This window comes from Aplidium turbinatum, chromosome 6, assembly GCF_918807975.1.
Source record: "Aplidium turbinatum chromosome 6, kaAplTurb1.1, whole genome shotgun sequence".
NCBI lineage: Eukaryota > Metazoa > Chordata > Ascidiacea > Aplousobranchia > Polyclinidae > Aplidium > Aplidium turbinatum.
Window position 1 is genome coordinate 27,404,663 of NC_137477.1, and position 280,611 is coordinate 27,685,273.

The 280,611-nt window shown below is 38.6% G+C and overlaps 5 protein-coding genes and 1 pseudogene across 7 annotated transcripts; 3 read left to right on the top strand and 3 right to left on the bottom strand.

Moving 5' to 3' along the window:
• Positions 1–8,812: 8,812 nt before the first annotated feature.
• Positions 8,813–10,886, bottom strand: LOC145771570 (rac GTPase-activating protein 1-like). The gene has a single exon (XM_082583275.1). It carries the CDS (start codon positions 10,884–10,886, stop codon positions 9,009–9,011), a length of 1,878 nt encoding a protein of 625 aa, XP_082439401.1. The 3' UTR covers positions 8,813–9,008.
• Positions 10,887–36,858: 25,972 nt separating this feature from the next.
• Positions 36,859–45,521, top strand: LOC145771984 (uncharacterized). The gene is made up of 8 exons (XM_082583777.1): positions 36,859–37,124; positions 37,258–37,398; positions 37,856–38,029; positions 38,261–38,350; positions 39,259–39,354; positions 41,066–41,120; positions 42,122–43,008; positions 43,959–45,521. The coding sequence occupies exons 2-7, from the start codon at positions 37,273–37,275 to the stop codon at positions 43,006–43,008; spliced, it is 1,428 nt and encodes a 475-aa protein (XP_082439903.1). The 5' UTR covers positions 36,859–37,124; positions 37,258–37,272; the 3' UTR covers positions 43,959–45,521.
• A 24,274-nt stretch (positions 45,522–69,795) lies between these two features.
• Positions 69,796–75,314, top strand: LOC145772774 (uncharacterized). The gene is made up of 3 exons (XM_082584651.1): positions 69,796–70,548; positions 70,943–71,073; positions 74,894–75,314. The coding sequence occupies exons 1-3, from the start codon at positions 70,217–70,219 to the stop codon at positions 75,073–75,075; spliced, it is 645 nt and encodes a 214-aa protein (XP_082440777.1). The 5' UTR covers positions 69,796–70,216; the 3' UTR covers positions 75,076–75,314.
• Positions 75,315–79,349: 4,035 nt separating this feature from the next.
• Positions 79,350–192,143, top strand: LOC145771571 (uncharacterized). 2 transcript variants are annotated; one of them, XM_082583276.1, is made up of 13 exons: positions 79,350–79,446; positions 88,486–88,727; positions 106,224–106,258; positions 107,438–107,540; positions 128,749–128,801; positions 131,358–131,472; positions 131,689–131,771; positions 132,462–132,588; positions 147,705–147,880; positions 166,188–166,381; positions 166,867–166,966; positions 180,658–180,712; positions 188,028–192,143. In XM_082583276.1, exons 2-13 carry the CDS (start codon positions 88,493–88,495, stop codon positions 188,492–188,494), a joined length of 1,743 nt encoding a protein of 580 aa, XP_082439402.1. In that variant the 5' UTR covers positions 79,350–79,446; positions 88,486–88,492; the 3' UTR covers positions 188,495–192,143. The 2 variants fall into 2 exon arrangements, with proteins under 2 accessions (XP_082439402.1, XP_082439403.1); XM_082583277.1 differs by having other exon boundaries at positions 131,361–131,472.
• A 39,276-nt stretch (positions 192,144–231,419) lies between these two features.
• LOC145772220 (meiosis regulator and mRNA stability factor 1-like) lies at positions 231,420–253,752 on the bottom strand. Of its 2 annotated transcripts, XM_082584072.1 has the most exons (11): positions 253,657–253,752; positions 251,150–251,222; positions 250,930–250,982; positions 247,395–247,509; positions 247,074–247,156; positions 246,274–246,400; positions 242,045–242,220; positions 241,071–241,264; positions 238,884–238,983; positions 236,947–237,001; positions 231,420–233,276 (listed from the first exon to the last, which is right to left on the bottom strand). In XM_082584072.1, exons 2-11 carry the CDS (start codon positions 251,181–251,183, stop codon positions 232,990–232,992), a joined length of 1,224 nt encoding a protein of 407 aa, XP_082440198.1. In that variant the 5' UTR covers positions 251,184–251,222; positions 253,657–253,752; the 3' UTR covers positions 231,420–232,989. The 2 variants fall into 2 exon arrangements, with proteins under 2 accessions (XP_082440198.1, XP_082440197.1); XM_082584071.1 differs by lacking the exon at positions 253,657–253,752 and having other exon boundaries at positions 251,150–251,772.
• A 21,031-nt stretch (positions 253,753–274,783) lies between these two features.
• On the bottom strand, positions 274,784–275,575 carry LOC145772174 (10 kDa heat shock protein, mitochondrial pseudogene; annotated as a pseudogene).
• Between the last annotated feature and the right edge of the window lie 5,036 nt (positions 275,576–280,611).

Below are 280,611 nucleotides of genomic sequence, written 5' to 3' on the forward strand. Positions count from 1 at the left end.
AGTAAAACAAGTTTCTCGCTTAAATGCGCAATGTTATTTACTTTCTTAGTTTAAATTGTAAACGAATTATTACAATATTCACTCCTATAGAGATTGCGAAATACTGAACTTAAAACTGAATTGTGAAAAATGACTGACAAAAATGAACATACAATGTAGGCTACTTTAGCATAAATTTGGAACATTTCACATAGCATGCTCCAAATATTATGACTTTAATTGTGATCTTTACCAGAGTTAAAACTGTAAGCAACAACTGTACTGCTTTTTCACATTAAAAATTTAATGCTGACGCATGAATAATGATCACATGGCAAATGTAGCATATATGCATGGACTTCTAAATAGTAGAATCTGGACTGGAAACGCAATGGGCAACAGTAGGCCAAACAGTTGGTACAACTGTGGGCTAGGGTGTTGCAAATTTTACAACCTATGTTGGAAGTATGATTGTAAGGTGGGAAATCTTCCAAAACCACACCAAAAAATTTTTTATTTAAAAATATTGATATTTAGGGGTCCCACGCTTACTCCGAAAAGTTCATTTTTGGTCGCAAAATAGCAACATTTTTAAATTGTTGTGAAATCTACATTATAAATGATAGATATGTCGTGTTACATATCATTTTTGTCAGAATTGAATGTAGAATGAGCTGCAATAAACAAAAATGAAATTTATAGGATTTTGAAAATTTTTAGGCAAGTGATTAAAAGTAGATTTTTTACTTATTTTGCGGAATAGGTTAGAGGCATTCCATTAATACAACTAATTTTTACAAAAGTCCAATAACTCCTAAAATACTTGGTTTAGACCAGTGGTCTTCAACCTTTTTTGCAAAATCGCCCCTTTATTGAAAGTGCGGGTCCAAATCGCCCCCTCAAACGAGGCCTCAAAATTAACGGCGGCCGTGGCTGCCGAAGGGTTCAGAAACGGCCACCGAAAGTAAGCTCTGCTCGGCCGCAGGTAACTCGAGAAGGATACAAGTAACTATCGAGGGCTTTGTATGCGTATTGCGAAAGCAAAACTCGTTTTCTTCTTATTACCATCGGAGATTCGGCTCGTTAACTCGTTGCGATATCTTTATTACGTAAATAAACAATCAAAACAATGAAATACTGCAGCGAAAAAAGAACGCCCAGCACTACTGCACTTAGCGAACCGCGGAGACAAGGCAGTTTAGTTTCACTGCAATGATTTGAGTTCCGCCTCCCGTGAAAACCATTCGCAGCAGCTCACAGAATAAACACGCAAGAATATCTTGCGCAACTTTGGCAACGTGCCATACTCGCTCCGATTAAAACCCACGTGCGTTTGTAAAACGTTTTTCGCCTGGAATTAACGCGAAGCGCTGAAGCAGAAAACTTAGTCAATCATAGACGTTTTTGTTACTGGCCGCCGGAATCGCTTGCCGTTCGGCCATACTGGTTGCCGGGTGGAAAAGTTAAGTTCGAGGACTGCAAAACGATTGCCGTTGTACAAAAGTTCATGTCGCTAAAAATTTACATACAAAACTTCAAATATCCCAACAATATAAATAAGCAAAAACAAGCACATTTTATTGAAATACAACAGCTCGTGGAAGCTAATTAATGCGACCCTTGCGCCTGGTGCTTATTTGCAAGACTAGTAATAGCTGGGTGCAAGCCAGTCAGCTTAAGTCGAATTGCATTTCCTCCAGTCTTGTTCATGTCAAGTTGGTTTCGGTATTTATTTCTCATGTGCAATACTTCACTAAAACCTTCACGATCTTGATCGATAATTGCACTCGGCCTTACCAATCGCCCCCCTAAACAGTAAAATCGCCCCCCAATTTCAAAAATTGTACAAATCGCCCCCGCAATGGCCAAAATCGCCCCCGTTGAAGAACACTGGTTTAGACCAAAAACAATGCCATTTTTGGATTCCGCATCCTCAAAAATGATGGAATAGACACTTCAACCATCTTTCTACCTTGAGTATAGTGTTTAAAATCAAAAATTTAGTTATGCGGATAAAGTGCACCACCTAGTGATGGCCCAAGTCTCCAGCTCGGCATCCACTGACCTGATTTTGAAAAGTAAATTTTTGATGGTCTTGGGCTACAACATATATTTGAACCATCTTATTCTGCTACCTAGTGGTTGCATTGATTTGTTGTATTATAATGGACTACCTCCAGGGTTGGTTGGGTAAAACCTCTGGGAGGTTTTTCCCAGTTTCCCCCGGGTAAAACTGGGGGAAACTGGGTAAAACTGGGGGAAACCCTTAAAACTTCTAAATGTGTTGTTTGTGGAGTTTCTTATGCAATATAATGACTAGCCAGTTGTTTAGCTGTTATCTCATGACGTTTTCCATCTGAATTGCATCAATACTTAGATAGAATAGATAAAGCTCGGGATCATCACAGAGTGATATTTCATGTTTTTCTTTGACACTTCCTCAATGCGTACTGACTCACTGTCTGCTGGCAGTACCAAACTACCGTGTCTACCAATAGTAGCTTCTTATTGAATTCAGATGGTCTACCTCCAGCTCAAAGACCACGCCAGTCAGTGTTGGGCTTGGGCTGTTGTGACTAATTGCTTCAGTTTAAATTGCAGCTTGCAAACCAATTGACATCTTCCAGCACTTTGCAGGAAAGCAGTAGAGGTCGTCCACATAGCCTTTCCAGTCCGAGTTTCTCAGTGGTAAGCACTTTCCTAAAACGCTTCTTCCCACAGAAAAAAAAAAAAGCCTCAAGTCAAAAACGATGTCTGGTGTGCTACTCTCATGGAAAAAGAAAAGAAACAATATATTAATGCGACGCTTGCAAAGTGCCTCTTTGTGTTGTGACTTGTTTTCGAGTGTATCACACTTAGAAGTAATTATTGATTTGTCAATAAAGTTCTATTTATGATGTATCTACTTACAATATTTACAAGTTTGTTGCAGATTGTACGTTCGCGGTAATAACAAAAATTATATATTTGTAATATATTACAGTTGAGATTGAGAGAGAATTATGTTTATTTAAACAGATAAATTGCATATTTATAGTGGTCAGTGGAGCATAATATTAAATAACAATGCCCAGGGCAATTGATTTACAAAAGAAACCTAGTCAACTAGGAGGAAGACCAAGAAATGCTATTTGGTTGAAGTATGAGGAAATTTCATCCACAAAAGTGAGGTGCAAGAAATGCCTTTCGATTTTACCAAAAAGAATTGACCGAGTTAAAGCTCATGATGAAAGGTGCAGCAGCAATAGTAGTAATAAAAAAGATGATGACATCCCTCAGTCGAGCTCTAACATAGCTACAGACATACAGCAAGATCAGAGTGAAACACAACCATCAAGTTTTGAAGTAAGAACAGACTTATCAAAATTTGCTTTCAAACCTCAAAATACTAGTGAAGTCAGTGAAGTAGTAGAAATCAGTGATGAAGCAAGCACAGTAATTACCCCAACTGCAAGTCCAATTGTTTCTCAAAAGTGGCCAATTTCTTCTACGCCATTAAAAAGGAGCAATGTCAGTAAAACACAATCAAAGACAAAGTATATGAAAAAGCAGCAAGAAAGTAAATGTACGGACATGGGAAAATACATCACTAAAACCAGCAAAGAAAAATTTCAGGTCATTCAAGAAAAGTGGGCACTATTCTTTTACAAGGTAAGCAAGTACTTATCCAACAACAGTAAGCATTATGTATATGTTACAATAAAATTTTGTTTCAATTTATGATAAAAAAGCACTGTGTAATTTGAAATCTATTTGCATAACATTGTGTTTAAGTCTTATCAGCTGCAGTAACTAATAATGTTCATTTCTATATTATCCAGAACAGGATCCCATTTCGTGTTGCTGATGATATTTCATTTCATGAGGCTTTAGAAGAAACCAGACCTGGAATTAAGAATACAAATATTGTGTCAAGGAAACTATTAGCGGGTCCGCTTCTTGATCAAGCATATGACAAAGTGATTGAAGAAATGAAAGTTTTGTTTAAAGACAAAATGTGTGTTGTATCGCAGGATGGATGGTCCAACATCCACAATGAGCCAATTATAGCATCCACTCTCCACTGTGAAGGACACTCTTATCCATTAGATTGCCTTTCTGCTGGCAGTGAAAGCAAAACAGCCAAGTATTGTTTTGAGCAAGCAAAAAAAAGCATTCTGAAAGCTGAACAGGATTATGGAGCTATTGTAGTTGGGTTCGTTTCAGATAATGAGCCCAAGATGAAACTTGTTCGGCAGGTGCGTGAATTTATCGGTTTGCTGGTTAGTTAGAGGTTAGTTGCAGAACTGTTGTTGGAAAGTAAACATATAACTAAATATGTGATAGCCTATAGGCCTACAATCATGCAATTAACAAGCGTCCATTGGATTGGACATAAATTGTTTTTATAAATTAACAATGATCTCTTTTCAGTTTCTTCGTGAGTGGCGGCCTGACATTAATGCATATGGTTGCAGTGCACACTATTTAAACTTAGTTGAGAGTACTGCTACACCAATAACAGTATTAAAAGCGATAAAAGAAGTACAGCGATATTTTCGTGAACACCACCAGCCAGCAGGATGGTTGAAAGAAAAAAATGGACTGCTGCCCCAACTTCCTAATAGTACAAGGTAATGGAGCTGTGCCAACTGTAGAGTTACAATTACCCGGTGGTAGGTTTGCGATTGTGAGTGAACTAGCCGAGCTCTCTGCCATCTAGAGAGTTATGTTACTCTACTTTTTTCTTGCTCAATATTGTAATATTATTATACCGTTTCACTAATTGTTCAAAATTATTGTGACACTTTTGCTAATTGATAAATAATATTATGATCGCTGTCATGTTTGTATGTTTCAGATGGACTAGTCAAAGAGCATGTCTTGACACATTTGTCAAGAATCATCCTAAATATGTGGAAATTAGAGATGAAAATGCTTCAACAATTGCAACCAATGTAACCAATCACATTGATAATAGATTGCTGCTGATTGAAGCAAAACATATGCTACAGCAACTTGACATTATTTCGAAAGCTCTGAATTCATTTCAAGTACGTCAATTAATTATAATCCTCAACTTCGTCAGACAAAATTGATATTTACAATGACATGACCTATTTTACTAATATTATTATTTTCACAGACATTCAAAAAAAATATTATTGTTTATGTGAATGTTGTCAGCAAGTATTATTCATTACATTACATTTGTCTACTTTGATCATTGTTATGTTGCCTGTTTTTTCAGGATGACCACAATGACTTATCTGATTGTACAAGTACGTGGCTAAACTTGATTTCCAATCAAACCATTAGAGAGGATTTGAGAGAAGAAATCAGAAGACGGTTTAGTGAAGTCAAAACACCCCAACACCTTCTCAGTTACTTGATAGATCATAGAAGAGATGAAAATGATGGAGAAAATGTTGATCAGTTTCAAAAGTATATGACTTTGTCTGCAGATGAGCAAGAAGCTGCACGCAACTTTGTTTTTGAAAAAGATGACAATTTCATTCTCGTACTGGCAGGATATGAAACTAAGGATACATCTATTTTTCCGAACATCTCTTTTATCAAATCAATGAAAAAATTATCACCACTTAAATATTGGCAATACATAAGAAAAGTTGCAAACAATGAGCCAGTAAAGAAGTTTTGTTCATTGATGATGGCAATATCATCATGCCCACCATCCAGTGCTGGAATAGAACGCTTGTTCAGTAGCATGGCTTTAATCCACACAAAGCAAAGAAATAGACTGGGCAATGAAAGGGTTGCCAAATTAGTGCATATTTATAGACACTTTGGATGGAAAGAATCTGAAACCCCAGATGAAGAGCTGTTCAATGTGGACAATGAAGACTGTTGACATGTTATCAATGACTGAGATTATACCGGCTCTTAATCATTTCTTTCTTTGGTTTTTGTTGTTCAATGTTTACAATTTTGTTCGCTGCCTGCATGTTAGGCACAGGGGAGCATCTGACTTGATAACATACTGGTATGTTCATCTATGTAAACTAATGATTGGACCTGTCCATTATTAGATATAAGTAAATCGCAGTATTTTTCTTTTTTTGTAGGATGAGCACAGGAAATCTTACAGGTTCATTCAAAATATGATGGTAATAAACATTAACTATGAGGAGTAATCATTATTTCATTCACAAATTTTAACGACTTAAGTTTTTCCCAGTTTCCCCCAGTTTTTCCCAGTTTCCCCCAAAAGGTTTTTCCCAGTTTCCCCCAGGGTTTTACCCGGGTAAAACTAAAGTGGGGGAAACCTCCTTGGCCAACCCTGACTACCTCGTAAACAACATAAAATAAAAGGCCAATTTAGACATAAAAAACAAATTTTGAGTGATTGTTAGCCTACAAGCCCTACATGCAACCACTCTTACTTTCAATTTGAGGATGCGCTGAATTACCGTAACTTCCGAATTTTAATCTTACCAACAAAGCAAAGATTAGACTAATCTCAAAATTTGAAGAAAATTAGCGAGCGATTAGCAAAACATGAAACTTTGCATTCAATTCATTTTTTTTAACATTAATTTATGCATATGAACCAGAGGGACCACACGTACGTCCTTCAGACATATTGTCTGACCACTTCAACACTGGAAACCCTTTTTAGGGTTCTATTACAAGTCTTTTGTTGGACTGGGCCCCACGACTGGTAGACTGCTTGAATGCTTGGCCCCATATTAAAAGGTCAAGTAACACATCATATTAACCAGAATTTTGGCCACAATCCATTTGGAAATAAGCAAACTTTTTAGCACTAGAAAATTAGAAATGAAGTAAAAACTAACCATGGTAAAAGTTGTAAAAATTGTAGCTTACATTAAACAAACGAAATACACAATCCAATGCAAAGCGAGTCCTAAGAAAGGTGTTAAAAACAAGTTTTATCAAGTGTCTCCAGTCTTCACAGTATTAATGACTTGCTTCTGACGTCATAGTGAGAACATTATGCTCTAACTTTATTATCTGTTGCTTTTATCTCAGCATCTGTCATATTATCATCGCTGCCTTTGACCTTTCTGTTTTGAACGCATCTGGTCAAATTTCCTATCAACCTTTCAGTTGCCATTTAATTGTCTTTGAAAGACATCCAGTCGCCTGGTGAACCAACTGAAAGGCAAGGAGAGCACTGAGTCGGTAATGTCAAAGAATGCAGACAGTGGACGATTGGTTGAAAGTAGTTTTTCTGTATTAACCGATGCTGTCGCAATGTTTTTAACAGCTTCTGGAGTCATCACTTTACTTTTCAAAAAGCAAATAAATAACATAATTTGTGTGAAGAATATTCTTCTAAGGCTCAACTGTACCCTAGCTATTCACTTTCCTTTAGGACAGTGGTTCCCAACCTTTTTGTTGTCACGGACCCCTTTAGACAAATTATTAATTCTGCAGATCCCTACCTAAATTTTGCCTAACACTCAATTAACATACTATTGACTATTGTAATAATTATGCTTCTCAACTACTGTACTGTGTCATATTGCATTACGGCTATGACTCCTGCGACAAATATCAGGTTAAACAGTTGCTCAAATCAGAAAATGAATGAATTGTTCAAGAAATGTCAGCAGTATTTGAATATTAAGGTGACCCAAAAGGGCATGCCGAAACTTTTCAATGTAAGCAAATTTAATGAGAGAAATGAAAGTAAAAAGATTATTTTTCGGTTTTTTTTTCTCCGAAATTCATCAAGGAATCACGGACCCCCAAATGCTTTCTCATGGACCCCAGGTTGGGAACCACTGCTTTAGGAATTGATCTGTGATCTTTTAACTAGAATACTTGACTGCTGGTTGCTCATCTAACAAACTTTGAATAGCCGACTTTCAAAGTCATTGTTGTTGCACATTTATAACCTAAAATTGTGGCATGTGTAAAGAACTTTTTTTTTAAACGTTTGAAAGTGAATGTTATTTTTACATCAGTTTATTCCTCATAAAATTCTGATTGCAGCAATATGTTGCATACCCTATTTAATCCAAAAAATATGTATTTAACTAAAATATCCAGATTTCACTAGTCGCAAGCCCCCCAAAATTTCGGGATGAGCGTGGGACCCCTAAACTTTAATATTTTTTGAAACATTTTTTCTACCTCATATTTTGGCCATTTCCCACCTCCCATTTATATTTCCAAAGTTAAAATCAAAAATTTTTTTAAAAATGCAACACCCTACTGTGGGCCAACAGCCAAGTAACTAACCCTGTTGGCCCACTGTTGTACCAACTGTTTGGCCTACTGTTGCCCACTGCGTTTCCAGTCCAGATGCTACTATTTAGAAGTCCATGATATATGTCTCTAATGACACCAAAAACACAGAAAATAAAATAGCACAATGTATATACAAGATAATTAACGAGAACTGTTGATACAAAACAAGAATGACTCAAATTTAATATAATACATGTTACTTCAGCTATTTTGTTTAGATTTTCATGGATTTCATTGAATAAACAAGATTTTTATAATAAGATAAAAATATTTGGCAGAAAGTAACTCACACCATACAGAATTTTTCGGTGATAACCAATTAAAAGCCATTAAAAATTTTTGTTAATACTAATGACATGAGGTGCACAAAAAAATTGAAATACCGAGACTGAGTTGACCACTGAAACACAATTCTACAATCTACATTGTATATAGATTTTACTTGCAGATGAATTCCCAGTTTGTGAATACCGTAAGATGACAGTAAACAATCACTGCTTAATCATAAATTCTCAACTGATAATAAAAAGCTTTGTCAAATCTAATTAAGAAAAAGCTTGACAACTACACTACAAAAGCACTTAAAATTAAAAATGAGAGATGACAGTTTCAGGAAGATTTAATAATAGGGCTCAAAAATATTTTTGATATTAAAACGATGAAATGTAAGCCTACCATCAAATACAGAAGTTCACACATGAAAACTGCAGAGATATGTTACTAATGGAACAACTCAAGAAATACGGTAACCGTTTTTGGTTCAAGTTGCACTATAGTATGTCAGTGAATCTAGAATGAAAGCATGGTTTTCATTTTAGACTGGGTGAAGTGAAATAAGCCGCATCACGACGTTTTCCTCTCCTACTTGCACTACCACCCAAATACTTCTTTGCTCGTTCTGCAAGAGATGTAGTGGAAGTGGTCTTTTTCGATGGTGACCCAATTGGTCCAAGCATGCTGCCCATTTGTTTGTAGGATTCTGGTGTATCAGGACGAACGTGATTTTGATGGGGAGTTGCCAAAGCACTAGTTAAAACACTTGTTAGTGCTTTGGAGTAGTAATCAGCAGGAAGCTGCAGTAAACTTGTCATCACCACCTCTTGTTGCTTTGCTGAAGTTTGTATGTCTTGCATTGAGGGCTCAGCTGATTTGTATCCAACGATAGAAGGCCCTACGGCCTTTGCCAAACCTTCAATAGACATACGTGTGCTTGGACTGTTAACAACACGTTGAAAATGCAGAATTAAAAACATCAAAGTATCTCGATTAGGAGGACTTAACTCATTCAAAGTATAGTGTAACGCTGTATCATCACCTTGCTGTGAAGCTTTGATAAATTTTGATCGTAACTCAAATGTAACGATTGGTTCACTTAATGTTTCTCTCAAAAAATCTTTTACAAGAGAGCACAATGCATGAACATCCTTAATCTGCCTTAATTTGGGAATAGACTTTCCTTTAAACTTTTCACGCAGGTCTTTGACAACCCTAACCATTCCTGGCACACGATATAATCCAACTTCATTCAGTCCTCTACGTTCAATTTCTTGCACCGTGTGGTAAATTATTGGAGGAATTTGAGGAGACTCATCAGAAACCAAATAGTATTCTAAGGTGTTCTTTTCAGATGAACCAGAGCAGCTGGAAGAAAGTTCACATGAAATATTCTTTATTTTTTTCTCACAATCAGGATGGGCTACTAGATGGCAATTGGCACACTTTAATGCTTTCTTCCCAAACTGAATACGTTTTCCACAAGGTTTGCACATTTCTTTTGTAATTATACAAGGCTTCATTTGCAGTTTATGCTGGAAAGAACAGCGCTTTGGTCTTGTGCTTGGAGTAGGAACAGTGGGCCAAAACCCATCAATTTCACTTTGTGATTCTGATTCAGAAGTAATGCTTCGACGCACATGCTCCCGTGAAGGTCTTCTTCTTCCTTGATGAGGATTTGGCTTACTAAAACTTTTTTCAAGTTTTTCTATATGCATAGTTGCAGGTCCTTCAACAGTGCAACGCAAAGATTCATTGATCCCAATGTCAGCCCTAACCTTCTTGGGTAAAACTTCATCATCATCATCAAACACTTTCCGTGCAGTTGCATGACTTCTTTTCCAGCACTTTCCATTGCGTAACTGAGAACGATCCAAATCATCTTCAGTAACATCGAAAGATATATCAGAGTAATCTGAAAGTAATGATCCTGTTTCCTCTATTGGATGAAGCCGGTGTGTGATTCTTGCATGTCCTTGTTGTGAATTAAATCGACTAGAATTCAAAAACTCTAGCTTTTTTTGTTGCTCTACAGTTAGATTTGCACTGGGCATGGTATCGGAAAGCAGTAGTTCTCGAACTAATGCCAACTGCTGTGCAAATTCATCTCTTTCCTGTTCTGCTTGATGTCGACCTTGCAACTCAACTTCAATTTGTCCTCTTGCATGCTTCAATTTAATCATAAGAGCATTCTTCTCAGCTTCACACTTGGTTAGTGTTTCTTGCAAATCTATACATTTGCATTCAACCAAGTTCCACTTCTTTCGACAAATTTCAAAATGCTTTGCCAATTGAAGCATTTCTTTTTCACAGCCTCCTTCAACGAGGGACTTGTAAGCTCGAACAATTTCATCAAACTGGTTAACCAGCGAAAGTCGACTAAAAGCATTTTTATCTGATGAGCTTAATGGCATCTTAAGACAAGCTACTTTCAAACCATCAAGTAACAAAGTATTTTTAAACCAGTAAGTCAATGTAAAAAAAATTCTGGAAAACAGCAGGTGTTTACTGATTAATAAATGTCTAGCTAGTAATACTAGAGATGTAACCGATACTGATAGCTAATAATACTAGAGATGTACCGATACTGATATCACTTTTTTAGGCCAATACCAATCCCGATATTTCTGCCGATACTTTGGTGTCGCAAAAATAAGCAGTTTTGGTGTTTGCAATGAGTTTAATTGAATGCTAAGTTCGACCTTATTTGCATAAAACCAGTACCATTGACAAGGGGATCCAGGAGATGCTTTTGGACTGTAGCCCCGGATGATTTTAGGGGCCAGAGAAGTTGATAAAACCAATGTGTATTCTTTGGATATATTGTGGGTTTCTTAGAAATGTCGATTTGGGGCTCAAGGTTCTCATTGGTACCAGTCCCAAATTATCCTCACAGCGGCCCTGCATAAAACTATTATAAAAAAGCTTTGAATTGAGATAATTTATTTGTAAAAATTCAATATCTCTTTTTAAAGATTCAATCAATCCAATCTCTACAGCATTGTGTCGTAATAGTAGTGTCTGGTTATATTCGTGACCCGACAGTTTATCGAAAGACAATTTATCGAACGACAGTTCATCGAACGACAGTTCATCGAACGACAGTTTATCGAAAGACAGTTTATCGAACGACAATTCATCGAAACGACAGTTCATCGAAACGACAGTTCATCGAACGACAGTTTATCGAAACGACAGTTCATCGAACGACAATTCATCGAAGGGGCTAGAGGCTAGGAGTTAGGGGCTAGAGGTTAAGAGTTAAGGTTAGAATTAGGGGTTAGTGGTTGGGAGTTGGAGTTTAAGGGTTAGGGGTTAAGGATAGGGTTAGAAGTTGGGGGTTAAGGGGTAGGGTTAAGGTTAGGGGTTAGGAGTTAGGGGTTAAGGGGTAGGGTTACGGTTAGGGGTTAGTGGTTGGGGGTTACGGGTTAGGTTTTAGGGGTTAGGTTTTCGATTAACTGTTGTTCCAGGCCCCTAGCCAGCAGGGAGCCAGGGAGGCCTCGCCCCCCTTAAAAACAAATCCGCCCCCCCCCCCCTGGCAAAATCCAAACATTCAAGAGCAACAGCTACATTTATAATGATTTTGCCCATTTAAATTTTTTCGGCCCCCCTTGCTCTGCGGTCTGGCTACGGCCCTGTGTCGTTCGATAAATTGTCGTTCGATAAACTGTCGTTCGATAAACTGTCGTTTCGATAAACTGTCGTTCGATGAATTGTCGTTCGATAAACTGTCGTTTCGATAAACTGTCGTTCGATAAACTGTCGTTCGATAAACTGTCGTAGTACCGGTTATATTGGGGCTGGGGTAATAAAGGGAAGAAACAGGCACTATAGTTGGGGTTTCTAAAAATTAATAGAGTTTGAGCAAACTCTCAAAGTAGGCTATCATAATTAAGTATAACATATAAAATTTAAACAAAGTTTTTTCTGTAGTCATGCAAAAACTATTTGACAAGTAGTGTTCGACATAAAGGCGCTTGTCGTTTGATTGAAGCTTTTGTCAGGCTACCCAGGCAACAAAAATGTGTAATTTTGCATCGTTTCTTCGCAAGACATTGAAAAAAACATGCAATTTAATGGTTTTTGATGTGCTGGTTCTATCAGTTAGTGATTTAATTTTAACCTTTAGTTGTAGGCCTAATGAACTTTCTTCAATCACATGATCAGATTTTCGAGATGATTACAAAAAATACTTTTTTTAACAATAATTCTTTTAATATTTTTTTTTTAAATAAATTTTACCAAAAATAGAAAATTTGATTTTGTTTATCACCAATATAATTATGCAGTGCCATAGCGGAAGGTTAGTGTTTTAGACAGGCCAAAATAGCTTAAATAAGATTAATGAACAAGCATCACCATAGGCTTGCATTAATCTTGGTGGTGTGATGTTAAACATTGACAGAGGTTGCTCAGTCATACTTCTCGCTTCTCTTTTAGCTTGTGATTAGCCTATTTTTTTGTCAATAATTTTGCGTCACAATAAATTGGTATCAAAATTGTAGTTTGTGGGTATATTTTAGCTATTTATGCACCCCATCAATTACTGGATATAGAACAGTGTGAATGTATGATGAACACTATGTCAAATCTTGCACCTTTAGCAAAAGTAACTATTTGTTATTATATCTCAAAAACCTGATATCACAGAATAAATCTGAGGTCAGATTCGGATTCAACACCCCAAAATTACTGTAAACCAGCTTTCTAAGTTCAAACTACAAAAATCGTGTTGGTCAGTTTAATTGCTTTTCACTTTTTCTGTTGACTAGTCTGCGTCAATATAACGAAATGTTAGCCTGGGAAAAAATTCAGTAGCCTATCAAATAGTATGATATGCTAAGTCAAACACATAGCCTAACTTTTTAGCCATATTGAAGCTACATCTTAGAGGCACCAAAAAAACATGCGACAATCTAAGACAAGGTACCCCCATAAATATAAATAAAATTTAACCGATAGAATAAAAAGTAGGCTAGCCTAAGCTTGCCTCTTAACAAACTCCAAACACACACTGGACGTGTATCACCACGAAAACAGAACACATAAACGCAGATGCTCTTACGCTCCACCAACCTGCAAAAACATAAAGTGCGGATATACTTGGAGGCATCAAAAAAAAGAGTCTCATATAAGTCAGCAGTTGTGAACTGAGCAAGTGACAATTGAGCTAGCAACATATGAGCAAGTGGCTGAAGTTGGTAAATGATGAAACTGAGCAAGCCATTACTTGGCATGTCACAAGTCACTAAAATGAATTTGACAAGCGATGACCAAGCACATCCAACGTGAGCACATAAACTTCAATTTCTGACTTGGCAGTAGCTGAAATGCAATTGCTGAGTTGTCACATGCCGAGTTGTTCCGACTACCGAAAAAACAAACAGTCATCCAAGCGAGATACCCTTGATGTTTCACCTGAACTTAATATACTAAAAACAGTCGTTCCATCTTGCTGCACATCCAGTACAACAAGTGTTGCACCGAAACAAGACCACAAATATAGGTCTTTTAGTTTTAACTTCAAACACCAGACACAACCTACTACGTAATCTGTAGAAAACTACGGTAGGCTACCATACTGCTGTTAAATTTTTAGCTCATATTTAGCCTATTTTATAGTTAATAAGCTTACTTGTGGCATATAATAATAAGAACATATGAGATGTTGCAAAGCAGAGTGGTCAGAAAATTTGCTGATGGAAGATGATAGAAGAAAATCTAACGACGCAAGATGGTAAAATCGTCTTCCATTCCATCCTATACCGGTACCCTGCATGAAGCTGAAGCATTGAACCTTGCAAATTCATGAAAATCCTTCCCGCGTTTTTTGTCTGAGCTTGGTTTCTGTTTGTTATGTGGGCAAAGCGCCTCAAGTGTCTATTTATCACAGCACTTCCGAACACAAAAATTACGAAGGTCGTTGACCAAGGCTTCTCAAACTATGGGTCTGGAGCACAAATGGGGTGACTGAACAAACCAAATTTAAAGGGACTTACAATAAGCAGTGTACACTGTAGATTGCCTATCAAAGGTTTGTGTTGAAAATTATTTTCTGAAATGAGGTTGCAAAATAAAAGGCTAGAGCAACAGTGTTCTCTCTGATGTCAAGATCCCTGTTTGTTACAGTTGAGCGCATGGACTCCTTAAGTAAAGGACTGGAATGTTGCGATCTCGGGGTTTGTAACTTGAGTCTGAACAACGAGATATAACACAATGAGTGGAAACTCCTCTTTTTGCTCCGTTTTGTGGTTTTACGTGTCGGCCGTCACGCTTCACTACAGACACTTGCGCAGTAGATTAAACGGACATCACAAGAGTTTTAGATGGGATGTTCCTTCGATTTTATGTGCGTTGAGGTCTACCACTGAGCTATCTCACCGCCTAAGGTGCTTGGCTAATTAGTAATATAGTTTTGTACCATGGGTAAGGTGCTATCCACATGTTAGGCTATTTTCAACCTATTATTTAACATTATGTTATTGTCAGAAGCCTAAAATTAAACTCTAGTGCAGCCCTAAAGTTAACCCAGCCAGGCTACTGTTAGCCTGTCAGCAACTTAATCAATTTTGAAGGACCTGAATTTCTAATAAGCCGTCTAGACTAGCGTCGTAAGTCTTACAATGTTTTTAAAACCTTAGGCTATAGTCTTGCACTGTTGCTAGTTGAATCGTGAAATTATAATAATAATGATAGCATTTATATCTCCTTAAACACAGTCTGCATTGTATTACAAAAGCTGAAATGTTTTCGAAAATCCACTTCCAGCCTCAGCAAAATTTTCATCAGAGTAGGACTTGGCTTCAGTAATGTTCCGTATTCGTTGTTTTGTAGTGTGTCAATCATAGATGAACCCGCTGGGCAACTGGTGTCACTTTCTAGTTTAGACAAAATGCCTTGTTGTTCATCTGTGGCACTGCGCTTCAATTTTCGTAACACGTATCCCCCAATATATTCTATTATGTGTATTTCATCAGTTGTAAGCACCGCATTAGTCGTTTGTTGTTGTTGTGAAAGTTTGCTATTTTCATCTCTGAAATGTAAATTTCAAAACGTTAATGTTTGTGTATTGAACATAGATGCTGGCAAGAGTATTTAATGGTATACAAATCGTAAATTCGTGCTATTTTTTACGGTAATGTAGGCAAAGTTAAAATATGCATCTTGCCCCGTTTTATGCATCTTGAGTATGTCTCATTTACTGGCTGGTATAGACAATTGCGTTATCTATTTGGCGACTTTATATGAAGTTTTTGGATATCGACCAATAAATGGACTGAATTAAGACAAGTTTCGTACTTGAAGATAAGACGGAGAGATTGGGATTAGCTCAGTCAACAGCAATCCCACGAGATCACTGGATAAGCATATTAATCATTGAAGGCAGTTTCTGAAATCTGGCAGAACTGTCGTTCGTCGTACCAGACATGATTGAAATAAATGTAAATCACTGTTGATAAGCTACATTGGTTAAACAAGCTATAGCATCGGTATAAAATGAAAATGCCACTATATGTTTGGTTTTTACCTCAGAAACACATCAAACAATTTTCTTGTTTGCTCCACTGCTTCCATAAGTTGAAGTTTTCCGTGAAATAAACCTGGGATCACTTCAATTGCATCACAGCTAAACTTGTGAAAAAGTTTGCTCCCATTTGTGGTGGATTCGAATGCACGAATGTAATATTGAAGAGCTGCATCAGTGAAGTTATCAAGTGAACCACCAATTTGTAACCACATCTTCTGTACTGTTGATTCAGACACTAAAAAAATACAAAGTGTGTAATGAATACTACATGTAGTGGCGGATGTCCCGGTAGCACCTTTTGAAAGTGTACTACAATACGTTTCCTAAAAGGAAACTTGTCTACAAATTCCCAAATCAAAGACATCTTAACCAAAATAGAGGATTCAAACCAACGACCTCCAGTCTTCTGGCCAATAGCATACTCTCTACGCCATGTTGGTTGGTCGAAAACTCGATCTTAGCAACTATATTATTACTATCCTTTTCCCTAACCCTCTGATTGGTCCATTCCCTCTATACACCTATGTAATGGTACATTTTCAAAAGATGCGTCCCGGTAGCTTATGTTTCCATTATATATTGGTGTAATGACGCTATTCAGTAGAATCAGGGCTCCCGAGAGGGGGGTCAGGGGGACCAATGCCCCCTCTGCAAACGAAAACGCGATATATGATGTCTTAGTTGCAACCTGAAAGGGGTATAGGCCTCCGTTTCAAGAAATTAGGGGCCTCATTTTGCTATTTTGACGTCTGGAATGTGGTCTAACAATTTCCCCTTTTTACGTCGATTCGACATAGGCAGGTGTTGAATAGATGCAATATTTGCGATATGTTTTAATTTGGTAGACTGGATATGCCTACCACAGCAATTGTTACACACAAGTGGCTGACTGCAGTCAGATTTTAACGTTGATCCGTCGTCGCCAGACGTAGAAACAATGTGTAAATGGACGATTCAGGCTATAAAGTTGTCTTGCCGGTCTACAGGCAGGTAATATGCGGAACTGTAGTACCATACCTTTTCTGGTGTTATTACATGTGTTTCCAGCGTGCTTTGACTTGACATGAAAACGCAATCCCCCGTTGGTTTTGTAAGTTTTCAGACATAAGTGACATCTGCAAAAATACCGGATAATATATCCAAACAATTTTATTCAGCTTTTAACACACAACTGCACAATTTAATTAGAGGTGCGAGGTCCTTTGAAACGCTTTCTTACCCAAATTCACGTTGCACTGTAGACGCGCTCGTTGAAATGGGAATACTTTGAAATTGTTCATCTTCGATTATTTCCACAAGATACTCGACGGTTAAATTATCAGAACTGTTTTCCATTGCACTGTTATAAAAAGCCAAACTTCTTCTAGCCCTGTTGGTTGTTTATAGCTGGATAAGATAAACTTTGATAACCATATAGCCTACAGTCAGTCGTTTTGTAGCCTATCGTATTTCGTAGACCTTTGCTACCCTATACTAATTTAATATTGTTGTTAGCAAGAGCCTATGTATTTACCCTGCTTATTGACCTGTAACATCCTGATTAACCTACTTCAAAATTTCACACAATAATCTGAAAAGACAAGCGGTAACGAAAATAAACTTTTAAACCACCTAACAATAATACTATGGTCGGAGCAGTCCAATTGCTTCGTGGTATTCGACGTCACTTTAGCCTTGCTTTAGTGCATTCTTAGCACGCCGTACACCCGTACGGTCGCAGTCTGTAGCCTTCCATGTGCAAGCAGTGAACCATGAAACGTACGACGTAGCGAAACGAGAGAGATAAAAGAGAAACACTAAGAGAAGAGTGAGTTTCCACTCATTGTGTTATATCTCGTTGGTCTGAATGATTAACGTCATTTCTGGGCTGAAATGACTTCAAGAGAAGCTAGAAACACAATCTTGGATTCCATATTAAGGTTTTTGAGGATGGCGAGTTCAATAGTGTTACTTTCAAAACCATCTGTGGTCATTTTCAAGGTCAAAATATTATATTTTAAGGTCAAATTACAGAATTTTGGTCAATTTTGCCCATTTTTGGGTCTAAATCGTAAAGCAAAACTGTTTGAAAGAAGTCTATGACGAAATATGCTATTACATAGACATCATATGTATTTCTCAACACTATGGCTATTATCTAAAGGAGTCTATGATTACAATATAATACACAAATTGACAATACATAACAAGTTGACACCATAATAGACAATGTCTATCACTAGTTGGAAAGCTTTTCTTGCCTCCTGAGGCATCCCAAAGACTTTTCTTTGTCACTTACATTGAAGACATAGCCTAAGCTTTCAATAGAATGTTAGCTAAAGTAGTAGCTTACAAGTAGCATTATTACTAGCTAAACGCAGTGTTGTACGTTGACACTGTCAATTTGACAGCGTCATTTGACGGCGTCAACTTTTTGTTAACGCTGAGGCTAGCGCCCTCAGTTTATTTTTCAGTTGACGGAAGTGATGGCGCCGTCAACTATTTTGCCGATTTTAAGCGTCAAGCGCTATGCGTCATTTTTTGTTTTCATGGAAAATTTCGTTTCACAATGAGAGTTTCACAATGTATTCTGGCCAGCGCGCCTCATCCGAATTACCCGCTTTTGCGTTGGTTGGAATGGTTACCTGGCATAGAAGCGGAATAAGTTCGCCAAATGGTGATCACTCGTGAGCAGTATCGAGAACGAGGAATCAAAAAGAGAAAGCAAAAAATCAATAAATGTCATCTCGGAGGTTGAAGTTAGGCTACTTTATTTCAAGAGCTCTAGCCTATGCCCCTGAAAAGAGCGATGCTGGTGCAGTGGACCTTGTTAAAAGATTTATATATGCTAAGCCGTCACAGCACGCTTGGAACAGTGATACCTCTCCGAGTAAACGTTTTCAAGGCTTGTTTATGAAATACAACACACCAATACCATCTAGCGCTGCTATGGAAGGCATGTTTTCACTTGGAAAGGACATTATGCGTCCCAAACGCAGCAGATTGTCAGACAAACATGTTGAAATGCTTGTGTTTCTACAAGGAAATAACTAATAAGCTAAAGCAGCTAATTACAATACAGTCTCAAAACATAATACCTGCTCTTTATTTATAGCTATTGTTACTTGTTAGCTTAAACTTGGTTGAAATATTTCCGTTTTGTGAGACCCTGGCTAAAATAGCGCTAGAAATTAGCGCTGACGCTGACGCCGTCAATTTCTTTAAGAGCTGACGCAGTAGGCAACTTTACGCCGTAAAGTGTTTAGGCAATTCGCGCTGACGCCGTCAATTTATTTCATTGACGTGTACAACACTGGCTAAAGGTGCATTTACAAATGATAACAACTTAGCAAAATGAAACCGGCAACGCATTTCAGTCTTGTCATGCAAACTACAGCTATGATTTCAGTAAATTGTTACGTCACAAAAGCTTGGAACCGCAATGTTTTGCAAGGGCATGTGAAATCACCAAAATATTTCCCAAAATAAATAAAAAGAACTTCAAAGAACTTACGCAGTGTAGAGAAAATATCTTACACAATAGATGCAGTAGGTGCACAATATCATATTTCGTCACAGACTTCTTTCAAACAGTTTTGCTTTACGATTTAGACGCAAAAATGGGCAAAACTGACCAAAATTCTGTAATTTGACCTTAAGATATAATATTTTGATCTTGAAAATGACCTCAGATGGTGTTGAAAGTAACACTATTGAACTAGCCATCCTCAAAAACCTTAATATGGAATCCAAGATTGTGTTTCTAGCTTCTCTAGAAGTCATTTTAGCCAGGACTCAAGTTAATCATTAACTCAAGTTGCAAACCCCGAGCATGGGAGGTTCTAGTCCTTTACTTAAGGCAGGGGTGTGCAACCTTTATTACAGGAGGGCCATATATAAATATCTGGGTGAAACCGCGGGCCACACGTTTATTTAACATATGTTTTCCAGTAGTTGCAGGCACAAAAAAGTAGTTTTTTTGTTATTCATGTTAATCTTATGGCATTATTAGAGGTTATCTCCATGCAGAAATAATAAGTTAAGACACATAAATTTCTAAAGAAAACTGCTATTCAAATTTATTGTCACACCGACTACGAGTTCAGTGAGAAATTTGCAGCTGGTTTCTTTTCCGGACGACTTTTTCCAAATTTACTTTAATGGAAGTGCTCGCAATTCGAAGTCCATTTTCCAGGTGTTCGCCTGTCAGAACGGATCGATGGGGATATTTTATGACGCCCATTTTAGAAAAAATCTGTTCGCACAAATACGTTTAGCCAAAAAGAGCCATTTTTGAAGTCATGTTTTCTCAAATGTGGAAGTCATCTTGGTTGAGATGTTTTCGGTAAAATCAAAAAATTTACGACTTCTTTCCGCAGTTCGTAAAATCGTTGCAACATGCAGCCCTTGCTTAACCAACGCATCTCGGAAAAGTAAAGTAGATCTTTATGTGTCGTGTTGAGATTATCCAGAAACTTTTGAAACTGACGATGCTTGAGCCCTCGTGCTCGAATGAAATTACTGCCTTAACAACCGGACTTAAGACGTGTTTGAACTTCAAGGATTTTGCGCACAGGTTTTGCTGGTGAATGATACAATGAAAAATTGCTATGTCATCATTGATTTTTCTCTTCCTCAAGGTAGACTTCAAGAGACCTATGAATCCAATGCCAGTTCCGGACATGGATCGAGCACCATCAGTTGCGATTCCGCATAAGCTGGACAAGTCCAGTTCGAAGTTGTCAAAAGCATCAATTCAGTAAAAATGTCAGCACCAGTAAGTTGTCGTACCCTTCATTGACTGTAATGACAGAAGCTCTTCCGTTTCGTTCAAGTCTTTGTCCACTCCTTTTCAAATATGGCCAACTGTGCTGTGTCCTTCTGGTCCGTAGCCTACTTTCATCGATCGCAAAGCTCCTTGAAACAAAGTTCTTCACCTTATCCTTATTGAGAGTGAGAGTGTCACTAATATCACAAGCAAGATCATCGATAGCCTACGCCTCGCTATCGTCCACCATTTTCTCGAACGCACTCTTCATTTTAGAGCACATTTCTTCTGCGAGATCGATAAGACACTACTTCACAAAATTACTGTCAGAATACGGTTTTATAGTTTGAGCTGTTCCCGGTGCAATTCTGTGCTTCTGATCTACTGACGTTCCAAATAATTAAATACAATCGGATGAGCGGTGGCCAGTGGGAGATTTCTAAAATAGTTAACAGAAGGTGCGAAATGTACAATAATCCACTCTATAATGAATTGTTCGCACATACCAGACTAAACTAAATTATAAACACGTTTCGCGGGCCGCACACAATTCAAAATTGCCACATCTTCGCCGGCCGCACAATTTTTTTTCGCGGGCCACATTTGGCCCGCGGGCTGTACGTTGCACACCCCTGACTTAAGGAGTCCATGGTTGAGCGTCAACTGTTGCCGAACTTTCTCAGAATCATCCCTTAATTTCTTTTTTTTTTTGACCATTAAAGCAAAAAACCTTACTTGCCATAGCCTGTAGCAGCTGTTTGAAACTATAAGGTTGTTGGCGCTTATGTGAGAAGGCTATTTGAAACAAAACTGGACCTCTGCTATGTTTGTCATATAGCCTATGCAACTAAACTAAAAAAAATCGTTCCCATCCAACTGGGAGAAAAATAAAGCTGCAAGGAGAAGATTGGCTATCTGGTTTTTTGAAGAGGTTTTCTGAGCTTTCTTTACGGAAGCCAGAGGCAACCAGTCTCGCTAGGGCAACTTCCATCAACAAGACTTAGGGCGGAATTCAGATTTGCGTCTCAAAATAAGTCAGTGTTATGCGTAAGTCAGACTTATATAGGCCAGGCTTATACGAGAAGCTTATTTGCGATGCAGAAACTCGACTTACACGCGACTTATATAAGACCGTATTAAGCCTCTTTGTTTTCGCGCGAAAGAGAAATTGCTATAGCAACTCTTTGGTTGAGGTAATGAAGCGTGAAACTGAAGGCTGTAAAGCTGAGCGACATTCCTGCTGAACCACCAAATAAGGCAATGTTGTGCTTTAAACTCACAACTAGAAAAAAGCACTTTTTTATGATGTTGAAATATGTTATAGTTGCATCAGTAAGTCGTTCGTTAACTAACGTAGATGCCAAGTAATCCATGACGCAACAGATCTAGCACAAAAAGTTCATTCACAAGCAAGGAATACTCATTTAACAATGAAACAACGTAAAACAACGTTATGGCAATATGCACATGGCTTTCGTTTAGTCAATAATTCATAAATTTGAAAGAATCAGGTTACTCAAGTTATTTTTGATGCCTAAATAGGAAAGTTTTGACTTTGCTTGCACAATCATGGCCAGGATTGACACATGATGCGCGGATTTTTGACAACAGCATCATTCGAGATAAATTTGAAATGGAGAAATTGATGGAATCCTATTGGGTGACAATGGGTATGCACCGAGAAATACGCGCTACAATTCTGCAAACAGAACTTTGACTAATCCCGGCCAAGTCGCCATCGCTTCTCTGGAAATGGCCACTTGCAAAAAATCGAAGGCTTACCAATAGCTGCAGTATGGGCGTATTGCATGCGATCGGGCTGTCAACGTTTCGTCATTTTTAAACAATTCAAAGAGTTCCATAGTTGCAGTTTTGCTAAGACGAAAACGTTGACAAAACTGCTTGTCGTTAAGTTGATTAAAAGGATCTGCATGATCGCGAACAGGCCTTTCAATGCAAATATTTGCATACTCTTCATCGAAGAGTTGCCTAAAAGCAATGGTTTGAAAATTTGTGAGAAAACGAAAATACAATTATATGCAATAATATACTGTGACCTAAGTATCAAACCAAAATCTGTGTCAATAGCGGCATGTTTCAGATGGACTAACTAACCCTAACTTTTTCAGCTGATCTGTGCCCAGACAGCAAGATTCGTCATTTTTACATTGATTCAACGCCTGCAGACGTTGAATCAATGTAAATATAACGGGTTTTGCTCTCTGGGTGGTCCTTTCAGTAGAGCTGTTTGCGTTAAAAACTTTAGTTAAATCATTCCTCGCTTGATTATTTTGGAAAGGTTTTTTTATCATTTTTTTATTTATTTTCCACCACTGGAAAGTCTTTGATGAGGTCAATAAGCAGTTGGCGTTCAGAATCGTTGTAATTAAATCCTCTTGGTATTTTTATTGAAATAAGAAATGATAATGCAATTTACATTAAAGGGTTACGGGAATTTGTATAAACTATCTTTATCTAAAAGCGCAGCAAACTCGCTCATCAAGCTGCTCACTGAATTTAAATCAGTAGTTCATATCTTAGCGATAGCTAACTGACGCGAAGAAGTGTTTGCGTATAGCTGAGCTATATTCATGATAAATAATGCAATGTTGCAAATAATGCAATGTTGTGCTATTTAAACCTACAACTAGAAAAAAAGTCATTTTTTGTGACGTTGAAATAGAAACGTTGTAGTTGCATCAGTAAGTCGTTCGTTTACGTAGATGCAAAGTAATCCATGACGCAACAGATCTGGCGCAAAAATTTCCTTCACAAGCAAGTAATACTCATTAAGCACTGAAACAACGTTAAGACAACGTTATGCCAATGCGCACATGATTTTCGTTTGCAATAATTCATCAATTTGAAAGAATCAGATAACTCAGGTTATTTTTGATGCCTTGAAAGTTAAAAATAGTACAATTGTAGGAATACTGTTGCCAGTTTATGACTAAAAGGGCGGGCGCATAGACTCCCTTTGGTCTGAAAACTGTCAAATGTAAGATAGTTAATAGACTTGCTTTTCCTGGCATTGCAGACAAAGGAAAAAGTATGACCAATCACAATTGTATGTTTGCAAAAGTGATGTTACAAGCAGTATTAGCCTACTAAACTGCGTGTCAGCGTCTGGTTATTCAACAACACAAAATAGGCATTTCAAAATTTACACCACCAGCAATAACACTAGTAACCTACTATTGTCAGCGTCTGAAAGAAGTGTAGTTATTCAACAATCAAGCCAACTGTCAGACCGAAACTCTGCCTGCAACCAAGCTAAGATAACAGGCACACCTGTTTCACATTAAAAACTATCAAAAAAGTCTCGTGGCCTTTGCACCAGATGGTCTATTTTTTAAAAAAATGCTGTAACAAACCTCCTACTTTCAATACCTACAGTATTAGCCAAACACTTTTTCCTTCAACAGAGGCTTAAACCACCTCCGCAGTTGGCTTATATCTTTCGGCTTTTAAGCCGAGTATAAGCCTTGCTAAAGTGTAAGTCTGCTTTCTGAATCGCAAAATCGACGCTTAACGCAGACTTTTGTCCAGACAGACTTAAGCCGCCTTAAGTCTGGTTTCTGAATTCCGCCCTTAGCCTATGTAGCAGGCGCGGATCTACCGGGTGGGCCTGATTGGTGCAGGCCCACCCAGATTGACAGCAGGCCCACCCAAAATCAGATTCATGAAAAAAAACATATTAATGTTTAACACTAGAACAACGAAGTGGCACTGAATTGTTTGTGGCATCACTATTTCACAGCATGATATCACTTTAACAGCCAATAAACAAGGAAATGCATTCCAACCGGCAGACTATGGAGCTGGAGCGCTCATGTGACACCAGGTGGAGTTCAAAATCAAAGTCAGTGCATAAGATATTGCAGTTGCTTGGTGTATTACTGGAGGCTCTCGCTGGCTTTTCCGAAACCAGTGGACAAACGAAAATAGAAGCAGAGCAGCTCCTGCAGCAAATGCAAACGAAAAAGATTGTTTTCATGCTTGTGGCTTTTTGCAAACTGTTTGAAAACAGCGATTTTGCCACCAAGGGCCTGCAGAGCTCAACACTTTGTGTGACAGACTGCATATCACTGATTGAAACACTGAAAGGTGAAAGCTAGATAATTATGCAACTTTCCGCGAGGACTCGAAGGGTGACTTTGGTGAAGTGCTCAAACTAACTAAAGCACTGATGGTAAAACATGAGATAACTAACTGGGACGCGGTTGCTTCTCGTGTACGCAAGCTGCCTTCGAAGTTTCACAAGTCAGCTGTTGTCACCACAACGCTGGGAAAAACGTCGGCTGTCAAGAGCAATGAGGATTTAAGAGCGCTGTGGAACTGTATTCTTGACAGGCAGATAAGGGAGTTAAACTGCCGCTTTATGGACGACACGTATCGATTAATGAGAGCAGCGGCCTCTTTCGCACCTGGATCTGCCACTTTTGGCGAAAAAACATTCTAAATGGTCCGTGTGCACTGTATGGCATTGAGATCATCATTCAACACATCAGACGGAAAATGGACCAGGAAAACTTTCCTACATTAATGAAAGTACTAGACAGCTGCCCTGTGGCATTTTCCCGAACATGAACAGTGTTTTAAGGACCATCATAACACTGCCTTCCACGTCCTGCAGCATTGAGAGACTTTTCTCTGCAACAAGCAGGATCCAAACGCGCTTGAGATCACCCATGCTGACTGGACGCCTTAACAACTTGACACTTTTGTCTTTTGAAAGACAACTCATTGACAGTTCGGATTATGATGACATAATCAACTTTTTTAACTCGAAACATAGGAGACTCCGCCTTGTGTAGAAGCTCCGGTAACACTAAGTTTTTATATGCTGGCCGGCCGTGGCATTATTGGTGAAGGCCCACCAAGATATTTCCTAGGCCCACCCACAAATTACGTTGTGAATCCGCCACTGCTATGTAGCCTATCCTCATTTTTTGACAAGCTACAAGAGTGTCTTGAAAGGGCTGATTACAGTCCATCAGACATTTATAATGCTGATGAAACTGGCTGCACAACTGTGCAGTCTGTAAGAAATTCCAAAGTTATTGCTTGCCGCAATGAAAAGCAAGTCGGTAAGCTGACTTCTGGAGAACGGGGGGTGTTGGTTACTGTATTGTATGCAGTTAATGCGGCTGGTAACTCTGTGCCACCAATGCTTGTCTTTCCCCGAATGCACTTTAAAGATCATATGATGAAGGGTGCCCCACCAGACTTTCTTGGTGTGGCAAATCCATCTGGATGGATGTCTGCTGCATGCTCCACGGAATTTATGAAGCATTTTATCAAACATACAAAGAGTTCAAAAGATCACCCAGTCCTACTTATAGCCTACTGGATAACCATGACAACCATATCAGCATAGAAACGATAGACCTTGCCAAAGAAAATGGTATTACCCTTCTTACCCTTCCACCGCACTGCAGCCATAAGCTTCAGCTCCTTGATCGATCGATATATGGACCTTTTAAGACTTTTTATAATCAAGTTGCTAATTCTTTTATGGTTACTCATCCTGGTAAGACTATTACCATTTATGATGTGGCAGAGCTGGTTGGTAAAGCGGATGAGCAAGCTTTAACACCCAGAAACATAAGATCAGGATTCGCTGCCAGTGGCATATGGCCATTTAATAGAAATGTTTTTGGAGAAGATGAGTTTTTGTCTTCGTATGTCTCGGATAGGGTTCAATGTAGCACTGATGATCAAGATACCTGTACGTCCAATGAATTGGAAATTGCTTTAGTTCCCTCTACATCATCAAATGTAGTTCCCTCTACATCATCAAACGATTTTCTTTGCGCTTTGTTTTCTTGTAAATGGGAATAAAGCAATGCATTTCCTTTGTTTCATCATGTTTTCAGCATTCTTTTCTGTTTTCTCACTTTAAAACTTTTGAACAAGTAACCTCTCTGAGGCTAATGCAGGTGCTGGTTAGGGGGAGGGGGAGAAATTTCGGAGATTCTCTGAGAGAACTGTTTTCAGAGAATAGCCCCTATTTGATCATAAAGGTGACCTTATGCTGCAGAAATACCTTTTTGGATACCATTTTCCATATGCTCCTATAGGCCTACATAGAGATCATAACCTAGCCCTAGAGGCGTTTTGATGATGCAGGCCTCTCAGAACGTGTACGCCAACTTTTTTAAAACTTTTTCACATGTGCATACACTGAGTTTGGAGGGATGTACACACCACCTACAATTGCAGTACGACTGCTGGTTTTTTGAGTGTTTTACTTGTTCATGCATTCTGTTTGAGGATCGGATTTCCTATGCAGCCCAGGGCAAGGGGGGTCGCCAACTTGTGTAGATCGGGAGCTAAAACCATAATAACCTACCACGTCTTTTAGTCATAAATATCCCCGGGGGGGGGGGCAAGCTTGCAATCGGGGGGATGGTTCCCCCTCCCCCACCCCATGGCGACGCCTCTGTGTAGCTCATGGATCTGTTCCTTTTGCCTATTTACAAGAGGAAATCTATGTCTCACTTTTAAAAAGTAACTGATTGTAACCGTGATTCACAGTGTACCGGTACCGGTCCACAGTGAATCAATTTTTTGTTTGCATTTAAAATGCAAAATTTCAAAAACTAAAAGTGCAACAGATCTTGCATTAGAGTCATGTATAGTTTAGATCATGTGGAATCGTGTGACAAAATTTGATGTTTCTATGTTGATTTGAATGTGAATAAATGCAAAAATAAACATTTGTGATTCACTGTGCCCCCGGTCTCCCCTATTGTTTTTTCTCGTTGTGATGGTCAGAAATAAAAATAAACTGAACTGAACTGAACTGAAAAAATGTTTCGAAATGTTTTGTTTCAAAACGAAATTTTTCATCTTGTGTTTGTTTTAAAGTAATTTTTAGTAAAAACTTGGATTTGTTTCGTTTCAACTTAAGATCATGGGCATCTAAAACAAGAACATAACCATGGGGGGCTTGGGAAGACGATCAATCCCTACTCCAATTTTTATCTTGCTTTTCAAAAAAAAATGTTTTAACATTATTGTAACGTCTCATAGTGAATAGGCCTAACGTCTGCCTCCCCCTCTTCAAGCAGTTGCTTTTGCTCCGCGAAAAAGTTCTTTCTAACTACGTCACTAATCTAAAATTACAGTAAGCTATAGCCTACCAAGTGCAAAACACACATCCTTAAGCCTTTAGTCAACGCTGCAGCGATCGACTGACGATGTGTCGTCGGTCAGCATCGGAGACGAAGGGACTACATCTATGACAGTACTGACGAAAAGACTATCCTATTATCGGATTTCGTCCGCTCATTATTCATCCGCCCCGATAGCTCAGTCGGTTAGCGCGTGACTATGTGAACGAAAAAGCTTCAAGATCAAGCGGAGCTGGTTCAATTCTCGGGGTGTGCGCTTGAGCAACGCATTCTAAGGACTGCTCTCAATTCAGCGGCACCCAATGGATGGAATAATTTCCCGGAAACAACACTTCAACAATCGGAAAACTTTATTCTGTTAATCTCGGTAACATGCCATGCGTCAAAAGCCTCTAGCCTACAAGTAGGCCTATGCGAAACTATCAGAAATCACTTAATTATCAAGGCTTTATCAGTCCTAGGATAAAGATTCAAAACCAAATTAAACTATTATTCGACCTTCAATTCTCCATCCGTTTCATATTTGAGATCCGCCCAACTGCAGTGATGTTTATTTGTCAGCACTTAGCAGAAGTTAAAGCGGCCATCACAAATGGGTTTCTTGGTTTTAATCAATGAAAGCGTTCGTATGAAGGAAGATATAGGTTGTTGCAGCATATGAGCGATCGCCGATCAGTCTTATGCAGAGAATTTAATATTTTTTGTTACAACAAGTTTACAAAATATTTTTGAACTTCCGACCCACCAACAACAATTCATTTTTTGAAAACATAAGTTACTTTAATTCTCAGGCAACAAATCAGTCCTTTTTAGATTGATTCAACGTCTAAAAAAGCAAACTAACTTACCATGAGACCCTTGGGCAGTCTTTGGCAATTGTCAACCACTCACCAAAGCGATGCACGATTTGAGGTAGCCTCAAAACATTAGTTGTAGCTAATTTATGAAATGTTGTCTGTCTTGGAGCCAGCGTAGCATAGCCCACAAGTTAAAAATGAAAGACTTTTCTGGCCAAAAATGCAATTTAGTTTACTTTCCCTGTTTATGAATTCTGGGGTAGTTGCTCCATTATTTTTAGAACTTTCAAACCCAAACTGGTTTTGGTCAAACTTCGGCCGGTTCTTAGGCTACTGCCTTAGGCTAATCCCCAGAAAAAGATTTAACATAGTTTACAAAAAAAAAAAATTCAAATGAGTTCAAGCAAGTTTTTTTTCCTTGCACAATCGATACAAACGTTGTGATTAATTAAAGTTCACCAACGTGAATGTTTTACAAAAGTTTTCTATTTTTAACCAAACCAGGACATTTTGCAATAGGAGATGACGTCACAAACCAACGTGATGAGTAATCGTTATAATTGCATCAGAAATCGTGCGACCAGAAGTTTGAAAAGTAGATTTGCCATTTATCGACATCTTGAAACTTACTTCGGTTTAACCTATGTCTCTTTTAGTGATAAACGACTTCACAAAAAAGGTTAGGCTTCGGTAGTAACAAGGAGCAGTAGATCTACCTCAAGAATATATCACAAAAGAACTAAAACTTTATGTCAGAAATAGAGGGTGTAGTGGCCTAAGGTGGCAGTGGAATTTAATCTAGAGTCTAGCTCTAGACCTTTCAAGACAACCTAATGTTGCAATTTGAAAGAAAAAATGAAGTGGAACTAACAGCTGAAGTGATGCAACAGAAAAAGAAAAGAGAGGCATTTCTTCAGAAAAGAAGCATTTCTCTTATTAATTTTTGTTTTATACTTGAGATTAGTAAAAGTGTAAACGCCAAGTATGACAACATATACAGTAGTTGCTTGATCTCAATAACACAGCAAGAAGTTTGTGAAAGGTAGCCTGGATAAGTAGTTGGAAATGGGAGCTCAACTCTACTGCAATCAAACCATGAGGTTCACTTTTTTTTGTTTGTTTGTTTGTTTATCTTTATCCTGCATTGCGGGAAAGCGGACTTGAGCGCTATGCATCGGTGTACGCCTTCCGATGATGCATGCGCACGCGACGCCAGCGAACCAAAAGGTAATGGTTCTTAACCGCTTTTAACGCATTCCTCCCTTTGCTTATGTGGGAGCTCTTCATTTATTCCCTTTAACATTAAGTAGGCAGCATATGGATAAAAAAAAACTGAAGCATTGCTTGCAAAACAAAGCGTTTTAAAGTTAATAAATAAAAATTACTGTTCTTATGAGTGTTGCCCATCTTCAGGATATGAACTCTGGTATACAATTCAAAAAAAAGAAGAACACAGACTGCAATCCACCTTCTTTGATCGTTGCAATTTTGTAAACGAACTATGGGCCACTGGATTTTTCAATTTTTTATTACTGTGGCCTAAATGTAAATTAAAAACTAAGTAACTAATTTTTACCTTTCCAAAATGAAACATCGTCACGAAAATTTTCATTAAAGTTTTCTTTGAATTCTTAGCATTGATCTAAAAGTAGTGTAGCTATAGTGATCTCTTACAAGTGTGACAAAATAATCACAAAAATGAAAGTTTCACATTAAATTGGCAAATTCAAGTTTCTTAAAGCTTTTGTCACACAAGTGTGCCTTCACAGGTAGGTCTGTAAAAATAATCTTATTCAAATAGAAAATATTCAATAAACAATCATACTGTCAACGCTACTGGCTGTCATATCGAACATTTCTGCCGTTTCACCATTTGATGTTGGAAATGTCTTATGCCATCATAGCCTACGTTGAGACGTATTCCAGGAAAGCGAGAAGGTAGTAACTTATTATTTCTTCTTCTGTAAACTTTTATAAAATTGCATAAATTTACTAGTTATCTTGATTTAAAGCAGTGATTCCAAATGATGATCGATAATACAAAACCCGATTGATGCAGCATTGAAGCCTATGAGCTGTGACATGCAGGGGCTCCGAGGGGAAGGGAAAGTCGAGCAACTTTTCCCCCAGCATAACATTGCAAAGGAAAAACGGGTAGCTTTTCGGTTTCTCACTTTTGAGAGGGATTCATTTTTGCTGCTAAAACAAAAATGTACCGGTACCAACTTAAAAGTAAACAAATTTTTGAGTGAAATGGTAGTTTCAAGTATTTTTCCATCATTGTAGGCTACTGTAGATGCTACTTCATTTGTTTCTCATCAAGGCGTATTAAGGCAGGCTATTTGAGTGAACTATGGTGAGTGAACTATGTGAGTAAACTAATATTGAATAACTATGATAGTTTTGCTGCAGTTGTGTTTCATAAAGTTCCAAAACGCCTGTATAGGCTGCCAAGTATTTGTGCTTTAAACTTTTTACTTTTATATTTGTTTGGTTTAACAAACGAAAGTAGCTTACCATGACTTGTAAGGAGACACTTTTATTTGTTGTTTTACATATGGAGCACAAAACGGTCCACCATCCAAGCCCTGTGGGTGATCATGACGAAAACGAAAGACGTAACACGAAAGCATAACAATCCTTTGTCATCTGACATTTCCTTTCCTTCCAAACCATCTTCTACGGTCATAAGAAAGAAAAACTGGTCGAGACTCTCTCTTCAACCGCCCCTCTCAGCCGTCCTTGATGGTAGGGATGACTGATTGCAGCGGTGGGTCTCACTAGCTCAGTACGGTCGTAAAAGATCTTTGAAGAAGTTCAGACAGCCAAGGGCGTAACAACCCATCTTTAACCCGTCGCTCTCACTCAGCTGAAACGGCCCGATGCCGGAAGAGTGATTGCAACGGGAAATCTTTAACCGTTCCTCTCCGTCGTCCCACTGGCGCGGGAATGAGAGGAGCTGCCCATCCAAGAAGGACTCTGAGGTCAGCGAAAGCTACCCTTTCTCTGGCCACCCCTCTCTGGCTTCTCCGCCAAATGAGATGTCAGACTGCAGACTCAGTGTTGGGCGCAATAACTCATTTTTCAATTAAGCGATAACGATAATCGATAAACGAAAAATGACTAAGGCGATAACGATAAACGATAAATTAAAAAAAAGTTAAGCGATAACGATAACGATAAACGATAAAATTATCGCCGATAATATCCGATAACGATAATTTTTTTTTCTTGGTTAGCGCTGCCCCATCCCATGCAGCAAGAACTGTTTTCATCAACCTGACAAGAAATCGAACATAATATACTGTAAAGGGACAAAAATTTTTGTAAGCTATGCATGAATAGAATCGCAACATCGGCAGTGGGTATCGAATCTTCAACCTCTTGATCCAGAATCAAACCACTGAGGTAACCGCCGTGCTTATAATTATACCTTTAGATACCAGTTGGATGCTTTTATCAATTGAGTTACACTGCCGCTTACGTGCAGTAGGCAACATAATTAAATCAAATAAAAATACCATAAAAAATTCTAAACTTTGTATTTTGCTTTCTGCTTAGGGCTGTTTACAGCAAAGTCAGCAATAATTGAAAAAATTCCAAAAAACGCAAAATCAAACGAAATTTATATCGGAACAACAATATCGGATTTTTCAATGTTAAGATTAGAGATTTAATGCCAAAAACTCTCTGATAAACTACCTGAGCTTCCGATCCTCGGATTCCACTGAGTGAGTTTGCAGCGCTTCCCCAGTTCTCTGGCTGAATTTTAAATGATTTTTCATTCAAATTCACTAGGCTATTATTTGTTACGTTTTTGTTTCTGTGGCCTCTCCTTATAAACCGATTTCTTATCATGTTGATTAGTTATTTTTTAACTCTGATTTGCAAAATTACCATTCAGCATTCATAATACTGTATTGTTGCCCCACGAAAACTTATGGCGTTTATTATGTGACCGGCTTTTTTATGATTTGTTCATTAGGTTAACATTTTCGTGCTCTCTCACTTTGGGCAGGTGCCTCCCCTTCCCTACTTTTTTCGCTCTGGCGAGAGCACTGATCTATAGGCCTTCTGTATTGTTCTTGCATCTTTTCTCGACGGTCATACATAGCCTATCTACTTCATACTTACTGAACCATAGGCATACGAAGCCGAGTAACGTGATCAAGTTTAACGTCTTCAAGTTTATGCAGTTACCTTTGATTCTCGTGGAGCCTATCGTTGAGTTTGCGCTAGTCACAAGTACTGTGCAGTTTTTGTTATTTCCTGTTTATAGATTTAGTTAACCATTGTATTTTATTCAGATGTAGTTAAGTTGTATGTATATTATTTCTGAAGAGGACATCTTGTGATGTCGAAAACGTTCGATACTTAATTTGTTGCGTAGTTTTGTGTTTCTATCAGTGGCGTATATTCAGGGTGTTCAAGGTGTGCACTGCACACCCCAAGAAATCCAGAAAAAAAAAAAATTTCCATCGGTTGTCGATGTTCTTTACTTTTCTGATATTCAAACATCTTGCTGCATGCTGATTGCTTTCTTTTCAATTGCAAAACTCGTCCCCTTCTAATTTTAATACTCCAACGTTTGAGGTCATTGCCTTTAATTTTTTTCGGTCATTACCTTTAAGCTAGGTGTGCACTAACACCTTGGCGAGTGCTATTTAAAATAAACAATTAAGAAAAATGACGTCACAAGGCAGCGAAAACAGCAATGGTTTTAGTTCAGCCAGGCTGTGCACTCGCTGATTTGCACACCTTGGCGCGTCATTGGGGGAATCCCAGGCAATAGCAAGTTTTAGCTTGTTGGATTAGAGTTTGAGCTATGGTTTGAGGTGATCAGAGTTGGAAACAAGATAAGATAAAATGTTTTTTATGCACCAAGTGCCAGTAAATTAGGACTAGCTTGTCTGAATCTGCAACAAAGCTTATGGCAACAGGCAACAGCCAATATCATTGATGCACCATTCTAAAATTATTATTTTTGTCAAAAGTGGAAAATTTGACGTTGCGTTTATTGCACATACACATTGTGCTATATCCAGAAATCCAGGTCATGTACAGTAGTACATAAGTAGCTGAAATACACCCACCAACTATAATTTTGATACCAATTTGTTTTCTAAGCAACATTATTAACCATCCAGTAGTAACAAGCCAAAAGGGAGGCTAAAAGTATAACTGACCCCACCCCCGTCAATGTTTTGCATGAAATCACAAAGATTTAAACAGGCTTATGGCAATGCTTGTTCAGTAACCTTATTTAAGCTGTTTTGGCCTGTCTAACACTAACCTTTCGTTATAGCACTGCATATGTTGGTGGTAAACGCAACGCCAAATCTTCCACTTTTGACAAAAGTATCAATTTGCTGTTATCATATCTCACAAACCTGACGTGATGGGATAAATCTGAGGTCAGATTCGGATTCAGCACCCCAAAGTTACCCTAAATCAGTTCTCAAAGCCCATGCAAAAAAAAAATGTTTTTTTTGTTGACCAGTGTTATCGAGTTGCTTTGCTATTGTTTTTTATTTTAACTTTCACCTGTTTGTTTTTAATTCGCTTGTACATTTCTCAAGGTGTTGCAACTGAACTGAAGTATGTGACTTTAGAAATGCAACTTAATGTTTGATATTAAGTCTCATTCAATAGGCGCTTTCAAATAAATATCTATTTTGTATTCTTCTCCATTCCGACAACATTATTTTTGTCAATTCTGTTCATGTTCAGAATTTGTGATGAAAATGCTCTCAGAACGCACCAAATTCAATGTTAATTTTAAAAATTTTCTGGGGGAGGCCCCCCAGACCCCCCGCTGTTGCTTTGCCGTCACTGAACACCCTGTCAAAGTGGTCACGGTACGCCACTGGTTTCTATATGTAATAAACTTGAAGATGTTAAAGTTGATCACGTTACTCGGCTTCGTATGCCTATGGTTCAAGAAGACAAACTCTCTACCGAAGCTCTATCATACTTATTGCTTGACTAATTTTAACTTTAAACAGGTACAACTTTTAACTTGCTACGCCCCTAATCTAAGCCTATGCAATAAAATCCCACTCTCCAGAGTCTTGATCTTGAAAAAGGCGGTAAAATGCGCGATGCTGCAATCAGAGTTATATTTCTGCTGCAATGCTTACCGTACTTGAAAGCGGCCTCGTATTGCGACACTTTCACAAACTACTTGCCAATTTCTTTCGCTTCGCTTCAAAGGAAGCTGTTTCGCCTGTGCAGTTACATTTTAATTGTAAAATTCACTCGCGATTGCCGATTGCAGCAAAACATCAAGAGAATTGTTGCATGCATTTCATTGCATTGCAATTTGCAACTCTAAAAATTATTGTGTTGTCAGGGCCGTCGCTGCAGGGGGAGGGCGTGCCCCTTCCCCTGACAACGACCTGTGCACACACACTTCAGGCACTGAAGAAGAACTGGTTTCAATTTTAGTTTCATTAACTAGGTGGCTAGTAAAAATATTACTTTTCATGGTCTTTCCACTTGTGTGTTGATCCGAAATAAAATTTATCGGCGATTATCGCGATAATCAAATATTGCCTTTGGCGATAATGATAAACGATAACTGAAAAAATAATTGAGCGATAACGATAAGCGATAAAAATTTATCGCCGATAATTATCGCCGGTAAATTATCGCCGATAATGCCCATTACTGAGTCTGCAGTGGCCCTTTTCCACACGCCGATGCCCTACTTCAAGAGAGCATCATGAAGAAGAACACATAGGCCTACAAACAAACTGAAATTAAACTAATATCAATTCGCTACCAAAGCGCGCTAGTTATCGAGCTTGACCCGCCATCTCCCAGTCTGCTCCAAAAAAATTGCTGCAAGTATAGTCGAGTGATTTTGGTTGACGTCCATATTGAAAAAAGTTTTTTTTTCATAACGATACGTTGTAAAACTCTTAACTTCAAAGAAATTCAAATTCACACTTAGGAAAGTAGGCCAAGTTCAGCTTAAGAGATATGATGCAACGCATGATACAAATTTGTTGCTTTTAATTTAGCTGGAAATTGCTTTTTGTATTGTTTCCCGACCAGTTCTGATTTCTCTCGAAGGCCCTGAGGATATGTCGAGCTTTTGTAGCAGTAGTGTCACATTTGTTATTGGAAATAGCCGAAAAACGCACCACCAATTCGATATAAGCAAAGGTGGGCAGTAGCGCGCTACTTTTTTGGTAACGGTAACGCCGCTACATTTTTGTTGAAGTAGCGGCATTACTTTATTTTCAATGTAGCGATAGCGGAGAGGTGTTACGTTTTCTTCAGTTGCACTCTGGCTACTTTCCAATCTAAAGTAAAAAAATAACCCCTTTTTGAAGATTTTTTATGCAAACAATGCGTGAAAAAATGGAAGCAGAAATCATTCGATTATTGCGGGAAACATCAAGCCACTTTGATAGCGACAAGAGTGACACCAATACCACTCACGACTACGAAAATGAATTTTTTGGTGTGTTGGTGCCATCAGATGAAATGTCGGCAAGATACAGAAAAAAGTCAATTGTGGAGGCTTTTTTTTTCAGACAGAAGCAAGTCCTTGAGCTTTCCTAGTGCCGATTTATAACGTCTTAACTCATAAGGCTAACACGGTCTTGATTCGAGGTACCAGTTTAGCCAGTTGCAGTCTCAAATCGCCACGTTGGTGATTTTTTGTGGATTTCTTTTGCATACAACAACACTAAAAACACATTTGACAAAATAATAAGACGGAAATCTTTATCAGTTCTTGCCAAAGTACTCTAACGACGGAATTTCTATTTTCATTTCTCAGATAGCCACATCATGGTTCCTTGGATCTTAAAAAAAGTTTTCCTAGATTTTTCTCTCTGCGACTTAGGTAATTCCTATTGGTATTAGTATAAATCTAGCAAAAGTAGGTTGCGTCAACCAAAAAGGGTTGCTTTCATAGCAAAGTTTTTCATGAATCGCGCTAGCAACCAGCAGCACGAAGCAAAAGAAATCTCTGTGTTATGTGTTAGAAAATGCATTGATCTGTAATTGGCGAGATAGGCTGGTGAAGTAAGATAAATAAGCATAGAAGTTTTTTTTTTTGTTTCAAGATCGGTAGCTACTCAATAGGTTTGTGACGTAATAAAAATACAAGGATTGTGAGAAAAAATTAATTAAATATGCAAACAGGTTTGCAATCTCTACAGATCAATATAATTGTTGAGTGTTGACAACTGCATTTGTGTGTTGTATTTCCAGTTAATTTGGAATAAAATGCTACGATAGTCAGTGGTTAGGCAGGCCCAGAAATTGGTTATGTCTTTTAAACCTCCAGGCCCCACTACAACTTTGCCACGCCCCACACTAAGAATCCCTGCACTAGCAATTTCAACAAAATAAGCTGTCATGAACATGCAGTAGATATCTCTATTGTGAAAATGGACAAAAATTTGATGTACTGAAACAAAAAAGTATGTTTATAGGCTATACAGTAGGTTTACTTTTGAGTCAACTTTTTTGCTTTAATGTTTTTTTCATCATTAATTTCTATCTCGGACCAGCATCTCCTGTAGCATAATTTCATAATTATTACAACTTATTTAGAATTACGTTAGAATAATGCAAGAAAGTGTTGACGTCACTGGATGGGTGTTTTTCTTTTTTAATGGAGGATGGCTGAAAAGAGGTTGGAAAAAAAGATGGTGCACTCTTCGAGATGGAAAAGTATTTTTGTACAAACATCAGGTAGTAACGAATTGTTGCTTTCAAAATAATGATTTTATTACTTCATAAAATGCAGTAGCCTATTTGTTATTTTGTGGTCAAAAAAACGCTATTGTTTCAAAAGCTTGTGGCGGGGAAAAAGCATATAGGCTTCCAAGTGTTTGTGCTTTAAACTTTTTACTTTTATATTTGTTTGGTTTAACAAACGAAAGTAGGCTACAATAACTTTTAAAGAGACTATTTTATTTGTTATTAATAGTAATACATAATTATATCTGATTCAAATTATCAATCAAAACAAAACTCACCAGCCAAATTATTATCAGTTGATTTAGGCTAATACTGTATTACCAAATATAATCAACTTATCGTAGGCTGCTTTGTTATGACGATGTGACATTTATATGCCGGAGCTAACAAAAATTTTTTAAAATTACTTACAGTCCTATAACATGCAAATCATTCTTTTGTTTGACAGGTGACCAATAATACCAACAACAGAGACAACATCTGTAAACTGATTGATCTAAAATATTACCGGAAATGTCTCCAAGCTGCTCAAAACGAATGCAAGAAACACTCAAACACCTTAGTTTTGGAGCTAGTGAAGCCTGAGAAGTTTAAAGATAAGTCAAATCAGAAAAGTGAAAAGGTGATTACGCCTACTGGCGCAAAAGTATAAAATCTGTTGTAATAATTAGGCCAAGATTTTCAAGACTTTAAAAACCTTTGTCCGTCTTGGACTGATTTTCGTTTCCAACTAGTCTTGTCAAAGCAATCAATTTTATACTAAGTAAATTGTTTTGTAGTTCTAACCAGGTTTAACAATTATATTTTCAAATCTATATAAAAACTACAACTGAACAGTCACCCTATGTTACAGCTCCATAGAGAATTATTTTACATCGTCAAAGAAAACGAAAAGGATCGTTGGTTATCAAAAATAAACGAAGCCATTGTAAAGATTCAGATAGTAAGATATTGTTGGTAATTTTTTTTCGACTGATTTGTTAATTTGTATATATGATGTTCAAATGGAAAGGAATTTATCAAAAGATATTTCATTTTCTTGATTATGATGTTCAAATAAGCATATTATTTTGTAGTTGTTCTAATCAGGTTTAAAATTGGATATGCAGTAGCCTACTAATCTTTATTTTTTCCCCATGCCCTACTGTAGCCTATATTGGAAGTAACTCTTTCATCTTCAATAAATTTACTCTCTGTGGTTAGCTTATATATGGGCCACAGGGCAGTGCACCCCCCGTGGGGAGGCCACAGCTGATTTGGGGCCCACTCACTTTAGTCTTTTTAATGATTTTTGGCTGTTTAAAAATAAAAAGCTGCTACAGAAGCTCGATATTCAATAACTTAAATCATGCAAGGCCGTATTTCTGCTTCCCAAGAGCCCACCTCCGCCTAGGGGCCCACTCATATTTAGTTTGTGCAGCGTTTTTTGCCTTGTAATTTAACATGTAGGCTTACCGATATTATATCATACTGTTTCTTTCAATTTTCAAAATGTTTTTGCTCGCTCAATCGCATTTTATTCGTCTTACCAGTGACTTTTGAGCATGCATAGTTTCAACAGTGGATTGAGGGAGTAAAAGTTTTTTGTGCCCCAAAAATTTAATTTGTGTTGTGAAACCGGTTTTCGTTCATTAGAACTCTTCAGCACAACTGAAGCGAAGCAAAAATTAGCATACAATATCAATAAATGTCAGCACAACTGGACTAAAACGAACGAAAAATTAAATATTAATTGGATAAAAATGTTCATGACCTCCATATTCTTTTTTTTCCCTTTTTTTTATTGTCATATTTTCATTGTCATATAGTCAGAATTAATGTAAATGCAGCATTAAAAAATGACTTTTTCAGGAAAACCGCAAGAACTTAGACCACGTGACAAAATTTAGAGCCAAGCCATCAGGCGTTACAAGAAGACCCCCGACACGTAAACACCTTCGAGACGTGGTATGTCCAAACCAACCTATATACTACTGAAATTGCAGAATTTATTGTACTTGCGTAAGTTGCAATCTTAGAAAGTGTTTTCCCGTAGCACCCAAGAACAAACATCAAACTTTCAGAATTTTTTTTAAAGCGGTAAGCTAGTTTCTACAATAAACACAGAACATTTAGCGATAGCATACAACCTGTTGTACATTTGCAACAATGGGCTAAGGGTCAATTGAAAGTATATTTTGTTTCATTTTCTTCACAAATATTCATTCTATTTTCCGAACGTAGCCTACTGTAGGCCTACTTTCCAAAAATTATATCGTGGACGTCGCTATAAATAGCAATTGGACTGGAAGCATGACTGAAACCCAAACGCTGCCAGACAAGATGAATCTTAAAAAGGATTGCCACATTGGCGGTTTTATTGCCAAGTTGAAGAAATTTAGTGTTTTTTTTATTTTCAGGTAAAAATTAATATGGCACTGTTGCAACACCTCAGCTTAGGCTTTGATAGACTTATAGTAATCATCATCATCAACATCATCAGTATGTTCCTTCCTCGTCTTGAGGGTTGGATTCAATGCGCCATTGTTCTCGACTATGAGCTGTTCGTACTGCATTTTCATAACTTAATTTTGTTCATTTAGTGATGTTTGATGTCCAAATCATTTTTGGTCTGCCTTTGTTTCTTTAACCGCTTATCTTCCCTTCTATTAATGATCTTTGTAACGAGTTTTGCCTTATTGTGTGTCCAAAATACTTCAATTTTCTTCTTTTGACTATTTGTAAGAGAATTTTGCTCGAATTAAATTTGGATAATACTTCATTGTTAGTGATATTTTGTTTCCATGAAATTTTTAATATTTGCCTGTATGACCAGAGCTCGAAGGCATCGATCCGTTTTTCCATTTTTTGTGACAGTGTCCAAGTTTCAGAATTGTATAAAAGGGTTGACCAGACATAGCATTTTAATATCCTTTGACGAATTGATAAATTTAAACTTTGATTAATTAAAAAAATTTTCACTTTTCCAAATAAGTTCTTGCAATTTCTATCCGTCTTAGAATTTCATGTTTACACCTCCCATCTTCAGTTATTAAATTCCAAGATAAGAAAAAGATTTTACTTTTTGTATATTTTCATTGTCAATTATAATCTGGAGTAGGCCTACTGGAGTGTCTGGTGATTTTGAGATTATCATTGATTTAGTCTTTTTAGCGTTAATTTTCATATTAAATTCTTTGCCAATTGAGTTCACATTGTCCAATATTTCTTGAAGATCGTTTGTCATTCTTCTTGTAGTAATCATGCTTTTGACATAATCAATAATCAGCGCAAAGTGCAATACAATGAAAAGCATCATCAGGATTCTGGAAAAGCTGTCTTTTCAAATGTGATTTTTTGTAAATAGGTTACTACGAATTGATAGGTTATTATTGAATTGAAACTCAAAAACTATTTCAAAATGCCAAAACAGCCAATACAGCAATTCTTTCTTGTCCGGCCGCGTTTGGCTTCCAATCCAGATGCAATTATAGCGACGTACACAATAGGCTACATGCAACATAGGACGCTATATACAGGGTTAAAGCGTCACCTCCGAGTTATCTCGGAGGTGACGGTCAAAGATGCTGCAAGTAAATCAAAAATTTAACAGACTTGAAGTAGATGGAAAACTTTTCAACAAAAGTGTTCATTCAACTTCTATTTGTTATTTTGATAGGCAACTCAAAGCCAACTAATTTCTGGGATGGATTTCGACGGAACGTCCAGAACAGGTGATGGTTATATTCTATGTGGACCGAATCAGTGGGGGTCTAAAGATTACTTTTGAACCCGGATACATTTTAGGTGCTCTAAACATTTTCAAAGGGCTCGGGAACTTGTAGAAACCACCGCGTGTTCTTTGGATACAGTGCGTTTTTCTTAAAAGTGTCTCGATTGGGGCCTGCGAATCTTTATGATACCGAACCTAAATTATTCTCTTAACGCCCTGGGTTTACCTATGGCTACCTAGAACCATGGTCGACAAAACAAAGATAGAGAGTAGGCTGAATCCTTCCTGTGTAGTAAACTGCAGCAGTTAAAAACAACATGTTGGTTTTGAAATGCAAAAGTCTATAATCTGTCCCCCTGATATGTTATGCTTGGGGTCCTGGCTCTCCTGCTCCTCCTTTCCGTTTCATAATGGTGATGATTGAATAGTCAAAAGTAGTTTGCCAGCTATTGTGCCTTCTGTCATGCAAGTTCAATGCAGTCACAAAGAGAATGATTAGCCTATAGTTGCCGAAAGCAAACTGCAACAACATTAATTTCTTTATATAGTTTGTTGTCGTAAGCGTGATAAACTTTTATACATGTTTGATTGTGGTAAGATCTGTTGTGACACAATTGAATACTTTTCATTGTAAATGACTGACTGTGTGACTTCAGAAATGCCAACCTCCACTAGATCAAAAAAATACGATTAGTTTAGCAAAAAAAGTTTACGGGTTGCATATTTAAGCTACAGGAATAATACAAAAATAAAATGGCAGTATAGTAAGCCTAGTGTATAAAATTATAAATAGGCTACACATTTTAAAATTAAGCATCTTTATCTACGATACATTTTCAACGTTTATTTAGCTATCGATTTAACCAAACCAATTTGTCTGATGTTTTCGCTGTAGCCTCGTCCTACTTTATGTTTGTTCAAGATTAGATGTTATTTGTGTTGAGTAAGCTATTTTGCATAAAATAGTTTTGTTTGAAATTAAATTGTTTTCTTTCATCACAGAACTTCATATACTGAAACAAGATTTTCCATCAGCTGCAGAAAATTTTTCACATTCAAAAGCTGATGAACAACCGATAAAAGTGCAAGTAAATATAGCTGAAGACAAATCCAAGGATAATCCAATTTCGTTGTTAAATGCTGGACAGATCGGGTCGACGAAAAACCCTTCTGATTCTCCACGTCACAAATTGTCGATCTCTGTCAAAGCTCTTGCAAACGATAAACCTACTGTTGTGGTCACTTCACCTCCAAAACAAAGCCAATCAGTTTCTCCCAAACTAAAGACGTCTTCACCGGTAGTCACACCTACGCACTCTCTCCTATCTTCACCTAAGTCTGTAAATCCAAGAATTTTACAAATAAAAAGCGGATTAGAGAAAAATAGTGAAGTTTACAACAAAGGTTCGACAAATTTGTCGTTTATGGCGATTGAGGAACTCAAAAAGACTGACGACGATTACGGATCACGAACCTCTTCCCCAGTGCTTGCGCGTGTGGAACGACTCGGATTAATGGAAGATTTAACTTCAGTAAGAAGCACAGCCAGTCTTGATCGTCGGAACTTTGACCAGAACAACGAGAAGCCCACCTTCTTCGAAAACAATCACAGGCGAACAAGCGAAACGTCCGTGCTACTTAAAGCAAAGGCTTTACAGGCTCATATAAAGTTTCCTATGTTGAAAGATAGTAATTCAGCAAATAATAATCTCAATGATAAAGCAAAGTCTAAATCTATGCCTTTATTGGACAAAGTTGATGATGAGCTTCCACTTCCACCAGGGTTTCCTCCAATTGAATCAACGTCTGATGTAGAGATAAAAGCTAACAACCACAAGAAAAAGAAGAAAAAACACAAGAAGTCCAAAAAACAAAAACAATCTAAATAGGTGAATAAAAAAATAACAGTTAACCTCTCAAGTACATGTAGCTCCACACAGAGTGAAATTTACATGCCTTTTGACTCTTTTTATTTCTTTAAAAGTATTATTGACTCAAAAAGAATGTCTAAAAAGACATTACGAAAAGTAACTACGGACAAAGGCCAGTGTTTCGATCTTCAGATCTCTTCAGCGTAGTAAAGTGAAAGTAGAAAGTTGTCTTGAAGCGTTGATTGAGGTGATGATTTGAAACTTGAGTGATTGTTGTGAGACAATGAGACTGGATTTAAGTTTTAAATTTGGACCTCAGCGAAACGTGGTGTTACAGCCTATTAAAAGGTGTGATTTTTTTAAGAGAATTTGTGCTAAGAAATGGCAGGAATTTGTTAAAAATAAAAACTAGAAAAAAAGACAAGAATTTGCAACTGAGCTAGGACAAAACAATCATCTGAGATGGATCTAAAATACAAGAAATTAGATTCTAGCGGCACATATAAGTATAAAAATTCAAAGAAAATGAAGGGGTGTACCAGCAAACATCTATAGGATTGGCCCATGATACAAGAGAAGGATCCCCAGAGGATACAAATTGATCACTCAAGTTTCAAATCATCACCTCAATCAACGCTTCAAGACAACTTTCTACTTTCACTTTACTACGCTGAAGAGATCTGAAGATCGAAACACTGGCCTTTGTCCGTAGTTACTTTTCGTAATGTCTTTTTAGACATTCTTTTTGAGTCAATAATACTTTTAAAGAAATAAAAAAGAGTCAAAAGGCATGTAAATTTCACTCTGTGTGGAGCTACATGTACTTGAGAGGTTAACTGTTATTTTTTTATTCACTTGTTGATTCATTCATATCAGTTTGTATCCTCTGGGGATCCTTCTCTTGTATCATGGGCCAATCCTATAGATGTTTGCTGGTACACCCCTTCATTTTCTTTGAATCTAAATAGGCTCTTTGTTTATTGTAGAGGAAGTGTTGGACCTATCGGACATAGGGATGGGGGCCAATCGGACTGCAGCGTTTATCTGCCTTTCTGTGTTTTTCACGCTCATATTTTTGTCACACAATCTATATTTCATTTTTTACCAGACCACGTGTTTTTATCACAAACGGGCAAAGAATGTAATTATTATAATGAAGAATGTGTTTTTCGTACTTCAAAGTTAAAAAAAGACAAAGGTAGTTTAGTTTTATTGAATTTGTAGATAGTTAAAAAAAAGATTCAGGATCTTTTGGTGTTTAAAGAAATGATCCAAGTTTTTCTTTTAACTATCGTTAAAGCATCACAGTGACAACTAGACAATTGTTTTGGGATGATTTAGAGTTTTTTGGAATTTTTTTTGGGATAGACGACAAGTGGCTCCTCGTGCTCTATTATGTGAATAACATCTGCACCCAAGCAGATGCCAAACGAAACTTGTCAACTTAGAGCCTCCACCCGGACGGCACAGCTGCTGGAGGCAATGGACAAGTTTAGACGCCCCACCATCTTGCAGCTCAACATAGAAGGCTTCACAACAAGCAAGTTCAAAGTTGTGGAGCAGCTTGCCCATACCAACCGGGCACTCGTCATCCTCCTCCAAGAAACCCACTGCGCCTTTTGCAGATAGGCTAGCAGCTAGCTAGGCTATTCCCAATTACACGCTAGCCAGGTCTAGGCCTACCTTAAGCAGAAAGCACAGCATTGCCACATTTGTGCATGAGAACCTGAAGTGGACCTTTGTCGATCAATCTCCGACTGATGCCGAGATTGAGTGGATGTGCAAATGTATCTGAGACCACAACATCGTTAATAATATCTACAAGCTCCAACCCTCGCAAATGTTGCCATCATCCCTTTCAATGTTCCCCTCCCTCAGTCTCTACGCTGGCGACTTCAATTGCCAGCACATCGACTCAGGGCCGGATTTAGCTGATGGGGGGGCCCAGGGCACTTTTAGATCGGGGGACCGTGCAAATTTTTTTTCCTCTATGTCTACAGTAGCATTAATCCAGCACTGCACTGCACAGCATTTTGCAGAAACTTCAAAGGCTGAAAGAAAAAAATAATAATAACACAAAATCACATTTTTTCCACGTCGAAAGGGGCCCGGGGCACCTGCACCCTCTGTTCCCCTTTAAATCCGGGCCTGCATCGACTACAACTACCCTGGCTGACTGGGCCTCCAGAAATCATCTTGTCCTCCTTTTCAATCCAATGGAACCAGCCAGATTCCACTCTGGTCGCTGGGGAAGTGACAAACTCTTACTTGGCCTTCGCAAATGTCGACAGCTCTCATCCAAACAGACGTGTGCTTGAGAAGTTCCCAAGGTCCCAACACCGGCCGTCTTTGCAAGGAAAAGAACATCTTTTTAGTTTAGTCCGTTTTTAGCATCTTCACGGTTATGTGTAGCCTACAATTTAAATCGTATTTTATGCAAGTACCGTACCGTAATTTAATAATTTCGGTAAAGCTGACCACTCCTTACTGAAAAAAGTTAAGGCATTTTCACCTGGAGATGCTGCCTGCTTTGTCACATTTTGCAAATTTTGTGATCAGTGCTGTCTGACTGAAATTAAAAAAAAAAAATTCATTTTTTGCTGACTCTCGTCGTCGTCGTTCGTATGAAGCAGAAAGTTTGTGGTCAGCCGAATGGAAGGACTTGGAACCAACTTTTTGTCAGATCGTCGAGTGTGCGGAGGCCTGTTATTCCGTTGAGAGGGGAATAGATGGGGCACCCAAAGATGATGTGGTTGGCTGTTTTCTCCGTCGCACTGCACTGACACACAGCAGAGTCCCTCATGCCCTAGCGTGTCAAGCAAGCATTGAAGCAGGCCAACTTCCGTTCTTAATCGGTTCAGCGTCACCCACTCTCGTCTCTGAAGTTCAGAACCAAGTGGGAGTGAAGAGGCAGGAGAGATATCAAATAGAACAAGGCGGGATTTCATTTTTGGTGCAGTGTTCAATTCCTCAAACCAGGCGTTTAACATGCTGAAATCAGCGAGCTGGAGTTTTGCAGCATGCTTTACAAAAGGGCGCCGTGATGGTAAGCGTTGTATGATAGGGACATTGAGAGTGGTTACGCGATCGTATGGTTCGGATCAGCACAGGCTTTATTTAGTAAAGAAGACACCAGCGCTTATCTGCGTAGGCTACATTAGGAAGTAAGATAGGCTACCTGACAGCACTGGTAGGTATTGGTGTGGTGTTGGTTTTAACCATCCAGTAACAATGCGTATTGTCTCGTTCAGGCAGGTGTATATTTTTTTGGTATGCTTGCTACGACACCATGCCGGAGCTGCGTATTCCGTGGCACTGAAAGCAAGCGCCAGGCCACCTATGTGAAGGATAGATATTTTTACCCCCCATGTAGTTCCGGCCAAGCACCTCAAAAGACCATTTTGTGCGGTTACTTTTGCACGCAGGCCTTAGATGTGCTGCTTGTACGTTAGTTGTCTATCCAGTTTCACCCTGAGATAAGTAGGTTGACTCTTGAACGGAAACTAGCAGCCATTGACTTCGACCTTCAATATTGCCTGTCTACTTGGTGATTATTGAGATGAAAGTACTGACAGTAGTCTTTGTAGCACTGAGTTGCAGTCTCCTCGTATTTAAGTATTCCAATTTTTTTTTTTTATCTGACTCCAGTGAGTGCTCTACATTGGACCAGATTCTATTAGTGCCTAGTAGGGCTAAATCGTCGGCATAACTATATTGCTTTGACTTGGTGCAGGGAAGGTCGCTGATGTAGATATTGAATAGCCAGGGAGTCGAACCGTTTGATTTTTCCGGTTCGGGTCCGGTTCTGGTTCAAAGATTGTTTCAAAATTTGGTTCAGTTCCGGTTTGGGTTTGAAGAAACTTAAGAGTTCCGGTTTAGCTCCGGTTCAACAACAATGATTTGTGGTTCGGGTACGGTTCGGTTTCGACAAAAATAGTCTCAACACCGGTTTTATAAGTTCCGGTTCGGGTCCGATAAAATTAGGCCTATATTGTCTATGATGTCACAGAACAGAAGTTGCTTACCTCAAAAAATTCCTCTCCAAAGCATCGATGATAGTGGATCGTGTGTTACGGAATAGGCTATATAATTCATCCGTACAATGTGGCCTCCAAGATAACAACATGCTACGTACAACTTCACTTACCACAATGCGAACAATGACGTAATGCTGGATGGAACCGCTTTTTTCAACCGGTTCGGGTTCGGTTAGGGTTTAAGCTAACTCAAATTTTCGGTTCAGTTCCGGTTAAGGTTCAGATACAATCGCACCAAAACCGGTTTACAAAAATCCGGTTCGGGTTCGGTTCGACTCCGTGTGAATAGCAGTGGTGCCAAGGTTGATCCTTGGGGCACGCCGTTTTTCAAAGAGCGAGTGCCACCGTATCATAGGCTGCAGTTAGGTCAACCAGTAGGCTACCAGGCCAGCTTTCTCTCGATGTTCGAAAGTATCTTCAGTGTCGTCAGTGAGTTTTACAACTTGATCAACTGTAAGCTTAGATCATCCATGACCGAATTCATGTCCCTGGAAATGCTGGAATTCATGTCGTCTACCTCCACATGGTGAAAACCTGGTAACTGGAAACTTTTCCAGGCTAATGACGACAACCAAAAGCAGAAACTGCAGGTTACAGACGAAGAAGTCTGATATGCGTGACGCCTCTTCTGAGCATGTGCCCTTGTTAGGGCAGGTATATTCTAACACCGTAAGGGAAGGCATCACGCTGCTCCAGCTAAATGTAAAATTTAAGTGGCACGTGTTGCGGATTATAGTTCTATTCGAAGATGTTTGGAGAGGTGTTTTTATGCAAAAATCGTATTATTTTCTTGAATATCGTAAAAATATCCTCCAGCATTTTTGAACCGTTCTGCTGGACGTTCCTCCCAAATGCCCACCTATTGATGCACATCCCTGGAAAGGTAATTTAATACTGAATCCGATGCATGTAAAATTTAAGTGGCACGTGTTGCGGATTATAGTTCTATTCGAAGATGTTTGTAGGGGTGTTTTTTATGCAAAAATTGTATTATTTTCTTGAATATCGTAAAAATATCTTCCATCTTTGAACCGTTCTTCTGGACGTTCCTCGCAAATGCCCGCCTATTGATGCACATCCCTGGAAAGGTAATTTAATACTGAATCCAATGCATGTAAAATTTAAGTGGCACGTGTTGCGAATTATAGTTTTATTTAAGATTTTTCGAACGTATGTCTGGTCGCATTTTATGCCTCGTATTAATTCATGGATAACTTTTTTAGGCGGAAAGCGGAAAAATTATTCTGCCAGAATGACGGTGGTTACCAAAACCAGCAACCATGGGCATAAATGAAGCCTATACTTTATTCTTCCAACTCAAGTTACATGCCAGTAAGGGCGGTATCCCATGAGGGCGATGAAAGCAATATATTCCTACCTGAATGAATGAATGTCAGCGCAAGTAGGCTACAATGATTTCCTAAAGGCTAACCTGAGAGTGAATCAATCCAAAGAGCAAATAACTTAACGGAATACCTAGATAAGAATCGCAGAGAGCACTGGGAGGAAACTGTTCAAAGCATCGATTTTACTCATTCCAGTCGTCTGGCTTGGAAGACATTCAACTGTCTTTCTGGACGCACTTCCGCACCCAAGCGGTGCCATGTTTCAGCAAACGCCATCGCGACACAGTTGACAAAGGGACGCAACATCATCTACTAGACTCTAGAGCAGTCAACCGTGAGATTAAGCAGCTATTGGTGGGCGGGCGTCACACAACAAGGAGTGTCAGGTTGGCATTTTTTTTTTATGTTGTTTGGCATGAAAATATCCTGTTTGGCATTTTTTCAAAATTATTTTTTCTGAAAAATACGGTACTCTCAAGAATGAAGATATAGTCCAGTCGTTGAAGCGAAAAAAGGGCCGAACCTTGACTTAATTGGTGTAAAGCTGAAACTTTGCACATTGTTTCTGTTGATTATGTACATTGACCAAAAAAAAAATCCCCGTGAAAATCTTTTGGTGAAAAAAAGTTATCCGCCTTTTTTGAAAATCCGCCATTTTTTTCTCAAATTGGCGGATAAACAAAATTTGAATATTTTTTCGAAGTATCGTCATACTACGGCTTCTTTAAAATATGATATTATCATTGTCACAATTAATAAGCAAGTAGGTACTCAATAACATCTATATTTGACTTTAAACGAAGAGACATAATCAAAATATTATAGCCTATAATAGCCTGCCGGTACGACAATGTATAGGCTAATAGTTCCAAAAACGATAATTTTGTTCACTTATAGTCAGGTCTAGTAGCACACCCAGAAAAAAAGTTAGGGGGGGGCTAATTCAGAAATGTCGGCCGAGTGATTTGCGACAATAGTGACAGTGACAATAGGCCAATGCCCATCCCTTTGATTAATATTTAAAGGCACTCACAGCCAGTGGCGTAGCCAGGAATTTTGAAAGAGGGGAGTTTTGACGGCGTGTTCGCCTAAGACGACGCCTAGCGGCGGGGTGTCTGAGGGGCTTCCCGCAGAAAATTTTGAAAAATTACTTTGAATTTGGTGCATTCTGAGAGCATTTTCAACAAAAATGTGGGTATCAATATTTCTGTAAAATGGTGCTGTCTGGTGGCATAGCAAAAGGAAAAGATCATGATTTTTTCGGCATTTTTCCGAAATAAAGCTGAGTTTCTATGTTTTCTTGTTGCTAATTCATGGCTGAGATATTTCAATGTTTGGTATTGGCAAAACTCGCTCTTTTAATGCAGTTTTTCTTAAAATTAAGCAAACTTTGTTTTAAAGACATAAAGAAACTGAAAGCATCATTCTCAATATCGTGACGTAACACGCGTGCCAAAGGGGAGTGTTGAAACCCCCACTCCCTTGGCTACGACACTGCTCACAGCCCACAACCCACCGGTTGCCGATACATCAGGACTCGTTCTCTCAATCGGATTAGAAATTGGCCTAGTGAACCCCATGCTACTAGCACCATCAGCATCCTCATTCCTACGTCTACTCTCGCAATCTTCTATAGATCTCGACTTTTTCCTCGTGCATGACAAAATAGAACTAACTTTCAGTTTGCCAACACAAATAAGAGCGAAAACAACAACTAGCACGAAAACAGTTTGAAACAAAACACTAATTTTGTAAACAATAAATTTGATGTGGACGTTTCTTCTACTTACAAAACATTTAAATTTAGTTACGGTAGGCTATTTGGTTTGTATTTTCAACTAAAGTCCCAGACGCCTTCGTCTCTCTGCTCAAACGTCGTATACAGTTTTACATGTCCGTGTGATTCGGCATTGACGTACGGTACATCGGTACGTAGGCCTATGTCCACCAGACATTTGACCACGAAAGTAGCTACAGGAGCATCTGAACTTTAAGGAGCTAAAGAAAAGTGCCATTAAAGACCATATCATGGGTGTTATTTTTGCTCTGTTTGAAAATTCTCTGCTGACTCATTTAAAATTTTACGCAAAGACAAATCCCAATTTGACAGCAATATTTAGGAAGCACTGTTAATCAAACGCTCTAACTCAAATTTAAACAAACAATTATTTGCTGGAGGCGAGTCTATTCTCTTCAACATTTACTTGATGTTTCACCTTAAATTTTTTCGTAGTAGGCCTAAGGCTATTTATGTAGCCTAGTTGCCTTTTCCTAATGTAATTTTACTTTCAAGAAGTTGAAATTTATGGCATTGTTATAAATATTTTCAGCTTCCTGATGAGGTTAAACCGAAAACGTTCAACTGTTAAAACTATTTGTAAGTTAAAAAATATGTAAAATATATTGTTATAATGGTCAGCCCTGTTGTATTGTTGTGTCTTATTCATTCTTAACCTGTAAGCAAAATGTATACATGAGGAGCATACAAAAGCTTCATTTTTAGTGGCGAGTTTGGGGGGGGCTTGAGCCCCCTTAGCCCCATGCTGGGTGCGCTACAGGCAGTGATGGGCATTATCGGCGATAATTTATCGGCGATAAATATCGGCGATAAATTTTTATCGCTTATCGTTATCGCTCAATTATTTTTTCAGTTATCGTTTATCGTTATCGCCAAAGGCAATATTTGATTATCGCCGATAATTAATCGCCGATAAATTTTATTTCGGATCAATGCACAAATGGAAAGACCATGAAAAGTAATATTTTTACTAGCCACCTAGTTAATGAAACTAAAATTAAAACCAGTTCTTCTTCAATGCCTGAAGTGTATGTGCACAGGTCGTTGTCAAGGGAGGGGGCACGCCCCCTGCAGCGACGGCTCTGACAACACAATAATTTTTAGAGTTGCAAATTGCAATGCAATGAAATGCATGCAACAATTCTCTTGTTGTTTTGCTGCAATAGGCAATCGCGAGTGAATTTTACAATTAAAATGTAAGCGCACAGACAGTACAGATTCCTTTGAAGCGAAGCGAAAGAGATTGGCAAGTGGTTTGTGAAAGTGTCGCAATACGAGGCCGCTTTTAACTCTTTCATATCTGGGCTTTTTGAGACGATGTTTTTCTGGGCAGAGGCACAAAGTGCCTTAAAGTTTAACCGCTTATAACTTCTTTCAGTTATGAACTAGAATCTTTTACCGCTGGAAAAACAATCGCAAGGCCTTTGAGCGTTGAATGATATTAACATGTTTGTAATACATATTATTAAAGTTTGTTAATAAACGTGTTTATGAACGCGGGTCAAATTTGAAAGCTGCCTGATTTTTATAATAAAGAAACAAACCTTTCGTTTTTCCCAATCTCGTGTCATTTGCCTTTTTCTAGACCTCTTTTTCGCTGTGATGGTCAGAAATAAAAACAAAACTCAACTGAACTGTGTAGACGTATTGTCGCCTGATTAGTTACGCTTGGCCGGCCAACAAACAAACTATGACAATTCGATGATTACGACGATCTTGTGTGTGTTCGAACAATGCCCTTAGAATTGCGACTGCTTTCCACATTTCGCTGCTTTCCAGATAGAATAAACAAGTTTTTTTCCGGTACAGAAAGTCTGTCCCTGATGTTTCGTCGATGCATTTCTACGTTGAATCAACGTAAAATGCTTGATCATTATTGTAACAATATGTTGCTTACTTTGATTGTAGCCTATCGCACAAACTACAAATCAAACATTACGATTTTTTCTTTTTATGTGCTCTACCCTTGTTCGACGACATTGCCGAAGTCGTAAATACGCTTGTTTCTTAGAAGATGCTGAAGCCCAAATTTAATTATTTTTGATTTGATTCTTTTTGATGCATGTTGTATTCCCATAATCATAACAAAATTGCTCGATTATTGACTTCACAACGCCTTATCGTACCCTAGATTCTTGCAAGTATATTCACTTGTATTTATCTCGTAGAGCGTCGATACAATATAATATAACACCTGTCATGCTACATACATAACGTGTTTTGTCAGCACCACGGTGTAATGAATTCTAGGTCATTGATTTCCGTGATGAGTTCATAGCGTCCCTACAATGAAGAATGAGAGGTACTTCAAGCGGTCCCATCATTGCTAAAAATCATTATACGTTTCACATATTTGTGTAATCGGTTGTAACAGTCAAATTATGCTAATTTACTGTCATTCAACCTATTTAACAAATATAGATGAGTTTATATCGGACAGAAAACAAAGTATCCTGGCTCATTTTAATTTCTTTGGGCAAAACTTATAAACTTTACAGCTATTCTACGTCATTTTGATGTCTCATAGCACTTTGTTATTTATGAGATGAAGAATACTTTGAATAAGACACAAAGCATTCCTGATTATTGCGGCAAACTCTTGAATTATGTAAAATCGTACTGATGAATTCCTCTAAAGGTGCTATATAGATTACACAGGTTAACAAAATTTGAAAAAAAAATTTAATCGAGAATGGGAGTAACTTTTCTTAGACCACAATTTGCTGCTGATTTCAAATCTGGCGCTAGTTTCGCTCTAGCACATCAGGTTTTAAAGTTATTGGTCTGAAAATTTTTGACCAGAAACGTCAATATTGCGTTCAAATATCGATTTTGTCGCTACAATTTTCAAATTTAGATTAGCTTCAGAGAGCAGAGTGTTTCAGACTTGTGCATTGCTTTCACAGATTCAACACTATTTAGTTGCACATGTATGCATAGACATTAGAGTGCAAAAAATGCCTCTTAAACCTTGTCTGAGGTACTAAATACTTGAGCTAGCACAATACTGAAGTGTCAGGTTTTTAAGCTCCCTGTATTATATTACAAAAATACAAGAAAAACGTTCAGCATGATACCAAAGATAGTGTTTAGAATGCTGCAATGACACTTAGACATTGCTGCATTAAAATCGCTGGGCATAGGTGTACATGTTGGATCATCGCGATGCAGCATCCAGCAGTAATCACCCATCATCCTTTCGTTCCAGAACCCTTGATAGTGTGCTTCCATGCTTTGGATATCTTGGTGAAACCTTTCACCTTGTTCATCACTCACTGCACCAAAGTTCTCAGGGAAAAAGTCCAGGTGGGAATGAAGAAAATGAATCTTGAGGGACATACGGCAGCCCATGTCATTGTAATTTGAGAGCAACCTTTCAACACCTTTTCTGAAGGAAGCAGCCTTGAAATTTCCCAAAAAGTTAAAGCATAACCATTTAAAGGATTGCCATGCTCGACATTCTGATGAAGTGAGTGATTTTTCAAAGTCAGTATCTTTTAAAACTTCTCGAATCTGTGGACCAACAAATATTCCTTCTTTAAGCTTTGCATGACTTAGCTTTGGAAATTTCTTACAGCTGCGAGGTACAGAAAACCGTTTGAATTTGATTTGCCCATTGCTTTCACAAAATTCTTCATCAAGCCGAGTTTGATATGTAACGGCGGCAAAAGAATTTTGTCAGGATTAACTAGCGGGACATTTTGGACACTTTCTCTTCCAGGATTGTAGGAGCTTCTTGTTGACCAATCCTTTTTCTGGTAGTGCTCAGTAGTAGCGCGACTATCCCACAGACACAAGAAACAACAGTACTTTGTAAATCCCCCTTGCATCCCCATTAAGATTCCAATCATTCTCAGATCTCCACAAATACTCCACTCATAATCCCTGTAATTAATAGCATTGAGAAGAATTTCGATGTTTTCATAAGATTCCTTTAGGTGCACCGAGTGTGCTATGGGAATGGATGGCTTTTCATTTCCGTTATGTAAAAGAACAGCTTTCAGGCTTCTTTTCGAGGAATCGATGAAAACTCGCCACTCATGAGGATTGTGAACTTCTCCCAATTTGTGAAAAAGTTCTTCAATATCATGACAAAAGCACAGGGGGCCATCAACTTTAAACAAAGCAGCGAGGTCTTTGTTTCGTTTTCTGTAATGGCTCACTGCAACACCTTCCTCAACCAGATTTCGCTCTTTTAATCTTGACGCAAGGATTTCTGACTTTTGCTTTGAAAGGCGAAGGTCTCTAATCAAATCATTGAGGTGCTCCTGGGAAAATAACTGTGGCCTGCCTTCTTCTTCTTCTTCTTGATACTCAGAACTTGTTGATGAGAGTTCGCTTAATGAAGCGACGTCATCACCATCATTTTCAATGGAATCTAGGCCTCCCTGTGGAGGTAAAGGTGGCGACATGGCTTCATCATGAGGAACCGGCCGGCGAGCAGATTCCAAGTTTGGATAAGTTATTTTGTCCCTTTGCTTGATTATGACGTATCATTGTTTTATTGTTTATATCATTGTTTTATTATGACGTCACACTTAATTTGCGAATAAAAAATCTGCTTTACTTGCCTGTAAATGTGGCATGTCTTCAAAATTTTAAAATTGGAATATCTAGAAAACATGATGTGCTAGGAAAAAAATAAAGACATTTTTGAAATCAGCGCACAAAATGCTTCTAGAATCAATCAATCACGAGCTCGATTAAAATTTGCTGTTGACCAGTGTTATCTGCAACAGGTTTGCAGTATATTTAGCTCTGGGAGTACTATGAGCAACTGTCCAAATAAAACGACATCTACGATATGTTAGTATGCTAAAGACCAACGTTGCGTACAGGAGTAATGTAGAAATTCACATAATACCATGGCGATATTACAAGTCAGGTTACATCATTAGGCTATATGAAAAAAATATGTTTTATGGCCCAATTAATTTGATATTGAAAAGGCCAGAAGTAAAGTAATAAACTTCGGAGCATAACCGTAGGATTTAGAGGAAATTCGGACTATGAATATCAAAGCTAACACATTAGCGAACATATTATTCAAATAATATGAAACCAAGGAACTTTCAGAAATAATTAATTAAACTACCGTTTCGATAACTGCTGTTTCCATCGTCAGTCAAAAGTAAGAATGAAGCTATGTTTTTACAATGGCAAAATCGAGCGAAAAATGCGATACAGTAGTTGAGTCACCTCGGCTATCAAAATCAGTCACTCAACAACGATTCAACATCTGCCAACGTTGAATCAATGCAAATGGCTGACTCTGCCAGCAAGGGATAGTATAGCGTCTGAATAATAATTGTAACGAATGTCTGCTCTTTCCTCCAATTATTGTATTATTAAATTTAACTTCTTAATTGCTTAAAACACGAACAGTTGAAGAAAAAAATCTTCTCACACCCTATATTGGATTTATTTTTCTTGCAAAATGAAGTCATTTTGTTTCAGCAAGTGGCCCGTGTGTACCTTATGCCACAGTTCAAAATTATGGTTTCGAATGTGTATTATGATGCAAAGCAAACGGCAAATTTATTAGCAACCGAAGATGAAAGAGATGCAAATTTTTCGGATAGTGATGTTGATTTGCCTTTATCTGATGGTGAAGGTGGTCCGCTAACATCTGACAAGAGTAACGAAGATGAGGTCGTGACCGTCAGACATAGGCAGTCCCAACGTCGTAGGAGCCATGACGTCAAATCATTAGATAGCGCCTTGGATGAGGAAAATTACCATACATTGCCTGACCAGGAAGAGGAGCGAATGTCGGTGGTTGTTGACTAAAGAAGTAGAGTGAAAGTTGTTTGGAGTACCAAGTAACCATCAATAAGAGGAAGACAAAACTCTGCTAATGTGGTGCACAGTTTACCAGGAGTAAAGCGCGATTATCAATATGCAACGACGTCGTATGATGCATGGCGTTTCTTATTTGCAGCAGAGATGATCTACATCATTGTTTCAAGCACCAGCACATGTATACGAGAGAGGCTATCGCGAATATCGGAGGCTCAACGAACATCTTGGCATGCTTCACATTTTCAGCAAACTGATGCCATGGAACTAGAAGCATTCATTGGATTGTGGTGTATTAGAGGACTACTCAAGCGAACATTTCACCGAATTAAGATTGCTTTTCCCATTTATATGGACATCCTATATTTAGTGCGACAATGTCGTTGAACCGATTCAAATTTCTGTCTGCAAATATTCGTTTTGATGATAAAAGCACTAGGGCCAATCGCTGGCAAAGTGACCGATTTACAGCAATCAGAGAACTTTTCCAATATTTTACTGGAAATTGTGAAAAGATTTTAATACCAGAAGACTTCCTTTCACTGGATGAGACTTTGTTTCCATCCCGCGTTGGTGTGTCCTTCAGGCAATAAGCTTCAGGCAAAAAATAAGCCTGCTAAATATGATTTTTTGCTAAGAAGCATAAATAGTGCGCGTATGTCATTCACCTATGTCATAACTATGTCACCGTATGTCATACCGCCATAGCTTATGCGGGTAAGCCAGTAGGTGTACCAGGACCACACTATCTGACTTCCACTATGGAATATGTGGAAACGTTGGTACACAATTTGGACAGAGTTTCTTCGCTTCAAGGACGAAACATATCCCTTGATCGCTTTTACACTTCACTTGATTAGGCAGAATGGCTTTGGAACAAAAACATAACTTTAGTTGGAAAATGGCAAAGCAATAGAAAAGGGGTTAGTGAGTTAAAATCTCTCACTGATTGGGAAGCCTTCAGTACCAAAATTTACGGGGAGGAGTCGAGAAACCACATTACCGTTACGTCGTACGCAGTCAAACCAAAATCTACCAGTAAACGCAATGTTCTGGTCTTATCAACTATGCAGCCAATCCTTGGAGTAACCAAAGATGACGGAAAGGAGAAACCTGCAATAATCAAGCTCTACGATTTTACCAAGGGTGGGTCTGATGTCGTCGACCAGAAGATGGCATATTATAGCGTCAAGCCGAAATCAGCAAAATGGACTGTGTCTGCATTTTCTTACATTTTAGACGTTGCGCGGGTCAATGCGATGACCATTAGTTACTTGAACCGCGAGTTGTCCTTTTCACAAGCCAAGAGAGACGAAAGTTTTGTGGAGGGGTGGCAGCTAGCCATGTCATTAGTCAAACCACACATGTCTAGACGATCGGATGATGTACCTATTCTACGTGGGTCACTTCACCATGCAATGTCAACATTTTTGGGACGAAACCATGGATTAACAGCAAACTCAAATTTGCTATTACCAGTGATTTTCATAATGAAATAGCGGGCTATCATAAAATTTGTTCTTATCATGTTATCGTTGATTATGAGATTAGATATTTTAATCACAGTATTTGGTCATTTCTGCTATATGGCTGTGAATCCTGGACTGTATGCCCGAAGATAGTAAAGAAGATCAACAGTGCTGAAATTTGGTTCATTCGTAGAATGATGGGAATTAACTGGATGGATAAAATCACTAACGAAGAAGTGTGGAGACGCTCTGGGTGCACCCCTGGCGTCCTCATCACAACTATCAAAAAAAGGCAAATGACATTTATCGGGCATGTCTACCGCAAACGCGGAATTGAACACTCGGCAATGATGGGGCGATTTCCTGGTCAGAGTCACCAGGGGCGTCCACGTTTGGAAATCTTCAAAAATCTTTCAACGTGGACAAACCAAAATTTTGAAAATCTAATTAGAAGTATGGACAATCGATCGTTGTGGAGACTCACGGTAGCCGACGCCTTATTCAGGCATGGCCGATGATGATGATGATGATTTGGTCATCACCGTTTTATTCAAAAGCGGGGTATTTTTCTATCTATTAATTGATCGAAATATTACTTATAAAGCTGTGCGGTTCAATTTCATTACCACTATACTTGACGATGCTAATTTACTACACTTGCAATACGGTCGGTTTTGTACAATATTTCGCACAAGTCATATTTTTTTTGTGACTGGAATTTCTTGTCTTCGAAAAATTTTGATAAGTCAGTTTTTCTCAATGCAATGACGAGCTGCATGTCTTCATTTTCAATAAACAGTGCCTGGATGACATTATGTGTTTCCATTTTCGCTGATAGGCATTACTTTCACAGATCAAATGTTTGTACTGTTTCAACGTCTGACGATGGTGAACCGCTGTAAAGCGGCCAATATTTCCTGCGAAAGTTTTGCGTAACAAAAAAGCATTCATTCAAGAGGAATGCAATTTGAAACAAACTCATGATTTTCTTAGGTTGTATCGCAACACCGCTGAACGTTGTATCGACATAAGCAAAGTATCTATAAGCTGTTAGCACTCGCAATGACACAATAGGACATATCAAGCTGTGCTTATTTCTCTACGATGAGAATTAGGTCAGGGCAAGAACGGCAATCCAGAGTTGACCTTTCGCTGCTTGATATTTGAGCAAACAAATTATATGGTAGATTATATTATGGTAGAGTAGATTACTTACATACGTTCGACGTCTGTTGATGTTGTGTAGGCCTATGTCTTGTAAAAGCAGCGCGATCATTTCGGTTACAGCTGCACAAGCTAACGCAAGGCGAGGCACGAAAGTAGATGCTCATAATAATCTGACGTCTACTGGCGTTAAATCAAAGCAAATAGGGTGATGTTTCTATAAAAGATTCAATTTTGCAAGTTGGGCACGTGCGATGCGCCGGCGCGTATCACCAGTGAATAAAGAAACAACAGGAGAAAATTTCTGCTCCTAAAAAGAGCAAACTGCAAAATTGTTTGTGACAAGGTGTCATAAACCACGTTGTATTTCAAAAAGTATTTGAGATATAAATTTTTGAGTAGCAACTCCAATATGCGTATGAAGTTTGTGACAAAGTCATGAAATTTCAGCTTTTTAGAATAGTTTTATCGTATGGTTTTCAGCGTTTAAAAATTCGTAAGGCATGAGATGCCCTAGCCCAGGCATGAAAGTGTTAAATCGGAAACATGGTCTTTCGCGCCATCTCACGATCAACTATTTTATTCTTGTGTTTTCTTTTTTCTTTGGAAGTGTTAGTTTTTAGTAGCCTAATTGTCGTAAAAAAATAAAATTCCTCTCGTCAAAACATGAAACTTACTGTTTTAAGCGCATTAAATCTTTAGATGAGCAGATTAACAAAAATTGCAAGAACTTGCCTTGAGACGTGCGGTTACGTCACAAACTCAGTTTAAAAGACAAAGTTTACACACAATAACAACACAAGATCGGTTATAAACTATAAGATCGATTTTTTTCTAGCTTGGCGATATAACTTTAATCCAAAAATAATAACCAAATTCGTAAGTGCCATTTAACTTATAAAGTTAACCCATTTGTGCCGAAAGTGAAAGTAGGTTACTTAAAAAAATTTTCGGAAAATTTAAATATTGCATAATTATGACCTAAAGAACATATCACAATTATTTTTTTCCTAATTGTGTTTGTACTTTTTGAGAAAAAAACCGTCCTATATATAAGACGCTAGGCAAATCCGTTATCAAATTTCACAAGTTTCTTGCGCGTAATGCGCGTTATTACATTTTACTTATCGCTCAAAGTGATAAATGGAAAACGTCTTGTTCATGTCTTGTCATGTCATTATTGTCATCGAGCATTTTATTGAAATGAAAGTTCAAAAAATATGAAGATGAAAATTAGCAAAGTAACACAATATCACTGAAACAAGTCATTGCGGAATATGATATTGCTTGAAGCATGTGACATGCAGACCGACATCACATTTTTTGCATCTTGTAGTAGTTTTTGCATGACAATAGGCGCATCGAGTTGCGTGGTAAAATTATGCTTAATACAGTATAACCTTTCTCATTTACCTATGCGACCTAGCCTACCTCAATCAAATATTTTTATTCCCACTTATACAGTGCTTATATTGTAATTCTTATCCCAACAACTCAGCGTTCTGCCATTGCTTTAATGAAGGTGTTCACAAAGAAAACAAAACAAATATCTGAAATTATCAGTAAATTAGCCTACGATAATTATGTTATTGTTCTTAAACAAACACGACTAATTTGACAAGCTTGATGGATTTCACAGTAGCCTATGCACATTTTTACTATCAATAACGTTTAAGATTACTGATAAATTTTCAAGCATTTTTCGTTTTTTGGAATTTTTCCAATTATTGCTGACTTTGCTGTAAATAGCCTTTTAAGCAAAAAGCAAAGTACAAAGTTTGGAATTTTTTATGGTATTTTCATTTGATTTAATTATTCTTCCTACTGCACGTAAGCGGCAGTGTAACTCAATTGATAAAAGCATCCAATTGGTATCTGAAGGTATAATTATAAGCACGGCGGTTACCTCAGTGGTTTGATTCTGGATCAAGAGGTTGAAGATTCGATACCTACTGCCGCTGTTGCGATTCTATTCATGCATAACTTACAAAAAGTTTTGTCCCTTTACAGTATATTACGTTCGATTTTTTGTCATGTTGATGAAAACAGTTCGTGCTGCATGTGATGGGGCAGCGCTTATCAAGAAAAAAAATTATCGTTATCGGACATTATCGGCGATAATTTATCGCTTATCGTTATCGCTTAACTTTTTTTTGATTTATCGTTTATCGTTATCGCTTTAGGGATTTTTCGTTTATCGATTATCGTTATCGCTTAACTGAAAAATGAGTTATCGCGCCCAACACTGGCTACAGGTTCAGGTCAATATATATCAAGTCAAGACCCCAAAAATTTCCTACAGAAGGTTTTCCAAATGTTTTTTCTAGTATTTTTCATTAAGAATAATATATTAAAAATCAAGGAGAATCTGAGCACCGGAAAGTTGTCATTTTCAAGATGGCCGCCAAAATAGTATAGTGACAATAATTCACTTAATATTCATGCTAGAGCTCTAATTCTGGCGTCTATCCCTAGGTTTAAGGTGGTACTGGTATGGAATTCAATAAGACAATTCAAAATGAAATTAACTAATTAGTTTAATGGAAAGGCTTATATGAAAAAAAAACAATAGTGAAACACTGGCAGTACAAGAATCGCAGACCACTTATTAAGTTATTTACATTCAGTTACTTAATAAGTCTTGGTCATTATCTTCATCCAGTAATGACTGATTGTAGCCTACGTATTGTCACAGGCATCAAGTTGCACTGTCCACATGCTGAGGTACAGGGTAGATTATTCTGCCTACAGCTATACCTGGCAGTGCTACAGGCAGTTGTACAGTTGCAGACTTGCAGTGGATAATCTATAAGAGGGAATCTGGGTCAGCATGCATTCATGTCACAAACTGACTGCCTTCCAGTTTCCAACTCAGTAGGTGGTAGGCGTTCTGGTGTCACAAATGATTGGGAAGAGACTACTTTTTTTCTTAGTACGCTGTAGTGCAATGACGAGAGGAAATCCGTCCGCGTGCCCCTAAAAGTCACAGCCATCGCTTGAAAATCTTTGTTCACAATGGATGCTGCTGTCTGCTTTGGAAGAAGGAAGTAATTAGCACAGTCTTTCAGAGTAGCATTACCCTTTACCAGCTTGTAAAAGACAGATTTTCTTACCCACATCAAAGATTCTTGATGTTGTGTCACATCCAGTGTAGGCATGTAGAAAAAGTAATTGGGAACATAATTCTTCACCCATCACCATTTTCAGCTCGTTCATATGATACACTTTGTCAGCATTTTCCTTGTCGGAACGGAAATATAGATCTTTGTCTGCTTGTTGCGCATAATGAAGAAGCAGGAACAACAGATCTGTGTCTTCTCCTAACAACGTTGTCGAGTGTGACACTGCATTAAGAACAGTAGCCTTCACAATCGGAAAATCAGCATCCCCTGGAGCATTGATCACTTCGCAGCCTTTAGACTACCCCGAAGTGTTTTACTGATCAAGTCGATCATTTTTTCGTTTGTGTATGTTCATGTACATTAACGTCATCCTCGCCACAACACCATTCACAATATTGCTCAGGGTTTGATCCTGAGAAAAAGGTACATAACCAGCCAGTGATGTCTTCTGCGCTTTATTGGCAAAGCGGAGTTGCATGATTTCAATCCTAGTCTTCTTTATGATGTTGAGTTGTGATATGTTGTGCCTTGGAACCATACGGTTTGCTTTCTGACTCGGTGTCAAGGCAGCAAGCATTCCCATGCCGTGGAAAGTCCCCTTCCCATCCAGGGTGATAATATTATGATCAATATTGTCAGCTGCAAATAACATTGTAGGCTACTTTCGAGTAGGTCTATGTTCTCTAGAACAATGGCTTCTGACGCTACACAATCAGCTGCATTCTTTTCAAACTTCAGGACTTCTGCGTAAGAAGAACAATATCCCATATTGTGTAAACTGTAAAGTATCAACAAGAAATCTCGACCTGTACAAATGATGTCCTTGAACAGCAAGACCAATTTGCAATGGTGCAATCACCGCTCGTGGTCTGACAGCTTGGCTAATACTTGCAACCTTTTGCTTTGTGTATTTTCCTACAACTAAGGAACTCAACAGTGTTCGCAAAGTTTCAGGCAAGTGGGCTACATTAGAGCAGGATCGAGATTGAGTGTCGATTGCGTAGCCGAGTGGTGAGAACGCCTGCGCGACGTTCGAAAAGACGTGGGTTTGATACCGCTCCAGAGCACGCGGCTGTATCTCTGCACAGACACTTAATGGCAAGCCAAAATAAGGGGAGCAGCTGACTCGAAGACTAGGCCTAAATGTCACTTCGCTGCTCCTTGTCGTCTGTTGGAAGCTATCGCATCTGTGATCGCAGTGTTACTGTAGGCTATGTTATGTATCGCAATGGGCGCAAATAAAACACGATTATTATTATTGAGTGCGTCTGTGCTTGGATAGTGATCATTAACAGATGCAACACCATTTTTGATAAGCCTTGCTGCAGTTTTAATTATTTCTCTCTTTTGTGACTCTTCATCATCCTCATGCCTTGTTTTTAGGTAGCCTAATGAGATCGAAGGATTTCGGATGTCTTCTCTCTCATCGTGACAATGCTATGAAGGCCCTGACCTTCAGCTATATAAATAGATTCACCGCAATGTTTCTATAATTGGGTCTTCACATATTTTAATCCACAAGGAAGGCAATCATCATTTGCTAAAAACTCCTTCATTTTAGATCTGAGGTCTGATATCGTTAACTGTTCTTCATCATTTTGTTCATAATGGGAACACATCTTTAGAAATACCTAGTCCTGTTCCTCATCCTTCGGTCGACCAGATTTTCGACGTTTTGCCTCAGGTACTCTACCACATTGCAAGGGTACGTTAAATCCATATATAAAATTAACACTACAAGAATGATGGTACTGTATAAACAGTCTGCAGCATGCAAATCGCTACCGTAATATTCAATACGACCTTTCACGACGCATGACCAATCGTCAGAACGTCTCTCACAATACTCTAATATAGTCCTTGCAAAAACATCTGTTTTAACAAAACTAAAGCCAGGTCTGTCCGTGAGCTTGAGTCCCACAAAACAAACAATGAGTCTTACTGTGGAAATTGCCATCAAGAATTCAAACACTTCGTTTCCTCGTGACGCAGGACCCACTTTCCTCCCTGTTCTTCCTTAGCTGTATATCGATTGGGTTGGTAGCCTATAACTTTTACAACAGTCTATGACTCTATGTGTACTTTCCGACCAGCTGTCGCAACAGTGTTGTCCCCTCTATTAGTACTAGCAGCATTAATCCCATCAGCACCCTTTTGACTAAGTATACTGGAGGCTTCAGAAGCTTGAATTTCTTGTCACAGATCGTAATTTCTTTGCAGGCATTTTCCCTGAACCCTTTTTCCGTGTATCCGTAAACTTCCTCCGGCAATCACGGTGGACCAAAACTTTGCCAATGTGAAATAATTGCAGTATGCAGTATGAAATTTACTTTTAAATGAGCACCAACACTAACAATAATTTCATAAAAATTGAATAATTCACTATTTGTACATCCGCCATTTTGAAAAAAATGGCGGAATTTCGAAAATAGCGGATAACTTTTTTTCACCAAAAAATTTTCACGGGGATTTTTTTTTGGTCATTGTACACAATGAACAGAACCAATGTTCAAAATTTCAGCTTTACACCAATTAAGTCAAGGTAAAACCCTTCAACGACTGGACTAATAGCTAGGTTGTGCAATAGCAGTAAGTGTAGGCTGAGCTTTGTTGCAGTTTTATCCATTTTTTACCGAATCTATTACTTATTAATGAAGAAACTTTTAATTTTGCAGCGTTTTGCCTATTTGGCATTTTTTTGGTCATTTGGCATTTTTTGACCAGTTGTTTGGCCTTTTTTCCATAAGTGGACCTGGCAACTCTTCACACAACTCTAATATTTATCTCAATATTCTCCTTTCAGTTCAGTTGTTTTTTTATTTCTGACCATCATATCAAAAACAATACATGTCAACATAGCAAAGGTCGAGAAAAAGGTAGAAGCGACAAAACGCGAACGTTAAAACGTGCTTGTGACCGAAGTAAGTTATTGAGTTGAAAAAAAATTTTGGCACGGTCGCAACACCTTCAGAAAAATTTAAGGTAGGCTATAAAGAGAAAATAAAAGGAAGTGGTACGTTTACGGCGCCGTAAATACAGCCGTTCCATGCCTTTTTTTTAATCTTTACGTCGCTTTTACTGCGCATGCGCGCTCGTAAACGTAGCCACTTCCAAAATAAAAATGAAAATGTTACAAAAAAAACAACATATGTTTAGGCTATAGCTTTATTAGCCCAAATAGCTTTAGCTGATATAATTAAGATTTGTATGGACAGTTGCTATGAAGATCGGCCATGGTGCGTTATCAAGAGTGCTGATGGTCGTGAGGGGAACACGTCTTGATGCGTTTAGCTCATAGCAAAGAAGAGCAAGGCAGGCAAAGAAATCCCCACAAAGAAATCCTACCACGGGCAAAGCCATTTCAAGCGCAACGCACCAGGCCTTGCACGACTCACAAAATAGATAGGCTATAACTTGACATGAAAACAATGACTAAAACAAACTAGCAAAAACAACATTATCATCTTGCGGAAATTCAATTATACCCAGAGAAGTTATGTCTTGAAGATATCAAGCGTGCTTTGATATAAAGTTGCGTTGATAAAGCGATAATTTTAGACCCCATTCAGCTAAACTCGTCACTTCCACACCGATCCAACGTTAGCTAACGTTGAATTAATGCAAAAATGACAGGCATCGCTAGCTGGGATGTAGTAGTGGCATGTCACAGTAATATGAGAAATTTGGGTTACCGTATGTTTTATTCGTTAAACCATAATAGAAGTAAAAAAAAACAAAAAACAATTCGGCATATTACGTTAGAAAAGTGGAAGAACGAACAGACAATAGCATGACGATCCAGTCCAAGATATTGGTATAAAACAACTGGTTGGAGCACATGGCCATTGGCCACCGCTTCACCGAAAGATGGCGATTGGTCAAAGAGGATGGAAAAACTTCTGCAGACTCTGTGGAACTTCTGTGGACAAAAAACACAAGAACCAGAAAACCAGTAGGAGTATTTACAACCTTACTATTTTGCTTATAAATCTACACACATTGGCCTATCATTGCTGGGCAAAAAAAATATTAGTATGTTTGGTGTATGTAATACTTAGATAGGATTATTTCAAGGAAGATTTAGTTTGTTCATTTTTGATTTAAAGCCTTTTACAGTTTTACATTCATTTCTTATGGTAGTTGGAAGCTTGTTCCAAACTGTTGGCCCCATGTACCGTATTGATTGTTTGCAAGTGTTAATTCTGCAATATATAGGAATATAAGGAGAGTTACTTCTTGTTCTTAGGGGTCTGCTACTATTCGGTGAGTCCGATTCAGTGAGTCCGATTTGGTGAGTCCGATTCAGTGAGTCTGATTCGGTGAGTTCCTAACTTCTAACCCCTAACCTTAACCCCTAACCCTAAAACGGCAATGATAATTAGGCTACGGTACCCGATAATTTAAAAAAAATAATTAAAAAATCCCCCGTTAAGGGATCGGACTCACCGAATCGGACTAACCGAATCAGTCTCACCGAATCGGACTCACCGAAACGGGCCATTCCGTGCTCTTAGGCTACTTGATTGTTTACACATAAGTATATCATTGAATGTTGTGGGAAGTAGCTTTTTTGAATATTTAAACATGAAAGTTGCAATCTCTGTATTTTTTATGCGGTAAATTGATTTTAAATTATTGAGTTCCATTACACCTTTTATGCTTTCTCTGCGGTAAAAGTCAAATACAATACGAAGAAAGTTATTGCATGTACGACTTGTACGTTGCAGCTTTTGCAATGTAGTTTTGTTTTTATGACATCATGTTACAATATAATATCTGACTCTCAACTAGACAATGGTATTTCATCAATGCCACTGCTAGTTTTTGCTGGCATAGCATGAATAATATTGTTTATTTCATTCAAAGTAGTTTGATAAATATAAATTGTCTCAGAGCATGGAGAATCAAGATATGTTGAAAATATCGTATTTGATTTGGAATTTTTTCTTGTAAGGGAATGGGCAGCACAGGAAAAGTGATCATTGAAGTGATTTGCAATAGTTAATCTGTCAGTGACTGTACTATCATTTATTTTGATGCCATGGTTAGTCTTGGACTGGGATTTACCTAATAATAGATTGTTGATTGTTTGCCAAGTAGCTTTCATATTAAACTTTTGCTTTTCAAATTTAGATTTATAAAATTCCTTCTTTTTTTGTTGAACTGTATGAAAGTATAAGTTTCTTGCAGAGGTGTAGTTCTTTTTGGAGTGAATAGTTTTATTTGATATGTACTTTTTAAACAAACGCTCTTTTCTTGTAATAGATGTAGTAGTTCTTTATCAAACCAAGGATTATTCTTTTTAAAGGTGTTTTTTGTAAAGGAAAATGTTTATTAAATTGACTGGTATATTCTCCTATGAATGACTCATAAGCTTTATCAGCATCAGTTTGATTTAAGCAGCAAGTGATGTCCACATTTTCTAGAGCATTTGAGAAATTTTGTATGTTTGAGAGATTAAATGATCTGGTGTATAGATAGGGATGGGCAATTCAGAATAATTCACTATTCCAGAATTATTTCGGAATACTAAACCGAATCCAGAATCGAATCCAGAATACCTAATCCTATTAACTTCCAGGCTCCAGCAACACAAAAAGTAAAAAATTTCAGACACAAAAGCTACACAACCAAAGTAAATGTTTGTTGCAACACATTCTAAATGACTTCCAGCATTCTAAATCAGCATTCATTCTAAATAAATAAAGTTGCATCATTCAGGCATTCTAAATGACTTCCAGCCAAATGGGAGTAGTGTTGCCAGATGATGGAAGCCGCTTGGCAACAAAAAGTAACTAAAATTTCACCAGATATTTAAAACACCCTAAACAGGCCCGTAACCAGCCTGGGGCCAGGGGGGGCATCGCCCCTGCCCCTGAAAAAAATGTGCCCCCCTGGAAAAATCCCAACATTCTCGAGCAACAGCTACAATTATAATGATTTTGCCCGAAAAATTTTTTGGCCCCCCCTAAAAAAAATTGCCCCCCTTGCTCTGCGGTCTGGCTACGGCCCTGACCCTAAATAAAGCAATTTCGAAACCTCTTGCAAAACGTTTTCTATACGAGCAGGGATTATAGCCTTTTGCTAAAAAGTTTAAAAAAGTTGAAAAAACTCTCTTGAAAAAAATTAAGTAGGGAAAATTTCACCAGATTTCACCAAAAAGTTATCTGGTTCCAATGTCAAAAAGCTTGGCAATAAAGACCTCTAAATTTCACCAGGATTTTTTAATTTGATATTCTATTTCCCCATCTGGCAACGCTGAACGGGAGCGCAGCTTAGTTTCCGTCAAGCCGCGGTCGAAAAGAATCGCTCGGAAGATGCTGATGTGGCAGGTATGCTGAGGTGTTTCAGAGCCAACTCCTTTAGCAGGGGGCATCTGCTCAATGTTGTTACGCTCACCAGTCAAACTATCGCAGAGTCGCATACGCACGTGGATTGAAAAAAAGCATTGCACGATTGTGCATGTGTACAAAGCGTGAAGAAAATTGCACGCTTAGTTTCTTTGATTGCTCATTCGAGCGAGTGACGTAAAGTTGCATGCGCCGTGCGCGCACAACGCGTGCACAATGTTTTTAAACGTTTGCGTGCGTAAACCACACTTTTTTCAGTTCACTGTCTCCAGCTGACAGCTTGCACAAGACTTATGTATATCTTTAAAACCGAATCTTATTACCCGGTTTTATTGCCGATTTGGATTCAGATAGTTTAGGATCCAAATCCTTCTGGATTCGGTATTCTGAATTGCCCATCCCTATGTATAGATGTTCACTGAATGCCTTTACTGAATCTAACCTCTTCACTGAATGCCTTCAGCAGGGAAAGACTCCGGAAGCCTGGAATACTGCTATCATAATCTTGCTTCACAAAAAAGGAGATCACAAAGATCTGAACAATTACCGACCAATCAGTCTACTTAGTAGTGTCTACAAACTTTTCACCAAAATCCTTTCCTATAGGCTAGCTAATCAACTGGATGAATGCCAACCAAGAGAACAAGCTGGATTTAGAAGTGGATACTCCACCATAGATCATCTACAAACAATCAACCAAATAATCGAAAAAACAAATGAATACAACTTGCCTCTCTGCCTTGCCTTTGTTGACTACAGTAAAGCGTTTGATTCAATACAGATCCCTGCAGTGCTACAAGCCATCAGAAACCAAGCAATTGACCAGACATATATCAATATCCTTCAACACATCTATCAAAATTGCTTTCCCTTCATCAGACTACACAAAGATTCAGCCAAATTTCAACTTAAACGAGGTGTTAGGCAAGGAGACACCATCTCTCTCCTAAGCTTTTCACAGCATGCTTAGAAGAAATTTTTAAAAATTTAAATTGGGAAGAAAAGGTATCAAAGTAGATGGCGAATACCTATCCAATCTCAGGTTTCCTGATCATTGGGTGTTGAAGACATCATTTTGATATCTTCAACACCCAATGAACTCCAAACAATGTTGAATGAACTCGACGAGACAAGCAAAGAGGTCGGTTTCAAAATGAATTTGACTAAAACACAAGTTATGTTCAATCACCATGTCAAAGGAAACCAAAACATTACATTAGATAAAGCCAATCTCAAAAACGTAAGCAAATACACATACCTTGGCCAAATAGTAACCACATCACCTGATAAAGAAGAAGAAATTAAAAGAAGAATTACACTTGGTTGGCAGGCATTTGGAAGAGCGAGCTCAATATTTAAAAGTAAATTACCGATCTCAATGAAAAGAAAAGTATATAATCAATGCATTCTCCCAACAATGACATACGGAGCAGAAACATGGAACTTAAAGGGGCAGACAACCCCATTTTCAAATGCAAATTGAGAGTTGAAATACATAAAGGGGATATTCAAAAACACGTTGCACTTGTTTTTATGAAAAAGTACCCATTTGTTCTCGCGCAATCTTAAAACAAAGTTTTGGTTTTGCAATTCGAACACACGCCGCCTCAACTGTTGTCAAAATAAAATATTTGCTTACGTGACGTCATAACCAGACTTTGGCAAAAACATTTTGCTGGTTTAAGGTGTTGAGTGCAGCTGCTGATAAGGTTTGAAGCGTTGCAGCAGTAGATAAGATTATCACAAGTAAAAATTTTAGCTCAGATTTAGTTTATTGTAGCTTTGATACTAGATTACATCATTTTAGAGACCATACTACACATTTACACTAGGCCTTGCACTGTTTGCAGGAAACAAGCAAATGCGATTATTTTGCTTCAGTGCTACAGAATGGTTTTGATGGGATTTAGTAACAAGAGGTTTAGACAGTCAAGGGTTGTAGGGGCTTAAATTTATTTATTTTTCATCTTTAGTCATGTTTGTGTACTATCAGACATGTTTGTAGGCCTATCAGACAGGCTAAACTAATATGCCTACCTCAATATACGGTACATGCTTTCCCAGTGCCATACCTTACTTGAATAGATTAAGCTAAACCTGTTACAGTTTTATACTCATCATGACAAGTCGATGTGTTGTGTATGACTGTTCAGTGTTCATCTGGTGGTTCTTCATACAAGAAAATTGAAATGGGACAAGTTTGTAAACACCACAAGAGTATGGCCAGGAACAACAGAGACCAGCATAATAATGCCGACTCCATTTCAAGGAAACAGATTTTCAAAATCTTCAATTTAACATGGGACTTGCCACACAGCATTAAACCGCAATGCATGCCCTTCAATTTTTTTCAAAAAAATCCATTTCAACAACTCTGCAACCTTTGGAGTCAAGGTCCAGTGGGGAGACAACTCCACAACAAAATTCCAATCCATCCATATGACCGGCTGTCAGGAAACGTCAAGTTCTTGAAGTAATTTTGAGTTAACAATAATGTTACTACATGTTTGTTATAAAGTACCGTACATAAATTGGGGAATGGGGAGTACTGTACCATCCTTGAGAAATTGTTTTTCATATAATTTAGAATATCTTCCGGCTAAGCCTATTACATTTTAGTTGCTGCCTGCTGGCATAGCGATTCCTATCCTAGCTACATGTAATTTTAAAATGACCCATCTATAACTCACCAAGTATAATAACAAAAAGAAGTCCTTGACAAACTGGTGTTTATTTCATTTACTGGCTAGCACAATATGCAACGGTAATGTAACAGTACATAAATGTGAGTTTTCTTTTGTTAGCCTACTGTCTTGTAATCTTGAGTTGTATTGTGCTGTTTTGTAATGTGCTTTTTGTGTTCATAGTTGTCCTGGTATTCTGATATGTCAAGCCAAACAAAAATCGTTATTTGTTATGCCGCAACACAATACAACATATCGGATTTTCGTGTTTGTTTGTCAAAAGGATGCCATGAAGCCAAGGAGTGTGGCAAAAGGTAAGAAATTTTAACTCTATAATAAACTAACATATGAAATAACGGGTGATAATGATGTCGTCTCCTCATACATCACACATTGCTTGCTGCTTTTGAGAATCATGCTGCCAAAATGAGTTTCATTTGTAAAACTGCTTGTGTCTTGGTTGGTTTTGAATCTTTATCCTCGGACTGGCAAAGCCTTGATTGGTTATTCCTGGTAGTTTCGCATACTTGTGGAGGCTCTTGACACAGGGCTGGTTACCGAGATTAGCAAAGTTGAAGTTTTTCGATTGTTGAAGTGTTGTTGCCGGAGAATTCACTAGGTGCCACTGAATGGGAAGCATTCCTGAAAGTGCGTTGCTCAAGCGCACACTCCGAGAGTCGAACTTGAGCCGGACGCGTAACCACTGAGCTAACGGGGCGGGATGGGAAGGCCTATTATTGGTCAACATTTTTGTTACGGATTTGTTATAATAGATGTAATAAAAGATAAGTTTTTATTGGCTTGTGAGTGCAAACATCATTTTGGTCTGTATTTCTTTTATACTATGCACAGACAACTTGTAACTGCATTTCTTTTATACTATGCATAGACAACTTGTAACTGCTATTCATTCCAACAAGAATAGCAGCAGGTCTACCGCTAGGTTTTGGGTTAGCTATCCGAAAGCAAAGCATAAGGAATGAGGCTATTCTTTAAAAACGATCAAAGAAAACCCCACTTACCATAAGTTATCTATACACCATAATTTTATGAAATTAGCAATATTCCAAAACTGCTACTTTATAATATGTGTACTGTGTAGTTGTAGTATGTGATTACCCAGTCAGCAAAATCAATCATTTTTACATTGATTCAACGTTTTGCAGACGTTGAAACAATGTAAAAATGACGGATTTGACGCAAATTTTGTCATTTTATTATTCATTTATTTGACGCAAAATTTGTCATTTTAACATTGATTCAACGTTTGCAAAACGTTGAATCAATGTAAAAAGGACTGATTTCGTTGACTGGATAAGCATGTGCAATTGTGCATGTCATTCATGTGCGGTAAAGTGAAATGTGTGCCGCAATCATTGTGACTACTAGGCTGTACCAAATTTTGGTAACTTTGTCGGATTACTTAGCAAGTTTCCCAAAAGTTGTGGCTTAGGTACCTAATCAAAATGCCATATTTATTTTTTGAAAAAAAATTGGTCTTACGCCTCCTCAATGCTTGTTTCCATGACGACGGGCCCAAAATTGACGAAACAGCTATAACTCCGGAACCACTAGAGGTAGAACCAAAATTTTTTTTTCAAAAGATGCAGAATACCCAAGTTCCTATCTGTTGTCAATACATTTTGTAGGCCTATGTGCACCACTTTTCCCAAAATTTACAAAAAACGTGTTTTAGCCTATTTATCAGCAACAACTGCAAACACAAAGCAATGAAAATGAATAAGTATAATAGCTAAAATCCTATTTAAGCAAATCAACAAAGGTTAAATAGTTTCACACATCAGTTAGCAAATAACACTTCTCTAAACTTGCACATTTCAGCATGTCTGCCTTGAATAAAACATAAAATATATATACTGTACAAACAGTCAGCAATAACTAAACAACAATCGATTGGCAAAATTAAGCTGAAATCTCACATTGCAACCAAAAAAGTTTAGCTACAATTGATATTGACATTCCCAGGTAAAGAACATTACACAGTGCAATAATACCATTATAGAATAGAATTGCAGAATACGTTTCAACAACAAACTAAAAAAATTCATAGCAATAACTAGTTTATGCCAGAAAGCACAATGCAGCACAACAGGCTGTGGTCCACAGTCAATTGATTGTTTAATCCATCACAAAACTCATTCTTGCAACTTCAACAATAGTTTAGGTGCTGGAGTGCTGGTGTTCATGGTCTTGAAAAGACTTTTTTAGTCACTCTTTCACTAGATATTGCTGCTCCAAGTTGAACATGTGTTGAGACACCATTTTTAGCAATATTTGCTGTTGTTTTGGATTTTTAGTTACTTTACCGGTGTAGAAGGCAGTCAACAGACCCAATGCCCGTTCTGCTGCATCATTCACAACATTGAGTGACTGCACTAAGGCTTGAGCATGTTTGTATGATGTATTAACATTCCAACAACCTGGATCAGTCTTTAGAAAAGACCAGTCAACATTCAAAATATCAATCAGTGTCCAAGAATCAGGACCAATCAAGTCCGCCAATGTTGTAGTGTCATAAAGAACCGGCATTTGTTGTAATGAAAGTTTGGTTTTGCTATTCTTCTTGCATTTTAAACGAGATTTCACCATAGCTTTGTTGTCACCAATGGGTACGACATTACTAAAAACGACCAAAACGACTAGTCTTTCTGACAAATAGCGTAAATGGCAGTCCAGCTTTTTGAGGTATGGTGAAAGCATTGGCATCATCCTTGCAGCTTGATGGGTTGAAGAGGTTCTTTCCATGGATGTTAAGTCGGTGTTCAGGGTTTGATGCAGTTTCAAATCTGCAGCTGGCGCTAAAGTTGGGTTGGTAAAAGTTAACCACTTGAGGCTTCAAGTCATAAATCACAAGAAACAAAGCCGAATATCTTATCTGTTCCAGTAACTGTTTATCCAGTAAGTCATTGCGCTGCAGGGAAGACGAAAACAAAGCAATTTTCAATGTATAAATTACTTTGGCCATTCAACGGGCATGGGAAATGGCACCAGGAGCATTTATTGAAAAAATTGTGTCTTCAGGTAAGACTCCTCCTAAATAGATCAAGCTTAAGCACAGAAATTCTTTGTGGTCTTTTCTGACTGGGTCAGAAATTTGACCTCTTTTAGGAAAATCCTGTCCGAACAGCAGCACCTCATTGCAACAACAGCAAATATTGTTAAAAATGGTCTCTCAGTTACGACATGTTCAACTTGGAGCAGCAACATCTAGTAAAAGAGTGACTAAAAAAGCCTTTTCAAGACCATGAACACCAGCACTCCAGCACCTAAACTATTGTTGAAGTTGCAAGAATGAGTTTTGTGATGGATTAAACAATCAATTGACTGTGGACCACAGCCTGTTGTGTTGCATTGTGCTTTCTGGCATAAACTAGTTATTGCTATGAATTGTTTTAGTTTGTTGTTGAAACATATTCAGCAATTCTATTTTATAATGGTATTATTGCACTGTGTAATGTTCTTTACCTGGGAATGTCAATATCAATTGTAGCTAAACTTTTTTGGTTGCAATGTGAGATTTCAGCTTAATTTTGCCAATCGATTGTTGTTTAGTTATTGCTGACTGTTTGTACAGTATATATATCATGTTTCATTCAAGGCAGACATGCTGAAATGTGCAAGTTTAGAGAAGTGTTATTTGCTAACTGATGTGTGAAACTATTTAACCTTTGTTGATTTGCTTAAATAGGATTTTAGCTATTATACTTATTCATTTTCATTGCTTTGTGTTTGCAGTTGTTGCTGATAAATAGGCTAAAACACGTTTTTTGTAAATTTTGGGAAAAGTGGTGCACATAGGCCTACAAAATGTATTGACAACAGATAGGAACTTGGGTATTCTGCATCTTTTGAAAAAAAAATTTTGGTTCTACCTCTAGTGGTTCCGGAGTTATAGCTGTTTCGTCAATTTTGAGCCCGTCGTCATGGAAACAAGCATTGAGGAGGCGTAAGACCAATTTTTTTTCAAAAAATAAATATGGCATTTTGATTAGGTACCTAAGCCACAACTTTTGGGAAACTTGCTAAGTAATCCGACAAAGTTACCAAAATTTGGTACAGCCTAGTGACTACCATACATTTTTATTGATTTAAAATGCATTATCTTTTTTAAAGATCATGCCAAGAGCCTTTTGAAGATTGCATTGTGTGAAAGGGAAACATTGGCAGAACACCGAGAAGAATGGGAAAGCACACCTCTTTCCATGCATTTATGCTTAGACGTTTGCATCCAGATGTTTCTGATGCAATTGCATCTTATTTTTCACGGTTTTCTAACCAAAACCCGTCTTAAATGATGTAGCAAATGCAATACCTAAACGTGGGCAATCATGTTGTATTATATTCATGTAACCAAAAGTTGCTTTTAAATACGTTATAGGCACATTGTTTACAGACAATTTGTTCGGTGGATCTGGGGTTACCTTTGTCATTCAATCCGTGTGCCTCTGCCGTCATGCGTTGTTTCGGCTATTAGGTCGAAATTTTCAAGTGAACATAGAAAATATGTTGGATTTAAATTATCCTGATTTGAAATAAAAAGAAGTAGTCACAATTCAAAGTCTGCTTCAAGAAAAGCTTTGCCGTGTGCATAGAGAGAGTGATTTTAGTACTTGTACACTAAAGTATACCTATCAGAGTTCTTGAGAAAATGTTCCTAGTTCTTTATAAACTAATATGGTGCTTGCCTGAAGCTAGTTGCTTTCGGTGTTCATTTTATCAACTACTAAGCTGCTTAAAATCGACATAAATAGTTCATTGCATTTGCTGGAAACGACACCATAAGCGATCTCTTACTCTGCATTTCAAATGCATCTTGCGTGAACATACGAGCAGCTTGTACCGTTATGACGTCACGTCCGATTATGGCACGGTTCAGTGAGCACGCGTCGCTCTGAAACTAAGGGCTAACTAAAACGGCCCTACAAAGGAAACGCAATGAAATTAAGGAAAAATTTCAACGACAACCACTTACCGTATTATACATCTCTAGAGCACTTACAAAGAAAAAAATCGAAAAGTATGGTTTGGGGTTTACTGCCCCTTTAACAAAAGCACTACCACTCAAACTACGCACTGCGCAAAGATCACATGAAAAAGTACTCTTAGGCATTACATGGAAAGACAGGAAACCAGCCAAATGGATACGACAACAAACACAAATCAAAGATATCATTCAAACAATAAAAAGTTTAAAGTGGAATTGAGCAGGACATATCATGCGAACAACTGACAACAGATGGACAAGAAGAGCTACTGACTGGATACCGCTTGGCAATAAAAGCAAAAGAGGGAAACAGAAAACAAGATGGCGAGACGAACTCTACCAATTCGACAAACACTGGACACAAACGTGCAAAGACAGACAAAATTATAAAGATATGGGGAAGGCCTTCATCCTGCAGTGGAACAACAATGGCTGACAATGATGATGATGTATAGATGACATGTAAGTGAGGGTTTTCCAATGTTTGTACAATGCATAACTGGGAAGTAGTCTGAGATTGCATTACAGACGAAATCGGTTAATCGTATCACCTATTTGCCAGACGTTTTGATACGATTATACGATTGATTCGTTTAACCAATTTGCTAAAAAAAGGTTCGTGGTGAATGGCGTAATTGTTGAGAAGACGTCTATGCTGACTAGGCTGCAACGCACATTACAAACTGATACTTCCTACAACTGTTTACAATTCTGGTTAAACTTTAAAGAGTTTACTAGTTTTCTGTTACATAACACTATGCGGTATGTTCCAGCCAGCAAAACTGGTTGTTTTTACATTGATTTATCATCTGCAGACGTTGAATCAATGTAAAAAAGACCAGCTTTGCTGACTGGGAAGAGCTTGTACGATCAAAGCATTTTTCTGCAAACTGCGGCAATCGGACTTGTTTTCATCTCACCGATCTCTGTGACGTCACAACGCGAACTTTGGCGGTTAAAGTTTTTGATTCAAGCGTGCTATTTTTAGCCTACCAGCTGTGTAGTTTTGAGAATGGAATGTGGCCTACAAAAATAGGGGTATGGTAGAAAAACACAGCTCACACTTATCGTTTGTTTTGAAATCACAAAGGTTTTTTTTTCAAGTTTTTTGCGCTGTCTGGTAAAATAATTAATTTGCAGTGTTCTTCAACTGAACGAAACTGCACAAATGAAATTACGCACTGCATTTCACAACAGTAGGCTACTTTTATTCAGCAATTTAAAAAAAATTCTCCAAAGTTTTCTGGTTTAAACTTTTGGACATGTTTCCCTCTCAAGCCGAAATAATTCGTCTGCGTCCATTTCTTGGAAGGCCAGTCGCCGACGGATGACATCAAAAGCATTTAAACTTCTTTATTAAGAAGTGTGATTATTCCTTTTGTCTGCTCTTCTGTTTTAATGAAACCCAGCTGTGCGAAAATTGGTTGTTTGCAGTGCGATGTCTAGCACATAAGATTATGGCCTGAGATTACAGACACTTGTCTTTGTTTTGATCGCTTGCATTGCAGACAAAAAGAGACATTCTCTTTTTGCTTACGGGTACAATTATACGATTAAATGAATGAAGTAGGCAAACGTGAAGCAAATCCTGATGCTTTTATCCGACTTATTCTTTTAAGCGGTATACGCTTAACCGATGTTTTTACTTAACATTAGATTGGATTGGTTTGGGATTTCAGGTTTTGATTCAAATAAACGATTGATACGTTTAAGAACCGATTTCGTCTGTATTAGAATTCCACACCGACTTTCATTACCTGTTTGCACATTGGACCATATTTGATCTAAGACTGTTGCACTGGTATCAGTTATTCTGGTAGGTTTATTAATTAGTGGGTAAAAAGAATTTGAAAACATTAAGTCTGTAAAATTGCCTACATTGATGTTTTCATAGTCCAATAAATTATAATTAAAATCTCCCATTATGTAGCATTGTTTTGATGTACGGTACCTATGTTATTAATGCACTCACTAAGCAGATCAAGAAATTCCATTTGACTTAGCATCCAATGCAGGTGCTCGATAAATGCTACCACAGGTCACTTGTTTACCACCAACGAAAATATCAACAAAAATAGACTCAAAATACTTTTTCTTTCATAATGGTTAGGTCATCACGCTTGGTATACATAATATCACTTTTTAAGTATATTCCTACCCCTCCACAACGACTGTTTATCCGAGCATTTGATATGAATGTATAGCCTGGTAGGTTTAAGTAAGAACCTTTGGAATTAGGCTGAATCCATGTTTCGACTACAGAAATTAAATCAGGACTGATGTTTATAGACATTAGCAGGGCCTCAAGTTTGGTGAAATTTTTTCCATTGACTTTCAAGACCAAGACATTGACTTTCAAGACCACGGAGCTACGTAATGCAATAAAACTCATCAAGACTCGTAAATCTCAGGGACCGGATGATACCTCCTGAGTTTCTCAAGCATTTCCCTACCAATGTATTAGAATGGCTAGCTAAGTTCTATACATACAGCTTTCAGCAATTGCTGACTTTCTAATAGAAAAGCTATTGTTGTCTCAGGGAAGCACTAAAGATAAGTTAAAAAAAGTTCAGTCAGACTGTTAACAAGTGGCTTACAGTTTGACTGAAAATTTCTTGGTCAAATTGTCTCCATGTTTCCAATCCTTGTGATGTTGAAACTCGTTGTATCACCTGAGGAAGAGAGTAAAAAAGATGTTAAAATATGATTTTTAAAAATTTCATTCATTTACCAAAAGTTGAAAATATCTGAAAAAGCGTTGCCAAATGTAACAAATCAGGGTGTATCTCTAGGTAGCCATGGTTAAGGAAACTGCAAAATATTCATGGGTGAAATCTGACAAATAAGTTTGTCTTGTTGTTTGTTTTTTTTGCTGTAACTTTTGCTGCATAAGCCTATACTGTAATTATTTAAAAAGATGTAAAAGAATATTTGAACGTAAAATGCTACTTGCTGGCGAAATGTGTCTTTTGAGGCGATGAAAATATGTTAGGCCTATTGTAGTAGCACTTCTGACATGAAGATTCGTTCTTGCAAAAAATCTGAAAATAATGATCATTGATCATATTCACCAATTTATTACAATAAGTCTTGCATGGTGAAGGAACAGAAGTAATTAAAAATGAGTTATTTGAGTTAAATAAGATGATAGGGCATAAGTCTGTCACTTCCTTTTCTATGCTGTATTAAATTGTGAAAAAATGCTCAAATGAAGACCACAATGATACCGTAACTAGGTAATAATAGGCATACTGACTTTATAGTGATATTTCTTACCGTATACCGGTAGCTTATACAGTGGAACTCGTTTATAGTGCAATTTGAAGGAACCTTTGAAAAAGTGTCACAATAGTAAAAGTAAATACCATAACTTTCTGACTGACTGCACTATTGCCGCAGACACCATAACCAAATTCTACCTTCAGTTTAAAAATGGTACTTTGCAACATATGCCAGATTTGCCAAATTCTACTGTATTTTATAGAATAGGCTGTCAAGATGATTTTCTTTTATGTTACTTCATTGTTTAGGCTAATTGTTTTAACAGATTGCTGGTAGCTAACTTTTTGAACATTTTTCAAGCATGTTAATTCAAATAGGGTCTTTATTGCTTACTGCTTCGTAGTGTAGATGTCAGCAACATCACATAACTTGGTGATTGTTTACGGAGCGTCATACATGGGTAAGTAGCCTAGCCTACTCTTTTACTAACATTTCAATACCGTACCAAAGTTAATGTGCATATTTTTGCAAAACTTGTCTTTTTATATTGTTTTAGGGCTAGGCTGTTCTCAATAGCGTTGCCAGATAAGGAATTCTGCCCTAGGTTGAGAAAAATTTAAAGCTGGTTCCTGGATTAAGGCATTTGTCATTTTCTGAAAGATTAGAAAAATTAAACTTGCCTAATCTAGCATTCCGACGTCTTCGCCATGATATTATTCAAGTATATAAATATTTAAATGGTTTTTATAATGTAAATTATACTGTATTATTTCAAATGAATCCAAATACCTATGATACAAGAGGCCATAACTTAAAATTGTATAAGCCACAAACTATGTCTGAGAAGCAACTTTTTCACAATACGTGTAGTAAATGCCTGGAATAATTTACCACCAACAGTTATAAGTGCACTTAGCTTGAACGGAATGGCCCGTTTCGGCGAGTCCAATTCGGCGAGTCCGATTCGACTAGTCCGATTCGGCGAGTTCCCCATTCGGCGAGAGCCTTTTTCGGCGAGTGCCCTATTCGGCGAGTTTTTGAAATTTTTAAAAGGAAATTATCGGGTACCGTAGCCTAATTACAATTGCCGTTTTAACGTCGCTAAACGTTGAAATCGTGCAGAAAGGAATAAAAAGAAAATGTTTGAACTATTAAATTAAAATTCGTCATGTCAGTTCAGTTGTTTTTATTTTTGACCATCATATCAAAAACAATACACGTCAACATAGCAAAGGTAGAAGTGACAAAACGCGAGCATTAAAACGTGCTTGAATTCGTCATGTCAGTTCAGTTATTTTTATTTTTGACCATCATATCAAAAACAATACACGTCAACATAGCAGAGGTAGAAGCGACAAAACGCAAACGTTAAAACGTGCTTGAATTCGTCATGTCAGTTCAGTTGTTTTTATTTCTGATCATGATATCAAAAACAATTCACGTCAACATAGCAAAGGTGTAGAAAAAGGTAGAAGCGACAAAACGCGACTGTTAAAACGTGCTTGTGACCGAAGTAAGTTACTGAGTTGAAAGAAATTTGGCAAGGTTGCATCACCTTCAGAAAAATTTAAGATATGAAGGAAAAATAAAACGAAGAAAATGTTACAAAAAAAATAATGTTTATGTCTATAAGTTAGTACTTTTGAATAGTTAAAATCATAGGCGCCTAACTATTTTTTTGGCCGTGGGGGCGAAAGCGTGTTTCATCAGCAGCAAGGTAATTTCGGCGAAATGTCACGCAGATGGATGACGTAATTATGTCGTCACACTAGGATTGCTTTTATTGCCACACTTGGGAGTTATCGCTACGTTCGACCTACCGTTAATTATTATAAACAAAGCTCGACCAAAACGCATGCTATGCGTCTGTGTTGGCTAGCGGTTGATGGACTGCGACTCTTTAAGCTAAGCACAACATAAAGTTTAGCAACGAACTAGATTTATTAGCATGAAACAAGAGACGAAAAGGTTTACTAAAAGGTATACTGTAAATGGAATGAAAATACTAACTTGATCATATGCTTGAAAATATACCTGTTGAAAGCAAAATCATTCATGTTTACATCAATTCAACAGCACGTCACCTTTAATAAATTTAAAAGTTGCTGACATCCGTAAACAGCCCTTGAAAAATAGTTACAGAGAGACATTTGATTAAGTTTTCGACTTGACATTGCTCCCTTTTCACTACAATATCGCAATTTATGGCTGACCAGCTTTCATGTTTCAATTCGCTGTAATACGCCCGTTTTCGTGTTGCAGATGAAACAAAAGATGCGCATATTCCCCGCCTTTGATCGGGTTTTTATGGCAACGGTCGTGTGTGCGCCATGCAGTTTGCGCGAGTCCGTTGTTGTGTTGATTATGCCGCGTGTGCGCAATGCGGTTTGTACCAGCCTTTGTTGCGTTGGTTAGTGGTTACCTCGGGCCGAGACTTCAAGTTCATTTTCACAGCAACCGATTCACTGCCGCGACAATTCTCTGCAGAGGTTTCGACTTTCGAAAGCGACAGCGATGCTGTTTGCAAGCGCATTAAGTTAAACTCACGTCAACGTCTGCAGACGTTAAATCAACGTAAAAATGACAGCTTTTTTTGTCTGGGGTGGGATTGTAGCATCGCTACTCGTTCTAGTGATTATTTGCTGCGAAGCTGTTGCGGTTTGCATTTAAAAATGTTTTTCTGCTGCCGATCGCTAGTTCATCTATTGTTTTATGTATCAATGCCGCATAAAAAGTTGCTCCCACGCGGAAACATGCGTGGGGGCCTGGCCCCCACGGCTTAGGCGCCTATGGTTAAAATGATTAGTTTGGATCAACAAATGTGTGACCTACACTCCAACAGCTTAGATTGAAATTAAATTATCGGGTAGGCTACCGTAGCCTAGTTATCCCTTAGCCTAGCCTAGTTAGCAAAAATTTGTTCCAAGAACCCAGTTAGCCTAACAGTTCATTTTTACATTGTAGTAACAGAATGAAAAGGCTAACCAAATGTGTGGCCTATCGTTTTAACGTCGCTAAACGTTGAAATCGTGTAGAAAAGGGTGCTTTTGTTGACTAGAATACGTTGAAACTGAGAAACATTCACAGAAGCCCTACGATACGTTGCATTTTTAAGATAATGTATTCAGACGTTGAATCAATGTACAAATGAAATGTTATGCTAAATGGGTTCTTGGAACAAATCGTAGGGCTTCTGTGAATGTTTCTCAGTTTCAAAGTATCCTAGTCAGCAAAAGCTCCCTTTTCTACACGATTGCAACGTTTAGCGACGTTAACACGATAGGCCACACATTTGTTTAGCCTTTTCATTTTGTTACTACAATGTAAAAATGAACTGTGTTCTTGGAACAAATTTTTGCTGGTCGAGATAACTAGGCTACGGTACCCGATAATTTCCTTTCAATCCAAGCTGTAGGCCACACATTTGTTGGTCCAAACTAATCATTTTAACTATTCAAAAGTACTAACTTATAGACATAAACATGATCTATTTTTTTTTTTTTTGGAATATTTTCTTTGTTTTATTTTCCCTTCGGTGCCCTTTGGTGCCCAATGGTCTGGATGGGAAAAGCAGAGAGTATGGATGTCATGAATTGGGGGTGAAACCTGCAAAAGAATCGGCTCATCCCACTTATGTCAAAAATGAAGGCTGCTCCAGAAAGTCTCTTGAAGGTCATTCATTGCAACTGCTCCACTGCCTGTAAGACACTCCGCTGCTCCTGTAGAGGATACAGACTACCATGTACCGCTGCATGTGGACCATGCCAACTGCAAGAATGTGACAATCCACGTAACAAGTTTCTTCTAGACGGGTCGGAAGATGATGAATAGAGACAGCCGTAGGCAATAAGACAACAAACTGGTAGATCACCCTGTTTTACGATTTACCTTTGTAGCCTACTGTTGTAATTCCGATGATTTTCTGAATGTGTCTGTGTCCAGACTTTAATGGTACGCCATTTTTTAGAACAGATTAATCCCCTGTATTCATCTGCTGTAGGAGGCCAAGTATGAGCCTCCTGTTGGTTGCAGTTTTTCTTAGATGCCTGTATTGATAGTACCTGTTATGCCGCATGTAATATGCTGTTATGATAACTCCATCTTATTAGGGGAGATTGGGGATACTACGGACGGATTTTCGAGTGTTTTGTTTTCGAAAAAACGTTTTATTTTAAGGTTTACTGGAAACCGTTTTGCACCAATACATATGGAATTTATTCAGATGAAAAGTGAGGAGTTGTCTCTGAAAATTTTACCACTATTCGGCTTATCAAGCTGCCAAAAGTATAGAAACTGGAATGTTGGAAAACCACTTTTCTCAAGCTTGTGTTACATAATGGAAGTCAAGATGATTTTGTTTGCGGTTTATCTCAAGCCTCAAGTGAATTTGCTAATATCGTGCTCTGCTCTGTCTGATGTTGGCCTATCGCTGCGTCCAAAATGTCCCCGGGCTCCTCCAGGTCGTTTATTATATACAAATCATACGTATCTCAGTAAATAATTAGTCTATCGTAATTTAACCTACTTAATTCGATTGATTGACCCCGAAAACCTAGGGATAGACACCTAAACCGCCTTTCTAGCTTGAATAGCAATTGAGATATAGGCAATATAACATCTCGGCGGCCATCTTGAAAATGACCCCTTTCTGGAGGTCCGATTTTGGTAGACTTTTAGTATGTTATTTAGTAGGCCCATAGGTAACAGAATCCGTTGAAAAACCTTTTGTATCAATTTTTTTGGGGTTCAACCTTATATTGACTCGTCTAGTAATGCTTTATGCCAGTGAGACGTGGCCAGTCACTGCAGAGGACATCAAGTGTTTTAGCCATAATGATAACACTATGGTAAGGTAGATATGCTTAAAGCATCTGGTGGACAGAGTATCAAGTGAAGAATTGAGAAAATGGCTTGGCATCCGCCAAGTGGATATTAACCAGAGATGAGGTAGTGCTTAACAAGCAGAGTGACATCCGGAGTCTTCAAAATTAGCGTCAGCAATTGCCGAGGTGATTGCCGACGCAGACGGATGCATGAATGGCGCATTAGCGTCGGCAATAAAAATGCCGAAGCCACGCGAGCGCTTGTAAGGACCACAAGATTACAAAAAAACTACTTTTCTTAGACTACACCAGACTAGGATCATAGGATGTTGATTCAATCTTACTATTACTGGATGTTTTATTTGGGTTACTTCCTACTTCGCCGGCACTTAGACACGTGCCCAGTGCCCAGCTGGGAGAATTGAATCTTTTATAGAAATATCACCCTATTTGCATTTATTTAACGCCAATAGACTACAAATTATTGTAAGCATCTACTCCTTATTGCGCCTTGCTTTCCGTTACCTCGTCCAGCTGATACAGCATCTGATGATACCGATTCTGACTAGTTCTTTATCAAACAGACTTTGTGTTGCTCGCAGTGTCCCAATTTTGCCTAAATTATGTTAGCTTATACGTAAATCGAGGCAATTTTCTCGCAGGGAGCTATTAATTTGTTACCAGTATCTGATTGAGCAATTAACGTTATTTTATGATAATTCAACGTCGCTAAATGTCGAATTAATGTAAAACAAACGTAAATTTCTTATTGGGCAGTGTTACGCAATATAACCCGCTGAAAAAATTAAATCGATTTGTGCTGACTCGAACGTTGAATCAACCTAAAATTAACTCCCCCCCCGTGAGTTATTTAATGTGAATTGCCGTAACAGCATGTGTATCGCGTTGCTCTCTTTATCGCTACTTTTGGTATTATTACATCACAACAAATCAAAAATTGCGGTCTTGATAGACTACTCTAGTGTATTTTTCGCTTTTCGTTTTACAGTACATGTTTTGGTACAATCTTTTCGTAATAAATGTTCACAGCAATTGCCGAGGCAATTTCAACTTTTGCCGTTTGGCCTCGGCAACGTTTTTGCCAAAGTAATAATATGCTAATTTCGAAGACTGCATCCGAAAAGGGAACCCTTTAGCAGTCAACATTCAAAATAGGAGTATATACATGGAAAACCGCCATCAAACCAGACTAAATTTTGCTGACATACAACCCTCACAACACGGGGAACAAAGACATAAAACCGTGCATCATGCGTGCATTGACTAACTACGTTTGTTGCCGTATGCAAAACTTTGACTTTATTTCACTTTCTGTGGTTGTAATATATCAATCGGATGCAATATTCTGGATTCAATACAACTATTCTACAACAGATTCGAATCCTTTACTACACTATTCGAAAATGCCCATCTCTAGAGGTCATTTACACTTTTATACGAGAATTGAAAACACAAATGAAGTTTACAGCGGGGCAGCCAACCAGTCTGAGACCATGAGCCTAATTTTTTACTGTGTGAGCCTCATGAAGTTGGTTCATATATTATACATGGGCACACATGAATATCATCCTGTCTCTTCCTCACTCACATATATTCCCTTGTTCAATGTTCAGCTACATTCATTGTAAATGTTACACACAATCACACAAACTATATTTCCCAACCACTATTTAGACAACTGTATCAACTTATACTAGCTATTCTGATCGCTATTTAAGATAGTAGATCGGTCTCCAGTCAAATTCAAAACCTACATGTTGCATGGCCTAGTGTATATTGTTCACTATGACATAGATACTATATTTTTGTTATATATATACATTTGTTTCTGCACTATTTATAGTAGTTTGAAATATGTGGGTAATTTTCAAAAATTTCTCATATTTCTGGCACATTAAAAATACGGGTTTCAACTTGTAGCTTGCAACTTGTAGCCAGGTTGCATATGTCCTGTAGAAATGTATTCATATCAGCAGTAGTAGAGCGTTGTCTTACACGTACTCGCCACCCGACCTATCGACCCCTGGTAAAAGTAATTGCGAAAGATAACAGATTAAGTAAAGTTCCATCTGTCTGCAACTTGTGTTGAGGATGCATAGCAAATGTCATGTGGAAACGTGCTAATATCAAGAGTAGTAGAGCGTTGTCTCGCACCTCATCTCCACACGATCTATTCATCACAAGTAGAAGTAATTATTAAAGGTAACAGATTGCTGATTTAAGCAGCTTCACTCACGGAAGCCATGACATATTTTTCAGTTCACTATAACGTTTCGTGTGAAACGCATTGCCTAACCTGCCAAGCTGATATAATCTGCGGGTCTGCTACTATTCGGCGAGTCCGATTCGGCGAGTTCCCTATTCGGCGAGTTTTTGAAAGGAAATTATCGGGTATCGTAGCCTAATTATAATTGCCGTTTTTACATCGTTTTAACATCGCTAAACGTTGAAATCGTGCAGAAAGGAATAAAAATAAAATGTTTGAACTATTAAATTAAAATTCGTTATGTCAGTTCAGTTGAGTTGTTTTTATTTCTGACCATCATATCAAAAACAATACACGTCAACATAGCAAAGGTAGAAGCGACAAAACGCGAACGTTAAAACGTGCTTGAATTCGTCATGTCAGTTCAGTTGTTTTTATTTCTGATCATGATATCAAAAACAATATGTACACGTGAACATAGCAAAGGTGTAGAAAAAGGTAGAAGCGACAAAACGCAAACGTTAAAACGTGCTTGTGACCGAAGTAAGTTATTGAGTTGAAAGAAATTTGGCACGGTTGCGACACCTTCAGAAAAATTTAAGATATGAAGGGAAAATAAAAAAAAAGAAAATGTTACAAAAAAAAATCATGTTCATGTCTACAAGTTAGTACTTTTGAATAGTTAAAATGATTAGTTTGGATCAACAAATGTGTGGCTTACAGCTTGGATTGAAAGGAAATTATCGGGTACCGTAGCCTAGTTATCCCGACCAGCAGAAATTGCCGTTTTTACATCGTTTTAACGTTGCTAAACGTTGAAATCGTGTAGAAAAGAGAACTTTGCTGACTAGGATACGTTGAAACTGAGAACATTTTCTTTTTGTAACATTTTCTTTTTTTATTTTCCCTTCATATCTTAAATTTGTCTGAAGGTGTTGCGACTGTGTCAAATTTCTTTCAACTCAATAACTTACTTCGGTCACAACAAGCACGTTTTAACGTTCGCGTTTTGTCGTTTCTACCTTAAAAACAACTGAACTGACATGACGAATTCAAGCACGTTTTAGCGTTCGCGTTTTGTCGCTTCTACCTTTGCTATGTTGACGTGTATTGTTTTTGATATGATGGTCAGAAATAAAAACAACTGAACTGACATGACGAATTTTAATTTAATAGTTTAAACATTTTATTTTTATTTCATTCTGCGACGTTTAGCGACGTTAAAACGATGTGAAAGAGTTAAGCTACGGTACCCGATAATTCCCTTTCAAAAATAAAATTTCAAAAACTCGCCGAATAGGGCACTCGCCGAAAAAGGCTCTCGCCGAATAGAAAACTCGCCGAATCGGACTAGCCGAATCGGATTAGCCGAATCGGACTCGCCGAAATGGGCCATTCCGATAATCTGCAGACTCTATTAGAAATAGCAGTTAGCACCTAAATGACCGGGTGCCACAGTGCTCCGCACCTAAACATCCTGACACCACAGTGTGCGCACCTATTTGGCCGGCGCCTAACCGTCTGCATCTAAAAGACGTGGACCCTAAAAGAACAGATCCTCGGTCCTAGAGCCTCACACGACAAAGAAACTACTGTGCAATGAAATATTGATTGCAAATGAAAAAAGAGGAAATTGTTTGTAAAGGTCTCAAAAATTTTATCAATTTTCAATAAAATTTATAGAAAAACATTAAGGGGTCCGCAACTGCTTCGAAGACATGAAAAGCGATCCACCAAGACAAAAAAAGTTGAGAAGCATTGATCTAAATGCAGTTTGGATGGTGGTGCGATTTTGCTCGTTATTAAACCTAGTCGGAGTTTTTGACGGAAAATTAAGTCACTCTTCACTCAAGCCTACCACCCGGTTGAATATAGGTTACGGTATATTTTTACTGATTTTAGTGTAGTCATTATTTGACTTAACTAAAAGTGAACTCAGTCATGTTTGGAAACTTGAATAATTTATTGATAAAGCTTTCGCCGACGCAACCCTGGACTAACAACAAATAAATGCCGACCCCGTGCATTAAAAAAACAATATATTTTTCTGTTCAATATAACATTTTGTGTGAAAAGCATTGCCTTACCTGCCAAGCTGAAATAATCTGAAGACTCTACTAGGAATAGCAGTTAGCACCTAAATGACCGGGCGCCATAGTGCTCCGCACCTATTTGACCGGCGCCTAACTGTCTGCACCTAAAAGACGTGCTCCCATTCTTTTACCACCCCAGAGTTACAATGTTCCTGGTCTACACCGGAAGACTACTAATGGCGTTGCAAAATCGGAAACTTTTGTGGACCCAATGAAAATTTATCGTGGAACCCCGATTGAGCTGATCTAGATAGTAATGCCGGCCTTTGTTGTGAAAAGTGACTAGCCTTGAAAATGTTTTATGGTGTTATTTGTTTCAATGATTTAATTTGTCATCTTCATGCATTTTGTTTCAGCTTTGCAATGAATGGCGACAGAAATTATGCTCTGAAAGAAGTTCGAAAACAAACGTTTGCACAAACTACCAAGTTCAGTCAACAATTACAGCAACAGCTCATTTCTGAAGGATTTTATCTGATTGAAAATCTTGTGAAATGCTTTGCGTGTGGTGCGTCTGCTAATCTACTATCAGTTGATGAAACTACTATTTCCAAGTTGCACAGATTGACATGTACAAGAAGACAGCAAGAGGATACTGGTAATTTCAGCTTAGTTTTTGTATAATATCATGTATATAAATTTTGGTATGGATCTTGTTCATGCTCAGAGATGGGCAAGATCACCAGTTTTGGTGATCTTTGAGAACAGATCACCAAAACTACGTGATCTTGAAGACATAGGCGCCGACTCCGGGGGGGCGCCGCCCCCCGTGAATTTAGCTCGGGGTGGCTGCCCCCCCGCAAATTATTTAAAAAAAAAATCCTAAGTCAAATGTTTCTAAGTTCAGATTTGCGTTAGTTTGACCTTCATTGCGGATCGATCTCAATTAAAAGATCTACTTGTTGCAACAAGAGCGCTGCTCCTAAGATAACAAAAGAAACAAAAGTACGGTGACATTGAATCGTTGTTAAAAACAAGAACTACCCAGACAACAAAATTCGTCATTTTTTTTCAGATTTAACGACTGCAAACCTAGAATCAATGTAAAAATGACGAATTTTGTTGTCTGGGTAGGTTAGTTGACATCCGAGGGGAAAACAAGTGTCCTCAAAGTTGAGAAATGTTTCCGCTGTTGGTTAGTGACTTCACACCCTCAATGGTGACATCATAACGGTATAAATGGTCAGGTTTTATGAAAGGCGGTATGCAGTTGAAACAATTTACTGAGCAACGAGCAGTTGAAACAATTTAGTGTCGTTCGATGGTCCCGCAATACCAGATTACAATCCCGATTAAGCAGTTACTGCGTGGTACAACGATTCTACAGCAGGACGTCGTCCAGACCTCAACAATACTAAGTGATCATTTTGGCGTTGTTGCAAGTTTAATTGTATTTACTTGTGCTATCGTTAGTTGTATTTTGGCCTCCAAGCACGCAGATTTGGACGCCGAAAAGGAGCTCTTGGTAGGCCACGATAGCTGCCGTAAAAAAGAGTTTTAAAGGCCTGTAAGAGATAAAGTTTAAAGTGACCAGCATATAATTCGAAGTAGCCTACAGGCCTCGAAATTCGTTTTTGTTGACGGTGGACAAACGTGTCCGGTCTGAACAGCTATGTCGGCGGACACACCAGTTTTAGCCGTCGATCGTCATGCTTAATCACTTTATCTTGATAATAATTCTTTGCCATTTCAGAACTATAACTACAGTTTTAGAAGGCTTTTTAAAAATTCAGTAAAGTCACTCTGAAAGGCTTTCATCAGACCAACGACTTGCGCTTGAAGAGTCAAAGCGCCGTGTAGCTGGTCAATACGTCACATAACTGATTAACTTCCACCGAACGAGGTCGTTTGGCTTATTGCGTCACAATGCTCTGGGCAGGAGTCGGAAAATTTCTACACTTACGCTACAATTTTCTGCTGTTCAAAGTGTCACAGGCTTTTTTAAGTTTATTTTTGCGTGTCATGTGAGCGAAAGTGAATTTTCCTTGGGTTTTTTCTTTCTTACTGTAATACCAAAACTAAACAAATTTTGTTGCATCTTGTTGTAATAGCCTACTCGTATAATCTAATTTGGTAACCAACCTTGCCGTATCATTATTACTCGGAGATCAAAGCCAGACATTGTGACGTAAAACTTGAACTAAATTGCGCGTGATTAGTGTAGAAGTACCTGTACTCCTATCAATTCTTAGCGAAGAATTCACCTTTGATATGCTGATTCAATGTCATCAATCGTTGAAGCAATGTAAAAATCGAAAGTTTTCCACCTTGAATGGAAGCTAAGGGATACAGTATTCATCTTTTCTAGATGCACGCAAGAATGCGCTGGAAATTATATTATCGCAAAACAATTGTTCGTGCTATGCAATGACGATTTGTATCGCTAGTTCCTGTGTTATTTCTCGGCGGACTAATATGACAGATCTAGATGGTACTTCCCGCGGACATCACATGCTGTGACGGCGGACATGTCCGATGTCCACCATGAATTTCGAGGCCTGAGCCTACATTATAAAGCTTGGCGATATACAATGGTAGATAGACGCAAGCAAACATCAATGCTGACGAACAAACATCAGCATTTTGAATGTAAGCAATCAGTCGGCTAGAAAGTTTGCCCCCTCAGCAATTTTCAAAACCCGGCGCCTATGCTTGAAGATCAAGATTGTCATCTTGAAAATCAAGATCACTTTTAGTGTACCGTCATTGAAAAATGGAGTTTTTTGATTTATGATTTTGCAACAAAACAAAATTTACTATTTATAAGCAACCTGGTTAAAGGTAATTGGTATTGCTAACTATTGTTTTTAACTACTCAATCGCTGGCTTAAGGATTGTAATAAGTTAGTGACTCTTGCTATGCAGTCGTTGTCTTAGTTTGCATAAAATCGCAAAGTCACATCCAAGGCTGAGGGTAATTACAGTGATGGTACTGAAAAAATCACAAATTTTGTAAAAATAGTTTTATGTTTTTTATTAAAAAAAAGGCTTTGAAGTTTGAACTGCATTATTTTTCACCAAAATTTTGTCTGCTTCATACGGCAAGCTTATATTCATGTTACTAAGTATTTTCAACTTTCACTGGATTATATCAATGTTTAAAATATAATAATAAATAATAATACAATAATGCAAAAATATAAAAGTTATACCAAAAAGAGGCCATAGGCATCAATTACTCGGCCAGGGAGGTGCTCTTCGGGTCTGAGACATAGTGGGGTGAGAAATGTCTGGCCCCTCAATTTTTTGTTAGTATTATATTAACAACTTTCTAAGAAAACTGCCGGTTTTGCACTGCTTATGCGAATGCACAAGCTGCCTTTGTTCAAATTCCAAAAGCCAACTTTGCCAAATGTCTTGTAACAAAGGCTGCGAGTCTGATCTGCTGTGGTAATTTTAGTTCCGTTCATCTATTTAACGTTAGTAACAAGCTTGTGTGGAAAGTCTGTTACGACTTTTGGCAATATGTAGGCCTACTGTAGTCTAATAATGAGTTTAAACAAACATTAGCCTGTGTTTCGGGTTATTTTACCAAAAATTGGTGTTTAGGGGAATCACTATATAATAATATGATAACTGATTTACAGCATTCAGCAAAGCAGGGTGATCTAGACATTCAGTTTGGCTGTTTGAGTAATGTTACTAGAAAGTTGGTTTACATGAGCCATGCAAGAAAGATCAAGCCACAGAAAATACTGATTAATAGGTCTGTTCCAAAGGAATTATAATAAATTGGATTTTCGCATGACCTAGAAGTATTGGTTATTCCCAATGTCTTCGCAAGTCTGTTGTTGCGTTGATTTAATTGTTAAAGTGCAGCTTGCTCTGAATTGAGCTAAACAATTTAACCATATTGAAATAATGTAAAGTATAACAAGCTTACAGTATAATATAATATATTATATATGTTTTCTACTTCCACTCAAAAGCTGTAGCCTATATTTGCTTTTACGTGATGACTTGCATTGATTGATTTTCCGTAATCTCTTCTTATCCTTAAAGTGTAAAAAGAAATACTTTAAGAAATTAAATATAACAAAACATCGAGCTCTGATGTAAAATCATAAAAAAAGCATAAAATTTTGTTGAAAAATCATAAAATAACCAAAAAATTCATAAAAAATCATAAAATATTTTACTCTTTTGGCATAAAATCATAAAAAAATAGGAAAGTCTCAAGTGGGACCCCTGCGATACTGATGGTGCAATGGTGCATTCTGTTGAAACATTTTTCGGTATAAGTGACATGCAGCAGAATCATCCAGCAACTATTGCGAAGTTCTGATTCCGTGCGACTTCAAGTCTTAAAATGTAACTAACTGTCAGTCACAATATGTTCTGTAAACTGCTGATGCGCCTACGCAGCGTCTAGAGCAGGGGTGATGAACCTTTTTGCAGTCGCGGGCCACTTTGCCAATTACACATGAGTTAGCGGGCCACATAACTTTTTAATCGTAACCTACAGACGAAATCGGTTAATCGAATCACCTATTTGCCAGACGTTTTGATACGATTATACGATTGATTCGTTTAACCAATTTACTAAAAAAAGGTTTATTGCGAATGGGCGTAATTGTTGAGAAGATGTCTGCGCTGACTAGGCTGCAACGCACATTACAACTGATACTTCCTACAACTGTTTACAATTCTGGTTAAACTTTAAAGAGTTTCCTAGTTCTGTGTTACATACCACTATGCTGTAAGTCCCAGCCAGCAAAACTGGTTGTTTTTACATTGATTTATCGTCTGCAGACGTTGAAACAATGTAAAAAGGATCAGCTTTGCTGACTGGGAGAGCAGTACAATCAAAGCATTTTTCTGCAAACTACAGCAATCGGACTGCAAATCGGCAATCTTTCATATCACCGATCTCTGTGACGTCACAACGCGAACTTCGACGTTGAAGTTTTTGATTCAAGCGGGCTATTTTTAGCTCCGTACCAGCTGTGTAGTTTTGAGTATAGAACGTGGCCTACGAAAATTGTGGTATGGTAGAAAAACACGGCTCACACTCATTGTTTGTTTTGGAATCGCAAAGGTTTTTTTTCAAACCTTTTGCGCTGTCTGGTAAAATAATTAATTTGCAATGTTCTTCAACTGAACGAAACGGCACAAATGAAATTACGTACTGCATTTCACAACAGTAGGCTACTTTGTTTCAGCAATTTAAAAAAAATTCTCCAAAGTTTTCTGGTTTAAACTTTTAGACATGCTTTCCAACACTTCTCTCTTAACCCGAAATAATTTGTCCATGTCCTTTCCTTGGAAGACCAGTCGCCGACAGATGACATCAAAAGCATTTAAACTTCTTTATTGGGAAGTGTGATTATTCCTTTTGTGTGCTGTTCTGTTTTAATGAAGCCCAGCTGTGCGAAAATTGGTTCTTTGTAGTGCGATATCTAGCACATAAGATTATGGCCTGGGATTACAGACACTTGTCTTTGTTTTGAGCGCATGCGTCTGTCTCGCCTTTGCTTCATTTTGCCTTTGAACATTGCAGACAATTATGCGAAGCAAAAAAGTGACATTCTCTTTTCGCTAACGGGTACAATTATACGATTAAATGAATGAAGTAGGCAAACTAGAAGCAAATCCTGATGCTTTTATCCGACTTATTCTTTTAAGCGGTATACGCTTAACCGATGTTTTTACTTAACATTAGATTGGATTGGTTTGGGATTTCAGGTTTTGATTCAAATAAACGATTGATACGTTTAAGCAGTATACTATTAACCGATTTCGTCTGTACTATAAAATCTTTTAGAAGCGACTCAAGATATTATTCAAGAAAAGTAACAAACGGCAGATGAAAGTAATAAAACCCACACAGTTGAAATTATCTTACGCAGAATCGAAACGTACAACAGCAAAAAATCAAAACAAATCAAATCATTCCTATTTTCTAACTTTAAACCCTGAAAGTTAGTGTTTAGGGCAAGAAAATAGCAAAGGAAAGGTGTACCAGTGAAGGCATAAAACAGCTTTGAGATGTCTTTTGTCTTTAATGCATGAGCAATTATCACATTGTTTTGCGGGCCGCACAAAATTCTTCGATGGGCCGCAGGTTCGTCACCTCTGGTCTAGAGCATTCGGCTTAAAAAATATCAGCTGACGTTCAGTAGCAGAGGACACAGCTTGTTGTACTAACCACACGCAAATCAGTAGCTATTACTGCAGTAAACGATTTTATTTTAAGTGCCCAAGTTAAAATTATGACTTATACTTCTTAAGAAGTCCCACATAGTCTGTGGTGGATCCTGTCCATTGCCAATAAACCGGTCAATGAAGCGCATAATGCGGTTATCGACTTCTTTGTATTTTCTTCGTTTCACTGCCAGTTTGTATCCAGCGATCATTTGTTCGTATTCCGCATCACGTAACTTTTGGATTTTACGAAGAGTGTCGATGAACTTCCACAGGGATGGATGATCCATCTCCAGTTTTGTTGTAGTCTCCGATGAGCGGCTTCAGCATGGTCGTTCTGTCCTAATCACAGTCTTCGAAATTAGCATATTTTTACTTTGGCAAAAACGTTGACGATGCCAAACGGAGTCATTCCATTATAATTCAACAAATGGTGAACACCACCATCTCTTAGATTTTCTTCATTTTTACATATTTGGTACATATTTTAGAATGATATTCATATCTGTTGGAATTTTTTTGATACCTTGTGTCGTTTTCAAGTTATCGCAATTTAAAATATATGACATTTTCGCCACTAGTGGCGCCATTGTGCATGGGAATATTTTGGGAAAATGCTCTAAAGTCACCATTTCTTGTCCAATTATGATGAACAAAGTGTCTATTCCCATGTTCTCATGGGTGAGAAATTCAATTATGCTATTAAAATATCAAAAAAATAATTGCTTGATATGAAAATCCTTATCATCATCATCATAATCCATCGTCGGTTTGTTCCCCACTATACATTTGAATATTTTCAATCTTATTCAAATAGAATTATATTTAAATATTTTCAATAGTTTCTATTCGAATAAGATTATACTGAAGAAGCCACACTTGTGTGGCAAAAGCTCTATATTTTAATAAATTGATTTTTCTGATTTGGTGTGATATTGTTTATTTTAAATTGAGGTTAACCATATCATTTTTATGTCTTTGTGAAGTCATAATGGCTCTGAAGTCATAATTGTTATTCCTAACTTCACAATAGCTTAAATATAGTTATTAGCTTGCAATGGGTATGCTAACAGTTAATGTGATAAAAGCACTTAAGAGAAAAGTTCAGTGAAAGATTTTTCATTTCTTGGTAAATAAACAATCACTTTACAAAATGGAGCCAATCAGAAAAAAATTTATGCAATCATGGGGGAGTGGGAGGGCCTTAAAGTTTGAGGAACTTTTAAAAAATAACATAAGGATTTTCATATCAAGCAATTTTTTTTTTGATATTTTAATAGCATAATTGAATTCCTCACCCATGAGAACATGGGAATAGACACTTCGTTCATCATAATTGGACAAGAAATGGTGACTTTAGAGCATTTTCCCAAAATATTCCCACGCACAATAGCGCCACTAGTGGCAAAAATGTCAAATTTTAAATTGCGATAACTTAAAAACGACACAAGGTATCAAAAAAATTCCAACAGTTATGAATATTGTTCTAAAATATGCACCAAATATGTAAAAATAAAGAAAATCTAAGAGATGGTGGTGTAAAATTTCTTCAAAATTTGTTGAATTATAATGGAATGACTCAACGGCAAAAGTTGGAATTACCTCGGCAATTGCTGTGAACATTTATTACGAAACAATTGTACCAAAACATGTAAAACGAGAAGCGAAAAATATACTTGAGTAGTCTATCACAACCGCATTGTTTGATTTGTTGTGATGTAATAATACCAAAAGTAGCGATAAAGCGAGCAACGTAATACGCACGCTGTTACGATAATTCGCGTTAAATAACTCACGAGGGGAAGTAAGTTAATTTTGGGTTGATTCAATATTTGAGTCAGCACAAATCGATTTAATTTTCCCCGGTGGGAATTGCATAACAACAATGCCCAATAAGAATTTTACGTTTGTTTTCAGAGTTCGATTTTAGCACTGGTCCTCTGGCCAATGTGTAGTGCGAGTTCCCCGCGGACCAGTACGAATCGTTTCGCACTGGTCCGACTGTCCAGTGCGAAAATATCCTCGTATTATGTCGTTTGATCGTTTAGAGTGCGTGGTTCTCGTTTGCGCTTCTCTTCAAACAACAAAACACGTGATCCGTGTATGTTAAATCGTAAGAAAAAAGCAATCGCAACATCACGTGACGGTGTTAAATCGTAAGAAAAAGGGTAATCACAACAACACGTGAGCTCTGGTAGCCTAGTACTACAGAACTCTCAAGAGATTTGATGTCAGCAGAAATAAAAGATTTCGACCCCAAACCTGCCATACATCTATGGCTTGCAAACGATTCATCTGTGAGGTCAAGAAGGCCCAACACTGGCTATGCGTTTTCAAGGCCAGACAAACACACATCGGATTCCAATTATGACCCCATGATCGTTACGTCATCAGATTCCGATTATGACCCATCATCGGATTCAGAAATTGAAGAAGAACCCCAAGTAGATTGAAGACTCAACGTAGATTGAATGTCTTGCCTAGATAAACTGTTGTTACTGTTATTGCCATTGTATATTTCCATGTTATTGCCACCATTCATTATTGTCGTTTTAAGGTGGTTTTCCCTGGGTTGGCCTCGTGCTTCCCAGACAATCTTGTTTTTATCAGTAATCGGGACGGACCAGTGCGATCTCGTGCGGACCAGTTCAAATGGTGAGTCACTGGTCCGGTTGGCCAGTGCGAAAAAAAGTTAAGGTCGAACCCTGGTTTTATATTAATTCGACATCTAGCGACGTTAAATTATCATAAAATAACGTTTATTGCTCAACCAGATACTGGTAACAAATTAATAGCTCCTTGCGAGAAGATTGCCTCAATTTACGTATGTATAAGCTAACATAATAATGGTCACTGGGAGCAATACAAAGTCTGTTTGATAAAGAAGTAGTCAGAATCTATTTCTATGTCATCAGATGCTGTATCAGCTGGACGAGATAACGGAAAGCGAGGCGCAATAACGAGTAGATGCTTACAAATTTGACGTCTACTGGCGTTAAATAAATGCCAATAGGGTTTTGTTTGTTTGTCGTATCCAGGCTTTCACCCGATGGTTGAAGATTAAGTGGACGGGAAGGCAAGGAAGCCAATCTTCGTGTCCACCTTCAGGCATGCCTTTAAGTGTCCTGCCACAGACACAGCCGCATGCTCTTGAGCGGTGTCAAACCGGCGCCCTTTCGATTGCCGTTCCAGTGTTCTCACCACTCGGCTATGCAGCCGACGCAAATAGGGTGATATTTCTATAAAAGATTCAATTCTCCCAGCTGGGCCGGCGAAGTAGGAAGTAACCCAAATAAAACATCCAGCAATAGTAAGATTGAATCAACATCCTAGTCTGGTGTAGTCTAAGAAAATTAGTTTTTTTGTAATCTTGTTATCCTTACAAGCACTCGTGTGGCTTCGGCATTTTTATTGTCGACGCTAATTTCGAAGACTGAATCATAAAATCAATTAAAATCCTAAAATAAAATCATTTATTGCAGTAATAGCTACCGGTACTGATTTGTGTGTGGTTAGTACAACAAGCTGTGTCCTCTGCTACTGAACCTGTTCAGACGTGAAATCAATGTAAAGAAAAATGATAGGCCAACTGAGTGATTCAACGTATTCAGACATTGAATCAATGAGTGTTAGGCTAATTGGGTTCTTTGAACAAATCGAAGGGCTTTTGTAAATGTTTTTCTCAGTTACAACCTATCCTAGTCAGCAAAAGTTCCCTTTTTGTACATGATTTCAGCGTCTAGCAACGTTGAAACGATGTAAAAATGACAATTTTTGCTGGCCGGAGATAGGCTACCATACCAAAGTTGAACTTGACCAATTAGGCAGTTGCAAACATATTTCCTTTTGATGAAACGTATAGGCTACCACATTTGGTTTGCCTTTACATTACATTCAAAAGTTTTGTTGACATCAAAAATTCTTTGACTGTTTTGAGTTGCAGCATCTTTTTGTGAAAAAGGTTGTTTTGATGTGAAACAAATATTTTGAACAGTCTGTTCAAAATACTAACGCTCAGGCTGAAGGCACTAGGGTTGAAATATCTGGATATCGGTTAACTAATTAACCGGTTAATCAAGGCATTTTCACCTATCTGATATCCGGATAGTTTTTTGTCGGTTAACCGTGTAATAAAAAAGTAAAAGTGTTACTGTGTGTTGAGTGTTTTACGCCTCTTTTGCAATTTTGAAATCCGATATTTTAGCTATGGGTGGCCAATAGCATCCCGCAGTTATCTACACTGCGATAAACGTAGTGTGGTGAGTTCCCACAAGAGGTGAAAACTGCAAAGTCGGCAACATTAGAAGAAATATTTCTTGGAAGTTTTGATTGATCTAGACGGCGGCTTTTAGCGTTGTTATGACGTCACTGCAGTCTGCAAGTCTTTCTATTACCACACGTTCTCACCTCACAGTCCAAAAGTTAGATAGACGCAAAACGCAGTGAAAGAAGCGTGAGACAGTAGGCTTATATCTTACTTTGAGTGTGTAAAAAAGACTGAATTGGAGTTCAAACGTTTTAAAAGTGAAAATCCTGTGTGGACCTACTTCCTACGTTCAAGAAATGGCGAGAAGGCAAAGTGTGAAACGTGCAAAACTACTATTTCCTGCAAAGGATGATCTACAGGGGCTATGAGAAACCACTTGCATTTGAAACACAAGATTCAGGTTGAGGCTAAAAAAACAAAAATGCAAAGTTCTTCTTTGGCAATGACAGACAGCAGTTCCACTGGTACAAGCAGGATTGACAATTTTTTTAAACCAGCCAAAGATTCGTTAGAGAGAATTGTTGCAGAGCTAGCAGCTGTTGACAGAATTTCTTTCAAGACAATTGCTACCAGCAATCGAATGAGACAAGCATTTTTATCCAGAGGATATAAGTTACCACAAAGCGTGGTAACTGTCAGAAATCTTGTCATGACATTCTACCACCAACTGAAAAGCAATACAAAAGATAAAATCGAAATGGAAAAAATGAGTACAAACTTCTGCTTTATTACGCTTGATTGAATCTCTTTTTGGAAATATGATTTTCTGACCGGAAATGGCGTGAAACGACACCAGAAGAAAAAATTTTTGAAAATTTTTATGTTTTAGGTGTCCCACGCTCACCCCAAAAATTTTGCGTTTTGCCGCAAATGAACATATTTTCAAACGCAAGCAAATTCTACATTTTACATCATAACGGCACTATGTTGGGTATCATTTTGATCAGAATTTTATGGAGAACATCACTAAACTATCAAAAGGTAATTCTCTGCAAGAATGTAAAAATTGAAAATTTGGCCTGGCGTAATATTTTGACAAAAATCCATTCGAAAAAGATGGAAAAATTGGAAAATTACACACAAAATGTTTTGAAACATAGGGTATACACAATACTACAATAGTCTTATCAGTTAAATGCCAAACAGTGTCAAAACTAAGTGTCAAAGCTCATTGGGGTTGTCAATCATCCTTGAAAATCACCATCTCATCCAAAACTTTGAAGCTATCCAACTCTTGTATCATGGGCCAATCTAATTGATATTTGCTACGTACACCTTCTCTTTTTCTTTGAAGTGTCAAAACTGTGTGATATCCGAACATATTGATGTGACATAAGCTCGTATTTTGTCATCAGTTTCTTTTATTTTGTTGTCTGACATTGCATCGTTTCTGTCTTCAACCTTTCGGTTATTCAAACATCTGGTGATGTTGCCAATCAGCCTCTCATTGGCCACCTGGTTGTTTTTGAAGGACACCCATTCACCCAATCATTAGGCTGGCCTAGTGACAAACAAGGAGAGCAAACAAACCTTGCCTGAAAAACGGCGTCCCACGGCGTCCCAGCAGGGATCGGTCCTGGCTCCACTTCTTTTCAACATCTACACCCACGACCTGCCAACTACGGTCTCCGCAAAATATGCTTATGCGGACGACCTGGCAATTCTCCACTCCACAAAGTCGTGGGAAAATTTAGAAGACACCTTAAGCCAGGACATGAAAACTCTCTCAGCCTATCTCCAGAACTGGCGACTGAAATTCAGCAAAACCAAAACTGTGGCAGCAGCTTTCCACCTCCATAATCGGGAAGCTGATCGTGAGCTACACGTCCAGAACAACGGAAAATCTCTGTCTTTCTGCCCCAAACCAAGGTATCTTGGGGTGACACTGGACAGATCGCTCACATACCGCCGCCATTTGGTGTCACTGTGCAAGAAACTCACATCCCGCGCTGCGCTACTCAAGCGCCTGGCAGGCTCTAGCTGGGGGGCGAGGGCTGACACTTTGCGTATATAAGTCCTAGCCCTTGTCTACTCTTCAGCAGAGTACTGTGCACCTGTTTGGTGCTGCAGTGCTCACTGCCATAAACAGCGCCCTGCGCACAGTGACCGGATGCCTGCGTCCCACACCATTGGACAATCTCCCCATTCTCGCTGGCATCCAACCCACTGAGCTTCGTCGCGAAGAAGCCACTCTGTCCCTCGGTCGACGGGCACTGGAGCCTAACCACCTTCTCCACTACAAGATCTCTGCTCTCCCAAATGAGCACCCCCGTCGACTGAAATCAAGACACCCATTCGTGCCAGCCACTCAACTTCTTATCAACAAAGCTGATGTACAAGACATCTCTGCGGCTGCTTGGGCGGACCATAAATGGAGTTCTGAATGGAAGTCAACCGCCACCAGACTCTATTCGTTCATCCCCGACGCTGACACACGCCCCATCGGTCTAACACTATCAAGACAGGCATGGGTGCGCCTCAACCGTCTCCGTACGGGCGTCAGGCTTTTCCACTCAACCATGCATCAATGGGGAATGGCCTCTTCCTCCTCCTGTGAACGTGGTGCCGAGGAACAGACCGCAGACCACATCATCAATGACTGCTCCATCTTCAAGCCACCTAACGAAGTGGAAGGTCTGCGTGTCATGGATGATGAAACCAAAGACTGGCTGCTCTCTAGCAGCCTTCCAGTGTAGTCTGGGAACATCGTGAATCTGGGGTGGTAAAAGGATAGACCCTCGGCCCCAGACGCTCACACAATGACGACGACACAGTTTTGACACTTCAAAGAAAAAGAGAAGGTGTACCAGCAAACATCAATTAGATTGGCCCATGATACAAGAGTTGGATAGCTTCAAAGTTTTGGATGAGATGGTGATTTTTAAGGATGATTGACAACCCCAATGATCTTTGACACTTAGTTTTGACACTGTTTGGCATTTAACTGATAAGACTATTGTAGTATTGTGTATACCCTATGTTTCAAAACATTTTGTGTGTAATTTTCCAATTTTTCCATCTTTTTCGAATGGATTTTTGTCAAAATATTACGCCAGGCCAAATTTTCAATTTTTACATTCTTGCAGAGAATTACCTTTTGCTAAATTACCAAAACGCTAAATTTTCGGGGTGAGTGTGGGACACCTAAACCTTAAAATTTTTCAAAAAGAATTTTTTTAATGTCGTTTCACGCCATTTCCGGTCAGAAAATCATATTTTCAACATAGTAGAGGATTTGGTGAAAGATTGCACGAATTTGGCCTAAAGTATATTATATTGTTGCAGCCACCACAGATGGAGCTAGTGTGATGAAAAGTTTTGGAAGGCTGGTTTGTTGCATCCACCAGCTTTGCTTTGCACATGGTTATCATTTAGCTGTCATAGATTTCTTGTATGCTTGGCAAGAAAACGTTGATGAACTGGAAGAAGAAAGCGAAAATGATGAAGGATCGGAACATTTAGAAGAGGAGATGGAAGAAGTAGAAGAAGATGGTCTAGATTTTGTAGAGGGTGAAAGTAATGGCTTAAATCTTCAAGAATATGTTTCTGACGTGATAAAGAAGGTTAGAAAGGTGGTAATTCTGTTTCGCAGAAGTCCTCTTAAGAATGAAATTTTGCAAAAGCACGTTCAAAGACAGTTCAATACCGAGCTGAAGTTAATTCTAGATTCTAAAACCAGATGGAACAGCCTTGTACAAATGATAGTACGGTTTGTAAAAGTGGAGAAATGCATCAGATTGGCTCTTGTTGAAGTTAATTCTCCATTACAATCACTGAGAGGGAAACAAAGATCCTCAAAGATGTGGTTAATGTCCTTGAACCTGTCAAACACGCAGTAGATTAACTTTGCAGAAGAGATTCCACGCTGCTGACAGCTGAACGAATTCACGATTTTGTACTTAAAACTCTTTCTGATACTGATTCTGCGTTTTCAGAATGTCTCAGATCTTGCCTTCAGACCAGAATCAAAGAAAGGCGAGACACATGTCTCACTCACCTACTTGAATACCTGCATGATCCCAGATTTCTGACGGATGATAAACTTGACACGTTTGGTGAATTCGGAAAAAGAAGCAAGGTATACGCTCTCGCAGCAACCCTATTGCAAAGGTTACTTGGAGAGGTTGCAAAACATCCTGAACCTAGAGTAGAAGATGAAAGCAACTTGGTATCAACTACTTCTGCAAGGGTAGAAAGAGGGCCTACATCTTTGAAGGAACAACTAGAGCAAGCCATCATGTCAGCATCTGTTGCTGCTACTGCAACTCACCTTCCAAATCCAATACCATAGAACTTAGCAGAAGGACAATCCGAAAAGAATGTGAAGTCTACGAAGCAACAGCGAAACGGCCGGCCAATCTTCAAATTCTTTATGAAGTGCTGGTTACCATTCAGCCCACTTCTGTAGAAGCAGAAAGAGCATTCAGTGCATGCAGGCTTTTTGCTGCAAAACTCCAGTCTCGTCTAAACGATTCAACTATTGATGCGTTGTGCTTTGTTCAAAATGCATTTGGCTACAGAAAAAATAAGCATTCGATAGTTTTCGTTTTATTGTGTAAAAATGAAACAGAGTTGAACCATTAACTTGTAACTGAGTTGCTTGTAAGATTACATGTGTATTTTAGTGGTTAAAAGACTAGATATGCTGCGACAGGGTAGCTTTCAGTGTTCTTTCCAATATCCGGTTAACCGGATAATAAAATCGCCAAATATCCGTTTATATCCGTTATCCAGATATCAAGCTTTTACAACTATCTGTTCAACCCTAGAAGGCACTCAAAAGTAAACAGACCCGTTGCTTATACCGAAAAATGTTTCAACAGAATGCACCATCAGCATCGGTATTCGGTATTATGACTGACAAGTTTCAAAAACGGTTAGGGAGCATTCGTAACTGACGTCAATCACTTTTTGGCCATTCGTTGTCTCATTTCTGAGAGGTTTCTCTTAAGGGGAGCAAGTCTTTTAGGCGCAGACAGTTAGGCGCCGGTCAAATAGGCTCGCACACTGTGGCGTCAAGATATTTAGGTGCGGAGTACTGTGGCGCCCGTTCATTTAGGTGCTATTCCTTTTAGTTTGTGAATAAACATACAACTCAAGCCTTAAAGCAGCCGGCGGCCATCGCGGCCATGGCCGCTAAGTAGTGCTTGAATGACCGCCGGTGCTACCTTCTCCGTCGGCCAAGTTTGGCCGCCGGTTTCTTCTAGCCAATTATTTAATTTCGCAATAGAATGATCGTGGATTAAACGTCGAAAATATGTAGTATCAAAGAGTGACGTAGAATTAGACCAGCGCATCATCATCATACTGTTGTATTGAATATATCCAGCTGCGATCACCAGCGCTGTAAGTCTTGTTTGCAATTCCCGATGTTGATTTTAACGAAGTGTTAATCCGAAGTGCTAATTTACATCGGCTGGCAATATTGTCGTTTTTATATCGATTCAATGTTGTCGGACATTGAATCGTTGTTAAAAAGGAGAACTAGGTTAGTTGACATCCGTGGGTAAAACACGTGTCTTCATAGTTGAAAACGCTGTGGGTTAGTGACTTCACACCCTCAATGGTGACATCATAACGGAATAAATGGTCAGGTTTTATGAAAAGCGGTATCAAGACGATCTCTATATCGCCTTGGGCGGTATGCACTGCAGTTGAAACAATTTACTGAGCTGTGAGCAGTTAAAACAATTTAGGGTCGTTAGATGGTCCCGCAATACCGGATTACAATCCCGATAAAGCATTTAATGCGTGGTACAACGATTCTATTGCAGGACGTCGCCCAGACTTTAACAACGCTAAGTGATCATTTTAACATTGTTGCAAGTTTAATGCTACATGTATTTACTTGTGCTATCGTTATTGTATTTTGGCCTCCTAGCACGCAGATTTGGCCGCCGAGAAGGAGCTCTCGGTAGGCCACGATAGCTGCCGGAAAAAAACACGAGTTTTAAGGCCTGCAACTAAAAAACAACAGACAGGAAATCAAACAACAGTTTGTGTATGTATGATTGTATGTGTTATGCACAATCACTGCACTATCGATCGATGGATCACTCTGTTCTCCCAATCTGCGCTATTGATCGACTAACCTACAAAACTAATCTTAAACTCGGACCCCCAATTCCAACTACATCAATTGATCATGCACATTCCATAACACATGCATACATTGGCACTGATGCATCCAGAAGTTTGTTTTTGTGTCTTTTGGTGATATACTGCTTGGCAGTTGATGTAACACCAATATGAATCCAAAACATTCCATAAATGCACTGTTGTTTTTTTACCCCAAATCCACGAAATTCATTGGGGTAAAAAAACACGTCAATAATCATCTACACAAACATTTTGAGGCCCTAGTCTTTGTTGCATCAAGTAGCCTCACAACATAGTACTCACAATATTACATTTAAACATTCATACTACCAATCACTAAAACTGAGCACAAACCTTTAACTAATTCCTCCAAACCTTTTTTTGCACCCTTTGCTGGCCATATTTACTCTATTTAACATATCTCTTTGTCAAATCCAATCTGTTTCCTCTACCCGTCAGAGTATTCACCAGAGACTACTTAAACAGTAACTAAAAATGTTGAGTAAATATCTACTCTACGCAATATGGTAAGTGTTTTTTTTACCCCAATACCCCCACTGTTTTTTTACCCCTCTTGACTATACCTTTGTTGCTGGTCAAGGAAAGCGGAATCTGCCCTGTACGTGAGGAATCTCAAGTAGAGCTCGACCGATATATCGGTCAGCCGATATTTATCGGCCGATATCAGGAGTAGCCGATATATTGTATCGGCTATTTTTCGCCGATAAACAAAAGCACACTCAAAACCAGTCATACATGCCTTTAGAAGAAAAAACAAGTTGCTCCAACGTGCATTTAAACTCTCTCGTTTTAATTACGTGCAAGTGCAAGCGGCTGCACACAATTCATTTTTGCACGCAGCACGTGGGTATGCTTTTGAATGTCTTGTTTTGTGCACGTGGAAGGGCGCTCTTTTAGCTGCCTGGTTGTGCTTCTGTTTATCAGGCTAGTGGCGGTGACACCGGTCTTTGTATGAATTCTAGCAGAAACTCCTGTCGTGTTGGACTGATTTACGATGACAAAAGATGTTCTCTTCTTGGCATGAATGCTGAGTAACTATGTTTTTGAACAACAATTGGAAACTGTTGAACTTTGATTATTGAATTGAACACAAAACAGTATTGCATTTGGTGGTTTCTTTTTTGTTTGGTGTTTTTTCTTTGTGATTAGTTTTAAGAATGATTTTTCCATTACAGCAACCAATGCATAAACTTTCTTGGACTTGTTTGTTGCTTAACAACTTTGTTGGTAACAAATTTTTTGTGGTTGATATATATCGGTTGAAATATATCGGTATCGGCCTAAAAATTTCATAAATATCGGCATCGGCCTGAAAAAGTGATATCGGTTGAGCTCTAATCTCAAGTAACCACATTGGGAGAAAAGAAACAAATGCAATAGTGCTTTACTTCCTTTCAGGTTGCACCAACTCGCCATGCGCATCTATTAACAATGCTGATAAACGCCTTAAAGATCTAAAAATGTCTTTAGTATGAATAACATCTCGTTTAGTGTTAAAACATATGGGTAATTGTATAGGCTAGTAATTATAACAAGTGCCATAACTTTTTGTTTATTTTGCAGAGGTTGAACCTGAGACTTTGGCATATGGCATTCAGGTTCGTTGTCACAGAAAATATTTATTTTTGTAGATTCGGTATTGTGGTTGCACTTGATTGTAGGAGTAGTGGCTACAGTAGCAGTGCTACTTTTTTTTCAATGTAGCGGGGAGGCATTATATATATTTCTTTCAGTCGCATTCCTGCTACCTGCTACTTTTCAATTTAAAGTTAACATAAAAGATTGTCACCAACACCAGTCATGATTCTGAGCATGAATTTTTTAGTGTGCTGGTGCCATTGCATGAAACGTCGGTAAGGAAGGAAAAGTTAATTGTGGAGGCTTTTTTTCATGCAGAATGAAATCCTTGAGCTTTCCTAGTACCAATTTATATAACGACTTTTTATTAGGCTAAATACAACATTCCCATTCCTTTCAGTGCTGTGATGGAGAGATTTTTCTCTGTTGGAAAAGACATGCTGAAGCCAAAGTGTGCAGGACTCAGCGACTCGCATTTTGAAATGCTCATGTTTTGAAAAATGTGTAATGTCAATAAATTTCACCTAAACCGTGTTATCTATAATGACATTGAAATAGCAGTGTAAATTGTAAACGAATGATATCATTCGTTTTCAAGGTCAATTTGTTGCCACAAAGTGCTTCCTGTATTTGTTTAAGTTAAGACAAAAGTAGTGGTCTACTTTTATAGTAGTAGCATGCACTACTTTAGCTCGAGCAGCAGTAGCAGATACCGCGCTACTTTTAATTAGCGATGCCCACATCTGGGAAGTCTTGATACTCAAACTTAGAAAGCTGCTTTGGAAGTTTTGTGGTAGTTTAATTGTGGTAGTTTTGCATACTGTACTATTAAAGCGATGAACCACTGACAGAGACGGGTCACAAAAGCTGACACCGTGTTAAAAATAATTTTATCCACTAAGCACCATGGATTGGAGAGCAGTCCGAGTTCGAGCGCACAACTCTATCATTTAGAGTTGAACTATCATTTTTTGATCTGCTTCTTACTCTTAAACATTTTGATGCCACTGATTTAGAAACGGAGTAACTCTCTAAATAAGCATAAACAGCAACCAAACGAGATATTTGAAAACGTTTACAGCAAAAGCAGCGTCTCCAAACCTGACGCACTGAAGTGAGGCATTTTGGCCAATATAAAGTAAGATCTTTAACCAACTTGGTTATCAAGACATTTCTGAATTTCTTTTTTTGCATAACAGGAGAGGCCAAATTCTGTTGCTGCGCCACCACCATGTAGTCCTGGTTTATTCAATGAACCACACACTGCTAATGATGATTTCCAAACAAGAGAAGAAGGCCAAGGTTGCATATTTTTTTAGTCTTTGTATTGTGAATTGTATAGTTCCATGCAGATTTTGATTTACACATTTTCATACATAATAATACACTACTAGAATAATACTAAACATAATACTATGATACTAATAGGAGAGAATAAGAATAGGGTTATTAGAAAGAATAATACTAAACATAAATAGAAAAGACAAGATTAGAAAGGAAGTTATCAGAAACAAAACACATATCAAAGATGTCATTGAAACGGCAACAAATCTAAAGTGGCAACGGGCAGCCGGGACATGTATCAAGAATGACAGACAGCAGATGGGCCAAAATAACCACAGAACCAAGATATGCAAAAGCAACTAGAAGGAGATTGAAAAGAAGATGGAAGGATGACATTAAAGAAAACATTGGCATCTCTGGATGAGAACAGCAAAAGACAAAATGGTGCAGAAACATATGTGAAGGCCATCTGCCAGCAGTGGCATGACTGAATGATGATGATGATACATATAATGTATCTAGTAAAAAGTTTTTTATTAAAGTACCGTATTTTACGGACCATAAGGTGCACCGGACTATAAGGCGCACCGGACCATAAGGCGCACCGGACCACATATAATAGTATATCGGTACTGGTTTTGAGTGTAGGCAATAAAGCACTATTGCACTTGATCCATACATAAGGCGCATCGGACCATAAGGCGCACGATCAATTTATGAGGAAAAAAAAGAATTTAAAGTGCGCCTTATGGTCCGTAAAATACGGTATGTAGTAGTAGTCTATTTTTAATCCGGTGATGTTCCCATTACCGAGTGTGGCCGGATCCACTTCCACGTCCTCAATCGCCTTCACACCTTGCCTCACATCAACCTATCAAAAACATCCTCTCTTGTCAAGCCGACCATGCTGCTTTCCACCTCAACTTTCCTTTTCCATGTTTTCTTATGTTTTCCTTATTTCCTACAACCATCCACTCGCAATTCCAGTGCTCTTCTCAAAACATCATCTTCATCCCTTCTCAAAACACGGTACACGACAACTGGGCGAGACAAAGTGGGCGATACCCACTTGGGCGAGACCAGGTGGGCGACGAGCCAAGTGGGCGACGAGCCAAGTGGGCGACGAGCCAAGTGGGCGACGAGCCAAGTGGGCGACGAGCCAAGTGGGCGACGAGCCAAGTGGGCGACGGACCAAGTGGGCGACGGACCAAGTGGGCGACGGACCAAGTGGGCGACGGACCAAGTGGGCGACGGACCAAGTGGGCGACGGACCAAGTGGGCGACGGACCAAGTGGGTGACAGGCCAAGTGGGTGACAGGCCAAGTGGGTGACGGCCAAGTGGGTGACAGGCCAAGTGGGTGACGGCCAAAGTGGGCGACGGTAGCAAAAGTTTAGTGGTGGTGACATATATAATTTATCTAGTTGCTTTGCGGCGTCATGGTTTATCGTGAAGCTTAAGAGAAACCCCTCAGAAAAGAAACAAACGAATGGCCAAAAAGTGGTTGAAGTCATCAAAGCTTGTCAGTCGTTATGAAGTCATATTTTCTGTTTTAGATCATAAAATATGACTTTTAATTTTTGCTTTAAAATGCAATAATTGATTTATGGAAGGGAGGCAATGAGAGTTCTCACGCTGAGTTTCACGAAGCATTGGAAGCAACATTTTCATTATTTTTTGTTTTAGATCATAAAATATGACTTTTAATTTTTACTTTAAAATACAATAATTGATTTGTGGAAGGGAGGCAATGAGAGTTCTCACGCTGAGTTTCACGAAGCATTGGAAGCAACATTTTCATTATTTTTTGTAGTCTAGTAATAGCGCTTGCTGTTTGAGGTTGATTTGCATTGTGGCATCATCTTGACACATTATTTTGCAATTTGCGGCATCACGGTTTATCGTGAAGCTTAAGAGAAACCTCTCAGAAAAGAGACAAACGAATGGCCAAAGAGTGGTTGAAGTCATCGAAGCTTGTCAGTCGTTATAATGTCATATTTTCTGTTTTAGATCATAAAATATGACTTTTAATCTAAACTTTAAAATACAATAATTGATTTGTGGAAGGGAGGCAATAAGAGTTCTCACGCTGAGTTTCACGAAGCATTGGAAGCAACATTTTCATTATTTTTTGTAGTCTAGTACTGTAATAGCGCTTGCTGTTTGATGTTAATTTGCATTGTGACATCATCTTGACACAATATTTCGCAACACACAATTCAGTCTCTGAATATCAGAGGTGGGCAGTAGCGCGCTACTTTTGTAGCGGCGCTACTTTTTTGGTAAAAGTAGCGGTAGCGGCGCTATTTTTTAGTTGGAGTAGCGGCGCTATTTTTCCCAAAGTAGTGGTAGCGGGAGAAGCGCTACTTTTTTCAGTCGCACTCCCGCTACCCGCTACTTTTTAATTTAAAGTGAAAAAAAATACTCGTTTTTTTTTAGCAACACTGGCGTGGTCAAGCAGCTTTATAATCGGTTTGGTTGCAAAGTTTTGGTCTTTTCTAGCTGACGTCAACTTCTTCGGCGAATATCTACGTGTGATGAAGCCTGTCTGCCAGGCTTTAGACATTCTCCAGGGCGAGTCCAAGGCATATTACGGAGTCTTGCTTCCGACCATTACAATTTGCATGAAGAAGTTGACCGAGATCAGTGATCTTGTGACCTGTGAGGAGTTGAAAGTGAAAGTCCTTGAAGGGGTGAAGAAACGATTCAACAAGTGCTTCAACGACATGAAATGCATTATGGCATCATGTCTTCATCCCTCTTTCAAGACGTCGTGGCTACGCTCAAAGATTTAGATCATGATAAATGTTTTAGTGGTGGTAGGCCTAATGATGAAGATGTTGCAATTGAAGATGATTCAGAACGCGGAGTATTCCATCACCATGAGTTGAATGATTTGGCACGAGATTTGGGACTAGGAAAAAAAGCTTCGGAACTCTTAGCATCCAGACTAAATGAGAAAAATTTACTTGGAAAAGGAGTGAAGGTATCGTACTTTCGATTGAAAGCAAGTGCGTTTTACCGTACTTTCAAAGTGACTGTAGCTTTGTGACCGAGATCTGACCTTAAACTTGGTGATCCTAATATTTTACATGAGCCACTTGTTGACAGAGAGAAAATTATTTTCCCACCTCTGCATATAAACCTCGGCCTAATAAAGCAATTCGTTAAACCATTGTCAACTGAAAGCAGCTGTTTCAATTACCTCGTTTTGGCTTTTCCTGGCCTGCCAATACAAAAAATTAAGGCTGGTGTACTGTACAGGTAGGCTATTTGATTGTCTACAAATTCGGCAACTCATCAAAGATGAACGTTTCAGTGGTTCAATGTAAGAATTGGAAGAAAATGCGTGGTTATCATTTAAAAACCTTGTCAAGGGATTTCTTGGGAATACACGGGCAGAGAATTATGTCGAAATTGTTCAGAAGCTATTGGAAAGCTACAAACAACTCGGCTGCAACATGAACATCCAGATGCATTTTTACATAACCATCTTGCTAATTTCCCGGAAAACCTTGGTGCAGTCAGCGATGAGCAAGGAGAAAGATTCTACCAATATCTGAAGGTGATGGAAGAAAGATATCAGGGAAGATGCTGGGACTTATATAATTATATATGCTGACTGACTGATGCTGGAATATTAAGCGAGACTGCCCATAGCTTGAACATGCCAGGAAAAGCTACAAGCGTAAATTTTTGCCCTAAAACTCGCACTTTATTTGTTCTGCAGAAGCAATATCCGTTTTATGGAACAGAATAGAGCTGTACAAATGTTTATTTGAAAACCATGGAGTTACTTTCGGTTGCTTGTAGTTCTTGAAACGTTTTATACAATAAATGCAGATGTCTTAAATGTTGTACTTTTTGTGGGTTATGAGACAAAGTGGTGGGTACCTAGCTCAAAAACTTGACGTGATAGTAGGAGTGGGCTATACATGGGTCAAAAATACTTTTTTTTGTTATTTTCCACTCGGGACAGTTTTTTTCTATTCCATTTAACCTATCTCAACATAAAATGACAAAATTTTTAATCTTGTACCCAAGAAAAAAGTGTGCAGAGCAAAAATCCAAAATGGCCGCTATTTTCTATGAAAAATCACATTTTTAGCAATAACTTTACTATTTTGGGGTTGTTTTCACTGGTTCTGGTATCCAACCCTATGTTTGTGGGGTCAGGCAATCTGTTAGTGCATATTAGAAAAGTCCCTGACAATTGGAGGTTGACTTAATACTAATTGTTACCAAATATATCGTTTTTTTCACCTTTATTGGGTTATTATATTTCTTTAAACACAGTTTCAATTTCCAGAGCATTGTTTAAAATGTAACATCGTTTTCTCCGAGAAAAAACCCAAGTTCCTGAAACTGTCACAGGGACAATCTGTTGCTCTATAGTGTCCTGATTGTCATAAGTGCCAGGTGGTCGCTGCCAGGTTTTATCTCCTCTGCCAGCACACGTCAGATGGTCCACTCGAAATGTTCCATTCATCCCCATCATTGAGGTAAAACCCAACGTACCAACTTTTGTTTTCTCCCACATCCCATATGACGGCAAGTGACTGGTTTGGCTGGAACACTATGCCTACCTTATCCTAACCCTCTGTCTGTTTAGCTCCTGTAAGTGTTTGTATTATTTCCTCTTCACAAGGGAAGACCACTGCTTCCTCAACTTGGAAATCATCTTCAAGGAGTACATTGAGGTTCTCAGTCATCTCCTCTTGGGATACCTTGTTGACCTGGTAAAGATCTCTGGGGACATCTGCATCATGTTGGTGGGTGACTTTCTGATATTGGATTTCTTGCCTTAAGAATGTCGTTAGCTCAGGTGGCTTTTTAGAAGCAAGAGTTTTTACTTCATGGACAGATATAAAAGCCCCCCCCCCCATGTTGTTTACATTTCACAAGGAGTTGGTCAATAAAATCACTGGCTCTCACTTTCTTTTGCAAATTCTCTTTCAACCTTTGCTTTTTCTTCTGTTTCTGCTTGTTGCTCTAGGTCACCTCCATTAAATTTAGTTGTTTGCGAATAGTAGTGGTTGACTGCTCAACTTCATTGATTTGTCTTTCTGATAGCTTAAGATAATCTTTGATCCTCTTTGCCTTGAACATCCCGTTTGAGTGTTTGGCTGATTGTGAAGCAAGATAACCAAACTCGGCCCAGTACCTTTCTGCATTCAAGTTGTTTGTCGGCAGGTTTTTTTGTTGGTCTGATACCAGTGTATGGAGAGTAGTTGCTCAAGCCGCATTAAGATCAACATCCCAACACTCACGCTTGCACTGCAGTTCTACTCCTTTTCCAGCCTGGATGCACATCTCTCCAAGAAGAAGATGATCAAGATCGCTTTGTAGAGCATTGTCTTCCATTTTCACATGCGTCCATTCTACATGGTAGTCCCGGAGGGTATGTGTCTTTTTTCAGCAAAGTCACTGCAGAGCTGAAGAAAGATGTCAATTAACAAATCCTGGTTTGCTCGTTCCACTCATTTAAGGAAGGGCATTGTCACTCGGTATGTAAAAATTTCAAGTGCTTTGAATCCTACTATCTTGAGAAGTAACTGCTTCATGTGCGGAATGCAATCATAGACTGCATCTGCCTGATATCCAAGTTGGGTAAAACGTCACTCTTTGTAGAAGCTAAACGATTTATATACTCCAGCTTCATCTAAAAGCAAATCAAACTGTTCTGCTAAAGATGCTATCTTGCCATTCTCTCATAGGCTACGAGCTTTAAAAGAGCTGCCAGAGCAGTTTCAACCACAGATTTGTTTTGCCGGAGGTAGGCCTGCAACACTGGCTCTCTCTTTACAATAAGTTTACGAAGACCAATTTTGTTTTCGAGAGCAGCCATAGCTGTGAGATTGTCTGTATCAAATCGTTCACATGTATGGGACTTACAAAGTAATGATATGGCACATGCTTTGATGCAAGTTGTTCTGCAACACTTATATATCTCAATCTTGAGATTTTTGCTTGCAGCATCTGTAATGAGGGCATCAATCTGCTCCCATAGAGGCACTGCAGTCCAGCGAGGGTGATTGGCAGCTACATGTAGTCTCTTCATCGTCTCAACAATAAGGGCAACTATTTGGTCTCTATCTTCAAATGCAAAAAAGAGAGGATGTAAATTGTAGAGATCATCTTACATTCAGTATAATCATCATCACGAAAATTTAAGATCAGGCCCAATCACCGTCTATCCTACTTCTCTGTGTAGTGTCACTTTAGAGTTACTTTTGTTGTGGGCTTCTTATTTACAAGGGCATTTGCAGCTGCTGCTTTTTGACAGAGTGCTTTTTTGTGTTTAAAGTTGTTTAGCCTATAGATTTAGCTGAAGGCAGGACAATTTCATACAGTTTGTAGTCTTCTGATGATCGAAATAAAAACCACAAAATAAGTTTAAAAAAGTGGGTAATTTTGTCAAACTATATCATAACTAATATGAAACCAAGGAACTTTCAGAAATAATTAATTAAACTACCATTCAACGTTTTATAGGCAGAGAAAATGCAGATTTATCTGTAGATTTCCATCACGCATTGAAGCGGTGATCTGATAATGAAATTTTCTACGGTTCGAGAAAAAGTTTTCTCTGCCTATAAAACGTTGAATGGTAGTTTAATTAATTATTTCTGAAAGTTCCTTGGTTTCATATTATCTGAATTTTCTCAACTAGCTACTCTCCAAGGCGTATATAATCAATCAGAGTTGACTCTGTCAAGGAAACAAGCAAAGATGGTCCTGTAACCGGTGGTGAAATCTTTCTAAAATGACTGAGACTTTTGATAAATTCTTATTTCTGTTCGAATTAACGTGTACTTTAAAAGGTCGTCGCTAATTAATTGGATACGCTACTGTATTACATTGTATTATAATCACTGAAATCATATTGAATTGATATTAATAACAATACCGTCTATTAATTTTCAGTGCTTATCTAAGTAATGTAAATTAGTATACTTCGGTAGATGTTCATTGTGATGGCTTTTTTGCTTTGAACATTAAGTTTGTTTTAACAAAAAACACCTTAAGCGAGTAATGTCGGTCTGGAATTGCATGCGGGAAGTGATTTTCTGATGTCTCTGGATTTATTAATATTCAATTGAACACTGAGAATATGTCCTTATAATGTTTGTAATGTATTGTATTGAGTTTAAATTTAACCGTTGTTATTGCGTTCATAAACGTAGTTGCACTGATGATAATTTAATATTCGAAAACGCGTTCTGCAACACTGTTTTTTGCACTCTGCAATGCCTGATGCAGATTTATCTGTAGATTTCCATCACGCATTGAAGCAGTGATCTGATAATGAAATTTTCTACGGTTCGAGAAAAAGTTTTCTCTGCCTATAAAACGTTTAATGGTAGTTTAATTAATTATATCATAACTCTACACATAAAAGTTAAACTCTACTTATTATTGCTTAAACAAATTGCCTGACCTCACAAACATAGGGTAAGACACCACAACCAGGTAAAAATACCCAAAAATGGCCAAGTTATGGCTAAAAACATGAATTTTCAGAGAAAATGGTGGCCATTTTGAATTTTCACCCTGCACACTTTTTTCTTGGAACTTAGACCAAAAATTTTGTCATTTTATGTTGAGATAGGCCAAATGGAACACAAAAAAACTGTCCCGAAAGTAAAACTAAAAATTGCCCATTTATAGCCCACTGCTAGTGATAGAGAAAAACTGATGCCATTTTTGGATTCAGCGCCCAAAAGTTAGTCAAAAACAATTGTTAGATCAAAGTCAACAAAAATTGTGTTCCCTTGTGTTATCAATGAATGATTGAATCATTGAAGGTCCTCGTTTGAAACTTCCTGTGTCAGTGGTGGGTTTGGGCTTTCAAGATCGCTGATATCCACTAACTCTTGCCACTCGTTTGCATTCCAGTTGACTAATGGAATCTTTTTTGCTGCCTTGTGCTCGCTAGAAAAATACAAAAATAAGTTAGCGACTGCTAAAATTTTTACTATCGACGCCAAGAAAAAAACAGTTCAGATTTTGGCATTTTGCTGCTGTCTGTAATTTATCGCCCATAACTTTGATTTTTGCTTTGGCTCGATCCAGTTTGGACTTATTCATAATAATGTGACGGAGATCAACTTCCGGTCTCAAAAGATGTTTTATGTCATGTAATAATGCATTGCCAAGCGATGATACAGTCACTCCTCACAAGCTCTAAACGGAAAAAAGGAAATTTTACGGTGCTGTATTCGCAGGCCGGCACACTTGCTTGTCCTAAAATAAAACATGATGATATTAAAAAAAAGTAACTTACGGTAATAATGAATATGTGATACAAATCAAATGTTACTGGCCTAAGTTATAAACATTTAAACATCAGGGATTTATGGCAAACAAAGGTAAAATCATCATCATCATAATCCATCGTCGGTTTGTTCCCCACTAGTTGGGGTGGCCGATTGTTTCCGTGCAGCAATTGTTTTAATCCCTTTTCTCCATTTCACCGGAATGGCCCGTTTCGGCGAGTCTGATTCGGCTAATCCGATTCGGCTAGTCCGATTCGGCGAGTTCCCTATCCGGCGAGAGCCTTTTTCGGCGAGTGCCCTATTCGGCGAGTTTTTGAAATTTTATTTTTGAAAGGGAATTATCGGGTACCGTAGCCTAACTGTTTTCACATCGTTTTAATGTCGTTGAACGTGCATAAAGGAATTAAAATAAAATGTTTGAACTATTAAATTAAAATTCGTCATGTCAGCTCAGTTGTTTTTATTTCTGACCATCATATCAAAAACAATACACGTCAACATAGCAAAGGTAAAAGCGACAAAACGCTAAAGCTAAAACGTGCTTGAATTCGTCATGTCCGTTCAGTTGTTTTTAAGGTAGAAGCGACAAAACGCGAACGTTAAAACGTGCTTGTGACCGAAGTAAGTTATTGAGTTGAAAGATATTTGGCGCGGTCGCAACACCTTCAGAAAAATTTAAGATGTGAAGGGAAAATAAAAAAAATATAATCATGTCTATATCTATAAGTTAGTACTTTTGAATAGTTAAAATGATTAGGTTGGATCAACAAATGTGTGGCCTACAGCTTGGATTGAAAGGAAATTATCGGGTACCGTAGCCTAGTTATCCCTACCAGCAAAAATTTGTTCCAGGAACCCAGTTAGCCTAACAGTTCATTTTTACATTGTAGTAACAGAATGAAAAGGCTAACCAAATGTGTGGCCTATCGTTTTAACGTCGCTAAACGTAGAAATCATGTAGAAAAGAGAACTTTGATGACCAGGATACGTTGCAAGCCTTAAAGCAGCCGGTGGCCATGGCCGCTAAGTAGTGCTTGAATGACCGCCTGCGCTACCTCCAACGTCGGCCAAGTTTGGCCGCTTCTTCTTCTAGCTTCTTCTTCGCAAGTTTCTTCTAGCCAATTATTTAATTTCGCAATAGAATGATCGTGGATTGAATGTCGAAAATATGTAGTATCAAAGAGTGACGCAGAATTAGGTCAGCGCATCATAGTCACTACTGTTGTATTAAATATATATCCAGCTGCGATCACCAGCGCTGTAAGTCTTGTTTGCAATTCCCGATGTTAATTTTGATGAAGTGTTAATCCGAAGTGCTAATTTACATCGGCTAGCAATATTGTCGTTTTTATATCGATTCAATGTTGTCGGATATTGAATCGTTGTTTAAAAGGAGAACTAGGTTAGTTGACATCCGTGGGTAAAACACGTGTCTTCATAGTTGAGAACGCTGTGGGTTAGTGACTTCACACCCTCAATGGTGACATCATAATGGAATGACTGGTCAGGTTTGATGAAAGGCGGTATGCAGTTGAAACAATTTACTGAGCTGCGAGCAGTTAGAACAATTTAGGGTCGTTAGATGGTCCCGCAATATCGGATTACAATCTCGATAAAGCATTTATTGCGTGGTACAACGATTCTATTGCAGGACGTCGCCCAACTTCAACAACGCTAAGTGATCATTTTAACATTGTTGCAAATTTAATGCTATTTACTTGTGGTATCGTTATTGTATTTTGGCCTCATAGCACGCAGATTTGCCCGCCGAGAAGGAGCTCTCGGTAGGCCACAATGGCTGCCGGAAAAAAACACGAGTTTTAGAGCCTGCGTTGAAACTGAGAAACATTCACAGAATCCCTTCGATACGTTGCATTTTTAAGATAATGTATTCAGACGTTGAATCAATGTACAAATAAACTGTTAGGCTAAATGGGTTCTTGGAACAAATCGAAGAGCTTCTGTGAATGTTTCCCAGTTTCAACGTATCCTAGTCAGCAAAGTTCTCTTTTCTACACGATTTCAACCTTTAGCGACGTTAAATCAATGTAAAAATGGCAATTTCCTTTCAATCCAAGCTGTAGGCTACACATTTGTTGATCCAAACAACTAATCATTTCAACTATTCAAAAGTACTAACTTATAGACATTAAACATGATTTTTTTTGTAACATTTTATTTTTTTTATTTTCCGTTCATTTCTTAAATTTTTCTGAAGGTGTTGCGACCGTGCCAAATATCTTTCAACTCAATAACTTACTTCGGTCACAAGCACGTTTTAACGTTCGCGTTTTGTCGCTTCTACCTTAGCTATGTTGACATGTATTGTTTTTGATATGATGGTCAGAAATAAAAACAACTGAACTGACATGACGAATTTTAATTTAATAGTTCAAACATTTTATTTTTATTCCTTTCTGCACGATTTCAACGTTTAACGATGTAAAAACGGCAATTATAATTAGGCTACGGTACCCGATAATTCCCTTTCAAAAATAAAATTTCAAAAACTTGCCGAATAGGGCACTCGCCGAAAAAGGCTCTCGCCGAATAGGGAACTCGCCGAATCGGATTAGCCGAATCGGACTCGCCGAATAGTAGCAGACCCCCATTTCACCCTGTATCTTGCATCTTCCTCCTTCAGTCCGACTTTTTTAAATTCATCCTTCACTTGTTGTTTCCACGTTCTTCTTGGACGACCGCGTTTCCTCTTCCCATCCACCTTTAGATCTAGTGCCTTTCTAAGAAAACTTCCTTCCTCCCTCCTTATCACATGTCCATACCATCTTACTCCATTTGCCCTTGCCAGTTGGTCTATGGTCTCTCTCATCTCTAGCATATCCAACAAGTCTTCAGTCCTTTTTTCCATTCTCGTTTTCACCACACACATTAATACACAAAATAGTTTCGGTATATAAATTTTTAGGTTACTTATACTCTTTGTGCACTGAGCTTATTAAATAACATCAATATGACGCACGTGTTGATTTTTACATTGTGGTACCAATTCATATGTATCACTTTCAATTGACTAAATAAATCGTGCTTACCTTGTCTGACGCCGAACTTGACGTGCTTGAGCTACTTATCCATTCGGGTAATCCTGATTGTCCAGGTATGTCGCCTTCCTCCTCGTGGAAGTCATGGGGAAGTTTTGTAGCCGTTTTTCATTATTTTGTGCTTTTGAAACTGCTGATCGATCAACCAATAACATTTGAAAGATACCTTTAGGGCCAATTTTTAGCCTTTTATCCATCAGATAAGCTCTTTCTTCCAATGGAATTTTGGCATTTGCAGAAAATACACAGAGAATGTGCTCTTTCTTGCAATCCAAGAGGTTGCAGTTGACTCGAGTATCCCTGCATGCCACAACTTTCAGAGGACAAATACATGGCCAGATTAGCTTTTACTCGGCCTTTTGCGTGTATGCAGTTTATATCCTTAACCAAGTTCAATACGGTAAATCTTTAATTTTTTTGTTGATGGCTTTGTCAGAAGTCAAACGTAGGCGAGGATTTAGCTTAGCCTAGTGCCTGCCAGATACTAATTAAATCCTCGCTGATGCGTAAAACAATACCGGTGTCCGGTACCCAGGGCCGTATTTAGACCATGAGAGGCCCTAGGCTATTCTATTTGTGAGGCCCCTTCCTATTTTTGAGCTCAGACCTTCTCTCTAAACAACATCACATGTCATTGCTTAATGTTAAAAATAAGAGTGCATTAAACTCTTTGTTCTTTTCATTTTCCACATTCATGGGTGCAAATTTTTAAGTAAAAGAATAAAAATTTAGTTGAGGCAGTTTTGCTTTTAATTTTAATTTCTTTGGCCAAACAACCGTTACAATAATTGTAAAGTTTATTTACGAAGACATAAGAAGTAGTTACAGCCATCAAATAGAGTAAGACTAGGCTACCAATTCTTTTTTCTAGCTTTTGTCAAAGTAAAATCATGGAAAAGTTTATCAAAATTTATCTGTTTAAGTTTGTCACTTTCAATCCGAATGCTCAGTGTGGACGACCTTTCTTGAGACATTGTCTTGATGCTTTTGAACCTTGAGAAAGATCTCTCTCATGAGCTGTTAGTGACCATTTAGCTTAGAAACAGTCTTAATATTGCTTCCACATTGGGAAAGGCAGTGTTAATTTTTTCCTTGCACATAATTTCATAAAGGTCTCCATGAGACAAGGAAATAGATTGAGCTTCTGTACCGGTAAGCCCTTGGTTTTGTGTTTGTCTCACGTTCAAATGAAAATGTAGAAGTTCATCAGTAAGTTTCGGGTCAACATCTTCCGGATACGCTTCCTTTAAAAGTTCTACGCCTGGTACAATTTCTACCTTAGTTGCTTGCAGATTGGCAAGAAAGAGGAACATTTCTGCAATGTCACTCTACACATTTGCTCTTTTTGAATTGGCTGCAAGTGCGTCGAGCATAGAGATAAAGGAATTTATTTTAAACCTTTCCTTTGAAGAGAGTTCACTTAAAGCGTCAGGTGCATTTCTTTGTCTCCTAGTGACAGCTCTGTAGTTAATATTCGGCAAGGTTGCTTTTTCTTGCTGATCAAACTCATCTCTAATTTCGCTTAGAAAGTCTACAAGTGAAATGTACAATTTGGCACAAGTACTTAATAACAATTCAGATTTCTGAAGGGCTTTGCTTTGCTAATACTTTAGGTAGGGTTTAAACTTGTCAAGTTTTTAAAAGAATCACAAACTTCGAAACTGAGTTTCGAGGCCCCTGGACATTGAGGCCCTAGGCTTCAGCCTAGCCTAGCCTATTTCCGCATAAATCCGGCCCTGCCGGTACCCCAAATATTTCTTTTAATTTTAGCATTGTTAAGCTGGTAGTAATATTGAATTAGTTGTTTATAAGTGCTGGATTCCTTTTGGCAAGCTCGCAAGGGCCTCCTCCATAATGCTGTTCACTTTGTCGCGTTAAACGCGGATTTTCTTTTGGCATGTTCAAATAAGAGTTTGTAAACAAGAAATGTTACGGTATCACATGCTAGCTGAAATTAAATAAGATTTAAAAAAGCTTTATTTAGATCAACTGATTCACTGGCTTCTCAAATCATTGCTCAAAACGATCTATTATATTCATAAGAAGCACATTTCCAATGCTGTAATGATAAGCTGATTACTCAATCTAATGGATAGCCTAAGTATATAGAGACGCGTCAGGCTTATACCAAGCACTAGGCCTACAGTCTATCACTGAATTCAGTGCTTAATTTCAATTCGAGCTAAACAACAATTTTTTCACTGTTCAGGTCTCCTATTCTTATAAAATTCCGCTAACTTACTGTGATTAGGTAGGCCTACATCATCTATGAAGTATGGAGAAAGTCATCGTACGTTTGCGGCTGTTATGACGACTTCCGCTAACGGCGCTACATATTCGCGCTTTTAAAAAAAAAACGCTGGGAGCAACTTTTAAGAATTTAATCGTATTTTCGCAAGCGATTGTTGCACTTTACTTATTTTTTTTACTTGCGGAAGATGTTTTTCACCTATTGGCAACTACCGGTACTTTATTCCACATCAAATTTTAAAATCGACCTGCCCTACTATTTATGGCCATGAGCTTGCAAAAACGTTTCGTATAAAAACACACATTATTTTCAAATTGTGTTGCTTTGCAGACTCTAAATTGAAAAGGTTGTAGTGAATATAATAGGTTGTAACTGAACATAGTCAGTTCAACATTATTCCTAGCCTAACTTCTAAGTTTTTATACAGTGGAGTGAGTTGGAACATGTTCCAACTCGCACCACAGCCACTGTTCTAACTCACCCCATCAATGGAAGCATTGAAAAAAATCTAATTTTACATGCAAGTACAAGACTACTGCTAATCATTGCACAAAAGAATTTTCTGTTGACAAATGCAGCTATAAGTTTATTAAACTTTGTTTAGCGTCCTCAAAAATTACTCTCAGCACTGAAAATCATATCATCCTTCCTATCTCTGCACAACTTTGAACAAATGAAACGAAAACAACACGTGTGATAGGGTGTGGCACATACTGTCTGTAGGTGGCAGCATAGAATTTTAAGTAAAACATTTTATTGGAAAACTGTAATGTTCCAAGTCACCCCATGTTCCAACTCACCCCACCTTCCCCTATATTTTTTCGGATATTTTGGCCGAGTTGACTATATTTTTTTCGGACATTTTGCTAAAAAATCGATCAATGACTGAAAAAAAAGAACAGCTGCACAATTAGTGTTCCAGACGCTATAAATCGTACGTGCGCGGAAAATCCAAAGTCTCACAGAGAATTGCTATTAACTTATGTTTACAATGTTGTATTTGAAAGTACCAATAAAACTTTAATGGACAGGATCCACCACAGACTATGTGAGACTTCTCAAGAGGCATAAGTCATAATTTTAACTTGGGCGCTTAAAGTCAACTGATATTTTTTAATCCGAATGCTCTTGTCTAGACGCTGCGTAGCCACATCAGCAGTTTACAGAACACACTGTGACTGACAGTCATTACTAGGGCCATTTTTTATGACCTAAAAATTGAAAAATATGACTTTATATTTTGAAATATATGACTTTATTTTTTGAAATATATGACTTTATTTTTAGAGCATCAAATTTATGCTAATCTCCCTAGTTAATGATTCGTATGTAAGTTTTTACATGTATTTTGAACAATAACACACTCGAACAACTAACAAAAAACTTCTGTTTCGCTTGAAAATCACTACAAAAATTCAAATGTCTAATGCATGTACCTACCAAACCAGCTACTTAGTAGCTAAGATCTCAGCACTGGCTGACCTAGTAGTGACCTACCGCAAGTGTTTATTATATTCAGAGACTGAATTGTGTGTTGCGAAATAATGTGTCAAGATGATGCCACAATGCAAATTACCATCAAACAGCAAGCGCTATTACTAGACTACAAAAAATAATGAAAATGTTGCTTCCAATGCTTCGTGAAACTCAGCGTGAGAACTCTCATTGCCTCCCTTCCACAAATCAATTATTGTATTTTAAAGTAAAAATTAAAAGTCCTATTTTATGATCTAAAACAAAAAATAATGAAAATGTTGCTTCCAATGCTTCGTGAAACTCAGCGTGAGAACTCTCATTGCCTCCCTCAGGCCTCGAAATTCGTTTTTGTTGACGGCGGACAAACGTGTCCGGTCTGAGCAGCTATCTCGGCGGACAAATTAAGTCTTACGGCGGACACACCAGTTTTAACGTCGATCGTCATACTTATTCCCTTTATCTTGATAAGTCTTCGCCATTTGAGAACCATAGCTACGGTTTAGGCATTTTAAAACTTCAGCAAAGTCACTCTGAAAGGCTTTCATCAGACCAACGACGTGCGCTTGACGCCGTGTAGTTACTAAATATGATGATGATGATAATATAATGATTGTCAAAAATTTAAATTCTATGGATATTTTGTGTCTGATGCAAATAAATAATAAAAAAATAATCCACCGCATAACTGATTAACTTCCACCGAACGAGGTCGTGTGGCTTCTTGCGTCACAATGCTCTGGGCACGAGTCGGAAAACTTCTACACTAACGCGTAACGCTGCTATTTTCTGATGTGCAAAGTTTCACTAGGCTTTTTTCTTTAGGTTTATTTTTGCGTGTCATGTGAGCGAAAGTGACGAAAAGAATAAACAAAACATTAGAAAAAGCACAATTATTTTTTCCCCTCTCCGTGATGCGGTCGCCTCTCCAAAATAGTATCAGTATTCCACGAGACCACGGCAGGCTCGGAGTTATAATCAGCGCGGTCAAGGCCATTCAAACATATGCGCATGATTAGAGCTTCAATAACATCGATCTTCAAAGACGTGCGCCAATCTCCACGAGATCACTGCTTGTCGTTAAGATACGTGATACCGAGATCTATTCCATGTCTTTTCTCCAGACCGGCTAGTTGAGGGAAAAGCGTAAATGCGAGCTCTTCTTTAGCGATAAAGTATGCGATTTCAAACAACCTCTTAATTTTGATTTTTTTTTTGTCACTCATATTGTCGATGGCCTTGATGACCGGAAATTGATGGCTTGGGGTAAACGATGTGTTGTGATCTTTGACAGAGCTAATCCTTACATTCGTTGTTCCCTTAATATATGCGTCTATCACCACTAAAATTCCTAGTAGTAGGTTCGTCGCCCTCATTCTCACTTTCAGAAATTTCCCTGGGCCTCTTCTTTCTTACTGTAATACCAAAACTTAAGTTTTGCGGCATCTTGCTGTAGTAGCCTATACTCTTATAATCTAACTTTGTAACCAACCTTGCCTTATCAATATTACTCGGAGATCAAAGCCAGACATTGTGACATAAGACTTGAACTAAGTTGCGCGTGATTAGTGTAGAAGTACCGGTACTCCCATCAATTCTTAGCTAAGAATTCACCTCTGTTACGCTGATTCAATGTCATCAATCGTTGAAGCAACGTAAAATTCGAAAGTTTTTCTGCTTGAATAGAAGGTAAGAGATACAGTATTAACTTTTTCTAGATGCGCGCTTGGAATGCGATAATTTCGCATTCCCAGCGCAAATTATATTCTTGCAACAGTTGTTCGAATGTTCGTGCTATGCAATGACGATTTGTATCGCCAGATTCTGCGATATTTCTCGGCGGACAAATATGACCGATCTAGAGGGTACTTCCCGCGGACATCACATGCTGTGACGGCGGACGTGTCCGCTAGGGTGGCTCTTAAAATTGAGTTTTTGAATTTTGCTTGGGACACCCTTTCAAATGGTGAGGTTGTCAGAAAAAATAACTCTTGCAAATTTTTTTTTAATTTGAAGTTGATTTAGAGGTGGCCCTCCCCCCCTAAAGTTCTGTGCCCTCCCTCGAAATACCAAATCTGCGTATCTCGAAAACCAATTGAGCTAGAGATACAGTTTTTGTGTTAAAAGATGCAGAAAACATGGTTTTCTATCTGCTTTCTGAACATTGAATGCATCTATCTTGAGTAGAAAAGCAGTTATTTAGAAAAAACGCCTTTGACCAAATCTTGATTTTACAACCTTTTTTGTGACCACGAAACCGTCTACAAAATTTCGTTTTTTTGTCTTAATTTTTGCACCTTAGAGGGAACACTGGTAACGATATTCATATCAAAATGTAATTCTGGTCAGTATCATACTGGAAGAAGCGATATTATCGACAATATTTCACATGTTGCCTTGCGCATCGTGACAGGATGTCTGCGACCTACACCATTGGACAATTTCCCTGTCCTTGCAGGCAACCAACCAGCTGAGTTTCGTCGCGAAGAAGCCATCCTGTCTCTTTCTCGCCGCACTACGAACCCCAACCACTTGCTCCACTCAAATCTCTACGAGTCTGTGAGCGAGCAATCGAGCATCCTCGGCAACTGAAATCGAGACACCCATTTGTATGTGACGCACAACTTCTGATGAAAACCGCTGAAGACCAATCCATCAGCGCGGCTACCTGGGAGAACAACAAATGGAGCTCAGAGTGGAAGAAGAACTCCTCAAGACTCTAAAGTTGTATCTCCGACACCAGCCCCCATCCAACCGGAATGCATAATTTGCCAAGGAAGGCCTGGGTGCGGCTCAACCGCCTGCGTACTGGGCTAGCCTACTGGAGTCAGACTATTTCGCACCAACATGCACAAATTGGGGATGGCTCCATCCGCAATCTGTGAGTGTGGCAAAGAGGAACAAACCACAGACCACACCATCTGTAACTGCGCCAAATGGTGTGCGTGGTCTGCTTGAACTGGATGACGAATCAATGGACGAATCAAAGGATTGCTGCTCGACACCTGCTCAAGCATCTAAACCGCATCGCCACTGCCCAAGAGTGGTAAAAGACAGAGCCCTTGACCCCTGGAGTAACAAAGAAGGTTTAAACGAAGAAGAATAGACAATATTGTTCTTGTTGGAATTTGGAAACAGTTTTCTGTGTTCAGTAACAACTTGCAAAAGAAACTGAAGTTGGTACTCATCTTCAGTTAAGATTTTGTTAAAATCCTGGATTAGACTTAGAGCAACTCCTCTCTCTGCTCTGTCATTGACTACTGAAAGTCCCTTTGCCATGTGTAAAGCTTGAATAAATGCACCATCTTCAGTCCAATGAGCAGGATCCTTTGAAAGTATAATTATTGCTTCATCTTCACCCAACAGCTGAAGAAGCCATTTTGAATTAGAGGTGCAATACTGTTCTAGACCCTTATTGCTAAGAAACGCATCTACTTTGATGCTTGGTCTCCTTGGTGGACGTTCTCCTGTTTCATCTAACATGGTTGCCACCATTAGCTTTTTACTTTCCACAGACAATCGAGAGTCAAACAAGGCTAGTCCAACCATTTCTTCGGACAGATACCATAAATGCACACCAAGCTTTTTGCATAAATCGCCTTTGCCATCCAACAAGTGCGATGCATAGCACCTGAAGCTTGAAAGCGGATTCCACGCTCAGGAGTTTCTCCAAGGAATATGATACAAAACGGGCATTTTAGCTATGCATGAATGCATAAAAGTTTAGGAATACTTATTTCGTTTATTGCTTTACCAGTTTTACCGGTTAGTTTATGAACTTTGTTTATTGAATAGCTTGGGCCACAATACTTGTTTAGCACTGTTTTGTGCTAGAATACCGAAAACAGGTTTTTTCTAAATAACTGCTTTTCTACTCAAGATAGACGCAATCACTGTTCACAAAGCATATAGGAAATCATGCTTTCTGCATCTTTTGACACAAAAACCGTATCTCTAGCTCAAGCAGTTTTTGAGATATGCAGATTTGGTATTTTGGAGGAGGGAGCAAAACTTTAGGGGGGGAGGGCCACCTCTAAATCAATTTCAAATTCAAAAATTTTTTGCAGGAGTTATTTTTTCTGACAACCTCACCTTTTAAAAGGGTGTCCCACACAAAATTCAAATTTTTTTCATTTTTTGCCAAATAAGAGCCACCCTAGTGTCCGCCGTGAATTTCAAGGCCTGCTCCCTTCCACAAATCAATTATTGTATTTTAAAGTAAAAATTAAAAGTCATATTTTATGGAACCGCAATGCAACAGCTTGGAACCGCAATGTTTTGCAAGGGCATATGAAATCACCAAAATATTTCCCAAAATAAATAAAAAGAACTTCAAAGAAATTACGCAGTGTAGAGAAAATATCTTACACAATAGATGCAGTAGGTGCTCAATATCATATTTCTTCACAGACTTCTTTCAAACAGTTTTGCTTTACGATTTAGACGCAAAAATGGGCAAAAATGACTAAAATTTTGTAATTTGACCTTGAAAATGACCTCAGTTGGTGTTGAATGACCTATTGAACTAGCCATCCTCAAAAACCCTAATATGGAATCCAAGATTGTGTTTCTAGCTTTTCTAGAAGTCATTTTAGCCAGGACTCAAGTTAATCATTCAGACTCAAGTTACAAACCCCGAGCATGCGAGGTTCTAGTCCTTTACTTAAGGAGTCCATGGTTTATTGTGATTTCAAAACAATTTGATAAGGTCATTTTGACGTCACAAAGCGCTTCTTGGGTTAGATTAAGTTCAGACAAAAGTAGCGGGAGAAGTAGTGGTAGAGTGCACTACCTTAATCCAAGTAGGGGTAGCGCGCTACTTTTATTGATTGGTAGCAGATAGCAGTAGCACGCACTACTTAAGCCCAAGTAGCGGTAGTGTGCTACTTTTAAAGTAGTGGATGCCCACCTCTGTTCACACGCAACATGCTTGGAAATCCAAAAACTGAAAACAGTTAAAATATAATGGAACATACGCTTTCCAAGTTCACATATGTAGGTTTGATGAAAGAAAATCTGTGAAAATCGACTTACTTGTATTGTATGGTTAATTGGTTATTGCTATAAGCATAACCTAAAAATACCCTAAAAATGCATGTTTTTGAATTATCTTAAAAAACTAATGCATTTAGAGAAAAAGTTCCTTTTATGACACATAGAAACATATGTATTCTGCATCTTTTGACATGAATACTGACTTTCTACTATGAGTGGTGAGCAAGTTAGAAGATTTTTTACTAAATTTGACCTTTTGTGACCTTTATTAGGGGGTAGGTGGCTAGGTTTTGGGGCCTACCAAAAACAAATTGTGTAAATGTTATTTTTTAAAGGTTTGCCAGGTTTTCAAAACCCCCCCATGATAAAATTGCAAAAAAAAGTATTTTTCAAACCACCCTAATTGGCGTGGCTTTGTGATGTTCTCATTTTGTAAATGAAGGCTTTTTGTACTTTTTGAAGGCAGTTTGTACGGCAGTGTTAGTTAATTGGATTTAGTTGTAGTGATAGACTGAGTGTTAAAGTAAGACTGTGTGTTAAAGTGAGACTTTTTAGTGATAGACTGAGTCTTAAAGTAAAGGACAATAAGCCATCGACTGCTACATTACAATTAAATTTTATATTTTTGTAGCTTTTTTTTGCTATTGATATTTAACTCACATATAAATTGATTTCGTTTCGTTCGTTGTTCTTTATACAAATATATTTTTATTTCTCTCAAGGGGGCCACGGTCTTTTAGAGCCACAGTCTGGGGAGGGGGCATGGCTCACTAAAGGTTGAGAACCACTGCAGTCTAGGCAGATACAGTCCGATCAAGGATGTAGCTTAAAGAGACTGAAGTCTAAATTGGTGTATGTTTAGTGTTTTTTAAACAAAAGTATAGAGTAGCCTAAGGCTCTCAAAAATTAGAGCCAATTCAGAAAAAGAAAACTAATGTAATTTTCAAGTTTAGCGATTCCAAAACTGTTGAAACATTTTGGAGTTAAAATGTGTGTTGAATATATGTATTTGGTAGGCTATTTATTAATTAAATTTTATAGTGATAGAAATCAATTGAGTGAAGAAGAATTTCTAAAAGCTTTTGTAGCAGTATTAAAAAAATGTCTAATGTGCTTACATAAAGAATTACTTACATCTATACCATATGAAAATACAGTTGCTGTGTTTCAGGACCACAAGAAAAGGCTTTTCTCTCACCTTACGACGTGGAACTTGCTAAAACGGTTTGACATTTATTTTATTTAGTTAGCCAACTTTTGGTTTGTGCTTTTTGTATAGCCTATTGTAACAGTTAATCATACGCGCCGACTTGCGGGAAGCGGCGCCCCCCATAAATTTATGGTTGAGGGCAACAAACTGGCTGTTACAAGTGATGTTTCAAAGATAAAATACTTTGCGAAAGAGATTTAGATCATTTAAATTTTAAACGGACTTAAAGAAGGCCGAAAGCAAAAAACAGCCTACGTTGCTCTTGCCCGCAAAACAGCAGCTGATCGCATTGCTTTCTCTGGAACGTGAATTACTACTGAGATGCGCACGGCACGCACGCTCACACACTGCTTATCTTCCTGCGCGTGAGGAGCAGCTTCAAACTCAAAACGCGAATACGAGGTTGAATGTTTATTTTTAATTCACAAGTTATCCAAACGTCTGTTAGATTTTTGTGACTTCAAACATGAAATCGAAGTTAGCAAACTTTATCGAGTTGAAACTACGACACAACGAACAATTACGTGAATACAGCTTAAAGAAACAATGCAGTTTTCAAAACTGTCATCCGTGTTTTGCTTCAATAAGCACTGTATTGATGTATATATTGTGAAAATATATACATCTCATACACTCATCAATATACACTCCTGCACTACCGTATATTCTCGAGTAAAGGTCGATGTATAAGTCGATGTATAAGTTGTATTGACATACGGTAAGGAAATTTTTAACTAGATTGTAGAGTAACTTACGCTGCTGGAATAGTCACGTAACTATTCACGGCAATATTAAGTAAACCAGCTAAATTAGACGCGCTATTTTCAACGAGGTCTTCCCGCCGTGAGATCAATTACGATTCAACAGAACGCATTGTTTTGTTTGCAATGTGTGAGAATTAAATCGAAAACCGATAAAAGAAAAGGTGTTTAATGGTCTTGATCGCAGATATTACCTGCATTAACGACGTCTTTTACCGCTATTATCCCCTAGCCAACCTGACATCATTGTTTTATGCGGCCTCTGAAGTTTGTCATCGACTTCAACGATGACGGAATGTTACGTAATAGAACGATTATATCCTACACGCAAAAATAAAAAAATTGATCTCTTAAAACAGCTCTTTCTACTGTTTTGTCTCGTGAGCTTTGCATATTGCTCAACAAGTGCATAAAGTTTAGAATTGACAAGAAATCATTAAATTTGAAAATTAAGTTTGAGTCACTGCAAATAAATGCATTCAAAACTTTTACTTCGGCCGACGCCATTTCACACTCTGTAATCTACGTCGGCAATGATTTTACCGCAGCAAAAATGCGTTCATTTTGAAAACTGCCGAGCTGGAGACAACAGCTTGTCCCTTGCATAAGTTGAACCTGTCTTTTTGAGGTGAAAATCACTTGCGAACATCTCGACCTATACACGAGTATAATTAATAAACTATAATAAAGACTTTCGATAAAAAACAAAGAAAGCACTTCGTCGTTGTTAACGCTTTGAAGGTAAGTAATTAGCAAAACGAGGTTAATAAAACTGAGAGCGGGTTTCCACTCTGCTTGAGATCATGATTTTTTGTGTTTTATTTCGATAGCTTCACTGTTTTGATTGTTGTTATTCACTCGCATAAAAAGAAAATGAATCGGCTTGATTTCCAGCTGTTCTAATTATGAGCTAACAATATCAAAATTTTTACGACTAGGCGTAGGCCTACTATATGCGTAAAAATAATCGTTTCAAGCAGCGGTTCTAATTAATTCGGTTTGCGACCAAGGTGTCAATATAAACAAGACAGTAAGCTTAATCAAAGACTATTTTAATTGAGTAAAATAGCGTTATGGTTATGACGTCATCACCTTTCTCGCCCCCCAAGGTTTTTTGAAAAGTCGGCGCTTATGCGGTTAATTGCATTTGCAGTAGTGAGATTGCATGGAAAAGAGTGAAACAAATGCTTGAGAAAGAAATAATAATACAGGTACTGTTATCAACAATGCCTGTCCAGTGTCCATTATGCTTTGTCTCAGACTATCTTAGATGAATTTAAAATCTTATGCTTTTGTATGCTTGTTTGCTAATACATATGTATAGTTCTTATCAATTACACCACCCATAACTAATGATTTTCGATTTTACTTAGCTTTCTATGTTGAATGAAATATGTACAAAAATTTATTATTTACTTACTGAAAATGACATAAAACAATGTTTAATACGCACCATGCACAAAGTAGTTGGAGTATGTTTCTTATTTCAATTGAATTATAAACGAATCGTACCTTAGTGTTTATAATGCTACAATGCGTTTATCATACAACAGACCTAACAACCATTGTTTTTGTAAGAAATCAAGGACGCTAAATTCAAGTTAAAAATGAATAATGAAATGAATCGAAATGTATGTGAACCCAGAAAGTTAAACTGTAGCAAAGCAGCATAAACGTTTCTTACCAACAGCGCCACTTTTCAGTAATTGTAGTTGCAACATTTATCTGATGAATGTGAAAGTAAAAACAGAATCATACAAGATGTTTTATTGCTTAACTGATGTTTTGCGCATTTTGTACAATCTGTAGCAGCCTGTTGAAAGGCCTTCTATTGGATATTTTTGGGACATAGAAAACTGCCAAGTACCTGCACAAAAGTCAGCTTTTGACCTAGTTGGGTTGATACGACAGCACCATGGTTCAGGTATGAAATGACAGGAAGGTTTTGTCTGTTTTATTATATATTTTTAAAACACAGATTTCGTAATAAATTGATTTACGTCATTTAAAAAAAAAATTGGTGATGTACAGTATCTAAATTGTAACTCTACCCTAATCTAAAGAATTCAGCTTAAATACATTTCAAAAGCATTTTTTCAGTAGATTAATTTTTTAGTTTAACTTAAAAGTTTATTTACAGGTCTCAGTGAAAAGATTTTTAAAACAGCAGTGGACGCAACAAAACTTAGTGAAAAACTACAAAAAGATCTTGATGATGCAAAAGTAAGTGGAAATTTTGCAAGCCAGGATGTTTTTTTTCTGGAAAACCAAGTTAAGTCGATGGAACTGCTGTACAGCCTTGCAACTTATAGAACAGTAAAATTTAAATCCTTATGGTATTTTATTTAAACTTTGTAGTTGGTAGTTATGGTGATTTGTGGGCTCAACATGAATACATCTGCTGTTGTGTGATTTATGTTGAAAAGAGTTTTAGTTTTGGTTCTTGTAAAATAGTTATTTTCTCCATATTTGGCACATAACTTTAGCGACTCAAATGTCCCATATGAAGGGATTAACGAACATACCTAAAAAAAAGTTTTTTTTGACATGTTTCCACTCACCAATTTGTGCTTGCTTCTGATCAAATGAAAAAAAAAATCAGCAACCTCTCAAGTACATATATACAGCTCCACTCCACATACAATCTGTTTTATTTTCATTTGTTGACTTACATAAACCAGCTTGTATCCTTTGTTAAATCTCTCTGTAACATCATGGGCCAATCTGACAAATGTTTGCAGGGACACCTTCTCTTTTTCTTGCTCAAAGTAAAGTTTTTTTTTTTATCATTTCATTTCTTATTATATGACCATACGTTTATGCTGGTTTAGGGACCTATTCCTGTTTCTGACGTTTTGTGGTTTCGGAAAATAGCTGTTAATAGTGTTATGGAATTTCCCATTTTACACGCAGGTTGAAATTTGTCATGTGAAGGCAACTCAAAAAAATGCGGCTGATGACAAGTTGAAAGATATCATTCGATCTTTTGGAGAAGAGTGGAATGTTTCTGGAATGAGTGTGACTGTTGTGATTATCACAGGTATTATGTTTCATGTTTTTAGTCTGCATTCTACATGAAAGGTCACGGTCTTATACTCACTACTCAGTCACTGATCATCTGGGAGAAAAAATAAGGTTCTCATAATGCTTAGCCTCTGGCACTAATGAGAGTGAATGGCAATTTCCTTTCCTTTAGTAATTATGCCCACCCAATTTATTACACCCTGGATAGAGGTGAGTGGTGGACTGGTGGTATTCAACAACTAGGTTAACCTCAATCCAGGTTTGTGTTATTGGAAAATGAACGCCTTGTCTGTTGCGCCATCCCACCATTCATTCATAGCTTGTCACGCCAGTGTCGGAGCCAGGTAAGAGCATTGTTTGTGATGTTTTTGAGGTCGTTGTCATCACATGAAGGGCTAAGGGGGCAGTTGGTGAGGATGTGCTTCATCATCTGATTGTCTAGGCCGCAATCACACGTTGGGTCAGGAGTCATCTTCCATCGGAAAAGGTTGCTTTTATTTCTCCCGACTCCGCAGCGGGCTCTATTTAGGCAGCACCACTTTCTTCTCTCAAGGGTGGGAGTTTGTTGAAGACTTTCGGAAGGACTTGGGATGGCAGGATGTTGTGTCCTATCGGGCTCAGAGGTCCACATTTCTAATCGTGCAGCTGCCGCGCTTGTGTGTTCCAATGGGCCGACTTTGATGAAGCTCTTGCGTGACTTGAGTCTTGTTGGAATACGTTTGTGTTCATAGAGAGGGTGGCGTTGGTTGGATATTTGTTTTACTCTTTCCTTTTTTGTAGCAACTTCTCTTCGGATATGAGGTGGAGCTATAGTTGCTAAGTTATAGAGGTCGGAGATTGGTGTTGGACGGAGTGTGCCAGTTATGATTCTACATGCTTGGTTTAATTCGGACCATACTGGAGCGCAGTATTCAGCGGTCGAGTAACAAAGAGCCAGTGCTGTTTACTTCAGTGTGTGCTCATCTGCTCCCCAGTTTGAGTTTCCAGCTTTTGCAAAAGGTTATTGCGAGCAGATAATTTTTTCTTGAGTTTCAGTATGTGTGTCTTATAGGATAGGGTCCTGTCCATTGTTAAGCCAAGATATACAGGAAAGGGGGTATAATTTCCCAATTGATGATAAGTTTTTGGCTAGCCTGATGATTGTTCAAGTGAAAGCATGTTACTTGGGTTTTGGAAGGGTTTGCATTTAAGCTCCAGTACTTGTAATAGGTGGAATACTCGGAGAGTGCTCCTGTTAAGGTCTTTTCTATCACCGAGAAGTTTTTTGATTAGGTAGCTAGGCAGAGGTTGTCGGCATAAATGAAACGACGTACGTTGGGGGGTTTTGGATGATCGTTGGTGTATATGTTAAATAAGATAGGTGCAAGAACAGAGCCTTGTGGCAGGCCATTACGTTGGGTTCTCCAGCGGCTTTTGCGACCATTCATCTCAACAAAGAATCGTCTATTTGTAAGAAGTGATTGAATAGCTTGGTTGATTGTGGGGTTCTTGATGACTTGATCCAGTTTAAGAAGCAAGGCCCTATGGTTGATGGTATCATAAGCGGCAGATGGGTCTACGAAGGCGGTTCCCGTGGCGAGTTTCTGTTCGAATCCATCCTCTATATATTGAGTTAGGTTTAAGACTTGACCGCAGCAAGAGCGCCCTGGTCGAAAACCTGCCTGGTCATGTGTGAGTTGGTCATCTACTTGCGTTGAAATCCTACTTAGTATGAGGCGTTCGTATACTTTCATGAGGATGCATAAAAGTGATATTGGTCGATAATTCTTTGGGGAAGAAGGATCTTTTTGGGGTTTCAAAAGAGCTATTACTTTTGCTTTTCTCCAGATCTTTGGGGTAGATGAAGTAGATGAACATGAAAGTAGATGATCATCACAAAATCCACCGTAGATCAGGTCACACTCTTAACCCAAGACATCAAGGATTGCTTTAAGGCAAAAAAGAAGGCCGGCACTGTTTTTTTAGATCTTACAGCTGCCTATGACACTGTATGGCATCGCGGCCTTACTTGCAAGCTACTTCGCCTGCTTCCTGACCAACATATGGTTCATATGATTATGGAATTTGTCAGGAATCGAAGCTTTACCCTCACCACCGGTAGCTCACGGCGAAGCAGACTGAGACGCCTGAAAAACGGCGTCCCACAGGGATCGGTCCTGGTTCCACTTCTTTTCAACATCTACACCCACGACCTGCCAACTACGGTCTCCGCAAAATATGCTTATGCGGACGACCTGGCAATTCTCCACTCCGCAAAGTCGTGGGAAAATTTAGAAGACACCTTGAGCCAGGACATGAAAACTCTCTCAGCCTATTTCCAGAACTGGCGACTGAAACTCAGCGAAACCAAAACTGTGGCAGCAGCTTTCCACCTCCATAATCGGGAAGCTGATCGTGAGCTACACGTCCAGAACAACGGAAAATCTCTGTCCTTCTGCCCCGAACCAAGATATCTTGGGGTGACACTGGACAGATCGCTCACATACCGCCGCCATATGGTGTCACTGCGCAAGAAACTCACATCCCGCGCTGCGCTACTCAAGCGCCTGGCAGGCTCTAGCTGGGGGGCGAGGGCTGACACTTTGCATATAGCAGCCTTAGCCCTTGTCTACTCTTCAGCAGAGTACTGTGCACCTGTCTGGTGCCGCAGTGCTCACTGCCATAACATCGACACTGCCATAAACAGCGCTCTGCGCACAGTGACCGGATGCCTGCGTCCCACACCATTGGACAATCTCTCTATTCTCGCTGGCATCCAACCCGCTGAGCTTCGTCGCAAAGAAGCCACTCTGTCCCTCGGTCGACGGGCACTGGAGCCTAACCACCTTCTCCACCACAAGATCTCTGCTCTGCCAAACGAGCACCCCCGTCGACTGAAATCAAGACACCCTTTTGTGCCAGCCGCTCAACTTCTTATCAACGAAGCTGATGTACAAGACATATCTGCGGTTGCTTGGGCGGACCATAGGTGGAGTTCTGAATGGAAGTCGGCGCCACCGGACTCTATTCGTTCGTCCTTGACGCCGACACACATCCCATCGGTTTAGCACTGCCAAGGCAGGCATGGGTGCGCCTTAACCGTCTCCGTACGGGCGTCGGGCTTTTCCGCTCAGCCATGCACCAATGGGGAATGGCCTCTTCCTTCTCCTGTGAATGTGGTGCCGAGGAGCAGGTCGCAGACCGCATCGTCAATGACTGCTCCATCTTCAGGCCACCTGGCGGGGTGGAGGATCTGCGTGTCATGGATGATGGGGCCGGGGACTGGCTGCTCTCTGGAAGCCTTCCAGTGTAGTCCGGGAACATCGTGAATCTGGGGTGGTAAAAGGATAGACCCTTGGCCCCAGACGCTCACACGACGACGATCACAAAACACTATTTTGCATATTGTTTGTTACAAAATGCGTTTGTCAGGTGGTGTTCTCACTTTGTCACGATTAACTTTATTAAGGTATTGATTCATTTTGTTATATCTCGACTAAAGTATATTTTTTAAATCATGGCTAGTTGGTTGCAATAGCACAGCATATGTTAGGCTAATGAATGATAACTGCACAACATGAAACGTTTAGATTTTGAAACGTTTTTTTGCAAACAGTTCTAATTTGCAAAGAAACTGAAGAATGTGTGAACTGGAGTAGAAGTAGTAGTAAGCCAGTTTTAATTTCAAAAGGAGCCGAATTTTCTCTTTGACTCTAAATTGAATTTGTTAATCCCCACTAACAAATAGCCCACTGCTTGCAAGTTGAAACAAGCCGAAAAGTTGTCTAATTGGAAAATTGGCTCAAAGTAATGTCATCAAATAATTAAAAATGGTATTTAGCAGTAGGCCTAATAGTTCAGTTTTAATCTGGTGATGTCCTCATTACCAAGGGTGGCCGGATCCATCTCCTCGTGCCACAATTACCTTCACACCCTGCCTCCACATCAATCTGTCTAAAGCGATCTGTCTTGTCAAGCCCACCTTGCTGCTTTCTACCTCAACTTGCCTTTTCCATGCTGTCTTTAGTCTTCCTTGTTTCTTACGACCCTCCACTCGCAACTCCAGTGCTCTTCTCAAAACATCATCTTCATCCCTTAAAACAGGGTTTCCCAAGCTGTGGTCCGCGGACCATTGGTGTTCCGCGACGACTGTATAGGAAGTCCGTGGCGATATGACAAGAAATTAAAAAGTCACGCATATACGTTGTACATACAATATGTACTAGGGTGTACCAAAAAAAAAAAAGTTCTTTTTGATTTTTTAGCCTATTTGCTAAAACTTGCATTTGGGGTCACAATCAACTTTACAACAAAAATTTTTCAATTTCAAAGACGTCTTACGCCAGTATTCTGCGTTTCCATGACGATGCAGCCCAAAATTCATATTTTGGTCATATATTCAGATCCGTAAGTGCTAGAGACTTCATTCTTGGTGCTATGGATGCAGAATGTCCACTTTCCTATCACCATTCAATACATTTATATAGCCTAAAAGCCTTTAGTTTTTGAGATTTTTGCTAAAAACTAATTTTTGCCCTGTTGTCACAGGAATTTATCCAAAAATAATCTTAAAATCACCAAATTCAACAAATAATTCATGCTAAATGTGAATATTTATACTGGTATTATGTATGATAGTTTTCTGGCTCGATCAACTGACAAGCATTGACTGAACTGCACTATATATTAAATAAACAAAAGAATTGACTAATAACATTCCAGCTGCTTTACTAGTTCTGCTTTTCATTAATTTGTTTCTTGAGACAATGTAATTAAGTGGTATAATTAGCACAGTTGCAAACCGGTATAAACCAGTTATATTATAAAGCAAGAAACAAAAATGTTAAACAAGAATGTTTGCCTTGTTGCAGACAAATATCAAATTAGCCATAGGCCATTAACACAACTTGTATTTGCAATAGGTTCAGACTTACACAATAAATAACCAGAATCGTACAGGTGGTATATCTGTAACGACCACCAAAAGAACACGAGATGAAATTAGAACTGAAATGGGAAGTCAAATTGAAGAGAAACTTTCAAAAATGCTCAACATTTGTGATACAATCTAAAATGTGATGGCAAAATTTTGCATCCTATACAGCACACTCAAACAAAAACGGAGCAATACATAGCTATACTTTTGCAATGCCTCATTGAAGATGAAGAGATCCTCTCATCTCTAAGTGATGTTAAAAATAGTGACTCTGAATCTAATGCGATAATTGAACAGTTACAAAAATGTTGTGTTGATATATCCCAAATCGTTGGTTTACTGTTTGATACCACTTCTGTGAACACTGGTTGTAACAAAGGTACCGTATTGTGATTCGTCTTAAAGAATATTTTAGATGAAACCTTCTATTTGCTTGCCGGCACCACATCTTTGAGTTAGCATGTGGTGCTGCATGCAAAACTGTTTGTGGAGAGACATCCTCTCCAGAAGACAGCACATTTAATGCTTTGAAGGAGCTCCAGTCTTCGAAATTAGCATATTTTTACTTCGGCAAAAACGTTGCCGAGGCCAAACGGCAAAAGTTGAAATTGCCTCGGCAATTGCTGTGAACGTTTATTACAAAAAAATTGTACCAAAACATGTGAAACGAGAAGCGAAAAATATACTAGTAGAGAAGTTTATCACAACCGCACTATTTGATTTGTTGTGATGTAATAATACCAAAAGTAGCGATAAAGCGAGCAACGCGATAGGCATGCTGTAACGGTAATTCACATTAAATAACTCATGGGGGAAGTCGCCTAAGTTAATTTTGGGTTGATTCAACGTTCGAGTTTGCACAAATCGATTTAATTTTCCCGTTGGGTTATATCGCGTAACAATGCCCAATAAGAAATTTACGTTTGTTTTACATTAATTCGACATCTAGCGACGTTGATTTATCATAAAATAACGTTAATAGCTCAACCAGGTACCGGTAACAAATTAATAGCTCCCAGCCAGAAGATTGCCTCGATTTACGTAGGCTATAGGCCTACACTAACATAATTTCGGCACAATTAGGATACTGCGAGCAACACAAAGTCTATTTGATAAAGAACTAGCTGTCAAAATCGGAATCATCAGATGCTATATCGGAGGATGAGATTGTCACATCATCACTAGAATCAGACACATCAAGAGGCTCATCGCTTGGCTGTATATCTACACTGTCTTTGCCGTTCGCAATAAAGCGTCCACGTTTTGTGGCTTTCGTGCTTTGATACCCATCCACACGCCTCTTTTGTGTGGCCTCGGCATTTTTATTGCCGACGCTAATGCACCATTCATGCATCTGCGTCGGCAATCACCTCGGCAATTGCCGACGCTATTTTTGAAGACTGAGCTCTGGTCATAACTCAACCTTAATGATTACGATATTTGTGACAACAGTGCTTGGCCATGATGGACTAAGACCAGATGTGCTGATGTTTTGTTACAACTGGCTAAAGTGTTCTTCTGACCATTCAAACAACTTCCGTAAGGATTATAGAGAACTTCTTGTGCTTTCTATTGTGTTTTTCGGAAGTGCATTATCAGAAAAGGAGAACTTTACATTTAAAGCTCCAGGTGCCACCAGTCATGCTAGATGGATGGCAAAGCTTCTCTACACTTTTAAAATTGCTTTATTTCGATCGCAGTTAAAAGCAAAAAATGTTTTCAATGAAGAAGTCTTGAATAAGGTGTATTCTTTGGCAACTTTTCTTTCTCTATCTCATGTAAAAAGCTGGGTAGAGTGCATGCGATGCCGCACTGAATAACTCACTGCCGTACAAGCAGCTGAGTAAAGATATTCCAGGAATGAAGAATAGTGCATCTTATCTCCCTGTTCAATTGAGTCACATTGCTGAGGAAAATTTGAAGAAGCTAGACTGCCATCTCTGGTATCTATCTGAATGCTTGGCGGTGATGAGCTTGTTTATCGAAAACGTAACTACAACAGAAAACTCTACTTTAAGAAAGATCCTTTTAAAATGCAAAAAAACAACAACCACACATCAGCATTCAGCATAAACCAGATAACTGAACAGCGAATGCATAAAAACATCAGCAAAGACATGCAGCTGAGCTGCGAGATTTATTTGGCCCGGAGTCATGGACTCTTCTGAACTCAATGGGAATAGACCATGCCCAGCATCCAAACTTCTGGAGAACTTCTAGTTTTGGATTGCATGATCAAACACAGAATAAAATATTATCCTTATAAATTTCCAATATGCAATGTAGTATACTAAACAGCAGAAAATAAATGAAAGTTTTGTTAAAATTCTGGAAATACATCAAATTTCGTAAATTCGCCTTTTTCCCCCCTAAAATGTAAAGTTATGAGTTACCTCCAAACATTCTTCAAATCGAAAAAAAATTGGCAGGAGTAAGTTTTAGGTTAAATGCAACAGGAAAGTGCTTGTGGAGCATGACATTTCCAATTTTTCTTTTTTTTGGGCCAGTCTAGTGGACCACTAATTTTTCGTAAACAACTTTTTAACTGCAACGAAGGTGCAACAAGTAAGATTTACGATGCTGGATAGCAAAAGGTTTCGAAATCATTTAAGTTGTAAAGAAGTGCGGCAATTATCTTTGACAGGGTACAGACTAAGGTGTACCAAAAAAAACAAAGTTCTTTGGCTTTTTAGTCTATTTGCTAAAACTTTCATTTGGGGTCACAATCAACTTTACAACAAAAATTTTTCAATTTCAAAGACGTCTTACGCCGGTATTCTGCGTTTCCGTAACGATGCAGCCCAAATTCATATTTTGGTCATATATTCATATCCGTAAGTGCTAGAGACTTCATTCTCGGTGCTATGGATGCAGAATGTCCACTTTCCTATCACCATTCAATACATTTATATAGCCTAAAAGCCTTTAGTTTTTGAGATTTTTGCTAAAACCTAATTTTTGCCCTGTTGTCATAGGGATTCATCCATAAAAAATCTTGAATAAACATAAAATTCAACAAAAAATTCATGCAAAATATGAATCTTTATGCTGATATGTACTTTTATTTACCCCCCTTTCTGGTATTCAGCTGACAGGCAGTGATTAGTCAAAGAAAAGAATTGGCCAATGAACATATACAGCACCCAATCAGTTATGTACTGAGTAACTGAATGTACCATTACATTTTCGAATCAACGTCGCATATACCAAACCACATTATTTCATACTCTAGCATGCGATTGTGATGTATACTTATGTTGCTTAAACACTAATATGTTGCAGTAAGCTAGTTACATGCTAGCAGTTCAAGCTTGTGGCAGAACATTACAATACTGTACACAAAATAATGGACTATTCAGTGTATAGGATAATACCATATATGAGACATTACTTTTACATACCAACTAAAATGTTTTGCAAAGAAAATTGGACGCAATTAACGTGCCTAACAGTAGTTAAAACTAACAGCAACAATGCAGAATAATCTACAACTTAACCCTGGAGTCCAATCTGAATAACACAGTACTTGGTCATATTGCGTTTGGTGACTTTTTCGGATGATGTTGCTGTAACAGCTTGTTTTTTCAAAAACTGTTGGACTATTTTGTATAAACACTGTGTCTGTTGCTTGTCTCTGGTGATGAGGCTGCTGTGGATTTTTGTTAACAAACGTAATGCTCTTCAACATGAATCATTAACAACACAAATGTTGTGAACCATTTCTTCAGCTTTCAAGAAATTGCTTTCTTCTGCCCATTTCCTTGGATAGCTGTTTAGAAAAGAAGTGTTTATTCCACGCCATGGAATAGAACAAAAATCCACAGCAGCCTCATCACCAGAGACAAGCAACAGACACAGTGTTTATACAAAATAGTCCAACAGTTTTTGAAAAAACAAGCTGTTACAGCAACATCATCCGAAAAAGTCACCAAACGCAATATGACCAAGTACTGTGTTATTCAGATTGGACTCCAGGGTTAAGTTGTAGATTATTCTGCATTGTTGCTGTTAGTTTTAACTACTGTTAGGCACGTTAATTGCGTCCAATTTTCTTTGCAAAACATTTTAGTTGGTATGTAAAAGTAATGTCTCATATATGGTATTATCCTATACACTGAATAGTCCATTATTTTGTGTACAGTATTGTAATGTTCTGCCACAAGCTTGAACTGCTAGCATGTAACTAGCTTACTGCAACATATTAGTGTTTAAACAACATAAGTATACATCACAATCGCATGCTAGAGTATGAAATAATGTGGTTTGGTATATGCGACGTTGATTCGAAAATGTAATGGTACATTCAGTTACTCAGTACATAACTGATTGGGTGCTGTATATGTTCATTGGCCAATTCTTTTCTTTGACTAATCACTGCCTGTCAGCTGAATACCAGAAAGGGGGGTAAATAAAAGTACATATCAGCATAAAGATTCATATTTTGCATGAATTTTTTGTTGAATTTTATGTTTATTCAAGATTTTTTATGGATGAATCCCTATGACAACAGGGCAAAAATTAGGTTTTAGCAAAAATCTCAAAAACTAAAGGCTTTTAGGCTATATAAATGTATTGAATGGTGATAGGAAAGTGGACATTCTGCATCCATAGCACCAAGAATGAAGTCTCTAGCACTTACGGATATGAATATATGACCAAAATATGAATTTGGGCTGCATCGTCACGGAAACGCAGAATACCGGCGTAAGACGTCTTTGAAATTGAAAAATTTTTGTTGTAAAGTTGATTGTGACCCCAAATGAAAGTTTTAGCAAATAGACTAAAAAGCCAAAGAACTTTGTTTTTTTTGGTACACCCTAGTCTGTACCCTGTCAAAGATAATTGCCGCACTTCTTTACAACTTAAATGATTTCGAAACCTTTTGCTATCCAGCATCGTAAATCTTACTTGTTGCACCTTCGTTGCAGTTAAAAAGTTGTTTACGAAAAATTAGTGATCCACTAGACTGGCCCAAAAAAAAGAAAAATTGGAAATGTCATGCTCCACAAGCACTTTCCTGTTGCATTTAACCTAAAACTTACTCCTGCCAATTTTTTTTTCGATTTGAAGAATGTTTGGAGGTAACTCATAACTTTACATTTTAGGGGGAAAAAGGCGAATTTACGAAATTTGATGTATTTCCAGAATTTTAAGAAAACTTTCATTTATTTTCTGCTGTTTAGTATACTACATTGCATATTGGAAATTTATAAGGATAATATTTTATTCTGTGTTTGATCATGCAATCCAAAACTAGAAGTTCTCCAGAAGTTTGGATGCTGGGGCATTTCCAAGATGATATTACCTTTTCTGGATTACCAACAAATAAAGAGGTTTTCGAAAATTTATGTTTCACCATCAAGAGAAAGGCCTGTGTATAGGTGAAAGTGCTTAAGTTGCATTAAATGCAACAGTTAGTTTCTGGAACAGGGCACTTATACCTACCCAGAGAATTGATTCTACTATCATAAAATTTAACAAACTGCTCAAATATTATCATGCTTTAAAACCCAACCAGCTCAAACAGCATTACTGCTATAGAGCGAAGGAGGGGTTATTCAAAGCCGATTTAGATATATAATCTATTTGATATCTCAGCAAAAAAATTGGGAAACAACAATGTCAAATAAAGAAGACAAGAAATTCCTGCGTATGCAGCAGATTGATACCACTGGCTGCAGCATGGCTGGAATTGATAAAACCCTGGCACAAACACAGTCACGTAAACGAATGCGAAGTGAAGCATTTGCACACCAGATGCAGCGCTCAGCAACCAACAGCCAACAAACTGTACCACTTGCTGAAATATTATCGGAGTCTGGTAATTCAACTGAATCATCATCTGAAGAATCAGAAGATGATTTTAACCAAGCACTGCCATCAACTTCAACTTCGAAGATTAGAGTTGTCACCAATGAAGTTGCAGCTTCTCTGGATCGCACCAATGTTACAGACCGTAATGCAATGTTCATCATGGGAGCATACACTCAGGTCATGGGCTATAATCTAAATGATGTCGTTCTCTCAACGAACACTACTAAAAGATCCCTTATTGTAACACGTAAAGAAACAGCTGCATCAATCAAGGCACAGTTCACACCGAAAATCCCACTTCTTCTGCACTGGGATGGAAAATTATTGCAGTGGTGTCAAAAACGAGCCCTTGAAGTTTATCTTTCAGCTTCCACTCTTCAAGTGCATTTAAGCATGAATCAGCTTGTGTTTGCCGAGTGCCTCTACCAATTTTTGGTACACCAAGAAGTTGCTCTACTTCTGTTCCTCCAGTGACTAGGATAGCAATGCGATCTACCATTCCCTGGCCACTAGCATCGATTAATAATTTTCCATCCCAGTGCAGAAGAAGTGGGATTTTCGATGTGAACTGTGCCTTGATTGATGCAACTGTTTCTTTACGTGTTACAATACGGGATCTTTTAATAGTGTTTGTTGAGAGAACGACATCATTTAGATTGTAGCCCATGGCCTGGGTGTATGCTCCCATAATGAACATTGCATTACGGTCTGTAACATTGGTGCGATCCAGAGAAGCTGCAACTTCACTGGTGACAACTCTAATCTTCGAAGTTGAAGTTGATGGCAGTGCTTGGTTGAAATCATTCTGATTCTTCAGATGATGATTCAGTTGAATTACCCGACTCCGATAATATTTCAGCAAGTGATACAGTTTGTTGGCTGTTGGTTGCTGAGCGCTGCATCTGGTGTGCAAATGCTTCACTTCGCATTCGTTTACATGACTTTGTTTGTGCCAGGGTTTTATCAATTCCAGCCATGCTGCAGCCAGTGGTATCAATCTGCTGCATACGCAGGAATTTCTTGTCTTCTTCATTTGACATTGTTGTTTCCTAATTTTTTTGCTGAGATATCAAATAGATTATATATCTAAATCGGTTTTGAATAACCCCTCCTTTGCTCTATAGCAGTCGTGCTGTTTGAGCTGGTTGGGTTTTAAAGCATGATAATATTTGAGCAGTTTATTAAATTTTCTGATAGCAGAATCGATTCTTTTGGGTAGGTATACGTGCCCTGTTCCAGAAACTAACTGTTGCATTTACTGCAACTTTAGCAGTTTCATCTATACACAGACCTTTCTCTTGATGATGAAACATAAATTTTCGAAGAATCTTTTTATTTGTTGGTAATCCGGAAGAGGTAATATCTTCTTGGAAATGCCCCAGCATCCAAATGTCTGGAGAACTTCTAGTTTTGGATTGCATGATCAAACACAGAATAAAATATTATCCTCATAAATTTCCAATATGCAATGTAGTATACTAAACAGCAGAAAATAAATGAAAGTTTTGTTAAAATTTTGGAAATACCGGTACGTCAAATTTCGTAAATTTGCTTATTTTCCCCTAAAATGTAAAGTTATGAGTTACCTCCAAACATTCTTCAAATCGAAAAAAAATTGGCAGGAGTAAGTTTTAGGTTAAATGCAACAAGAAAATGCTTGTGGAGCATGACATTTCCGATTTTTCTTTTTTTTGACCAGGCCCAAAAAAATTCACAAATAGTGGTCCGTGGCCCAAAAAAGCTTGGGAAACATTTCCTTAAAACATGCTCACACCACCTCACTCTATTCACTTTTGCCAACTTATCAACATTCTCATTCAACCCAAGCACGTTGATAAGTTTTTCGAGATTCCTTTTATCCATCAGCTTTACACCACACATTGCTCTTTTAGTTATTCTGAAAATCGCCAATTCGTTTTCATGTAAACACCAGGTCTCACTTCCGCACAGCATTGCAGATCTCACACAACTAATATAATTTCTTCCTTTCATTTTCAACGAAAATCTTTTACCACATAACAACTCTCGACGCTACTTGAATTTCACCCAACCAAATCTTACTCTTGCAGTCACTGCCGCTTCACAACCACCACTCCCATTCAACCTATCTTCAAAATAGAAAAAGGCAATTATCGATTTAATTTCGTCATTCAGCTTTTCAATAGGACCAACCACCTTTTTTTCAATTTTTCTGCATCTTTCATCTTCAAAAAAATCTCTAGATATGCATGTCATCATCTTCAGCTTTCCACATCTTCCATGTGCGCACTTTCTGCATTTTGTACACATAACAGAATTTGCCATCACTTTTCTTCCACATACTCCACAAGAGTCAATTTTGCTCATTGTAATTTCTCCTTCTGTTTCACTTTTTACCACCTTTGTCTGTTTGATGTTGACACACATACCTTTTCTATTGAAGCTACTCATTCACTTCTCAAATTTCTTTCTCAGATTTTCCATTGTGTCACTCACCAAAACCAAACAATCGGCGTACAGTATCTCCATCAATGAATCTTTTGTTACACATTCGGTAACCGTATTAATCAGAAAGGCAAACATTAGAGGAGAGAGGACAGAACCCTGGTATACATCGAATGACCTTTACTGAAAACTCGTATGAGAGGAAAGATCCAATGCGAACTCTCGTCCTTGCACCGTCATAAACACTCATCACTGCTTGCACGAGTGCTTGTGGTACTTTTTTTTTCTTATCCCCATACCATCACTCTTGTCGGAATTCTATCAAACTTCTTTTCCGTGTTCATGTGATATGTAGCGGACGCTGCTTTTCAGTATATCCACCCATACACAGCATCAGTGGGATGGCAACATTCCTGGGCGAAGTCGGCAAGGAATGATAGGACACGAGGTTGACTATGCTGCTGTATTGTTTGCGAACTCAATCTCAGACGGTCAATGCTTGCTCACAATGTAATCGTTTACGATTTTTAATCTTCGATCCAGTAACACAAAAAAGTAAAGAAAAACACCGGAATGGTTAAAGCTCCACCACCAAAAACTGGATACAAAAATGTTGTCGCCTCTACATTATTAACAGTCTTGATTCAGAAGTCATAGCTGCTGCACCAGAAATCATAATATACAGACTCTGAACATAACACTAAGCTGATTCAAACGTCATACTGGCAGTGCCAGAAAATAGAAGCAGTAGCAACAACGAAACTGATATATTGATTTAGCATTACCAAGACTGATTTCTATATTGAAAACAACTGATTTAAAATCATGATTTAAATTTCTTTAAGAAGGTTCTAGTGTGGAATGGCGAGTTTTACATACGATCACACAACACAACATGACTGCAAATCTACATAACGATGAACCAAGGCAGGAATTCGGCATAGCGCCTTACAAACGGTTGATTACTGAAATTGAATTCCCGAGACGTGCAAGTATGCGCTCAAGGCAGAACCTTCTGGACAAATCTAGTGACGTATACGTGTGACGCCAGAGACGACAGAGCTCTCTAGCGCTACAGATGCATACATAAGTTCTTTTCCTTGTCTTGATGTTTCTCTTGCAACCATCTCAAAATAAAAATGGCACCTGTCGTTCCCTTCTCAAGCATAAATCTACATTGCGTCTCGTCCAGGTTCACTAAGGATCTTATTGTATTCTTCAACACCCTTTCCAGTACCTTCATTGCATACTCCAACAGTGTTACTCCCCTATATGACCCACAATCCATTATATCACCCTTTCCAGTACCTTCATTGCATACTCCAACAGTGTTACTCCCCTATATGACCCACAATCCATTAATCACCCTTTCCATTGAAGATGGGTATTGGGTATCACCACTCTCGTGTTCCATTCTTTTAGCATTCCTTTTCCATCTGACACATGCTGACTGAATTCAGTCTTTGCTTTCAATCCCGTCTCTCCACTTGAGCATATAATTTCCACATTGACTTCAAATAGTTCCAGAGCCTTCTCTGATTTCATTTCTTTCATTGCTTGCATCATTTCTTCCATTTCCTCGTCTCCTCTCTCTTTATTGGACGAGCATTTTGATCTGTTTTGATCCCAATCGTTTTCCCCGTTCATTATCACCTCCATATGTTGTTTCAAATTTTTCCACGATCTTTCTCACTACAAACAAATTTGAAATCTATTCATATTTTATTGTCTACCTGTGTATACGATTTAACGTCACTTGTTTTTTGTATTGCGAGGGTTGGACGCCAAATCGCCTAATGATAAAGTGTGAACCTCAATCTGACATACTTCAAACGGATTGCACCAAAATGCCATGCTCTGGTGTTATTGGACTATTGTATTGGCGTAAAAATCTAGAAATTTTTTACAAGATTTTTAACTAAGTCTCGTAGTGGCCATCCCTGTTAATGACATGTTAATCTTGAGGTGTGATTCCACAGGCGATTGCAATTTTATACACATTATTCAAGACCTGATCTACAAGTACCAACATGAAGTTGTTTTGATACACAAGGAAAAATCACAAGTGAATTTCATTAAAGCGGCGTCCAAAGCACATGTCTTTGAAGAGTTATTAAAAAGTTGCGAAAATGTTGGCCCATCCCCTAACCCTAAGGTAATGCAAACTTATCTTTAAAACTTTTTTAACATTTTGATTGTTACAACTGAACTTGTTTTAGTTTCTATTTTATCGCTGAGAACGCATCGCTTAATTGTGAAAAAGATTCATGACTATGTTCACAGTATGCTACCCTAAAGTTTGCACTTTTAATATATTTTGGGAATTAATCATTTAGTGCAATTTTAATGTCAATATCTGCTTTGCTTTAGGTATAATCTGGAAGATAGTGCCATAATATAACAGCTGACTACTTTAAAATCAAAGTAATAAAGAGAATTAAATCACCCAGTAATCGACAACTTAAAGTGGATGATACTGTTAATATTTTACAACAATGGCTACTCTTGAGCTTTTCTCCGCTAAGATGCCAGCATACTGAGAAATTCAGTGATGTAAATAACTTTTACTAGCTTCCTGCTGCACTGATTTAAATAAAAAACACTATCATATTACTTTACAATTTAATCAGAGGAACTGTTGGCAAGCTGTCAATAATTAAACAATAGAAAAAAAGTAGCTTAATAATCTGGAATTTTGTTTACTGAACCATCATTCTACTATCGCATCCCATCTCGCGACACCTGTGGCTTCTCGGCTTTTTTTGCTAGCGTTGTTGGCTGCATTTGTAAAATGTATGATACCTGCCTAAAAAAAGGTCAATTCTGCTTTGTAAATAATCTTTCTAGTTTAAAGATAAATATATTATTTCAATTAGAAAAAGGCTTTTCTTTGTCCGTTAGGGTGGAGTGAAAAATGCATTTGTTTTTTTATATCCAAAAAAACAGATGTCTTGAAAGTGATGTTTAGGCCTAAAAACAACCTCCAAAATGATTTTGGTCATATGCCGCTTGTTGTGGCTAAATGGCCGAAAGGTTATGTGACCTTCAAACTCAGCAAACAGTTCATGGCTTGAGAACCGATTAAGCTAGAAAGCTGGTTTTTGGCTTAAAATGCTCAGAAGGTCCATGTTTTTATCTGCTATAATACAACATTTGCTTTTAAATGTACCACATAGATCACAAATTTGCAAAAAGACATTTTATTTTTACCTTAAATATCAGCATTGACGCAAATAAAAAAAACTGTATAGTGTATATGCTATATTGCTATAGTATAGAGGTGTGCATTTACCGGCCTATACCATACCATTGCTAAGCTATTACAATGATAGCCTAGGGTCATGCGGGTTCAAACGGGACACTTTTTCAGTTTTTTGAATGCCACATAAAACCTATGATGAAATTTAAAAAAAAAATATTTACCACAGAGCATTACACCTTTCAGCAATGAAATAAAACATTTTTCAGAAAAATTAAAAACTTGTGCTAAGCTGGGGTAGGTGTGGCCCATTTGACCCCATCAGCTGTGGGGTCAAATGGGCCACAACTTCTATACGTGTAAATGGCAAGGAAAGAACTTCATTTTTGCTATTTTATCACAGACCTGTTGGGTGGGATGTATTTTGTTCAAGTGAGGCTCAACAATTTTAGCAATAAAGGCCTTCTACGCTCTTTTCAGATGAAGGTAGAACACATACTTTGCACTGCTCTTTTTTACAAATTGAACGATATGAATAAGGAAACATTTTACAAATGTTCAATTTTAAACGGGCAGTCATAAACAGAGTAGAAGGGGCCAAGTCAAACAGCAGGGTCTATAGTTGACAATTGAAATAGGATACTATACAACAGGGTGATTCATAAATTGGGGAAAAATTAAAAGTTTGAAATTCAAATCGGGCACCCTCTTGCATCGTGTCAATACCTGAAAAAATAATCCTGTCAAGTTTTTGGGGCAACTGAAAACATTTTTAAGGTTGCTACCTACTTTGAAAGCTTCAAGGAATACACTAATAGCAACACGGGATTACATGATAGGAATATAATGACAAAATTACTCAAAATTAATTAGTTCAGTGTTGACAGATGTCCAGAATGTTATTAGTTATAGTTATTGCATCAGTGTAGACTTATTCCTATCTGGATACAGCTGTCTGGAGTTTTAGACTGTCATGAGGAGGAACTACTTTTTCTCTTTGTCATTGGTTTGCAGAAAATTGTATTAGCTCATCACGGTCAAACTTGTATTCGCCACACCACATTCAGTTATGTCATTCACAACTCTCATGCCATTTAGAGTCGATTTTGTAGCAATGTAGGTGTCATTGGGTTCCTAAAGAGGGGTCTTGACTCAAAAAGTCAAAATGCAGTTCAGTAATTTTTTTAAATTGTGTGTTGTTTGCTGTGATGAAGTCCTACAGTTCTTTCCTATTGACAGTCATCAAGTCAAGAGCTAATCATGCAACCAACAGCTATGTCTAATAGTAATAATAGGCCTGTTTACCTAAAAAATACCATATAAATTAAATAGAATTAAAAAAGTTATGCAAGTGAGCTATAACTTGTCAAAAAGCCAATGTGACCCATTTGACCCCATTTTATTTAAACAGAAAAATTACAAAAAGTAAAAAAGTGGGACTATTAATATTTTCAACATAGTAATTCAGCATTCTGGGGTGTATGCTGTTCAGTAAATTTTCATTCCACCTTAATTAGTTTTTGTTGTATACCAAAGTTTTTTTGGTAAATTTTCAAATTTTAATATTTTCACATTTTTTGGCCACTTTTTGCATCATCTGAAGTATATTTTCCAAATGTAGATCTGTGTTTGGTTTACATGATCCAAATCTATGGGAAAGCAGCTTTAAAATGAGCTATTAACTTCCGATTTTAGAAAAGAACAAGTAGGGAAAAAATGTGATAAGTAAACAGAGTAACAGAATGGCCCATTTGCCCCCGCGTCCCATTTGACCCCGCGTCCCATTTGACCCCGCTTGACCCTATGCATTCTAGCAGGCCTCGAAATTCCGGCGGTCATGGCGGACATGACCTCCGGAATGACCTTGAATGTCTGCCGAAGCCGACTCATTGGTTGGTCATGAATTACCGCCGCAAAAGTCTTGACAAAAATAGAGCTAATGCAGCAAAAATATATTTTAAATTTGAATTGTCACAATTGTTTGTTTAACGCGAACAAATACGGAGCTGAAACAATAAAAGTACAGGCAATTGCTTTAAAGATCACATTAGAGTGGCGTGGTTAACAAGCTGATGGAAAAAGTAGCCATTTTTACATCATTTCAACGCCTTGCAATGTTACCTTGAAATAAAGTTGTCTGAACTTTTCGGCAGGATATGTATTCTAATTTCAACAATGAGGATTATTGCGTTACATTGATTGTTTGTTAAAAAGAAACTTCACAGAGAAGCAAGTCTCAGCTGGGTTTCGCACGAGCTTAGGCGAATGTGGCGACCTTATTCACGCTGATACTGATAGAAATATAATTTCTGCACAGAAGGGAGGGTGTTAGACTAACACTATTGTGTTAGTTAGTTGACACTAACACTATTGAAGGCTAACACTATTGAGCCACTAATGCGCATTTGTCTGGACGGTCCTGACATGGGGATTTACAACCCCGCGCCGGCAGTAATCGCTTGGCACAACGATTCTATAACACGAAAACCACGGATTAAATGATCGTAGTTGCTTTTGTAATAAGGAAATTTGGATTGTTGTTTTCAATTGTGTTTATTGCGTCATTACACGACTGTCATTAACGCACTGATTTATTTGCAAGCAATCTGCTCCAGTATACTTCAGGGTCGGTTAATTAAGCCATCAACCATTGCAGAGTTATTATGTTGTAGAAAATCTTCTTCTACAAACACGACTACACAATACTGTAGTTGAACAAAGACGGTTATTTTTCTTGAATGTATTAACAAAAGAAAAATGATCGAATCGCAATTTCTGCAACAAAATACACAACGTAAGATTGTTAAACTCAACACTAGAACTAGAACAAAAGAAGCTGTTGTTCGCTAGCCTGCCAGAATGAAATGATACGAATAAAACAGAGTACTGCCTCGCGGAGTACACGTGACAAAAGGAGTGCAGAAGTAATCAAGGAAGCATGCTAACTGCAGGCATTTGTGCATCCCCCCCAGCTCGTAAGGCGAAACTGTAGACTTACGAGCTCGACCCCTTGATTACCCATTGACCAGAGGATGCGTCTAAATCCAATGCCGGCCGTCGGGACCGCGTGGAACGGCGCAAAACAGGCGATTTTTCAAAGTGAGGGACTCCACTTGTAGGTTCGGTTGGTTCCACTGAATCGAAAGGTAGCGGCTGCTTTGGAGGTTCAGGTGAGTGCTGTGGCTCACAAAGCTTCGGGCTTGAGGCTGGTGTCGGGCAGGTGAGTGCGGGCGGACTGTGATCTGCATCGAGAAGCAACATCGGAGATTCTCCAATTTCTGGGCTAGGGCCTATTTCGTGATGCGGAGGGTGGGGAGGGCAGTAGTCCGTTTCAGGAGGCTGGGCAAAAGAAGATGATGGGAGGCTCTGTGGGTGAGCAATGATGTTTGGTTGAGGAGGGATGGGATCGGCACATGCTTTAGTATGTGGAATTACTCGCAAGAAACGTCGATTCCGTTTTGTGATTCTGCCCGACCCGTCAACTTTCACTACATATTTGTCATGCGGCAACGTTTCGACAACCATTCCCACTTTGTCCCATTTTCGAGGATAGTTGCCGTTTTGGTTTTGGATAAATACGCGTTTTCCACATTGTAAGGTACGTAAAGGACGAGTATGCTGAGACAGCGCCTTATCGGTTCGACCAGCTCGCAGGCGAAGGGCGTCTTCCTTTGCCTTCCATGTATCCCGCCATGTACGACGAATGTGACGATTGGAGAACTTGACTAGGCGGTTTACAAAACCGAATGCGTCGCGCAGAGGGTGACCGAACACGATCTCTGCTGGAGAGATGTCACAGTCAGGATCAGGTGTGTTTCGCAACTGTAACAATGCACGTAAGAAGGAATCGTTGTTCAGGTCTCCGTTTGGGCTCACATTAGTCATGAGCAAGCGTTTTACAGTTTTGACAGCCACCTCAGCTCGACCATTAGATTGAGGGAAGTAAGATGACGATATGCGGTGCTGCACACCCCAATTTTTAAGAAAGAGTTCAGTAACGGCAGCCGTAAATTCGGGACCCCCATCTGTAGATATTTCCTCAGGAACACCAAACGTGGCAAAGTACGAGCGCAAGAGTTGAGTCAAAGCAGCTGCTCCTGCGGCACTCGATCCTGATGGCGTGGCAAATACATCCGACCACCCAGAGAATCTGTCCCCAATGACCAAAAAGTGACGGCCCCCATAGTCAAAATAATCTGCAAAAATTTTCTCAAATGGTGTAGCTGGGGGATCACATGGCGTCGGGGGAGGAGCTGCTTGAGATGGAGCATTACGATTACATGAAGTACACGAGTCACGAATAGCATGGATATCATTAGTCATACCGGGCCAAAATACTATAGCACGTGCCCGGCGTTCCATGGCAGACACACCTTGATGACCAGCATGCAACGTTGAGAGTACTCTAGGCCTAAGCGATGGTGGTACAACAATACGATCATGATATAGAATAACGTCGTCTTCAACAAAGAACCCGTCACGATAGGGGAGATATGGGCGAATGTCGCCGGTGTTGGGAAAGGTGAATCCCGTTTCAATAGCTACCATTAACTTGCTAAGGTTTGGATCGGCGGCTGTTTCCCGAACGATTTCAGGCCATTGCAAGCAAAAGGCATGGGCGGCATCTGCCTGTATGGCAGTAACCAGCGCCATTTCTGCTACATTATTTTCTGCACACGACGCTACAGCAATGAGATCGCATGATACTGGGTGACGTGAGGCAGCATCGGCTGCGCAGTTGGTTGTGCCAGGTAAGTGTGCGATATCAAAGCGCCACATTAGTGTACGCTGTTTTAAACGAAACAGGCGAGTGTTAGTGATTTCGTCCAACGTACGGTCACCGAATATTTTTACCAATGGCTTATGATCCGTTACAATAACCAAATTATCACAGCCTTGCGTAAAATACTTTGTCTGTTCTAGGCCCCACGCAACTGCTAGGGCTTCGCCTTCTATGGGAGCATAACGTCGTTCGGCCGATGAGAGGAATCGGGATCCTGCAAGAGTCACTTTCCAACCTGATGAGCAGCAGTCCGGTATAGTGGAAGCACATACGCAATGTTTTTGGAGAAGGAAGTATCCGATGCCTTTGTTGGACCAGTCAGGGCGCAAACATGTTCGACGGCAGGGGTCAAAGATTTCTACCCCATGGCGAATAGCATCAACGATTGCCGATTTGGAGGCGGCAAATGCGGAATCCAGCTCCTGAGACCATTCGAACTTATGCTTTGGGCTAAGGAACGGCTTGAACGGTGCCATTAGGTCACGCAGTTGAGCATAGTTTCCTACTTGGTTGATTAATCCGAACCAGCTGCGTATGTCTGTGATATTATTCGGGACTGGAAATTCTTGGATGGCGAGCAAGTATTTAGGGAGGGGCTCGACCATTGCTTCTGAGATACGGAATCCAGCGAAATCTACGGTGCGTTGGGCAAATTGAAACTTGTCAGGGTTAAGGACAATGCCCGCCCGTCCCACTAAAGTGAGGAATTTTATGGTTCGCCACCAATGTTCCTCCAGTTGGCTATCATAGAACACTGTGTCGTCGACACAGCGTTCTTTGCGTACAAAATCGGTTAATATGGTATTGAAACGGCGATTGTAGCCATCCCCAGAGGATAGGAATCCTTGCGGTGCCCTAGTGTAGCGCCATCTTCCAAAGGGAGTGATGAAAGTTGTGAGATGCCGATCAGAAGGACGCAGTGGAACACTGTGATAGCCGTTCCATGCGTCAGTCACCGATTTCCAAGTGTTTCCGGGGACACGACGGGACAGCTGGAATGGAGCTTCGGAGGCGAAGGTTTCTCTCTGGCAGAATTTGTTTAAGGGGGACAGGTCGACAGTACGGCGTGGTGAGCCATCATTTTTGCGTGTGATAACCATGCGATGACACCATGTGGTGGGTTCGCCGTGGGGGACTTTTTCAAGGATTCCCAGAGCCTCGTCGCGGAGGAGATCAGCGTGTACTTTTTCTTGCCAATGCAAGGGGATAGACGCTGGTGTATGAACGGCCACTGGTTTCGCGTTGGGGTCAACATGTATTTCTATGGGAGGACCAGCCATACAATGTAGCGCGCGGTGCGGGCAAGTGTTGAAAGTGGATGCGGCGTACCTCTGGAGTAGCCAGTTTGCCATCTTGTCATTGTTTTCAGGTGTGCATGGGAACGGAAGCTTGGTTGGGGGAGCTGGAACTGCACCACGTTGAGGGCAAGTGCACGACTCCAGTTGCTTGCTGGGTACTGTGCATCCACCGTTGACAAGTCTGACGACGTTGATTTCTGGTTCGATAAGATTGTGCGCCATTTCTTGCTTGATCTGATGTTCCCCTAGAGTTGGGAACTTCGGGGATAGGGCACCTAAATGCAATAGTGTGTCATGAGATAAGTATAACTTGTCAACGTCTGGACTGATGTAAATCATGCACCGACGTTCAACATTGCAGCCGTGCGCTGTACCCCGAATGATGGCACGAAATGCTCCTGTAATGGAAATAGTAGAGCGATTTGCAGCTATTAGGTTTGGTGCGGGTACAAGGGTCTCTTGTCCAAAGCCGGATTGCACAAAGTTCTTCAGTGACCATACATTTATTTGGGCACCAGTATCTGCGATTGCTGTTACTTGTGCTATCACGCTAGTGTACCTGCCTTGATGACATGAGTCATCCATAGATATGTCTACCCGAACTGTGGGATGTTCTCGCATGCGGGATGGTGTCCAATGCCCTTTTTGGAATGTGTGGTGAGGACCACGAATTGTTGAGAACATTGGGTCTCGGGCTGCGATGTCAGTTTGTGTTGAGGCAAATGTGCCTATTTGAGGTACAGTAGGTGCTACACAGAGTGCTCCGACTGATGCATCTTTAGGAGGAGCGCCCCATTTGTTTTTATGACGAGATGACCGAAAGCATTCGAGACAAAGGGAATAAGGCGTAGTGTTCCAACCTCTGGGGCCTTCTCTGTAACGATTGAATAATCTATTGCATTTAGGGCAGTGAGTTTTTTGTGACCAATTGGGAGAGGAAGGTGCTGCCTGGATGTGTCCACGGTCTCTTGGAATAGGGCTTTGGCTTTTCTTGCGCTTGAACGTCGACACTGCCGAAACGTCATGAGATGGTACCGCATTGCGAGCCATTTCTTTAATCTCGACAAGGGCGATGATATCGTTGATGGGAATCGACAATACTTTGTCCATTCCCATCATTTCGCGACGAATCTCACTGTCCGAAATTCCACTGAGTAGTGTGTCGCGGATCATGTGATCTGTATAACTAACTTTCAGCCCGCAGGAACATTTCGTAGTGAACGCACATATATCCGCTTTTCCTCGAGCACGAGCTGCAAAAGCGCGAAATTTTTCGTCGCGCATTTGGTGCATCGCCATAAACTCTGACCGTAACACCCCTGTGGCGACAGGTATAACGGCCAGTTGTCGCATTGCAAGCAAAAGTTCATCTACAGGTTTGCTCACTGTCTCAGCGTCAGCTTGGAGAAGGCTGTCCCCTAGGGCTTGGCCGGTACATTGAAATAACTGGACTGAAGCTGCTTCATCAGGAATGCTGCAACCTTCTTTAAAAGCCTTCCATCTTCTGGTGAACACGCTCCATTCTTCTGGAGAAACTCCAATATCTACAGTAGGTCGATTTAGCTTCGGGCCAAGGTTTACGGGCGCTGGAGCGTTGCGCGTCGTAGCAGCATGACTGTACGTGTGACTTTGCAGCACCACACAAGCAACCGCTTCGGGCACGTCGGCTGTTTCAAAATTACAGTTGGGAAAGGCGCATGTTATCACCACCATTCCACAAATTTCTTTAAATTAACCTTATCCTATTGCGATTCGATCATGAACAAAGACGGTTATTTTTCTTGAATGTATTAACAAAAGAAAAATGATCGAATCGCAATTTCTGCAACAAAATACACAACGTAAGATTGTTAAACTCAACACTAGAACTAGAACAAAAGAAGCTGTTGTTCGCTAGCCTGCCAGAATGAAATGATACGAATAAAACAGAGTACTGCCTCGCGGAGTACACGTGACAAAAGGAGTGCAGAAGTAATCAAGGAAGCATGCTAACTGCAGGCATTTGTGCAGTAGTGTAATTTTGTGCAAAATCTACATGTAAAAAATATGTCCAGTTGAGATATTAAATGTCCACTGAAAGGACCAGTCCGGTAGGACATGCTTGACCGCCGGAAAAAAGTACAAATTTCGAGGCCTGATTCTAGTATTATGCATTTACTATTTTGCACTACATAAATTGGGCTGTTTGACAGCTTGTGCATGGCCACTGATTCGTGCTACTTCTAAGTTTCCGAATCCGTTCAACACAACATGAACATTAAGAGGACATGTCTTACTCAATTCAGTACACACTGGTTAAGACAAATGTTTTCTAGCTCAAATTTCTAGGAAGATATATGTTTCCCTTACGTGCTCAGTGTACACTACAGTATACTGTATATAGTCCAGTCAAATTAACCAAAAAAACTGGAAAACCCGAAAAAAAATAGTACAAAGCTAAAATTTTGCCACAAGCATCAGTGCATGGTCTGAAACAAAATATCAAAAATCCGCAAAAATCCACCTTGGGCAAAAAAAATTATGGGATTTTTGAAAAAACGAAATTTATAAAAAAATTATCAAAAATGACTGAATGGCAATATAGGCAAGTGATATATGAAATTGAAGCTAATGATGAGGCAAATACAATAAGGATAAATTTAGGTCGAAATGAAGTTATTTCAACGAGGTATGGTCCTTTCAACATAAAAAGCCTATACGTACATTAAAACAGGGGTTACCAAACTTTTTTCTCTGAGGGCCGGATTGCTGCGAGATTAACAACTGCGGGCCGGATGCAAATTGCGAAAAATTATACAAGTATTTAGATTTTAGAATCTCCATTGACTTGAATTGAGCACAATAAATAACAAAGTCAGCGGTGGAATAGCAAAGTTGTGATGAAAATCGAAAAGTTGCTGGAAAAGTTATCCCCTGCTGCGATACACTACAGGGCATCGTGCTCTTGAAAAAACATTACATCTTTCCAAATTTGGCCTAGGCTGTCCCCATTTGTGGTGGCCTAATGATAAACAGCAACGTCAGTCCTTTACAAAAAATCTGGTAACTTTTTCCCTGAACAGTTGTACAGTAGCGCAGCTGTTATTTTCGCAGCACGTGGCGGGCCAGATGAAATCAGTTCGCGGGCCGGTTCGGGCCCGCGGGCCGTAGTTTGGTGACCCCTGCATTAAACTAATAGGACAGCCAATATTTTCGTCTTACACATTAAAGATATCAAATATATTTCTGTGTATTTCAACAGGAGTAGTAGTGTTTTCGCATTCTTCTGATTCAAGTGAAAGAGGCTCAATATTTTTACACATTCCTGTACAAAAGGTACAGGCTGAAACACACTTCAGTCCATTCCTCTTGCAGGAACATGCTGCATTGCACCCTTTCTTGCATTTACACCTAATAATGTTCAACAACTCTGGAGGTGCTGGTTCCATGTCCGTCATGATAGGAAAGTATTTTCCACATACAATCTTCCATCCCCAGTTTTCAGGATTGATGACCGTAGCAGGGATAGGATGCTTCCATTGCAAGACCTGTAGATGCACCCGCTGTGCATGATACTTGGCAGCACATTCTGTTGGCGGTAACTTCTCTGGACGAACACCAACAGTTGAAGATGCGACTGCAGACATATAGCGATTGTATCGTAGCTCACAGAGTTTCTCGTCCTTACCACCATACATTAAGACAAACAACTTCTGACCTGCAGTTGAAATTTCTTCTACGTTAGCGTTTGTTGAATAGAAAAGCTGGCTTATTGATCTGATCTCCTCTTTACTTTTTAGATGTTTCAGAAGTGTCACTTTGCCATGTCCAAATGTAGCCGAGGTGGTGTCACAACCACTCCATGCATGCAGAAATAAGATGTTTTTTACTATTTGTTGACCTATGCTTTCCGCAATGTCACGAATTCGGAACATCTGCAAACCAACCTTCGACTTTTTTGTTGCGTGTGAGAAAAAATATATATCAGGTAGTATATCCTGCCCATCCCAGTGGTGAATGAGCAATACAAAAATGTCAGTATCATCTGAAACCACCACTGTGTTATGTCCGGCAGTAGAGAGTGTTAATGCTTGTTTCGCTATCATGGTGTCTGCATCATTGTCACTTTGGTACACATCATGACCATGTTGTTCCAGACTTTTCATCAACATTGCTATGAACTGAGTCTTGTTTGAGTCATTTTTTAGAAAAGCCTGCTGGTTATCTGGAACGATGAGATGTTCTGCAATCTTTGTGTAAGCAGCTGTCCGTCCAACTTCTCTACGGCTGTGCTCGTGATCCTTCGTTGAAGCTGCGTATCCATCAAAGACAACAGTAGAACCATCTCCATAATTATTTTTCATATATTCCACATACTGACTTACAACTTCCTTGTATGAAGAAGCTGCTTTCCAATAGACACGATACAATAATGCGCCTCCATCTATAACAAATTTGGCATCTGTTAACTCGGAAAGCTCTACTGGTGGCACACCCTCTTTTAGAACGGAGGCAAGTGATGATTTCTTTCCTTTTCTCATCATGTCATCCTTGAACAGAGAAGTTGGTATAGGAGCTAACTCATAAGCAAAAAGGGACTTAATATTGTCACTCCTTTCAACTTGAATCAACAATCTGGAAAACAGCATCATCGGATCTATGTGTATGGTGTCATCTGCAATTTTTGTTCCTTTTCGAAGATTCTCCAGAGTCCTTACTTGGTCAGCTCGCTTAAACGACATTTCCGTGTAAGACTTGTTGTCCATTTTCTTCTGCATCATGATTCCAACGTCTTCCACGATGTCGCAATTAATGCCGTCTTTCTCATCTGATGCTTGTGCAGATGACAAGGATCGTAGAGCCGGGTCAGTGGCATCGAATGGGTTGTGATTCTGTAACCACGTGATCATGTTGCTAATGTCTTCAGAATCACGTTTAATTCTGCTGACTCCCATTTCAGCGTGTTGTTCATTGGTGGCCACGTGCAGTTCAGTAAAATCACTCATGGAATGATGGATTCCAGCACACCGGTGCATACTATAGATCCATAAAATCCTAACCGCTTCTGTAAATCCACGTCCCCGTGTCAGTCCACCTCGGCTTTTTAGGGTTCTCATCAAGATCTGTTCTATCGCAAAGTCTGTGGAGATGCCACACCAAAATTTGTCAGACCTTCTAACAGTATGATGTCCATGAGCTATGAATTGATTGTACAGCCATGGATGACTTTTAGGAAGATCGTGCATTAGTTGTAGATACAGTCGACTAGATTTGGCATAATTGTTGTGGCCTGTCGCTGCAAACAGATTTATCATTTGTGTAGTAGCTACAAGGTGCATGTTCCAGTCGCCAGTTCTTTCTGCTCTAATAAACAATTTCAAAACAGAAATGTACTGCAAATATTGCAACCACAGTTTAGCTGTGCGCAAAACATTTGACAAATATTGCTTGTAAAGTTCAATTCCATTTTGCAAGCCATTTTGTTACGATCTGGATGCTTCCGATCGTAGTTAGCACTTTTTCCACAGAAGAAGCAATCACGCTTCCAATCAAAACCAGACGTATGCGATCGTCTCCATTTCTTGGAAGTTCCTCCTTCATCAGAAGCAGTGATTCTTCTAATTCTTTTCCTGTCAGTGTAGTTTCGACGGCATTTATCATGCACAAGAACACCGGTTTCTGTCTCTAATTCTTCGACCATTCTGTCATCACAGCGGAGATGAGCGAAATGTAACATGGTCCTTTTACCCTTATCTCCAACTTGCAGCCGTTTTCAATATTCTTGGCACTCTTCCTCAAATCCTTGAAAACAGATGATGCATTTCTCATTCTGCTTTATTGCGTCTGCCATATCACAGCCTGCAAAAAAAGAACAGATTTCGAGTAGTGTAGTTAGGCCTATATAATAACATTTTTTGAGCACTCTCTATAAATTACGGTATAGGCCTACTTGCAAGTTTTAACTGGTTTAAAATCACAAGCACAATTTCAAGACGTGTGCTTTACAATAATTTTTTATACTGTAGGTGAAGTGGCTTTGGTCTAAAGATGTACCTTGTTGCGACAAGTAAAGCAGTAACTGCAGTGATTCTAAGACAAGACGATGATCCTTTAGCTTCTAGCGACGTAATCTTGGCAGTTCCAGTATACATTTAACAGATCAAACCTCAAATAGAATATTACTCAACTTACTCTTATTCAAAACAATCTTATTGAAAGAGAAACCTAGAATCAATAAAACAAGATTAGCAGTAAAAAATAATGGATATGTCACTTGCCTGTGTTGCCATTCGGTCATTTTTGATAATTTTTTTTATAAATTTTCTTGTTTTTTCAAAATTGCCATAATTTTTTTTGCCCAAGGTGGATTTTTGCGGATTTTTGATATTTTGTTTCAGACCATGCACTGATGCTTGTGGCAAAATTTCAGCTTTGTACTATTTTTTTCTGGGTCAAAACCTAATTTGACTGGACTAATATGCCATTACTATATAAACACTCGCAAGACTGGTATTTCGAACTACCTAGAAAGACCAAGTGGCTTTTTTGACGCATGGTGTAATTTTTCCGATTTATTGCATTCAACAAAGCTAACAATCAACAACAATGTCTGCAGATGAGGCCAGAATTTATTTTTTTATTTCTATCACTTTGATTTGACACATTTTAGTTGACATTTTAGTTTGACAAATTGTTACGCATCGCAGTACAAAAACTGCTATGCGTCAAAAAATCCACTTGGTTATTCTAGGTAGTTTCATGTGTAACTTTTTTATTTGTAATAGACGAGTAATAAAAATCACACGTAGGTGACTACAGAAAAAAAATAATTGTCAGGAAGTTTCAGCCGAAAAGCGTAACATTTGACTGAATACCAGTTGTTCAAAAATGCGTCAAAAAAGCCACTTGGTCTTCTAGTGTTAATGGTTAATACATTAATGTCATATTGGAGTCACTTGATGCTAGCTTGCAACTTCTTGAAGTAGGAAAATTAAATTATTCACGCTGGTTGATGCTTGGGTGCCGAATACTTTGTGTTTATGTGTTACAAGAAAGACCATCATTTGCTATAAGTACATTAGCGGAATATGCAATTAAAGTTTACTTTTCTAACTGGATTCAAATCAAACAGCAAGATTACTGATGAATCAGTAGACTTTGTTAAAATTGTTAAAGAAGCAAATTAGTTTCCAAGAAATAATGTTTGGGAGGTTGTTATGATGGTTCTTCAAAGATATGCATATTTTTCTCATTATGTAAATGTGCTTTTTGCAATGTTGGGTGACAATGATGAAAGTGTCCGTCGTCTAGCAGTGAATAAAATACTTGGCATTAGAGCAGGGGTTTTCAACCTTTCAGAGCAATCAATGTAGCCTTGCAACCCCCCATAAAATTATTCAACAAAAGCATAGTTAATGCAAAATTCAACCAAATTTGACTCATTTTATCATCCAGTTATGTTTAGTTTTGCTGTTCCAATGTTAACTTCTGAAGCCAACAATGTCTTTTTGCGATGTTATTACGGCTTTTATAATATTTCCTCCGATTGTTATTTGCATTTTCTATCAAGCTTGGCTAGATAATAGGAGAAAAAATAATGAGAATAATCTACATTTTCGCACTTTCACCGGTTGACTTTATTGCAATCTTTTATGGATTTATTGAAATCAGTTTCAGTGAGATGGTTGGTGCTGCATATTTTTAACAATAAAGCTTGTCAATGCGTGCATTTGCTGCTGAAAGAACTTTCAAACAAAATAGCCGTCGACACTAAATTTTTTCAATGGCATTGGAAACTATATAATACTGAAAAATCTATATTTTGCATAGGATTCTACATAATTTTGCTTTTTTGCCATAGCGTGATTGCTGGTTAACTTTAGTCTGCACATAGCAACGTACAAGAACTTGGTGAAAAATGTCGAATGCTTTCCTATTATTAAAGCCTTGCAACGCCTGAAAGCTTAAGCAATAGAATAACCTCAGGTCAGGGAATGGTCGATTGCAGAAAAACACACTTTTTAATCTTTTCTGGCAAAAAAAAGAATTGAAAACAATACATTGGATTTTCAGGCGCCTCGCGAGTCGCAACCCTCCGAAACATGGCTCGCGACCCCCAGGTTGAAAACCCCTGCATTAGAGGAATGCCAAGTACAATGGCATTGTGCAGACTGATGACAAGTTGTAAAATTTTAACACCAATGATGAGGGAATACAAACGCATTTATTTTCACACGAGTCAGTTCAATCATAAAGAGCTGAAAATCGATTTTGATCTGCTAGCAGTTAGATTATCTTCAGTAAACTTTCTTCAAATACAATCAAAAAGGGATTTTCTTCAACTCCCAGAAGGCTCATTGTGCCTAAAATAAACATGTGAGCCAAAATATATTATCGTTTGTCTAATTTAAAAGATATGCCAGCATCTTCTTTGAAAGGTTTGGTAAATGTAGAAATTGAAGCATACTGAGACAAATTAATTCTGGAGCATCCTCGTCATAATTGATAGTCGCATCTAGTTGCTTAATTAAGCATCAGGAGTTGTTAGTGGACTCGAAAGAAGAAAGGAACATACAAAGCAAAATATAAGATGGAGGAAATTGATCAAAACTTTCAGCGCAAAGAAACAATTCAGTGCATGAAAATTTTTTGTTTTTCTATCTTGATACTGAAAATCTAGACTGGTATTTATGGTATAATAACATACCAAAAAGTATATTTTCCATTTCAGCCATGCGTAATGTTGATTTAATTTTATTTATTTTATTTGTCTTTTGGCTGTTGATGCATTGTCAAACATGGTTATTATGCTAGTTTTGTGTTTTTGGCAGGGTTGGTTGATTTAAATCATTGATTTAAATCATGATTTAAATCAAACAATAAAAATCAAAAAAATCAATTAAAAAAATCAAATGATTTTTTATTTGCTAAAATAAAAATAAATACATCAACAAACGTTTCACTGCTTCTCTGTAATACAAAAGTTATATTTAAATACTTAAGGCTATAGGCTATGCAGTATGCATGTTTTGAAAGGCAACTTAGTTTGCTTGGCAGTTCACAAACAGTGTTGTTCACTAAACATAGTTTTTGAGCGAGTATTTTCCACTTTTGGTCTGGTTCAATCAGAAGTTCGAAATCGATTGGGCACTGCAAAAGCTGGCGAGCTTGTATTTATGTACAAACTTCTCAATGCAAAATAAACTGCAATTTTGTGTCATCTGAACTTTTACTGTTTTGGTATGGTACGTCGGTAACATAATTATATTACACAGTTAAACTTTCTTTGCAAAAAGTCTGGTTGTAGGCTATGCATCAGTTGAGCAAAAAAGCAAAGTGATGTGTGCTCAAACGTAAGGAAAGATCTTAGTGTAGTGAGATGACAGTCTGAGACGTACCTCAATCTTGATATGCACATTATGATTTAGTATAAAGCAACATATCACACATACTTAAAAATATGTGCAATAGACAGGCTAGCCTACAATATGATAATAAAAATGATTAAACACTTGCAAAGCAAAGCCTTTCAATCAATCAAGGGGTTAAAAATAATTCTGCTATCTTACTGAAATGATCTCTTCCCCCCAATATGATAATAAAAATGATTAAACACTTGCAAAGCAAAGCCTTTCAATCAATCAAGGGGTTAAAAATAATTCTGCTATCTTACTGAAATGATCTCTTCCCCCCAAGTAGACTCGATGCTTTTTTATATAAAAAAAATGAAAAGAATCTGATTTAAATCAAAAAATCCAATTTAAATCAAAAAAATCCGATTTTTTTGATTTTTTAAAAAAAATCATGATTTTTCCAACCCTGGTTTTTGGAAATACCAATGTTAGGGTGCATTAAACGGTACCCGGTCAATTGGTCGACAGTCATTTGGTCGACAGACATTTGGTCGACAGGACGTTTGGTCGACTGACATTTGGTTGACAAGACATTTGGTCGACAGGACATTTGGTCGACAGAACGATTTATTTTAGGGTTAACTAACCCTAACCTTAACCTAACCCAAATGTCTTGTCGACCAAATGTCTTGTCGACCAAATGTCCTGTCGACCAAATGTCTGTCGACCAATTATCTGTCGACCAAACGTCCTGTCGACCAAATGTCTGTCGACCAAATGACTGTCGGCCAATCGACCGGCCACCGCATTAAACCCCCCCTACGAAACAATTTTGTTATGGCAGTATATTAAAGTTGTACTACCCCTAGAAAATATTAATTATGCAAAATATTACAAAATTTGGATAAAATTTCCGCGTCCACATTGAGCTTGAAAAAACGAAAAATAGGGTCATTCCACATGAAAACAGCCAATTAAAAGATATCTCGAATATATGATACCTCTCAGATATTGCTGAAGAGTTGTCATGCTATGCCTTAGGCTACCAAACGAAAGAATCCAAAGTTTTAGATCAGTATCTCAAAAGATTTGTCCATAGTTGGCTATTTGAATTTTGAGTACCACCTTCGTTTTTGACTTGTGGGGCTGTAGTGTATAACAATTTTTGCCATTTTCAGAGTCCCATAACTTTTACAGTATAGTGAATGTAATGGAAGACTGAAAATTGCTGTACTAGTTCGTTAAATGTCAGAAATTAATAACTTGTGTTCAATAGACTCTGTACACACAGTTCTATTTTTGCTTCTGCTTCAACACTACTAGTTTGTTTTTAAGTCTGCATTACTTAACATTTATGGATTTGTATGCAATCGTAGATAAATGCTCATGGGCTGATTACTGATTAGGCTGTGTCATTTCAAACATGTCATTTTTAAAACATTGTATCGATTTGTTTCCTGTGGAATGTTGGTCCAGGATTGTCTCAAGGCACGGCTGCATCATGATTGAGCCAGCGCCTTGCCGAATGGAACATAGTGGCCATTTAAGTACTGAACACATGTAGACCATTCCCTGAGCTTAATCTACCAGCGATATGGCAAAACATCTAAGGACGATTTAGTCACTAAATTTTTCTGATCCTAAATTTTTTTTATTAAGTACTAGTGAATAATTTTTACGAATTAATTTAGCTGTCAAAAACAGGTAAGCCACGTCACAAGCTCCATGGCAGTTCAAAAAGTTTGGACCAAACTACGTTTTTTGTAGTCTAACTAATTGCATATAGAAGGATTTGACTTTTACTCAAATATAATCTTGGTTTACGATCTAGTTTGCTAAACACTTTTCAGAAAATTCGCAAATCTCTGTCGAAATTGTATGTTTCCAATCTTCCTACAAACATACCAGACACTCTTTCAGAAGACGTCGATCACAAAATTGAGAATCAGCTGACTTTTTTGTCGGACAATTGTGGTGGCAGAGTTCTCAATGTGAAAAATGGTCTTGCCACAATGTCCTTTCCAAATGACACAAAAGCAGAAAGGTATTGTTTTGTCGCTTATGGCTTAATCTTTTCATTTATTTTCTTTATTTTGCTCTTATTGCATCATTTATTTTCTTTATCAAAAAGCGAGCACAAAAAAACGACTTACATCTCTAATCATACTGCAACAGATCTAAAATAACACGCTTGAAACAAAGACGTGTCACTCAAAGTTCCTCTTGTGACGTCAGAGAGATCGTTAAACATAAATGGAATCCGATTGCCTCGTTAGCTGGAAAATACTTCGATCGTACAACCGATGGCTGGCAATGCACTGTGTTGTGTAATAAAGCACTAATAAACTCCGAGTTTAATTAGGCTTGCAAACAGTTGTAAGATTAAACCACAATGTTGTGAAGCCCAAGTTACAATACATTGGTTGGTTATTCAAGATTGGATAACTGAGTAGTACTTTCATATTTAAGCAACATTGTGCAGATTTTTACCATTGTTATATCGTCATATTTGTATATTCTTATTTCTAGAGCCCTTTTCCGTCTGCCTGGAGAACGTATCTATGACTCCCCTATCACCGTCTCAGTTGAACCGCCTAAACATTGTGAAGCACCTTCTGTCAAAACGCAGGTACATGAATTTACACATAATACAGTGCTTCCTCGATTATCCATACCTCAATTATCTGGTCGATTTATTTTTTTACAACATTTCAAAATTTTATGGTTTTAAAGTCATTGCACGAATTGTTTCAGACAAATTTACTTTACGATAAATCCAGTCATGGATGCATCACTTTCAATAACACAGCATTGCGTCATCATTAAAACAATCAGGGCTGCTTTCCTGCAGTGGAGTCAGTTATCGGTACACGACATGTGGGCGAGCCTGTCTGGGCGAAACCCTCTTGGGCGAGACCATGTGGGCAACGGTAGCGAAAGTTTAGCGGTTCGGAACGGTTGTGACCTATATAATTTATCTTGTTGCCTTGCGGTGTCACGGTTTTGTCGTGAAGCTTCAGAGAAACCCCTCAGAAAAGAGACAAACGAAGACCTCCCAAGAGAAATGGCCAAAAAGTGGTTGATGTCAGTTATGAACGCTTCTTAACCGTTATAGAAACTTGTCAGTCGCAATACTGATGCTGCATTCTGTTGAAACATTTTTCGGTATAAGCGACAGGCAGCAGAATCATCCGGCAACCACCGCAAAGTTCTGATTCCGTGTGACTTCAAGTCTTGATATGTAATGACTGTCAGTCACAATGTGTTCTGCAAATTGCTGATGCGCCTACGCAGCGTCTAGAGCATTCGGATTAAAAAATATCAGTTGACGTTCAGTAGCAGAGGACACAGCTTGTACTAACCACACGCAAATCAGTACGGTAGCTATTACTGCAGTAAATAATTTTATTTTAAGTGCCCATGTTAAAATTATGACTCATGCCTACTGAACGAACGTCAACTGATATTTTTTAATCCGAATGCTCTAGACGCTGTGTAGGCCTACATAGTACGTAAGTACGTTTATTTGAGCATATGACAGGGAACTGTTACCCAATTACTTCCAAATCACGTCGATATTCTAAAGCTGATCAAAGTTTTATTAAGAATCAAGTCGCTCAACTTTTGCATGATGATGTTATTGAACCAAGCACGTCACCATGGCGTGCTTAATTGGTAATTGTAAAAAATGAAAACCATAAAAAACGTATGTGCGTGGACTACAGTCAAACAGTAAACATATTTACTTTGCTTGATGCCTACCCGATTCCGAACATGGGTCATTCCATATCAACTCAGCCAATATGAAGATATCTTGTATGGTACCTCTCAGATTTTGCTGAAAAGTTGTCATACTATACCTTAGGCTACCAAACAAAAGAATCCTAAGTTATAGATCAATATCTCAAACGGTTTTCCCATGGCGGCCATTTGAATTTTGGGCGCTACCCTCGTTTTTGACTTGGGGGAGTAGCGAATAGCAATTTCAGCCATTTTCAGAGCCCTATAACTTTTATTGTAATTGTGGTAGAAGACTAAAAATTGCTGTGCTAGTTCATTATAAACTATACTACACAATTTAATAAGAAAAAACAACGTCTCTTGATGTATAAGTGTTAGGTCATCAAAATCCTGTTTTTTTGCCCCGTATAAGTGATTTTTTCAATTTTCAAATGCTTCTACCACCCAAACCAATCAAAATATTTCTCTAAAACCTAATTATTTGTAATATTTGGAAACTTTTCTTCTGCCAACTTGAATTTGGGAGTTGTGGTGCCATTAACAGAGATCTTATGGGGGTCTGAAAACCCTATCAGGCAGAAATGACCCTTTTTTACCCCTTTGTTTAAAGCCCCAAATGACCGCGTGGGCATTTTATGGTCATGCTGAAATTTATACCAGACAAACACATACATTTATTCTTTCATTTCATGAAATAAAATCTTAGAGTATCAAACTCCTTCACTATAAATTTTGTGTTTTTAAAATGTAACATTTTGGTCATTTTTGGCAAATAATCTCAAGTCCTTAGAGTGTAGGTCAGAGAAAATTCAACAATGATTTATCATGCAAACAGTGAAAATAAGTAGGTTCTATGCTTAGTGATCATAAACATTGGAATGCTGACATTGTTGACCATTAATTTATGTTCAAAATGATGCTTTCACGGTTCACCTCTTCACCCATGAAAAAGTACACACCTGCAATCAATAAGCTATGATGTGGAGATAAAATTGTAGGAAAATGATCAAGCCGTGTTCAAAATTAAATTTTCCAACATCAAATTTACATTAGATTCATTCAAGATAATTCGCAACTGTCAATCAGAGTTTGAAACTAAAATTCATGAGGCACTCCAAATTAAGCAGCACAACCCCATGCTCAACAAACAATTATTCGCTGGAGGGGCATCTTTTTTGTTGAATTTGTATTAGCTTACGTTTATTTTATGTTATGTTGTCCGCTCACTATCTTGTCTCATAACCACACTCCCGCATAAGTATGACAAATTGCTACCACTTTTTGTGTTTGTTCGTCAGTTGTTGCTTGTACGCAGGTCAGTGCAGTTTTATTGAATTTCAGTCATTTATTATTAACATTTCACGAATAATTGTTTTGTTTAGATGATTTAAGATATTTTCCTGGAGAGGGCAGAAAGTTTTGCCGAAAACGTTTGAAATTATGTATTTATTTCATTTCTGTATTAATTTTGAATTATGCAATTCAATGTTATTAAGTTGTTATCTATTATCTGTCTATGGTTTTTAAAAAGTACCTCTCTACCAAAGCTATACTAAAAATTAAATTGTTTTTAGTTTGCACTATAATTCTGCATTATGTAAAATCTTTTTTATATAATCTTTTTGGTTATATTTGTATTTTCGAGCACTGTGTCTGTAGGTTTCTGGTACACCAACACAACAAATTATATGTTGAAATGGCACCCAACAAGGCATTCATTCGTACTACATTGATGGAAATTGGAATAAAGCAATGGTGTGAACGTGTTCCCCTAATAGTTTTGTCGAGGCATAACGTCTCTCCAATTCATACTCTTCTCAATCATGCACCAATGGGGAATGGCCTCTTCCTCCTGTGAATGTGGTGCCGAGGAACACCGCAGACCACATCATCAATGACTGCTCCATCTTCAAGCCACTTAACAGAGTAGAAGGTCTGCGTGTCATGGATGATGAAACCAAAGACTGGCTGCTCTCTAGTAGCCTTCCAGTGTAGTCCGGGAACATCGTGAATCTGGGGTGGTAAAAGGATAGACCCTCGGCCCCAGAGGCTCACACGATGACGACGATACTCTTTATTTTTTTAACATTGTCTGCACTAATGAAGAAGAACTGAATGTTTTTGATGTTTGTTGTTGCCCATTCAAACCTCTGTACGGTAATGGTGTCAAATATGGTTTGCATTGGGGACCAGAAGACTTGCACGTGCTGTAAGACACTTGACAGTGCCTCCAATTCCGTCACATGGGCTTTTCCCATGCGAAGTGGCAAAAAAGTGCCATTCAGCAGAAATACCAAAGTCATGTTTGTGATAGCACAGGTTGGTGAAGTTCTTATAATTTTTATATTGTGAAGCTGCAGTCATCGCTAAAATAGATTACTTTGTGCAGATTCGGGATAAACTGTTTTAGATGAGGTAACAAGAGTGAGTCACAAAGATGGATCATGCATTCCCTTTCATTTTGTGCTGTAGCCTGTAACATTGGATCAAGTATGACAAATCCAAAATCATAAATATCTTGAAAACAATACAAAATCAGGTGAATAGAAAATTTTGCCAAATTGGAAATCTACCTAAAAAATACTCCTAAATGGACCCATCTACAGATCCCTAAGCATTGTTCACTGCTTGGTGAGAGTGGTGTACCAACAACCGCACAATTGGAATATTATTGATTTGAGCTAAGCATTTTGGGTCTGCTACTATTCAGCTAGTCCGATTCGGCAGGTCTGATTCGGCTAGTCCAATTTGGCTGCAGTCTTTTTCATCTGGTTCGTTAGATTTACGAAGGATTTTATTGGATTACAGAAGGATTATGGTTGGATTTTCAAAAAATTTGGCAAATAGGGAGCGAGCCGAGAAAGACTGTACCCGAATAGGGAACTAGCCGAAACGGGCCATTCTGAAGCATTTTACATAATGCAGAATTATAGAACAAACTGAAAACAATTTATTTTTTGAAAACGGATGGATCATTTTCCTACAATTTTATCTCTACATAATAGCATATTGATTGCAGGTGGGTACTTTTTCATGGGTGAGAAGAGGTGAACCGTGAAAGCATCATTTTGAACATAAATTAATGGTCAACAATGTCAGCAGTCCGATGTTTATGATCACTAAGCATAGTACCTACTTATTTTCACTGTTTTCATGATAAATCATTGTTGAATTTTCTCTGACCTACATTAAGGACTTGAGATTATTTGCCAAAAATGACCAAAATGTTACATTTTAAAAACACAAAATTTATAGTGAAGGAGTTTGATACTCAAAGATTTTATTTCATGAAATGAAATGAATAAATGTATGTGTTTGTCTGGTATAAATTTCAGCATGACCATAAAATGCCCACGCGGTCATTTGGGGCTCTAAACATAGGGGTAAAAAAGGGCCATTTCTGCCTGATAGGGTTTTCAGACCCCCATAAGATCTCTGTTAATGGCACCACAACTCCCAAATTCAAGTTGGCAGAAGAAAAGTTTCCAAATATTACAAATAATTAGGTTTTAGAGAAATATTTTGATTGGTTTGGGTTATAGAAGCATTTGAAAATTGAAAAAATCACTTATACGGGGCAAAAAAACAGGATTTTGATGACCTAACACTTATACATCAAGAGACGATGTTTTTTCTTATTAAATTATGTAGTACAGTTTATAATGAACTAGCACAGCAATTTTTAGTCTTCTACCACAATTACAATAAAAGTTATAGGGCTCTGAAAATGGCTGAAATTGCTATTTGCTACCCCCTCCCCCCCCCAAGTCAAAAACGAGGGTAGCGCCCAAAATTCAAATGGCCGCCATGGGAAAACCGTTTGAGATATTGATCTAAAACTTAGGATTCTTTTGTTTGGTAGCCTAAGGTATAGTATGACAACTTTTCAGCAAAATCTGAGAGGTACCATACAAGATATCTTCATATTGGCTGTTTTGATATGGAATGACCCACATGCAAAACATTATAGATAATGTTTCCCAGTACAAATGGTTTTCTACTCGGGATTTATGCAGCGCTTATTGAGTGACTTGAGTGACCTGCCATAGACATAGTCGCATGCTCTTGAGTGGTGTTTAATTGACACTTTTTCGAGTGTCGCACCACGGCTCTGATCACTTGACTATGTAACTGACATGAACTGCCTACCTCCGATATTGATGGCTGGTTTCAAGTTTTATGAACATACATATGAATACAGAATAGTTGATCTTGCTTTAACAGAAGAAAAAAATGTATGTGATGATGAAATGAATACAGAACATTCAATGCAAAAGGCACAATGCTCTGTTTCTCGTGTAGAGGCAGTGATGGGCATTATCGGCGATGATTTATCGGCGATAAATTTTTATCGCTTATCGTTATCGCTCAATTATTTTTTCAGTTATCGTTTATCGTTATCGCCAAAGGCAATATTTTTTTATCGCCGATAATTAATCGCCGATAAATTTTATTTCGGATCAACACACAAGTGGAAAGACCATAAAAAGTAATATTTTTACTAGCCACCTAGTTAATGAAACTAAAATTAAAACCAGTTCTTCTTCAGTGCCTGAAGTGTATGTGCACAGGTCGTTGTCAAGGGACGGCCCTGACAACACAATAATTTTTAAAGTTGCAAAATGAAATGCATGCAACAAGTCTCTTGCTGTTTTGCTGCAATCGGCAATGGCGAGTGAATTTTACAATTAAAATGTAAGCGCACAGACAGTACAGATTCCTTTGAAGCAAAGCGAAAGAAATTGGCAAGTGGTTTGTGAAAGTGTCGCAATACGAGGCCGCTTTTACATCGGAAACATGGTCTTTCGCGCCACCTCACGATCAACTATTTTATTCTTGTGTTTTCTTTTTTCGTTGGAAGTGTTAGTTTTTAGTAATTGTCGTAAAAAAATAATATCCCTCTCGTCAAAACATGAAACTTACTGTTTTAAGCGCATTAAATCTTTAGATGAGTAGATTAACTAAAATTGCAAGAACTTGCCTTGAGACGTGCGGTTACGTCACAAACTCAGTTTAAAAGACAAAATTCACACACAATAACAACACATGATCGGTTATAGACTATAAGATCGATTTTTTTCTAGCTTGGCGATATAACTTTAATCCAAAAATAATAACCAAATTCGTAAGTGCCATTTAACTTATAAAGTTAACCCATTTGTGCCGAAAGTGAAAGTACTTAAAAAAAAAATTTCGGAAAATTTAAATATTGCATAGTTATGACCTAAAGAACATATCACAATTATTTTTTTCCTAATTGTGTTTGTACTTTTTGAGAAAAAAATCGTCCTATATATAAGACGCTAGGCAAATCCGTTATCAAATTTCACAAGTTTCTTGTGCTTAATGCTTTAAGCGTTATTACATTTCACTTATCGCTCAAAGTGATAAATGGGAAATGTCTTGTCATGTCATTATTGTCATCGAGCATTTTATTGAAATGAAAGTTCAAAAAATATGAAGATGAAAATTAGCAAAGTAACACAATATCACTGAAACAAGTCATTACGGAATATGATATTGCTTGAAGCATTTGACATGCAGACCGACATCACATTTTTTGCATCTTGTAGTAGTTTTTGCATGACAATAGGCGCATCGAGTTGCGTGGTAAAATTATGCTAAATACAGTATAACTTTTCTCATTTACCTATGCGACCTAGCCTACCTCAATCAAATATTTTTATTCCCACTAATACAGTGCCTATATTATATTGTAATTCTTATCTCAGCAACTCAGCGATCTGCCATTGCTTTAATGATGGTGTTCACAAAGAAAACAAAAAAAAAATAATCTGAAATTATCAGTAAATTACGATAAGTATGTTATTGTTCTTAAACAAACACGACTAATTTGACAAGCTTGATGGATTTCACAGTATGCACATTTTTACTACCAATACCGTTTAAGATCACTGATAAATTTTCAAGCATTTTGCATTTTTTGGAATTTTTTCAATTATTGCTGACTTTGCTGTAAACAGCCCTTTAACCCTATATTAATACGAGCTGTTTTTGTACGCGGAAAGCACATCACGGGCCATTTCAGCCCCGTGCTAATTAATCGCTAATAACGGGAGCTATGAAAATCACAGAACCAAAATATTTTACAAGGTAATAGCCATGTGTATTGTGCGTACAGAAATTAAATTTTTACTCAACAAATTTGTTGAAATAAAGTGTTTGAGAAGAAAAAACTTCAGAAAGTCGGTTTTTATTTTAATTTCCCGAAAATAGCTTCAAAATTGAAATTTTTAAATTATAACTAAACTAAACAAAAAATTACATTTGTTCATTAATATAAGGCATTTTTGAACGTTTCTACACTTCAAAGTTATTGCACTACCATTTATATTGCACTAACATTAACATATATATAACTAGCATTGCACGAAAATGTTTAGTCACCTGAGACGAAATGCTTATTGTGAAGAGCAGGGAGGTAGAAAAATGACCAGTTTAGGTTTAGAAGATTCGCAAAGCATAAAAACCAAAAGTCAAGAAATTTCACATTTCTAGCATATTTTCTTCTGTGAAATGTTTCACTAATAGAGTGGGGCGTCCTCATAAAACCTCGTGTCGTATTAAGATAGGGTTAAAGTGCCCCTGACAGGTTGGATCCAAGTATATTAACTTTTTAAAGCATTTCCTTGCGCAGAATCATACTTAGCAAACTTTTTAACCTTAACCTCGTAGCTCGACTGGTTAGGGCGTAATTTACATCAAACGACGGCTCCGCAGCGCCACCACAGGCGAAGCTCCATATTTCACTGCTCTGGGACGACTTTGGTGGTATTACGTCATTGTAAGTCGGCGTTCTTAGCGACGGATGAAACATACGTTTCCTAGATGTGATTGCTGGATCACAGTTTAGTCGGAGTTGGTACAAGCGGTTGCTTTTTTCAAAGATCTGTTGTTTTTTACAGTTTAATAAAACTGTACTGGATACGTTCCTACAAAACCTAAAATATACTTGAAGTGAAAAATGAAGAAATTGTACGAATCATCATTCATATTTAATTCATCATCACTATTCATAATAAATAAAAGTTCTCTCTCTCTCTCTCTCTCATAATGTGCCCTCAGTACGTACATAGCAGAGTCTATATATGTAAAAGCCTAGTTTACCTGTACAAGGGTACGTTTTTGTAAACGTTGTTGTTTAGAAGTGCTGAAATCATCATCAGCAACTGGTTGCATTTTTGCTGTTATAGATGGTAGCCTATGGCAGATTCCTTCAAAATGTAAAGTTTGCTCAAGCCCATTTTTACTTGAGTGGTATTAACAAAATCATCTTCAGTGAAGTGAAGAGAACATATATGACTAGTTTTGTATGGCCCATCCTACTTTCGAACACTTGAAGAAAACTTCTACCATTTTCTTCTCAGCACCTTGTTTTGTGGGAAAGCGTAAAAAGAAACCACACGGTCTTTGTCACTGACACTGTCACATATTTATTTATTATTTATTTGCGTCAGACAAAGCTGTCCACATCGAAAACAAAACAACGAAATACTGTAATACACAAACTGAAAATGCACAAAGATCACAGAGAGCCACCTTGGATGCCGTCGGTTTAAAAGCTCACTAAATAGGCTATCTACTGTCACAAATTTACATATAATGAGCGTTGGAAGAATTGAAAGCATTCAGAACGATCAAAATAATCAGATGACATCATGTCTGATATAAAGCGATTTGAGGAGTGTATGCAATCGGTTAATAAACGAAAACATGTTTTTTCCTCAATAAAGCATCAAACGTAGTTACATTATTCATTACTTGATATTCACGGGCACTGACCTAACGAGGCAAGTTGTGCAATATTCTGAAAGAGTCATTGTAAGCAACACGTAATCGTTTTATACTAGAAGATCTAAACTTGTTCCACAACTGGGATAAGTAAAACGACATACAATAAGAACGAAATAAACTGTTTTTTACAGCGGGTGAGCATTTAGAAAAATTGAGATTTTGCATTATTTGCAGCACAGTACTGAGAGCATACTTGCCTTGAAATATAATTTTCATCTGAGAACTATCAATAAATACACCCAGATATTTTACAGAGTCTGTGAACACAATTTCAGATTTACCTAGATGTAGCAGAGGAGCACGTAAAAGATAAAAGTTTTTTGGGGAGAATAACATACCAAATGACTTTTTAGAATTGAAAGTAATTTCATGTTCAACAGCATACTTGTGGCAAACATCTAACAAATTTTGTAAGCCACTCAAACTAGGCGAGATGCAGCAAATGTCATCAGGAAACATAATATGATTTAGACAAGAGTTGCCAACATAGCAACCAACTTTTGTTTTATTGAGATAAGAAAGCTGATCAATATATATATACGGCAAAAAGATAGGGGCTTAACACCCCACCTTGTCAGACTCCGCTGGACACAGTAAATGATTGGCACAGGTGACCTTCCCACCTCACTTGCATGGTTTTTTTACTATAAAGGCACAAAGGTCACCAGTATTCCAATAAGCGAACAAAATAGATAGGCAGTAGGCACGTTACGTGTGATAAGCGTTTTAAACAATAAATGATGATTGACTTTGTCGAAGGCTTTTGAAGCATCCAAAAAGACAGAATATACAGGAATGTCATGACTGATATAAGAGGACACTGGTTGTTTTATTAAAAAAACACTCATTTCAGTACTATGACCAGACTTAAACCCAAATTGATTGTCACTGGTATTCCAGAAAGGCAATAGATGATTCACATAAAACGTTCAAACAGTTTTGAGATTACTGTGGCTAGAGCAATAAGTCTATAGTTACCTGAATCTTGAATGTCGCCATTCAAATTCTTTACAATCGGGACTAAGACAGTGTTCAAGCAAGAATTTGGTACAGTGCCATGACTAAGACACATATATATTAAAAAGTACACTAATATAAAAACAAATAATCAGCATAAACAATATGTTCAGCTGGAATTTTGTCAGCACCAGCAGCGCGGTTTATGGCAGTTTGACAAGCAAGGAACCAATTGTGTCCATGTTGCAACAAAAGTTGTAATATTTATCCCTAGAAGAAATACATGAGTTAACAATTTCTTTTTCAGTGTTGGTTTTGCTAGAATTTAGCAAGGAGCTGTAATGATGTTTTCACATCTCAGCAATTGCTTCAAGACCTTGTGCTCCACCAACATTTACAGGAAGAGAACTCTTTTTGCAAGTAGACTTTTTTACTTTCTGCCAAAATGACCTATGTGAGCTGTCCAAGTTGAGTGCTGAGGCAAGCACATTTGCTCTATGTTGTTCAGAGGCATGATTACAACGGCGAAAGGCTTTTTTAAACTCCTTTCGTTTGCTCTGCATCAACTCATATAGTTAACCATTTCACTGTTTCCCATTTTTCACCTACATGATATAACTTTCTCTGGCAGTAGCATGAGCTTGCTTAACATGATTATTCCAACCAGGAACAGAAAATATGTTACATTTCTTCTTTACACCAACAAAGATTTTATCAGAAGCTGCTTTGAGAGCATCAGTTATAATATTATAGAAAGAGTCTATTGAGGCAACATGAGAAGCATCTGAACAATGAGAATTATTGCATTTAATACTTTCAGTTGGCAAGGAAATTTGGGATAGATATTTTTAAATACAACAATACACATGAACAGCAATTTTTAAGCATTGCCTCAACCATAAATTAAAGGTAGCCTACTGTTTGTGAGATACTGTTGTTACACTGCAAATGGCTATAGCCAGATTAGGACAAATAAAAAAGTATCAAAATTGTAGCCCTATGAAACTGCAATTTCAATTGAATTGAGATGCTGTTTGATAAAAAATAAACTCAACCTATTTGATCAAAACCTGGTAGTAATAGTAAGTTCACTTTTCTATTTCGGTAATTCTTAATTTGCACATGCTTTAGACCAACAGAGCCCCACACATTCACGTTTTGCAGTAGCCGTACTATACCTAACCAAGTCACCAGTCACCACAGATTGTATCCTTCCAGCTTACGGTGACGTCACAGCGATGTTGCCGTTTTTATTTTCGCAATAGAATGAGTGTCAGATTCGCCGATGTCAACGAAAGTTTGCAAGCGTGTAACTTAGTAGCCTGTTGATATTTTTTACAATTTTCTGGTCAGGGAAGTTTGTTAGTGTCACCTTTTTGGTATCTTAGGTAAATTTCGCAAATTTATTTTTCTGTCAGAGGCACTTTAAGCAGAAAGCAAAATACAAAGTTTGGAATTTTTTATGGTATTTTCATTTGATTTAATTATTTTGCCTACTGCACGTAAGCGGCAGTGTAACTCAATTGATAAAAGCATCCAACTGGTATCTGAAGGTATAATTATAAGCACGGCGGTTACCTCAGTGGTTTGATTCTGAATCAAGAGGTTGAACATTCGATACCTACTGCCGCTGTTGCGATTCTATTCATGCATAACTTACAAAAAGTTTTGTCCCTTTACAGTATATTATGTTTGATTTTTCGTCATGTTGATGAAAACAGTTCGTGCTGCATGGGATGGGGCAGCCCTAATCAAGAAAAAAAATTATTGTTATCGGACATTATTGGCGATAATTTATCGCTTATCGTTATCGCTTAACTTTTTTTTGATTTATCGTTTATCGTTATCGCTTTAGGCATTTTTTGTTTATTGATTATCGTTATCGCTTAACTGAAAAATGAGTTATCGCGCCCAACACTGTGTAGAGGCAATGCGAATATTTGACCACTGTTCACCATGGCTTCGTTTTCTGGAGACAACAGTTTCAAACACATCCTCATTGTAACGACTTAACGAGGTAGGCCTAGTTGCTGAAATACGCAAATCTTCCCGCAAACAATCTGAAATCCTTTAATTTTTCAGTATATTTACTGTTGCAACTTATAGTCAAGCGAACTAGTTCTTGCTACAATATTCAACTTTTCCAATTTTTATACTGTCCTACCATATATATGTTTTTTTTGTTTTTTTTTCTTGACTTAAATATAACAAGTCAAATATTTGTTTTTTTTGCTTATCTAGTCAAATTTCTGAAACCATTGTCCCAACTAGACCGGATAATTGAGGAAGCACTTGTATCAGACTATAGCCAATGACAGTGGAGTATCACTGATGTATTTCAGCCACAAATTTGGGAATTTAGTTGTTTTCCTTTTACCTAACAAATTTTTTTTCATGCTTTTTGAAAGCTTCCCGGATCTTTATCCCGAAACATCAGGGTCGACCAGTTGTCTGCAGTGACTCCACCACTTCCCTCTTTTTCTTCTATCATTATATCTGAACACCTTCATAACCTTCACTATCTTTTCTTACATGGCCATTAAAATCACCCAGCGCTAGACATTTTTCTTGTTCTTGTCATCACCATCATCATAATCCATCGTTGGTTTGTTCCCCACTAGTGGGGGTGGCCGATTGTTTCCGCGCAGCAATTGTTTTAATCCCTTTTCTCCATTTCACCCTGTCCCTTGCATCTTCCTCCTTCAGTCCGACTTTTTTAAATTCATCCTTCACTTGTTGTTTCCACGTTTTTTTTTGGACGATCGCGTTTCCTCTTCCCATCCACCTTTAGATCTAGTGCCTTTCTAAGAAAACTTCCTTCCTCCCTCCTTATCACATGTCCATACCATCTTACTCCATTTGCCCTTGCCAGTTGGTCTATGGTCTCTCTCATCTCTAGCATATCCAACAATTCTTCAGTCCTTTTTTCCCTTTTCGTTTTCACCCCACACATTGCTCTCACCATTGACCTTTCTGTTCTTCTCAGGATTGCCAATTCACTTTCTCTCAATACCCATGTCTCGCTACCATAACATTTTCATATACAAACCATCATAAAATAAGTTATTTTCTTCAATGCTACAACCGCATTGGGGACCATACACAGATACAAATGTTACAACTTCATTTCCAATTGCCAGTTCAACCGCTATAATTCTGGAATTACATGTCGTACTTCAATCACACTGTTGCCGGCCGCATAGCCAAGTGGTGAGAACCCTGGAACGGCAATCGAAAGGGCGCCGGTTCGACACCTCTCAAGAGCATGCGGCTGTGTCTCTGGCAGGACACTTTAAGGCATGCCTGAAGGTGGACACGAAGATTGGCTTCCTTGCCTTCCCGTCCACTTAATCTAAATCTTCAACCATCAGGTGTAAGCCTGGATACGACAAACAAAACAAACATCACACTGTTTACCAAACCCATTTTTACCATATTTCCAACTCCACCATGACCAGCAGAATTTCCACTTCAAGACAACTTGTATATTTCTTGAACTTGTATTGTCTTATGATTTTTATATCCAACTTCTTGCAATCTGCTACATTCAGTCATCCACTCTACTGTACGTCTATGCAGTCTACGTCTATCCACAACGTCAGCACTTCTGACATTGAGACAACATTTGCTGTAGCAAATCTGAGTAACATATGGATCAGTGGTGCTTGTGTGAGAAAGAGACTCGAAAAAAGTCGTGCTTTGCTAGCTTTCTCTAGGCCAGGGTTTTATTATTTTTACAGATGCTACAATCTTATAAGGTCAGCAGTTAATACATAAAATTATAACAAGGTGCGAAATGTTGTTTAGATTTCATCTCCGAGCACTTCATACGCACAAGAGCCCGTTCAAGAAGACAATAATGGTAATTTGTTTTATTTGTTGACCATCGTAGAAGACTCAATGTTTATTGTATTACAGTGACTAAAGCATGAGAGTAATAATGTTGCTTTGAAATATCATACCGTAATCATATAATCTGAAGTAATGCAAAGGCAAAATAGGAGTTTCTTTTTTCGACCACTTTGGTACTAGAATGATGAAATAAAATAGTAACGAAACTTATTTAAAATTTTGATGCATTGTTCTGATTGCCTGGTAACAACTGGCTCTGTGGCTTAACATCGGTAAATGTGGGTTCGATATATACTTATAGTTATATACCCTGTCGGGTCATACCAAAGAATTTTTTAAAGCATGAATGTTATTTCTGGTTGGTAAAAGAATGAATTCAGGGTAATGAGGTACTAGGCTGCGCCTATTTACAGTTGCATTTTCATACAGCTGTGCTGACATTGTCTGTTTCATAACGCCAGAGAGCAACACGTATCAGTGATAGATACAGTGCTACATTTTTCTCTTCCCATTTTACTTTAAAGAAGGTTGGCTTTTATCCTGAAACATCATGGTCGACCAGTTGTTTGCAGTGACTCCTCTTTTTCTCTCTATTGTTGGCATTTTCAAATTTCTTTTTGTTCTTCACAGTGTGTTATCATGTTTTCTTTAGTCTTTGTTTTCCCGTTTTTTCCGTCACTACTTCATGCTAAACTCGCTTTGTCAAATATTGTGTCCATTCGTTCTGCATGTCCAAACCATCTCAGACGATGACCATGCAACTACTCTTCAATATCCTAAACATCAGTCTACTCAAGACATCGTTTCTAATTTTGTCAAGAAGTGTCTTGCGACACATCATACAAACCATCCTTATTTCTGTCATTTGCATTCGCCTAATATATATTTTCTTCGCCCAGCATTCACTTCCATGACACATCACTCTTTTTACACACTCCTCGTGTAACTTTCTTTTAAATCTTTGAACTTTTTCCAATCGCACGTATCCTTGCCGTTACTGCTGCTGGTGCAATTATCCATTCTCAACTTATCTCCAAGATAGCAAAACTTCGAAACAACTTCTATGTCATCACATCTCAATTTCACATGCTTTTCGTGTGTTTCATCAATTACAAACCTTCATATCTTCTACATTCAAAACGCATCCTACTCATGAATGCGGAATGCCTAACATCTCTTGTTTACTCAATACTTGCATTTAATACACTGAATAGAATTACTAAGTACTCTTTTGTCACATATTGCGCAGGTGTCCATAACATTGACTGCCAATACGTTATTTGCCCTTACTTTATACCTTATAATACCTTTATGAAGAAGATACTAACGTTTTTTCATCTTTGTTAAACCTTGAATGCCACTAAACAGCAATATTGCCCACACAGCATTTTGCAAGAATTTAAGGAAAATTTTGCAAAATAGTGTGTCACCCTTGTTGTTCTTGAGGGAAAGAAGATCTTGCAAGAATTATGCTGAGATGGTGCAAAACGGGATGAGCTACCTGAAAGGCTAGCTTCCAGAAAGCGTAGAGATACGAGATTACTACCTTAAGCAGTTAAGCACACTTCACTGTCAGGGATTCCCCCAGCCAACGTGCAGAGAGACAATTTGGTGCACCGGCTAACATAGCGAGCTCTATTGGATGAAGATCATCCCTTAAATCAGTTGGTTCTTAAGGAACAACTTTATTTGGTACCTCCACGTCTTAAATCTTGCAAACCCTTTTATCATGCTACAGATTTTTATGATTCTAATTTTAACCTTCAAAGAGTATGGAGTGAACGTTGGGATAAGACTGCAAGACCAGAGTAGTTGACAGTACCTCCAAACACCTCACTGCTGCAGCGATCTACAAACTACAAATACGCTTTCGGTTAAAGGTTTCTAACGTTTTGCTGTCAGCCAAAATAAAGAGTGTCTTAGAGAAGAGATGGAGTATTCAGACGGGATGGAACATGTTTTGACTGACAGCAAAGTTCTCGGCTACACAAACAACGAAACCAAAGATTACCTGAGTGTTTGTGTTGCTAACTCAGTGCAACAAATTTTAGACTGTTGCAGTTCCTGACTCTTTGTGCCATGTAGAATCAAAGGCCAATCCTAGTGATGAAGCTAGCAGAGATATGGACTCTGTACACTTTTTTAAAAAAATATGTGGTTTCAAGGCCCTGAGTTTTTATTGGATGATTTCGACTTTGCTGTTACTACAAGGTGCACCTAGGACAAAGCAACAACAAGCGAAAGGAAATGCGCAAAGCTACTGCTCAAAAAACACTGACTTTCAAAGAACGTTCTAAACCAATCACACCATTTAAAACATTTCATTTGGACCGACTTTTCTTGGATAAGTGCTAAAAGGGCTGTAGCAAACTGTCTACTTTTCAAGGCTGAGCTATTACACAAGATGGCATGATAAATTTTTATTCGGTGATGCAGTGTCTGCAAACTATTATAGAATCACAGAGACAGAGGTAATAAAAGCTTGCAACAGGAACAATGGAACATTTTAGTGCAGAAGTATCCTATCATTTCTCTCTGGTTTACAACAGGAATCCGTGAATGGTCATTTTAATCGTTCTTGTCTAACATGCAAACGCTAAAAGGAACTAACAGTCTTTATAAATTAGATCCCTTTCTTGATGAAAATGGTATCTTGTGAGTCGGTGGTCGAATTTAAAATGTGTTCATCGTCCATTTCTGACCTGATATTTATTCCAAGTAAACGACAGAGTGTTTCTGAATAATAGACGAATGTTTTGCAGTAGGCTATTATATCAGCAATTGTTTAGTTTCTAAGCGTTGGAGAGAGCTCTTCAAACGCAAAAAAGACAAATCTTCCCATTGGCTAAGTGAGAGCCTCCTTTCATATTTTCTGTCATTGACTGTGTTGACTTTCACATAATTATTATCTGCAAGAAAAGCAATCAATCTTAAAAAGGTACGATGTGGTTCCTGCTTGTCGAATCGAGCTGTCCAGTTAGAGACCGAAAATGCAATGGATACAAGCTCGTTTAATAACGCTTTTAGAAGATTTCATGCACGATGAGGCCTTGTATACCTTCAGACTGTGGTTCTAACCTTACCTTCTTTTTTCAAATCTAACTCTAGCCCTAGTTTTAGGGCAACAGTATATTTTAAGACAGTGGTTCTCAACGTTTTTGTCTTGGCAAACTCCTTTTGGCGCCCTTGAAGCGGTCGCAGACCCCCCAAAAAAATTATCTGAAATTTTCATATACCACTTCACCCAACCGAAACAATTGTTTTATAACTCTCAAAGCGATGCATTTAGAAGAGTTTGCTGAACTTGAGACGCACTTATGACGATGGATAACAATATTATGTTATGGGCTACAATTGGTACACAGGATCAACATCAATTATCTATATGCTAATTTGATGTTTTTCTGTAAATGTTATCCAAAATTAATATAATTTTTGTATCATTTTTAAAAATTTCTCCCCTTTATTTGTAATCAATACTTCGTCATAATCACGGTCATTGCAAAACTATGAGTACTAGGTTAGAAGGCTGCAGAGATGTTGACAGGATCAAGATCCTGCAAGATGATTGCAGATTGTCAGGATCAGGACAAGATTTAAAAGTTTTTGCAGCAGATCAAAGGTTGAAAACAACGTATAAAATCAGATTTTATTGTTTGCAAGTAGCCTGTACATGAGATGAAGTGAGCTATAGTGTGTGTGGGTATTAGGGTTGCCAGGAAGCAGAGATGTTCACAGAATTATTGAAAATTGGCAGTATCTGGACAGGATCTTTCAAATTCCCATAACCATTGGATCAGGGCAGGCGCAAGACGTGCACTCGTTGGATCAGAATCTTGGAGAAGGTAGGTCCAAACATTTCTAGTAGGCTGCTGACCAATGTTTGGATTTCTAAATTAAGCATTCAAGAATCTGCTGCTTCAAAAGAATCAAGTGGAACATCCATAGCTTTGTAAAAAGATTACATTTTTTATATAATTAGAACACCAACCTTTGTGCGCACCCTTTAAAATTTCAAACAACACACCCGGCGTCACGACACATAGCTTGAGAATCACTGTAATCCACAAATAAAGCACAGCCAATTCTTAAAATTCGTGATTTGTCAATCATGCTGGAAATTTAGAAACTTTTACGCACCCCCGGAAAGCGCTTTGCGGCCCCTGGTTGAGAACCGCTGTTCTAAGACGTCTGGTAAAAAGTGTTGAAATTTTCATCCAAACATCTGCCATCTGGTTTAAGGTTTGTCATCTGTCCTATGAAGTTGGATTAATTGGAGCCTGAGATTATTTGGAAAATGTTGTTGTAGATTGTTCGTTTCAAGGGTTAAATTTTGCTGTTTGGTTTTGGTTTTGCCAGTGTCAGGCCTACCTTATGTGCTTAACGAGGTGTGGTTAACCATTTGAGTGCAAATGATGCTAATTTAACTGTAACTCATTTAGACTTTGTATGAACACTGTTTAGTTTAATCTTTATGTGGCATTGTAGGTAAATATGTACACAATGTGCAGCATGTTAGGCTTCTCTCTTAGTCTCGTTTGCTTTGTTACTTATCGTTAATCTTCACTTCTTTTGCATCATTTCAACACATTCAACAATTCTACTGGCTTGGGTATACATTGGAGTCAAGGTTGACGCATTGTAAACTGACTGGCTTGTATACTTCTGACTCTCTGCTAGCAGCTGACATCAGTCATAATAACTGACATTGGCGAAACCAAGATTCAAACAACAAATCTGAATCCTTCAAATCAAATAATCAGATTTCTTTAATACAGATTTTAAGACAGATTTCTTTAATCTTTTTTAATACAGATTTCTTAGTGGCAGTGATCTCATGATGGAAATTGTTTGATGGAGACAACATACAAAACTGTTATTTTTGCTGATGACAAACTTAAACTTTCTGAAGAACTAAATTTTAGTACCAAGCTTTGTTCTATACGTTTTCAAAAAAAGATGATCACGTGGCCGTAGCAACCGATAGCTGTGACTTATCGTACTAGTATTCTACCAGTCTACGGATTTATGCTACCTCCACATCATGCAACTGCATAACATTATCTGCAGCTCCACAACAAAACCTTACCCACTTGTAAATTGGAAATCTGGTATATTTTCTTCAAGCACAAACGCCACTCATTGTCGGAGAATTTTTTCCCCTTTTATTGTCATCCTCTTAAGAAAATGTGAATGGTTTTCTGATTAGTCAATTCTGCCTTATGGTGTCGCATTACAGTAGGTTTGCGAATACACAGTGACTTGCAGAAAAATTTTAACTTTCATTCAACGTTAAACTTATAATTATTTCAACTACTGGAATGTTGGAAAGCATGCATATTGCATACTGGCTTACTGGAGTATTGGAAGCATATTTCATTTGGGACCTCTTTTAACTCTCCAAGTTAGGCTAACCTAAATATTTTTGAAATCAGCTTTGGCCTATATCATTTAGTTGCTGGTCGGACTAGCCTAGAATGCTAACCGAGGCTTGACAATTTTCAACACCATTTTTATGGGGGCAGTTCTACTTAGAAAAAAAATTCAAATTTATTCTATTTTATTGATATATATTGAAAATTTATCGTAGATTCCGAATATGCAGTCAGTTTTTACCTATTTGCCCTCATAAGGCTTCAAACGGAAGGTTTTCTGAACGCACCTCAGTTTAAAATGTGAATAAAAATTTGCATTTTTGTGAGAATGTTAGTTGCAAAATGTTTGTATTTTGTATTTTCCCTTACAAAATCTAATAATGAATAAGCTAAATAGCGCCACCTTTTCAAAAGGTTAACCAAGTTTATTGAGCATACAAAGAATTCCTTTGAAAATGACTGTTTTGGTCATAGAAGAAAAAAATGGACATAGAAGAAAAAAAGTCACATTTAAAGTCAAAGGCATAAATTTACCTAATTCTATTGTTCAAATGCGATTTACTCAAAATCGTGTTTTTGTGCACTGAGAATAAAGAAAACTGCTTGTCAGAATTGACTAAAACTTTTAACAGATGTACAGTAGGCCTTTACGGACATAATGATTGAGTTTTGTTTCAATATTCAGAGTAATAAATATTTTATTACCAAATCCTGAAGTCAAATTTGCTCTCGATGCATAGCAATTATGAAATTTTTTATATTTAAAAAAATAAAAGAGTTAAAAAAAATCCCCTCTATCAATTTATGGCTAGGATACCCTATTAGATCACCATGCAGTTTGAAGTCCCTACCTCTAGCCATTTTTGAGTTTTCAGGGCTGCAATGGAGACAATCGGTTGATTTTATGTACAAATTTAAAATGGTATAAACCCTTAATGGATTGCCTAACAAAGTAAATATTTTTGGATAGCTTGTTTCCTCCTTTTTCCACCAATATATGGTTTATTGGGGTTTGTGGGTGAACTTTATGTGTAGATTGTTATTTATGACAAGTACGAAAAATGCGATTCTAAGTAGAACTGCCCCCTTAATGCAATTAATATTAATCAAAGTGCTACACATCTTGTAATCCAATATTTTATGCTTAAATCAAAAAACTGTAGCTTACGTAGGAAATGTGGAACTACTGATCGTCAGTGCTAAATAAGCGTGGAAATGCTGTACTCCACTACACTCTTGCTTCGTCTGAAATTCCTTAAGGAGGTTGGTTGTTAACATGGTCACCACTGGGACCATTTCCAAGGATTCATTATCCAAACAGTCCTCATCACTTGAAGTTGAATGGTTCATTGGTATCACTTGCTGAGCATGCAATAACACTTCTGACTTGCAAAACGTAATCAAAACTGCAGTAAACTAATTTATAATTTCAGAAGCGAAAATTCTACACTTTCTTTTGCAGTTCTTTGCTATGATAAATGAAAACAGTTGTTGCTTGAAAAAATGTGTGAAACGATTAGAAGTAGTATAAAAAACGAAACAAAACAAATAAACACGACGACTAAAAAAGTTTTTAAACCGTCTCTACTTTTCATTAGGTCATAAGTACCTTGTTGGACACAAGTAACAGTATAGCCATAAACGTGATTGTTTTTTTGCTGGAAACAATAGCAAAAGTGTAATTACCTTAAAATTCTGTTCCTGACATGTTAAGAAAACTCAGACTTCAGATTTAAGGTCAGCACATCAGAATCACTTAGAAGTGGTTGCTCGGTTATCTTGTGAAAACTTCTTGTTGTTTTTGACCTGTGATATTAATAATTAATTGTCTTATAATGTAGTCATCCTTTGAGATGACACGGCAAAGTTAGATGTAGAACTTAACAAGTTGTAAGATTTGCTTGTATTAAAACAATTGTCCAGTAAAGATTTAAATGACAATACTTTTAGATGGCGCTACATCATTACAATCTCTTCCTATTCTAATGCAATCACAAGACGATTTGGCGTCAGAATACGGTGACGTTGGACCTGAAATAGACCCTTCTTTTTCCGATGGTTGTTGGAAAGATAACGAAAATGTTAATTCTCAGACAGTGGCAGAATTTATGACAACAATGCGGAATGAATTTAACAAGCTGTCTGTGTCTCTGAAAGAAGAAATTAAAACATTACATGAAAAGATAAATAATCTTTCATCTGACAACCAATCATTGAGAAGTAGAGTGGAACAGTTAGAAGAAGAGAAGGTTGAATGGGAAAAAGAAAAAAAACGTTTGTTGTCTCTTGGGCATGGCTGTGATAAAAAAGGTTACGAAAACGAAATAAAACGGTTGAAACTTAGCGAAGAAGCTTTGCAAACAAAAATAGAACAGTTGGAAAGAGAAGTGGAACAACTAAAACGTCAAAATCATTGAACTTGTGCAAACCACGGTGTTCAAGATTGAAAACTACTGGGCTAAGTCAAAGAGGACAGACATTCTTAACTAACCAGCCTTGAATTGGTGCTTACCACCTAAAAGTTTCAGTGCTTTGGCTACCATAATTCCAGAGTTTAATACTTTCTTGGAAGGAATGTATGCATTTATAGACCGTCGTGTTCTGTTCAGTGCTCAATTGATTTTTTAAAGCACAGTTTACCAGTTTTTTTTGGAAGTAGGTATAATTACTACGCGGTAACCGGTAGTAGCTTTAGTTACCGTAATATGCAGAAAGTTCGTCGGAAAAAAATTGCGTTCCGGGCTTTGTATCAGTTGTGTAAACGGTAAATTTTCTTGACATTTTAAGCCACAACATAACGTATTATTGTATTAAAACTCCTATCAATGGTAACAAGGTCTTGTATAGCGCTGTATCTATGCAACACGCATCACTGTACCAACCAGCCTTGTGACAATCCTTAAAATGTTGCTCATTTCATATAATCGTATGACGTGTTTCAGTTGCCTTGCTTTTTTGCTTCAATGTTAAAATGATGCTACAAAATACTGTATTTCATATGTTTTTGCATAATATATGCACTGGTGCATGCCTTTTTTAATCAGTAGTGTCATTGTCCAAGATAAGATTGATTGATCATGTTCATTATTTGCGTTTTTTTAGTCACGTTGTGTTGTATTGTTGTCAACATTGCTTACTTCTGCGACATCTTTTCATGTTTGAAGGTATTTCAACTTCAACGAAATGGCGTATCGTTACTGTTCGTTGATAGCTCATGATAGTAGTTATGTACTAGGGTTATTCAACTCTCGTACCACATGCGGCCTAATTCAGAAAAACAATAAATTTTTTCATCAAGACCACTCCTAACACTTTTTGAAACGACTCGTGTCTTGTTTATAAAATATTATTTACATTTGTAGTGGCATTATCAGTCAATAGAAAATTAATAAAAAAAATTGAGCAAAATGTTTCGATTGCAAAGTTGCAAAGCTTCGATCTTGCTTTCGTACAAATTGCAATGTATAAAAACCTGTAGAAACTGCTAAAGTTTATTTATGCTTCACTCTATCTCACAGCAACTTACAGTAAGTCTCCAATAAAATATGACCTACAAACAAAATTCAACACAACGACATGCCATTGGAAGCAATTAAGAGGTTTATATGTCAACTTACAGTAAGTTATAATGCAATCAAAATTAGATTTGTAAAATCATCTTGATAGTAGGCTAGTTGACATTAATTTGTCGTGTTTACTACCATTACGTTTTAATATGCGCGTACAATTTAATTTGGTGTTGCAATTCCTTGTTGGCTGATGCTAACGCCCACCTTTTTGGCAGGTATGGATATTGGATAGTAGCCTCTGCAAAGTATTCGTTTTCTCGTAGCTATTCCTTTCTGTTCATGAAAAGGTTTTAATGATATGCAGTACGTCATTTACGATTTGATAGCTGATAGGCTACGTAGTTTTTATTGTAAGCTTTGTTTACCCTTCTTGAAGACAAGGCTGCAGGTTAAACGTTTTCAGGGCATTTTGAAGTTTGTTTTTTCAGAATTGGTTTAGCTAGAATGCCTCGCTCATTATGTTGAAAGTAACATAAAAACCACCCACCATGTAGGCCTACTCCGTTTGGCGCAGTTGGAGATAGCGTGCTCTGCGGAATGTTCTTTGCCACACTGACAGATCGCGGATTTGTGCATGTTAGAGCGAAACAATCCGACGTCAGTGCACGGTAGCCACTTTAATGAGAAGAAATTTTTCCGGTAAAACCTCGAACCAATCAGAAGCTACGTTGTCTGTGACGTCAAGCAATCAAAACATGTTATAAGACGCTACCGTCCAATTGTGACCCTTCTAGCACTCAGCCAGGGAGTTGATTATTACTTTGAACTTTGTTTGATAATTACAGAAGAAAAATGAGCAATTTCAGTGGTGGGAATCAAACCCATGTCAATGAAATGACTACCGTACTTTGTTTTGTTTGTTTGTTTTTATTATCTTTATCCTGCATTGCGGGAAAGCGGGCTTGAGCGCTATGCATCGGTGTACGCCTTCCGACGTACACCTGACCCACGCTGCAGCTGACGGCAATGACTGTTTCCGGTTGTCTACTCTACTTATGACTTAAATTTGGTACTACCCATTACTCGAAATCGATCACTAGGTAGAGGCAATTATCGTAAAGTTTCTTGCCCACAGAAACAACAGCAAGTGGGGGTGGCTGGAGTCGAACATGCAGGCTCCCTTTGAATTGACTGACCAGTTTGATTAGTCCTTATGGTTTCCTGGGAAGTGGTTGGAATCCCCATACCGTGTTGGACAGATTGGCACTTGGCAGCAAACGTCTTGGAGTATGCGTGAAAGAATTTAAAATTGCAATTAGACTCGTCCGGTTGCCTACTCCTTTTCTTATGGTGGTGTGGGCGTGGCAATGGCCATTTAAGTTCTATTCTTATCTATCCGAGAAGATACGTTGGACCAAAGAAATAGTTGCCACTTGCCAAGTCACACAAGCATGACCACATAACGTGGGCCTACTATTTGTGGATAGCCTAGGCACTTAAACATGACCAGTTTTGTAAGACAAATGAATCATTGCACCAATCAGATGTTACAGAAACAGCGTTTCAACCAATCAGAGGTTGCAGAGAAAAAACATAAACTATTCTGATATTAAGTCGACGTTTTGTCGTCCACAGCTTGGCGGCGTAGAGGGTTGGCAATTGCAGTCATTTCGATGACGTGTCTTCGATTCCCACCCAAACCATGACTCTTTTTTCTTTTGTAATTACCAAACAAAGTGCAAAGTAAGATCAACTCTCTAGCTGAATGCTTGAAGGGTCACAATTGGACGGTAGTCACTTAAATATATTCTGATTGGTTTGCGGTAGCATCGGGTCTTACAGGGAATTGTCATGTTATTGAGTTTTTGTGTAGGTGAGTGTTTGGTGTTCTCTAATTTTAGCCGCAGTTTTTGCTCGTTTGTGTGTAAGAGCTACCTTTAATAAGTTAATAGCTGTTTATCTGCTAATAAATTTCATACAAATATTACCCTAAAAGTGTTTCCAGAAAGCGCCATAATCCATTATTTGAGTGTAATTTTTCAAAAATTTTCCGAGGAAGCATGCCCCCGGACCCCCTAGAATATGCGTGCCTTCGGCACGCTCTAACCCCCACCAGCTTCATTGCTTCCCTTGCTCAACCCACCAGGATACGCCACTGCACATCAAGTGCCGATGGCTTAAATCAAACACTTTGTTGTTCTCTTCAATTCAACAAATATTCCCCCCCCCCCCAATTTTTTTTTCTTCCTACGCCACTGGATGATGATGAATATGAAAAATTGAAACCATCACCACTGCAAGACTACAACTGGGTAGGGTTAACGAGTCGGCTGCGTAGCCGAGTAGTGAGAACGTCTGCGCGACGTTCGAAAGGACGTGGGTTCGACACCGCTCCAGAGAATGCGGCTGTGTTTCGGCAAAGACACACAATGGCAAGCCAAAATAAGGGAGCAGCTGACTCGAAGACTATATTTCGCTGCTTCCTGTCGTCTGTTGTATCGCTTATGTGATCGCAGTGTATTGTATGTTATCGTAATGGGCGCAAATAAAAACACGATTGTTATTTAATAATAACATGTGCGTTTCGCATCAATTGGTGTCCTTGCAATCCTGTGGAATACTGCGACGTTAAAAGCAGTGTTTGGTAATGGTTATGGCATCAAACAGTCATCTGTGATTTACATCATATATGCTGGGAAACGCGATCGAAAATGAAAACACAAACATTACTTTGTTTGAAAGTCATAAAGAAACTCAATTTTAAGGACAACGCAAGACTAAGCGGCACCTAGTGAATGAAATAATTCCCCGGCAACAATCGGAAAACTTCACTCTGCCAATCTCGGTGACCGGGCCTGCGTCAAGAGCCACTCCAAGTATGCGAAACTACCAGGAATAACCTATCAAGGCTTTGTCAGTCCGAGGATAAAGATTCAAAACCAAACCTAAAAGCAAGGGCGGACTTGCCTTTTATTGCTTTTAATATCCGCGTCATCACTCAGGCCCGTAGCCAGGCATTTCCAAGGGAGGGTTCCCAAATCCAAAAATTGGAACCTTTTGAAAACACTTTCTTCTTGGCGTGTCCACAAGCAAGCAAAAACATAACAAGCGGCAGTACATAATACACAGGGTGGGCCAAAAGTAGGCTTATTTATAAAAAGTAGGGTTTGAGTCTAAACGTAAATTTTGTTTTCTTGTGGGTACTTTTAAATTTCAAGAATGCTCGTTATATCTTACACAAAAACTGTTTAGTCTCTTTAGTGCTCAAAATGTCCTCCACCAACTATGTAACTTTCTTCACACCTGTCCAAAACACTCTGACACACAGTGCGGCACAAATTGCGATCTTTATCAATGCCTTTGAATGCGTCATTTATGTAATTTTTTAATTCATTTATTGTTTTGGTGTTCTTCACAACACCTCTTCTTCCAAGCCAACGCTGTGGAAAGACTTCGTTAAGATAATCTCTTACTCTTATGGCATAATGTGGAGGTGCCCATCTTGCTAAAAGAAGAGTTCACAAAAAGTTAGGTTTGGAATGGAGTTGTGGCACTACCACTTCACGAAGCATTTCCAAATAATTTTCTCCATTCACGCTTCCATTAAAAAAAAGGTCCTACAGCACCTTCGCTAGATAATGCGCCCCAAACTGCAACACCAGGCTGGTTAAGCTGGGTCTTTATGGTTAAATTAGGGTTTTCATCAGTCCAATACACACAGTTATGCCTCTTCACATGACCAGATAATTTGAAGCAAGCTTCATCTGACCAGATGATTTTGTCCAACTTTTCAACTTGTTCTCGAACAAATTGGTAACGCATCATTTCACAAAACTGCAGTCGGCGATCTGGGTCGTCCTCCAAATGACCATGTACCAGTCGTGGTCGGTAGGGTTTAAATTTCATGATATGCAATAAGCGTCGCAATGATTACAATGTTGGTGGAGGACATTTTGAGCACTTAAGAGATTAAACAGTTTATGTGTAAGATATAATGAGCATTCTAGAAATTTAAAAGTAGCCTACCCACATGAAAACAACAAATTTACTTTTAGACCCAAACCCTACTTTTTATAACTGTAAGCCTACTTTTGGCCCACCAACAAACAAAACAAACTTTAAACTGTCAATTATAAAAAAAATAAATACTGGTAGCCTACAAACAATTTTCACATTAACAATAGCCCATCTACAGTGGAACCGACAGGGGCGCCGGAAGCGGGGGGCAGATGCCCTTTTAAGGTCATGTAAGCTCCTGCACAATTTGCAATATAACAATTTGCGCCACTGGTGGTCCACCAGGAATGTTTAGTGGTCCAAAGAGATTGTTATTGGTTCACATAATGGGCTTCAATTGCAATGGTCTATGGAATCTTTTTCCTAAAGAAATGGTCAATGGGACACATACATGTAAGCTTCAGCAAATTTCACTGTAATTCAGCTTAAAGTAGCTTATATCCCACACTATCCACCAAACCAATACACGTCCACAATTCCGTTGTCTGTTCTCACGTCAACTATCTTTTATCACGAGAACTGTATTCATATTTATAAGATTTTATCAATAGAATTATCCAGAAGGTAGAATGCAAGAAAGATTAACTATTACGTAAACTCTATAACCGAGTTAAACAACTCACATCACATTCGGTAGCGCAACACAAGGCATTAGCCTATGACGCAGCATCGCCGAAATGATCAGATTTTAAGACTTTACTATTGTAGCCTACAATTAATCATTTTTAATCATTTTATTTTTCGTTATTAACGCGTCCGGGACGAAAATGTTTTCAATCTTCCATTTATCTTCCAGAAACCTACTATTATGACACAACAATGCGGTTGAGATTGGATTCATGATTCTTTAATAAATTATGCCAATTCAAAGCTATTTTTAATAGTTTTATGCAAATAAGGTAAAACTTAGCATTTGATATAATTCCTTGCAGATACCAAAATTGCTTCTTTTTGTAACACTAAAGTATCGACCTAAAAAAGTGATATCGGCCAAAATATTGGTATCGGTAGGCCTACATCTCTAGTTTTTATAGATGTTTTTCTGAATGGTTGTTTGAAGTGTTTCTAAAAAACCTAATTATTTTAAGCGTTTTTTGGTTTTAATAAAGGGACCGTTCAAACAATTAGCTAAGGGACCGTTCAAACATTACGTAACACTATCGAGGGGGAGGGGGGTTATGAAAAGCGTTACGTTAGCGTCACATCGGGAGGGAGGGGGTTCAAGCAAAACGTTACGTAACGCTTACGAGTACGGTAGTTTATTTGTGCATACTTTCCGAGTCAAGCAGCAAAAAAGAGACACATGGTGATACATGAACAGGTATGGTCTCCGTTAGAGGGGGGCCGCGGGGTTGATTACCCCCCACCAATTGGAGTGGGGGAGGGTAACTAATGCAAAATTACCCCCCACACTAATGTAGAGATAAAAATTTAATTTTTAATATTTTTTTACTTCTGTGTTTTATTTTCGTTTTTTTATTTTGTTGCACAACTTTTGAGTTTTTTGCTTGGAAACTCCGACTCGCATGACAACGCTAAAACTATGTATCCTGTCAAAAATATACGCATCACAATGCGCTATGTGTAACGTCATAATTTCTCACTGCTACAAACTGTTTAATTTCGCTTTTTTACCACTCACAAACGAAATCTACTACAGTTGCACTGTTTGTCTGTTTCAATGTCTTTCGGCATTGAATCGTTGTAACCCGGTGGCTTTTTTCGCGGAGATAGCTTCTCTTCGCCTTTGTTTGAACCAGCGGGGCTTGATGGTTTTGCCCCAGTTTTGCCATGCCATGCGATTGAGAGACGGAGAGACGATGCTGATGGAGACACGATGGGTGGCTTTTAAAATTGATTGCAAGGGATAGCTGAGGCAAGGGACAGCTATTTGCTGACTCAAGTAAAATTCCTATTTATTTTTAAATAATATTATTATTTGTAAAATTCCATTTTTTGTTTCTTACACGGCGCAGATGGTAGGCTTTCCTGTAGTATCGATCAAGAATCAAGATGTCTCTCTATTTTCAGTTGTAAAAGTTAATGCATTTTAGCTTTAATTTTATTTTTTTCAGAGTTGAATGTAGGCCTAGCTTTGACCTTAACGCTTTTGACCTTTTCAATCTAACCTTTTATGTGCAAAATTTGGAAACTAAGTCAATAATAATCATGCTTTTATTTGCGCCCATTGCGATAACATACAGTACACTGCGATCACAGATGCGATACGACAGAGGACAGCAAGCAGCGAAGTGACATATAGTCTTCGAGTCAGCTGCTCCCCTGAGTTTGGCTTGCCATTAAGTGTCTTTGCCGAGACGCAGCCGCGTGCTCTGGAGCGGTGTCGAACCAACGTCCTTTCGAACCTAGCGCAGACTTTCTCACCACTCGGCTACGCAGCCGAAGTCAAGGAAGAATACGGAGAGGGATTTTTGCGTGCATCCCCTCTTCCAGTCAAAGTTGTCTCAAAACTTCAATAAATTTGGCAATGTTAAAGCGCTTTTGCTCACGATTTCAGATTCGTTGAAATATTTTTTTGATTTTAAATCGTGCTGGAAAGCAAAAATTTTGCACCTTTGGCGCGAAACATGTCGCCTAAGACGCTGCACGTATAAGAAACTAAAGCTTTCAGTCATGCAAAAGGGGTCTGGGGGCGACCTTCCAGAAGTATATGTGATGGGATAATCCAATATGCCTCTGTCGATGTCAAAACATCATTCCCGCCCCTGCCTAAATTAACCCCCCACTCTCAGGAAGTGTTCGGAGCCCCTGTGAGCAGGTATGTAGGTGTACCTATGACTGTTACATAGCCTAGGCCCATAGGCGTAGCCAGGGGGGGCGAAAGGGGCCATGGCCCCCCCAAATTTTCAAAGTTTATTGAGCCCTTTGTTGAAAATGTAATAAAATTTGTAGAAACTTATAGCCTAACGTTTTTTAAGAGATCTGGCTATTAACACCCCCAAGGACTTGTTTTAGACACACAGAAAGACACCAATAAATTTTGAAAATCGTAAATCGCGCAAAATTTACGCGATTTACGTTTCTTTCAACTAATTTGGAAATTACAAATTAGTTAAAATGGAAATTTGGAAGGAATTTCAGAACGGCTTAGGCTAGGCTACTCTGTTGGGTTTCTGTGTAGTTATTGAGTTTTGTGTAGCTGGGTTTTTGGTGCTCTCTAATTTTAGCCGCAGTTTTTGCCCGTTTGTGTGTAAGAGCTACCTTTAATAACTTAATAGCTGTTTATCTGCTAATAAATTTCATACAAATATTACCCTAAAAGTGTTTCCAGAAAGCGTTATAATCCATTATTTGAGTGTAATTTTGCAAAATTTTTCCGGGGGAGCATGCCCCCGGACCCCCTAGAATACGCGTGTCTTCGGCACGCTCTAACCAGAGGCGCCGGAAGCGGGGGGGCAGGGGGGGCGGATGCCCCCCCCTGCTCTCAATTTTTCTGCAAATGGAGGGGCAGGGGGGGCAATGGTGCCCTTTTAAAGTCATGTAAGCTACTGCACATTTTGCAATATAACAATTTCTGCTATTCGCCTTAAAACTTGTTGTTTTTTCGGCAGCCATCGTGGCCTACTAGGAGCTCCTTCTCGGCGGCCAAATCTGCCTGCTTGAAGGCCAAAATACAAAATAAAAATAACGATAGCACAAGTAAATAGAATTTAACTTGCAACAATGCTAAAATGATCACTTAGCGTTGTTGAAGTCTGGGCCTGGGCGACGTCCTACAATAAAATTGTTGCACCACGCAATAACTGCTTTATCGGGATTGTAATCCAGTAGCCTACTGCGGGACCATCTAACGACACTCGCACGAGTGTTTCCAATCTGGCTGATTTTAAAGAAGTTCGTCACTCCTCTAGAATTTTTTTTAGCAACGAAAAACAACGTTCGACATGTGTTGACGATGACGGCAAGGTAATAAAATAAGTATTTCAATGATGTGAAGGACATTACTAAAAGAAGCATAAATTTTGCAAAATATGATAAAAAAATATTTTCCCCTCGGATGTCAACTAACCTAGTTCTCCTTTTTAACAACGATTCAATTTCCGACAACATCGAATCGACATAAAAACGACAATATTGCCAACTGATGTAAATTAGCACATTGGATTAAGACTTTGTTTAAATAAACGTCGGGAATTACAAGCAAGACTTACAGCGCTGGTGATCGCGGATGGATATATTCCAGCAATAACAACAGAGATGTACGTATGCGCCGCAAATTCTACGCCGCATACATGCGGCGTAGACTTTTTGTTTGCGCTAACGCTTGCGGCCACATTTTTTTGGATAGTTTGCGCTTGAGGATGCGCCGTAAAGTTTTCGCGGTTTTTTAGCGCATAGCGTCAACGCATACTTTTTAATGTCTTAGTTGTTGTTTGCAATTTTTTTTTGTCAAACTGCAAAATGTTAACGTCTTGCAATTGCCCATTGTTCTAGTGTTGTGTCACAGTGTCATCTATTGTTCAGTCAGCTGGAGTTTGTTTGTATATCGCACTACTGCCTTTGACGCTAGAGTCCCACGTGGAGACTGAAGTCTTGCAGAAAAAAAGAAAGAATTAGTTAAAACAACTTAGGCCTACTGAGAAATTACGGGTCAAAACAGGAATGTAATGTAAGCAAGCAAGTAGGTAGGTTGGTAATGCCGCTCCATGTAAAATGTAAACAATGACTTGGCTTCGTAGTGTGAAGTTTTTTTAGGCAAGCAGTGTTGAAGGCGTTTGTAAGCAATTGTGAGCACTTTAATTTATATTAGTTAAGTCTTGCATTTTTGGGCAAATCAGAAACTTCTCAGGCAATGAGCAGTGCAGCCTATGTATCTAAACAAACTCAAATATTTGGTCTCCGACCGTGATTGCTTGCATGATGTTGTACTCTGTATGTTATATGTAGTACATTACTTTGCCGATTATTCTTGTTGTAGGCTAGGCTATGTAGCGTAGACTGCGTAGTAATGTGTAGGCCTACATACAGTAGGCTATCAAGCTAAGGTAACTTTTACTTGACAATTTATACATTCTGTTGCGTAAGTATGTAATTATATATGTTTTGTAACTTGATGAGCAGTTTAGCAAAACATGCATCCAGGGGCCAATTGTGAGAGGCTTTTGAGTAGCCTACTGCTAATAATACTAGTAATGCTAACTATCCCTGAATGCTAATAACAAAGAGTTGTGCAGTTCAGAATCTAAACTTGCTTGTGTCTGGCAGTTTTGTCTTCCATTAACCCACTTTTTAAAAATCTTATCAGAAAAAAGCATAGAGCTTACTGAGAGAATTATGGCATTAAAAGCAATATTAGTCTTATTCAAACGGAATTATTTTAAAAAGAGTGTTTTTTATAATGGATTTTTAGGGAGCGACAGTTAGTATATTACTAGGAGCGACAGTTAGTATAATACTAGAATTTTCTTGATGGGCATATGCTACAGTTTCTTACACTACACTATTGTATTCAGGGAATAACTTACGGTAATACTAATCTCCAAGTGAAATGGAGCATGATAATACAAATCCATGGCCCTACATGGAAAAGTATTTTAAGCTCTTCTTCGAAAGGCAAAAACTTATATTTTCAATGCCAGATGTGCCTTCCGGCCAAAAAGATAATTTCTTGTAACGAGAAATCGCGAAGTGGCTTGAAAAGTGTGTTGTTTCGAGTGGTTTATACCGTGTGAATGTTTGGCACCTAGCAAACAAAATGAGTATGCGCTAGAGTATGCGCTAACGCTGACGCCGCCAACTTTTTTTACAAGTTGCGTTGACGCATGCGGCGTATAGTTTTTCGAACGTTTGCGTTTGCGCTGACGGCGTCAATATTTTTTGTATGCGCGTACATCACTGAATAACAAATATTCCCGCACAATGCAACAGTGGCGATTATGACGCGCTGACCTAATTTTGTGCCACTCTTTGATACTACATATTTTCGACAGTTAATCCACGATCATTCTATTGCGAAATTAAATAATTGGCTAGAAGAAACTGGCGGCCAAACTTGGCCGAATGAGGAGGTAGCCCCGGCGGTCATTCAAGCACTACTTAGCGGCCATGGCCGCAGGCTGCTTTAAGGCTTGACAGTAGGTTAGGCTACATTATTATAACATAGGCTGTCATTTTTTAAAAATGCAAATCGGGGACGCATATTGAAAACTGCAAGTAATCTTGATGTAGGCCTAATACAAAATAATTTAATGCAACTAATTATTTAATATGGGAAAATTACCAATATATTTCTCCAACGAAAACATGGGAACTTAATATTTATGAGCACATGAATCAGGCCTAATAATATTTTTCTGTGCTAAGTACCTTTTTCGAAAGTAGGCTACAGTGTTAGATTTTATCTTTTCATAAAATTCGCTACATGTCAAATTAACATTAATTTTGCAAGTGAGGAGAGCTTTGACATTCTGTTCTAGCATTTGGCCTCTGTCATCAGACCACATATTGTTCATAAATGAAAAAATTCGTTCAACTGGTGCTGATGTCCCAGGCAAACAAAGCACAAACTCGACAAGGTTTTGAAAGTTTGGAATGGTTATGTTTTTGTTAAAAGTTCACTTTTGTTCAAGAGATGTCGTTGCATTTTGCCATGATTCTTTCCTCTCACTCTTAGACATGTACGCTATTTCTTTACCAAAAAGTCCTCATCAAAAAAGAAGTCGATGTTGATCATTTGCTTCTGAAACATTTTGTTGATATTTTCTGCAGACCCACTTAAGAAAGAATTGTTAAAATGACTAGCTCAAGAATTTTTTTTTACAAATCTCAAATTGAAAATTCCGGGACAAACTGGTTAACCGGGCGAGACAACGGGACAAGGCCTTAAAATCGAGATTATTCCGGGTAAACTGGGACGTATGACAAGCCTATAATAACATAGCATGATGCCCTTCTTTGCATACCGGACACTTGTAGGCTATCATTACTCAATACATAGTGAGCTGATCTTAAAACATGAAAAAAAATCGGCCTTGTAGTAAACAAAAGTGCCCTTTTTTCGTAATCTTGCCCCCCCAGTCAAAAATCGTTCCGGCGCCCCTGGCTCTAACCCCCACCAGCTTTATTGCTTCCCATGCTCAACCCACCAGGATACGTCACTGCACATCAGGTGGCGATGGCTCAAATCAAACACTTTGTCGTTCTCTTCAATTCATCACATATTTGCCCTCTCCCCCAAAATTTTTTCCTGGCTACGCCACTGCCTAGGCCTACATATGTTCATTAAGAACCAAACGACTTTGACACAAACCTCTCAACAGGTAGAAGATATTCATACGTGCGGTGCGAGTCTGAAGAAGACAATTATGCATCAAGTTCGAACCACACAAGCGAGAGTACTGCTCCAATATATAGAAACATTTTTGAAGCATTGGTGACCCCATTCGAAGATGCTTAGCTTTCCTTTGCGCTTTTGTGATGTTTCTTTCAATACATAACCAAACAATAAAAGGTTTGGATCGAAACATTTTGGACGGTGGGCTACTAAACGTTTTCAGTAGGTAGGCTACATACGTTTTAATCCAAAAAAATAATAGCTAAAATTTCATGTCTCAAACGTAAGCTTTAGGTGCATACAAACCAAGATATTTTATCAGCACGTGTTTCACGCCATAATTTTGATATAAACTGTCAAAACGGGCTTTGTAATGGAAAAGCGTCACGTGGTGGAGGGTTGACAAAAACGTTACGTTGGCGTCACATGGGGGAGGGGGAGTCAAACATTCGGAAAAACGGCGGTACGTAATATTTGAATGCTCCCTAAGTGAAATGATTACTAATAATAAATTAAGTTATTTGCTTTGTGACCAGCAAAGTTATTTCTGTGACCATAATTCTGGAAAACAAATCTTGGCAGTCTTTTTGTCAAAAATAAATGCTTGCACTGCACGTGATATGTCATCAATGGAGCAAGACAGGGAGGGGTTTTAAGTCCTTACCTGTTTTCTTTGTATATAGATGAATTATCGACTGAATTGAATTCCCTAGATGTCGGATGTAATAGGCTACTGGTTCACCTCACTTGAATCACCTAATGTTTGCAGATAACTTGTGTGAATTTAGTCCAAGTGCTAAAGGTACCCAAAAACTCATTGATGTCTGTGAATCCTATGCTTCTAGACATGACATTATTTTCAACTTTAACAAAACTGTTGGATTGGTCCATCAATGTCGTAAATTCAAAGTTTTGACTTTCCATGCATGCGGCTGTACAATATAGTACACAAAATAATTTGTTGGACAAGTGAACTATTCAGGTATAGCCTACTGATTGATGATACCATCAGTGACAGGCCCATAGCCAGGGGAGGTTCTCAGGGTTCCCAAAACCCCCCCTTGAGCAGAAAAGGTCCACATTTTGGAGAAGGTGTAGTGTACGTACGATCACAGGATCAGCTGAAACCTTCCAGATAGTTCTAAGTAAGAGGTTTTAGTAATGAAAGGCCACCGTGATTGAGGACTGGGGTATAAAGAAGAAACATTACATCATAATTGGAGTTTCTGAAAAATTAATAAAGGGTTTGCGCAAACTCTTCAAATAGGCTGTCACAATTGATAAGATGTAAAATGTAAACCAAGTCATTTGTGTAGTCGTACAAAAACTATTCGACAAGTAACGTGCAGCCTAAGGGCGCTTGTCGTTTGGTTGAGAAGCTTTTGCCAGGCCAAGACTACCCAGGTAGCAAAAATGTATAATTTTGCATCGTTTTTACATTGCTAAACGTTTAAAAATAACATACAACTTGGTTGTTTTTAGTGAGCTGGTTTTATCAGTTTTTGATTTAATTACGTTTTGTGATTTAGTTACGTAATAAGAACGATTATATACACGCAATAATAAAAAAAATCGATTGCTTAAATCAGCTCTTTTGTCTCGTGAGCTTTGGATATTGCTCAACAAGTGTATGAAGTTTAGAATTGACAAGAAATCATTAAACTTGAAATGGAAGTTTGAATCACGGCAAATAAACGTATTCAAAACTTTTACTTCGGCCGACGTCATTTCACACTCCGTAATCTATAGGTCGTCAATGATTTTGCCGCAGCAAAAATGCGTTAATTTTGAGGGCTGCCTAGCTGGACATAAGCTTGTCCCGACGTCCCGTATATGTCAAACCTGGCTTTTCGAGGTGAAAATTACTTGCAAAAATCTCGACCTGTACTTGAGTATATACGGTAGGCTAATGAGTAAAATTTTGAATGTTAGGCCACAGAACAAAAATCGCCCGAGGCTAAATTTTCATGTTAAGTTAAATATTTCTGCTTCTGGAGTGCCCCACAATTAAATAAGTCACATCATGGTAATGCTACGCCACTGTCTGTACAGAATAACTCCTGTTGCAAGTAGGCTAACCACAGATAGCTTAAACTGCTCAGTGGATGAACAACGGAGAATGACCGGTATTAAGAGCGCAGATGAACAAGAAAAACAGCTCTCGAACTTCATTGAAATGCTGCATGTTGCGCCACAACATTGTTTTTGTAATGCCGCTTTGAAAGAGGATGACGAGTATGAACAAAATAATAAATTTCAAATTTTACTTTGCATTGAAAAGACATCACGTAATGTCTTCCATCCTGATCACACATTTCTTCATTACGTAGCCTAATCGTCGTCGTCTGAGCTTCTGGGGCCGAGGGTCTATCCTTTTACCACCCCAGATTCACGATGTTCCCGGACTACACTGGAAGGCTGCTAGAGAGCAGCCAGTCTTTAGTTTCATCATCCATGACGCGCAGACCTTCCACTCCGTTAGGTGGCTTGAAGATGGTACAGTCATTGATGATGTGGTCTGCGGTCTGTTCCTCGGCACCACATTCACAGGAGGAGGAAGAAGCCATTCCCCATTGGTGCATGGTTGAGCGGAAAAGGCCGACGCCCGTACGGAGACGGTTGAGGCGCACCCATGCCTGTCTCTGTAGTGTCAGGCCGATTGGGCGTGTGTCGGCGTCCGGGATGAATGAATGGAGTCTGGTGGTGCTTGACCTCCATTCAGAATTCCATTTATGGTCCGCCCAAGTAGCCGCAGAGATGTCTTGTTCATCAGCTTCGTTGATCAGAAGCCGAGCGGCTGGCACGAATGGGTGTCTTGATTTCAGTTGGCAGGGGTGCCCGTTTGGGAAGGCAGAGATCTTGTGGTGGAGAAGATGATTAGGCTCCAGTGCCCGTCGACCGAGGGACAGAGTGGCTTCTTCGCGACGAAGCTCAGCAGGTTGGATGCCAGCGAGAATGGGGAGATTGTCCAATGGTGTGGGACGCAGGCATGCGGTCACTGTGCGCAGGGCGCTGTTTATGGCAGTGTCGATGTTGTGGCAGTGAGCACTGCGGCACCAGACAGGTGCACAGTACTCTGCTGAAGAGTAGACAAGGGCTAAGGCTGCTATTCGCAAAGTGTCAGCCCTCGCCCCCCAGCTAGAGCCTGCCAGGCGCTTCAGTAATACAGCGCGGATGTCAGTTTCTTGCGCAGTGACACCAAATGGTGGCGGTATGTGAGCGATCTGTCTAGTGTCACCCCAAGGTACCTTGGCTCGGGGCAGAAGGACAGAGGTTTTCCGTTGTTGTGGACATGTAGCTCACGATCAGCTTCCCGATTGTGTAGGTGGAAAGCTGCCGCCACAGTTTTGGTTTCGCTGAGTTTCAGTCGCCAGTTCTGGAGATAAGCTGAGATGGTTTGCATGTCCTGGCTCAAGGTGTCTTCTAGATTTTCCCACGACTTTGTGGAGTGGAGAATTGCCAGATCGTCCGCATAAGCGTATTTTGCGGAGACCGTGGTTGGCAGGTCGTGGGTGTAGATGTTGAAAAGAAGTGGAGCCAGGACCGATCCCTGTGGGACGCCGTTTTTCAGGCGTTTCAGTCTGCTTCGCCGTGGGTTGCCGGTGGTGAGGGTGAAGCTTCGATTCCTGACAAGTTCCATAATCATATGGACCATATGTCGGTCAGGAAGCAGGCGAAGCAGCTTGTAAGTAAGGCCGCGATGCCATACGGTATCGTAGGCAGCTGTGAGATCTAGAAAGACAGCGCCGGCCTTCTTTTTTGCCTCAAAGCAGTCCTCGATGTCTTGGGTCAACAGTGTGACCTGATCTACAGTGGATTTTCCGCGCCGAAACCCAGCTTGCTCTTTTGGAAGGAGCGGGTCGATGATTGGGTTGACGCGGGCATAGATCAGTCTTTCGAGGATCTTGAAAGGAACACAGAGGAGGGATATCGGACGATAACTCCTTGGGTCCTCTGGTGGCTTGTGAGGCTTAGGGATCGCAACTACTAAAGCTCTTCTCCAGATTTTTGGGATTGTGAGGTGGTGCAGGCAGGAAGAGAGGAATCTACGTAACCAGGACTTTAGGGCATGGCCAGCATGGAGCACAAGCTCAGGGCAGATCTTATCGGGCCCTGGAGACTTGTGTGGTTTCACTAGGCGGAGGGCGGTGGCGAATTCCTCTGGAGTGAAGTCTCCAGAGATTGTTTCTTCTGGTGGTGTTTCCACTCGCCATAGGGCAGACACTTCCTTGGCAACAAGGCGGGATGCCTTGCGGTCCTTTGTCTTGTACACCCCGTTCTGCACTAGCTGGGAAGCGATGGCATTAGCAGAAACGGGGCACTGACGAGGGGAGTTTGCTGAGCGCCCAGTGAGGTTGTTGATGATGCTCCATGCTTTGCGGCTTGAGTGTGAGAAGTCGATGGTTTGGACAGCTTCGTTCCACCGCTCAAGCTTCTTTGTGTCCAGCCGCTCAAGTAGTCTGGTGGCGGCGGTGTTTGAAGCAGCACCACTTGTGGCGGCTAGGTATGAGCGGTAGAGAGTTTCACACTCAGAGTCCCAGCATGGTTTATAGCTGGTTCGATGGCCACGTGGTATTGTGGCCTTTGCCGCAGTTATTATGGCATTGCAGAAGTCCTGGTATGCCTCGTCTGCGTTGCATGTTTCAGACGGTGGTAACTTTGCAGCAGACTCATTGGTCAGGAGGCTGTATTGATTCCAATCGGCTTTTTTGAAGTTCCATCGCTTCACCGGTGAACTCGGGACAGGGGCCACAAGTTTTGGGGCGGTGATGAGGGACGGCCGGTGTTGGGACCGCGGGAACTTCTCAAGCACACGTCTGTCTGGAAGAGAGCTGTCGACACTCGCGAAGGCCAAGTCAGGGTTTGTCCCTGTTCCCCAGCGGCCGGAGTGAAAACTGGCTGGTTCCTTTGGATTGAATAGGAGGGCAAGATGGTTTGTAGAGGCCCAGTCAGCCAGCAATTCTCCGTCGCTGCTTGTGTTGTTGTAGCCCCAGTCGATGTGCTGGCAGTTGAAGTCGCCAGCGTAGAGACTGGGGGAGGGGAACGTTGGAAGGGATGATGGCAACATTCGCGAGGGTGGGGGCTTGTAGATGTTGTAGTCTGAGATACATATGCACACCCACTCAATCTCGGCATCAGTTGGAGATTGGTCGACAAACGTCCACTTCAGGCTCTCATGCACAAACGTGGCAATGCCGTGTTTCCTGCTTAAGGTAGACCCAGCTAGCGTGTAGTTGGGAATGGCTAGCCTATCTGCAGAAGTGCAGTGGGTCTCCTGGAGGAGGATGACGAGTGCCCGGTTGGTATGGGCAAGCTGCTCCACAACTTTGGTCTTGCTTGTTGTGCAGCCTTCTATGTTGAGCTGCAGAATGGTGGGGCGTCTGAACTTGCTATCAATTGCCCCTTGCAGCTGTGCCGTCCGGGTGGAGGCTCTTTGTTGACAAATTTTGTTTCTCATCTGGTTGAAAGCAGATGGTACTCACAGGATGGGGCACACGTAGCCTAATGTGTTGTAGGAATAAATTGAAAATCAGTACAATCACTCAAAATGAAAGCAATGGGACTACGAATCCTCACTAAACCAATCAATAAATGGTCTTGTTGCGCTAAAGATGACAACCTCATCTTTTACTGATCTCCGGAGCTGACGTAAACCTCAAAAATCATGTCGACTTATTTTTGATGCCCGCCATATCGAAAATTGTTCTTTGTAATACCGCTTTGAAGGTGGATTAAGAGTATGAACATAAGAATAAATTTTAAACTTCAATTTGTATTGAAAATACATGACGTAATGTCTTCCAACCTGATCACATATTTCTTCATTACGTAATGTCTTATTAAGAATGAATTGAAAAGTGTCTATTCACTGAAAATGAGAGCAATGAAACCACAAATCTTCACTGAACCAATCAGTAAAAGGTCTTGTTGTGCAGTGGCGGCTGGTGAGTCCTAGAAATGGTGGTGCTGCGGCCGGGCTTCGCCGTCCGCTGAAGACGAATACAACAGCGGGGGTTCTCCTTCAGAAAATTACATTTGATTTGGTGCATTCTGAGCATATTTTAGCTCTAAATCAGGGGTTCTTAAACTGGGGGCAGCGGACTAGTTTTAGAGGGTCCATGAACGCCCAATGGAAATCTTAGTGTACAGTATATGCCTAATTCTAAAAATGGAATACAATTTTCAAATAAAAAGAGATTAAGTTCAAACAAAGTTGATGATTTTCCTCAGGTCATCGGTACTCATTGCTTTTTACATCGACATGCATTGTTGCATTAGCATCGAAATCTCTTCAAACAAATTCAAAAGAAATTTTGTCTGGTAGGCCTAAGGTGAAAATCGTTGATTTTATCAGAGCTCGTGCTTTGAACCATCGAATATTTAACCCTTTAATGCCCGGACTACATTCTACAAACGAAAAAAAAAATTTTTTTTTTGTTTTTTAGTGATATTTGTGACCCAATAAATCCATTTTTATCAAAATTTTTATTTTTTGTGTTTTATATAAAAAATTAAAAAATGTTGCCAAATGGCTACATTGGGCATACAGAAGGCACAAAAATGAAAATTCTTAGATACAAATTGTCCTGTAAATTCGATTGCTGAAGGTTAAAAACCGAAGAAGAAATGTTATATCAGTTCCGTTTGTTTTTATTTCTGACCATCGCAAAGAAAAAACTGTATATGACAAACATAGCAGAGGTCTATAAAAAGGTAGAAGCGACAAAACGAGGACGTTATAACGTGCATGATACCAAAGCAGGACAATCAGTCTAAAATATGGCACGGTTGCAACACCTTATTTTTAATGGAAAAAATTCAATTCGATTCACAAGCAAGTAGCCTACCGGTATCCTTGAAGTCAGTTGCGGCTTTAGGGTGAGGCAAGTGCTGAGATTGTCGGGTCGGGCCACCTTTACAAGCTCACATGCTTTTAGGCCACTTACGACACTTCCGAAAAATGCCAAGGAAAACATGATCTTATCCTTTTTGCTATGCCACAGGACAGCACCATTTTACAGTAATATTCATACCCAAATTTTTGTTGAACATGCTCTCAGAATGCATCAAATTCGAAGTATTTTTTAAAAATTGTCTGGGGGAGGCCTTCCAGGCCCCCGCCGCTGGGTGTCGCGCTTCGCCCGTCGGCGTTCAAAATAGCTAGCTACGCTACTAAATTGGACCTTTGTCATTGGGGCCCGCAAAGCATATTTTGCACATGGCCCGGAATACCCTAAGACCGGCACTACATGCAGTCAGCTATTGGAGAGTATCTCGTTCGTCTTTCCCAGTAGCCTACATCCTTCTTGAAGGCATCTTTACAATACGGATTTGTAGGAGCACTCTCATAAGCTTTTTCGTTTCAGCAATAGATGTTATAAAGACACCTCCGTCTTTTTGATGAGCGTAGAGTTTTGATTCACGGACAATATTTACAAACAGCTCATCATCAAAAAACTCTAAAAAATATTCCAAAGGGGTTTCATATTCAGATAGAGACAGAGTATACCCTTGATCCTCCCACTGAACATCCAAACTGGGTTTTTCCACGTATACTGGAGTTTTGTGGTTTTACTGGTTGATTGTTTTGTCGGCTGAACCTATTTCACACTTTCCTCAACCACTTCAACTTGTGGCTAGGTAAATGAGTGCTTAGGAAGTTTGTGTTATAAACGACCATAAATCTTTATTCAATAAGTCTACTATTAATTACGGTACTGCAATGGGAGGTAAAGACGATTTGAGAGACATGATGAAGGATTTATTGAAAGACTTGGCTCAAATCAAAGAAGAACAAAAGGTTCTCAAAGGTCAGTATGGTGACATAAACTCTGCAACTAAAGCTGATTCTAATCCCGTCCCTGTTGTTTCAGGTCCTAAAAAAAATGCTGTTGAACGATTAGACAAACGGATAGATGACCTTGCTAAGAAGATTAGTGGAATATCTGCAGCCATACAAAACTTTGAAGAACAGCTGGACAAGCAGGAACAGTATTCTCGGCGTGACTGCTTGATCATTCATGGCTGCTCAGACATGCCTGATAGATCAAGCAGCCATGCCTCACTTGTTAATTATGTTTTAAATATATTTAATAGGAAAATGAGTACTGGTACTGAGGTAACTGCTTGGGACATCAGTATTTGTCATCCACTGTCCCAAAGGTCTAAAAAACAACCTATGATTGTAAAATTTACCAGGCGGTCTATTCGTGACATGATATTTAAGTCAAAAACAAAATTGAAAGGTACAGGAATGGCAATCACTGAATCTCTAACTAAAAAAAGACTTTTATTGGTTAACCAGGCAAAAGAGAAACTTGGGAAAAGTAATGTCTACACGATCAATGGAAACATTTTCGCCTATGTTAAGGAAAAAAAGCACCAAGTTCACTCAACAAAGGATATTGAAGAGTTAAGTAAATAAATAAACTTGATTTTAGCTACATCCCTATAATAACCTATCAGTTTAAATTGTAAATAGAAGCATTGTTCTTTCTCTGATAATGACATATTGATAAATAAACTAGTAAAATTAACTTTATATTGGGGTCCATGTATAAATTAGTGACCATTGATGTAATTGCACTCACTTCAAAATTTGCCAAGAATTTGCAACTGAAAATAATTTGACAGAAAAAATGTTGTAACTGTTTAAGTTAACAAATGAAATTCTTAAAGGTCCCTGAAGAAAAACGGTTGCAAAGTAGTAGGCTACATGGACTACAAGTCTGACAATCAGAGAAATATGTTTTCTGTCAACTGACATTAGTACATTTTATTATTGTCCTTTTGATCAATTTATTCCCAAAATAGCAATAACACAATAATAGTGCTTCTGGCAGTAAACCAGTAGGCTACATTTTCTGCATTTAGTTTGGTTTGTTTTTTCACAGCTATACAGGTAAGTCCTTGTTGCTTATTTGTTATGCTTAAACCCAAATGTAACATATGTAGTAAGGTTGTTCGCAGCAACCAGAAATCCACCTTTTGCAGCATGTGTGGCTTTTCTTATCACTTTAAATGCACTACCAGTAATATAAGAATGCCCACTGATACATGTAAAAAACTTGATCATTCTTACTTATGCAGAAATTGTCTGCAAAACTCTTTACCCTTTTTAAACTGTGATGATACTAATTTCTCAGAATTGTTCATACACACAGCTCCTCAACCCCTTAACAATGAACCTTCAGTACTTAACAAACTTTTTTCATCCTCAAATGCAAATGAAATTGCCAGTAATGATGAACCAGATCTACATTTTGAAGTCAATGATGTGTATATCAGTTCAGCTGAAGCAAGCTCATTATTAGCAAATATGCAAATAAACGAATCCCTGATAACTATGCATCTAAACATTAGATCTCTATCCAACCCAAACAATTTCTCTAAACTTCAAGCCCTTGTAACCTCAATGAAAATTAAACCACATATAATATCCATCAATGAAACATGGCTAAAAATAAATCAGATTGGTGAATTTACCTCCCTAGCAGGGTATGTTTTTCTTGCAAACAGCAGATGCAAACAAAAGGGCGGAGGAGTAGCACTGTACATTAAAGATAATCTTATGTTTTCTGTAAGAAATTACTTGACTATTATGAAAGAAAAAAAGTTTGAATCTCTTTTTGTTGATTTATTTATGAACAAGAAAAAGTTAACTTGCGGTACTATTTATAGATCCCCTCAATCACTTTGTGCTGTCAACTCTGATTTTCTGCAGACACTCCTTCTAACTATAAAAACAATATCAAAATCAAATGCACAATGTTTTATTATGGGAGATTTTAATTACAATCTATTAGACCATAACAACTGTCACACTAGTAACTATGTTGATGCAATGTTTGAATACAGCTTCCACCCATTGATAACTAAACCAACTAGAATTACTTCATCCAGTTCCACAGCTATTGATCACATATGGACAAATGTCTATAATGCCAAAACAACTGCTGGTATAATAGTCGACTGCATTGCTGACCATCTGCCTGTAATACAATGCTCCCAATTAGGTTTAATTCAAGAATTTTCCCACTTCAAAGAGAGAAGGTGCTTTAGTAACACAAACATCTGTAATTTTGTTGAAAGACTATCAGAGTTTAACACTAAAAATATTATGGAAGAAACTAACGCTGATGCAGCTTATAATAGGTTTTTTAACAATTACTCCGAATTATTTAAAAATAGTTTTCCTGTCAAATCAGTAAAACACATGAAAACCCAATGTTGGTATGATGCTGAACTCTGTGAACTTCATAGAAAAAAACAACTTGCATATAAAAAATATATTAGAAAATCATCTGAAATAAATAAATCCCGGTACAATGCTCTGAGAAACTTTTATGTTAGATCACTGAAACTCAAAAAGCAAAATCATTTCAAAATTACTCTGTTAAAACACAAAAATGATCTTAAAAGCACCTGGAGTGTTTTAAATCAGCTATTAGGGAAAAGCAAGTGCAATAAATGGTCCCGTCTGGTTGCTGGAGATAAAATCTTAGTTCACAACAAAGATAAAGCTGACTACTTTAATGAATATTTTTCTTCAATTGCATCAAAGCTAGTTGATAAAATCCCAAACACAACTTCACAATTTTCAGATTACCTTTCCAATCCTATTAGTAAATCAATTTTTTTACAGCCCACCACCACTCTTGAAATTAAGCAAATTCTCCCTTCCTTTCAATCCAAACTAAGTTGTGGCATTGATGAAATACCAACAAAAATTATAAAAGCTTCCCCAGACAATATACTTACTGCACTTGCACATATATTTAACCTATCCTTAACCAATGGCAAATTCATATCATCATTCAAAACATCAAAAGTAATACCTGTATTTAAAAAAGGGAAAGCAGAAGACTGCAGTAATTATCGACCAATCAGTTTATTACCATCAATTTCAAAAGTACTCGAGAAAATAATGTACAATAGAATATACAATTTTCTAGAAGGCAATAACTTCTTCTATGGTCAGCAGTTTGGTTTCAGACAAAATCACTCAACAAGTCATGCAGCATTACACCTTGTTGATAAAATTTCAAATGCAATTGAAAGAAAAGAAACAACACTAGGTATATTTTTGGACCTGTCCAAAGCATTTGATACTATCGATCACCACACTCTGCTAAACAAACTTTACTATTTTGGTATTAGGGGAATAGCCCATGACTGGTTCAGAAGTTACTTACAAAACAGATTTCAAGTTGTAGAAGTATCTCACTCAATGTCTGCTAAACGAGAAATATGTTATGGAGTACCACAAGGATCGATCCTTGGACCACTATTATTTTTAATCTATGTTAATGATTTTTCGAGATGTTTAGTACACTCTGAATCTATAATGTTTGCTGACGATACCAATTTATTCTTTTGCAGTAAAAATTATGACAAACTTTTCGAAATGGCGAATGAGGAAATGACAGGAGTAACAAGTTGGTTAGCAACAAATAAGCTATCACTAAATGTAAAAAAAACAAAATACATGTTATTCAATAACACCAATAAACTTTCAAACCTCCCTTACACACTGTCTATATGCAATCAACCCATTGAACGTGTCAACACCAGGGCCGGATTTACCAATAGGCTAAGCAGGCTGAAGCCTAGGGCCTCAACGTCCAGGGGCCTCAAAATTCGGTTTCGAAGTTTGTAATTCTTTTAAAAACTTGACAAGTTTAAACCCTACCATATAGGCTATATCAAGCTTTTTAGAGTAGAAAATTCTATACACAACTGGTTTGACAGACTTTCTAAGCGAAATTAGAGATGAGTTTGACGAGTTTGATCAGCAAGCAAAAGCAACCTTGCCGAATATTAACTACAGAGCTGTCACTAGGAGACAAAGAAATGCACCTGACACTTTAAGCGAACTCTCTTCAAAGAAAAGATTTAAAATAAATTCCTTTATCCCTATGCTCGACGCACTTGAAGCCAATTTAAGAAGAAGAGCTAATGTGTACAGTGACATTCAGGCCCGTAGCCAGCCGGGGGCCAGGGGGGGCCTCGCCCCCCCCCCTGAAAAAAATTTCGCCCCCCATGGCAAAATCCCAACATTCTCGAGCAACAGCTACAATTATAATGATTAGCAGATATTGCTACATTTGGATCTAGCACTGCCGTTTGTGAGTGTGGATTCTCAGTATTAACAAGGGTTGACGCTCCCACCAGCGACTAGACGGAGCATGTTACAACCAAGACAGGCAAACTTGGTGCTTATGGCCTTTGAACATTCTGTATCGAAATCTATCGATTTAGACTTGTTTGTGAGACGGTTTGGATCCAAACATCTGCGATTGCAGTAGACTAGTTCACGCAGTGGCGTAGCCAAAGGGGGGGGGGGGTTACAACGCTCCCCCTTTGGCAAGCGTGTGACGTCACGATATTTAAAATGATGCTTTCAGTCTCTATGTCTGTAAAACAAAGTTTGCCTAATTTTAAACGAAACTGCACTAAAAGAGCGAGTTTTGCCAATACCAAATATCTCAGCCAAGAATTAGCAACAAGAAAACACAGAGACTTAGCTTTATTACCGAAAAATGCCCAAGAAAACATTATCTTATCCTTTTGCTATGGCACCGGACAGAACCATTTTACAGTAATATTCATACCCAAATTTTTGTTGAAAATGCTCTCAGAATGCATCAAATTCAAAGTAATTTTTCAAAATTTTCTGAGGGGCCCCCCACCGCTGGGTGTCGACGTCGGGCTTCGCCCGCTGGCCGTTAAAACCCCCACCTTTCAAAATTCCAGGCTACGCTACTGAGCTCACGGGTGTATAGGCGGAATGTAATCATATACAGTATATCAAAATCCTCGGCACTAGCTTCTTCGAGCCAGTTAAAGTTTTTGCTCATAACAAGCATAGCCTACCACTCTTTATACTACAAGTTACGTTGGTCATTGTAATATGGTTGCCGTGATTTAACCAGCAGATAAAATAAGAGACCAGTGTTGGCCTAATCTAATATATTGCAATTTTTGTGGATACCGGTATTCAAGAATTTAAAATGCTAAAATCATTTAAATTTTTTTGGCCCCCTCTTGCTCTGCGGTCTGGCTACGGCCCTGGCGACATTGCAGAAATGTTCCTCTTTCTTGGTACCGGTGATCAGAAAGCAACTAAGGTAGAAATTGTACGAGGCGTAGAACTTTTAAGGAAGCGTATCCGGAAGATGTTAAACCGAAACTTACTGATGAACTTCTACATTTTCATTTGTACGTGAGACAAACACAAAACCAAGGGCTTACCGGCACAGAAGAGCAATCTATTTCCTCGTCTCATGGAGACCTTTATGAAATTATGTGCAAGGAAAAAATTAACACTGCCTTTTCTAATGTGGAAGCAATATTAACACTTTGCTCCTCAAAGGGAGGCCAGATTTGGCCCCCCCCTCATATTTCCTTTGATTATTTGAAGCACAGCAACGCCATGCACTTGGTTTTTCTTGACTTTTCCTAAAATTGCCAGGCGGATCTGATGGTATTAAATTTGATGCTAAAAGTTGTGTAGTTTTCTTGTAAATTCAAGATTTTGGTGAATTTTTGCTATTTCTAGCTTACTTCCAGCAAAGCGTGAAATGGATTACATTGCGATAACAAGCCATAAGCTCATAATTGCTTCGTGCATCGATATGCGCGAGCAGAGAGAAACATCTTCTTGTTCTCCTTTGTTTGGTTTGACCTCAATAATACAAAGCGCGTTATTTTTTATGCTACAAAAGAAAAGCCAGTGATCACAAAGCTGTTAATTAGAAACAATAATAGCAAACGTTTTCTGCATTATCAGCTCTACAAAGAAGAATAGCAATCCACGATCAAAATAGTAGGCTATGTAGGCCACAAACTATTCAAAACAGTTGTTTCAAGCAGATAATATTCATTGACGAATAAAAAACGTTACAATAAGAAATCTTCTCTTGGGTAAAGGCTCGAAAAACCTGGTTTCGAAATAAACGTTCTATGGAAATGCTCTCATTGACAAAACTTGCCATTGAGGAAATTTATCACTGCAAATGCTTTTGGGAGAAGCCGGAGAAATAGCGTTTTTTGCAAACAGTAATTGTGAGATACACTAAAACTATGATATAGGCTCCATTTACACGTAGCAGCTAACTCGATGGCGTCCCTTCCCTGCTTTATGTCGCCTACTTGTTCTTATGTCCTGCATTTTTATTTCACAGTGCACTGTGTGTTGTAATGTTGTTCCAAAGAGCGCAAAATAAAGATGATAATGCCTGATCTACATTTCAAAATATTTTGTAATGTAGACGAGGCATAAAGTTAGGCGTCACATAAGACAAACAACAAATCAGCTTTCTTGATCATTGATTCAACATCTGAATACGTTGCGCCAATGTATGAGAGGCCGGCTATTGTGAAGACCCGCCATTTATAAACGATCCGATTATACCAAAAGTGGGACAAACTAGTGGATCAAAGAATGAATAAACAGTGTTGAGAAAACTAAATCTAAGTGACGAACAATACCGATGTCTTCATTTATCTTGGAAAAATGCTGCCTAAACTTATCAACAAAAATACCGTAAATAACGGTAAGGATCCTGAAAGCAGAATTTGCTCGACTTTGGCATGAATTTAGTCAGACATCTAATTATTCCACACATACAATAACGGGCTCTCAACGGCTGTGAGATCATAATAATCAACCTGGTTCTGGGCGGTTTGTGTAACAACTTAGGGGAAGACACTACTTGAAATGATGCACCACACAAAAGATTTTCAATGAAGACTGAGTCTAAAAAGCGATGTGGATTGTGCTGCACAATGACTTCAAGTTTAGGATAGAAAAAGCACAAAAATATCACGATAAAAATAAAGACCTTATGGGAAATTTTCGAGAATCATAACACGATGCAAATACCATAAACGCGTAGTTTGCATGCTGCTCTAAGCTGGCCGGCAACCACAAAGGTAAACAATACAGGCAGTTTATAATTCGATAACAGCGCAATAAACATTATAAATACGTAAACCGACAATTTTATTTTACAAACGTTTTACGTCTAATAGTAAATTTTCTCCCAACAATTTTTTGTGAAGCGCTTGCAAACCACGGTTTTGTAAAATAATTCATCATTATTATTTTTTACTTCTCGGATGTTGTAAAACGTCATCAACAAAATCACAAAAAAACATTTCACTACTTCAATGTAGTAGGCCTAAGAATTTTTTATAGAATTGTAGCCACGTTGTTTCAACAAAGAAGCCATTTTTTGGCAATACAAAGTAATAGAAAATAATTTGTAATCATGCAAATGTTTGGAAAGAATCTAGGAAGTCTTCTCACAATCTGGCACAAAATGATTATGTTCATTGTATCTCTGCAATATTTTTTACGACAAACTTTGAAGCTTCGTTATAATCATTTTTATCTTTGAAGTCAAAAGTTAACTTTTTTTTTGGCCAGAAACATAATCGCTGCCTTGCTGATACGCCTTTACGCGTATTTTTTGTGCTTCAAACAATAAGGACCCAGTCAGCAATTCAGTCATTTTACATTGATTCAACATTTGTAAACGTTAAATTTATGTAGATTTGCTGACTGTGGGTTATTTCACATTTCCTTTGTTTACGCATGTTTCTCACTTCGCTGTTGTATTGTTTCGACGTTGGCGGACTAAAAATGTATTTTCAAATTGATTGACACAATCTTCAATAAAAAGTGAGCTTCGAATTTAGCTTTGTTGATGTAAATGCTGTATTTTTTGTGGATGTAATTTATGAGTTATGTTTATAAACACCCGTAAGCGAAATGACTTATGATGTAGCCTGCATGATATTTGTGATGCGACTTGACACAAATCCACAATTTCAAAAGCACCTAATTTGAACTTAGAAATTTCAGATAATTTCAACAACTTGTTCAATTGTCTTCTCTCTACTAAAAATATTCATACTACAAACTCAATTGTAGACCTAAAATACACAAACGAAGATGTAAACAGCTATTCAAGTAGGCTAAGGTGTTACTTATGAGAAGTTTGGTTCCATAAAACTAGAAGCTAGCCATGAGTTTCGGAATGCATTAGCTTAGGACAAAAATCTAAAACAACAAACGCAGTTTTGTTTTTCAAATTCGTGTAACAATATTACTCTGATTGTAACTATTTCAGAATCAGTGAGTACAGCCTGCAATAAGATTTGCTGGCAAGTCGTAAATCTTTATCAATGCAATTATTCAGCACACCGCACACACACTTCGTGCGGTTGATCAAGCTCTTTGTTATTCAGAACTTTGCATGAAATCGGATTAGCATGGTAATTAAATAGCGGCAAGATAAATCAAAATTGTCGTTTTTGGGTACCTTTGCAAAAATTGAAATATCAAGTTTAACACATAAAATTTTAAAATAATGACTTTTCAAACTGATAGACAAATGATTTGTTTTCACACCAGTGCAACTTCTGTTGAAATAGCACCAGCGGATAACACGTAACAGCTGATTGAATTTGATCCAACAACGGCCCCCCCTTGAGCAGTTAACTTCCAAAAAAACGTTGAAAAGCAAAGGGTTAAGACTGTCTCTAAGCTTTATGGTCACTAACTGCTCAGGAGAGAGGTCTTTCTCAAGGCTTAAAAGTCAAAAGCATCAAAAATAAACTGAGATCGACAATGTCTCAAGAAAGGTTGTCCGCACTGACCATTTTGTGCATTGAGAGTGACAAACTTAAACAGATAAATTTTGATGAACTTTTGCATGATTTTGCTTTGACGAAAGCTAGAAAAAAAATGTGGTAGGCTAGTCTTACTCTATTTGATGGCTGTAACTATTTCTTATGTCCTCGTTAATAAACTTTACAATTATTGTAACGGTTGTTTGATTAAAGAAATAAAATTAAAAGCAAAACTGCCTTAACTAAATTTTTATTCTTTTAATTAGCCTACAAATTTACACCCATGAATGCGGAAAATGAAAAGAACGAAGAGTTTAATGCACTCATATTTTTAACATTAAGCGATGACATGTGATGTTGTTTAGAGAGAAATTCTGAGCTCAAAAATAGGAAGGGGCCTCACAAATGGAATAGCCTAGGGCCTCTCATGGTCTAAATCCGGCCCTGGTCAACACTATTAGTTTTCTGGGCATACTGTTGAGCGAAGACTTATCATGGAAACCCCACTCCTTACTGCAAAAACTTCGCAAAAACTTTGGAGTGATCTGCAAGGTTAAGTCCTACTTAAACACCAACAATTTGATTTGCCTTTACCATTCCTTAATTGAAAGCAATCTCCGGTATTGCATAAGTGTATGGAAGCATGGTCATGTAACTGTTTTAAATAAACTTCAAAAGATTTGCAACAAATTTATCAAAATGATTGCAAAGCATGAATCAAATCACTCTAAATCCCATAATTTCTTCACAATTGACGAACTATACACAATAGAAACTGCAAAATTTATGTTCAAACTCAAACACAATCACTTACCCCAGTGCTTTAATTCTCTATTTCAACTTAATAACAATTTGCACTCAATATCAACCAGAAGCAACAATCACTTTTTCCTCCCCTACTTCTCCAAAAAACTGACTCAACAATCCATTCAGTTTAGTGGAGTTAAAGTGTGGAACAATCTCCCGAAAACCATCACCGAAACTGAAACCTTTTCAATATTTTGCAGTAACCTGAAAAAGCACTTGCGTTCTGAAAATCAACCTATGCTGTAACTCTTTAATTCTGACTGTGTTACTGATTGTTGCACCAAATCCTGGTATAGCATGCCTTGCCAAATGCCACTTTTGTAAATTTATCCTACAATATTACTATATTTACTACAAGCTTGCATCTAACTGTAACTACCCCCTAATTATTATAAGCTATTATGTTCGTTCAGAGAATGGATTGACTTTTTGTAAGATTATTGTTCAGGTTGGTTGGAAAAGATACTTGAAACAATTCAGACACTACTACATCCTTCATCGGCACTACCAAAGAGTCTCCACCTCTCATTAGCGATACCAAAAACACTCCATCCCTCACTGATGCTATAAAAGATGATTCTTATTGGCAATACCAAAAACACGCTGCTATATATACCATCATGCTTCTTATGCTTTTACATGTGCAAGAAATTAATTTAAAAAACAAAGCTTTTTTAACTATTTTATCTTGATAATGAGCTGCCATATTGTGTATTTGTTTTGCAATCTATAGGCTACTTAATATCGTTGCTGCGAACACTTTATTTCTGTATAAAATCTGTAAATAATCCATGTTTTGATAGTCCATTACCTAATTACAATATGTGTGTGTTAGTTTGTTTTTGTGATGTTGTTAGGTTCAGTCGTGTTCTCGTTGCTTTAAGAATTGGCGCTTCAATTGTTTCAGCAACGAGGAGGCGACTAATTCTTAACTAATTCATCTAGGCTACTTGTTTTACAGTATCAGGTTTGGTGGCCGTGCTTAACTATATTTATCGATGCAAATACCGCAATATTAGATCTTTTTATGCACGTCTTAAACCATTAAGGTTTTGCCACCTTTTCCTTTTGTTACTGTATTTCTTTTTTACAATATCATTTCTTTTTTGCGTTCTGACAAAGAAAAATAAATTGAATTGAATCCTCATACTATGAAATGTTACCACCGGACACAACTATCCCAATATCCCATCCAACACCAAATCTACATTATTTTCATCAATGGTAAATAATTCAGGCGGCGTTACAGAAAAAGAACTTATCTGCACAAAAGTTAAAAAAAATCAGAAATTTATTCTATTCCATGGAATTTGGACTCTCTCTATGCCCAATGTAGCCATTTGGCTACATCAAAATTTCGGGTAACATAACTAAGATTAAAAACATTAACTTCGAACTTAAAGTATTTAGGCAAGTTATTTGTTCATAAGACTTAGTAAAAACACACAAAACTGCAATCATTTCTTCAAATAAACAAATCTGCAGTGCTCTGAAGCTGCCTCATTTTCTGACTATTTCAGCTTTTCAATGGTCGCCTCATGACCATGCTTTCTTCGGAAGGGAATTGTGGGTAATTAGTGTTTCCAATAAATTTTGTTGCTTTTATTGTCTTCACAAGAGATAAAATGGTGGATTAAACTATGACATGGAAACATACTTGTTTTTAAAAAAGTAACAGGGTCCCCTCAATTAAGGTGTGCCAATTGGCTACACTGGGCATTAAAGGGTTAAGAGGTTGTCAAAAAATGGGTGCGGAGCATGAAGTTCTCCTCTCTTACAGAAGGTCGCTGGCCGTCAAGGGGACAAGTTTTGAAGCGCTTTTTCTTTTAAGAGACAAAAATATTGCACTCTTAAAGCAGTTTTACAGTGAAGAGTTTATTCAAGGGTTAGCTTACTTGGCGGATGTTTTTACTCATATGAAGATAAAATATAGAACGATTTACATCACTTGAGGTAAATCGTTCTATTCAAGGCCCTGCCGATACAACTATGGACGCTTCTGAAAAACTTAAAGCTTTTCAGGACAAGTTATCTCTGTGGAAAAGGAGATTGGAGACTAACAACTATTCTAATTTCTCAACGTTGGAAAAATTGATACTTCAAAATGGAATTGCAGTTTGTAATGCTTTACCATCTTTTCTGCACGCAGACATTTGAAAGCATTGCAAAACTCTTTTGAGAGGTTACTGCTTAGTCGCATAGGATATTAAAAATAGCCCACAGCATGGATACGTTACCCTTTCCTCGTTGAACTGAAATCTATCAGTGATGAAGACCTTGCAAAAGATGAGTTCATTGAACTAAAGGCAATGGAATCATTGAGAATGTCCTTCAATTCGAAAAGTAGGCTATTGGAGATTTTTGGAGTTCGTTGACGCAAGCATAGGCTATCCTCTTTTGGTAAAGAGAGCCACGGCTGCTTTAATCCCTTTTGCGACTACATATTTATGTGAGTAAGGATTTTCATCCTTGGTAACTATCAAAAGAAAGAGTCGAAACCGGTTGGATGCAAAGGATGACATGCGTGTTGCCTTATCAAAGACGAAGTCACAACTTCATGTTCTTGTTGAAAACAAACAGCAGCATCCTTCACATTAATGAAATTAAATCGAAGATATTGAAAACAATATGCATTCGCTATTTTTTTAATTTAATACAACATAAATTTTGTTACCAATTCATTTTAATTTTATTGCGCTATGTCCAGTTCATGCTGATCAAAAAAGTTTCTCAGACTAGGCCACAAAGGGAGCCCCACGCAAACCAATTTTTTTTAAGGGGTCCGCGTTAAAAAAGTTTAAGAACCCTGCTCTAAATTGTGATAAAAGTTCAAGGTAAAACTGGCTTTTTTTTTTGGCTTATAAGTTTTGCAAATGTGTAATATTTTGAAGGGGACGATCAACAAACATATGTGAATAACACGTTCTTAATGATAAGAGAAAACGCTTGTTTTTTTTTTCATTACCTACTCGACAAAAATTCTCCCGTGGCCTATGTCACTTTACATTTTGGATGTAGATACGTTGCTTGTTGCATGACATATTCAATTTAAGCAGTTTTTTCCAAGGATGGGAAGTAGACCTATCCTAAAAAGTATCAGTTTTTCTAGTGCCTCCGTACCGGTATTTGCGTTCTTCTTTAACTAAAATTACCGTAATACTAATCAGTGAAAGCATCGACTTTTCACTCTGCCCTTTTTTCTCGTTCTGGTCGTGTGCTGTACTAAAACAGCACATCGCTTTGCAATTCGTTCGTACTAGCAATTCAAGAAAACACGTGGCTCTACGACGTCACAATCGACGCCTCTACAACGTTCTGCTCATGTGCTTTTTCAAAACAGCACATAGTTCCTAGCACGCGGAGTTTCCAGATATAATTTACAATTACTGTATAACAGTCAGCAATTCTGTAAACAGAGAACATAAAATACATTTTAGGCAGAAGAAACGCCAAGATATTTGAGAAACTTTTTGTGAAAACTTTTATGGGAGTGCTACAGCACCGCAGCACACACTAGCGAGCCGCTCCTGTTGTTGTGCCTACTAATCTGACGTAACCCTTAAAAAATATGGACTTATTCTGATATGGGATTTCACTACATATTAATTTGTTTCATTTTTTCACGATTTTTGAAATCAAAAATGCTTGGGGTCTAATCAGATCGGATTTTGGCCACAAACAGCCGATCCAAAATATTTTTTCGATTGGACGACTTTTAGAGGGTGCGCGCCCCCCAAAGTTTGAAAATTTGAAGCGTGGGAAAATTTGCAGGAAATATGCGATATCTCGGTAACGGAAAGTGATAGGAAGACGTGTAAGGTGTCAACTTGTGCGGAATGGCCAACTTTCTATCTGCGTTTAATACATTTTGCTACCCTATCTGCAACGAAAAAAAAGTTAATTGCAAAAAACTGTTTTTTTCATATTTTTGATGTTTTGTTCTGTGACAGAAGCAAAACCCTTGGAACCAGTAACTACAGTGATTACAAGTTATAGAGAGCAACAAACATGTGCTATGGCATAGGGTACAAGTGTGCATCGAATTTTACACAACAATGGACTTCCTTTCACGATTGGCTTAGAATACCGTCATCTCCTATCACACAGTGTCTCTCACATGTAAACGTTTCAGCATAAGCTACCAACACAGAGTAATTAAACAAAACAGTTGACATTGACGTGGCTGTGCAAATCAAGAGTCATACACCATGTGAACGCGAAGAAAATCATAAATTCAACAGTATGTACAATACTTGCGGGCTAGAGGTACTCAAACGCAGCACCAGGAACAGGGATCCCCAGTCATGACCAGTGAAAGCAAAACAAATAAGCAACATCATGTAGAACGAAAAATCGGGCATGTTACCCAAGAATAAAAATTACTGCCGGCATGTAACACTTAATGATTATTCTTCAGCATTGCTTAAATACGACCTCAGTCTAACATCAACTTTGCTTTGTTGATCAGAGTTGTCAATAATCTTCTTTCGTTGTAGCAATTCTTTGAGCTTCCCTATTTCCCTCTCATTTGATCTATTGTGGTTGTTGACGCTCTTCCAGAACTGCCTGTTCCCAAACAAAACACAGGGTGCTTTCTTGCTTCGAACAGTGAAGAAATGCTTCAGGTTCGATTGTTTTTGTTGCAGCCTATTTTCGATGCTTACGTCACTAGGTAGAGAAGTAAGATCTGTCAGTACATTTTTAGAGAAAGGTGGATTGTCTGAATATATGCTTATGACAAATTTTGTGGAAAGAGCCAGCTTTTTGCATGATCCAGATAGTAACGCCATACTACAGTCACGAGTGTGGAATCAATTAATAATAATAATAATAACAATATTTACATAGCGCCACATCCACAGTCAAACTATGCTCCTGGGCACTGTACATGACAATGGTGATAATTAATACGGTACATTCAGTCATAATGTTCATTGAAATAGAACGTTTTCAAGCGAGCTTTGAATTCATTTAAATTTTCAGCTTCTTTCACACAAATAGGCAAACAGTTCCAGCAACTGGCAGCAACAACTGGGAAGGTGCGATTTCCATATTGTGTCTTACATGAAGGGTTGCACAAGAGCAATTGATGCTGAGAACGCAAAGTTCTGGCAGGTTTATAATGAACAAGCAAAGTGTCCAGATAGTTCGGAGCAAAACCATGGAAAACTTTATAAATTAATAGACATATTTTGAAGCGAATACGATACAATACTGGAAGCCAATGCAGAGATTTTAGTATAGGAGTGATATGCTCACGTTTACGTGTTAAAGTAATTAGCCGAGCAGCAGCATTCTGAACTCTTTGAAGACGCAAAATAGTACAATGTGGAATGTTATTTAACAATGAATTTGAATAATCAAGCCTGGATGTCACAAGTGCATGAGTTAAAGTTTTACAAGCATCAACATTAATAAACTGTCTGATGGAACCAATATTTCTAAGATGAAAAAAAGCAAGATTTAACAGTAGAACTGACAAAGTTTTCTAAACACAAATGTTGATTTAATGTTACACCAAGCAATTTAATTGAGTTAGAAGAAGAAAGATTGATATTACTCAGGGTAAGGGTCATGTCATTAAACTTTGAAATACACCGTTTCGGAGAAAATACAATAAACTCACAGTTTTCTTGATTCAGTTTCAACATATTATAAGACATCCAATTTGAGATATCAACCATACATTTTTGAAATTTTGACTTAATACAACACAATGAATCTTCATCAGTAACACGCAAATACAATTGTATATCATCAGCATATGAGTGGTATGAAAGCCCATGTCGCTTTATGATGTCAAACAGAGGTTTTATGTAGAGGCAAAACAGGACAGGGCCGAGAACAGAACCCTGAGCAACTCCAGAAGAAAGAAATGTTGCAGAAGACATTGAGTTGTCAATTGCTACAGATTGAGTTCGATCATAAAGATAAGAAGAGAACCAGTCAAGTGCCATTCCTGTAATGCCAAAATCTGATTTGAGACGATTTAGAAGAATTTTGTGATCAATGGTATCAAAAGCAGCTGATAGATCAAGAGAAAGTAGAACAACGCTGTGATTACAGTCAAGTACGGTAGCAATATCATTATGGATTTTTAGTAAAGCTGTTTCTGTGGAGTGATGTTGACGATAAGCAGATTGATTGATATCAAATAAATTTTGCACGTTTAAGAAATCATTTAACTGTCTACCAACTACTTTTCCCAATATTTTTGACACAAAAGATAGATTGGACACAGGGCGATAGTTCTTGAACTCTTCTTTGTCTAGACTAGGCTTTTTTAAGTGTGGACGAACAATGGCATGTTTAAGTTTTGGGGGAACAAGACCACTTGTCAAGGATTTGTTTACGATGGAGGTCAGAATAGACAGAAAAGATGATGAATGCTTTTTGAGGAGCCATGAGGGTACTGGATCCAGTTCACAAGATGCAGATGATAATGCAGTTAAAATGTTAAGAATTTCAGTCTTGTCCGTTTCAAAAAAACTAGAAAATGAAAAATCAATGTGATTATGGTTACAAGGATCTGTTGACTGAGTTCCTCCAGTTATATGGTCAAGACATGGAAGAGTATTCCTAATTAAACTAATTTTGTTTGAAAAGTATTGGTTAAATGATTCAGCAATTTCTTGAGCAGACTTTCCAGTTGGATGAACACTTCTGTTATCTTTGCCCATCAATGTTTTAGAAAATTTGAAGAATTGTTTTGGAGTTTTGCTTTCACTGATTTGCTTAAGATAGTAATTTTTCTTGGCCTTAAGTACTAACATGTTCACATATTTGCATTGTTTTTTTGTAAATATCTCGATGAATAGATAATTTAGTTTTTCTCCATTTGTGTTCAAGCTTTTTTCGAATTTGTTTTTCTTTCTTGAGTTCCATAGTAAACCAGAGAGATTTTGTTCTGAGTGTGAGCAATTGGGAGCAGATGGGAGCATGATCATTAGAAATAGATTTAAGAGTTGAATTATACAATTTTACAAGTTCTTCACAAGAACAGTTCAATTTTAAAGATTGAAAAGCAAGACAGACATCAGAAGCAAAATCTATATCAATAATGTTCTTCCATTTGCGAAATTTTACTTGCTTCTTGGGACGAGGTGGTTTGTATAGATTTGTTTTTAATATTAATGCAAAATGGTCAGATGAGAAAGTACCCTGAACATTGGTCGACATGGATCAATGACTAGTGGTTTATCAACAACAATGTTTGTATGACAACGCACTAACATGAAGTCTAGTGTGTGACCTTTTGCATGGGTTGGATCATTCGTCGTCGTCGTATGAGCTGTTCTTCGGGACTATATGTTTGGGCATGATGTCATCAGCCACTCGACAGTCTCGTCATCCAGGGTCTTCAGTCCAAGCGTTCCATGTGGTGGTTGATGTATTGGGCAGTCATGGACGACATGATCTACTGTCTGGTCTGTGGCGCCACACTCGCATCCCGGTGAGGGAGCCAGGCCCCATCTGCACATGTCTGAACGAAAGCGACCGACGCCGGTTCGTAGGCGGTTAAGCCGGACCCACGCAAGTCTTGCGAGGGACATTCCCGGAGGGTGGGGATCGATGTCGGGTAGGAAATCATGGAGTCGGGAGGTGTTGTTTTGCCACTCCATGTTCCATGTGTAGTTCGTCCAGTGTGCCGCACTTATTCCAAGATCTTCAACGTTGTTCAGAAGCTGTTGTGCGGCGGGCACAAATGGGCGTCTTGATTTCAGTCGCTGCTGTACTCCAGGTAGGCGCTGGAGTGTACTGTGGAGGAGGTGGTCGGGGTCCAGTGCGCGACGAGCAAGGGAAATCATGGCTCCTTTACGGCGAAGCTCAGCAGGTTGGATGCCTGCAAGGATGGGAAGGCAGTCCGTTGGAGTGGGACGCAGGCATCCAGTCACAGTGCGTAGGGCGTCATTGATGGCGGTGTCAATGTGGCGGGTGTGAGAGCTGCGGCACCACACTGGTGCGCAGTACTCAGCGGTAGAATGGACGAGGGCCAAGGTAGCTGTGCGAAAGGTTTTCGCATCAGCTCCCCAGCCGGAACCCGCCAGCCGCCTCAAAAGTGCAACGCGCGCCGATATTTTTTTGCGCAGTGACTCCAGGTGTCGTCGGTACGTGAGTGACCTGTCCAGGGTTACGCCGAGGTAGGTGGGTTCGGCGCAGTAGGGGAGGTGTTCGTCATCGGTGGTAATGTTGATCTCACGTTTTGCTTCCTTGTTGTTTAGATGGAAGGCCGCCGACACTGTCTTTGCCTTGCTGAGCTGTAGCTTCCATTTCTGGAGATATGTTGATATAGTTGACATGTCCTGGCTTAGGTTCCTCTCCATTGACTGCCAGTCTCCGGCTGGATGCAGGAGAGCCAGATCGTCTGCGTAAGCATACTTCCTGGAGATGGTGTCAGGCAGGTCATAGATGTAAGTGTTAAAGAGGAGGGGAGCCAGGACAGAGCCCTGTGGGACGCCGTTCCTGAGTCGACGTAGTCTACTTCGTCGGCCACTACCGGTAGAAAGGGTAAAGCTGCGGTTTTGCACAAGTTCCATAATCATATGGACCATGTGCCTGTCAGGAAGGAGACGAAGTAGTTTGCAGGTAAGGCCGCTGTGCCATACAGTGTCGTAGGCAGCCGTGAGATCGACAAACACGGCGCCAGCCTTCTCCTTTGCCGAGAAGCTGTCCTCGATGTCTTGAGTCATCAGAGTGACCTGGTCTACAGTTGATCTACCGTGGCGAAAGCCGGCTTGTTCCCGAGGGAGCTGAGGATCTATTATCGGTTCGACACGGGCGTAGATAAGTCTTTCGAGTATCTTGAAGGGGATACAGAGCAGAGAGATGGGACGGTAGCTCTTCGGATCCCCTGGGGGCTTCTTCGGCTTTGGGACTGCAACCACTAGGGCTCTTCTCCAGATTCTTGGGATGCGCAGGTGACGCAAGCAGCAAGAAAGGAAGTCTTTTAACCAGGACCTCTTTTAACCAGTTGGATCATTGATCAATTGTTTCAAACCAAATGTAGATGAAATATTGTTAAATTGCACAACATCCACTGAACCAATATTATCAAGATGCAAATTTATATCTCCAGTAACAATAATTTCATTATTACATAAAGACAATTGTTCCAAATAGTTAAACCACTCATTAAAAAATATGCTTGTTTTAAATCCATTCTTTATGGAGGGAGGAGGTCGATAAATTACACCAATTAATACTGAAATATTACCATGCTTTGAAATACATTCCATATGTTCAAACTGAGAAAACTGATAGCTAGCAAAAATTTGACTCTTGTCAAGTTTGGCAGAGACATTGTATAAGAAACCTACACCACCACCACGCTTTCCTTGAGATCTGGGAACATGCAAAATGTCATAAACTTTAGCAGTGATGTTACTTAACACATGACCATCAATTGAACTCCCTAACCAAGTTTCAGTCAGGGCACACACATCAATTTTAGAGTCAAAAATAAAGTCAGTTAAGGAAAGTGATTTATTATTGATTGATCTTATATTTAAACATCCAATAATTAAGGGGGAGTGAAATTTACTAGAAGTGGGAAAACGTTGGACTGGAATTAGATTAGTTAAGTCACTTTGTTTTCGATGAGAAGTTATAGGCCTACCAGATGACTTTGTGCATACAACTGAAATTGGTCTTCTGAAACACTTTCCTGCTTTCTTTCCTCTCCTGGTTGGCTTAATCCTGTTGATTTTCAATTTTAATAACTCATTCCAAGCTGTTGTCTCTAAACTGTACTTTCCACTTGATAGATTTTTTACTTGTAACAAACTGCATCCTGAATAAGTATACTGCTGCTTTCTTGATTTTAATTTTCCATGCTCAAGGTCTGCTGCAGCCATAAGATAGCGCAAAAACAGAAACCAAAAGTTAAGTCCAAGAAATCCATAGGATTTTTCAGAGCAGCTTCATAAACTTTAACATTTTAAACCACACTACATTATTTAATTCCTTAAACCTTATTCAAATAGAATTGCTTCAAAAGCTTGCAGGAGATCTTTCTGGAACAAAGTCAGGAAAGGAGCATGCGGGGCAAAAGGATTGAGATGGATCATAATAAAACACGGAACATAAACAGAAGCAATGTACGAAACTAAACGTGACAATTTGCTCTTCTCAGCAGACGTGAGATTAAATGGGCTAATAAGTAGCATTCTAAGGTACCCATTTGCCGTTGTCACCCAACGTGATTGCCTTATCTGTTCTTGTTTGTAGCAAAGCAAATGCTTCAAGTTGGCTGGAACATCCATAAACAGTTGACAAGCTAAAACCAACAGACACATTTGGTCACTTCGAAAAGTGTTGTCAGAAATTCTTGAGCGTTTTTGATCTGAAAACTATTCAATTTTGCTTCTGAGTTGGAGAGCAGCTATGGGTGTGATTTGGACATCAATGTTGTTCCTGGCGATGAGATTTTCTAAGTTACATTTTGTAATCCACTTAATTTTGTTGAGTAGTGCGCCTTCTTGCATTGCACCTGGGCCCTTGCTTTTTCCTTCAACCTCAGCAATTACGTGAGACAAGTAATTTTCATTTACATGAAACATACATTCAAAAGAATGTATTTCATGTCCAATATTCTCGATGATGTAATCAGTCACTACTTTATATTAACACCAATTTTTTTTGTTCAATCTCGCTGTATCACTCATGATCGAGTAGGCTATACTTTGGAAAGATTTTCACCACATGCACCAATAATCGCATTAAAGACAGCTTCACTATTAACAGAAATTTCCTTGAGAAAAGACTTTACTCCGATAACTCTTTCCATAGTTTTGTTCTTTGCTCGATCATGCGTTTGAACCAAAAACACATAACGATCCATACCATTTCGACCATCATAATGAAGCTGCAGAAAATCGGAAGCAGAGATGTCATCATCACATTTTTCTAAACACAGCTTTCTTGTTTTCTCCCTACATCTATACACGGTATAGTCGGTGAGGCAGCAATATCGTCACCAGCACATGCAAGCAACTGGTCAGTGGTCAGATTGTTGGCGAATAGAAGTGTTTCGCCGGTCAGCTAACATACAGCTTAAAGAACTTACGGCAATTTTTCGTTTTTTTTGTGTACATCTTGCCACCTGTTACTGCTTTCTTGGCGAAATCAGGATCAAGAATTAAGCCTCGTGTCTCATCTTCCGAAGACTCACTGCTGGAAGCGGTTATAGGGGTGTAATCATATCTGCAGGTCTTCGCCTTAGCCTCTCCTACCAGGCTGGAAGTTTCTGAGCTGGTTGAATAAGAGCAAGATGGTTCATCTTCACTTGGTAACTTTTGCTGGTAAGAACTCTGATGACTCAATCTATTTTTTACCCTTAAAGTAAAAGATCTGTCGCGAGATGCAGTACCGTAATGAACATCTTTCTGGCAGACCTTTGATCTTGCAAAAACTCAACCTCCTCTTCTGGGATACGGTGCATCCATTGAGAGCTACAAGAAAGGCTGCCGTTGTAAAACTTCACCTGTGATGGAATGGCACATTTACACTTGCAGATATCAAACAGCTCATGGAATATACCTTCTGTCGCTCCCGTCTGTGGCTGTTTTCTTGATTGCCTTAAATTTGTTTATGAGCAGTTTTAACGTGGTCTCAACTCGAATGATGCTTATCACCGGAAGGCTGGCACTAACCCAAACATGAACTATATCATTTATCAACTGTCCTTTGACATCAGCAAAACATGGAGGCTTCTTAAAGAACTTGGGATTCGTTTCATTGCATTGCTTGCATAAAAAATTGTAGTGGTGAAGAACGCTTATGTTTGTGGGTAATACATTCCCTGGCAGCTTTTCAAATTTCTGCAATGTCTCACTGGCGCCAAGTCTTGTTTCTGACATAATAGTAATTGAACTAACTACTTCTGTGTACAAATAGCCAATACTTAAATGCTTCTAAGGGTTTTGCTTCTGTAGAAAACATCAAAAATATGAAAAAAACAGTTTTTCGCAATTAACTTTTTTTCCGTTGCAGATAAGGTAGTAAAATGTATTAAGCGCAGATAGGAAGTTGGCCATTCCGAACAAGTTGACACCTTGTCCGTCTTCCTATCTCCTTCCGTCACCGAGATATCGCATATTTCCTGCAAATTTTCCCACGCTTCAAATTTTCAAACTTTGGGGGGCCGCGCACCCTCTAAAAGTCGTCCGATCGAAAAAATATTTTGGATCGGCTATATGTGGCCAAAATCCGATCTGATTAGACCCCAAGCATTTTTGATTTCAAAAATCGTGAAAAAATGAAACATCCTACTACATATATTACATATCAATTAATGAATATTTTGTTCCACTGAGCTATAAAGTCAAAACGTATTTGTTTACCACAACCAAACCACTTGTGACGATTGAATTTGTTAATTCATTATTCGATAAAATGTTTAGAATCTTAAATGATGTCACGTTATTATGCCGATTTGAGATATAATTTTATTCGTGACATCGTATGGATGAAAAACTTTTACAAGAGTAAAAAAGATACACAAATAATAAATATTGGAGAAAATAAGTCTCCTTACAATCGAACAACACAAAAGCGCTGGAACAAAACGTTTTGTTTGAGTGAAAGAATCACTGCAAGCGACCAATGCCAAAAGGTGCGCGTAAGAAGTCATGGGAGTGTGAGGTATCAAAAATTTCAACAGGTTGGTATTTTTCTACATCAATATGACATTAGTTACTACTTTAAAAAATCTATATCTTTGCTTCTGTATAAAAGCATTTACAAACATCAGTGGTTTTAACCTGTTAAGTGCGTATGACGACAATTGTCGTCCGAGACAGTCGCTTTTGCTGTTCGTATGACGACAATTGTCGTCCGAGACAGTCGCTCTTGCTGTTCGTAAGACGACAATTGTCGTTTTCGTGATCGCAGCTATTCATGGCACTTTTAATTTCGCTTTGTCTGGAATGCGCAATTATGACGTGTGAAGAAACATAGATGCATTGTTTACACTACAATAACGATTGCAGCCTGACGGAAATCATTAATCCCTATACCACTCTATTACAATATTAGGTAGCTTCTGCACTCACCTACAATATAACCACAATTGCAAGAATAAAAAGATTTCATCCTAAATGTTTTCTTTTTTTTCTGAAATGGCTTCCTTCCGGTGTATAAAATTCGAACCACATCATGCGCGTTCAGTCAGTGTGAAGTCATTTTGATGTAATGTTGCAAGCAGTTTCAGAAATATTTTGTTGTGTTCGAAAACATATTTTGTAACATATAGCCAACAAAACGATAGGGTTTTGTGTTGCTGCTAAAACAAGCATCAGAAAATGATACCGTTTGAATATTTCCAAACTAAACTTACGTGAACTTTGTTTAGTGTCCTATAAATGCTTAGAAATTATTCTGTTCTGTAAACTGATTTATTTTGTTCTTCATAATAAACAAATAGCTAAATAACTTCACAAGGGTGAAAGGCATAATCACTTGAGTAATGCGATACACCAGAACACAATAGTCCAGCCGGAGACGTCTCCGCAATAGTCGATGAAAAAGTAAAGCAATATACGTAAAAGGAAATTGCTGAACAAAAGAATATTGTGCTGCGTCGTGGGGGTTCCCCAATATCCTAGCAAGCAATAATGCAACGAAAAATACTGCGAGTGATCAAATTAAATACGCACAGTAAGGGAAGTTTCGCAAATTTAATTCCGCACTTAAACGGGTTAATCAGGGATATCTAAAGAAGGGGGTGCGAAGGCTCACAGCGATTGCCTTATTCTTGTGACACTACCAGGGCGGTAGTTTGTAACGCGTTAAACATGCGATTTTTTTTACAATTGCAGAAAGTTTTGCTGTGCAGCTGGTACAGTCAGCTACAGAAAACAGTTAGCAAATGTCACATCATAGAGCATATTTTAAGAATACGTGTTTGAAAAGACAGTTGAAAAGTTACCAGTAAGCTGTTTTTTTTTCTTAACAAAGCCTTTGCAAGTTTGCAGTAGGCTAGATGTAAAGCAAGTACACCATGAGCATAAGGGTATTTCATTTTTTCACCATTTCTGAAACTCAAAATGCCTGGGGTCCCATCTGGTGGTATTTGGGGTAAAAAGTTTACCCCAGGTATTTTGAATTTCAAAAATGGTGAAAAAATGAAACACCTTAATGAGTATGCAATTAGTATCAAGGACTGATGCTATATTAAACTACTATCGGTGCCAATTGTCATTTTACGGTAAATAGAGATTATTTACAATAAACAGAAGCCCTTCTATTGTCAGATGTATTAAAAGCCTTCGTATCCCCTTCTTTAGATATCCCTGGTTTTAATCACCCCGTCCTAACCACAAAACAAGCAAGTAAAGTAGCTAAGCTCATCATACCCAAGAACAAATACAGACACTAGATACCACTAAATACAGACACACTAGAATGACTAGATAGACACAAGATACAGACACATTGATACCACTAAACAGTTATCAACAAAAGTTCAATGATTTTGATATCTTAGTTGTTCCACTTCTCTTTCCAACTGTTCTAGCTTTGTTTGCAAAGCTTCTTTGTTAAGTTGCAACCGTTTTATTTTGTTTTTGTGTTCTTTTTTATCACAGCCATGTACGTGAGACAACAAATGTTCTTTTTCCTTTTCCCATTCAACCTTCTCTTCTAACTATTTCACTCTACTTCTCAATGATTGGTTGTCAGATGAAACATTATTTATCTTTTCATGTAATGTTTTAATTTCTTCTTTCAGAGACACAGACAGCTTGTTAAATTCATTCCGCATTGTTGTCATAAATTCTGCCACTGTCTGAGAATTAACATTTTCGTTATCTTTCCAACAACCATCGGAAAAAGAAGGGTCTATTTCAGGTCCAACGTCACCGTATTCTGACGCCAAATCGTCTTGTGATTGCATTGGAATAGTAAGGAATTGCACTGATGATGTAGCGCCATCTAAAAGTATTGTCATTTAAATCTTTGCAGGACAATTGTTTTAATACAAGCAAATTTTACAACTAGTTACTTTTAAATCTAACAGTCAGGATTAAGTAAATAAGAATAGTAACCCAAGTAAACGATTAAGAAGTTATATATCACATAAACTTATGGTTGTTGTTGTTGAAAAAAGAATAACAAAGTTTTATTATAACCACTCTTCTTATCGAAAATGCCTCATCACTTCATAGGCAATTCATTGTGTTTGCATTCATCCTTCTGCTGGGCACAAACAAACTGGGTTAAGCTGAGAACACCGATACTCTGAATCGGAAGAATGAATATCCTGTTTTGAAGCAAATTGTTCAGCCTGTACAGTGTACACACAAACCCATTTTTCTAAGTTGTTTTTGCCAAGACTGCAGAGTTTGCGATTCGGTTTTGTTGCACTACAATATTAGAATTTTTGCGTACCATTTCAGTTGCGAAAATGCCTTAGTCAGTGTAAACTTCAACAATCTATTAACATTAAAATTTAACTTCAGTTTAAGTGAAGAAAACATGCTTGCGAATTTTTTCTTCAGCTTCGCTGATCAGGTATTCTAACTCTATCGTTTTCCACGACTTGTAAAACGTCTTGATATGTTTCCTCATCTATAGCTGCAGAAAGTCATATGATAGCTTGACACCTCTTTTAGCGCTATCATTGACAACCATAACGCTCTTCACTTTTCCACATACTTACTCAAAACCAGAGCATGCTTCCCACTCTTTAACTAGACATTTAAAAAATTGAGTATCAATATTTAAAATTTTAAAGAAGTTCCACGATGATGGACCAATAAATAAAGCCAAAGAATCAAAGTAGCCTACTGTAGCATTGTGACAATGTAGGCTTGCCAAATCCGTTCCCAAATCTTTTATCAAAATGAAACTTTTTTCTGCATGAAAATAGTTTTTCAAGCATTTTATATTTTTCACTGTTGCAAACACTCAAGATAGATTGCTAAAGAGTGAGAGAAGAACCAACTCTTCAGTAAGAAACCAAGAGAAATGATGAAGCTCTACTCTTTGAATCATTACAAAACCTTCAGGCTGGATGCATCTCTGAACTTCAAGTGTGCTTCTCTTCTTCTTGCGTATGAGGTGATAGTAGTCACATTATTTCATCCAGGCACTGCAGCCATTGAACTGTGTTGCTATCAAGCGCTGTAAGATTGGTATTTCCATTTTGAGGTCCGTCAATCGGGCAGTGATGAATGATGTGTTGTGCGGTTTAAAAGGCTGCTCCACATACACAGAATGACAATTTGGCAAGACCCCAGTGAAACATAATATAAGTAAAAAGTCCCACTCCAGTGCGAAGACGATTGAGCTATACCCAATCTTTGCAGGGTATTTCTGATCCTGGTGGGAGTGAGGTGTTTTTGGAGATACTGTCAACTGCTCAGGTCCTGTAGTCGGATCGCAACGTTCACTCCAGACTCTTTGAAGGTTGAATTAGAATCATAAAGATCTGTAGCATGATAAAAGGGTTTGCAAGATTTAAGACGTGGAGGTACCAAATAAAGTTGTTCCTTAAGAATCAACTGATTTAAGGGATGATATTCATCCAATAGAGCTCGCTGTGTTAGCTGGTGCACCAATTTGTCTCTCGGCAGGTTGGCTGGGGAAATCCCTGACGGAGAAGAGTGCTTAAGGCAGTAATCTCAGATTTCTATTTACGCTTTCTGGAAGCTGCAAACTTGCCGCTCTTCAGTCGGCCACAGACCAACATGCAGTCAAAGCAGAAGATGCAACTCGCAGCAGTGAAGAGTGACTGTAGTCTCTTCTTGAGGCTGTATACTGCATGCCAATCACGTGACGGGGATCTTGGCCAGTTCTTCTCCAATGAGAACCAGGCAGCTCCACCTTCATTATCAACAGGAGGCCAACTGCGCATTGGAGTCAAAGCAGATCTACTACACTGCCTGAAATCAGATCAAACTGAAACTACAAGAGCTCATGTGGTTGATGTCATAATCCTTGATGGGGCAGCTATTGTTCAAATGTTTAATCCTATAGCGGAAAAGACCTTTGAAGAGTATATGAACACAGTTTTTGCACCTTAAATCTTCACTTAACTGGAAAGAGTGGCTTCTTCTACAGTTATGCCTAAGAACTGGAAGGACTTCCTTTGTGTTGAACAAAACAAGCCTGAACTCTTTGGTTTCTTGTCACGAGAGACCATTCACCTTCCAATAGCTGATGGCAAGAAAATGTATGCGACCTGTGAAATAAATTGATGTCCTGTGCTCTCCTGTCGAGTCCTACTTGCCCAACCTCTCCCCATGTTCTCAGGAGGAGGCGGATACACGCATGCTTCTACATGTGGAAAGAGGAAGGTGACCATACACACTGTGTAGATACTGATGTCATGGTACTGGCTGTGGCTTCCTTCAACCAAATTAACCATGACGAGCTGTGGATAGCTCTTGGTACTGGGTCCAGCTTCCAGTACATAACTGTTCACCGCTTGGCTGCCGCCATGAACCCCAGACGACGTGATACTCTCCTGCGGCCTTCATGCCCTCACAAGGTGCGACACTGTGTCTGCATTCGCTGGCAGAGGGAAGAAGACTGCCTGGGAGATTTGGACAGTTTTCCCAGAGGTGACTGATGCCTTCGAAGAACTACTACACATGCGAAGTGATGTCAGTGAGGTGTCAATGTCACTGCTGGAGCACTTCGTCGTGCTGATGTATGACCGCACCAGTGACATCTTCGAAGTGAAAGACGCTACCAGGAAGTGAAAGACGCTAGGAAACAGCTCTTCGCACACAAATCGACGGCTCTAGAAAACATCCTTCCTACACAGGCAGCACTCCAGCAACACATCAAGCGGGCATCTTTCCAGGCCAACTGCTGGAACCAAACTCTGGTCCTGAATCCCAAGTTTCCGAGCCCATCTGACTGGGGCTGGACATGGGAGGCTTGTGGGTGGCAGCCTCTCTGGACGACACTGTCAGAGGGATCAAAATCTTGCCAAGAACTGATCCACTGCAACTGCAAGAAGGGATGTACCGGCTGCAGCAAGTGCACCAAGGCTGCACTGAAGTGCACTGTATCATGTGCATGTTCAAGAGACTGTTAGCTGCGATGACACACTTCGGGATTTATGCGGCAATATGGCTAATTCGTCTGTATTTCATTACCGATATGTACTATTTATGTGTCTTGAGGCCCAGCCTGGCCTCACTGTACTTCAAGCTTTTATAGCCTCTGTCTAATGTACATTAAACATTACATTGCAGCAAATTATCATAACATGTCTTTCAAATAATTCCCGAGACAAACACACTGTACCGGAATCGTGAAAAACTGTAATTTAGGCCATGTTTAGGTCATTGACCTCTCAAGGTCATCAGAGGTCAAACCTGACTTACCTCCCGATCATTTTAAGTCACAGAGCCAGTTGTTACCAAGCAATCAGAACAATGCATGAAAACTTTACATAAGTTTCGTTACTATTTTATTTCATCATTCTCGCACCAAAATGATCGAAAAAACAAACTCCTATTTTGCCTTTGCGTTACTTCGGATTATATGATTATATTTTTTCAAAGCAACATTATTACTCTCATGCTTTAGTACCGAGATACAATAAACATTGAGTCTTCTGCGATGGTCAACAAATAAAACAAATTACCATTATTGTCTTCTTGAACGGATCCTTGTGGGTGTGAAGTGCTCGGAGATGAAATCTAGACAAAATTTCGCATCTTGTTATAATTTTATGTATTAACTGCTGACCTTATTCAAAAAAGATTGTTGCATCTGTAAATACAACAAAACCATGGCCTACCTTAGAGTTTCTTTCTCACACAAGCACCAGCGATCCATATACTCAGTAGAGTGGGTGTAGCGGGATTGCAAGAAGTTATATAAAAATCATGAGACAATACAAGTTCAAGAAATATACAAGTTGATTTGAAGTGGAAATTCTACTGGTCATGGTGGAGTTGGAATGATGGTAAAAATGGGTTTGGTGAACAGTGCGATTGAAGTACGACATGTAATTCCAGAATTATAGCGGTTGAACTGGCAATTGGGAAATGAAATTGTAACCTTTGTAATCTTGTATGTTCCCCAATGCAGTTGTAGCAGTGAAGAAACGAACTTGTTTTATGACAGTTTGTATATGACAATGTTACAAGAACATGAAAAATGTCTAGTGCTGGGTGATTTTTGTCGCCATGCAAGAAAAGATAGTGAAGGTTATGAAGGTGTTCATGAAGGGTTTGGGTACGGCCTCGGAAATTATGATAGAAGAAGATAGAAGAACCCTAGAAACACAGAAGAAGATAGAAGAACACTGATGTTTTGGGAGAACCCGGCTTCTTTGAAGCAACATGGACAGAGATTATTCATTAAATACGGTTGAAGATTAACAAAACGAAAGCTTAAGAAAATCACGAAAAAAAATTTGTTAGGTAAAAGGAAAACACCTAAATTCCCATAATTCCAATGCGGCTGAAATAAATCAGTGACGTCCCACTGTCATTGGCTATAGTCTGATACAGTAGGCCTACAGGTACGTCCTCGATTATCCGGTCTAGTTGGGACAATAGTTTCAAAAATTTGACTAGATAAGCAAAAAAACGGATAATTGAATTGTTATATTTTAGTCAAGAAAAAAAACAACAACATATAAATGGTAGGCTACAATACAGTATAGAAATTGGAAAAGTTGAATATTGTAACAAGGCAATGTGCTTTTTGCATTGAATGTTCTGTATTCATTTCATGATCACATACATTTTTTTCTTATGTTAAAACAAAACCGACTATTCTGTATTGTACAACCAGCCATCAATATCGGAGGTGGGCTGTTCGTGTCGGTTACATAGTCAAGTGATTAGCACTAGCAAAAGTGTCGATTAAACGCCGCTCATGAAAATGCGACTATGTCTTTGGCCGGTCACTCAAAGGTATGCCTGAAGATGGACACGAAGATTAGCTTCCTTGCCTTTTCGTCCACTTAATCTAAATCTTCAACAACTGGGCGTAAGCCTGGACACGACAAAAATCTTTAACGTCACCCATTCAATATCATATTGCGACAAAGTCATCTTCTTATTCAAATACAACTTTACTCGACAAAGCTGAGCAGTTTTTTAACATCAAAAGTACTTTTGGTTCCCTGTCCTCTTTGGACTGTTCTTTTTTTTATTGATGCAACGAGCATTGTTTGGAATTTTTTCCGTACTGTATCACATAGCCTACTTTCAGCTTGTCTTCAACAGATACAACAACTTTTTTACGTAACCTTTCAAACAAGAAGCCATTTTAAAACTTTAATGCCCATAGGCCTACGCTGGTCAAGCATAATGTACAGTAGTTACAACTCTATAGCTGACTCCACTGCAGGAAAGCAACTCCGATTGTTTTAATGGTGACGCAATGCTGCGTTATTGAAAGTGATGCATCCATGATTGGATTTATCGTAAAGCAAATTTGTCTGAAACAATTCGTGCAACGACTTGAAAACCATAAAATTTTGTAATGTTGTAAAAAAATCAAGTGACCAGATAATGGAGGTACGGATAATCGAGGAAGCGTTGTATTATGTGTAAATTGATGTACCTGCGTTTCGACAAAAGGTGCTTCACAATGTTTAGGAGGTTCATCTGAGACAGTGATAATGGAGTCATAGATACGCTCTCCAGACAGACGGAAAAGGGCTCTAGAAATAAGAATGTACAAATATGACGATATAACAACGGTAAAAATCTGCACAATTTTACGTAAGTTTGAAAACCTATGACATAGCAGTATAATTGACAAGCTTGGGATAACTAAATTATTGTTTAGAAAAGTACTGTGGCAGTACACTTAGGAAAATACCGCCAAGGTTTTTTTTATATATTAGCAGAAAGCCTCTAGTAAATCTACGTACATAAGCAGATTTAACATTAATTATTCTTCCAATACCAGAAGAAATCGATTAATCGTATCAGCCATTTGTCAGACGTTTTGATACGATTATCCGTTTGATAGTTTCAACCAACTTGCTCAACAAAAGAAATTTATTGTGATCAGGTGTTATTGTTGGGATTGTGCAATGTCGCAATGGCCCGTTTCGGTGAGTCCGATCCCTTAAGGGGGGATTTTTTAATTTTTTTTTTTTAAATTATTGGTTACCGTAGCCTAATTATCATTGCCGTGTTAGGGTTAGGGGTTAGGAACTCACCGAATCAGACTCACCGAATAGTAGCAGACCCGTGCAATGTGCATGTGCTAACCTGGGCTTCACAACTGTTTGGTTTAATCTCACAACTGTTCGCAAGTCTAACTAAACTCGGAGTTTATTAGTGCTTTATTACACAACACAGTATTTTCTAGCAAACTCGGCAATCGGACTCCTTTTATCTTTAGCGATCTCTGTGACGTCACAAGAGGAATTCTGTGGACGAGTCTTTGTTTCAAGCGTGCTAACTTTAGACCTGTTGCAGTGTGATTAGCAGGGTTGCCATACCGTCCTTATTTCTAAGATTTGTCCTTATTTTATAGGGAAACATCTTAGAAAAATTAATTGTCCTTATTTCTAAGGAATGTTCTTGTTTTTGACCTGAGTCCTTATTTCGTCTTATTTTTAACACTTACAAATATTCTATATCTTTTTTTGGAATATATCAGTGAGTGGTATCACTTTGATAAGCATCCAACATTCCAACACACATCTACTGGACCCTGCTAAGAGATCAAACAATTGAGTATGAGAAAGTTAAGGGGTTAGCAAAACAAATTGATCCGCCAATGGCAATGAAGCATGAGTTCTTCGATGAGGTCTCGGCTGTCATTGCTCTGCTCAAGAAGATTCCAGATGTTGTGTTCCGCAAGGATGAACCTGAGGACAAGCGGATGAAGATCTTCAGTAGAGACGAAAATTTTCTGTTGCTCTACAAGCTGGTTAGTGTCATCGTCTCTCTTCCGGTCAGTAATGCGTTTGTGGAGCAGGTGTTCTCTCTTGTTTCGGCTCAGTGAACCAAGAAAAGTAGCAGACTTAGTGAAATGACAGTTAAATCTCCTAGCTACATGTAAAGGTAAGTCTAGACTTGAGCTGTCATAAAATGCAGAAAATATCTACGAACAAGGAGTTGCTGGAACAGATCGTTTCTGGCAAAAAACTATAGCCTTTGATATATCATAACTCGTATAAGCGCAAAGATTTGTTCAAAAACGTCTGTTTCGTATGAAAATTATTTTTAGGTTGTCCTTATTTTGGGGTCCCTGTCGATGGCAACCCCGGTGATTAGAGATGTAAGTCGTTTTTTTGTGCTTGTCTTTAAATGTTAACAAATCTGTACTTATGCTTCTCTAAAATGTTTGCTCTCAAATAATCAAGACATCAATGACCGAAAAAAAACCCCAGGTTTACATGGTCACAACTGGGACCATTTCCAAGACTCATCATCCAAACAGTCCTCATCCTCACAACTTGAAGTTGAGTGGTTCATTGGTACCACTTGCTGAGCATGCAATAACACTTCTGACTTGCAAAACATAATCAAAACTGCAGTTAACTAATTCATAATAAGTCATTCAGACGCGAAAATTTTACACTTACTTTTGCAGTTCTTTGCTATGATAACTGAAAACAGTTGTTGCTTGAAAAATGTATGAAACGATTGGAATACTGTATACCATCAAAAATGAAAAAATAACATAAAAAAAGAATAAAAAATAATGACTAAAAAAACCTAAGCAAGATAAGAAAAAATAAATGAAAAGACCCGGTTTAATAAAAAGCCAGAAGCGACAAAACAATACCTCTGTGCTTTTGTGTCATTTGGAAAGGATAATGTGGCAAGACCATTTTTCACATTGAGAACTCTGCCATCACAATTGTCTGACAAACAATTCAGCTGATTCTCAAGTTCGCGATCGACGTCTTCTGGAAGAGTGTCCGGTATGCTTGTAGGAAGATTGGAAACATACAATTTCGACAGAGATTCACAAATTTTCTGTAAAGTGTTGTGTAAACCAAGATTATACTTGAGTAAAAGTCAAATCCTTCTATTTGCAATTAGTTAGACTACGGTACGTAAAACGTAGTTTAGTCCAAACTTTCTGAATTGCTATGGAGCTTGTGACGTGGCTTGCCTGTTTCTGACTGCTAAATTATTCCGTACAAGCCATTCACTACTTAATAAAAAAAAATTAGGATCAGAAAAATTTAGTGACGAAACCGTCCGTAGATGTCTTGCCATATCGAAGGTAGATTAAGCTCAGGGAATAGTCTACATGTGTTCAGTACTTAAATGGTCATTATGTTCCATTCAGCAAGACGCTGGCTCAAGCATGATGCAGCCTTTTTGATTGTATTTGAAGAAAGTTTACTGAAGATAAACTGCCTGCTATTAGATCAAAAACGATTTTCAGCTCTTTATGATTGAACTGACTCGTGCAAAAATAAATGCATTTGTATTCCCTCGTCATTTGTATTAAAATTTTACAACTTGTCATCAGTCTGCACACTGCCATTGTACTTGGGATTCCTTTAATACTAAGTATCTAATGCCACCTAAGGCAAAGCAGATATTGACACTAAAATTGCACTAAATAAATAACTATCCAAAAATATTAAGAGTACGAACTTTAGGGTAGCATACAGTGAACACAGTCATGAATCTTACTCAGAATTAAGCAATGCGTTCTCAGCGATAAAACATAATGGAAACTAAAAAAAGTTCAGTTGTGAGAATCAAAATGTTGAAAAAGTTTTAAAGATAAGTTTGCATTACCTTAGACTTAGAGGATGGACCAAAAATTTTGCAACCATCCAATAACTCCTCAAAGACATGTGCTTCGGATGCCGCTTTAATCAAATCCTCTTGTGATGTTCTCTTGTGTATCAAAACAACTTTATGCTGGTACTTGTTGATCAGATCATGAATATTGTGTATAAAATAGTGATTGCCTGCGGAATCACACCTCATGATTAACATGCCATTTATAGGGATGGCCACTACGAGACTAAGTTAAAAATTTTGTAAAAAAATTTCTGGATTTTTACTCCAATGCAATAGCAGTCCAATAACACCAGAGCATGACATTTTGGCACAATCCCTTTGAAGTAAGTCAAGTTGAGGTTCACACTTTGTCGTTAGGCGATTTATACATTGGCTCACACTTCGGTATGACTATTTTTGAATGTCATGTCCTAACTAATTTAATCTTCATTGTTGGTTGCGGTAGCATGTATGGGTAGGCCAAACAGTAACGTAACAGCACAGAACTTTCTTGCAAAAGCTATGCTTCTATCGTTAACAATGAAAATTAGTGAAGAAAATTTATTCAAACATATGAGATATTGGCAGTAGTAGCTAGACATAGATAACAGGCCGAGACATTTTCCATTTGCTTCACATCACCTGGTCTCAATCCAAAAATGAACGCGAGCCAACAGTAAACGACATCTTGTTGTTGTCGACCTGTTGCAAGGACATCTCACCACTAGACAACTTGACACGAATTTGTTACTAATCGTGTTACTAAGTAAGATTTGGTTGGGTGAAATTCAGAGAGTGTCGAGTTGTTATGGGGTAAAGGATTTTTGTTGAAAATGAGAGGAAGAATTTATATTAGTTGCGTGAGATCTGCATTGGTGTACGGAAGTGAGACATGATGCTTACGTGAAAACGAAATGGTGATTTAAAAAATAACTAAGAAAGCAACGGTGAAGGCATTTATTCCATTTTTGAAATTATACACTAAGATTTCCATTGGGCGTTCATGGATCCCCTAAAACTAGTCCACGGACCCGAATTTAAGAACCCCTGCTTTATACAGATTGGTGTGAATGTAATTGGTGTGGAGGATGGAGGTGGATCCGACCACCCTTGGTAATGCGCTTGAGCAACGCACGTTAAGGAGTGCTCTCCATTCAGCGACATCTAATGGATGGAATAACTCTCCGGCAGCAAGACTTCAACAATCGGAAACTTCACTCTGTCAATCTCGGTGTCCGGGTCTGCATCAGTGATTCAAAGCCTCTACAAACTGCCAGGATTAAGCTCTGCAAGAAGCTTTCCCAGCCAGATGACAAAGATTCAATCAATCAATCCCCAGATTAAAACTGGACTACTAGGCCTACTACTACATAGCATTTTGAATTATTTAATGACATTGAGGAGAAGTGTGGAAGGAACATATGGAAAATGTTATGAATAAGGAGAATGTATGGGATCATATGACAGAGGTTGATCTGGTGGAGGGTCCAGTGGGAAAGGTTACTCGTGATGAAGTGGTGGAGGCAATGGGGCAAATGAAACTGCATAAAGCAGCCGGTCCATCAGAAGTGAGCGTAAAGATGATAAAAGCAAGTGGAGAGTTGGGAATTGAAGTAATGCTACAACTTAGCCAAAGGGTATTAGATGGAGAGGAAATGCCGGAGGAGTGGAAGCATAGTACTGTTGTTCCACTGTTCAAGAGAAAAGGGGATGTGAGAAGTTGCAGTGCATATAGAGGTGTAAAACTACTAGAGCATGGAATGAAAATTGTGGAGCGAATACTAAAAAAGAGGTTGAGAACATTGGACTGGTGAAATTAAATGATATGCAGTTTGGATTTATGCCAGGAAAAGGTACAGTGGATGCTCTGTTTATATTGAGAAAAATGCAGGAGGAATACCGAGAGAAGCAGAGAAAACTATATATGTGTTTCGTCGATTTAGAAAAGGCATTTGACAGAGTACCAAGGAAAGTGATGGAGTGGGCAATGAGGAAAAGAAGTATACCGGAGGTATTAGTGAGAGCTGTGATGTCTATGTATGAGGATGCAAGAACAAAAGTGAGAGTTGGATCAAATTATTCAAACGAGTTTTTTGTGAAGGTTGGTGTACACCAAGGATCAGTTTTGTCACCTCTGATATTTGCTATTGTGGTTGACGTTGTAACTGAAGGAGTGAGGGAGGGCTTATTGAGTGAAATTTTGTATGCAGACGACCTGGTCTTGACAAGTAATAGTATGGAGGGACTGGAGAGAAAGTTTGAGAAATGGAAAGAAGCATTTGAAACCAAGGGTATGAAGGTGAATCTTGAAAAAACAAAAGTGATGGTGAGTGGAGCAGAAGGAACAGTTGTTGAGAGCAAAGTAGATCCCTGTGGAATATGTGGCAAGAGAGTGATGAGAAATTCAATGCAATGCAAGGAATGTGGAAAGTGGGTACATGCACGATGTGCTAATGTCAAGAGAGCCGCAACAAGATTGGCGAAGTGTTTTGTTTGTGGGAAATGCAGTAAAGGAAGGAATGAAGTGGAAGGCCATGATGATGAGTTCTGCCATGGCATCGAAACAGTGACAGACTTCTGTTATCTGAGTGATCGGATAAATGGAAGTGGTGGATGTGAAGCAGCGGTGACAACAAGGGCAAGATTGGGCTAGGCAAAATTCAGGGAATGTGGGGAAATGTTGTATGGCAGAAAATTTTCACTAAGGATGAAAGGAAAAGTATATCGGAGCTGTGTGCGGCCTGAAATGCTATATGGTAGCGAGACATGGGTATTGAGAGAGAGTGAACTGGCAATCCTGAGAAGAACGGAAAGGTCAATGGTGAGAGCAATGTGTGGGGTGAAAACGAGAAGGGAAAAAAGGACTGAAGAATTGTTGGATATGCTAGAGATGAGAGAGACCATAGACCAACTGGCAAGGGCAAATGGAGTAAGATGGTATGGGCATGTGATAAGGAGGGAGGAAGGAAGTTTTCTTAGAAAGGCACTAGATCTAAAGGTGGATGGGAAGAGGAAACGCGGTCGTCCAAGAAGAACGTGGAAACAACAAGTGAAGGATGAATTTAAAAAAGTCGGACTGAAGGAGGAAGATGCAAGGGACAAGGTGAAATGGAGAAAAGGAATTAAAACAATTGCTGCGCGGAAACAATCGGCCACCCCCACTAGTGGGGAACAAACCGACGATGGATTATGATGATTATTTTGAGCCAATTTTCCAATTAGACAACTTTTCGGCTTGTTTCAACTTGCAAGCAGTGGGCTATTTTCTAGTGGGGATTAACCGGTTCAATTCAGAGTCAAAGAGAAAAGTCGGCTCCCTTTGAGATTAAAACTGGCTCTTCCCATCCACCTTTAGATCTAGTGCCTTTCTAAGAAAACTTCCTTCCTCTCTCCTTATCACATGCCCATACCATCTTACTCCATTTGCCCTTGCCAGTTGGTCTATGGTCTCTCTCATCTCTAGCATATCCAACAATTCTTCAGTCCTTTTTTCCCTTCTCGTTTTCACCCCACACATTGCTCTCACCATTGACCTTTCCGTTCTTCTCAGGATTTCCAGTTCACTCTCTCTCAATACCCATGTCTCGCTACCATATAGCATTGCAGGCCGCACACAGCTCCGATATACTTTTCCTTTCATCCTTAGTGAAAATTTTCTGCCATGCAACATTTCCCCACATTTCCTGAACTTTGCCCAGCCCAATCTTGCCCTTGTTGTCACCGCTTGTTCAGTTATCATTTGTCTAATATAAATGCTGTGCTATTGCAACCAACTAGCCATGATTTAAAAATATATACTTTAGTCGAGATAACTAGGCAAGGTACCAAAATAATCACATAACAAAATGAATCAATACCTTAATTAAGTTAATTGTGACAAAGTGAGAACACTACTTGACAAACGAATTTAGTATCAAACAATATGCAAAATAGTGTTTTGTGATGTTCATGGTGGGATGGCGCAACAGACAAAGCGTTTGCTTTCCAATAAATCAAACCTGGATTGAGGTTAACCTAGTTGTTGAATACCACCACTCACCTCTCTACCCATGGTGTATCAAATTGGGTGGGCATAATTACTAAAGGAAAGGAACTTTCCACTCACTCTCATTAGCGCCAGAGGCTAAGCATTGATTATATGAGAACCTTATTTTCTCTCCAAGAGGATCAGTGACTGAGTAGTGAGTATAAGACCGTGACCTTTCATGTGGAATGCAGACTAAAAACATGAAGCATAATACCTGTGATAATCACAACAGTCACACTCATTCCAAAAACATCCCACTGTTCTCCAAAAGATTGAATGTCACGTTTCAACTTGTCTGCAGCCGCATTTTTTTGAGTTGCCTTCACATGACAAATTTCAACCTGCGTATAAAACGTGGAATTCCATAACAGCTATTTTCCAAAACCACAAAACGTCAGAAACAGAAATAGGTCTCTAAATCAGCATAAACGTATGATTATACAATAAAAAATGGAATGATAACATTTTTTTTTACTTTAAGCAAAAAGAGAAAGTGTCTCTGCAAACATTTGTTAGATTGGCCCATGATGTAACAGAAAAGATTTAACAAAGGATACAAGCTGGTTTATATAATTATAATAAGCCAACAAATAAAAAATAAAAAAAATCGTATGTGGAGCTGCATGTAGGCTACTTGAGAAGTTGCTGATTTTTTTCTTTTGATTGGAAGCAACCACAAATTGGTGAGTGGAAACATGTCAAAAAAAACTTTTTTTTCAGATATGTTTGTTAAGCCCTTGATTTGGGACATTGAGTCCCTAAAGTTACGTGCCAAAATGGAGATACTAACTATTTCACATGGACCAAAACTCTTTTCAACATAAATCACACAACAGCAGATGTATTCATGTTGAGCCCACAAACCACCATAACTACCAACTACAAAGTTTAAATAAAATACCATAAGGATTTAAATTTTACTGTTCTATAAGTTGCAAGGCTGTACATCAGTTCCATCGACTTAAATTGGTTTTCCAGAAAAAAAACATCCTGGCTTGTAAAATTTCCACTTACTTTCGCATCATCAAGATCTTTTTGTAGTTTTTCACTAAGTTTTGTTGCGTCCACTGCTGTTCTAAAAACCTTTTCACTGAGACCTGTAAATAAACTTTAAAGTAACCTAAAAAATTAATCTACCGGTACACACTGAAAAAATGTTTTTGAAAATGTATTTAAGCTGAATTCCTTAGATTAGGGTAGAGTTACAATTTACATACTGTATATACAATTATACATCACCAATTTTTCTTAAAAATGATACAAATCAAGTCATTACGACATCTCTCTTTCAAAAATATATAATTAAACAGACAAAACCTTCCTGTCATTTCATACCTGAACCATGGTGCTGTCGTATCAACCTAACTAGGTCAAAAGCTGACTTTTTTGCAGGTACTTGGCAGTTTTCTATGTCCCAAAAATATCCGATAGAACTCCTTTGAAAAGGCTGCTGCAATTTGTACAAAATGAGCAAAACATCAGTGAAGCAATAAAACATCTTGTATGATTCTGTTTTTACTTTTCACATTCATCAGATAAATGTTGCAACTTCTATTAGAAAAGAGAAATAAAACAGAGTAACCTTAGCGAGTTTAACATACTTTTTTATTGTGTTACATTAAATGCAGTATTATAAATTGTTAAATGTCATTTTCAGTAAAGTATATATAATAAATTTTTGATCATATTTCATTCAACATAGAAAGCTAAGTAACATCGAATATCATTAGCTACCGTATTTACTTGATTGTAAGCCGCGCTTGATTGTAAGCCGCCCTTGATTGTTAGCAGCATGTAATAGTGTTAAAAATTTAATGTAAGCCGCCCTTGAATGTAAGCCGCAAATACTGTTTACACGCAAAGCTGAAACTGCAGTACTCTCCAAATTTACCGGTAAGTTCATTAAGTACCGTACCATAAATAAAACTGACAACTCCTTTTTTTCTTTCGAATACACGTCATAAATGCATGTGACAATTTAAAATGCACGTCACAAATTTACAATTGTCGGCATCAGACAACGCAGTACGGCAAAACATCTATGGCAAAGTCGACAAGGAAAAAGGCAAAAACAAAAAAAATGTAAGCCGACCTTGAATTTAAGCCGCAAACATGATGGAAAAAAAACTTTAAAAGCCACGGCTTACAATCAAGTAAATACGGTATGGGTGGTGTAATAATTGAACTACATGTATTAGCAAACATTAACAAGCATACAAAGGCATAAGATGTTGAATTCATCAAAGATAGTCTGAAACATAAAGCATAATGAAGAGCATTGTTGATAACAGTACTGTACATGTAAGGGAACGTTCAAATATTACGTAACGCCTTCGAGGGGGAGGGGGGGTTTATGCAAAGCATTACGTTAGCGTCACATCGGGGGGGGAGGGGGTTCAAGCAAAGCGTTACGTAACGCTTTCGAGTACGGAATGGTAGTTTTTCGTGCTGAATTCGTAGTGAAAAAGCGTTACATGGGGGAGGGGGGAGATTGAAAAAAGCGTTACGTTGTCGTTACATGGGGGAGGGGGGGTCAAAAATTCGGAAAAAAAGCGTTACGTAATATTTGAACGTTCCCTAAGCTATTATTATTAGGGTGGAGTGAAAAAGACTTTTTTTAATTTCAAAAAAAGGTAGTGCTAAAATGAGGGCATATTGCTAAAAAACAACTTTGAAAGTGATTTTGGGGAGTAGGTCTTAATAGGGGCAGGCCTACCCCCACTTTTAGGGACCAAAATCCCCCAAAATTGATAAATGGTCATAACTTTGGAACCAGTTGAGCTAAGGAGTTGGTTGTTGTGTCAAATGATTCAGAACTACCATGTTACTATCTGTTCTAAGAGAACTTTTTTCTCTATCTGCACTATGAAAAGAGTTATAATAAAATGTGTGATTTTAGCTCATAAGTTAATTGTACTGTAAGCTACCTGCAGCATGGAGTCTATTCAAACTGATAAATAACTTAACAGTTTGAATTTTTGGATATCCTCTTACGCTGCTGTTGGTAATTTCTTTGCTTTACAAGAGTTCAAAAACCAGCTTCAACAAATAAAAGTTGTATCTTCAGTATAATTATATTGACAATTAGACATCCGTAGTTTTCTGTTATAAAAATCAGTTTCAGCATGGCTATCTGGAACAACCTGATGCAAATTGTGATCAAACAACTTTGTCATCGGCAAGATCAGTTCAGCAAAGGAAATTTTTAACTCCAAAAATCAATTTCAGTGTAAAATCTTACTATAAGCTGGTAAACCTTAATGAGCCAGATATGATTAAACCACCACTAACACATTCTCTCTCCTTAGAGGAAATACAAAAGGCAAACCATACCCCTTTAAGGTTTTCATGTCCATGTCATAACCAAGCAGTTGAGAGACTTATCAAAGTGGTTACAGAGGCAAGCACACCGGATTATCAAAACAGAGATGGAATAATCCGACAGAAGTTACGATCTCGCAAACTCATGAAACGATTTGACACTAAAAGGCAATTTGTTGGATGATAAACTGATTTATGACAACGAACAATTTGATTGTATCTTGAGCAATAGACATTGTTCTGAGCTAACATTTTACATGGTAAAGTTTCCACTTTGTTATGACTGCCATTCATTTTACAATGCGCAAATTGTGCATTAGGCACCCAAAATTCTAAAGTCTCTTGCAAAGTCTCTTGTCCGCCCCGATAGCTCAATTGGTTAGCGCGTCACTTCTGGAACGAAGAAGCTTCAAGATCAAGCAACGCTGGTTCGACTCTCGGGGTGTGCGCTTGAGCAACGCACGTTAAGGACTGCTCTCCATTCAGCGGCATCTAATGGATGGAATAGTTCCCCAGCAACAAGACTTCAACAATCGGAAACTTCACTCTGTCAATCTCGGTGAGCGGGCCTGCGTCAGTGATTTAAAGCCTCTACAAGTATGCGAAACTGCCAGGATTAAGCTCTGCAAGAAGCTTTCCTAGTCCGAGGATAAAGATTCAATCAATCAATCACTACCAATAGCAATTAGACAAGATATTTTACAATATTTATAGTCAGGTATAACCCATAAAAGCCTGAAATGATAAAATTCCCAGGATTGTTATTTATAGCAAGGTGTTAGTTAACTAAATCAGTTTATTGCCCATTACTTAATACTGTGTTGGTTCTTATGAGCAGCAACTATTCAACAGTGTATACATTTCACATTACTTCTAATCTACGCTGTCATGTACTATATATTCTGTAGGCCTATAGCCTACCATGTTTTATATGTAGGCCTATCAATGTCCTTAATAATGACCAAGTAACTTTCTACAAACTTTTCAAGCGCATACAGCCCAACACTTTCTTGTTGGGGAGCCATACACGTATCAATATATCATTATTATCTAAACATGACATGATATTTTCATATATGATGTAACCCTACTGTCTAGGCTATAGGCCTATACAGTACTACAAACATAAAATAAAGAGCTAAAATCACATTATTTATTATAACTCTTTTCATAATGCAGATAGAGAAAAAAGTTCTCTTAGAACAGACAGGAACATGGTAGTTCTGAATCATTTGGCACAAAAACCAACTCCTTAGCTCAACTGGTTCCAAAGTTATGACCGTTTATCAATTTTGGGGGATTTTGGTCCCTAAAAGTGGGGGTAGGCCTGCCCCTATTAAGACCTACTCCCCAAAATCACTTTCAAAGTTGTTTTTTAGCAATATGCCCTCATTTTAGCACTACCGTTTTTTTGAAATTAAAAAAAAAGTCTTTTTCACTCCACCCTAATTATTATTTTTTTCTCAAGCATTTGTTTTATTCTTTTCTATGCAATCTCACTACTTCAATTAACTGTTACAATAGGCTCTAACTTAATAAAATGTCAAACCGTTTTAGCAGGTTCCACTTTGTACGATGAGAAAGAAGTCTTTCCTACTGGTCCTGAAACACAACAACTGTATTTTCATGTGGTATAGATGCGAGTATTTTTTTTTATGTAAGCACAATAAACATTTTTTTAATATTTGACAAACATTTGAAAGTCTAAAAAATTTATTTTTGTTTTAGTTTTTGTAAAGTTTAAGCAAAACCACAAGTTTTTCACATACCCCTTGTGCTGACTTTGTCTTCAGGTTTCAGCATGATAATTTTTTTTTGCTTGACTTCCGATAAATCAAAAACCTAGCAATATAGCTCATCTCATTTTGATTTAGGTATTAATATAGTTAAATAAGAGATAATATGGTCTGCTTAAGTGATAATATAGCTTTACAGAATGTTGTTTAATGTGAATATTTTCTAGAGACTTTCTTTAGTCAAATGTGGCTGAAATACCATATAGTTCCAACTTTGTACTTGATGTGTAGTATGCACAATTGCATTCCACTGATCTAAACAACTCTATATGAAAAAAGAGGTAGTGGTAAATCAGTAGAGTCGTATACCTCGGTGGAGTCAGATGGACTACTTAAAAGTTTACACGCAACAAATTTACTGAAGTTGGTAAGTGATCCATTTCCAGATTTCATGCGGTTTATTGGATTGACCCTGCCCTGGTCAATATTTATGTGACATGATATTTGCTTAGTCCATATATCCTAGTTATTTGGATACAATAGGCTGTTCCAAGTTTTTGGTTACATGTGTAGTCTAGTAGTCTTCTTTCATGTTAACCTACTTCTTTATAGCTTTGGCAAAATGTCGAAATGCTTTTATCTTCGAACTGACAAAGCCTTTGACAATTTATTCCTGGTGGTTTGGTTAAGATTGTTGAAGTTTTGTTGCTGGAGAATTATTAAATCCATTAGGTGCCATTGAATGGAGGGCAGTCCATAAAGTGCGTTGTTCAAGCGCGGGCAACACTTAAAGGCGGAAACGCGGAAATAAGCCGAGCGTGAAATGGCGTATTGTCCGCAGAAGTAGCGCTTTAACACCGATGTAGAAAACGCGGAAATACGATCTTGGATTCCTAAACAGGAAAAAGGCGGAAATGCAATTTTTAACAACTCAATACCAAACATTTTCTTATGTTGAAATATATATCATTGAAAGATATTGTTTAGAAGCCATTGTGAGGTCATTAAATACTTTGACTGTTTTAATTCCACAGTTATTGGAGTAAATTGCAAAATTTACTGGAATTTATTGAGATAGGCAAAAGGCGGAAATGCGATTTTTAGCCACAACTCAATACCGAACATTTTCTTATGTTGAAATATCATTGAGTTATCGCTATGTTAAACAATATGGACGCCAAGATCGTATTTCCGCGTTTTCTATATCGGCAGTAAATCGCTGGTAGTTCTGCGGACAATACGCCATTTCACGCCTGGCTTATTTCCGCGCTTCCGCCATTTAGTGTTGCCCTTCAAGCGCATATGCCAAGAGCCCTAATGCATGTTGTATATTTAAGGTTTGTATCTTCCAGCAAAACACAAAGTTGCGTTTGCATAATAAATATATCAAGGTGGCAGAATAAAACTTTGTAAGGTTCATTTCCAACCATTCAATTGTAAAAGTTTGGTACAATTTTATTTATCTGAAAAGTGGCTTGTCTTCTCATGGTGTAACATGTGGTTAGCTTGAAAGATATATACAAGACTGTTAACATATATTGGCTAACAAATATTAAACTTTTCTACTTTACTTTGTAGGAGCTAGGTAGTGAAAGGGTAAAAATTAAGCTGTTGAAAGCTATGAAGCTTCCTGATTTTCAAGTAAATATGCTTATTTGCATTTATTAAGTGAAAAACACACAGACTTGGTGAAGTTTGTCTATGAATTAAATGCAATGGCCCAAGGGAGTAAAGCATATTCTTTTGTGGTATGCCAAGGTAAGGTAGTCTTTGCAGGAGGTGTGATTACCAACTACTTTTGATGAGATAGAACAGAAGAGTACCGGTACAAGTTTGGTAGGCTACTCAAAAAGTGACGCATTTTTTGTCATGCTATTTAAATGTCTTGCGAGAAGACATAATCGCATGTCTTTAATCAACTACCGGTACCTGTACTTACACCTCATCTGTCAAATACCTTGTCTGGATGTGCATGACCATGCAACACAATCCTACAAACCAAGTTCACATTGTTTTCCTTAAAACCAGGCGACGTTGAGCGACCTGCAATCGTGATACCCCCCTATTCAAGGATAATATGCGTGTCTGTGACAGCAGGGGACCTGGAGCCAAACCATGCTTCACAACATATCATACCATTACATTTTTTTTTTCATTTTGCGCAACGCTCAGAGTTACATACCATTGCATTGCCTAAATAAGACTGATTACACTGTGCAATACAGAGGATACCGGTAACCTACCTTTATATTAGAGATGTACCGATATATCGGTATAGGCGATGCCGATATCAGCCATATTTTGTTGAGTATCGATATCGGCAAAATTTGGTCGATACTAAACATGGTCAACGAGTTGCCAACAAGTAGCCAAAGTTTTCGACTACTGTCTGAACTGAATTGCAGATCACTTCTCATAGTCTGGTCGCTTAAGTGTTAGTTGCTCTATACTTCACTCTATTTCAAATACCACCAGGTTAGCAAAAGTATATTGACCCAACTAAAAACACAAAAAATTACAATAAAAATGGCAGCTCTTACCTTCACAGCAGACGAAGCAAAAAGACAGCAGCAGAGCGACCAACAAAGGAAAAACCTAGAACATCACACAACTCAGGCGAAAGAGAAAAGTAAAAAAAGAAAACTAATCGGGGAAAAAATGATGGTTTGCCAAAATGAGAGAATTGAAAGTAGTTACTTTTAGCGCCAAAAAACTCTCTTTCGCAAACCATCGTTTTTTCCCGATTAGTTTTCTTTTTTCAATTTTCTCTTTTGCCTTAGTTGTGTGATGTTCTAGTCGTTACCACCAACAAAATACGAACACCGTGTGCTCGAAATCAACCGAGCGTGAAACAATTTAAAACATTTAAGAAAAGGGAGTCGAGTTTCTAACAACAACCGCAGTTGTTTCTCAATGTCAGTTGCGAACCCTTTTTATTCATTGAAGTAGTGTGCCTGCCTCTGCACACACTGTTGAAACAAAATAAATTGACTTGACTGTGTGTGTGAATGTGTAGTTATATTTACTGTTATGGAGTGGTGGCTGACTAGATGACTGCTTATGGTCTTTCGCTACCATCCTGATTGCGCCAATAATCTAACTAACAGTTGTACCGTCCATAGATTACTTACATACACTGTAAGTTAGTAAGTAATCTATGGTTGTACATTACATTGTTTTGACAATTACTTTAACTCTGCTTGTTTGTTAATATATGACGCTGTTGAAACAAAATAAATTGACTTGACTTGTGCAACACATTATAACTTCAAAAGAGCAATCATCCTGACGTGATCACATAAAAAAGCTGGTAATATGGGGTTGTTTCAGTACGGTACAATTATAAACAATACGAATAAAATAGCATCATAACTATCGAGATTCCACGACAGTAAGCAGCGAAAGACTGCAGCAGCCATCGAGTCAGCTGCTTCCCGTGTTCTTAATCTGACAAATGTCAAGCATTGGCAAATTACGTTGAAACAAGATAGGTTGATGTGCAGTAAAAATAAAAAATGGTTTGGTTTTTGAATCTTTATCCTCAGACTGACAAAGCCTTGATAGCTGGGATGGAGGAACCACGTGGGCCTCGTGGGCCTGGGCCCACCTACTTTATTTTCTGGGTGGGCCTGGCCCACCCACTTTTGAAAGCCAAATTTCTTTGAAAAGGTAGCGAAAACGGCAAATCAGAGAGAGAGTTTCAAAAAAAGGTCTTCACTCGTTTAATACACACTAGTTTGATTATCTTTGATAGCTCAATGATGAAATCCAATCTTTAAACTTTTCTGTTGAGCCCACTATTGATGGGCAACAGGTGTGGGTGTGGTTGCGTGTGATTGGTGGAGCAATCTATCAATCAATATAATTATTCTCCATGCTCTCTATGGTTAGAACAGTGATATCATTACATATGCACGTACTGTATAATGCTGCATATTATTACTCCCAGGTGGTATCATAACTGTATGTGTATATCGCCACATTTTGTACAGCGCTATAGAGCAATTCAACAATTTTGTAAATTTTTTGACCAAATTCGGCCCAAAAATGGAAAATTTTGCCTGTTGGCACGAAAGGCAATTATGAAAACGCAATGTGTAAACCAGAGGTCGGCAACCTTTTTCTAAAAGCGGGCCAAAGCCAAACTTTACATGGTCTTGGCGGGCCGGAGCGTATTAATACCAGTTTTGATAGATTCAGAAGCATGATTTCAAAGCGTTGACGTAGCCTGATGCTTTCAGAATATCGGCTAGCAATATCCTTGATGGGAATCAGCTGAACAAATTCTTAAACATCAAAATCTTTGTTTACTGCACGCACAAATACTGCCAGCTCAGCAGAGTAGGCTTAGGCTATCTGTCGTATCTGTGCTCTCATCTATCGCCATTGCGAAGAACTGTAGATATACAATAACTTTTTGCTAGATGTTACGTTCTCCGATATCTCTTCTTTTCGTCGAGTTACGGTTCTTGTTGAAAGACTTAGGCCTGTATCTGAAAAGTAGTTTTTTTTTCTCTGGGCATATGTTTTCAATAACATCCATCTTACACCTTTTCCCAAATTGTCCATCGCTATACGATTTCTTATCTTTTTCTATTGATCGTGCTACCTTGTAGCTAGCAAAAGCATTTTCTGATTCATTGGTTTTCCTTCCTTTGTAACAGAGAAATTTGCTATTTTAAAGCTATTTTTTAGTAGATTAACTTTGCCGTTTCTTGGCGGGCCGTAGGTTGTCGACTTCTGGTGTAAACGATTTCAAATAATAAAAATGCAGCAATAATATGGGGGTCTGGGGGGCGAAGCCCCCCAGAGGTTGGATTGACTTTGATTGCTGCGCCTCTGGGCCCACCTACTTTTAAAATAGTTTCTCCATCTCTGCTTGATAGGTTATTCCTGGTAGTTTCTCGCATACTTGTAGAGGCTCTTGACGCAGGGCCGGTTACCGAGATTGAGAGAGTGAAGTTTCCGATTGTTGAAGTGTTGTTGCCTGGAAATTATTCCATTCATTAGGTTCCGCTGAATGGAGGGCAGTCCTGAAGTGCGTTGCTCAAGCGCACAACCCGAGAGTCGAACCAGCGCCGCGTGATCTTGAGCCAGGCGCGTAACCACTGAGCTAACGGGGCGAACAGCTAACAGGGCGAAAAAAAATAGAAATGAAGTCTCAATACTCAAGTGAAGTCCTGTAGTTTATTCAGATATCAAAAAATGTCTTAGTAGCCTATTAGAAAAACAAAAAACACTTGAGCAAGTTTTCAGTAGGCTATACAGTAGTGCATAGCCTACCGCAAAATTTTCAGTGAATCAGTGATGTCACATGTCACGCATGACAGCGCTACAAACATCAGCGATTGCATATGTCACGCATGATTGCGTAACTTTTTTCGTTCAGTGGGTCACGTTAAAGTGTCTACCCAAGTTGTCAGTACAGACTACAGAGTATAGCCTACCGCAAAATTTGTTATCGTAATGTCACATGTCACGCATGATCAGGGAACTTGCATTCCTGGGAGGGGGGGCTCGGGGGAGCTCAGCCCAAGAAATATGAAAAGCTTTGGTAAAAGGAGGGCTCAGGGGGACGCGTTCAAGCTTCCATTTTTCAGCTTTTCTGGCTGAACAACAACTTCTCGACTGAACAAGTAACACTTTGTTGTGTCGTGCTTCACTGCACACGTGCTATCTGATGAGTCACGCTCTCCTTGATTGCCTTCAGCACGCATGCAAGCCTGCATGGCTTGACGATGGCAATCGAGCAGAAGGTGACAGAGATGAAATGAGACCAGCTCAGTGGCCGAGTGGTTTCGCCTTCGGCTCTGGTGCTGGTAGATCTGAGATCGATTCCAGGTCGGGTCAAGTCGAAGACTTTAAAAACGGTACCGATGGTGTTGTATCCTGCATAGCGCAGTGAGAATGAGTCGGGTAATAATGTGATAACATCGTAAACCTGATACAAAATTAAAAATAAGCCCTTTCGCTAAAAGACCTTAGCTGTTGTAGAGCGACAATAAATAAAACCATAACATTATTATTATTAGATGAAATGAGATTTGTTGAGCAGCAGTCACGTTTAGGAGAACGTACATTACATTGGCGACGAGGATAAAAATGGAACCACCTCGACCATTTTTAGCTAGTGCAGGCAGTTTGCCATATACTTGGAAAACATGGAAACAAATGTTTCAAAATTATGTTGCGGCTTCAGGAGCGTCCAATTACAACGCTGATTGGAAGAAAGCTATATTGCTACACTGTCTTGGCGCAGAAGGTCAGCGAATTTTTCACACGTTAGCAATGGACGAATCCTTGTTTGAGGAAGGAGGCAGTGCGTATGTCAAAACAATCAAAATATTAGAGAACCACTTCGAACCTAAAGAAAATCCAGTCGCAGCAAGGGTACGCTTCCGACGAAGAGCCCAAAACCCAGGAGAATCAATTGACGATGATGTAGTTGCGTTGCGTAGTTTGTTACCGCCTTGTCAGTATTTAGACAACACGATAGAAGAAATGCTGCGTGATCAAATTGTAGAAAAAAAAAACAATATAGGGGAAGGGAAGGTAATTTGATACGGAAGGTAATTTGATACACCCCCCCTACAGAAATGTACAAAAAATATTAGTCAAAAATATTGTCATTAGGTGGAAGATCTGTGAAAATAATGCCTACAAAAATTGCACCATGCAGCTAACTCGTGCTTTTATGGCATAAAATTGTAAAAGTGTGTTTTTTGAGTATTTTTGTAAAATTTTTAACTCATGATTATTTTCGTCTGGAAAATTAAAGAAAAGTTCCTGAAAGATGAAACCTAACTCATTTGACAGTTCATTGATAAGGCTTCAAGGGCATGTCACGTTTTTTCTGCAATGTGCATCCAAGCATACAAAAATCAGAATTTTATAACTTTTTTTGAAAAAGGTAAATTGATACATGTAGAGAAGGTAAATTGATACAGTATATTAAATTCTTTTTGTGACTGTAATAAATGCTGTTATTGATCTAGTTGATTTAAATAAGTTATTCTTCATTAACAAGACCTGCTACTTTGGGAAACAACTATTATATGGGCTTTCGTAGGTCTACACGCTATATGCTTTCAAAAAATGAGAAAAGCGCGAAGCACCCCCCTTGAATAAGAACTCCAGCCAATGATCCTTCCCATGTCCATTCCGCTGCAGAAGCTTCGCCGCACACATAGGCCTCAATAGTCATCCTTGCACCCAAGCACGCCAACCACATTTTAAATTTTCATTTATTGCTTTGCTGTCAAAGGGGATTTCTGTATTAGTTTTACTGTATCAAATTACCTTCTAGGTGTATCAATTTACCTTCCGTGGAAGGTAAATTGATACATTTGAGTGACGTTTTTAAAATTTCAATTAAAAAAAAAGTAACAAAAATAGAAAAGTTAAAATGTTTTTAAAAAGTGTGTAAGGAATCAAACTTTCATTTCAGCTTAAAATCAGTAGTTTGTGTCACGTAATTATCAGTTAACAGGCAAAAATGTTAAAAGTGTATCAAATTACCTTCCCTTCCCCTACCGACATTACAACAAAAATTGTTAATGAAACATAAACTCTCACTAGAAGAAAAGCGCGACTGACAGAACAGGCGGTTAAAGAAACGGAATCAATAAAAGCGTCCAAAGAAGAATGCGACTCAGTGCAATCTATTCCGAGGTCGGCCCAACGAAAAGCAATAAAATGTTATAGGTGTGGTTCTTTTAACCATGTTGCAAATAGTGCACTTTGCCCTGCGAAAAAAGTACGCTGTAACAAATGCAGGATCATCGGTCACTTTGCAAGAATGTGTCGACGAAACGCAGCCATACCAGGTAGCCTACGACGCTTTTGCACAATTTGCATATACTTAATATTCATTCAAAAGATCAACCTGTATCTTGTAAAGTGACGATAAACTCTCATCAATTACAAAATTCCAGGTGCTGCCCAGCTGTGAAGATGTCAATGCTATGGATGTCACGGGTGTGGGTGTCACAAATTCTATTAATTTGTCTAAGTTTGATGATCTATTCACTTCTTCACTGGGGTTGGTTAAGGGTTACCATCATCGTATTTTACTTAAACCTAACGCATCGCCTTTTCAGGCTAAATTGCGTAGACTTCCATTTGCTGTGCGTGATGCAGTTGCAACCGAGTTGAAACGACTAGAAGACGATGTCATCGAGAAAGTTGCATCTTCAGACTGGATTTCTCCAATGGTGATTGCTTGGAAGAAATCAGGTGATATCCGATTATGCATAGATTTAAGAAAGGTCAACGAATCTGTTACTGTGGAGAAGTACTCAGTGCCTCATATCGAGGAATTACTTCATACTTTAGTTGGAGCAAAATACTTTGCTCGTTTAGATTTAGCATCTGCATACCATCAATTACTACTTTGTGAAGAAAGCAGACATGTTACAACATTTACAACGCATGAAGGGCTATTTCGTTTTAAACGTGTTTGCTTTGGGTTGGCGTCTGCTCCTTCTACGTTTCAAAAACTGATGGGCAACGTTTTAATAGGGTTAAAGAGAGTTCAGTGTTACCTAGATGACATCATTGTTTACGGAAAAAACAAAAAAAGAATACGAAATTAATTTACAAGCGGTTTTGATCAGAATTCGTGACAGCGGGATGAAGCTTAATGACAAATGTGAATTTGGTTTAACATCAGTAAAATTTCTGGGTCACTTGATTACGTCTGAAGGGTTGCGTCCCACGCAGGACCAAACGAAGGCTATTTATGATGTTCCTGTTCCAACCAATAGAGCACAACTTCGTTCCTTTCTGGGGTTGGTTGGTTATTATGCAAAATTTTGCCCAAACTTTGCTTCAGCGGTAGAACCAATGCGATCACTAATTCGAGGAAGTACTCCCATTCAATGGAGTGAAAAAGCCAACTCTAGTTTTGTCAAAATCAAACGTTTAATAGCAGAGAATATTACACTTGCTTTATATGATCCAGAAGCTACTTCTATTATTACAACAGATGCTAGCGATTGTGAAATATCAGGAGTTTTCAGTCAAATCCAAAATGGAGTTGAAAAAATAATTGCATGTGCTTCTAGAACACTGTCTGCGCAAGAAAGAAAATATTCTGTGGGCCGCTGGGCGAGAAAGAAGCCTTAGCATGCGTTTGGGCATGTGAAAAATGGCGTACGTATTTGTGGGGTAGGCATTTTAAACTACGAACTGACCACAAAGCTTTAACAACACTACTAAACTTTACTGGTTCACACAGAGCATCCATGCGTATTCAAAGATGGAACGCCCGATTGATCCACTACGATTACACCATTGAATACAAGCCATCAGGCCAGGAAAATGTGGTTGCCGATGCGTTATCACGCATGCCAACACAAGATGAAACAAAACTTGAATCACATAACGTGGAAGAGGAGGTAATATGCTATTTAAACTTGTTAACAGAAGAACCGCCTGGGATTGCCTTGAAAAAAATCCAGCAAGAAACAGGAGCGGACCCAACGTTATCATCTGAAGCCATGCATATTGAAGCAGGGTGGAAAACGTTTAATAAAAACAAGGAACCAGAACTTGTCCGGTATCATACTCTTAAAGATGCACTGACGGTGGTCGACAAAGTGATTCTCCGCGAGAACCGTGTTTTGGTTCCATCTGTTCTTGTACGGCAAGTCATTGAGTTAGGACATTTTGGCCACCAAGGTATAGTAAGAACAAAACAACGCATTCGTCAGCTGTATTAGTGGAAAGGGATGGATAAGCATATAGAAGAATTTGTAAAAAACTGTTCAATTTGTAACTTAAACGACAAAACGGCTATGGCAAGAACCGCTCCATTGCAGCCAGTATCGTTACCTGGAGGACCGTGGGATAAATTGGCCATTGACATTGTGGGACCATATTTAAATGGCCCTGTTGGTAATAGATACGCTATAACATTGATTGATTACTTCAGCAAATTGCCAGAGGTTGAATTTAAGTCAAATGTTACTTCATATGATGTAATTAACTTTTTAGAGAATGTATTTTGCAGAGAGGGGTTGCCGTCGGAAATAGTTTCTGACCACGGCCCACAATTTACATCGCATGAGTTTGAAGAATATTTGAAACACAGAAGCATCAAGCACACGTTTTCTGCCATCTACCATCCCCAAGCAAATGGAGCTGTCGAACGTTTCAACCGAGTGCTCAAGGACGCTATCCAAAGTGTGAATCTTGAAGGCAAAGATGTGCAAGCTGGTATCCGAGATTTTTTATACGTTTATCGTAGCACTTCGCATGCAATTACAGACATTGCTCCTTTCGAGCTGTTGCATGGGAAACGAATGCGCACGAACTTAGATGTGAAACAACTTCACAATACAAAAATTAAAAATTATGATGTGGTTAAATTGCGTGAAAACGTAAACTTGAAGCAAGTTAAAAGTAAAACATACTGATGCTAAGCGTGCTGCTAAGTTGGCAAACTTCGAACCTGGTTCCACAGTTTGTATCCGTAAACCAGGCCACGTACAAAAAGGCCACAGTAAATTTATGTCTCCATGATGTATTCTCGTAAAAAGAACTGGGCCAGCTAATTACAAAACAGACGATAATAAAACTTGGAACCAAGCTGCAATTACAAAATTTAACGATACCAATACATCACATGCTCCAACTACGTGTAAACAAATGATTCTACGGCCATGGAGGGTATTTCTGCTAGTGGTGGTAAGGGTGATAGGCCCATGAGACTACGACAACCTCCAGTGTGGCACAAAGATTATCATCTTGAGTACGGTAGTGTAGACGTTGTTGGTGCAGCACCATATGAACTGTATTTTTATTTCATAAATTGTCGTTATCCTTGTGTTGTGTGTAGGCTATTGCTGTGCATTTCATTGTATTATTGTCCTGTTCATTTATGTCTTAGGTTTTTCTAACAAATAGGGAAATGTTGTGTCTTGCTTCACTGCACACGTGCTATCTGATGAGTCACGCTCTCCCGTGATTTGTCATAACCTAATATCCGCCATTTTCAAGTTTTCGAGATAAACGACTTTTTGTGTTTATAGCTGTAAATTAACAAGGTAAAACACTCGAAGTTGACTTTTGGAAGGCTGGAGCGGACAACCAAACAAAATTTTTATGAACAAAATTTGAGCCAGGTTTTTGTTTGTTTATTAAAATATGGCTTATATTTGGTTTTGCCAGATAACTAGTTATAAAAAAAGTACCGTATTAGGTTTGTATGATAAAACCCAATATATACTCTCGATGTTGACTTTAACCGCCTTATTGGCTTATTTAATGTTATGTTTTTGTATGATAAAGCTTCATATAAGCTAAATGTTGACTTTGACCACACTATGTTGGCTTTGTAAGCCTTAATCAAACCTAAAGTACCGGTAAGCCTCTGGATTTCTCCCAGAGCTGTGTAGCCTATCATTTCATCACTGTAATCTCTAGATGACTTTGCTGATATCACAAAAGCCTGGTAGGTTAAAGGCTATCGCTGACTCAAAATTAGTTGCTGGTAGCCTACTTAATAACCATGCCTTCATTTAAGGCAGAGGTGACGAACCTGCGGGCCGCATGCGGCCCGTCAAAGAGTTTTGTGAGGCCCGCAAAACAATTTGACAATCGCTCATGCATTAAAGACATCTCAAAACTGTTTTATGCATTCACTGGTACACCTTTCCTTTGCTATTTTCTTGCCCTAAACACTAACTTTCAAGGTTTAAAGTTAGAAAATAGGTAAGCTGTAAGGCAAAGTTGTTTAAACACTATTCACCAACTTCACCTTGTATTTTTGGTCGATTCCAATCTATGACGTCATAGAATTTTGACAAGCGCTAAGTTGTGTGGCCCGATAACTCATGTGTAATTGATAAAGCGGCCCGCGACCGCAAAAAGGTTCGTCACCCCTGATTTAAGGCTACCGTACTACATTGGCTCATTGGCTGCACAGCATCTGGGACGGTTGATTAAAAATGACCAAACACACTGAGTAGCGTACTCCCGGCCTCTGCTTTAAAATCTTAATAATCATATGCAATAAGCTAAGTTATTTAGCGTACCGTAAAGTCAACTAAGCCATCAGTACACCAGTAGGCTACGAAAAATCAAACTGATCGGCGAGACGTAAATAATACGGCATTTAATGAAAAGAAAAGCTAGTGTGCTCGGATGGACATTATTAGGCTAGCCTACATAATTAAGCTTAGGCCTACTTAGTGCTTGACAACATTTTCGCCCAATCTACTTTATCAAATGCTTTTAAATCCCCTTCATGCAACTCAAGAGATGTAAGATGTTGTAAAATAGCCTGCTGCAATTACTTCTGAAATTATGGCTGTCACGTGACGATATCCTGTTACGTGATTGAAGTAGATGAATATGTTAGGTTTCAGAAAATTATTCTTGCACAGATTAGAATATGTTAGGTTTTACCCACCATTTATCTCGAAAACCATACTACATTAGGGCACAAATTTTTGTCAGGAGATGCATGAAGTCTTTAAACGTACAAAAATGCAAAAAAGTCATTTTCGACAAAATGGCGCATATTAGGTCTACCAAAATCACGGGAGCGCTCTCCTTGATTGCCTTCAGCACGTAGCCTATGCAAGCCTGCATGGCTTGACGATGGCAATCGAGCAGAAGGTGACAGAGATGAAATGAGATTTGTTGAGCAGCGGTCACGTTTAGAAGAACGTACATTACACACTTTAACAGCTTTCTCACAACAGAACTGCAGCGAAACACGAACATAAATTGGTAGCAAACTAGCAATCGCCGTTTTCCGTAACTAGGTTCCGTAGAAGGCATCCTTCCATCTTTTCAGATGATGGTAGCACTCTGGGTACGGCAGCTTCTCATGTGGCTCTGAAGTCCAATCCTGGCGTGGCAGTCTCGTCCACAGTTTGGACATATGAAATCAGAGGAGCTCTGAGGCCGCCGCCTCTCCCCTTCCCCCCGTCCTCTCCACTCCAGTTGCCCCCCCGCCCCAACCGACCCCCCGCTAGACCCGCACCGACTCCGCAGCGCCACCCGCCGCAGTCCGCCGCGATCAGCCCCCAGCCGGTAGCGTCAACGTCAGCCAGCCTCAGGTCGCGCCTGCAAACGTCTCTGCAACGCAGTGCAGGCCGTCCCACTGGGCGCCCCCCTGCGGCAAGCCCACCGCACAGAATGTCCCCTGAAATGCGCCCACCCCCCACCCCGGACACATGCCTCAACCAGCGCAGACGCCGCCGGCAGAGGTCTCGTATAGTTAGTTTAATTTTATCATGCAATCTACGTGTAGGCTATAGTAAATCAAGCTTTTTGCAAACAAAGCAACAAAGAATGACATAACAAATTTTGTGGCTCTGTTGACATTCTAGGTGTCCGCGTGTGATGTGACTCTGAATAGCCTTTCCCACCCATGTGCCCTAAAATTTAGCCTATAGCATTTAAGCACGTTTGTAAGCAAAGAACCTAAAGACGTGCATACTGTTGTTTTCTCAATGGAGTCGGGGGCCACTGGATTTTGAAGAAATGTGTTTGTTAAGTCATAGTCAATTTTAGAAAAAAACTGTGCAATCACGTAAATTGTTGCGAAAGCCTTGCAAGTTTCTTGGGGTATCTATCTGGTTATGTAATATTATTTATTTCTCGGACATCGGAACATATACGTATTTTTCCGTTTGCTTTCGCGACCACATGAATTGGAGAAGCCAAACTAAATCCAGAGATTGGAAAAATGACTCTTTTCTTTTGGAGGCGAATTAATTCTGCTCGAACCTTTTCGAGCATTTCTGGGTGAAGTCTGCGTGGCTTGCTAAAAATTGGTTGCGAGTCATTCGTGATAATATGTAAACTGTGTCGATGCTTTAGGCCTACTGCATTCGTACAATCGAATTCGGGTGTTAGCGCAGGAAATTCTGCCAAATGTCAATAGGGTGTTGTAAGTATCTGCGTGTGAAGGGTTTGCGTTATGTGAAACGTGATTTGCTAAAAAGGTTTTGATACAGTTACGTGCTAACTTTCTGTTGGCGATGTCAACGGTTATTTCGCTCGCCTTTAGAAAATCGCAACCTAAAATTGCTTTATTAATATTGCACAAGTAGAAGGTTTGGTTGAAAGTTTTCTGCAGTCCAATATCTATTTTTTACTTGAATCGACCCATAGCATTTGATGCTTGTGTTCCAGACAATTGTTCACCAAATCAAACGTCATATAAAAACCGTTCAGGTCTACTGAATCTTAGCGTATTACGTCATGGAATTTTTCCTAAAAAATGAGCCAATATTGCACCATCGTTCGTACGACCTGATGAAACATTGCATCATCACCTTTAAACACCTGTTTGAATTGCTTGACAATGTTTCACTATTACGTCACAATAACTGTTTACGTGAGTTTGAGATATTACCAGCGCTTCCACTTTTGTGGTAATTACCACAATTGTGGAATTTTCATCATGATTGTTGTAAAAATGTGGTAATGAAAAATTTGTGGTAAAACTGTGGTAATATGGAAATTTTGTGTGGAAATGTTGCCAAAATGTGGAAATTATAAATTTTGAAAATTTGACATAAAATACTATCAATAAATAAGAGCATTAAAACTGTTGTCCTCCAAAATCGAACAGATATGCAAAAAACTACTTATAATAGCATGGGACTAGCATGTTCCGCTGTTTTCGGTTTGATTTTGGAATGCGTCCTGACTTTTGACTTTGAAGGTAGGGTGACCATGTGATCATATTCATAGTCAATATGTCTTTCAGATTCTAGCTGCGGTGTCAAGTACAGTACTTTGCAGTGGCGTAGCCAGGGGGGGGGAGGTTACAACCCCTCTTTGGCACACGTGTGACGTCACGATATTGAGAATCATGCTTTCAGTCTCTATGTCTCTAAAACAAAGTTTGCCTAATTTTAAACGAAACTGCATTAAAAGAGCGAGTTTTTCGAATACTAAACATTCAAATATCTCAGCCAGTAATTAATAACAAGAAAACATAGAGACTTAGCTTTATTACCGAAAAATGCCCAAGAAAACATGATCTTATTCTTTTGCTATGCCACCAGACAGCACCATTTTACAGGAATATTTATACCCACATTTTTGTTGAAAATGCTCTCAGAATGCACCAAATTTAAAGTAATTTTTCAAAATTTTCTGGGGAGGCCCCCCAGATCCCCCGCCGCTGGGCGGGCGAAGCCCGGCGGCCGTCAAAACCCCCCCTTTCAAAATTCCTGGCTTAGCTACTCGTACTTTGCTTTCTTATTTCGGACGTTCTGTTAATAAACTGAGTAGTTGTTTTAGGCCTTATTTTACACTATATAGTGTAAATATAACCAAATAATAGCGTTGCCGGATAAGGAATTCTGTCGTAATTTGAGAAAAGTTTAAAGCTGTTGAAAACAAAAACTTGCATTTTAGAAACATTTTTAGTTCTGGGTAAAGATCAAAACCCTAACCTTATTCCTAAGTCTTACCTTAACCCTTACTAACTTTAATCCTAACTCTGACAACACCTGATAGTAACTATGGCAACAAGTGGGTAAAAATAACCACTGTGTTAATGTAAAAGTAAGTCGAAATACGGTTAAGATCGGGTAAAAAATCACAGTAAAAAATGTGGTAATCTGAAGACAAATGTGGTAATACAAGTGGTAATCCAGCTTTGTAAAAGTGGAAGCACTGGATATTACAATCCATTCTCGTCATTTTAAAATTGTTGCTTGAAGAGGTTGGTCGCATGTTTAACTGTTTTGCTTAGTGCTTGTCAGCTGGACGAAAGTTCTGTCTTTTATCTAAGTAGTTTGTTGTAGTGACAAGTTTTTAGTGGTGTACAGTGTTGCATCCCAATTTCGATAGCCAGGTGGCTAATTTTACAGAAATACAATTTTGAATAGACGGTTTCGGAAGAGTGTTTCTTTTCGGTCATTGCATACAGACGAACGGATCCGAGAATCTTATGTTACAATTTTCCCACGAAGAGATTATGGTTTACCGCTGTGACCATAAATAATAAAAGACGAGTTCTTGTCAGTTGGTAGCCTGCAGAAGCAAAAATAATAAAAGACGTTACTCTGTCTAGTGTTTGGTACAGAAGCAAAAATAATAAAAAACGAGTTTTTTTTTTTTTTTTTTTTATTATCTTTATCCTGCATTGCGGGAAAGCGGACTTGAGCGCTATGCATCGGTGTACGCCTTCCGACGTACACCTGACCTACGCTGCAGCCGACTGCAATGTCTGTTTCCGGTTGTCTACTCTTAATTTTGTGTGTTTGTGTAACTTAATTTTTTAATTGTTAAATTTAGCCCTAACATTTAATATGTCTACACTCGGTGGCGACAGGGACTCGGCCGCCGTCGACTCGACTAAGTTTAAGCTTAATGATGTTCTTTGCGGTCGGGCAGGCCATTCTGGGGAGGGACCCAGTAACGATGAGGCTAAGTCAGTTCGAGAGGCCCGGCATCTTAGAAAGGATATTTTGACTCAAATTGGGGAACTTTCTGTAGCGCTAGGTTCTTTGGGTGATAAGCAAGAATTGTTAATTTTTAGATCTAATTTATCTACTTTAGAAGAGGAATTACGGCATTTCCATGCTTTTTTGACTAAAATATTTAACTCTGCAATTTTGGCAGAACTTCGTGATAGGGTAGATCCCGAATTTAACTCGTTGAAAAAATAACTTCGAACAAAAAGTAAGTGAGTTCTCAGATATGTTGGATGCTGACATATATCCTGAGGATAGCGCCTCAAATGTAAGCACTAGGATGTCTAGGAGTTCGTCTCGGATAGTTGTACAAATTAACCTACAGCTAAGACGAGAGGAGCTCCAGATACAAGCTGAGGCCGAAGCAAGAGCTGCTGAGGCCATACGAGCTGAGGCTGCCGTGAGAGCTGAGGCCGCACGAGCAGAGGCCGACGCGAAAGCTGTTGAGGCCGCACGAGCAGAGGCTGCCGCGAGAGCCGAAGCGAGAGCTGCTGAGGCCGCTGCGAGAGCCGAAGCTAGAGCTGCTGAGTTCGCACTCAAAGACGCTCAGTTGAGGGCTGAACAACGTAAAGAGGTAGTTTTAGCTGAATATCGTTCAGAGGCGGGCTCCCGGCGTACTTCTAAGAAGGGCTCTCCTAGCCATTCCAGAAGTGAACATCAATTGCAGTTTAATTTACATAACCTTTTCCAGACGCCTGTTCAGTCCGTGGGTGGACCAGTGCAATCCACACGTTTTCCAGCTGTTTTAGGAGGTCTCGGGGCCGCAGCTAAGGGTGTTCCGAAGGCTGTAGAGCCAAGGCCTGCGAATTATAACCGATCTTCTACCCCAGAGCGTACAGGTCACGGGGCCGCCATTAGTAGTAATGCTTTGCCCCCTTCACAGTTTTCTGCGCCGATAGTTTTGGATCGCCCAGCTACACGTAATCTGGGTGGTTGTGAGAGGCATGTCGCGTCTACTGATTTTAACGTGTGTATGTGGATCGTGATCAGGCTGTGCACGTGACCGAGCCCCCTCAGCCCCTTGAGGGATATAGCTTGTCTTCTCCCGCTAAATCGAGTTCTCAACAGCAGGATTGCTTTTTTGAATACCAAAATAGTAGGACGTTTTTTGATAAGGCGGCCTTGATTGGTTACGATGGTAATAATATGCCATTTGTTTTCTTTAAAAATCGTGCTACGGCCTTGATGGCAGCTTCGCTCTTTAAAGGAGCTCGTTTGACTTTGTTACAAGCAGCTTGTGTTAGAACAGCTGCGCAAACGATTGCTAATTTTGTTTCCAACACTCCTGGCTTGTCAGAGGAAGACAGGATAGAAATGTCGTTAGCTCGCTTGTCCCAGCGTTTTGGGGTTCGTGGAGGTCTTTTCGCCGAACCGGAAATTAGAAAGTATCGCTATGGTAGCAAATTGACTTCGATCTCTTCCAGTGATTTGAAAGAGTTTAAAGATGAATTGTCGCAGTGTCTGCTTTACGCGCAATCTTATGGTCAGCGTGACAAATTGGAAGGACGTTTTGTTTTGGATTTGGCTAAGCGACTCCCATTTGACGCTAAGCAGCGTTATCTTGACTTTTTAGGTGATCAGTATGGTGGCACTGATGAACCTACTTTTCAGAGTTTGTTTGAATTTGTAGTACGGGAGGAAACGCGCAAGTCGACTGATTTTAGCATTATGCTAATGGGCGATTCTGGTGAGTCGCAGCATTTTAAGAAGTTTGGCAAAGGAAAATTGCCTTCATGTCCGGTTAGGCAGACGTCGGTAAAACCCCATGATAATGTGATTTCAGGGAGTTCGCAGTACTCGACTGCTGTTGGCGCACCGCGCGGTGGTGTGGCCAGACGTAGAGACCTACCGGCATGTATTTATTGTTCGTCACGTGGTCAAGTTGAATATCATTTTTTTGTCTAATTGTAAAGATTTTTGCGCTTGACACCTAAAGATCGGAGAGATGTTATTGTGAAAGCTGGAAAATGCTTGAATTGTTTGCGCCAGCATATGGTTAGGGACTGTAATCATGCAAATAACTGTCGTCAATGTGGGCCCAACAACGATAGGAAACACTTTTTTCTTCTGCATGATTTTTATGTGACGTCACGTGATTCTCTGGATTCGGTCGTGAAAGATGATGCTGGTGCCAGAGTTCCTGTGCGTAATGTTAAGATTGGAAATGTTAAATCAGCTTTTAACCGCATTACTGCTGCTCGTGTTTTGAATCCAATAACTGGCAAATCGAAGTTGGTGTATTGTCAGCATGATCCTGGTTCGCAGTTGACATTTGTTTTGAGTGATTTGGTCTGCGAACTTGGCGTTAAACCGTATGATAAAGTGTCGTTTAAAATGGATACTCTGGCTGGTCAGAAAGCTACTTGTGCTAACCTTATTAAAGGGCGGGGAAACCCAAATTAACTTTGCGAGTTTTTTGTTTCAGCGTGATGTCATTGTGTACAACATGCGTTTTAGCAATAAAAAAATCCAAATTTTGTTGCCCTTGTCTCGATAAGGCCGCTTTTGTTTGATACCCGTTTGCGAGGTCTCGTTGCGCATCAAGCTGTGATTCTGTTCGCTGTGACGTCACAAGGTACAGATAGTTGTGGCCAAAAGTTTAAGACCAGACTTGATTTATGACGATTTTTGCATTACTTCAAAATACTGCATCAGATATAAAATGATGCATAAAGATGATGCAACTGAAACAATATATGATGCAGTATTTTGAAGTAATAACTTGACCCATTGCAGTCGGCTGCAGCGTGGGTCAGGTGTACGTCGGAAGGCGTACACCGATGCATAGCGCTCAAGTCCGCTTTCCCGCAATGCAGGATAAAGATATGACAAACAAACAACAATCATCACCTTTGAACACCTGTTTGAATTGCTTGACAATATTTCACTATTACGTCACAGTAACGTGTTTACGTAATATTACAATCTATTCTCGTCATTTTAAAATTGTTGCTTGAAGAGGTTGGTCGCATGTTTAACTGTTTTGCTTAGTGCTTGTCAGCTGGACGAAAGTTCTGTCTTTTATCTAAGTAGTTTGTTGTAGTGACAAGTTGTTAGTGGTGTACAGTGTTGCATCCCAATTTCGACAGCCAGGTGACTAATTTTACAGAAATACAATTTTGAATAGACGGTTTCGGAAGAGTGTTTCTTTTCGGTCATTGCATACAGACGAACGGATCCGAGAATCTTATGTTACAATTTTCCCACGGAGGTTCGAAGACGATCAGATACCGTCCTAGTTCCGAAAGAGATTATGGTTTACCGCTGTGACCAGCTTGGTGTACCAGTTACGTCGCTAAAGTGCATGATTGGTTTACGTTTAGTTTGGCGGCTGTAGACTGGCAGAATTGACACTTTCGAAATAGTGCCGATTAGAAACGTAGACCCTGTATTGTTGTCGATAACATGGAGCAGGTTTGTGTGGTTTTCACAGATTTTTTTCCCAACAACCCTACTTATTGTTGGGTGAATTTCGCTTTTTTTTTGGAAAGGAAGAGTTGCCTTCGCATTTTCGTGCTCTGGGACGGAAGCGCGCATGGTAATAACACGGTTGTCTCGAATTAATTTGCGCCCTATAACCGCTTTGATTTTGCTGAAAGTTAGGTCGATTCCCATTCTGTTGGAAAAAGTGCCGATTCGAGGGCAATTACTCCCCCCTGGTTTATGGGGATTAACCCAAAAATAATTTGAGCAGTATGGTTGTTTTTATTTGCTTCACCAATGCAAAAGACTCGCCCTTGATGAAACTGAAATATGTATTATAAGCCATTTTTTATTTAGTCTCAGTGGGCAACTTGATGTTCAGTGTTCCCTTATAAAACATTTTCCAGTAGGTTACGTAGTAATTTTTTTTCGGTGAGCATATGTAAAGGTTACATTTGCAAATTGCTAATGGTAAGCTCAAAGTATTAAAGAGCACGAAGAAATTTCAAACAAAAATTATAATAAAAAGAGAGTTTGTCGGATCTGTCGAACATCTGTCGGATTGGCCCACGAGCTGAAAGATCAAAACTGCTGGCCTCTGCCTGCATTTTGTAATGCATTATCATGCATTTTTTTTTTCAAATCATAAAAATGAGTTTTAAAGTCATGCAATTTTCGCTTTGTGTAGAGCTACATGTGCCTGAGGGGTTGCTGATCATTTTGTTGTCACCTGTTTAATTCAAACACCTCCTCTTGCTTTCGCCCTTTTCCAGCGATTACATACCATTGATTTCACTTCCTGTCATCATTCATCTAGCCCAGTGGTTCCCAACCTTTTTGTTGTCACGGACCCCTTTAGACAAATTATTAATTCTGCGGACCCCTACCTAAATTTTGCCTGAAACTCAATTAACATACTATTGACTATTGCAAAAAAATTTATTTTCACACGAGTCAGTTCAATCACAGTAGGCTACTATCACAGTGTCATATTGTTCAATCACAGTGTCATATTGCATTGCCGCTGTGACTCCTGCGGCAAATATCAGGAACAGTTGCTCAAATAAGAAAATGATAATGGATTGTTCAAGAAATGTCAGCAGTATTTGAATATTAAGGGGACCGAAAGTGCCATACCGAAACTTTTTCAACGTAAGCAAATTTAATAAGATGGTTGTTGTTGCCTTTTCTGAACTAAACGACTGAACTGCGGTTGAGTTTTTGACAATGCAACACGCATGTCATCTTCAACGTCCACTATGTCCAGGCGATTTCGATGTTGTTTTTATTGTAACAAGAGCTGAGAATCCTGCCTCGCAAAGGTTAAGTGGTTATGAATGGTTACAAAACAATAACCGCTTGCTTTGCCAAGAATGGGTAGGTTTGCAGTTGTGAGCACCAAAATTCTTCCACAGTTTTTGAATGAAACTCAATGCGTAAATAACTCTTTTGATATCAAATCAATTAGGTCATCTTTACTGAGATCGTCATCGCTAATGTTGTTCAAGTCAAAAAAAAAAGAAAAGGATTTCGAATCCATGTTTCAACTTCGTTCGGCAGGTGTTCTAAATTAAAATAACGTTGAAATGAGATTTTCAGGGTTTCAAGTGTGCGCAAAATTTTTCTCTCATGGAGATCAAAAGAGTACATTCTCTTCGAGTTTCATTCAACAAGATAAGATCTTTTAACATTGGAAAGTTAGCGTAATTACCTGCTTCCAATCTGCGTTTCCAAACCGGCAACTTGGCTAAAAACGCTTCAGTTTTTCAGCTGCATCAATTATTGTCACACCTGGTCCTTGAATGCCACGATTGACATGGTTAATATGACCGAAAATATCGGCTAAGTAGGCCATGCCGTAATTATTGCCGTATAGAAAACTTTTAGGCTACTCTCGAACAATTTTGAGAGGAGACTTTCTTTTGCTTTCAAAAGAGTTGATAAGCCTACCTCATTTTTTAGCTGCTGCAGTCGTTTTAAAACTTCTCTGGATAACCAACGTACCTCAGAATGATACAAAAGTACTCCGTAACCTGACACTACTTCTTGATAGAGCGCTTTAAAAGTACGGTGGTTTACAGCTCTGCTTTTGATGAAATTAACGACTTTCACGCAATTCGTCAGAATTTTTTTGAGACTTGCTAGAAAAGTTTTTGCTGCTAAGGCGTACCTGTGCAAGAAGCAATGGGTAACAACCACGCGAGGAGCTTCGATTTTTACTAAAGCAGCAAATCCGGATTTGTTCTCGAGCATAGCTGGTGCTCCATCCGTGCATATAGAACAAAGTTTGTTTTTTTCCAAAATTCATCAAGGTAATCATGGACCCCCAAATGCATTCTCACGACCCCCATGGGGTCAGCGAACCCCAGGTTGAGAACCACTGATCTAGCCTATTAGTTATATTTCTAATAACAAGACAGATTTTATCATCACGCAGTAGGGGATATAAAATAACAATTGCCTGCACCGAGCTCTGTCCTAAAAAGTGGGTCCACGTCTTTTAGGCGCGCATACTGTGGCGTCTGGATATTTAGGTGCGGAGCACTGTGGCGCCCGGTCATTTAAGTGCTATTCCTAGTGAAGTCTGTAGATTGTATCAGCTTGGCAGGGAGGGGCGTAGGGCAATGCTTTTCACACAAAATATTATATTGAACAGAAAAATATATTGTTTTGTTAATGCGTGTGCGTTGTTGGTCATGGCTTCAGTGAGTGAAGTTGCTCAAACCGGCAATGCTTTTTCACACAAAACGTTATATCAGTAGAACTCGGTTAATCCGGATTCGATTTGACCGGCGATTCCATTCGGATTAGGCGAAGATCTGGATTAACCGATGACGTTTCTATCAAGCCTGACTCATTTGTACTTCCAGTTTCATCCGGATTAGGCAAAGATCCGGATTAACCGAGTTCTACTGTATTATAATTTTAAGCAAAAAGTTTACGTAATTTAGCCTACAGTCTTTTTGATCGAGAAATTCCAAAGTAAGGGGTTGCCTAGTCAGTTTTGACTGCCAATTCCAATGAGTGAAATAAAAAAAATCCAGTGCGTCCCCATCTTTAAGAAGTCCTCATCTGATAACTGCACCGCCAAAATATTTTTTTTTTAATTAGCCAAAAAAGGACAGGCAAAGACTATGGATCTGCCATCATTTACATTTTATTTGCTTGAAATAGGCTACCTTTTAACCTTGGACGTAGGGATACTTCCTTGGTCATCATGGCAAAAATCCAAAGGCGTGTGTATACGTCCGTGGTCGCGAAAGAGTTAACTAAAAATGAACTCAATAATGTTCGGAAGCTTGAATAATTTATTGATAAAGCTTTTACCAAAGCAAACTTGGACTAACAACAAATAAAACAATAATAAATCAATAAAACAACTATATATTTTTCTGTTCAATATAACATTTTGTGTGAAAAGCATTGCCGGTTTAAGCAGCTTCACTCACGGAAGCCATGATATAATTTTCTGGCAAGCTGCTTAGCTGATACAATCTACAGACTTTACTAGAAATAGCACTTAAATGACCGGGCGCCACAGTGCTCCGCACCTAAATATCCAGACGCCACAGTGTGCGCGCCTATTAGACCAGCGCCTAGCTGTCAGCGCCTAAAAGACTTGCTCCCTAAAAAGTTGAGGTATGAAAATATGTATAAGAAAATACGTAATATGTGAAAATATGAAAGCAGACTGGAACCTGGGAGTTTGCCTCCTAAAAAATTCTGACAAAATTTAACCTTATTTTGGTTGTTTTTGACTCTGCTAATGCTTTTTATTTAAGATGGACACATTAATTGCATTCATGCTGACCAACTTGCACTTTTTCATAAATAAAAATACGGCAAACGTTTTATGGAAATGTTTTAATACACACATGACTGAGCATTTCTGAATCATGATGTAACAGTAGCATCAAGAGCAAACAAATCTAGTTAGCAAGTTGCACATCCTGAGATTAAATTTTGCAAACAGCCAATTTTTGAATTTAGTACTGGAGTCACAATACATAACAAAGGGCTTGTTGCAAAAGGAAACTAAGCAAATTTGTAATAAGCTGAAGGACTGCATCAGCACTTAGCAGCATTAACAAATCCTCATCACTTGTCTATTGGCAGAACAGGATTTGCTTCAAGCGTCCATTGATTAGTTGTAATTGTGTAATTGAATGAATTAAAGCAAAAAGCAATTGAACTCGTCACAAGCAAACTTTCAACAAAGGGGTCATGATTCAAATTTTCCAAGAATGTCCGAATCACGAAAAAGAAAATATTCTTCATTTTCAAGAACTACTTTAGTGCCTCCATACTCTGGAAGAAGAACTTTATCACCAGATTTAACATTTAAGGGTTTCACATTCCCGTCCTTGTCTTCTATTCCTGGGCCAGTAGCAACAATTGTTGCTTGCAACACTTTTCCAGTGCTTGCTTCTGGAATCACAATTCCTCCTTTTGTTGTAAGTTCTGGTGCAAATTTTTGAACCAACACTCGATCAAACAAAGGCATAAATGACTTAAAAACTTTATTGGCCATTGTTAAATTCAATTTTGTAGCACCTGGTTATACAGTGTAAAAACCACCTAGAAAGACCTTTATAACAATAATCAATGCATTATACTTGGTGATTTTTACTTCCGGCTACTGATTCTTTTAACAAACACCGTTTGAAACATTAAGATTTGTACTACAATAGGCTGCTAGGTAGTCCAATCAGAGGTTTTCTATTAACAGTCAAATTTACTCAACAGGAAAAGGGGATTTTGCATCACACAATAGCATCAGATCTTCACCACACAACTTCTTACTCCTGTCTACTTTGCCAACCTTTTGAGTTTAGTTATTTATTTGTCTAGTATTGTGAGCAGGGTTGAGAAAAACCCGGGTTTTTTTAAAAAAGCCCAACCCGCATGGTTGTTTTTTTAAAAAACCCGTTTTTTTGGGGTTTTATTTAAAAAAGATGCAACAAGGTCCAGATTCGTGCTTATTTCACCTCAAATACTACTTTTCACCAATGAAGTGCCTCTCACTCACAGTACACGCTGGTATAACTCAATCAAATAATGCACTAGGGCTGTTTAACTATGAGGCCTTCTTGCATAAATGAGTTTTAGTGTAGTACAAAGTGGCATTACTTGGTTTTTGTGTACAGAAATATCCACTGTGTTTTCAATTTATTGTTGGAAATTTCCTTCACAATCACATCCTTTAAGTCCTAATTTGAAGTTTGTTTTAAGTACTTTGGTTCCTTTTTTCAATTTTCTGATAAAAATTGGACAAATATGATGCTTTGGGTTTTTGGGTCTGCTACTATTCGGTGAGTCCGATTCGGTGAGAGCCTTTTTTGGTGAGAGCCCTATTCGGTGAGAGCCCTATTTGGTGATTTTTTTGAATTTTTTTGGGAAAATTATTGGGTACCGTAGCCTAATTAAAACCCCTAACCCCAAAACCGCAAAACCCAAAAACCCCCCCAAAAAAAAAACCCAACCCCCCAAAAACCCCAACCCTCAAAAACCCAAACCCCCAAAAACCCCCCAACTCCCATAAACCTACCAACCCCCAAAACCCCCCAACCTCCAAAAAAAAACCAACCCCTATCCCATAACCCCTATCCCTTAACCCTATAACGGCAATGATACTTAGGCTACGGTACCCAATAATTTTTAAAAAAATTACCAAATAGGGCTCTCACCGAATAGGGAACTCACCGAATCGGGCCATTCCGTTGGTTTTTTTTAAGTGGGTTTTTAAAAAAAACCACCCGGGTATTTTTGGGTTGGGTAAAATATCGACAACCCTGATTGTGGGAATGACTAATAGTATGCAGTAAGCTACATTTTTACACAATTCAAAAGGCATAGAAAACAGTCTTCAGAAAATGTAGAATAAGATAATACAAGGAAATTTATTTTCATACAAGTCAGTTTAATCTTAAACAGTTAAAAAATCGAATTTGATCTGCTCAAGATTATCTTATTTAGTTGACCACACCTCAGTTATGGTTACGAATGACAACTTTTCGTCTAATGAACACTTCATCCCCTAAAAAAATTAAGACTTATATTGGTATGGCTCTCTGGGTAAGCAATTAAGCAACACAATTTAAGGACTGCTCTCCATTTAGCAGCACCTAGTAAATAAAACAATTCACAGATAATCGCACTATATCAGGCAGATACTTCACTCTGCCAATCTCAGTAAAGGAGATGTGCTAGTGGTTCAAAACCTTTACAAGTTATGAACAACCGCCAAAAATTAGGACAAAGATTTCCACAGCTGATCAATTTCAAAAACAAAAAATCCCTGTTTAAGATGACGGCTCTGCCAGGCTTCTTGTGCAATTCTTGCTACCCAGCACAGTTGTCGGACCACTCAGCAATAGTTCAGTTGGTTAGCGCGTGACTTCTGGAATGAAGAAGCTTCAAGATCAAACGGTGCTGGTTAGATTTTCGGGGTGTGCGCATGAGCAACACATGCTAAGGACTGCTCTCCATTGAGCGGAATCTAATGGATGGAATAATTTCCCAGCAACAAGACTTCAACAATCAGAAACTTCACTCTGTCAATCTGCCAGGATTAAGCTCTACAAGAACCTTTCCCAGTCCGAGAATAAAGATTCAATGAATCAAGTGCTTCAAGTCAGCAGAAGAGATTTACGTGCTCGAATCGGACTTGCTTCCAAGGTCATTGCTTGCCAAACTAAATTTGCTGACTTGTGACATGCCAAGTAACGTCTTGCTCAGTTGTTACTCAGTTTCATCATTTACTAACTTAAGCGGCTTGCTCAAATGTTGCTTGCTCAAATGTTGCTAGCTCAACTGTCACTTGCTTGGTCAGTTCACAATTGCTAACTTGTAGGAGACTCCCTAGCACAGGGGTGGGCAATGTGCAGCATTTTTTCATTTTTTGTGCGGCCCTTCATGTTTTTCCAGCTTTTTTTTTTAGTTTGGGCGCATTTTCAAAATTGGCCATTTTTCTACTTTAAAAGGTGTCTTTGATGGCAGTAATGAGAGCCTGGATGGTTATGCTCGAAGAGTGGCAGCATTACGTGAGGACTTTTCATCTCGATTTACACAATTTTGAAAATATGAATTAGTGTTTATTTGATGTGCATGTCAGGATTACTATACATTTTGCTAACTGGCCTTGTGCTAAAAAGGTTGCCCGCCCCTGCCCTAGCACAACTACCCAGACCCTAGGTTATCTAACAATCCTAATGATCTTGAAACTTGGGTGCAACCTATTTTGTCCCCTAAAAACATCGAGAAAAAATGCAACAGAGCCGAAGTCGCTGATCAGAGTTGCTGCAAACATTTCAAAATTTCTCTCGATCTTTCCAGGGGACGAAACAGGTTGCATCCTTATTAAGGGATAGGGTTAGAAATGTTTCTATTTCTAACCCAGGGTAACCCAATTTTGTCCCCTTAATTTAGGTTTCATCCCACGAAATCGGGAGACGAAGTATTCAGGGGAAAAAAATAGGTTGCATCCTTGAAACTTTTCTATATTGGAAATATATTTTTTTTATCTAGCAGGACGGATACTTCAAGCAATGAACTTCTCCACCTGGTAGTTAGGTTTAGTTGTCCCCACATGGCTTCAACGGGTGCAACCTAATTCGTACCATAAACAATTTGTACCGTCAGTTCGTACTTTGAAAAGATCGAGAGAAAAACTAAAAAAAAGGCAAAGTCGCTGATCGCAGTTTCCGCAAACATTTCAAAAGGGTTAGGGTATTGGTTAGGTATCGCGTATCCGCATTCCGCAAACAAACAAACTGAAAAGATCGAGAGAAAAAAATAGAACATTGCTGATCGCAGTTTCTGTTTTTCCGCAGTTTACACAAACATTTTAAAATTTTCGGTAATGGTCCCAAGAGTTTGTCGAAGTCGCTGATCGCAGTTCCCGCAAACATTTTAAAAGGGTTAGGGTGTTTCCGCAAACAAACAAACTGAAAAGATCGAAAGAAAAAAAATAGAACATCGCTGCTCGCAGTTTCCGTTTTTCCGCAAACATTTTAAAACTTCCAGTAATGATCCTAAGAGTTTGCTGAAGTCGCTGATCGCAGTTTCCGCAAACATTTTAAAGGATGCAACCTAGTTCGTACCATGAACAGTTCGTACCGTCAGTTTGTACCTTGAAAAGATCGAGAAAAAAAAAACAAAAAAAGCCAAAGTCGCTGAATTGTCCCCCTGAAAAGATCGAGAGAAAAAATAGCTCAAAACCGAAGTCCGCTGATCGCAGTTTCCGCAAACATCTTTCCGCAGTTTCCGCTAACCCTAACCATAGAGTAATCTATGCTCTAATCCTAACCCTCGCTGATCGCAGTTTCCACAACATTTTTTCCGCAGTTTCCGTTACCCCTTACCTTAATTCTAATTTCTAACCATAGAGTAATCTATGCTCTAACCCTAACCCTCGCTGATCGCAGTTTCCGCAAACATTTTTCTGCAGTTTCCGCTTTTACCCTAACCATAATAGAGTAATCTATGCTCTAACCCTCGCTGATCGCAGTTTCCGCAAACATTTTTCCGCTAACCGCAGTTTCCGCTTACCCTAACTCTAACCATAGAGTAATCTATGCCCTAACCCTAACCCTCGCTGATTGCAGTTTCCGCAAACATTTTTCTGCAGTTTCCGCTAACTTTTACCCTAACCATAGAGTGATCTATGCTCTAACCCTTGCTGATCACAGTTTCCGCAAACATTTTTCCGCAGTTTCCGCTTACCCTAACTCTAACCATAGAGTAATCTATGCTCTAACCCTAACTGATCGCAGTTTCCACAAACATTTTCCTGCAGTTTCGCAATTTCCGCTAACCACAGTTTCCGCTAACCCTCGAGTTTGTTTCAAATTGTTTGGGGAAACTCCGATCAGCAACTTCGGCTTTGTGCTATTAAACTGCGATCAGCGACTTCGGCTTTTTTTAATTTTTTCTCTTAATCTTTTCAGGGTACGAACAGACTGTACGAATGGTTCAAGGTACGAACTAGGTTGCACCACATTTTAAAAGGGTTAGGGTTGATCGAAGTTTCCGCAAACATTTTAAAATTTCTGGTAATGATCCTAAGAGTTTTTGTTCGTCTGCGGAAAATTTCAAAATGTTTGCGGAAACTCCGATCAGCGACTTCGGCTTTTTTAATTTTTTCTCTCGATCTTTTCAAGGTACGAACTGATGGTACAAATCGTTCATGGTACAAATTAGGTTGCATCCGGCTTCAACAACTGGCACATCTCCAGTTGCTTTGAGTATGTGGAGTCCACTGGTTCTATCAAACTTATTGTCAATAATTCATATTCTTACTGAAACTGTTACAAAAACTTGTATTTCGGGAATTTTTTTTAGTCCTGAGAAGATCAAAACCCTAATCTTATTCTTAAACTCTAACGTAACCCTTCCTAACTTTAATCCTAACTCTGGCAACACCTGATTGTGGAAAAATAGCCACAGCCAATAAAAAAGAAAGTGGCTATTTTTGCACAATGAAGTGTTGCCAGATTTAGGATTAAAGTTAGGAAGGGTTAAGGTAAGGGCTAGAGTTAGGAATAAGTTTAGGGTTTTGATCTTTGCCCGCGGATTAAAAAAATTCCAAATACAAGTTTTTGTTTTCAACAGCTTTAAGCT

Coding starts and splice junctions, on each gene's coding strand:
- LOC145771570 (XM_082583275.1), bottom strand. CDS start 10,886: ATGCCATTAAGCTCATCAGATAAAAATGCTTTTAGTCGACTTTCGCTG.
- LOC145771984 (XM_082583777.1), top strand. CDS start 37,273: ATGCAAGAAAGTGTTGACGTCACTGGATGGGTGTTTTTCTTTTTTAAT. Junction 37,399..37,855: donor TATTTTTGTACAAACATCAG/GTAGTAACGAAT, acceptor TTTGTTTGACAG/GTGACCAATAATACCAACAA. Junction 38,030..38,260: donor CAAATCAGAAAAGTGAAAAG/GTGATTACGCCT, acceptor CCTATGTTACAG/CTCCATAGAGAATTATTTTA.
- LOC145772774 (XM_082584651.1), top strand. CDS start 70,217: ATGACTGTTCAGTGTTCATCTGGTGGTTCTTCATACAAGAAAATTGAA. Junction 70,549..70,942: donor GGAAACGTCAAGTTCTTGAA/GTAATTTTGAGT, acceptor TTGTGTTCATAG/TTGTCCTGGTATTCTGATAT. Junction 71,074..74,893: donor GCCAAGGAGTGTGGCAAAAG/GTAAGAAATTTT, acceptor TCTTTTTTAAAG/ATCATGCCAAGAGCCTTTTG.
- LOC145771571 (XM_082583276.1), top strand. CDS start 88,493: ATGAATGGCGACAGAAATTATGCTCTGAAAGAAGTTCGAAAACAAACG. Junction 88,728..106,223: donor AAGACAGCAAGAGGATACTG/GTAATTTCAGCT, acceptor TTTATTTTGCAG/AGGTTGAACCTGAGACTTTG. Junction 131,473..131,688: donor ACGACAGCACCATGGTTCAG/GTATGAAATGAC, acceptor GTTTATTTACAG/GTCTCAGTGAAAAGATTTTT.
- LOC145772220 (XM_082584072.1), bottom strand. CDS start 251,183: ATGCTGAAACCTGAAGACAAAGTCAGCACAAGGG. Junction 250,983..251,149: donor AGACAAAGTCAGCACAAGGG/GTATGTGAAAAA, acceptor GTTGTGTTTCAG/GACCAGTAGGAAAGACTTCT. Junction 247,510..250,929: donor AAGTGGAACCTGCTAAAACG/GTTTGACATTTT, acceptor TACAAATTGCAG/CAGCCTTTTCAAAGGAGTTC.